The 288,358-nt window shown below is 33.4% G+C and overlaps 23 protein-coding genes, 2 long non-coding RNA genes and 2 pseudogenes across 26 annotated transcripts in view; 12 read left to right on the forward strand and 15 right to left on the reverse strand.

Annotated features, from left to right (window-relative positions):
• Nucleotides 1-946: 946 nt before the first annotated feature.
• On the forward strand, nucleotides 947-1,664 carry LOC145592653 (LOB domain-containing protein 21-like). The gene has a single exon (XM_081649163.1). The coding sequence runs from the start codon at nucleotides 1,071-1,073 to the stop codon at nucleotides 1,608-1,610; it is 540 nt and encodes a 179-aa protein (XP_081505289.1). The 5' UTR covers nucleotides 947-1,070; the 3' UTR covers nucleotides 1,611-1,664.
• A 2,893-nt stretch (nucleotides 1,665-4,557) lies between these two features.
• LOC145592654 (trihelix transcription factor ENAP1-like) lies at nucleotides 4,558-8,321 on the reverse strand. Its single transcript, XM_081649164.1, has 2 exons — nucleotides 7,491-8,321; nucleotides 4,558-4,929 (listed from the first exon to the last, which is right to left on the reverse strand). Exons 1-2 carry the CDS (start codon nucleotides 8,170-8,172, stop codon nucleotides 4,916-4,918), a joined length of 696 nt encoding a protein of 231 aa, XP_081505290.1. The 5' UTR covers nucleotides 8,173-8,321; the 3' UTR covers nucleotides 4,558-4,915.
• Nucleotides 8,322-17,145: 8,824 nt separating this feature from the next.
• LOC145592656 (alcohol acyltransferase 9-like) lies at nucleotides 17,146-18,840 on the forward strand. Its single transcript, XM_081649165.1, has one exon. The coding sequence runs from the start codon at nucleotides 17,275-17,277 to the stop codon at nucleotides 18,613-18,615; it is 1,341 nt and encodes a 446-aa protein (XP_081505291.1). The 5' UTR covers nucleotides 17,146-17,274; the 3' UTR covers nucleotides 18,616-18,840.
• Nucleotides 18,841-19,545: 705 nt separating this feature from the next.
• On the forward strand, nucleotides 19,546-20,430 carry LOC145590686 (uncharacterized). Its single transcript, XM_081647094.1, has 2 exons — nucleotides 19,546-19,977; nucleotides 20,056-20,430. The coding sequence occupies exons 1-2, from the start codon at nucleotides 19,546-19,548 to the stop codon at nucleotides 20,428-20,430; spliced, it is 807 nt and encodes a 268-aa protein (XP_081503220.1).
• Nucleotides 20,431-33,360: 12,930 nt separating this feature from the next.
• On the forward strand, nucleotides 33,361-34,598 carry LOC145592657 (uncharacterized). Its single transcript, XM_081649166.1, has one exon. It carries the CDS (start codon nucleotides 33,376-33,378, stop codon nucleotides 34,558-34,560), a length of 1,185 nt encoding a protein of 394 aa, XP_081505292.1. The 5' UTR covers nucleotides 33,361-33,375; the 3' UTR covers nucleotides 34,561-34,598.
• Nucleotides 34,599-48,186: 13,588 nt separating this feature from the next.
• LOC145592658 (RING-H2 finger protein ATL66 pseudogene) lies at nucleotides 48,187-49,269 on the forward strand (annotated as a pseudogene).
• A 2,079-nt stretch (nucleotides 49,270-51,348) lies between these two features.
• Nucleotides 51,349-51,823, forward strand: LOC145592659 (uncharacterized). Its single transcript, XR_014102454.1, has 2 exons — nucleotides 51,349-51,456; nucleotides 51,580-51,823. It is a non-coding gene; the product is annotated as an uncharacterized LOC145592659 (long non-coding RNA).
• A 1,529-nt stretch (nucleotides 51,824-53,352) lies between these two features.
• On the reverse strand, nucleotides 53,353-54,075 carry LOC145590687 (uncharacterized). The gene has a single exon (XM_081647095.1). It carries the CDS (start codon nucleotides 54,073-54,075, stop codon nucleotides 53,353-53,355), a length of 723 nt encoding a protein of 240 aa, XP_081503221.1.
• A 7,211-nt stretch (nucleotides 54,076-61,286) lies between these two features.
• On the reverse strand, nucleotides 61,287-63,599 carry LOC145593150 (uncharacterized). Its single transcript, XR_014102561.1, has 3 exons — nucleotides 63,420-63,599; nucleotides 62,838-62,920; nucleotides 61,287-61,518 (listed from the first exon to the last, which is right to left on the reverse strand). It is a non-coding gene; the product is annotated as an uncharacterized LOC145593150 (long non-coding RNA).
• Nucleotides 63,600-66,241: 2,642 nt separating this feature from the next.
• Nucleotides 66,242-68,375, reverse strand: LOC145592660 (transcription factor bHLH51-like). Its single transcript, XM_081649168.1, has 2 exons — nucleotides 67,939-68,375; nucleotides 66,242-66,858 (listed from the first exon to the last, which is right to left on the reverse strand). Exons 1-2 carry the CDS (start codon nucleotides 68,203-68,205, stop codon nucleotides 66,355-66,357), a joined length of 771 nt encoding a protein of 256 aa, XP_081505294.1. The 5' UTR covers nucleotides 68,206-68,375; the 3' UTR covers nucleotides 66,242-66,354.
• A 3,941-nt stretch (nucleotides 68,376-72,316) lies between these two features.
• Nucleotides 72,317-75,404, reverse strand: LOC145591148 (uncharacterized). Its single transcript, XM_081647550.1, has 2 exons — nucleotides 75,229-75,404; nucleotides 72,317-73,071 (listed from the first exon to the last, which is right to left on the reverse strand). Exons 1-2 carry the CDS (start codon nucleotides 75,265-75,267, stop codon nucleotides 72,469-72,471), a joined length of 642 nt encoding a protein of 213 aa, XP_081503676.1. The 5' UTR covers nucleotides 75,268-75,404; the 3' UTR covers nucleotides 72,317-72,468.
• Nucleotides 75,405-76,088: 684 nt separating this feature from the next.
• Nucleotides 76,089-80,263, reverse strand: LOC145591147 (GDP-Man:Man(3)GlcNAc(2)-PP-Dol alpha-1,2-mannosyltransferase-like). The gene is made up of 7 exons (XM_081647549.1): nucleotides 79,802-80,263; nucleotides 78,441-78,727; nucleotides 77,969-78,155; nucleotides 77,562-77,630; nucleotides 77,255-77,448; nucleotides 76,617-76,726; nucleotides 76,089-76,522 (listed from the first exon to the last, which is right to left on the reverse strand). Exons 1-7 carry the CDS (start codon nucleotides 80,090-80,092, stop codon nucleotides 76,281-76,283), a joined length of 1,380 nt encoding a protein of 459 aa, XP_081503675.1. The 5' UTR covers nucleotides 80,093-80,263; the 3' UTR covers nucleotides 76,089-76,280.
• Nucleotides 80,264-81,318: 1,055 nt separating this feature from the next.
• LOC145591149 (clathrin heavy chain 1-like) lies at nucleotides 81,319-96,597 on the reverse strand. The gene is made up of 31 exons (XM_081647551.1): nucleotides 96,470-96,597; nucleotides 96,267-96,352; nucleotides 95,778-95,982; nucleotides 93,521-93,609; nucleotides 93,327-93,405; nucleotides 93,082-93,209; nucleotides 91,865-91,963; nucleotides 91,676-91,784; nucleotides 91,261-91,340; nucleotides 90,919-91,146; nucleotides 90,762-90,827; nucleotides 90,428-90,544; nucleotides 89,583-89,780; nucleotides 89,371-89,487; nucleotides 89,176-89,235; nucleotides 88,919-89,005; nucleotides 88,647-88,730; nucleotides 88,425-88,559; nucleotides 88,262-88,324; nucleotides 88,080-88,184; nucleotides 86,739-86,851; nucleotides 86,386-86,638; nucleotides 86,136-86,272; nucleotides 85,774-86,052; nucleotides 84,693-85,695; nucleotides 83,888-84,373; nucleotides 83,608-83,778; nucleotides 83,295-83,480; nucleotides 82,447-82,569; nucleotides 82,103-82,213; nucleotides 81,319-81,869 (listed from the first exon to the last, which is right to left on the reverse strand). Exons 2-31 carry the CDS (start codon nucleotides 96,312-96,314, stop codon nucleotides 81,699-81,701), a joined length of 5,130 nt encoding a protein of 1,709 aa, XP_081503677.1. The 5' UTR covers nucleotides 96,315-96,352; nucleotides 96,470-96,597; the 3' UTR covers nucleotides 81,319-81,698.
• Nucleotides 96,598-98,746: 2,149 nt separating this feature from the next.
• On the reverse strand, nucleotides 98,747-100,659 carry LOC145592661 (putative protein phosphatase 2C 2). Its single transcript, XM_081649169.1, has 3 exons — nucleotides 100,244-100,659; nucleotides 99,510-99,860; nucleotides 98,747-99,334 (listed from the first exon to the last, which is right to left on the reverse strand). Exons 1-3 carry the CDS (start codon nucleotides 100,604-100,606, stop codon nucleotides 98,987-98,989), a joined length of 1,062 nt encoding a protein of 353 aa, XP_081505295.1. The 5' UTR covers nucleotides 100,607-100,659; the 3' UTR covers nucleotides 98,747-98,986.
• A 3,833-nt stretch (nucleotides 100,660-104,492) lies between these two features.
• LOC145590689 (F-box/kelch-repeat protein At3g23880-like) lies at nucleotides 104,493-105,674 on the forward strand. Its single transcript, XM_081647097.1, has one exon. The coding sequence runs from the start codon at nucleotides 104,493-104,495 to the stop codon at nucleotides 105,672-105,674; it is 1,182 nt and encodes a 393-aa protein (XP_081503223.1).
• Nucleotides 105,675-107,545: 1,871 nt separating this feature from the next.
• Nucleotides 107,546-133,538, forward strand: LOC145591151 (anaphase-promoting complex subunit 1-like). The gene is made up of 37 exons (XM_081647552.1): nucleotides 107,546-107,935; nucleotides 108,724-108,787; nucleotides 109,282-109,366; nucleotides 109,649-109,923; nucleotides 110,143-110,248; nucleotides 110,345-110,505; nucleotides 110,779-110,966; nucleotides 111,039-111,108; nucleotides 112,656-112,823; nucleotides 114,064-114,551; nucleotides 115,712-116,168; nucleotides 116,390-116,728; nucleotides 117,767-117,850; nucleotides 118,578-118,670; nucleotides 118,852-118,911; nucleotides 119,605-119,703; nucleotides 119,816-119,956; nucleotides 120,219-120,299; nucleotides 123,126-123,197; nucleotides 123,764-123,835; nucleotides 124,601-124,694; nucleotides 124,762-124,850; nucleotides 124,970-125,023; nucleotides 125,146-125,223; nucleotides 125,986-126,107; nucleotides 126,193-126,353; nucleotides 127,681-127,757; nucleotides 127,829-127,942; nucleotides 128,047-128,148; nucleotides 129,405-129,545; nucleotides 130,270-130,443; nucleotides 130,656-130,719; nucleotides 130,813-130,952; nucleotides 131,076-131,227; nucleotides 131,476-131,554; nucleotides 131,751-131,849; nucleotides 132,588-133,538. Exons 1-37 carry the CDS (start codon nucleotides 107,631-107,633, stop codon nucleotides 132,972-132,974), a joined length of 5,535 nt encoding a protein of 1,844 aa, XP_081503678.1. The 5' UTR covers nucleotides 107,546-107,630; the 3' UTR covers nucleotides 132,975-133,538.
• Nucleotides 133,539-134,021: 483 nt separating this feature from the next.
• LOC145590690 (endoglucanase 14-like) lies at nucleotides 134,022-136,508 on the reverse strand (annotated as a pseudogene).
• An 842-nt stretch (nucleotides 136,509-137,350) lies between these two features.
• On the reverse strand, nucleotides 137,351-140,836 carry LOC145592662 (xylan O-acetyltransferase 1-like). Its single transcript, XM_081649170.1, has 5 exons — nucleotides 140,087-140,836; nucleotides 139,758-139,929; nucleotides 138,483-138,682; nucleotides 138,204-138,362; nucleotides 137,351-137,987 (listed from the first exon to the last, which is right to left on the reverse strand). The coding sequence occupies exons 1-5, from the start codon at nucleotides 140,662-140,664 to the stop codon at nucleotides 137,633-137,635; spliced, it is 1,464 nt and encodes a 487-aa protein (XP_081505296.1). The 5' UTR covers nucleotides 140,665-140,836; the 3' UTR covers nucleotides 137,351-137,632.
• Nucleotides 140,837-143,524: 2,688 nt separating this feature from the next.
• On the reverse strand, nucleotides 143,525-146,595 carry LOC145592663 (gibberellin 2-beta-dioxygenase 2-like). The gene is made up of 2 exons (XM_081649171.1): nucleotides 145,610-146,595; nucleotides 143,525-144,245 (listed from the first exon to the last, which is right to left on the reverse strand). Exons 1-2 carry the CDS (start codon nucleotides 146,492-146,494, stop codon nucleotides 143,847-143,849), a joined length of 1,284 nt encoding a protein of 427 aa, XP_081505297.1. The 5' UTR covers nucleotides 146,495-146,595; the 3' UTR covers nucleotides 143,525-143,846.
• A 2,352-nt stretch (nucleotides 146,596-148,947) lies between these two features.
• LOC145592664 (uncharacterized) lies at nucleotides 148,948-153,192 on the reverse strand. The gene is made up of 7 exons (XM_081649172.1): nucleotides 152,819-153,192; nucleotides 152,556-152,702; nucleotides 152,305-152,403; nucleotides 150,804-150,995; nucleotides 150,554-150,673; nucleotides 149,624-149,695; nucleotides 148,948-149,389 (listed from the first exon to the last, which is right to left on the reverse strand). Exons 1-7 carry the CDS (start codon nucleotides 153,116-153,118, stop codon nucleotides 149,165-149,167), a joined length of 1,155 nt encoding a protein of 384 aa, XP_081505298.1. The 5' UTR covers nucleotides 153,119-153,192; the 3' UTR covers nucleotides 148,948-149,164.
• Nucleotides 153,193-154,490: 1,298 nt separating this feature from the next.
• On the forward strand, nucleotides 154,491-164,878 carry LOC145592665 (uncharacterized). 2 transcript variants are annotated; one of them, XM_081649173.1, is made up of 23 exons: nucleotides 154,491-154,754; nucleotides 155,506-155,633; nucleotides 156,070-156,154; nucleotides 157,140-157,193; nucleotides 157,329-157,420; nucleotides 157,527-157,630; nucleotides 157,979-158,054; nucleotides 158,490-158,919; nucleotides 159,311-159,520; nucleotides 159,645-159,743; nucleotides 159,820-159,880; nucleotides 160,332-160,459; nucleotides 160,577-160,871; nucleotides 160,959-161,182; nucleotides 161,300-161,421; nucleotides 161,952-162,069; nucleotides 162,662-162,717; nucleotides 162,853-162,940; nucleotides 163,196-163,385; nucleotides 163,470-163,538; nucleotides 163,617-163,720; nucleotides 163,799-163,873; nucleotides 164,395-164,878. In XM_081649173.1, exons 1-23 carry the CDS (start codon nucleotides 154,713-154,715, stop codon nucleotides 164,500-164,502), a joined length of 2,958 nt encoding a protein of 985 aa, XP_081505299.1. In that variant the 5' UTR covers nucleotides 154,491-154,712; the 3' UTR covers nucleotides 164,503-164,878. The 2 variants fall into 2 exon arrangements, with proteins under 2 accessions (XP_081505299.1, XP_081505300.1); XM_081649174.1 differs by having other exon boundaries at nucleotides 163,199-163,385.
• A 6,533-nt stretch (nucleotides 164,879-171,411) lies between these two features.
• On the forward strand, nucleotides 171,412-174,362 carry LOC145591152 (omega-3 fatty acid desaturase, chloroplastic-like). The gene is made up of 8 exons (XM_081647553.1): nucleotides 171,412-172,126; nucleotides 172,450-172,539; nucleotides 172,668-172,734; nucleotides 172,821-172,913; nucleotides 173,018-173,203; nucleotides 173,318-173,398; nucleotides 173,521-173,658; nucleotides 173,747-174,362. Exons 1-8 carry the CDS (start codon nucleotides 171,627-171,629, stop codon nucleotides 173,909-173,911), a joined length of 1,320 nt encoding a protein of 439 aa, XP_081503679.1. The 5' UTR covers nucleotides 171,412-171,626; the 3' UTR covers nucleotides 173,912-174,362.
• An 8,499-nt stretch (nucleotides 174,363-182,861) lies between these two features.
• LOC145592667 (omega-3 fatty acid desaturase, chloroplastic-like) lies at nucleotides 182,862-185,557 on the forward strand. The gene is made up of 8 exons (XM_081649175.1): nucleotides 182,862-183,318; nucleotides 183,634-183,723; nucleotides 183,869-183,935; nucleotides 184,184-184,276; nucleotides 184,362-184,547; nucleotides 184,668-184,748; nucleotides 184,880-185,017; nucleotides 185,110-185,557. Exons 1-8 carry the CDS (start codon nucleotides 183,014-183,016, stop codon nucleotides 185,275-185,277), a joined length of 1,128 nt encoding a protein of 375 aa, XP_081505301.1. The 5' UTR covers nucleotides 182,862-183,013; the 3' UTR covers nucleotides 185,278-185,557.
• Nucleotides 185,558-189,925: 4,368 nt separating this feature from the next.
• Nucleotides 189,926-195,470, reverse strand: LOC145592668 (N-(5'-phosphoribosyl)anthranilate isomerase 1, chloroplastic-like). Its single transcript, XM_081649176.1, has 5 exons — nucleotides 195,256-195,470; nucleotides 192,141-192,203; nucleotides 191,281-191,639; nucleotides 191,038-191,201; nucleotides 189,926-190,316 (listed from the first exon to the last, which is right to left on the reverse strand). The coding sequence occupies exons 2-5, from the start codon at nucleotides 192,193-192,195 to the stop codon at nucleotides 190,091-190,093; spliced, it is 804 nt and encodes a 267-aa protein (XP_081505302.1). The 5' UTR covers nucleotides 192,196-192,203; nucleotides 195,256-195,470; the 3' UTR covers nucleotides 189,926-190,090.
• A 2,309-nt stretch (nucleotides 195,471-197,779) lies between these two features.
• LOC145591153 (zinc finger CCCH domain-containing protein 29-like) lies at nucleotides 197,780-200,275 on the reverse strand. Its single transcript, XM_081647554.1, has 2 exons — nucleotides 199,676-200,275; nucleotides 197,780-199,550 (listed from the first exon to the last, which is right to left on the reverse strand). The coding sequence occupies exons 1-2, from the start codon at nucleotides 200,070-200,072 to the stop codon at nucleotides 198,070-198,072; spliced, it is 1,878 nt and encodes a 625-aa protein (XP_081503680.1). The 5' UTR covers nucleotides 200,073-200,275; the 3' UTR covers nucleotides 197,780-198,069.
• A 63,475-nt stretch (nucleotides 200,276-263,750) lies between these two features.
• On the forward strand, nucleotides 263,751-271,067 carry LOC145592669 (jasmonate-induced oxygenase 2-like). The gene is made up of 3 exons (XM_081649177.1): nucleotides 263,751-264,338; nucleotides 266,348-266,678; nucleotides 270,430-271,067. The coding sequence occupies exons 1-3, from the start codon at nucleotides 263,842-263,844 to the stop codon at nucleotides 270,676-270,678; spliced, it is 1,077 nt and encodes a 358-aa protein (XP_081505303.1). The 5' UTR covers nucleotides 263,751-263,841; the 3' UTR covers nucleotides 270,679-271,067.
• An 11,297-nt stretch (nucleotides 271,068-282,364) lies between these two features.
• LOC145592670 (protein SMAX1-LIKE 8-like) overlaps nucleotides 282,365-288,358 on the reverse strand; it is a 7,448-nt gene continuing 1,454 nt past the window's right edge. Inside the window, exons 1-3 of the mRNA XM_081649179.1 lie at nucleotides 288,192-288,358; nucleotides 286,523-286,718; nucleotides 282,365-284,308 (exon numbers count right to left, since the gene is read on the reverse strand). The exon at nucleotides 288,192-288,358 is cut by the window's right edge and continues 1,454 nt beyond it. Of these exons, the coding sequence (XP_081505305.1) occupies nucleotides 282,578-284,308; nucleotides 286,523-286,718; nucleotides 288,192-288,358 (2,094 nt within the window). The 3' untranslated portion in view covers nucleotides 282,365-282,577. The remainder of the gene's footprint in view (nucleotides 284,309-286,522; nucleotides 286,719-288,191) is intronic.

A 288,358-nucleotide genomic window follows, 5' to 3' on the forward strand; every position in this document is an offset into this window, starting at 1 on the left:
GGAATAAAATACTTATCTATCTTCTTGATAAAAAAATTCTTAGCAAAAAGTGTAATTTTATAGTGCAATATTGTACTTGTATGGTTCAACCATTTAAGTAGTTTTGAGATCTTATTCTTTTCACTTGATTTTTATCAAATTTAATTTATTACGTATATTCATTATAGTTTATTTATACTCATGTTGTGTCGTGTTTGCTCTATGGAGATACTGATTTAATTCTGTCAATTTTTTTTTTTTTTTTTTTTTTGTACATTTTGAAATATCTTCATTAAGATCACTTCGTCTTTTGTAATGGTTCAAACTTAATTTTTACATTACTAGGGTATCCTACGCGCGCATCAGGGCTAGCTCTTGCGGAGAAGTTGTATTGGCGTGTATTTACACCTTTGGTTAGGGTGGTAGACCTAGTAATTTTAATACGTACTATTTAATTTATGTGCATATTATGTGGTGAATTTGTAGAATTATAAGAAAGCCATCAAAATCTTTTAAGACAATTATTTTTTAAATCCTCAAAAGTTTGACGGTGTTATTTCAAAATTATTATTATATAATTTTAATTGTTAAGGGTATAATTGGTAGTACACTATTCCTAAGAGATGTTTTCTACTTTTTATAAGGTAGGGATTCACATACTTTTACTATTTTTTTTAACTACTCCGTAATATATTAGAATTTGTTTCTGTAAAACATTTCAAATTATCAACTTTATATAACTATATTGTGTATTAAAAAACATAAAAATCGAAATGAAACAAAATAACCATTATTCTTTCAATAGAAACTCCAAGACAGTATGATTTGTATCAAATAATAGTAGTATTGGGAGGCCCACAAAATGGTTTTTGGCTCTCTAAGTTTAGGAAAAGAGTATATGCATCAAGAGAGCCCCCCCAATGTATCAACCACATATTGACATATAAATAGCCCACTACTATATCAAGGATAAGCCTATTCATAAAACACAACACAACACAACACACACACGAAGTGTATGTGATGTTGTGTACTTTTACTTAATCAATTACTTTATCTCTTTTCTTTTGAATGAAGAACCAAAACCAACCATGAAGAAGGGCTACACCGAGCCCAGGTCAAGCTCATCTTGCGCGGCCTGCAAGCTACTCAAGCGACGGTGCAGCCCTAGCTGCATATTCGCCCCACACTTTCGAGCCGACGAGCCTAAGAAGTTTGCCAAAGTCCATAAAGTGTTTGGAGCCAGTAATGTGAGTAAGATCCTTAATGAAGTCCCTGAGGAGCACCGTGAGGATACTGTCAATTCTTTATCATACGAGGCCGAGGCTCGCCTTCGTGATCCGGTCTATGGGTGTATTGGTGCTATTGCGCTCTTGCAAAGACGGATGATCCAGCTCCAGCATGATCTTGCCCTCGCCCGTGCTCGATTAGCTCAGTACAAGGCTAATAATGTTACTGCTAGTAGTAATACTGATAACGGTTTCTTTGGTTTGGGTGATCATAATGTTAGTATAATTCATATGAATTTATATAGCGAAGGTTTAATAAGTTCAGATCAGTTTAGCCAAAGTGACAGTGGAGCTTATAATTCTACTGACTTTGGTCAAGTTCCTGATCTTCTTCCTTTGTGATCATTCATGTAATTAAATGTAAATCTATATATTTATCAATCTTTCAAAGGTCTATCTTAGATTTAACTTGAATATGTCCTATTTAACTTGTTCCATCACTTCCATGGTTATTTCAGGCCTTATAATATAATTAGCCCTTTCATATTTAACTTGAATATCTTTCACTAAGTTAATTGGCTTCTTTCTTCTTCGGCCGTACAAAAAATGTCCTTTCATATCCAAAAACTACATAAATTAGCCCTTAAGGCGAAACGGAGATATGGGTAACCCTGATTAAGGTTTAAGATCACCTGGAGAATATGACACTAGAGATGGCTAAGCAAAAAATATCCAAAGAGAGAGAAGTGGAGTAATAAAGGGTGAGTAGTGGACAAGGCATTAAATTATGATGTATCCCTGAAAATGCAGCTTAACCATTGCATTTGGTACACCACAAATATTTTACTGGTTGCGCATTTCTAATTTGATGCGACATTTGTGTGTTTGGCACACTCTTTTCCGCAAAAAAAAAGTTAATCAAAATTTCTTCTTTTTCTACTTTCTTGAGAAAATAAAATCCTAGCACAAATCATGAGTTTGATCAAAAGAATACTAGTTGTAGTAGCAATGTTTTACTGTTAAACTTATTGATCTGCTTTTTGCATGTGCGAATGCAAATCCAAAGGAAGATGACTTACTAGAATATCAGCCTCGTTGACAATTGACGTTATCCTGTTACCTTGATCTTGAAAGGCAGAAGCCACAAGAGAGAGCAATGAGGGAAGATTTTTTTTTTTTTTTTGGGGGGGGGGGGGCGTTCATACTCGGGTAGGCATGTAATCACGTTGATAGGTCAATACTACGAACTAATTTGACAGATAAATACAGATGGAAGGAGTATATAATATGGCGATATCATACTTGTTTGTGAAAATCGAATTGATCTACCTAAGAATGTTGTGAATTTATTAGTGGCTAGTAGGGAGACTTTATTGTCAATTGATTTTAGGGTAGAAACTTAGTTGAAGTTAAGCACTTTTGCTTTAATACATAAACGAATTGTACAAAATAAGAAAATTGTTGAATCTGATTTGACATTAAATTGATTGTATATAAGATGTTAATGTCTTGTGGAGCCATAGTCACAACTTTATCAAAGAGTTTATTTTGGTATCCAAGGACTATTCTAAGGGTAGTAGTAGGGTCATAACATAAGGATGATTATCCTATAACTATTAGCATTAGTCTTTTCTCAGTTTTCGTCTAAATCATATTGTTGACCCTTAAATTGATCTGACAAATATGAGTTACATTTTGTGGGGGTGAGAGAACATGGACGATAAATAGCCAGATGTTAAATGTTAATCGAATATTAAGATATCTAGTGTCATTAAAATATGGCTATAAAATTTAATTAAAATGACTTTTAAAGTTACCGAAGACTTAAAATGACTTCCCTTCTTTAGTTTGAGATTGAGAATTTCTGTATATGCAAATGATTTACCAGTGTAACAGTATATTATATTCTATCTATAACATTTACTTCAAATTGTCAATTTTGACATTGCATGACAATAGGAATCCATTATGATCGTAATATGCATCTGAAATTACTCCAACAAGCTCTACTTGACTTCTCCAATTTTTGTTCAAAAGAAGAGAATCTCATGACAAAGAGAATAAAACAACATTAAAATACATTTCTATCTAGTATGAGCGTAACACTTCCTGAACTTTTAATCAATCACAAGTTAAATTTTGTGTAGCGCTAAGAAAGTCGAAGATATATCAAGCATGTTACGAACTTCTTAAGTCGAGCTTAGCTAAGCTCATGCAAGTTTATCAATCAACCAATCACCTCTAACTCCCCACCTCTTCCACCACCCTACCCCATTCAATCTATAATCTTCCCATTATTGTCTTTGGTCGGTGAGTTTTGTGACCCTCCTAGGCCCTAGCAACTTCAAAGCATTTCATTCAACAAGTTGTTGCAATAATTCTGTTACTGCTATGAAAAAGGATTTGCGTACTCCTTCCATGAGCTGGGAAGTTTCCAACCTATAGATTATAACACGCAAAGAGTCGTCATGAGACTGAAATTTGTTTTTGTACAAGATGTGTCATGTCTAACCTTCCCCTGTTAGATTGGATAGCTACATTATCAAATTCACTTTAGACCCAACAGGCTGAGAGAGTCGAGGGCAGACAGCAACTTGCAGCCTTCTCGACAAGACACGAAGAGAAGAGGGGTGAGAGTGACTGAGTGAGGGTGGGGGAATGGCATACAACAACTTGCACCCTTCTCGACAAGACAGGAAGAGAAGAGAAGAAAAGAGGGAGAGGGTGGGGGAACCCCTTCAGCCCTTTTCTAGCTATAGCTTATTGATAGAAGATGCATCCCCCTTTAGTAGGCTCCACCACTTGTTAAAGCAATACATATGCACACAGGACAGTAGTGAGCAGACTGACTCCCAAGAAAGCAAGTTTTAATGACATTCATTTACTCTAGCTTTCTGATTTTTTTCCATGTACGGAGTAACACTTGCAGATTATCAAAGTTTAGTGATCCAACAATAAGCTCAAACAGTTAACAGACTTCAAAGAAGTCATAGAAACCAAGAAAACGGGGAATGCATTCCAAGAAATACAAAGTACAACATAAGGCTGCCCCATCCCCTGGTGTGAATCGAACCTGTGTTTTGTGGGTTAGATGTGGAAGCCAAGAAAAACATCTTTTGTCTCCCTAATTCTCTTGTTAAGTACAAAATAACTCACTGTAGTACAGTCTCTTACATCCTCATGCTGCCCCATAACATGCTGAGTGATAGGTTTTATTCCTTCCCTTCGAACCAAGCCCATAAAATGGTTTCAAACCCACATCCCAAGGTTTACAAGGTAATTAAATTTGTATACAATCATTACATAGCAATACAGGTTTAGAAACGGGCGATCAGTGAGATGCAGAATATTATACCAATTACTACTTCTAAAGTTCTTTCTGATCATCATAAATTCATAACTCAATAGAATCTCTACAGCTCCATTTTTAACAGATTAGTACACAACGAATATAACGAACAATAAATAGCAAAACAAATAATTTATATTACATGCTCTAATTAAAAGATGGTGTCACTCAAAACACTTACAATCAATAATACCTGGGAACAGAGCGCAATCTTCTGAACCAATTTCCACAGAACTTCCACCCTTCCAATGCCATGTACAAAGCATCACACAGAAGTAACAAGGTGATACTCCTAAAAACAACTTGCGCAAGGAATGAGTCCTTCATCTTCAGTCCAGAAAATGAAGTATGATCTCTGCTATAATTTCTTGCCTGTTTCAAAACACACGTTGTATCAGACATGGCTAAGTTAAGTACTCAGAAATTAAGTGACAAAGTACATTACTATCCTCTTGTCAGCTTTCCAGTTATACATTACAAATAGCCCTAAATAGAAAATCAAAAGTTCACGTGAGCTGGTTCTGAATGGCAAGCATCTAGAAAGACAAAATATTCAACACTACTGAATTAATTGCAGAAGTGCTTATAAAACCCATTCAACAGCTGCCGAATGTCACCACAAACATGCAGCAGCCACAAGACATACACAGCCCCAAAACGTCAATGGACAAGAAATCACTAATGACTAACCCTAGCAACTATGCTTGGCCTAAATGAAAACTAAAGCTTCAGACTGCACAAAAAACTGATGGCAAAAAAAAAAAAAAAAAAAAAAAAAAAAAAAAAAAAAAACTCCTTGGAACTAAGCAATTAAGCAAGCATGCTTTCCATGTCACAAAATTGGTGTGGTCTTTGTCACATAAAGATCTAAGCAAGTACAGTAGCCTATCGGTCAAGATTTGCTCATCCCATCAGCATTCAACTATGAATGTAGTATGCCCTCAAAAAAACCTATGAATGTAGTAAAGTAAGAACAGTAACTCTTACAGGCATCAGCCAAAACAAATACAAATATAGTTAAAAGCACATACAAACACTGATGGGCCGTGATGGCTCTTCTGACTGGTTCATTCCTCCGTTGATACAGAAAAAAAAAAAAAGAGTTTGGTTGAAAGAAAAACGAATTTACTTGAAGGCACACAGAAGAATGCAAAGCCATATCCGATTGGATTAGTTTTCACATCACTGTGCCAGAGGTCTTTAAAAAGTCAGCAAATTTAGCATAGAGGCCATAGACTACTGGACTCTCAGTGAAATAGCTAGTCACATCAACAAAACTAGCTAATCGCATCTACAAGACTATAAGAGTCAATCAGCTAGCACAGTATATAGGGATCACATAATCTGATGTACACAGCCTAAAACCTGCTATTATATCAGGAATGTAACCCTTTTAGGTCCCTGATTTGACAATCTGACATGTAATCCCACATTCTACTTCAAAAATAGATAGATGACAATGCAAAAGGCCTTTTATGAGTTAATACACTATAATCCAAACCTAAAGAATAAGAATTTCACTTTCACTAGCTATGCAGATTCAAGTAGCCAAAGAACTAGTCTACAATTGTATGAAAACGCAACAGATTTCCCAACTCAAGTAAAAAAATTAATGTAGGCAAAAAGCATTATATAAGAAACAAATTTAAAGAAAGATATGCGAGGGATAACATTCTATGCCAGAGGCAATAGTATACAAGAGAGCATTGATGTTCTGCATGTTCATTCAGCATTGATCTACTTTACTAATCCTGCAAACACCATCTAACATAAATATGCATCTGAGTCCTGTTTCAAAAACCAAATGGTGCCAACAATAACTTTTTGGGAGTGAATAACAGACTTCATCCGATTGTAATATTAACCTTATAAACCAATAAAGGTGGATTTAACTAAAGAAGATTGGTGAAACTCAAGATTTATCATGCCAAGTTGCCAACTATTCCTTTCCCGTACCCAGTAGGTCTAATAATGTATCAAACTCCCTAATTTGCCTAGTTGCCACCTTTTCAGCTTAAAATCAAACAACCTAACAATGGGATATAATTTATTTGGAAACATTTTTAATGATGAAATGCCAAAATGGCAAGATGCATACCTCAGGGATGTTTTGAAAAATCACAATACTTGTAGGGGAGATTTTTTTAAAAATATTCATTAATTAAATATATGAGGCAATTTGTGATTTTTGGAGTAAAATTAGCACCATTACATTGTTCGCTTGTCATATTTCCCGACCATACCAATTTGAGCATAATTCCCGGGATCGACAAAGTTTTGTTGATCTCAAACATCACGGTAATCTAATTTATCACTACATGTTTGCAATCAGCCTCTAACATACAACCACGAGATTATAAAGAACCAGCACACATATAAAACGTGCCACAAAAAAGTTATGCAATTGTAACATTCTTTTTATCCCCATGATCAGCTACATGTTCCTATAAAGTTTCTGGTTTATTCCTCACCAAATCCACGCTCCCTTCTCATTCCTATCCATGCATTAAATTAACAATCAAATCCGGAGGCCAAATCTCTTTATTCCTTTCTAAACAAAGTTTTGTCACTCCAAACAAATTGATGCACACTTGATCGGTTGATCCTACTATAACTGAGGCTTTGTTCACCTCACACCTCAATTCCACTTATTTCAGGAATGATAAGTTACGATTAAGTTAAATTTGCGCTAATAAGTTCAAACAAGTAAAGTTCGGGACTTAAAAGGGTACACTAAAGTTCAATTCACAATTACAGAGTTCCAACAAGTGAAATTCAAGTAAAGATAACAAATTTAGAAAGCCATACACCATATCAAATTATCAATCAACAAAATCTAAAGCTTTAACCAAAATTCAAGCACATTATAGCATTAATTAAAAAACACAAAATTCAAACCAACAAAAAAAATTAAAATTAACAGAAATTCTCACCTATTGAGGCAGATCTCTTGTTCGAACGCTTTAATCTTTCAAACTGAATTTGAGCATCTACAAACATATTCATCCTCTGAAGCTCCAATTCCTTAGCCAATTCCAATTTCTGCTTCTCCAATTCCATAAATTTCTCCTGCTTCCAATTCTCAATTCTCTCGTAAGCCTCCCCAAACTTCACCACCGCTCTCGCCAACTCCTTCACCGCTGTCTCTCTTTCTCTCTCCTCCACCATTTCCATCGCCTCTCCATCTTCATCCGACTGAGTCGACTCGCTCGAATTCAAACTCGACTTCAAATTAGGGCTATGATTACGGTTAGGGTTAGGGTTACGGTTAGGGCTAGCATTTTCGGCAACAGAAACCTTAACAGCGGAGGAGGTAACATTACCGATCAGAAAATCAAGGCGTTCAAAAAACCGCCAAGTGGACGGCGGAGATTTGACCTTCTCAACCTTATACTTCTTCTTGATCGTATCGATACGATTCTTACACTGAACGTCGGTTTTCCGGCGAGTAATTCCGGCGGAATTGACAGCGTCGGCGACTTCATTCCAATCGTTTTGCCGGAGATTTCCACGGTTGCTGCGAAGGTAGCGTTCTCCCCAAGCTTCGATCAACACCGCCGTGGAATCTTCGCTCCAGCAGTCGTCTCTGCCGCCTGATTGCTTGGGAGCTGCCATGAGAGAGAAAATGCGAGGAATTTTGAGGTGAGAGAAAGTGAAGATGAAGGTGAAGGATGAAGATGACGCTGCATTTTGATTGGTTCTTCCAAAGTTTGACCGCCGGTAACGTCAACCATTGCCCTTCACGGAAATTTGGCCGTTGTTTTTTTTTTTTTTTTTTTTTTTTTTTTTTTTTTTTTTTTTTTTTTTTTGTTGGTTTGGGTATTTGGTGGGAGGTATGAATGTGAGAGGAAAATGTTTGGAGAATGAATTGGGTTGGATCAGCCCAATTTTAACTTGCCTTTCAAATGACTGGGCCTTTAGCAATTTAGAATAGATATTTAAATATTTGTGCATATCAAGGGGTCTGTTTTTTTCAGCTTATTTTCAGTTCACTTCAGCTTCAATAAGTTCAGTTCAGTTTAGTTCTTAATTTTCTTTTCTTATAAAATATTCAGTTCAGTTCAGTTATTCAGAACAGGCCCCAAGTTTGTTAGAAATTTATCTCGCCAAAACAATGAAAATTTTTATACAGTATGTATACTCAGGTGTAAGATGTATTTGTAACTATTAAGAACTAAAAAAACGCTAAGATGTATCATACATCTAAGTGTATGCATAAATCATTCAGAGATGAAAAAAAACCACTTCATTAAAAAGAAAAAATGTACATTTCATTAAAATCTAATTACTAGTCAAATGATGCCTCCTATGCTTGTTGTGTGTTCTAGTTTGGGAACAGTCAATTTAATCGCTTATATAATTCAATTGTTGCAACTCAAATATTGTCCTATAAAATACTTAATTATATCATTTCAATTAAAGATCAATAATGTAAATTTAAGTGTAGATTCACATGTTTAAATATTTTGTTTAAATAAAAGAGGTTTAAAATTGTTTCTTTTTTAATGTAGGAAGGAGCTCGTTTAGAGTGAGCCTCATTACTAAGAGCATCATGTGACTGATGGACTCTTCTAGAAACACTAGAGCAAGTTGTGTAACAATATAAAATTCTTGAGCTTTAAGTGTAAAGAACTAGTGCATGTAATCATAATTTAAGCTTGTCAAGAAAAAAAAATCACAATTTGAGAGTTACAAAACTTAAGGGTCAAAGATACTCTCTTTCTAATTTAACAATAAAATTAACACTTTTATTATTATTATTATATTTACACGTCATGATATTTTATGATTATTTATATTTTTAATTGTATATTAATTAAAATATGTATATTTAATAAGACCCGATTTGATAAGGTATTGTATATTTTTCTGATACAAATTGGAAAATGAAAGCGCTTGGTAATTTGTAGAATAAATACCTCCTCTCTAGTTACTCTAACAGGAAGTGAGTTCACTGTTAATATAATAGAGCATCTTGTGGCATATCCGAGAAAGTGGGTGGTTCGTTGTTTTGCTTCCAAAACTACGGACATAAACTTGTTGTCTCCAATGATTTAGATACTCTCCTATCTATCAATCTATATCTGGTCCTTTTTTCACGAACCAATTGACGGTAACTGTTTCAACTTTATTACCTTCTTGAGTTGATTTGAATCGAATCATATATTCATGCTGTGAAATTAAAGGAGATGCAGCTTAGTTTTCAAATTACTACCCAATTGAAAGATAACGGTAGGATAATACTAATAGCACTCGAATTATCCCGTATTATGTTTCCTTGATTATCTATAAATAATATTCATATTGTCTCAACACTTCATAATCAACTATATATACGATAACATAATTGTATTAATGACTCTATCATTCGTATATTTTCTTTGTCACTCTATTAATAGTAAAGCTCTATTCTTTTGAACTCCTAAGTAGAGCAACTTATTTATATATTAAGCGGAGCAGAGCAAAGCGAAGCAGGCAGGGCAGAACATACCATAGCAATTAAAAAGAACATGGCCTAAGACTACCATATCTTATTATCTAAGAATCTAACGACGGAAAAAGCCATACATACACAATTTGTTTTTCTCGTTACTACATGGATAATTTGCTCTCTTTTCCATCAACTTTTGCTTAGGGGATACCTTTGATTGATGGGGTGTGTTGAGCCAAGGTCTGATCAAACCACCCCAATCCTTGTATAATTTTAATTATGAAACCGATAAAGTACTTAATTAATTTTTAAAATGAAAAAGGTACAACCCATCACAACTAATAATATTCTTAATGATCAACTCACCTAATCAAATCCAATCTAACACAAACAGAAAAATCTTAAAATAAAAACAAAGTAGAACTAGTCAATCTTTTTTCTGCCTCTACTTTTGTGAAAAGGTGTGAAAGATAGTTAAAAAGAATGGTTTATCAAAAGAACCCAAGTGGCTTGGTGAAAAAGGAGATACTAGCTAGATAGATAGAAATTGACATATTATTATATCACTATTGTTATAATTATTAAGGTTTAATAAGATATGTTAGCATTAGCATGCAAGATCCATGCATATCCATCTTAAAAGCAGAAATCATCCTATATACAATTATCTCGTGAACCATGCAATTTTGGTAAAAAAAATGAAAAGATAACATAATGTTGAAAGGACATGCAATGTAATCAAACAAATGAATCAAATGTATCATATCAAGTCAAGAGGACCCGACCTTAGCTTTGTTTAAGATGCATGTGCATAAATTGATTCCCTTTTGCTTGTAACTTTGTGCTTAAATGAGTGTTAGATGTTGGGTTCATATCTTCGACAAATCTATAAACTTTGTTTGAATGTTCTAGATGTCGATTTATTTGGTGTTTATTTTCAACAAAGTTGAAAGAGACCATAGGTTAACAATATTTTTTCGCATTGCATCCAATCTTATTTATACTATTATGACAAAAAAATCTCGTATAAAACCCTTGATTAGGCAATGAGCCGTTAATTGTTTGTTTGATCCTAACATGTGTATCTATTAGTTTTGGTTATTCGAGATTTGATTCAATTATTTGATTGTATCTTCTATTTACAAATTTGTCACGAATAAACAATAATTTTTGGCTCTTATACACAAAGCAATTGAAATTTTCACAAAAAAATACAAAAGTCAGAGTGGAAAATGTATTGCTTCTTTCTATTTACCAAAGTTATTTGTTATAGTGCTTAACCTCGTATTGTAAATAAGAAGATAAATTAACTAAAATTTTATGAGGTTTAATTGACTACTTAAAACATAATATGATGACACAGAGTACATTATCTCATAAGAATGAAGATACCATTGATGATCGATCATATATTGGTGTGTCCCAATATACTCAGTACCCTCAATAGGCATTTGGCACCATATAAGTAGATAAGTATTGCTTTCAAACAATAGTTCACAAACAAAAACATCATTAATTCATAAAAGCTACATCAAAATAAAATTGAAGGCAAACCACATTGTTTTTGTCTTGTCGATATAATAACGTACTCATGGACAGCAAATAAAAGGGAATTAAAGTCGGTGTTCTAAAATTAATTGATACAGCCATGCATGCATAATACCATCCACATAAAAACTGTTAATAAATAAATTTTCCAAAATATATTGACAGAATATTCTGACATAATCTTCATTGAAAAATTCGTCAAATTGTTGCTAGAAATTAGAGGAACATTTGAAAAAGTGCAAGCTACGCCAAAAATCTTTAATTAAATTTAAGGGAGTACATACTAGTGTACTGTACTACTACTGTGTTTGTATTTGTGTTTGTGTTTGTGTGTGTGTTTGTGGTAGAACCAACCGTAGAAGGTACGTAGTACTCTTCTAGTGTGTTGCTTAGTGAAATGCATCACTCATTGGAGTCAAACTTCTATATTCACCTGATGTCACATTGTCATCCACGTCAACTAGTTGGCCTCCCTTTCTTCTTTAGATTTAATGAATTTATTGGGAGGTTACCTTACCTCTAGGGCAAAACCCTAAAGTTTGCCATCAACCCGCCACCCTTTTTCCGTGAAAGGAATGTTACGATGATGATGATTGGAAGTAGAGGATGCAATTTCTCGCACAACATTATAAATTGAGATATTTTGAGTAACTTTATGTTTTATCTTTATGTGTATACGTTTTCACCTACGATCTATGAAACTATGATCACATACTAACATTACACTTATATATGCTAATGTGCTTTCACTTGGAAAGAGAATAATATATATAGTCTTATTTACTAATTAGCATGAAGATATACTCGATCAAGTGGTTATATGCTTGTATTAAATGGGTTGATGGAACTTCCTTTAAGTGAAAAAAAGAAAATTGTTAATTATAGGGGATATAAATAATTAAGAAGCAGGTGATTATGTAACGACACAAATGACATTTTAATGACATGATGAGACTAACCTAATTCATTTTTGAAGAAATTATAACTCGATCATAATATTTCTTCATATCCTTAATTAATACAATATAAAAATACAAAGTGATTTGAGCATTACGAATTAGGCGTTGCATGCTCATATAATTATATAGAGGGGATCATAATTATATTTATTTGCAATATATTGTTAGGAATATATGACCTAGAGTAACCTTTAGGACTTGATTATAAGTTCAATAAAGTTGAACTTTTTCACAAGTATAATCCTAGTAGTTTATGCACAATAGCTTTCATAGGTATGCGCCATTGCTTCAAAAGAGTAGAAAGTTTTTTCTTGCTACTTTTTTTACTGATTCTCTTTCTTTAGATATAGGGCGGCCAAGGAAATCTAAGCAACATGAATACATGATAATTTTGAATTAAACTCTGTCCCAAAATCGGAACATATTCACAACTCTTGCTAGATTTCCTTTTTAGAGGGAATAATGTTTGTGGGATCAATACGAATCTTCATTGCTACATAAAAAGTTAAACATAAAATAAAAGTTATGCATATAATAGTAGTTCTTACAATATATTCGAGTAAAAATAAGATTGGAAACCGACAAAACTATCATGATTGTATAACTATTTATGCTTTGTTCTCTTTATCTTAATTTATTTTTACTAATAATATAATCATCAAAAATCTAAGTCGGTCTCTATTGTATTGATAAATGATAATCCGATATCTTTGTCATTGAATAAACTAACCTTAACTTTTCAAAATTGATTTCTTTGACTAAAACATTTTTTACCGGGCTAAATGATGTTTGGTAATATTAATTTGCACTCTAATCCATTGACATGGAAATAATAATAAAATTTTACCTATGCATTTGTTTATTGTTATTATTTGAGTACTATTATAAAGGTTGTGGTTACAAGTCTTTAAAATACTATTCCGCATATACAAGTTGAAGAGAATACGTTCATTCAACACTAAATAAATACCCCCAGCACTCTCTATATGCTTATATAGTTATCTAGCATAGCTGTTATTACAATCATACATTAGTCGCAAGTCCACATGGCTTGCGATAGCTCTCAAGAAATTAACAACCATCAATCAACCACATGCTGCAACAACAGGCATACCAACAACAAAATCCTTATCTCATCGAAGCAAATATACAAAACTTTCATTATAGAGTAATTATTATATCATGTACTCTAATTATTGGTACAATTTGCAAGAAAATAGTCTGGCATCCCATCATTTTTTTTATGTACTATTACGTACGGTTTGTGATAAATAACATCCATATGAGTAGAAGTAGAAATACACACCATCACCGACAAGATAATCTTTAAAGGACTATGATATATTAGGGCATGTTCTCTTCAGCTTATTTTCACTTTAGTTCAGCTCTAATAAGTTCAGTTCTTAATTTCCTTCTCTCATAAAATATTCAGTTTAATTCAGCTCACCTCCAATCAGTTCAGTTCAGTTCAGCTCAATTCAGTTCAGTTCAGTTAATCATAATAGATTCTTAGTGTAAAGGTTTTTGAAGGATAATATAATATCTAATAAAGGTATGAAATGTGGAATTGGCAAAATTTCTTCTCAATATAGCATTGTTATTTTGTCAAAAGAAATAATTGAGTGAATTTTGCTCCATCAAATAGTCAAAAGAGCATGTACCATCACTTGACTCTTTAATTGGAAATTGAAAGGCGGATAATGTGAAGTCAATTGATCTACATAACATGAGAAGAATATGTATACTTAATTAGTTTGATAGGATTATAATGTGCATTTCATTGAAAATTTAATTTAGACCAGACAATCAAACAATTATCTTCTTTTAATAGCTTAATAGTTAGATTCAAATCTAATCAATTCTCGCAATATTTGCTAAAGGATTAGGGCCTATTCAGTTCAGCTTAATTTCAGTTCAATTTAGTTCAGTTCACTTCAGCTCTAATCAGTTCAGTTCAGTTCAGCTCCAATCAGTTCAGTTCAGCTCCTAATTTCCTTCTCTCATAAAATATTCATTTCAGCTCTATTCAGTTTAGTTCAGTTCAACTCCAATCAGTTCAGTTCAGTTTAGCTCCAATCAGTCCAATTCAGTTCAGTTCAGTTCAGCTCAATTCAGTAAATATGAACAGACCCTTAGTCCATATGAAAAAGGTGGACTGGATTTCAAACCTAAATCACTAGATTTCAAATAGGGCACTTTGTTATCATCTAGTTAATTTAAAAGCTCTTGATGGTTAATTTCTTACTCCCTCCATATAGATTCCTTGTATATTTCTTGCTCACAATGGTACGCACAAAATACTAATGATGTCGATATTCCTAAGTGGTTATATATGGCCTGGATTCAAATTCAAATGGGGAAAAAACATGGCCTTCTTAATTAAATTATTTAAGATAATTACGTGTAATATTATTCGAGATTACACAAACTAATAACAACATCATTATGTCCTTTTAGGCATATAATAAGATTTGATAGTATCAACAAAAATTCTGATACACATACACGAAAAAGTTAGCATAGAAAGTAAGGGGGTGATTAGGAATAATCTCTCGTGCAAATTAATTCATTGCATATACAAATTACAAACTAGACATTGTTAGACAGGCAGCCGCAGCCACATCCACCCCCAGGCCAGCCCAATCATATTATCCATCCTTAGAAAAATTTGGCTAGACCATGCTTAAGCTTATAGCCTCTAACTGTGGGCAAGCTTCATCCAATCCCTTATAATTGTGACAATTTGACCTACATTACTATTTATACATACCTTACTTTGATCATTAAAATGTTTGATTATACACAGTTAAAATCAAATATTTAATACATCAAAAATATAATTTGAGACGAACTCAACAACATTTTGATTAGGCGGTAATGTATAATACGATGTGCTTACTAATACAAGTATATATAACAAAATATTTGCCAAGCTTATACAGAGTATGTGTTAACAAACGTATACATATTAATGCACTTAGGCTTTAGCCTTCTTTTTTTTTTTTTTTCTGAGCTTGTGGACAGAATAGAGCAGAATAACTCAAAACAACGTGACCTTATTAGAAAGAAATGAATTTAAAATACAGAGGATAAAAGTCAAATTATTTCTATTATAAAGAACGGAATATAATACTCCATGTGTTACATATAAGTAGCTAGCTAGCTATCATAAACCGCTAACATAGACAGACATGATTCACATAAAGCAAGAGACAAGCTGTTAATGTCTCTGATTTTTTGGTTTGAAATTCCCTCAATTATTATTAGTTTAATTAATTAAAGTGACAACCTAAGCTAAGAGAATCTCTACTAAATCTTACACAGTTCCAAACAATTCTCTCCTTAAAATAAAGTATTAGAGTTACCAATTATAAACTGACATTGTAGCATATTGGTATGGCAGATATAGTAAACAATTGTAGTTAGCTTTTGAGTTTTTAATTTGATGCAAATTTGTCAATATACTTTTTTGCATGAATAGATTTACTGTACTGTACTTGTAGTAAAAAGTGAGATCAATATTAGATTGAACTTGAAAATGTGATCCGAATATTTACCTTTAGTTACTTTCTTTGTAAACTGACATTGTTGATTTGTTTTCATTTGTAGCACGTAGCCAGTGTAGCCGTGTAGGTCTTGCTGGTAAAGTAAGCAAAAATACAATAGTGCTACCGACTACCAAATAGTTTTTTTTTAAAAAAAATGAATTTAAACTTTGGAAATACAGTAAGTTAAAGTTACCAGTAGTAAATTGAATAGAACAAGTAGTCTGTACTATTAATTTACTTTTAGGTAATGGAAATTGATGCGATAATTATTAATTAACAATGTAACCTGTGTCACTGTGTGTAGTGATAAATTTTACCTTTCTTTTTTTTTATTTTTTTTTTTACCTAGTTAAAGGTTAAAAAAAAAAAAAAAAAAAAAAAAAAAAAAGGTCTTGTTCCTTTATACTTTGTACTTATTTCCATTCCGTTCATTTTAATTCAACTCAAAAGAATAGAGCCTCAAATAATATATCTATGTTTCAAGATAGATATTACAAACTTTTTCCTTTTTACATAAAAAAATTTGTCATGTGTCAAACTTGTAAGCATTTTGTTTTTACTCATAAACAAGACACCTTTGGGTTGGATCAATTGGATGTAGATCTATGTTCAAACATATATCATGGAATCTAATCAATTGTCAGTTAATATCAGGTTGATTTCCAATTTAATAGTTTTGTTTAAGTCCTTCGATCGATTATGAATTGATTATGGTCTCCAACAAGTTTCACGCCATTTCTCATTTCAAATTTTGACAATTCTACATAGTGTAAGCTAAGCTCCCTCATTTTTTTTATAAGTACCTTAATTTAACTTTTGTATTATTCACATAGATTACTCTGACTAATGTTTGTACTTTATACCTAAGATTTGGTCAAAGTTCGGCATTAGTATATTTGTCACTCAAGTAATGTTACTAATGTATATGTCGTTTTCCGAAATTTACCTAAAAAGTCCCATGAAACATATCTTAACAAAACAAAAGATAGAAATAGATAAAGAAATAGAGATCAATCTAGGTAGCTTAAGTCCTAGAAAGAGGAAAATCATGGTGATTCTAATTTGTAACGCCGTACAATACTACTCACCAGTCACCACTATTACTCCATACCATTTTCCACCTAAACAATATCCACACAACCCACACTCCCTCTCTCTTCCCCACCTCTTTCTCTCTCCTCCCTACTCCCTCCTTATATATTTCCACTGTTTTCCCATTTATTTCCAAAAAATGTGCACAAATTTCTCATCTTCAAAAAAAATGGGAAGCAACAATTTTGTTCAAGTTAAAGAAGCCATTGTTATCACCCCATCAGAACCAACCCCTAATTGTATTCTTTCTCTTTCAACCCTTGATTCTCAGCTTTTTCTACGGTTCACGATTGAGTATCTCCTGGTCTACAATCCTTCTAATGGACTCGATCGCAGGCAATTCTGTTCTCGGATTAAGTCCGCTTTGGGCCGGGCCTTGGTTCAGTACTACCCTCTTGCGGGCCGGGTTCAAGAGAGGAAAGACGGGCCTCTTCAGGTGGTGTGTCGGGCCCAAGGAGCTGTGTTTGTTGAGGCTGTTTCTGGGTATAACAGGGTTGATTTTGAGAGGGCACCACGCCACGTGGAGGAGTGGCGGCAGCTCTTGTGGTTAAACGTGGATGATGTTTTAAAGGGGGCCCCACCTCTTGTTGTTCAGCTGACGTGGCTTGCTGACGGGGCGGTTGCAATCGGGTTCGGGTTTAATCACTGTTTGTGTGATGGGGTTGGGAGCGCTGAGTTCATGAACTTGTTCGCTGAGTTGACCCGTGGGGTTTCGGGTTTTGGGCCAAGGCCCGTTTGGGATCGGCACTTGCTTGACCCGTTTACGACGACGAAAGGGTGTGTCCGTTTTAACTCAGTGAGTCATCATCCCGAGTTTAACCGAGTTCAGGACTGTTGTGGGTTCATGGATAGATTCTCTACTGAGAAATTGGTCCCAACTTCAAGTGTCTTTGTCAAATTTCACATCAACCAACTCAAAAGACAAGCTAATCGACTCAAAGAGTCACCAAATTACACGTCGTTCGAGGTTGTTTCGGCCCATATTTGGAGATGTTGGGCCAAATCATTACAAATGCCCTCAACCCAAGTACTTAGGCTTGTTTTCAGTGTCAATTTTCGGAACCGATTAAAACCGGGTCTACCCGTTGGGTTTTACGGAAACGGGTTTGCGCTCGCGTGTGCGCAAACCACGGTTAAGGACCTAACCGAGAAGGGGTTGGGTTATGCAACGGATTTAATAAAAAGGGCTAAGGAAAGAGTGGATGGTACATATGTAAGGGAAGTGATCGAGTTAGTGAGTGGGAATAGGACGAGCCCAGACTCAGTGGGGGTGTTAATATTGTCACAATGGTCAAGACTTGGGCTAGAAAAGGTTGACTTTGGGCTGGGAAAACCAGCCCATGTAGGGCCCATTTGCAGTGATAAGTACTGTTTGTTATTGCCAGTTCATAATCAGAGGGAGGCAGTCAGGGTGATGGTAGCTGTCCCTACAAGTGCCGTTGACATGTACCAACATTTCTTAACAAAACCTCTCTTCTAATTAAGAAGTTTGCGAGAATAATCTTTGTTTAATTAGAGTAGATTGCTAATATCGATTTCATAACTCGAATAACACAGGCTCAAGTTTTGATCAATTATTAGACTTAGTTTGTAATTGACCGTCTTTTGGTGTGGGTTTTGTTTAAGATTTTTGTGGTAGGATGACCTAACTTGTTGAATTTACAATATAATCCTAATGATTAAGTATTTGATTAACCAAGTGTGAGATTATGGTTAAGTAATGGCCAATTGAGCATGTTGCCTTGAAAATTTGTCATTATCCAGGGGAAGACGGAATTAATCTATGATTTATTTGAGATTTAGATATAAATAACAATGCAAAGCTTTCTATTGTGGGCAATTAAAGAAATGCTTACCTTGAAATCCATACAACCTAATTAAATCAGAAAGAAAAAGATGCAACTAGTCAAAATTATGTACTATATAAAAACAATCGGAAAAAGTCATGATACTTTTTGCATGTTTGGTTAATCAATCGGTAGTGCTTAGTGCCGGTGCATTAAAGACATGCAAGTGATATGTACATCAATGCATAAACGGCTCAGTTGCAAAAGTACTTGTCTTATATTGTACAAAAAGTAATGGTTATACATTGATATGGCCGTGTAAGGTCATGTGTTGTGTTAGTCGGTGTGCATGTCATGGTCGAGAGGGCCATATAAGAATTGAGTCAAGAAAAAATGGGCCATAAAGAGTATAAAAGATCAAGAGCACAGTTGTAAAGAGTATAAAAGATCAAGAGCACAGTTGTAGGGGTTTGGATGAGAGGAATCCTTTAGTTAATGTGAAATGGGCTGCAAGTAAGCTAATTGATGATATAAGGGCAAACAATGATATAACTGGGAAAACTTTGAATGACTTGTTGTGGACCAGGTATGGGGTGCAGATGGCCACTAGTACTCTCTATAAAATGAGGAGTATTGCTCTTAGGGAGATCAATGGTGGGCATGATGAGTCTTATGGCCATCTTCCTAGGTACTGTGAAATGGTTAAGCAAACTAATCCTGGTTCAGCAGCTCACTGTGCATGGAGAAAGAATGATCCCCAACTGTCACTCACTTTCTCTAGCATTTTCATATCATTCAAGGGAGCAATAGATGGGCATGGTGCAGGTTGTAGAAGTTTGATTGGGGTTGATGGTGCTCACTTGAAAGGGAACTATGGAGGGGTTTTGCTATCTGCAGTGGCTATAGATGCAAATAATGAGCTACATTCATTTGTATGGGCTATAGTTTCAGTTGAAGATGGGGAGAACTGGAAGTTTTTCATTTGGCATTTGAAGCAAATCTTAAAAGACTTAAATAGAGGGGATGATTGGTGCATTATATCTGACAGGCAAAAGGTTAGTGTCTCATATGTTGGCTTAATTTCAGTAAGTATACTCTACTAGTGTTAATTTCTTCATTATGTGTTCTTGTAGGGAATAGATCTTGCTTTAACTGAGCTATGGCCAAAAGTAGGGAGGAGGTATTGCTGCAAGCACTTAGCTAAAAACTGGAAATCAGCTTTTCCAGGACCCTTGATGCACTCCTTATTTTGGTTGGCATGTAGTGCTACTTCAACATTCACCTTTAAAAAGACTATGGAAAGAATTCAGAAGACAAACCACTTGGCACTAATATGGTTAGCTAATCTAGGAGATCAAGAGAGGTGGTCAAGACACAAGTTTGACCCAAAGATATGCACAGATGAGAATAAAACAAACTTTGTGGAGAGTTTCAATGCCACTTTAGGAGTGGACAGATGCAGACCTGTTCTGACTCTTTTGGAAGGTAAAAATTTATGTCTTTCTTAATCCTTATAATTATTTTTGTAAATATAACTTGGTTCTTATGTTGAATTGTATGCTTGGTTATATGTGGTTTTTGCCGGCATACGAAGAATGTGTATGGTAAGGATGTCAAGTAGAAGACAGAAATGTAAAGATTGGAATGATTCTGATCCATGTCCTACCATTGTAAGGAGAATCCAAATGTTGATCAATGCTTCTAGAACTTGCAAGGCATTCCAGAGTAAAGAGGGAGAATATGAAATAAGAGAGGGTAAGTCAATGCTCCCGGTGTCACTCAATAATAGAAGTTGTATATGTGGGGCTTGGCAAATTTCAGGCATCCCTTGTAGGCATGCATTAAGGGCTATACTAGCTGCAGGACATGATCCTCATAAGTATGTTAGCACATGGTACTCAGTTGCAGCCTACAAACAATGTTATTCACATGCCATCAACTCAATTCCAGACATTGAGCATTGGCCAGAAATTGACCAGCCAACAATTCAAGCTCCTATAATGAGGAGAGGAATAGGAAGACCATCAAGACAGAGAAGAAGAGTTGATGATGAACCAGATAAAGAAAAAAGGTCAACCGTCAAATGCTCACTCTGTAAATCATATGGCCATAACAAGCAAACATGCAAAGGTGGTATGACGGCAAAGGAGAAAGCATCACACGGTACCGAGAAAAAACAAAAGACAACTGCTGCTGCCTCTGCATCCCAGCCAACCACTGCTGCTGCCTCTGCATCCCAGCCAACCACTGCTAATGTTACACGAAGCTTAACTATATCTTCTTCCCAACCAGAGCCAGTTTCTCAGCCATCTCAGTCCAAGCCAAGGAACAGCAACAAAGGGAAGGAGAAAATGTAGCCTGGGGTCTGGTTTTTTCAACATGAGTATCTTTTATTTAGTAGTAAATAAAGGTCAACTTATGTACTAGATTTGATGTTTTTTTTCTTTTTTTTCTGAAACATTTTTTTTATGCATCAATTGGCATTTGTCAGACTGCTGCTATCTACTTTTAATCTTGTGTTGCTTTGATTCCTGAACTTCTATATACATTCACTTTAGTGATAGTCCAGCTAGATCTGCTGTTGTGTACATGTGACTACCTTCCAGCTAAATGGCTTTAATGCAATTAAATGCCAAAGATGGCTGTCCTTATGCAGTAAGATCAGTAAACTTTTCATGCCGAAGTGCTGAGCAATGAGCTCTTATAAATTGCCGAATATTTCATGTTATTTATGCATCTTTCTGTTGCAACAATATGCAGAATGGATGTACGTGCTAACAAAAGGATAAATTTGTTGGCACTTTTATCTTTTTGTGCTAGTGCATCCTGATAAAAATATGGGTAGTCCACAAGCAAGTGAGTCGTTTAAGAAGTTTCAGTGTGCTTATGAGGTAATGAGTATGGTTCTAATGTTTGATTAAACTTATATATACAATCCATTTGCTTTACTCTAAGATATGCCATGGGTGGGAATATTAGCATCAACTTTGATCACTCTAGGAGTGTTATGTAGGCTATGCGGGGCTTGAACCCACACCATGTACACTACTGTACATTGCTCTACCCGTTGAGCTAATAGCCTTGAAAAATAATCTAATTTTTAGTTCTTTTTTTTTTTTTGGCAAATGAACCTCACAAGGCATTACATTGTTAACAACAAAGTACAGGAGCATAATATATACATTAAAGTACAGAAATATTTACAAAACCAAGTAGTGAAGCATCTGGATACAAACAAGATATCATTGTTCTTTGGTGATCTCTGCACCAAAGCTCACAAGAAACATGCCAATTGGAGCTAAAAGCGGTCTGTTATTCATAGATTGTCTAGGAGCATCCTACTCCATCTCAATTTTCTCTGCAGAAAACATATTCAAGGTCCAAAATCTTTGCATACATTTTAACTGAAATTCAACTGATAAACTTCGATAGCAAATTCTTGTTTGAGTCACTTAATTTATCAGAAGACAAGAGGCCAACAAACAATGACAAAGTGTCTGCATCAGCTTCAAATCTTTTCCCAACCATAAGATCACAATAGTATAATGCATTTGACAAGTCATTATTGAGTATATAACCTCTAATGATCGTATTATAGGTTCGATCATCAGGGGGGCAACTATCTTAATCTAATTTTTAGTTCTTGACGTGAGCATAATTCCTTAACTTCCAACATAATTCCCCTAAACAATAAATTAGTTACAGAAATCCAGCATCTTTAATAAAATTCATGTAATTAATCTACTCAAAAATCAAGCAAAGTAACATGATATGAAAGAGAATTTCACCAGTACATTAAGCTACACCAATCCAAGCAAAAAAAATAAAAATCCCAGAAATCATTACAAAAAAGGGCAATTGAATTTCACAAATTGCAGTTTAATAGAATCAAAAAAATTAAACTACACCAATCCAAGCAGAAACCAGAAATTACCCAAAAACACTAGAATTTCAGATATATAACAGAAATAGATCACCTCAGGCGAGTTTACGGCGAACGGCGGCAGCGCGTGCGGCACGGGCTTGAGCGCGTTCAAGTTTGTCGTCGTTTGAGCATAAGAACAGGGGACTAGTCGGCGATTGAAGGCGATCAGAAATTGAAGCTCTTCGTTTTTGTAATGGTGGATTTGGACCTTGAACCAATTGCTCGAAAACCAATTAAACCAATTGCAAATTTAGGAAGTCAGATTTTTTTTTTAAAGAACCCTAATTTATTGAAGAAAAGGGGAGGATTTTAAGAGCCTGCAATGGTTTTAATATAATCAGTTGAAATAAAAAGGTGGATATGATTTAAATGGGGGTAGGTTAGTAATTCACTTGATTAGAGTTAATAATCTAACCCTAACCGAGTGGTTAACCGATTCTAAGTGAGATTTGGCCACTAAATAGAGTTTAATAAAAGTTTGGGTTCACTAAGATTATGTGTTTTTTTTTTGACACCATATAGAATTTGTAAAAGTTGGAGGCCGCCACGTAGAATTTTCCAAAAAATTATAACGTGTCAATCTCATTAAAACATGGCTCAATCACTGCCCAAATTACTTGTTGTGCCATGCTAGATCATATCATTCTAATAGTTTTATGACGATTTGTTACTAGTTACAAATAAGAGGATTGGCAAGAGGATTAACTCATCATGCTCGTACTAAGGTTGTGACAAAATTCGAAAATATGTGTCCATGTATAGCGCACTAACATGTCTTTGACTCTTTGATGTCAAATTGTCAAGTCATATTAACATTAGTTATCCTCGTGCTTGACTGCTTGCTTAAATAGTTAAGCAAATTAGTTTTTTCCTCTTAGTACACTAATCTTACTCTTAGTCAATCAAGTCATCATAATCATAAATACGACAAACGCTTCAAAAAACGTAATCCCTCCGTCTCTTTTTTACATTCTTGCTTTCATTTTTGGGTATTTCAAAATTACATTTCTACTTTCCTTTTTTAACAAGTAAATTTTTACCAAATATCTCTATTTTTCTGTTTTGCAATTAATGCTTTCTCTATTTTCTCACTCTTATTTTCAGAATCCATGTATCCATGTGCATCAATTTAGATGAATATGATTGATCCTTTTTTTCCACCAAAAAATATTATTGGTTCTTTTTCTTTTCAAAGGATTGATGACATATGCAGCATTAAATACTATTCTATCTTTGTTTTACTCAAAGACATCAATTAATGTCTTGTAATTTCCATTGTACTTTGTTTTATTTTTCTTTCTTTTATCCCAAATTCCTTAATTCCTCTGTAATTTTACAAATAAAAATATAAAAAAGGGACGAATGGAGTACAAGTTTGTGAAAACATTAAGTATTGAACACCTAACATTTGACACTTTTTTTTTTTTTCAAAGAAACAGATTAGAATGGCCGTAAATCCAGCATTCCAGGATTCGAGCCCACCAATCACAAGTCCAAGACGATGGTAAAGCCTAATAAATGCTACATTTTGTTTAAGTAGGTTTTTGTTGTAATCAATTAGTGATTTTCATTTTGTTTAAGTAGGTTTTTGTTATTAATCTGACGTGAAAAAAGAAGGAAAAATCACCACCTGACTAAGTTAGTGTCGTTCGAGCAGGATCAATGTTGGGAATTATGGATATTTCGTTGCAAGTACATATGAACACCTTGTCCTTTGAGTAGTTTATCACTCATAAAAAATTTCTTCTTATTTTTCTATTGATTCCTTTGAGTAGTTTATCACCGGGAAATAAAAAAATTTGATTTTTCTTATTATTTTTCATGTTGATTACTAAATATAGCTCCTTACATTCGAAACTTTGAATTGATCAGTGCACGTATCATATATATATATATTTGTATCAATTTTTCCTCAAACACCCTCCAAAACAAAATCAAAATAATTTAAAGTTAAGTCAAATAGTAAAGTACCACTTAAACATAAGGCAAACTATCATATAGAATTAGACCATTTAAATATGGTTAATTAGTTTTTGCACCAAAAAAAAAAAAAAATGGTTAATTAGTTTAGTTAGTTGAAAAAATTATCATATGGAATATTGATCAAATGCCAGAATCCATTGTTTCCATTAGAATATGATTGCACAAGATATTTTAAAATTTTGATCATTGAATCATTTTGCTTCCAGAGTCTTCGTTTGGATTGGTATATTTGGGTGCATAAAGACAACTAGAGAAGAATAAAATCTCTGCTGAATCTTTATAATTAGATTTTATAGATTAAGTGATAAGTTTATGTCCAATCGTGAAATTATGATTGTGGGTCAACCACTATGCTTTTCCATTAAATAAACCCACACAAAAATTGGTACGGAAAAGAATAAAAAAGTATTAGTGCAAAGAAAATCAAGTGAGAATTTGTGATAAATGCTTATAATGTGGTTAGTTCATTAGATGGTTCTTTATGTTGATATTACTTGTATTAATTAATGAGTTTATATAACGTATAATTTTGGAAGAAAATCTCGTGTAAATTTATGATCATGCTTTGTACAACTCCTAGTCTTCTACTCAAAAGGCCAAACATATGCATGTTTTCCTAAAATTCATTTCAAACTTTAAAGCAATATTTAGCGTTAATGAAAATTTATATAAAAAAAAAACACTCTTAGCACTTTATTACCTATTATGCTCACAATTTCATGTTATGCATGTTATTTTTACTCCAATGCAATCATCTTAATATATTCGTTAGCTTTTGCCTTATAAACACATACTAACACACGCTCTCTCTCTCAACCAAAAAACAGGAAACAAATCGATTATACAGGAATCACTAACTTTAGAAGGCCCTGTTAGCCCATATTAGTTAGATGGGCCGAACCAGCTTGTAAAGATGAAATACGAAGTAAGTAATAAGCAGACTGCATGCACTTTATTTGGCCCAATAAACTCAATTACTAAGGAACCCACAATAAACTCCAAAAGCCCATTAACCTTAAACCCAGTCCATCTTCAATTTAATTTAATTTTATATTATTATTTAAATTAAAATGTACTCGTGTTAATAAAAATTATACTGATAATTAAAACAAATAAGGATATCAAATGAAATATCGCATTTACTCATATGTAAAGGTAAAGTAGACCATAGACCCCTTGAAAATATCTCCAAATCAAACAAAGCTTCTAATTTGAACAAGTTTATTGGGATATGATTGTGAAGTTAAGGAAGCACAAAGACATAAAGCTACCTTACCCTTTACATATGAGTATAAATTATAAAATAAGGTAGTTTGACGAAAATATGAAATAACTCCCACATTAATACATTATTATAAGTTTATGGAATCAAAAGATTTTGTTTTTTTTTTTTTTTTGTTGATCCTGAATAATTTCTTCAACAATAGTAAATGCATTGTTCCATTCAATCCCCATAATAATGGTTGGTTATACCATGTGAAATTGTGATTATTTCACCTAATAAAACCTTTGTATCGTCAAAATCCTGTGTTTAGCATGTATATATTCTAAGTTATGTATGATGGTTTGATATGGGCTACTTGCTTCCAACACTATAAAATAACCCAAAACCCATACAAATAGAGACACACGTGACGCCTACTAAGTACAATTATATTTCGTGGCAAGTCGCATAGAACCAAAAAGGAATTCAGAAACTCAGAGTATAATATAGGGGTTTGTTCTGATTAATTGAACTGAACATAATTGAATTTATTGGAATTGAATTGAACTGAACTGAATATTTTATGAGAGAAGGAAATTAAGAACTGAACTGATTGAAAATAAGCTAAAGAGAACAGGCCCTAAGTGGAAGTTTAACTAGTACTCCCTCCGTTTCTTTTTATTTGCATCACTTGGTGATGCGCGGAGTTTTAAAAGTGTAATATTATATTAGAGTGGGTAAATAATTTATTATTGTAAAAGTAAGATGGGGACCATGTAAGAGAAAGTAGTGAGGAAGAGTGATATTTTTATTATATAAGTGGGGACTATAGAAGAAAGAGAACTGATAAAATAATTTAAATGGGGTTTGAAGTAGGAGAAAGAAATGATGAAATATAGTATAAAGTTACTAAATAAGGAAGTGATATATTTTATAAAAACGGAGGGAGTACAATTTTACAAATGTTAGTTGATTAAGCTGAATTGGTAATTTGGCATCAATTTCACCTTGGATTTAATTGATAACGCGGATGATATAGAAGGGATATATATAAATGATATCTTCTCTATTTATAATGTTAATATTATTGACGTATGTCAATACAAATCTTGGATCGCAAATTTGTTGAGTTGACAAGAGTATTTGCATGTAACATGTTGAGTGAATGAAAGAAGTGGTCTAGATCCCATAAAATGATTGACGCAAATTGATCACATGCGGTATACATGATTTATGTTGATGTTATAGGATTAGTTTCATTTGGTGCATGTTGTGTATGTACACAGTACACACAATGGTATTGAATTAACGTTTGTGTGAATTTAAAATGGTCAGCGTGTGTTAACTTTGATCTATAAATCGTCAGCATCGGTAGCTTTCGTGGACTGAACAGAAATAATAATGCACATATCCAATCCAGAGAAATAAAATGTCCTCTTCAATTTGCAAATTAGTTGACAAATAACTTGGAGATCGACCTTGCATAAATGCATACAGCAAATACTATATGTGAATGCCCGCATGACGGCATGAGCATAACTATTATATATACCTGGGTATACGATATCCATGAGCATTTTGTTTTTATTTTGATAATTATTTTTTATTTAATTATTAAATAAAAAGTAAAAACTAAATTGGATTAGTTGAGTACGGTATGCTCGATTACTCGAATATGTATAAATTATTTCAATTGAAAAGAATTGTAAAAATGGAAAAAGGTGGGCTACTGGTGGTTTGAGATATTTAATTTGTCAAATGCGACTGCGCGCTTATGATTTTAGGCTTAGGAAGCAATAAAAGAAAGATGCCTTATCCTTTGAAACAAAGCTTATAATTTGTGTGGTGTAAACAATATGGTATTCAATTATTCATCTTCTTCTCTTTCTCTTGTCTCCTTTCCGAGTTACGAGGCTCTGCCTGGCTACCACATGCCTTTTTTCGACCACCTTAATTTATCCATTTTACACTGCATTATTATTTCAACTATCTCTTGTTATTAGTATTTCATTCTGGGTTTATTTTATTTTGTGTTCTACTTATATTATTCTTGTGATTATAATTCAAGTTGGAACTTGGAAGCTAAGCGGTGTTAGTTAATTAACCCTTTGAGTTTGAGCTTCTAATTAACTAAGCTACCTATTCGTAGTTTTGTCAATCGTCATTTTCTCTAATGGAGATTGGGATATGAGAAGATTCTCTGCATATTGTTAGTTAATCTAGCTACTACAAACTACGGAGTACTATGTAGTTTTTGGTATGTCAAGAGCATTACAAGAAACAATGATATCAACCGAATTTGAATTTGGACAAACACAGCGTCCATCTTAATTACTCGTATTATTTTAGATTATATATATATATATATACTATCATATTATTTTATAAATTCTACTAATATACGGAGTAAATTTAAATGATCTATATGTTTGTGGGTGTATCTAGTCAAATTATGTCAGATAAAAAAACATGTTGCGGTGAAAGTACAAAAATAAATGATAAATGAAAAGACTATATAGTTCGTCCTCGTACCAAATCCGTGAAATTCTGACTTTGCCGCCTGATAATAAAGCATTTTACACACAATAAGGTATGACAAGTGATGAAATATAGATGATATGATATTGCTGGTAATATTATCCGTTCACTGTCTTCTTGACAAATTTATCACGTACGATGTAAACTACAAGTATATATGCCACTTGATAAATTTGCTTTTAATCAGTCCACTTGAAAACTGTTATTAATGTTCAGAGTACTTATGTTTCTAATCCAGTGGAAAGTAGTATTATTAATTTAAGATGAGATTAAGTTAACCTTAAATTAGTACAGTGATGAGATCTTGATTCCTAGGTAGTTTTAATTCCACATAATGCACAAGATTTATTCATTAATAAATTAGTACCATGTTTGTATTGTTGTAGGTGGCACAGTTAACGTACTACCAGAATGTGGTGGCCTGTGAGGCTGTGATGGTAGAGGAGTAGAGGACTATAGGTCATGCTACAAAGAATCATATCGAGCCTAATGGCTATGGATAAGGATATTTTATAAGAATCAATCCTAATATCTCTTAGAACCAGGAGGGGAGTTTTAACCACTTATCAAGTTATTCCTCACTCTCAACCTTACATTGGAATGATAGCATATGATTGTAACTCCGATATCTCAGTGGGCATACTACATACTAAATTTACTCGCTAATTAATCGGTAATTAGATAGCCTTATGTAGCCAAATATGAGTAATATGCATTTATGCAATGTGTGAGGACACATGTAAAACCTAGTTGTATCTTGTATATATACGAGAAATTTGCTTTGACCTAATAGAAGTATATATCTAAATAAAGATGATCCTAAAAAGCTGCAAAATTGTCTATACATAAATAATCGACAAATATTTCAATCAAATACAAACGTTTAAATGTTGAACATAGACAATGAACTATATATAGGAATAACGGAAACTCCATAACATATATAGTACGGAGTATATAAAATTGATTAATAAAGAATCCATGCATGCACGGTGCCTTGAAATTAAAATCTTGTCTACAACTCTACATAATACATATTGTGTTTCTTTATACTCGGTATATGTGGAAAAATGATAAAGAGTTATCCAAATTAACAATAGGATAAAACATTATACAAGAATCAATTATTATTTGTAAGTTTTGTGCCGACTAGCGCAGAATTAGAAATTAGCCTTGAACAATATCCATTATAGCGCAGTTCCATGCAACCCTTTGATCTCTGAAGCACCATTAATTGGAGCCCACCATTGCAATAGTACGTGGTCCCTTGACTCAGATGGCTAGATGTTGCAGCCATTATAACCAATAATGATCATGCTCGCATTACCACTAAACTAAATAAATCATAGCTGCCATTGTAAATCGATGTTGCATTGGTGCGCTATTTTAGGCTCCTATGTATGTCTTCTTCTCTGCACTGCTCTCTGAATTCAACTTTGCTATTGTTTGCAGTACTGCTGCATTTCCAGTGGTATTAATTCAGGCCTTTGTCTAGCTTCTCCATTAAACTATATCCGGCTAATCTTCCTACACACTTTAACGCTCTAAAGAACTAAAGAAGACTTGTATCGAGCTGGAAGATTTTCTATACAACGCTTGCACCTGATGCTACCACTATAACTCTTACTTACCCGAACATTTATGATTTTTTTCATTTTTATTACAGGATACGTAATTGGTTACATCATTTGCACAGGTAACTTTCTAATATGTATGCCATCGAAAGGTAAAGTCCTTTTTAGTAGTAAGTTACTGCAGAGTACTTGCTAGCTAGGCTCACTTAATAATAATAATAATAATAATAATAATAATAATAATAATAATAATAATAATAATAATAATAATAAAAAAGCTAGGTTCACTTTCATGTGTATGCACCAAATTTTCTTTGAATTAAATCCAAGGGTTGGATAGGTTGGGTCTAGAGTTAAGGTTTCAACGTACTTTCCTAATGAAACATAAATTAGATGTTGAATTAACTAGAGTAATTATCCTTCTACTCCTAAACTCCCTTAATTAGCTTTTTTGTAGCATCAAAATCTACAGGTGTATTGTACTCCACATTGATGGTTTTTAATGTCAATAGTAGATTAATCTTATGCTCCCTCCGTCCGTTATTGATAGTCTTTTTTAGCTAAATTTAAGTACCAAGATGTTCACTCCATTTGCTTTTTTCAATAATTATTATATTAATATTTTTATCAAAATTCCCTCTAATTCGCAATAATATGTCTAAATTTAACTTTCCTACGTAAATTTTGTTTTTCCATGTACTTTTATTACTTTCTCTCACTACTTTTTTGCATAGTTAATGTAAATTTATCTTTCCAATATACTTTTATTACTACTCCTTCCATCCCATAATATAGTTCTTGTTTGTATTTTTCACAATATTTAAGAATATAAGAGGAGAAAGTGGATAAAGTATATTAATAAAGTGAAAAGTATAATCACAGACAAAGTTAGAGAGAAAAAGTGGAAAAAGTACAAGGCATGTGCAAAATTCAAAGGTAAATTAGGAAATACAATGAATAAAGTTAAAAAAAGCGAGGGTATAATAGTCTTTACATACTATCCAAAAATAGAAACACGAATAACATTTTGGATCTCCAAAATAAGAAAACATGAGGTATATTATGGGATTGAGGGAGTACTTATTTATGCTTATTAATTCTCGTGAAATTTGCCTATAAGAGACTATCAATATGAGACGGACGGAGTATTTATATATTTAATCATTGAGAAATTAGGGTAAAGAGCAACAACTCATTTTAAGGATCTCTAATTTTACAGTAGTTCAATTTGTAAAGTCTTTCACACTTAATTACTCCCTTTAAAAAGAAATAGGCTTCTAATAAAAAAATGGAGGGAGGCTTCTAATTAAAAAATGGAGGGAGTAGAACTAATATGGTTAATGGTCTATATATTTTGAAATGCTGGCTTCCACAAAACGTGTGCAATTAATTTCTTGAGTTATATTTTGAATTACTATGGCATTACTAGAGAATGGTTATTAAAATTCTCCGTATCTTTGATTCCATTAGAAAAGTTTTGACTTTGGACTTTGATTATTGTCCCCTCTTTTAACAATCTTAATTTAATTGTTAACCTCTTTTTTTTTTTTTTTTTACTCGTATCTTATACTCCGTAGCAATTGGATAATAATGTTGATTTTTTATTTTATTTTATTTAATTTACAGTAGATTACAAACGCTAAAAAAGCAATTACGGAGTATTAAACACCAAATAACTTCAAGATGTAAGCTTAGGTGTACAGTGTACTCCATATATAGTTGTTTGATTACTTATGAAGTCCATTCAAACTAAGCTAGTACAGAGTAATTTTTAGGTAAAATTGGTATAAACCACCTTTTTTGTCCAACTTTTTTGAAAAAACCACCTTTTAAGTTTTTTTTTTTTAACTAAACCACCTTTTAAGTACCTAAATTTTTTATTGCACCACCCCTATTTCAAATCTAACATATTGTATCTCAACCATCCACTTCCAAATCATCAACCATAGCAAATCTTTCCCTTCCATCTCAACCATCCACTTCAATTACCTCAATTTAGGTTTTGAGAATAAACAAATACTACAATTTAATTTTTGTAGCAAAATTAAGTTTGGTTTTTTAGAGCTTTACTCAATTTAGTCATGCATATATATAAAGGGGAGGGTCAAATGTTTTTGGAGGTGAAAAAAATACATGATTTAGGAGCGAAAGTCACAAGTTGTGGGCCCCTTTGACGTTTTAGTTAATTTTTTCGTCATAATTTGAAATAGGGGTGGTGCAATTAAAAATTTAGATACTTAAAAGGTGGTTTAATTTAAAAAAAAAAAACATAAAAGGTGGTTTTTTCAAAAAAGTTGAACATAAAAGGTGGTTTTTACCAAGTTTACCTAATTTTTATTAAGTATATACGCCTGTTATTCTAATACTCTATTACACTAATATTAGCAATGCAAAACTATAGAGTACTATAAATAAATACATACATCAAACTTATTAGCTAGTTTGCATAATCTTACAAAGCCCTTAGCTACCTTAAACTTGACGGTTCGTGTTAAATATCAAGACATGACATTTTTTTTAGGCTTTGTTCAATACACTATCATTTGTAGTGAGAGCTTAGTTTCTTTCAAAATTAGCTAGGATCGGACTTTAATTTCTGTCTTTTCCAATTAGGATTCAAATTAACTACTCAAATTCAGATTAACCAAACCCTATAAACAACAGTTTCAACATTTTCCTTAAATAAAATCTCTGATTTTAACCAAAAACCAATCAAAATAATTACTACTCGTAATATGATACACCAAGTAAATTGTTTGTACCAAAACAAAGTATTTTATAGCAAAAAAAATTCCCAAAAAAAAAAAAAAAGCATTGGAAACAGAAGTCTAAAATGAAAGAAAAGTAGCCCCCAAAGCCAATGAGTAATAAGGTTGATCTGAGGCCTGTTTCCATTACTTCCTTGACACTGCAATAACTTTCTCTCTCCTCTTTCATGCACCCTTTACAATATGTCAATACTCAATACAAACACACAGACTCATACATAATTCAATTCAATTCAATTCAATATATAAATATAAATACAATCTATCTCTCTGTGTTTAATTTAAAATCAAAAAAGCATCAACAGAAGAGAGTACAGTATCTCACCGCCTATTCCCACCATTTACACCCCATCCACGCTTCTGAATTTCACCCTCCTCACCACCTCCCTTGTTCACCACTTTGCAACAAACCCACCTCTCCTCTCCACTCCACCCTCCGAGGCACTCTCAATTACTTTACCATGCAACAACAACATCATCAGATGATCATCAAACAACAACAACAACAACAACCACAACAACCCTCTTCTCTCCACTCTCCTACTAGCAACAACTCCTCTTCCTCCTCCTCCTCCTCCTCCTCCTCCACCACTTTCAACAACATTTCCATCTCTCCATCTACTGCTTCTCCTTCTCCTGCTGCTGCTACCTCCAACAAGCGGGGCCGCGGCAAGGGCGGCCCCGATAACAACAAGTTCCGCTACCGAGGCGTTCGGCAGCGGAGCTGGGGGAAGTGGGTCGCCGAGATCCGCGAGCCTCGTAAACGTACTCGGAAATGGTTGGGTACTTTCGCTACAGCGGAAGATGCTGCTCGTGCTTACGACCGCGCTGCTATTATTCTCTACGGCTCTAGGGCCCAACTCAATCTACAACCTTCTCCTCCTCCTTCTACCGGGGGACCCACCACCAATTCTTCATCTTCTCGTGGATCTTCGTCGTCTTCTTCCGGAACCACCCACTCTCTCCGGCCTATTCTCCCTAAGCCTGCTAATGGGTTCGGGTTTACGTTCTCGACTTTTCCTTATGACGGGTTTGGGGCCGGGTCCGGGTCCGGGTTGACCTCTTCGTCGGCGTCAGTGTTGCAGTACCCGTATTGTCCGAATATCGTTCATGGGCCCGTCCAATGGGCCGCTACTACTTCATCTCTACCCTTCTCTCAACCTCCTCTTGTTGAAAATAATAATACTACTGATAGTATTAATTTGATTAATAATACTAGTAGTAGTACAACAACTACTAATAGTAACGAGGTAGATCATGACCCGACCCATCAACAGATTCGGGTCCAGGAAGATGAAGTGGATCGGGTAACACAGGATCAAATCCTTGTACAAGGACAGCAATATCATCCACAAAGTAATAATAATAATAATAATGGGTATAGTACTCAAGATTATTATCATAAGAGTTTTTGTGACGAGATAAGTTCGTTGGTTGGATCAGTTGATTCAAGTTTATCATTAGGGTCGCAAGTAATCGGGCATTCGGATCCGGGTCTGATTAACTTAATACCCGGGTCACCGTTATGGCCGACGCCGTTAAGTGGTGAGTTAGAGGAGTATCAAATGCATCATACAAGCAGTCTTTGGGATTATGGTACTGATCCTTTCTTGTTCTTCTCTGATAATGAACATCATCAAATTTAATTAATTAATTAATTAAATTTGGTGTTACATTTTGCATGCATCTGATCTCTCTACAAGGTAAGCATGATAAATTAAGGTCTTCATTAATTAATTAATTACTTGGGAATTTGGTGGGATTTTTTCAAGAATTGTGGTCAAAAAGGAAGGGGAAAAAATCAACATGCAAAATGAATTGCACCATGTCCCAAAAACTAAAATTTTAATTTCCAAAAAAAGTTGGTTAATTATATTGAGAATTGCAATTAATGGACAATTAATTGCAATTATCTCATACAGTATTATAGGTATTGATCTTTCAATTATAATTAAGGTTTTTTTTTTTTTTTTTGTTTACAATATTTTGTATTTGCCTAAGGTATAGTATTAGACTAGTAATTAGAAGTAATTTTTTGTTGGTTTTGTTTATACATATATTATTATTATTAGGAGTATTATTATTATTATTACTCCGTATTATTAATATATATTTTTATTATTTTTCTATTCTAGTTCTTGGTATTCATTGATGAAATAAGCAAGAAAAGGATAATTAGGGTTAGGGTTTTGAGTTGGGAATCGTTTGTCTCAAAGAAGGAAGCAGGATTTTGTTGAATAAGAGATTTAATGAATATTTTTTGTTTTTTTTTTTTTGGATTTATATTTATCAATATATTGGTGAATCATCCTTTCACTACACCGAATTTTTGTTTTCTTGCCTTTATTTTGTACTAAATGGGAAATTGGGAATCCAATATTATTCCATTTATTTAATTTTATTTCTCTGCATCTACAATAATAATGTTAATTTGGACTAGTTTTTTCATATGATTGTGGTTGAGCTTAATTAGCTATTGTACATAAATTATTCTGAATGGAATCAAATCGATGATGAAAACTTAGTAGACACATAAAGCTAGTTTTTGATTGAATTCAATATCAACACTGGTCACTGGATAATTTCATTTAAAATGAGTTTATCAAATTGATACTAATTTAAACATGGACCGACATCGTTTATGTATGTACTCGGTATATCCAAGATAGTTAAGTTACTTATACTCAATTTTGATCTTTTCTTACAATTTTCATTCTACACTCGGGTATAACTTAAATTTCTCCTCATTATCCTTCAAATTCTTACACAAGGAAAAGATCGTAGCGCGTATTAGGTTGTCAAGTTATGTAGCTTTCCGTTCATTGTCCTAATGTATGTCTTTCATCCTTCTTACAAGAGGTGAAGATAGTGTACTAGGTTGTCAAATTATATATACCCGGAAATGTGGTTATAAAATCGACCTTATCTATCTCTTTTCGACGAAATTAAATTTTCTTTATTTTCTAGCTATTAGAGGTGTTGTTTAATCTATTTGCTTCATTTGCTTTGAACTTATTAGTGTAAGTTGCTTTAAAATCCTATGAAGATCTTGCTTTTTGGGTTAATCGAGTAACAATTCCACTAGGGTAAGTATAAATACTAGCAACCTTAGTCGTCCTCATATAATTGTGGTACATACAATTTTGGTTAGTCTTCAAATATTTGTCATGTTATCTTAAATGGAAAAAATTTCTCACCCAAATTATGCAACCCATGCCATGAATACTCTTTATGTAGAACCTATTACTACCTTTTACGTCACACAGACCACACTCTTCTTATGCATGTATAAGGTCCTCCACTAAAATTAAACTTTCTCCTTCTATTGATATTTGATACTCGTTGTTAAATAAATTATTGGTCAAAATTTTACTTCGACAAATGTGCCTTGTAATTCTTCTGAACCCGTTGTACTTCACTATTGTTCTTGGGATTTTTCAGTGAAGGATAGCTCAACTGCTCAAGTGGTTAGAGCTTTTCTTTCGATTTCAAGAGATCTTGGGATTGATTCTCACCTCGCCTTTATGGCTCTCTAAAAAAAACCTATTTTTCTCGTTTTACAGTACTTTTTATTTAAAAAATACTTCAATATGTCAATGTGCTATATATTGTTACTTTACTCTTTTTTGTTTGTTTTGTTTTGGTGATAAGGAGAAGGACTCTACCTGGCTGAAATCTCACACAAGTCCTCCCGATCTGAGTTAACGAGCTAGGTACTTTGATATTTGGGGGGGAAGGGGAAGGGGAAGGGTAAGGGTGCTGAGTATATATTACTCGTATTACTTTAAATTAGTACTCTACTCCGTATGACCGTATCTGTTGTTCTGTGGTCAGGTTTCTTCAATTCCTTCCAAGTTCCACCCAAACTCACCTTTTTCTCTTGAACTCACACAGAGTTCTTTCAATTTGACTACAATAAATGTATTAGGAAAAAAAAAATAGAGGCAGTTTTAAATTATTGGAAAATGCTATAAATAATCGTTAGGGCTACATATAAGCATTAAAAAATATTCTTGAAAATTGTTTAAATTTAAAAGATTATGACAAAAGTACACTAATTACACTAATCTACGTGTATTTTTGTGATAAATTTCTAATTTTATTCGTACAATTTTCAAGAGTTTTTTTTAATACTTTTAAGAACTATATATAGCATTACCCTTAATTATTTAATGAGTATATATGACTATATGTCAAAGTGTGTTACAGAGTACTCGTATTACTTTAATTCTTTCTCTTAAACCAATTTCTCTTAAACCAATAATTTCTTTTCCTTCTCACATAGGTTTTTATTCCCCTTCCTAATTGTAAACCTTATCTTGGAAATATGAGTTTGTAGCTAATGCTCCTCAATTCAAGAAACCTAATCTGTCCAATACAAAAAAATCTTTCATTGTTTTTATATACTTACCTTGCTTATCTCCAAAGGCTAGCTTGCATGTTGCCTTGCCCCGTATAATACTTCCTCCATTTTTATAATATTGTTATAATGGGATTATTACACTATTTATCACTTTTGTTTGACTACATAATACGATTTATACGTTGTGCAAAATATAGGCACGTAAAATTTTATTAGAATCGTTTTATAAAATGTTTTCACAATATCAACTTTTTATACTCCCTCCGTCCCTAAATTACATTCCTACTTCTAACATTTATTCCTTACATAGAGAGAAGTAGGGATGTAATTTAGGGACGGAGGGGGGAGTAACATATATATATATATATATATATATATATATATATATATATATATATATATATATATATATATATATATATATATATATATATACATATCATATAAATGTGTTTTAAAATGCGTAATTTCATTCTTGCTGCAATATTATTGAAATAAAGAAAGTAATATTTTTAAGCTAATTTACTCTTTTAGTAAATTTGCTCCATAGTAGTTAGCTACATGTTAACATACTACTCCGTAATTTGCTAATTAATTGTGTTCCATATGCCAGTAAATAGTTTGATGGAATTGACATCTTTTGTATAATTTAAGAGTTGTTTTTCAACATTCAACCACAACCCTTCGAATCCCCAATTTTCACAAAAAAATAAAATAAAAAAAATAAAAATGTTTTCTATAACTTCCACTTCTTATTTTTTCTTTCTAATAAATATACATACTATATATAATCGTAAGTATTTCTCATGCGTTAACACGGATATACTCTAATTTTTAAAATTTGCAAGCAATCAATACATTTGCCAAGACTAATTTCTGCTATAAAAAATCAAATTAGAAAAATGAAGTTTCGGACCTTAGGTTAATACATTCACTACGTTGTCTATTGAATTACCCATAACTTCTTGTTACTGTTTTTTATGGGCCGAGATTTTGCGAACGGTAGGAGTTTGATAATGATTTTATGGTGAATGTTTTATGGCCTGGAAAACTGGTCTGTTCGCAAGCATGTCACTAGAATAGGCATAACCGCATAAATGCATAACAAGATTGTTTTTGGACCAATGCATGAATGAGATTTAATTGGCACCCAATAGACTTTTTGGGACTTTAAAATTAGTTCAACCTCTCTCTCCTCTTTTAAATCCTAGCGTTTATTAATGAATTTCGGAGTACTTTTTTTTTTTTTTTTTTAACGATAGAAAGCCCCAGTTTTTATTTATTAATTTATTTATTTTTAGGTTTATATTAACTCATTTTCTATCTAAAATAAATAAATAAAGGTTTTCTGAAATACGAGATTTTGTTTCTGCTTTTAAAGAGTATAAAATTAACTAAGGAGGTGGAGTGAGTTCCATCCCAAACAAGCTTAAAAGAGGTTTCATACTATAAATAACTTGAAGATGATGAGAGTAACTGTAACTCCTTTACCTTATAAAATAAAACAATCTCTTTTTTTTTTCCTAATATGGAACGATCACTAGTGGGTCTACAATGGTTTTCAAGTCTTTCGACATACATGTATAATCAATCAATCATGATGTTTGTAATAATACAATTGCAATCTTTGTTGTGTTTCTAGTTTCTTACAATTCTTCAAGGAATCTATTATAACCTTCCCTGGGCCAAGGGTGTTGGCCTGTTTATTTGGCCCCATTATTTTTGATGGCATGCTTATATGGCCCATTATTCTATAAATAGGTATCTTACACGTGTTCGCTTGGGAAGAAACTCTATTTATTCATTTTTATTTTTATTTTTATTTTTGAGAAATCATCAATTATAACTTTAGGACAAACTGTAAACCAAGATTACATTACCCGACGGAAAAGAACAAATTTTTACAAACCTTTTCAGTATGGTGCTTGTGAGCAAATTGTAAACTCATAATAACCTTTAATTAAAATAATGCGGAGTACCTCACATTTTTCTACTTTGTATTTACTTTGTATCTCTCAATTTTGAGGATTGAAGCAATTAAAATAATTTAGAATTTAAGATTCGAGTTTAAATGGCCTTTTAGTCAGAACTAAGGTGTATTGAAAGAGACATACCAAAAAAAAAAAAAAAAAAAAGGGAAATATTACTTTTTGACATGCATGGTAATTAATTGTCTAATTCATAGTGATGCGTAAAACCCAAGTATAATTTTTTTTAAAAAATAAACGTATACAAAAAGATTATGATATTTTAACTTGTATAAATATCGTTTAGAGACAAAGAGAGTATAAAGAAAATATAAATAACTAAATAAATTAAGAAAAGAACCAAAAAAAAAAAAATGAAAAGTTTTGTAATAATGCTTATAAGTTTACTTATTTTATATGCATTTATACTTTGCTTTTCCTTAACCAGTAATTAACCCTTTTATAGGTAGCTAAATCTTCACGGCTTCAAATCATCACATGGAATTAACGAACATAATTGAACCCTCGCCTGGTATGGATAAAGATCAAGCTGATTTCATTTGGTCTATGCTAAAGTAATAAAGCACATTTCCTAGTATGTTTCACTTTCTTCAACTTTTTTTTTTTTGCTCTTTCAAAAGTTTGAATGTTTGTATTTTTCATGTTTTAGTAAGCATGATATATTTTATTTCCAAACTAAATATATCTTATGATTACAAAAAGGAACGACTAAAAATTTGATAATTTAAACACTTTAAACTAGGAATGGTGGTTTTGCATTTTTCTACGGAATATAAAAGGTTGATTAAGTTTTGGGTACTTTATGCCAAATTGATACAATGTACTTTAATTTTGTTAGTTAATACAAGTACAAAATAATACTTGTTCTCCATATTAACATTTCATTTTTTGCATTATATACATACATATATTAACTTTGAAAACATGCTTTTTAATTCTACTCGTAATATAAAAACTTTTAAATTTTTAATTACATTGTTTTAATACTTGTCGTATTAGTCTTAGGGCCTGTTTTCATTGACTGAAATGAGCTAAACTGAACTGAACTTATTAGAACTGAATTGAACTAAACTGAGCTAAACTGAACTTCAATGAATATTTTGTGAGAGAAGGAAATTAGGAGAAGAACTGAACTGAACTGAACTGAACTTATTAGAGTTGAACTGAACTGAACTGAAAATAATCTGATGAGAACATGCCCTCAATATATACTCCGTATAATCAATCTCATTTAAGAAATATATTTTATCAAAATATCCATTAAAAAAGTAATATTCTATCATTGTACTGAAAATATGATTTACAAAGCAATGATACACTTAGGGCCTTTTCTCATTTATTGAAATGAGCTGAATTGAACTGAACTTATTAGAGCTGAACTGAACTTATTAATTAGTGATTTTTAACTATGGATTAATGATCTTTGATTATTTATTATCATAAATATGTGTATATACAAATATACATATTAAAATATTTAAGAGAAATATACTATATAATTAAAATATTTATGAAAAATATATTTAAAACATGGAACCCCAAAACTTTTTAAAAACATATACTATATAATTAAAAATAATAAAATATTAAAATGACAAAAGAACACAAAACACTTTTTAAAAAATTCTCAAAATGAAAAAAAAAAATAATAAAAAAAAAAAAGAAAAAACAAAGAGTTGGGCTAGTCTTATTTAAAAACTAACTTGATCCTATTTTTAATCCTAGCTCGTCAAATAATGAAATATGATATAATACATTAAGTGAAATATGGTATAACCGTATTATTATTATTATTATTATTATTATTATTATTATTATTATTATTATTGTCATTGTTGTAATATAAGTTTAAAAGTATGAAATTTGGCTTTATATCATTAGCAATATCATTATACATGAACTAAAGTGAACTGAACTGAAATTAATCTAATGAGAACAGGCCGTTACTAGAGTGGAAGTCAGATGAATACAAGTATTTGAAAATAGCAAAATTAAGTTAAAATGTTGCAAATATTGAATATTTTGTATGTCCTCATTTAAAGTTTAAATACATTGATCAAACCCTCTTATGATTGGTGGTACACTAGCTCAATTATTTATCAAGATATGAAATTCAAAGAAGCACATTTTGAGGTCCAAATCACTTTAAAAAAACATACAATATGGAGAGCAAAATTAAAGTCTATATATAAGCTATAATTAATCTAGTAAAGGTTTAATTGTCTAAGTAGTCCCTAATAACTAACCTCAATTATTGGTAGAATAGCCTGAATTAGAGCGTGAATTAGGTTGGTTAGTTAGATATAATGCTAGTATAGCACAATTGTCTTCCTTAACGCAAGCAAAATCATGTGACAAAAGCAATTTTAGGTCGAAGCCATAAGGTGCCTTTGCATATAAAAATCATTAATTTTTTTTCTACTTTTTTGCTTTTTGTCTTTTTGATCAATAAATAAATATCGAAATCAACTACCCTGAAATCTAAGTACAAGCATTACATATGATTTTAATAATAATGCTCACTGTATTAATGTGATTAATGACGATTTCATGCTCGACTCAATATTTAGTTAAATTATACTATTATTTCTTCAGTTTAAATATGGCTTGAATTGATTTGTCCCATATAAACAATCTGTCATATTGTGTTTAAAACATTTTTTTTAACAATATTTATCTCCGATATCAATATATACTACATAGTACTCGTATATGGTATGTTGAGTTACTTCGTACAATTTTTAGCTTGGACCTACTGTTGGGACCTTTCTCTCTTTTGTTTAATTGTGTTTATTATTTTTTGTTTTTTTGTTTAATTGTGTTTTATTAATTTTTGTTAATTTGAAGAATTCTTTAATTGTGTTTGGAAGTATTATGTGACGAAGTAGTCCGTAGTATCTTCCTAAATTTTGACTTAAATTATCTGAAATTGTGTGCAATGTGTTTTTGAAAAAAAAAACTTATTTTAAAACTTATTTTAGGTGGAGTTATTTATTAGTTGTAAATTTAATTTTCTAAACTTATCTTTCCTAATAATACAATAAAAATAAGTTCAAATATGAAGATAAAATAAACAAGCTAAGGGCCTGTTATCATTGACTGAACTCAGCTGAACTGAACTGAACTGAACTGAACTCAGCTGAACTGAACTGAACTGAACTGAGCTGAGCTGAACTGAACTGAACTGAAATGAATATTTTATAAGAGAAGGAAATTAGGAGCTGAACTGAACTGAACTGAACTGAACTGAACTGAATTTCAACGTAAGAGAACAGGCCCTAAGCCCTTATTATATGTATTTTGTCAAGATTTACAAAACTTTCTCTTGCATGCTTTTGGATTGTGAACCGCTAAGATTATGTGTGCTCCATATTGTTTCTTCATTAATCCTTGTTGCACCACTTACAACATCTTATTATAACATTTCATACTTGGCCTATATCATTTTCAATAAATTAATACATACATGACGACCCTCGCTCCTTAACCTATAAGTTAACCATTTTAATTTTCCCTTCCAAAATAAATGTTGTCATAGAAAGCACCATCAACGAACTATTCTTTTTAAGCCCCACATTCGACGTGTTCTCCAACCCAATAATACATATTTTCCCATTCAGTTTGGTTTATGTCTTTTTAGTCAAAAAAGAAGGCAACAAATAAATGTCTAGTTAATTCCACTACTCTTATGCTGTCTTCAAAACTTTATGTAGTTATCACTTTTTTGTTTTAGTTTTTTTTTGTATTGTCGACCTATTGCCACATTGCTTGTAGTAGTAGTACAAAAGATGAATCAATTGTCACTAAGGATTCTCAAATTAAAGCATTATATAAAGGGTTACGAATATTTGTTAAGGCTCGTCTTGTCAATGTTAAGAGATGTATTTTTCTTCCAAAATCTACAAACTTCTCCCAAAGCTTATAGCTATATACATGTATTTGTGGATCGGTTCAAAAAAGCTAGTCGCGAGAGTCAAGAGTGGCTCTTTTACTAATAAAGTGAAGGGTCCACTGTGGAGGACGGAAGTATATTTACATATTCAACCAGCTGATGAGATTTGAATTTCAGCCCTTATTAAGTTCGAATTTGGTGTATTCGAGTGACCAACAGCTCCTTTTGTAACAAGAGGTCGATATCAATTCCATGACTATATAGTCTTTTCATCAAGAACCCTTTGCACATGAAGAATTGAAGAGTTGATAGTAGCCTAGCTAGTAGGATGCATGTTGGGATTTTATCAAGAATGCTTCCATCATCCATTATGAATTTAAATTTCCTTAACATGCATGCAGCCTTAGAAAAGTTTCATCACATGCATGGATGAACTATATATCTTGTTCAAGATGGGTCCATTTGGGTAACTTTTTTTGTTTTGCATGTGTGATGGTGATTATATAAATATCTATTACCAAAGTTTTAAACTATGCAATTCAATACTTCAAGAACCGTGGGTTTCATTTAAGGGGAATCAACCTTGGAAATTGTTGGTTGATATGCAAATGTTGAGCACATGTTTTTTGTTTTACATTGGAATGATTGGAGGATTGTTTTTAATTACTACTTGTACTGTAAAGGATAATGCCTTTGTTAATTAATCAAAATTATGGCAACAATGATCATGTAGTTAATCGAGTCATGTTTAAAGTCACATCTTGGTATTCACCTTATTTCAAGTTTTAAAGCTCATTTGGATTGTCAATTGGTTTTACCTCGATGAAAATGTACTGGACAATAACAACTGACGTACAATTATTAATTACTTTATAATTACATCACGTTAATTTATTATTAAAGAATGAAAAGAGAAATTATGGATTTGGTAGTATGAGTATTTTTGGTTGTTGGAATAAGGGGTAAGTTAAGGTACATGCATTCATGACTTAGATCAAGGTTATAATGTATACTCTGAGATTGATCAAGATAGTACAATAAGTGAATTTAAAAAACAATGGGAATAGAAAAAATGCATGGTGATTAGAGAAGTTGTGTTTTTAGTTTTTTTGATCAATTGAAACAAGTCAAATACAAAAGTGTAGCTCCTATTTGATTTTGATTTGAAATTGATCCGATTTAGTAGGTTGGTGTAGTTATAGTCCTTATACTTTTTATTTTTACAAAGTTCTAAATTAAATTTCAAGCCTAATTATGTTATTAAACCTAAATTATGTTATCTTAAATACTACTTCAAACCTTATATTGTAGGTTTCATATTCACTTTCAATTAAGAGTGAAGTGCTCATACAAAAGTGAGTAGCCCTTAGATCCATTATCCTCATCAAGTTAATACAAGAATTATTCTATGATAGTATTTTTTTATATTATTATTATTATTATTATTATTATTATTATTATTGTGAAAAAAAGCTAATTATAGTCATGGAAACTTAGAGCCTATTCACATTTACTTAATTTCAGTTCAATTCAGTTCAGCTCCTAATTTCCCTTTCTCATAAAATATTCATTTCAGCTCAGTTCAGCTCCAATCAGTTTAGTTCAGTTCAGCCCAATTCAATAAATGTGAACTGGCCCTTATAAATAGCAAAGTGACAACAAAAGTAAATTAAAGCAAATTACAAAAATAAAAAAGATCATCATTGAAGCGTCCAAGGCACATATATATTGCTTATTGTCCTATCATTATTTGACTCATGGACCATTGCCTATAAATCCTCTTTTGTAGTCTTATTCGACCATTCTATTCTCTTTATTGAAGTTATGAACTTAGAGTATTTTTCTCTCTTTTTTTCCCATTCTTGTTAGTTTCATTCTATTCTCTTCTTGTTAATACAGTACTAAATTTCAGTCTATTTTCACCAAAAAAAAAAAAAAAAAAAAAGGTAATAAGTTCAATATATACCCATTCCTGTAAATAGAATATAATAAAAAGTGGTGTATTAGAAGCTGTTTATCACCAAATCAAATTAGCTTAATGATACTACCGGTATTACAAATTCACGCAATTTTTGTTCGGCCATTTACTTAGGGTATGTTCACTTTAGCTTAATTTCAGTTCAGTTTAATTCAGTTCAGCTCAAATAGTTCAGTTTAGCTCTAATCACTTCAGTTTAGTTCAATTCAGTTCAGCTCCTAATTTTCTTCTCTCATAAAATATTCATTTCAACTCAGCTCCAATCAGTTTAGTTCAGCTCATTTTAATAAATGTGAACAGACCCTTAGTTTGGAATAATTAATATAATCCCTCCATATTTTATTATTTGTTCCACTTTTCTTTTACGGCCATATTTTATTACTTACTCAATTTATTTATTTTTTAAAAAAATATTTTTCATTTGCTGTCTCTTTCCCACTTTTACTCACTTTAGTTTTTTTTATTTTTTATTTTTTAACATAACCCACTTTCATCGCATTTTATTACTCACTCTGACCCAGTTTACTTGCAACATTTTGACTGGACACGCTTGTTGATGCACATGTTTGACCGTTGATATCTTTTATTATATATTTAAATAAGTTATAAAGAGCTTATATTAAGAAACTATACATTAAAATAGACCGAACAACATCTTACATGATTACATTGACTTTCATATAATAGCTAAAAAAGATAGTAAAAGTGAGATGTGTGAATAGTGTAAAAAGTCAAACCGTTGGGAGTAATTTGGGACGGAGGAAGTACTTTTTTACAATTTATCCTATAACCCTGCGCATGGAGAAATGAAGCAAAAGCTTAAGTTGGTGGTTGAAATCCAAGAATATGTTTTATACTATATCTCGTCCCTCTCACATGAGAGTCCTTTGGGCTTGAAATGTGAATGCGGCATGGGCCCTCCGCATATAATGCGCGAAATATTCCGCTTGAAAGTGGAGGGTGAATGAGACTCGAACCCACGACCTTTGTGTCACGCTGCCTCCGATACCATGTTAACGGACCAAATCAATCAAAAGCCTAAGCTGATAGTTGAAGCCCAGTTGCCTAGGTTTATGTGTTACATTCCTCATTAACAAGCATACATACAAGAGAGTTTAGGGTTAACCCAAGGCTATGAAAGTAATTATAAAACTAATTACAATAATAACTGTGCATATTAACATAAACTATCACTACTAATCTCAAATTCTCCTTGTTATTGCAACATATGTTTTTCAAGGTCTTATCATGAACCTTTGGCGGTTTGGCCTTATAATAAATACATATAAAATGATTCGAATTCAACTCCTGATATGGTGTAGTGATTTTATTTAATTTTTTTGAAGAAGATTTTATTTAATTTTACATTAGTATACTACGAGTACTAAACTTTGTAGGATGAGACTAGCAAACTAACGAACTAACAGATTTTACATTTTTAAAAAACAAAATAAGTGATTTATTTTAAGATGAGAGAAAGTGGGGACATTAATCTTATAAAATCCAAAGTGTTTTTAATTATTATTTTTTTTTTTTTGAAGGCAATTAATTTTTATCTTCTTTTAATTTTTTATGTTATAAGAAGTATAAATAAGAGAGATACGGGAATTAATGACTTAGTTAAAGGAAATACTACGTAGAACAATCTTAGTGGATCCAATTAAAAAAGAACGATTCCTCACATACACAAAAAAAAAAAAAAAAAAAAAAAAAAAAAAAAAAAAAGAAAGAGAGAGAGAGAGAGAGAGAGAGATTATTTAGCATTTATATGGAGATATTTCTGTGAGATGTTTCTTCAAAGGCATTTGATGTGATAGAACTAATTATGCAAATTTGAGAAGTTTATTTGAACACAAAGAGAATGGTCATGGTTACTAATTAATTATGTACAATGCAATTCAAATGGGCCTAGTATACGATATTTTAAAAAAAATTGCAAAAGGGTCCCAATTGAGCTTTGTCTTTGGCCACCATTCTAGCCTAAGAAGTGAGACCATTGAAAGAGAGAATGCTGACTTGGGATGCCAAATTGCAAACAAGAGTACAAGCCTACAAGATGCATGTTCTTGGTGAAGGTTTTTTAAGGGCTTTGATTCCAAATTGGACCAAACAAGTTTAAGAAGTGGTGAAATTGACCGATTCAATCCGCGAATATTTTCTTTATTTTTGTTGTATCATATTAGCTTTCAAAGTAATGCGTAGTCAATCCACAATTAGATTTATTTTGTTTCAATTTTATATTCTATTATATAATTTTGTTTTAATTTGAATTTATTTTTTGAACTTATTTTCGTGAAAAGCTTTGAGTTTATTTTCAATATATAATCATAAATATATTTTATTTAAGCTCATCTTTTCTGTCTAGACTCTATAATAAGGTGAATCCATAAAGCGTATTTTCATTTGCATACTTTTTTATCAAAGATGATCTAAATACCTTATCGTCATTAATCGATTAATGAAAAATACAATGCTTCTTTACAATCATCTAAACCTAAGTATCACCTAACTAACAACACACCCCCTTGCTTTCTAGGAGTGTCAATTCGAATAATCGGATCGGTTCTGATATGGTCGGGTCGGATCGGGTAAATTTTTAAAGTTAACTCATACTAATTTGTAATGTCCACGTGAGTCCAAATCTGAATCGAATATTTTTCAGATCAATTTTAAATCGGGTCGGATCGGGTGCACTTTTGACACCTCTATTGCTTCCTCCTTTCCCTTCCTTATTACCAACTCATACCACTTTGTCTTTAAGCCTTAACCCATAAGCCAAAACAACAACAACCAATACCAAAAAACCCCCCATTATAATTTCCTTTTTTCCAAATCAAATCAAATCAATCACTATTCACATAAATCACAATCACCTAAAAAAAACACCCCATTCCCATAATTCCCATTTTATTTTTCTCACCTTTTCAGAAAAAAAAAAAAAAATCATTTTATTGTTTCTTCCCCACCATCGACGTGGCCACAATCCCCATTTTACCCCCACCACATCTCCCCCTTCCCTTTTCTCACTACACTATAAACCCCCCTTCAACTAACACTCTTCTTAGTCAAATTCGTCAATTCAAAAGCCAAACACACAAAAACTCACTCTCTCTTTCTCTCTCCTACTCCCTCTTTCTCTCTCCACCGCACGCGCTGCCGCCATGTCGAGTCGCCGCCTCCTGAACCACCTATCACAACTCACAACCGACGAAAACTCCCGCTTACTCCACTGGCATTACTCCGAATTCGACGACCACAATTTTCAAATCCACGGCCAAACCCTCTTTTACCTCTTCATCCTCTTCTCCATCATCCTCCTCGTCACCCTCTTATTACTCTACGCGCGGTGGTACTTCCGCTTCCGCCACGCCCACCACGCGCACTACCACAACTCTCAAGCGCACGCATCACACACGTCGGCAGACCCGGCCGTATGCCACGGCCTAGATCCGATTGTCATCAAGGCCATGCCCATACTCCTCCACCAACGGTCATCCGTTGGAAGGGAAGATGAAATGGAGTGTTGTATTTGTTTAGGTGTTTTCGAAGATGGTGATAAAGTCAAAGTGTTGCCAAAGTGTGATCACCGATTTCACTCAGATTGTGTAGATCGTTGGCTTTGTACTCAGTCGAGTTGCCCACTTTGTCGACTCTCACTCCGAGTCGACCCGCCTTCTGACCCGTCGGTAATATTAGCTGTATAATTTTTTTTTGATTTGTTTAATACCAGATCGAAATTTACCCACTTCTATTTTTTTTTTTGTGGGTTAGTTGGTTAATTAGAGAGGAAGATTTTGATGCAACAGCCCAAAAATCACATAATCGTGATTCAGCGGATTTGTTGAATTTTTCTCTTTTTAAATTATTATGATTATTAATATATATTTTTTTTTATATATTTTGTAAAATGGAAATAAGTGTGACTCGTACCATCAATTGAGTGTGTGACAGCGTCACTTAGACGACAGAACTGAAGTAAATTATTATGATTATTAATATATATTTGATTGTATATTACGGAGGACCAGAATTTTTTTCCAGTTTTTTTAAGTTGTAAAAATCAACCCTTTGTAATCCTTATTTTGGGATCTCAATATAAATATTGAATGTTTTATTTATTTATTTTTTGCATAATTATAATTGAGAACAAGAAAGTTCTGGATAATTTTCACTAAAAAAAAAAAACAAAGAAGTTGTGGGCAATTTGGAATTATTAGATGGGAAAATGGTGTACAACTAATATTTTGTAGTTTAAATTCCCATCTAAGATAGATAGATAAGCTGAATTGCAGATCAAAGACCGTTTGTTGACAATCCACTTGTATATAAATGGAAAGGGGTCACATTTATGAATTGATTCTTGAAAATTGACTTAATTTTATGACTCAGGAACACTTAATTCCCAACTCAAAAGTTGTTGTATCATACTAACTTCGGACGGCTGGATAAGGTTTATGATATGACATTTCACATTTGGATAATTTGTATGGGTAGTTTGGTACGATACTTGAACCAACTCGTTCAATGCGAAACTGAAAACGAAGTGCAAGGTATCTTATATTGAATTCTAGTTACAATCGGGTGCATTTTTGAAAGTATATACATTCTTAGGTGTTGACGTGAATAGATGTGTTCCCGGGTGTTGATGTGAATGCGGAAGGTTACAATTTTGTAGCCGGCTGGGAGATTAAGACAGAGATATTAGATGTGAATGCAGAAGGTCACGATTTTGTAGGGTGATTACGACAGAGATATTAGTAAAAGATCCTACTGATATTAGCTTATGAAGAAGTATTAACTATTAAGTGATAGAATTGCAAATAGCATTATTGTGGAAAAGTGATACTGATAGATCAATTTTGCATACCAAATAAGGGAAATTTTATGTTCAATGTACTAATTTATGTCAATTAGCGCTTATCCATGTAATCCATCACATTTGTAGATGTGGAGAGGTGTTGGATATGCTGTTTTTTCCAGTGACATTTTAAACTCCAGTAACGTGTATATTGGCAAGTACATGTACTGCAAAACTACTAGATTGTCAAGATAGCACCTGATTTGACCACCTTTTACCTTAGGGTGGCAATGGGCTAAGTTGGTAGGCCATAGAGGTTGAGCCTAGCAGCAGTCTATTGGGCTGGGATGCGCTGACTAGTCTGGAGAATGCAGCTCATGCCTTATGGCACGACTGCACGATATGGCTGCATGGGGTAAAGATTGAGCCATTTACATTGTGTCTCGACTCTTGACATGCCAATTTTTTGCAAACGTACTTCATATTCACTTGATCTACCCCTCATGTAAGTCATGTTGTGTTGAGCCTCAATATGTTTTAGTGGCCATCTGGATTTTCAATTCAAAATGAGCATGGCAAGGAAGAGAAATGGTTGATGTCTCTCAGATAGTGTTTTAGCAACAAATGCGAACTAAATTCTCATTTTGTTACGAGTAAGAATGGGATAGATTGTCTCATAACGTAGGTGAAAGCCAATCATAAGAAGAAAAAAGTCATCTTTCTTTCACTTGTAGTCTTGTGCACATCTATATCCCTTTTTACAACTACAATTTTCACTCCACAATAAACCAATTATTATACTATCCCCTTTTACAATTACAATTTTTACTCCACAATAAAAGTTAACACTATAAACAAATTACTATGCCATTGATTTTCATTCCATAATGTTATGAATGCAGAGTTGGCTCATACATAGCAAGTAAATGTTACTTACTCAGTTGGTCAAACTCTCGAAGAAGTGGTATTTTAGCAGCCAATTCATGAGGTCAAATATCACTCACATGTTTTACACGAAATATCTATAACAAACAATCAGACATGCTTATACTGATGTGAATGTTCTTACATACACACTCGCACTTATTATAATCAAACGTATTACAAATATATATATTTTTTTAATTATTTTTTTAAACATATTTCAAATGAACAAGAGTCATAAATTAAGCATAGAATATATCATTGAGTCTTGACTATTAGGTACACCAATAATTGGAGTCTACCACAAGTCCACAAATGGATACATGACAAACCCATTTCCTTCGTAAATAAAAGAACGATTCAGAATAGTAAACTTGTAATTCAGCCCAAAATTTATGAATAAGGCCCAAACCTAACCATTCTCAAGTAGAAGCCCATAAATCCATAAACATCGATAGGGTTTCGCTATATATTATCCAAAACCCTCATCCCTTTCTTTCCTTACTGTGACTCCCCTTCTACTATCATCGGCTGCTACATTCGTCGATTAGGGTTTTGAGGTTGCCGACTTTCTTCATCCTTTCATCATGAGGGCCAAGGTACTTTGAATTTCTTAATTAATTCATCGATTCACTTAAGTTTCTTCTTTAAATTCATTGATTTGTTCGATTCAATCGAAATAATGTTAATGTTCGAGTTGTTGATTTGATTGATTTTTGCAGTGGAAGAAGAAGCGTATGAGGAGATTGAAGAGGAAGCGCCGAAAGATGAGACAGAGATCTAAGTAGAAGAGGATCTACAGCTTTCATGGTTACTCCTTTAGTTTTTAATTTTGTTTCGTTTTGTTAAATCTTAGTTCGTCGACCGATTAGCTGTTTCTATGGCAATCGTAGTGATTTAGGTACTAAGTTTTTCGTGTCATGTAATTGATACATTTTGATAAACATGAATTTTGGAGTAATGTAACTCAGAGTTTTGTTTACCTATTTTCCTTGATCTCTTTTTTTTTTTTTTATTTTTTATTTTTATCTTTCTGCTTCACTGAATTCAATATTTATTGTTTGCATTTCAATAATATGATTGCTGGATCTATGTTGTCGATTATAAATGCGGAAGTAATTGAAGATTAAGAGCGAATTTTAGTTTTGGATGCTTTTTGTATAAAGAATTAGGCTCAAGGAATTGTGTGTAATTGTATGGGTGATTAATGGTTTACTAGTACTAGTAGTTTTGTTATTAGGAATGGTTTTGGTATAGTAAGAATGATGATGAATTGGAAAGGTTGTCTTGTGCTCGGGTCTTTTAAACATTGCTTTCCCTTGTGTATAATTTGTACCTGTAAATTTGGTAGTGGTATAGTGAGCTCTTTTGATGCTACCGTTATTTGTATTCTATTGTAGACCAGTGATGATTCGACGAGTGCATTATGATCATGTCATTCTTTGTATAGTTAGCTCTTTTGATGCTATGGTTATTTGTGTTCTATTGTAGACTTGTGATGATTCGACGAGTGCAGTATGATCATGACATTCTTTGTATAGCTAGCTCTTTTGATGCTATGGTTATTTGTGTTCTATTGTAGACTTGTGATGATTCGACGAGTGCAGTATGATCATGACATTCTTTGTATAGCTAGCTCTTTTGATGCTATGGTTATTTGTATTCTATTGTAGACCAGTGATGATTTGACGAGTGCATTATGATCATGTCATTCTTTGTTAAAATTTCTATCATCTTTTCTGAAGGGATGTTTTTTTTGGTGATCAAGTTGGAATCACTTGTGTTGAAGTCACATTGTAAGTGACTGGTATTTCAAATTCAAAATGATCATTGTTTTATAATTCCTATAGTCTTCTTTTTCCCCTTGAAGGTTCGTTACTGTATATTACTGTATGAATTTACGATCTCATCACCATTGAACTATCAAGTGCCAACACTTTAAAACTTCATATCTTGTATTTTTTCAGCTGCCTATCCCTTTATTTTCACTTTGTGTTCAAAAACTATCAAAGCTGTGCAGGACGTTAATTGTGTTTTAGTTAGTAGCGTTGTGAATGAAGTTTTAATAGCTTTTCTAACGAGTATCCGTTGGCACTTGACCATAGTTAAATGTATAATTGATGCTACCAAAGTTTTAAAAAATTTTAAATGACTGATAAGGTTGATATTCACAATGCCAAATTTAACCTTTCGCACAAATAGATCATTAATTCATTAGACAAAGTTAGGACTTACACTATTACTCTATTAATTACACAAATTTACATCGAATTTATTCTCTAATTTTCATTTTTTTTGCCCAATATGGAAGATAAACAACCAACTCTTATTTATAACTACTTGACTTATCCCTGAAACAGAAGATTCTTTACGTTCTCTTCTTCCCTAAACAAACTGCAAAACCCTCCCCCAATTAAAAAAAAATAAAAAAATTCTACAATTATTTACTATGATGGGCTGAAGAATCAGATTTAGGCCCATTCTCATCGCCATTTTTATTTAGGCTGAAGAACAAGACGATCAATATAACTCTTAACCTCCGCTGCAATCATATTCTGCATCACATTAATTAAACACGTGTCATCTCTCCCCACCGCACATCTCATCAATTTCTTAATCTCACCCTCATCATCACCATTCCTCACCTGATCCTCCCCTTCTCTCTCTCCTCCACGTGGCACATCCATAACCTTCCCAGGTGGCAAAAGCGTCAAAACCGTCTCAACCCCACCATCCTCTTCCTGCTCCGACACCACACCAGAACTCACCTCCTTCTTAACCACCCCCGATTCAGACTCACTCGACACCGCCACCTCAAGTCGCTGCCGTTTCGACTCGGTCAACTCGGCCCCCACTTGTGGGTCCCGTTTCCTCCTAAGTGTACTATTCCAATGATTCTTAATCGCATTATCCGTACGACCAGGAAGAAGCTTAGCGATGGTGGCCCATCTATTACCGTGGACCTTATGGGCCTGGACAATAATCTCATCCTCTGTTGGGCTGAAAGCCCGGTGTTGAACATCTGGGCTTAGTTGATTACACCACCTTAGCCTACAAGATTTACCGGACCTCCCTGGAATTCCTTCGCTTATCAAAGTCCAATTCCTCGGCCCGTGTTGATCCACTAGCTTTTTCAACGTTGCATCCTCTTGTGGGGTCCATGATCCCTTCACCCGATCCTTTACGACGCCGTTTTGGGCGTCGTTCTTTGTTCCCATTGGTTGAAGATTTTCCCGCAACTCTCAAATTTTATGGAGGTTTTTGTTAATTTAATTTTTTTTATGGAAGAAGAAAAAACGGATGAGAAAGAGGTTTATATTGAGGAGAGAGAAGGAGGATGTTATAACTGCCTTGCTGCTGGTGTGGGAGGTTACAAATTTTTTTGGTGTAACTGATTTTTATATTTTGCATTAACGGCAAATTTTATGGGTTAGTTAAGCTATTTTATCTTTTTAATTTTATTTACGTTATTCAACGACTGTTTTCACCAAACTCCGAAACTATGGCAGATTGGCAGTTAGGAAGTATTTCTCTCTCTTTCTTTCTTCTTTTTAAGAATGTCGCAAACGTTTACGACATTTTAGTCAACTTTGTAAGATCGTGACTTTTATGTGATTTGAGGCTGGATATGGAGTAAAAGACACGTTATTTATGAAACGTCTTGTGAATTTGCATTGGTGTTGTGTGATGACTATTTAAGGGTAGATTATAGCTGTCCTTTTAATTTAAGTCTATAAAGTTCGGTATAACAAAATTGTAGATATGAATCAGTTATGAGGAAAATTGTGGATTTGTAAGTCTACATTTTGTTTCGGATGTGATTAATACTCTTAAACTTACAATGTTTGATTAGTGGTTACGTTGTTATATTCTGTTACAAGTTCCAATCTAACAAAAGTGTTGGACCAAATCAAATGTTTGAAGTCAAATATAAGAATCATACATATCATAAATCTATGAATGCTACGTATATTTTGTGATTTTGTTTGTTAGGTTGATGCAAATTTACTATGGAGATACTCTTTCTTCTAGATGATTTACTACAAATATTTTTATTATTGTAAAATTTTGGCATCAAATTTTTTATTTTGTTGATTTAATTTCTACCTTTTTGTTCATACAATTAGCGACACCTACATATTATGTGTAGTGGAAAATGTCAACCTTTACCATAGACAGATACGAGCCGGTGTTATAGGAGAGCTTGTATAAACCGTCGGACAAAGTTTCATTCTAAAAATGTAAATATTCTCTGATTAGGTTAGCCATGTTGTTTATATTGCATAGTCGAAAATATTTTCTCAAAGAATTTTCTCAACATATTTAAATACAAAGATTTTTATTATGTGGAAAGCTAAACGTCGCCCTCATATAACTAACTAACGCCCGCAAAATAAACTAAAATTACAAATTTACCCTTTCTTAAAAAAAAATTACCCCCTCTTCATACTACCCACCACTACCACCTCTTCATACTAACCACCACTATCACCACCACCACCACCTCCTCCTCCTCCTCCTCTTTTAACCACCAACTCCTTACCTCCGGTTTCATGATCTACAAAGCCGCAATAATGACGAGTAATTAAGGACAAGCGGTCGCTTGCGGAGAAAATGTTTTTTTTTTATTTTCTGAATTCGCGGCAAACGCCTAGATTTTTCGCACGTCCTAGGCTCAAACGCCTAGTTCATGCGAACAACCGTGTGGTTGTATGAAAAATCTGGGCATTTGAGGTGAAACACTTAGTTTTTTAGAATACCCTAGGCTGAAACGCCTAGTTTTTTCAAATAGCCTAGGATGTTTCGAAAAAACTAGGCGTTTCAGCCTAGGGTATTCGAAAATTCTAGGCGTTTCTTGGGTTTTGAATTTTTTAAAAAAATTATCGCGATGTACCGATTCCGTACGGCTTGACGAGCCTTTGGCGAGCGTCTAAGGTTGTGTTTCTGGTATTTCGTCGTTAGATCTAACGAATTTGATTTTGCAAAATTTAAAAATTTTGTTTGATTTTGAAACTCACGGTGGTTGGGGTGGTTGTTCGATGAGCGTCAGTGGTCGTTGACCACTGGAGAGAACGGTAAAAAGTTTTGTGTACAGTAAAAGTGTGAAATTGATGTAAAATTAATTATTTTTATAATCGTTATTATAAGGATAAATACGTAATTTTATTTTATTTTGCGGGCGTTAGTTAGATATTCGAGGGCGATATTTAACAACCCCCTTATTATTATTATATTTAAAACAAAGGTAGGTAAGTATTGTGATGTCAGTATTTCTTATTATTATTATTATTATTACTAGATGAAAGCCCGTGCGATGCACGGTTTTTCATATATAAATCTCAAGAAAAGATATTTTTGTATTTGATTGTTTTACTATATAATAATTTCATACAAAAAAAAAAACACAAAATAATTTAATTAAAGTGTTATTGCCTATTACAAAAGTATAATTTTTTTGTATATGTAATTTATAATGCGACTTCATTTATTGTTGTTTTGTATTTTATTTGTGTTTGTAAGTTATATGTCAATTGAATTTAAAAATATGAATAAATTGTAAATATGATATCTTAAAAAAAAATGTAAATATGATGTCTTAAAAAAAAAATGTAAATATGATAATTTATTAGTTACATATTAGGATAAAATTTTTAATGTGAAAAGACATTTTTTTTGTTTACATATTTTAATCCTAAATCATTATTGGTTGGTTTATAAAATAGAAATATTAAAAAGTAATAAAAATATGTATACAATTTATTTCTATTTCTTCATTCACTCATATCTTTTCCATCTAATAAAATTGGATAAATAAAACATATGTTAATAAAATAAAATTTATATAAAATTAAATTTATAGTCTTATAAAATAAATCAATATATTTATCATGAGTGATTTTTTTTTGTGAAATTGATCTAAAAATTGTAATTGTACAACATCAAAGCTATGAATCGAAATTTTTTATTAGTTCTCAATCGCCGCTAAAAATTAAGTTAATTTGATGACTTGATTAAGCTACCTAAATCACAAAAAATTGTTTTAACCATAAAATTAATTAATAAAGACTAAAAAGGTATATAAAAAAATTAACAAATGTAAACGATTTATACAGATATAATACTTCCTCGTACTTGAATTTTTCAATCATTTTTGCCCAAATTTAATTCTCTGATTAAATTAGATCTGCATGTAAAAACAAAATTCAGTAAATAAAACATAAACATATAATCATTAAGTATTCCAAATAAACACAATGTAAGCAATAATCAAAAATAAAAATAAGAATTAAACTAAGAATTACGCAGCCATAGATGACCTAAAACTGACACAAAACTCTCTTTGATTTGGTTTTGTATTGATATGAAATTTTATTGGTGTTGTAGGATGTGTTAATTTATAGTGGTCGAAATAAAAAAATATTAATTTAATTATTATTAAGGAAGATTTTTTTATTTCTTATCATAAACACTACTGTCAAGATTATCTTAGTTATATAAATTCTATATCTATAGATGATTTTTTTTTTTTTAAAAAAAAGATAATTTTTAATTTTTTAAATAAATTAAATCCTTATAAATCGCTCTTCGTAAAAAGATAATTTTAGTTTTTTTTTAAAATAATTTCATGGGAAAATTCTTTAATCTCATTCGTCAGTTTTACCTAGGTGGCAAGTGAATTTTTTAATTTTAAAACAAAGTATTAATCTAAAATTTCATTGGTCAAAATAATACTTTTTCTTATGTGGCGCGCCGAATGCTCTCCAAAAATGCCTACTTTATTTATATATATTAGATTATTATTATTATTATTATTATTTTTTTTTGAAATAAATAAGGCATGCATTTTATTGAATGTTAATAAAAGCTAGGTAATACAATACAAGCAACACAATTATAATAGTAGATTAATGTATGTTATATTAAGATTACTGAGTGCACAGGAAGCAAATTATTAGGAAATAGATGAATGCAAGATAAGTAGTAAAGATATGGACACATAATATTTAATGTGAAAAAATTATCAAAATCCACGACGACAAGTACAAAAAATAATCCACTATATGAAAAATAAGAGAGTACAAGAATCTTTAAAAGGGTGATTAGTACAAGCAAACTCTCAAAATAGAAACTCACCAAGGAATATTACAATAGTGGTTTCGTAGAAAATGTAAATAGTATAAGCAGGTGTAGTATGTAGGAAGGTTAGTGAATATGGTATGGTTTCTTATGTGTGTATGTTTTTTAAATGTCTATAATTCATATTTATAGTTATTTTAGATGAAGCTTGAAAGAAATGTCCTGAATGAAATTCCTCCACCATTTTTGTATCCATGATGTTCTTGAAAAATTTACAAACCATACTATATTCTAATTTCATCCAATGTCAATTGTGCTCTAGAACATTTAAGTAGGTTATTATTCTAGAGAAATCATGAGTAAGGAATGACCTTACTTGATCATTTAGAAGCTTTTTGACTTGAATATCCACAATACTCCACCAAATTAAAATAATAGGCCTAGAAAATTTGGGCCACACTCACCATGTTATAACCAAGGTTAATGAGAAAAATTAAGGTAGGTAAAGAGTAAGCTAGTCATAGTAAACTTGTGGATTGGAATTGTGGTTGCGTTATAAGGAAACATGTAGGAGGCATTGCTTCATCTTTCACCCGTAAACACTTATCAGCTCCTAATATTTGCTACAACTGTTTTTAGTCTTTTTACGCGCTAAAACTTAGTTACTATTGGGATATATTTTAGAAAACAAGATAATTGTAAATATTGTGAAAATATATCCTAGAGTATATTGTGAGCTATTTTAGGTTATTTGGTCTTGCCCTTCAAGTATACCTAATATATACATATTGTATGTGGCTATTGTGATGAATGAGAATTACAGAGAATTATTCTTTATATTTTATCAAGGTATCAAGAGCTTAGGTTTGATCCAATTTTTTTTTTTCTGACGATTTGATTACACGTAATTTACATAATTTCGTGTCATCGTGAGAGTGTGAGAGTTCACATAAATTAATTTTTTTTTAATTGGATCGGAACAGTGTTTCGGATCATTGTGCATATTATTTGCGGCATTCTTCAGTTTGTGGGATCATATTTGGGTGCCAATTTTTTTATAATTGTGAGAGTTCTCACTTATAATTAGTGGGAGTTGTGATTGAATTTGTGGGAATACAAACTCAATTTGTGGGAATTTGATCAGTTCCACGTTTTTTTGTGAGTTTGTGAGGGTTCATCAACTCTATTTTTACTAAATTTCTTGTGTGAAGAATTGTGTGTTTATCATGAGAAGTTGCGTGATGGCTACGGATTTGTTTTGTACTCACTGCCATCGTCAGGGCCATGATATGGCCACTTGTTTTCAGCGTCCAGGATATCCCGAGTGGGGTGGACGTGAAAAGGGTCGAGGCATGGGTAAGGGGGGCGTTGCTTCTCCCGCTCGAGCTAACAACATAGGCGGACAGCCTGCTTCTCGGCCTCTACAAGGGGCTGCTGTCACCACCGCAGATGGGGCTGCCCTTGTAGGGGTCACGTCGGCTCAAATAAAGCAACTACTTGATTATTTAAACTCTATTCAGTCCAAGCTTCCCAGTAAGCACGATTTGGGTTGGATTATTGACACGGGTGCCTCAAACCATGTGACTTGTGATCTTTCTCTTTTGAGAAATGTGACGAATGTGAGCCATTATCCGGTGGGATTGCCGGATGGGAATTATGCCAATGCTTCCAAAATTGGATCGGTCCTATTGCAAGGGGGATTGACTATTAACAATGTTCTTTATGTCCCTCAATTGAATTGCAACTTAATTTCGACAACTCAATTATGTGATGAATCAAATTGCGTCATGCAATTTACTAATAAACTTTGTGTTATACAGGACCTAGCGACGAGGAAGGTGATTGGAGCGGGTGAACGAGTAGATGGACTATACTATTTTCGGGGTGTTCCTATGGTGAAGGCTTTGAAGATAGATGGGGATCAATCAACAGAGTTGTGGCATCAACGTATGGGGCATCCTTCGGGAAAGGTTCTTCAACAACTTCCTTTTGTGAGTCGTAGTAGCAATAAATTTAAATCATGTGATGTATGTCCTCGAGCAAAACAACATCGGAGTAGTTTCCCTTTGAGTCAAAATAAAGCTAGTCGAATTTTTGAACTTGTTCACATAGATTTATGGGGGCCTTACAAGACACCTTCGAGTTGTGGTGCTCATTATTTCTTAACTATAGTAGATGATTATTCTCGAGGGGTGTGGACTTATTTATTAAGAAATAAAACGGAAGTTGAATATATGTTTCTTAATTTTAATGCTATTGTGAAACGTCAATTTAATCAAGATATCAAAGTGGTTCGTAGTGACAATGGTACGGAGTTTAATTCTTTGAAGAATTATTTTTTTGAAAATGGCATATACTTTGAGACCTCATGTGTCGGAACACCTCAACAAAATGGTCGTGTTGAGCGAAAGCATCAACACATCTTAAATGTTGCTAGAGCTTTGAGATTTCAAGCCAATTTACCTCTCAAATTTTGGGGGGAGTGTGTCCAAACCGCTTGTCATTTGATTAATCGAACCCCATCTCGTTTACTTGATTATAAAACCCCTTGTGACATTTTATTTGACAAACAACCCTCATATGAGTATATTCGGGTGTTTGGGTGTTTATGCTATACTCACAATCAAAGAAGTAAGAGTGACAAGTTTGCAAGTCGTAGTAGAAAATGTGTGTTCATCGAATATCCTTTCGGGAAAAAGGGGTGGAAGGTGTATGACTTGGAGACCCGGGAAATATTTGTTTCGAGGGATGTGATTTTTCATGAGGATGAATTTCCATTTATTACATCTACTGTGACTGAGAAATCCGTGACATGTTTTATGCCTTGTGTTGATGATGGAGTGAGTGATGATGAGTGTTCTTTGGAGAATGATGAGAGGGATGTGAGGGGCGTGGGATTTGATGATATGGGTGAAGGGGCAGCAGGCCACAACGCAGCCAGCCTGCGGGCTGCGGCATGAAGACACACCCCACAACCAGGTTGCGGGAGAGTCTGCCAGGTACGCAGACCAGCCTGCTGACTCCCCTACGTCTGCTGTTCAGCATGGGCAGCAGGTTACGTCACCTTCCAGCCCCCAGACACAGCAGCAAGCTGGGCAGCGAGAGCACAATACAGAGGCAGCAATGGGTGTTCAACAAAACGATGACAAGGCCTTGGGTAAAGGCAAGAGAACAAAAATTCCTTCCGTAAAGTTCCGTGACTTTGTGACACATACGATCCGAAATAGTAGTTGTAACGCCCCGACTTTTAATTGGCGTTACCGGGCCGTACTTAATCCGTCATTCGCAGCAGAAATTAATTAGTCATAACTAAACCATTCTTTACTCATCATACACAGCGGAATCAATCATATAGATAATCTCATAATCACCTGTGGGTTATGGCCCACAAATAAACATACTCCTTAATAAGAAAATTCAATAAATTATACAACTCCAGTCTTCCTTACAGTAATAAAATAAAATAACAGATCTGTCTCAGCTCTCGATGATTCATAATACATAAGCCTTGATTCCATAATCCCTCAACTATGTAAACTCCTTTAATCCTTTTGCCTTTGATGTTAGCTTCGTCATCATTATCCCTGTAATTATCCATAAAATAGAAAACATAGAAAACACAGGAAAAATCCAAAAATGAGTGGAAAACTCAGTAACATTACTCTAGCTCGTAAAACCGTTTTTCTTTCAAAATCATTTGAGCACATATCTTATTCCTTATGCATTCATAGTTGTTCAGAAATAATATAATATCATTATTTTTAAAAGTTGAGTCGGCAAGGATCATTCCCTTTACATAAGATCATAGGTAAGCACAGGTTTGGACATAACATAACTTTCATTCGTGTGGGATTAATTACCCATTTCATTAACATACTTTCCTCCACCTATAACTCACTTATTTTCTATGTTCAGTTCATTTTCCATTGTCGACAAATGTAACCTCGTATCATATTAAATCATTTCTGAACAACTTTATACCTCATATAAATTCATAGCACATTGGCACAATTCATAATCATTCATTCGTAACACTTAATTGAATAAAATAATCATTAGCGTTAAACATTTAACAGGGGCATAACATAACAGATCACGTCCACATATCTTATAGATTAGTAAAATAACTAGAAATACCTGTTATTCATAGCATTCTTATCACCTTGTAGGATGGTAAGACAGCTTTATGAACGATCGTACATATCAGTATATCGTAAAACTCATTAATAGAGTATCCTTGTGAGTTCTCATAAGTCCTTTAACAAAATTCAGATATTCATAATCTTTTTGGTGAACATGCTAGTCGCTGGATAGTATGACATGGCGGAACGTCTTCCGCGATGGGCCGGTGCCCATAACATAGAGCCGGTGCTCGACATAGTTGGGCAGGTGCCCCATGGGTACATGCATTGCATGACCGAAACATAACATATACTGCCAGACGGACTAGGTCTTTCACTTTCATTTATTAAGTTATGTATCTTTTATTAAGTTATTCGTAGTTTATTAACATACTTTCGAGAGTTCTACAAATTGAGAAAACATTGTATACATGTAAAATCATTCATATAAATCATAAGACTGAAATACATCAATGAACATGTTGACCATCTCGCAAGTCATTTATACCAGAATATAAAAGATCATGTCATGTCATTTGCACATACCACGCTTTTAAATCATAACATGCCAAACATACCATACATGCATACGTATGATACAAAAACATGTCATTAAAATTATGCACATGCAATCATAATAACTAGATATAATTGTCACACATACAGGTCTAAACACATGTAGTAGCTAAACATAATAGTTACAGATACGGAACTGAACACAATTGCAAAACATAATGGTTACACACACAGGGCTAGACATAATTGCTAGACATAATGATTACCTCATTCGATCATCTTTAATCATCTCACTTAGCCTCATAATTATCATCCGAGCTCTATAACCTCCATCATTAGTTTCTCATTGCTATGACTCATTCGATCATACCCAGTAATAATAAATATTCATTAGTAACCTCTCAATTCAAAACCTTTGATAGAACAAGTATAAGCTTATTTTTAGAAATAAAACAAGTATTATCTCATTTTGAGTAAAATGAACATTACTTTAAAAATAAATACTACCACTATTCATATTAGTAGAAAATATTACTATAAAAACTTTAATTTAGAGAACTCTCAAATTGCTCTAGTATCAAAACTCATTTTTAGGAAGTTGAATGTACGAAGTACATAATCATCAATTCCTTGTGCAAAATAATATTAGAATATAAACAAACACTACACTTTTAAGAGTAAAATAAGAACAAACATAGAAATTAGATAGCAAGCTACTACTATATTTTTAACATCATTTTCTTATCATCAAAATATCTACATAATCGTTTTCAAAGAAAGTTAAGAGTTTGTATCTCAAATAAAGGATAAACTTATAATCAAAATAAGAGCAAACAAAATAAGCTCACTTTGGTTTCATGTGTACAGAGTAGTCTCAAATAGTGTTCTCGGTTTCACCAAACATGACACGAATGGAAGAAGAAGAAGAGTGCGTGGCTGCGGTGTATGAGCTTGGTCGACGGTAAGAATAAGGTTGGCAACAACGGCCTGGAGCAGGGAAATGGCACGGTGATTGCGGCAATAGTGTTGTCAGGTGTCTCTTCCGCAGTCAAACTTATGGGTGTTAATAACTTGGTACAAGAAACTTATAAGAGAAGGAAGAGTAAAGATCAAGATTACTATATTAATTTGATAAGTATGAAAATTAAGCTGATCACCTGACTTTTGTTGTGATGATAAGTGAAACAATTGAATATCCAATGGGAAAGAAGCAAATTTTGACTTCCAATGCTTAACCGTGAAGAAAGAACAAGGAAGATGTGGATTTTGTCCTTGTTCGATGCATAAGGGCATTTTGGTAATTTCACCTTCTCGGAAAGAAATACAGATTTTATGTAAATCTTTCAATATTTGACAAAACATAAAAATATGACTTATTAACCCGAAATACATTTTAAAATAATTACTTTGCTTCGTATAATTAGGTTCTGAAATAATATAATCATAAAATAAGATTAAGAATAAAATAGTCATACTGGGTAAAATATAAATTAAACTTTAATTAAGCTAATAAAATAAAATTAGAGTATAATAAATCAAGTTTTAAAATCTCGGGTATTACAGTAGTCCATCTGCATCTTCTCAGCGTTCACCTGTGACATCGCCTTCCTCAGGTACTGTTTACCCTATAACACATTTTATTGATTCTCACCGGTTTTTTGTGAAACATAGAACATATATTGCTGCTATCACAGGTGGAAATGAACCCAAAAGTTTCAGGGAGGCCATGAAGCACGAGGGTTGGAGGAAAGCAATGGCGGATGAGATCCAGGCTCTAGAAGAGCAGGGTACTTGGGTGCTAGAGAAACTACCACCGGGTAAAAAGGCACTTGGAAGCAAGTGGGTTTACAAAGAAAAGTATGATGAGCATGAGAATTTGCAGAGATTAAAAGCGAGATTAGTCATCTTTGGCAATCATCAGGTTGAAGGAATAGATTACAATGAGACATTTGCTCCAATAGCAAAAATGGTGACTGTTCGAACCTTTCTTGCAGTAGCGGCAGTGAAAAATTGGGAAGTTCATCAAATGGACGTTCATAATGCATTTCTTCATGGTGATGTGGAAGAAGAGGTATAAATGAAAATTCCCCTGGTTTTGAGAAAGATAATTCTGACAAAGTTTGCAGGATGCAGAAATCGTTATACGGGCTTAAACAAGCTCCTCGATGCTGGTTTGCAAAGCTTGCTACAGCTTTGAAAACTTATGGCTTTAAATAGTCATATTATGATTATTCTTTGTTTACTCTGACAAAGGGTAAAATGCAGCTTAATGTGTTAGTATATGTCGATGATTTAATTGTTGCAGGCAACGATAAAAATGCTATGCTCAGTTTTAAATCATATCTGGGAGATTATTTCAAGATGAAAGATCTTGGAGTGTTGAAATATTTTTTGGGGCTAGAGGTAGCCCGGAACAAACAGGGAATTTTTATTTGCCAGAGGAAGTATACACTGGATATTATTACTGAAGCAAGTTTACTTGATGCTAAGCCTGCAGAGTTCCCTATGGAACAAAATCACAAGTTAGCATTATCTCAGGGAGAGTATTTTCATGATATTGCGAAATATCGTCGCCTCATAGGTCGATTGATTTATTTGTCTGTTACGAGACCCGATTTAGCATATTCCGTACACATTTTATCACAGTTTATGCAAAATCCCAGGATTGATCATTGGGAAGCAGCTCTTCGAGTTGTTAGGTATTTAAAGAAGAGTCCGGGACAGGGAATTTTATTGAGATCTTATAGTGCTTACAGTTGGAAGGTTGTCCTCTCTCCAGACGATCCTTGAGTGGTTGGTTTGTGCTTCGTGGTTTGTCTCCAGTGTCATGGAAAACCAAGAAGTAGCCTACTGTAGCTCTTTCTTCATCGGAAGCAGAATATCGTTGTATTAATGTAACGACTTGTGAATTAAAGTGGTTGAAGCGACTACTTGGTGACTTAGGTGTTCGACATGAGAATGGGATGCACCTTTATTGTGATAGTCAGTCTGCGTTATACATTGCGCAAAATCCAGTGTTTCATGAACGAACAAAACATATTGAGTCAGATTGTCATTTTGTTCGGGATGCGATTACAGATGGGACGATTATACCTTCGTATGTTCCTACGACGGTACAATTGGCTGATATTTTTACAAAGGCTTTGGGAAAAGCTAAGTTCGAGTTTCTACTTCGCAAGTTGGGCATTTGTGACCCGTATGCTCTAACTTGAGGGGGGGTATTGGGATATATTTTAGGAAACAAGATAATTGTAAATATTGTGAAAATATATCCTAGAGTATATTGTGAGCTATTTTAGGTTATTTGGTCTTGCCCTCCAAGTATACCTAATATATACATATTGTATGTGGCTATTGTGATGAATGAGAATTACAGAGAATTATTCTTTATATTTTATCAGTTACACTCCAACATTACATTCATATCATTTTGTTTGTATGTTTTTATGCTTCTTTCCCACACATATTTTGTCATATATCGACATATACATTATATTGTCTATTGCACCAAGTCATGGTACAATGTACCACGTGACTATTTCAATTAATTATGTACCTTAATGTATTTAATTATAAAAAAGTATATCTGTGGTCAATGTAAATCACACCTAGGCAATGACCTATGGTGTATATTAAATATTTCGTCATGATATATAATAAAATCAAATCATGTTTAATATCCTCGAAAAAGCAGGCATTATCATTGGACTTCACAAGACATGATAATCTATCTCATACTTCCACTATATATAATGTAAAACTAATGTTATACCTATTTATCAACTAAGAGGAAAAAAAGAAGCGTTGCCTCTTACTTGTGACACGAAAATTTGAAGTACTAGCACTAGACCATGATATAATTCTAGTCAAAACACCCATTAGAGACTGCTTAATTGCATTAACATTACAAACATCATCATTATTATCTAATTTATAGTAAAGTAATAGAATGCTTTTCATTCTCCCTCCTAAACAACCAATTTCAGCTCCAATTATGGTCAAGTTGAGGTCTTTAAGTGCCCGGATTAGCTCAGGGATCAAGTCGGGCCGGTCTTCGCAGCATAATGTTGCCTTCAAAAACATTATGTTGTTGTTGTTGTTGGGATGATTTTCTTTCTGATTACGAGCAATCGTTGGAAAGCCTCCTTGCATATTATTTGTGTGACATTCAATAGTAATGTCATCAATTTCTGTTGGGATTGTAAAGAGTTTGCTGATTTCTGATGCTTTTCTTTTTAGGTCCTTAACTTGCTCTACTACTCTTTCTAAGAGAGCTGCCTTGTCCATCTGTTTTACAAAGTTAGAAAACCATCACGATGTTTTTTAAATATTGCAAAACTAATTCTAAATGCACGTGATGTATACATACTTTATTTCATAACACACATAGACAACCCTTTTGATAAGAATATTAAAAAAGGGCATTTTAGTAATTCAAGACCGAGTCTATCCAATATCATTCGAATTTTACAAAGTATAACATCTTTTTGTATTATTTTCCCTTATTCTATACGGTAGATATTGTGTTTAAAGCAATTTGATGAAGAAACACAATCATTGCTCACATTGTGAAACACAATTATATATTTTTTTTTGTTTTTTTATATTAGAGTTTAATCATGTGAATTATGTTTGTGAAAGTAGCACCTTTAAATATACATGGAGAATCTTTCAAATGAAACATAATGTAAGCAATGATATTGCTCTAAATTAGCTCCCTAAGACATCTTAATAAGTTTTTGGACCTACTTTGACTTCATTGATATATATCTTAATGCTCGAGGTTATGATGAAACCAAGCATAAATGACTCAACTAATTAGACTAATCAATGTGAATAAGAATTTAAGAATCCACTAATAACTTGATAAACATGACTACTTAGGCTATAGGGAGTACCGCAACACTGTCATCCATAACCAACAAAGTGATCCTTATTTTGTTTGTTTTGTACGGACTAACATGTAAGAGGGCCCGATTCGATGACAAATTAAAAGATAATGATAAATTAGTTGAATGGTTGGAAGTTAGGACTATAATAACGATTCTTTCATTGGGGCCTAAACATTTTCCAAAATATGAAAAGTCACGATCTTGCACCAAGATGAAATTATCAAATTAAGTAATAAAACTATTTTATGAATTTTTTTATCAATTAGGCCAAACCACAACTATTGATGTTTATTAACATATGCTGATGATAATGATGATTCCTTTATATATCATCTCTTATATCTTATATACTTGAATACATAGTTCAATAGTTGTATACATACAAATATACAATGTGTTTAAACATATATAACAAACAGTACATTATTATGTTAATAAAATCTAAATTAAGGAGGCTTAATTAATTATTACATACCTTATCTGACTTGGGTACAAGCCTTCTAAGCCTAGCAAGCTGCCCATTAATCCGATCGCGACGGCGCTTCTCAGCTTGCCTGTGGCTATGAGAGGAATTAGCAGCAGTTTTATCTTCTAATTCTGCATTTCCTTCAAATTCAAAGCCATAATTTGTAGGTAATTCTTGCAACAATTGCATGCTTCTTGTTGCAGTAGTACCATGAAAATGATGACTGATAGTTTCCTCTTCTGGTAATCTAGGATAGCTAAAGCTATTTTGGGCCATTATTATAAAACCTTTTTTGTGAGAATATGTATGTATGTATATATATGACTTATATATAAAAAAAAGGATTTTCTTTTTGCTTGGTCTAAACTCTAAAGTCTACATATATATATAGTCATCTACTCTGTTGAAAACTTTATTCTTAAGTGATTCGAGATTTCCATGTCATATATGGTTTTGAACAAATTACAAATTATCCATAAAGTGACGAGAATAATATTTTGTCGAAATTTATATTTTTCACTCGAAATCCGTGGTGTGTTAGATTTATCAATTTATTATTGACTGAGATGACGAATAATTGATGATTTTGGACCACGTAATAATAGGTAGATAAGTATAGTTGGATTACTTTTAGTTAATTGGTTTACTATTCTAGAATTTTGCCAATTTGTGATCATGGTTCTTTGTTAGTGATTGGGGGCCATATTTGTCTATACCTAAGCTAATTTGCTTTTTGGAGTATTCCTACTAAACTAGTCCAATGAAAATCTTTCTAGGATTGATAGATATAAATATATCTTACCTCATCATTGAATACAAAATAGCAGATTATTGAAATCTTTCTATGTATTTTATGAAAGTAACTAAATTGGACTTTGTCACTCTCCACTATATTGGCCCATGGTTAGCTTGGTAGTAATTAAGCAATTGATTTACATTCAAAGTGTGAAAGATTTGTTTCATAAGTTAAATGAGGGCAACATTTTATGGTTCTAATTAAAGGGATAAGATTTGATCTAATCAAGAGCTTTACATAGTTATAGAATCTTTTCTTGCACATGAAACAAACTTTTCTAATGCTACAATTCATTTTAAATTAGTTGTGAATTGAAATTAGGTCACTAATCCTATCAAATTACATTTTTTCGGATTATTTTAAGGTGAAAAGAAAATAATTTTCTTACAATGCTTGATCAAGGATGACATTATTTGTATATTTTACTACTCATTACAACCCATGCATATGATTTATTAGATTCCAACAAACTAAAACATCAACTTAACTGAAATGAATAAAACCTTACCCACATGAATATGTAATATTTATATTTAGTTCATCACCAATAAACATCATTTCTTGTAGTTCAAACTCACTTTATTCTTGTAAAAAAAGATTGCATCCATTTGAATTGTACACAAGGTATAAATGTGAAATATACATACAAAATCTTACCTCTTGAGCTATAATTATCTGTTTTAACTTATTTTTCAGGCCTAATATGATCCTATATGGATAGTTCATTTATACACCTCTAAACTGTTAACGTACCAATTTATTGATATGCACTACTAAAGATTTGTAAAAATTTCTTCTTGCAATCAATAAAAAATTGATATATCTAATGCGCTATGGAATATGGATGTAGTTTAAGGCATGGTTAGTGAATCATGTAAATTTAAAGTACAGTTAATAAATTTAATTTGTCTTTTCAAATCTATTATATCTCTAAACATTCGATTAGACCGTATCACAATTAAACAAACTATCTAAATTAGGATGTATCATAATCAAAGATGTTGGATTTGAGAGCACCAGCATCACAAATCAACATAGGAGATGTCTTTGGTGATATTACAAATATGTATAGATAGGAAGTGAGGACAAACAAACGGATCGTCACCCCACAAAAAAAGAAAACAAAGCAAAAATGAGCCCACAAAATTTATGCATACTTATCTACTCAGATTTTAGATGTTCATCAAAGATACAGTGTTACTCTGATTGGCAACGCATCCTATGTGATGTTTTGTCTTTTTATGTGTCAACTTGCTAAGCTTATTGCTCATACAATTGTGGGCGGAAATAATGGTTAAAATGAATCTGGTGTCATGCAAAAATTTCATAGAAACAATTGATTGAATTCTTATGTTGGTCGGTCCATCCAATACTCCAATATATAGATTACATAATAATGTATTAGATTTTTAGCGATAGCTTCAAATTCGATAATTTTTTGTATGTTTTGGTACAATAAAAATAATTTTGAATAAGTTCAGACAAAATAAGTCGATTGGAATGGAGTGCAGACCTTCTGATCTTGTCATACACTAGTCTTAGTTGAAAAATTCCATGAGATAAAGAGTATAATGATAGAGTGACCGAGTACCTACTATATTAGTGACAAATTTGACCACCAACTAGATTTCATGAAGCATGTAATTCAACAAGGCTATGGAGACTTATTAAATTCAAGGTTTTGCAAATGATGGACTACGTTACAAATTTTGTATGAACGTATCGAATTATAATTGGCTAGGAATTAGGATATTGAATATAATAATAATAATAATAATAATAATAATAATAATGGAGTGAGATTTTTTTCTCAGTAAATCCTACCCCATTTCAATTATTGCAAAGGAGAAATCAGGTTAAAAGAAGATTAATAAGGTGCTTCTAATCTTTCATGTGAAGACATATTCTAAGTTTGTGAAGGGACCTAAACCGTGTAATATAGAAGTACACATTAAATTATTGACAAGTAAGATCGATCGATATAGATGAATGCAAAAATTACAAGAAATACACAATGTGGTTATCTAATAAGACACATGCAAGGCAGAGTACATGCAAATTACTCACTTTAGTTGTCCTTTTAAGAGTACTCCTTGATCTCAATGATTGGCGTACATGAAAATGATAATTCTTAATCTAATATGTACACTATTTATGTCCAAATTTATACTGTTTAATATAAATGGAACTGAATTAGAAGGACAATATGGTTGTGAGCTAGTCTATCTTGTGAGACTTGTGAATGAATGCATCATGCAAGTAAATGAAGGAGTGCAACACTGCAATATATAATATTTACGGAAACACAAATTGAAAAGACATGTATGTATTGTTGCTATTAATTTCTCTTGATTTTTTTTTTTTTTTTTAATGTCTTTATCCCATAACACAAATGATCTTAAACGGATTAAAATGCTACCAGTTCATCTAACATCAGAAATTAAAAAAGTTGGATTTTAAATTGTGCTTGACGTGCTTGTATATATGTCATCTGCCTTGTATCATGTTCATGAATATTTTTTAAGAAAACTTTTATCTAAAATGGAGTTTAAAGATAAACTTGCAAACTTTTTTGTATTGCAAAACCAAACAACATATTTTTTTTGTTTTGGTTTTGAGCCAAAGTATCAATAAATTTTAGCACAATTAAATGGTCTTAATTGGTCATGAAAAATGATGGGTCATAGAGGCAAATGAAGAGGTGAAATAGACAAGTTATAAAACCCTCTTGCTCTTTAGTGCTCAATCTTTCTTAGACTAGCTAGCTTAGGCCAAATAATTATGTATTTGTTCTGACAATTTCTTTAATCATAATTGAAAGAACACTTGTGGAAAATTTAAAGTCCATATTGTCGGCAGAGAGCAGGTCCTTGATTGCTCATTTTATACAGTTTATATGGTGCTAAATTAGTTGTCCTCAAGGAGTAAAAAGGAGCTAGTGAATAATAGAGGAAATAGGGATATCATTGTATCATAAGATTATTGCAAGAATGTGTTCCTGTACCATTCAACAAACACTTGATTGATTCATCCACTCAATTTTTATTTATTTTTATTTTTTTTATTTTTTTTGTGAATTAATATAAATGGCACCACGTAATTTAATTATTAGATATGGGGTACTGTCTTTTAAGACTTTATATATAATATATATGTATACAGATAAGTTAGTTGATATTCATACTCGATCATCAACTTAATAGAAATTTAATGAGAATAGATTATGTTACTCTCGGACTTAGCAATTGCCAAGTCTTTCCAATTCCGGGTGAGAGGCATGGGTTCGATTCTCATCAAACTCACCTTGGGAGCATCTCCCTTATTCCCTCTCTCAAGGTGAGTGTTCACCTTACCAATTTGAAGTTGAGCAATTCTCTTATAAATACTCTTACACATAATCTTAGTGATCCCATCCCCCTCTCAAGTTGAGCAATTCTCTTATAAATACTCTTTACACATAATTTGTTATTTCTCTATTCCTCCGCCTAGCAAATTTTGGCGTAGTGATAATAATTTTTCTATTTGAAGCAGTTGTCTGCCCATCTGATTGATATGTGCAACTGAACCTAGTTAGTTTAGGGAAAATACTACTAGTACCTAAATACATCTGCATTCATATACATCTGCATATGTTCAGTACCTAAATACAGTAGTAAAGAACCTCATTTGACTATGATTTCTGCATTCTCAGTATACAATAAAAGATTACCAAATTAATACTCCTTGATGTCGATTATAGTGTATCAGAATTCATTGTAATGTATAGCGCCGACTTTCCAAACAATGTATGTGGTTGCAAACATAACCGAGCTGATAAAAACAAAAGAGAAGGCAATCAGAAACAAATCAAGACCTCCAGGGAAGTCGAACGTCAGGCCTGCCTTAGGCATTCCCCGCTTACTGTCATCAAACAGGTTAGTAGGGGCTTGTGGAAGGCCCTTCTTTCCTTTCTCACTCTCTCTCAAAGCATCCAATACACTGCGACCAATTTCTGATTTAGCAGGCTTGGAATCTGAATAACGGCTCAGAACCCTTGCCGCCCTCAGTCTTTCTCTTGCAGTTAGTGGTGCTTTCTTCTGTATTGATTGCACATCAGCAGATGAGGGTATCTTGTTTTCCTGTTTTGAGTCATCGGAAATACTTATTTCTGATTGAGCAGGATTAGGAGAAGAATCTTCAGAATTTGAACTCTCACTGCGATCTGTAATTATACGGTCACTCTCTGCAACTGATAGATGTAGGTGTCTTCTGTTTAAACTTATGGTTTGCCTTGATTTGATAAGGGAAAATGGAGCTGAAACATGGCCAATTTTCGGAACAGGATATCTAATGGAGGATCCGGAGACCTGCACAGTTGATTGAGAAAAGGACATCAGAAATTATCATACTTAAAACTACATCCAAAAGTTTTGCAGGCCATCAGATAAGGTGGTGAACTTTTTAAAGTCTACTCCCACAATTATATAGGCATGATTACCAGAACATGCATTTGACACATTCTTCCGATAATATCCCATAACCTTCATCAGATGCAATACTGAATTGCAACAAGGACATGAAGTGTTGATCTCTCTTCCTGTTATGCTAACGTTAGCAATACTAAATTGCAACTAAGTACTTGAAGTCTTCTGTGTTTCTGAGATTTTACCTTTATGCAATGTGACCAACATAAACACAGAACATGAATTTGCAGAACAATGCATAAAATAAATGCATGGAAGTTTTTGCTTAGAAGCTCAGACCGTGTAGATTTTATTTCACCTCACCAAGTTTATAAATCAAATCAAGGAAGCTTAGGGCCTGTTCACATTTACTGAATTGAGCTGAATTGAACTGAACTGAACTGAACTGATTGGAGCTGAAATGAATATTTTATGAGAAAAGGAAATTAGGAGCTGAGCTGAACTGAAATGAACTGAACTGAAATTAAGCTGAAGTGAACAGGCCCTTAGTCTCATTTAAAATTAAAGTCAAGGCTCAGAAGGTCATAAATCAACTTTGATCAAGAAGCAGGATAATAATATATTTGGAATTTGCCACTAAAGAATTCTTTTAGGACAATCGGTACAAGGAGCTATGGATAAAACTCACTTTGACAGTAGAGTAAACATATATCCTGAGGACAAACGTACTGAAACAGACAGTGAGACCACATAGTCACACAAAGTGTAGGGAGTCTTTGAGCAGTTGAATCTAGTGCATCCAACAGAGGGGGAAATTAAATACAATAGCAATTAAAAGATATATGATTCTTTATAGCTCAGTTTCAGGATTGAAACTGAACTACTCCGTAATATCAGTAGTGTGATTGTTGTCATTGTGACTACGAAAAAGTGCAAATAGACTATCACATAATGTTGATGTCTTAAGTAAAATCTCAAGGGATCATAAAGAGTGTATGTGTCTGTCATCATACTTTGATAGAAGCCTTTAATATGGCAAGCCGAAGGTAGAAGGATGCAATATCATAGAATGAGGACAGTTCACTAAGCAAATCCACACACAAATTTTAAGCAATCTAGGAGAGAATACATCATAAAAGCCATCTAACGTTTGGAACTCTTGAAATGATGACCAGCCAGCCAGCAGTAAGTTCCATAAAAACTACCCAATAATCCAGGCTCAGATGATCATCACTCCATGGCCAGTTGGCCAGTTGAAACGACGCAATATATTGACATGCTTCATAATTGAAGTCTATGAAAAAATAATTCCAGATTTAATCAAGATTCCAATTTTATAATTCTATTAGCTGCACTCAAACCTTCAAGCAGTATATCTTCATCAAAAAAGGGCAAGAGGTGGCAAAACATAAAACCAAGCTGCCCCGGATAATCAATGAAACAAACCAATGACTAGCAAAAGAACAGATGGATCAACCTACAGGCCTAAAAGAAATCACTTATTACAACCATAGGTAATGGCTCCTATTAGGTACATAACATCCAAGAGCATACACTCCCTACTAACATGACAACAATTCATAAATGATTGTTCCCTTCTTCGAATACACAAGTTGAGATCGCTCCTAGGTGCACATAATAAAATTTTCACAATCATGCTGGGAAAGTAAATCAAATTTGCAATAGCTTGATTAGATTATAAATATATCATTAGCCTTTTACAGTGTTTATTAAGGTCTATCAATCCAATTAGGACTCATAACACTATACCTTATCCAACAACAACAAAAATTAAGGGTAAGGAAATGTAAGAATTCTCATCACATAGCCTTCGGCAATTTCTATTATACAATCCGGTGTAAAAGGTAACCAAGATAATTTTTTTGTGCATTTACTAATCTCTCAAAATCCCAACTAACCATACTTTGAAACAAAGTTACATAAGATATCCAGACATAAGCAAAATTTGTACAAAATTTTACTAAACTACCAAAAGAATGAAATTTATACATAAAAAAGAAACCTTTCTTCAAGATTATTAATCAGAGTACAAATTACTCAAAAAAGTTTTAAAAAACAAGAAAAAGAGAGAAAACTTACAGGATTAAAGGAGACGACGGAATTGAGTGAAACCGCCATGATTAGGAGGTGGACGGAGGTTGAAGCTGAACCATATGAGCTCTCGAAGCTAGTGAGTAGTGATGGTGTTTGTGGCACCAAACTTCTCTCAGCTTATTGATAGAATCAAATTCTTTCTTCTTCACCCACTTCCCACTACTCGACTTCTATTGCGCGTGATCGTCACTTTTTTTTTTTTTTTTTTGGTATTATTTCCCTCTCAAATTACTTGCTCCTTATTTTGATTTTTCATATTCAAAGTTCAAAAACTTTGGCAATAATACTCCGTAATTGTTTACTATGGAGTATAGAATAAGAGAACAATTAATTTTAAAGTGAGGATATGTATAATCAAATGTTATTGGGTCATGAGAATAAGGGATAGCTCAAGTGGTTAGAGCTCTCCTTAAATTCAACTTATATTTTGTTAAATTCATCTTGATATAACTTTTTTAAATTTTCAATTTAGAAATAATTAAATACGTAGTATATCAGTGATTATACGCTGGCAACATAAAATTTTCAGAGTACAAATTAAAGATATTTATGAAATGGAGGAAGCATGTGATTTTTATTTTATTTAACTTTTTTTTTGGGAAGAAAATTATCTCACCCTCTCCCAATGTTCTAGTAAAATGAAATTAGTCAAATGACCCATATGCTGAAGTGACCCAAACTCAAGTTTCTGAGTTCAGCTTCTTTCTTTTATCATTTCATTTATTTTTTTTCCCTTTTGAGAACAATGAAGCCACATTCACAATAACGCAGTAATTGTGATCAATACTCTTGGTTCATGGCTGTGCCAATTCATGTAAAGCGTTCAACCATAAAAACTAGACATGTAACCAAATCAAAACCTGCTAACACTTGGTAATGAGATTTAAAAACATATTCTGTAAGACAAATCTGCTGTCCCCTATGTAACTCAAGATTAGACTAATTTTACCAACTATGAAGTGCTTACTCCTCTATCTGAATCTGTGTAAGGTAGAAGAAACAAAAACTCAAATGTGTATTTCATTAATTTTGTTTACTCAGGAAGTTTGGCATAAAATTGGTCGAACTGAGGCTTTGAAATCCTCGTAAAACCTCTGCTCTGAAAACCTGCCTGCTCGCTTCCTTGCAGCGGCAGCCATCTCAAGTCTTTTTGTCTCTGGCATTGACAAAACTTCCAAAATAGCTTCTGCATACTCATCCTCAGATTGTGCAAGAAATCCTGTTTTATGTCCATCTTCTTCCAACACAATGTCCATCTTTGGACCAGCTGAATTGTGGGCTGGGTAGATGAAGTAATTCAACAGCAATTATGCATTAGATGTTTTCTCGCACTCGCAAAATTAAATAAAGCTATTGTTCCTTATATTTCTTACCAATTGGAACTGCACCGGCAGCCATAAATTCCACAACGCTTATGCCAAAATGCTCATCTGTCATGGTATGGATCCCTGCAATGGCAGCTCCCAAAAGCTTGACCAAATCCCTGCACATTCAGTCAGACATAAGCCAACTAGCAATCATTCATCACTTGTGATGTCAGTGTCATGTCACATCATGTATAGCATGAGTTAGCTAAAACGATCCAGCATCAATAAGAGCTCAAATGGAGCATATAACAGGTATAATTTAGGAGCCAAGGGGAGAAAGATAACTGGGTGCTTTTGAGATTTTGGGGGAAAGTTAATCAGAGGATAATTAAATTTTTTGTTCTTCTTATAACTGTCATGAACGTGTAGTTTCTCTCCTCAAGAGATGGACTCGATTATTTTCCAAAATATTAACAATTATTGGCCTAAGTTGAAGTGCCAAAGTATCCATAATGACATACACAACTGAGCATTGACAATCCAACATGACTCCAAGAGTACTTAATGAAATGAAGACTCCGCGTAGGGTGGCTTATGAGTTACGACCCATATCCTGCCTACATTGGTGACATAGCACAAAAGCTTAAGAACCGTGACAAAAATAAGAATGCTGACATTTTGACAAAGTTACTTAAACTGCATACTTGTATAGGATATTTTCATGGAATTCCACATCATTTTCCACCTTCAGCTTAACAGCCATCTCTTTCAGCTTTTGTAGTCTATCTTCATCTGCCTCATTGCGACAACTACCCACGAGCTGGAGCTTAGGCTTAGGCAAGCCTGCATCCAACTTACTAATGGCTTTTGCAAATGCCTGGAGTTGAAGAGGATGTGCCTATGACAAGCACAGAAATAATCTTAATAAGAGCTATAGTGGGCATCAAAGGCCTGAAGATGTCAACCACAACTACAATACCTTGCGTCAGAATTACACATAGAAATGCCCACCTTCTCAGGACGAAATTGAGCCACTGATATTATAGTTGGCACATCTGTGGGTCTTTCCAGAGGCAGAGCCTGGTTTAGTTAAAGATTGATGTAAGAACAAGATGAAATCAAGGATACTAAAAAAAACATGAAAGATAATTGGTAAATCAGCTAGCCAGCAAAAAATATTGAAGTAATATGATGCCAGATTGTCAGCTAGTCAAATCTAAAAGTGAAAGAACCTACAAAAGTATAGACAGGTAATAATAGTATTTTTTTTCATTATCTAATTGATAAGACCAGATTAGACTGTTTGCCTTCTGCTTTTCGCCTACTCAAGCTACTTAAGAAGGGTTAACTTGTAGTTAGATATATCATCAAAGAATAACGGGCTGACTACTGTGACTAGAGAATTTCATTTCAGTTACCTGCAGGCCCGAAGTATCACAAGGTGGATAGACCCTCTTAGTACGCTCAGGAATTCTCCAAAGTTTCACAATATGTGATTGAGTCCAGGATGAATTCACCATGACTGTGTGAGCATATGAGCCAACAAAGCCATACAACCAGCTGAAGATTAAATAGTAAATTATCTTGCACCGTGATAGCCAAACACTGCCACAGAACAAACAATTGAGGATATCAACATAACTGTAAAGGAGTTTCAGAAATGCCATCATATGGAACCTCCTTTTTTACCAGCAAATAACTAGATTTCAAAATCATGCAATCTTTATGAAGTGCTGCAAACAAGCATCCTACAATGGAGATTCTAGTAAAAATGATCAACCGCATAAAGGATCTCAGAAAAACAACTCTTCCATGCACTGTTTCCTTTGGCAAATCTTTATTGAGACTGAAAATACATTGAAAACACAAATCAAATGTAGGAAATCCAACCTTTTGGCAATTAAGTCCTTATTGTTATACAAAGCACTCCTTGCACAAACCCGAGAGATCATATCTGAACTGATGGTTGGATAATGAGTATAGCTGAAAACTTTGCAGCCAAAAATCCTAGCCAGTGGATATGTAAAAGCATAACCACTGGTATCAAAATAATACATAGGTGTGAACTTGCACAGAGCTTCCCAAGAGAGGTAGACTGAACCAAGACTCTGACCAATCATAGTGAAGCGAGGATATGTTGTCTCCTCAATCCACTTCCTTTTGTTTAGATGCACCACCTGATAACCAAGCCACAACTAATTCAGGAATGATGAACACTACCAATGATTTCTATGTTCTACAACTGCTAACTACTACAAGGCCACAAAGAGAGCAAGATATCAAAAAGAATAAGCCAATCAAAAAGAACAAGCCAATAAAAGATAATATAGTCAGGTTGGATCTTTACGATTCAATACCCTCAGTTTGGTACATCATAAGCTCAAAAATGGAAAGACGATTAAAACTAATTGATGGCAGTGAGTTGAATAATCAAAGCGACAACCCGGGAAAATGCAGATGGATTGCAGCTATTACAGCTTGAACTAATCATTTCAGTTCAATGCAGTCATTGCATGGCATAGCAGCGGATAGATGGACTACTAGAGTGCAGTCAACCACATGAAACCTATCAAATTCATAACTTTATAACACCAGTCATATTCCATTGTAATTGGCTGATTGCACTTCAGTCAAGCCAATACAGAAAATAGTGAAGGTATAACCAAGAAAACGAACTTCAACTATAACATTTACTTCCCATGAGAAACATGAATCATCTCCTAAAAAAATTCTCATAATAAACTCTCAAAATCAGAAATCACGCAAAACCTTACAAAAACCACAGAACAACAGAATTGCAAATTGGGCAGATACACAGCTACACTTGCAATGCACTAGCACTACCCAAAACTTCAAAATCCCACTACAATTCAGGCAAATAAAAGTGTAATTGATACACAGATCGCATTTTGTCTACATCATTGCCCTTGTAAAAGTTCCAAAAACATCAACATAACAGTGTAATTTGTCTATATAATTCTGGCAAATCACAGCAAAATAGGCTAAGTTGGTAAAGTATTGCAGATTGTACTTACAACCGTGATTAAATCTCGTCTACTGGTCTACATCAGTTCATCACAACCCTAATTGCTTAAAGAGCACCAAATGCAAATCACCAATATTACCACCAATAATCAACCAAACAACACAAACCCAATTCAAAACAAAAACAATCAATAAATAAAAATGCAACAAAAGCTAAACAAACCCAATTCAAAAAAGGGAATTTCCAGATTATAGATTGAACAAACCTTAGGTGGGTTAGCCAAATGAACCCCAAAACGATCAGTGGCTCGAGCCATAAGACTCTGAGGTGAAGCATCATGATCACCCGTGTAAATTACGCAATCAAGTTCTGATCTTTCATCTTGAATGGCTTTAACTGCGCACCATAACACTCTCTCTCCTCCACCTCCATCGTTGGTGTATGGATGGAAAAACCCAACTGCATTTTTCCTGTTTTTTCTTCCATTTATAACACCAATTGGAAATTTCAGGAAAATTGATAGTAAAGTTGAGATTAATAGGTAGATTATCTTCATTAGTATAATTGTAATTAAATTGATGCCCAATCAATTCATAAGAGAAATTTGGGGAGTTGATTTTTGGGAGGAAAGAGGGGATACAATGTGAAGATGGTGAGAAGAAAAGTGAGATGGATTTACCCGCTTTTTCTTACTTCTTAGATCCGGTCGAGTCTAAGAACTTTTTTTTTTTTTTTTTTTGAAATTAGTCTACGAACTCTTTTGCAAAGAATATTATTCTCATAATAAAATACTATACTCCTTAATTAGGTTTTGTTTTCTCTTCTTCTATTGTACTTATTTCATACGGTCCTTTTCTTATAATTAACCAAAATAATAAAAACTTTGAGTTTGATATTGTTTATGTTGGTTTGTAATAGCTAGTTTAGCTCGTCTAAGTGTTGAGGAAGTTTGAATTTGTTTATGTTGGTTTTTAAGAACTAGTTACAATTTTAGAGTTGTAATTTGTACAAGTATTGTTTTAAATCCTACAAATTTCATCTATTTAGCTCTATAAAATCTAATAGATTATAGATTTTGATGATTCATGTACTCTTTGTTTTCAACAATCTTAGATTTTGTTTTACGAGCGAATTCAAGTTACACCAACGATTCAGTTATAGATTTTATTTATGAACTAGCAAATTAAATAACACTAATTGTAAAATTAGCTTGCCTCGTCACATAAGATTTCAACTTAATTTCCTTCTTACATAGAATTCACTTACATGGTTAGTAGAACTTGTTATTTGAAGTATTTAAATGTGTCACCAATTGTCAATAAACATGGTTAATAGAACTTGTTATTTGAAGTATTTAAATGTGTCACCAATTGTCAATAAGCATGTCTCCACATTTCGCAAAGCTTCTCTCATTTAAAAACGGTAACAAAGCTTCTCCAATTGTCAAGTCTCTCGCTACAACAACCATTAGGGATGTTTTGATCTACAACAATTTCTCACTTAGGCAATAATATATAATGGAAAGTGGAAATAAGTAAAGAGGTGGAACTTTATTAAAGAGAAATCAAAAATCAAAATTAGGTCCAGAAGGAAATTAATCTTCAAATTCGGAATGATCAGCCCTATATATATGCACTCTCTTTGTCTTTCTTTCATGTCAGTTGGGGAAGTTTGACAAACAATAAAGAATCCATTAAATAAATACCTCGTATGACCAAACAAAACTACTAAATCAATTTGGAGAAAAATATAACTCTAGATGGAATCAATTTGGACAAACACTTTGGAGAAAAATATAGCTCTAGATGGAATCAATTAATAAATTGAACTGGGAAATAGTGGAAAATTTTACTGCCGTTCAAAATCAATTTGCAACTCAAAACGGACTTCAGCTGGCTTACAAGCAGCAGCAGCCAAAAAGAATAAGCTTGTGTCAAAGAATGAAGATACAAAAATGTACATCAACCATATATCACCTAAAAAGAATGCAAAAATTCAACATTATTCTCAGATTGACCTTTTATTGTCCAGTTCGAGTATAGCACATAAGAAAGTGTTGAAGCTTCCGTCAGAATAATTAGCACAGCAAAATTTCAAACTGCAGCTCAACAGCATGATGCGAAGGAAGCTCAGGATAGAATGAATTCCCCGAACTATGCAAACTAATAGCTTCCCATAGGTGGCATTCCATAAGCTGGCATAGGAGGCATTCCCATACCGCCCATTCCTCCCATAGGGGGAGGAGGTCCATAACCTCCCATTCCTCCCATAGGTACAGAACCTGGCATTGGAGGAGCAGGCAAAGCCAGAGGCAGCAACTGAGCATACATATTCTGCATCAAAGGTATAGATTAGTTTCTATTCAGGAATGGAAAAGGTGTAAAAGGATGATGTGTATGCGCAAGACAGAGAAGAAATGCAAAGATGATGATATCAGAGCAATTCTTTAAAGATTAGATTAGGACGGGTGAAAAAGGGAGTTCAGCAGCCAGTATATGTGGACACTAGAAAATAACGAACAGAAGTTGGAAAATATGATAGAAACATAAAGACCATAGGTAGCTACCTGTTGAGCAATTACGTCCTTCTCGTCCTGCTCTTTAGCCTTCACTTCCTTCTGGGCTTCAATTTTGTCCTTGATAAGTTCATCAACCTTGCCTGTGTACTCACGGATAAACTGCAAGAGAGACCATATATGAGAAATTTACTTCTAATGCAAAATACGGCAGTACAAAACTGTGCTCTAAAATGTTCTGAACTTATTATGATTTGTGTATTCAATGACCAATAATCAGTCTCACAATCCCAGCAACCAAGTATCCAGTTAGTATACTGGCAAACTTGTACTAGAAAAGATTTTTAAAAAAACCACTTACAATCCTTTCCTACAATGAGAACCACATTTGTTACCTGCAATAAGTATGGGAAGGCAAAATCGATCATATTGTTCATCCAGGCAAGCTCAAGGGCAACATCTGGACGTATCACATCATAACAAACAAAAAGGCATGAAGCAAAGCACTCTTTCTTCCCCTGCAAAAGTAAATTCAATGAAAGTTAGCCCCAAAAAAGATGGTACTTGTCAGTTTACAAAAGATGATAATCCCCATATTGTAGATTAAATAGGCCTCATCTGACATAACAGCAGCAACCTAGTTTGGATTTTTACAGTTAGCAGGCTCCAAATAGGTTCAGATATGTACATAGCATTACATCTAACCAGTTGAGACTAATATCAGCCTATCAGGTTGCTCATGTAGTCATGAGCACATGGGTTTTTAAAACAACATCAATACTCCAAGAGAAACCAGGGTATTTCATAAGTATCTTGAAAAAAGAAGAATTGTTACAAAATAATAAACATCATATTTACTGCAATTTCAACATATTCCGTGTTCCATCATGTACCCCCACCACCCCCCCCCCCCCAAAAAAAAAAAAAATAAATAAATAAATAAATAAAAAAAAAAACGTAAGCACTAACAATGCCCTGTGAAATCCATTACTTCAAAAGAACAAACATAATAACAATTTAGTAAACATAAGCTTTAATCGGCAAAATTTAATATAAGTTCAACAAAATTATTTAAATATCAGTAAAAACAATTTAAATACAGCAAAAATGATTTAAGTTTGTATATACTAAGTGAAGAGAACAAGGCATATAATGCCAAAACGGAGGCACGAAGAGAATATCTCCAGCTAACCCATGCCAAAAATGCGGGCCATCATTAAAAGACAAGGAAAAAAAAATGTACCTCCTGTATGAAATAAACCAACAACTCCTCTGCCAGTTCACGGTCACCAGATTGTGAACATGTTTCCATCGCATCTCTATAATGTTTATCTTTCTTAGACAGTGCAATAGATTGCTTCCATCGACCTGCCTTCTTATAGATATAAGCAGCAACACGTCTCATCTCAAGAAGCTCATGTTTCTCAATCTGTCATCAACATTACTATGTAAGTATGAGAGAAATTGTATGCCCCTCTTTATCAACGTACGTCAATTGAAGAAAACAACAAAGCTGCCACCAAAATAAAAGCAAAAACAGGAGATAATGCAATCACCTTTTGTGCAAGTCCTATCTGATCAAAGTTATCATGTAAATCAATTGACTCTCGCAATCTATCATAGTCTTCCTCCTCAACATATATTTCATTCAGGGCCTCATTTACAGCAGAGACATTATTGCTCTGGACAGCAATCATGTATGGCTTCACAAGATACAGGTGACCCGCCTACAAAACAAGAGATATTAAGTGAAAAGATTGCCCAAACTAATTCAGACAACAATCATTTTGAGGCATCAAAGGAAATATATTTATAAAAAAAGGATAAATAACCAACCTTTCTCATTATATCAACCACACGTGTATGGTCCAAACGAAGTGCCAGCACATTAAGCATATCATTTATTAGATCAGGATGCTCCTGTAGGTAGAAATGCACAGCTTTGTAGTACAGCTCTACACTGGCAACTTTAGCCACGACATCTTTGAACTGCATGTGATCCCAGGCCTCTGGAGAATGATTCATTACAGTCACAGCAGCATTATCAAATTCATCATATTGAATGTACAAATATGTGAGTTCTTTCCAGTGCTGCTGTTCATCGCATGCTCTGATAACCTTAGGAATGTTTAGACGAGTAGCGAACAGCTTGATGTGCTCCATAAGCTTCTCAGAGCGATATCTAGCATAAAGTATCCCCAGTTCAGTAAAGATGCCCATATGTGCACGTTCCAATCCCAGACCACTTTCCATCAAGGAGATTATCTCGTTGAAACAGCCCCTGTTCTGGTAATACTGACTGACCTCTTCCATGTCATCGACCTAAAATTTTGACACACACATAAGACAATATCAAACTATCAGTCTTCCACAAACAGATAATATACATATCGCTAGCCTAAACACAGCATATCAAGGTTAAAGCATAAGGAAGTAGCTTATAGAAACCTGTGACATGCTTAAACCAAAAACAAAAGAATATAACCCTTCTCAGCATATCAGACCAATTTTCAGGCATGTAAACAGTCATTATCAAGCAGGTAATCAATGTAAAATTTAACAAAAACAGCCCCTCACCCCCGCATAAAGAATATAAACAAACAGATAAATCATACTGCCATAATTATTTATTTCCAAGTACCTGTATAATGATGTTGAGACCACAAATCTGAGCTAATCTGAATTCTTCAGCATCAACACAAGCAAAACAAACTTCCTTCCATGTCTTTGCGCTATTAGCTTTCCGTGCCGCATCAACAGCACTTTGGAATTGCTTAAGCCTCACTAGAGTAACAGCTAGCTTCGCCCAGTTAGAGATAAAAGCATATATTATCTTTGCAGCTTCATATAAAGCTTCATCAAATAAGCGATCACCAACATTTTGGAGGTTGGCAACATTTGGCATGAGAATAAATTCCTCAATGTCACTCAACCTATCGATCTTGGCATAAGCATATATGAGTTCGCTATCCACCCTAGGCTCCTTTGTTTGCTGCCTAACCATAAGAAGATACTTCACCAGGTCATGATAGACATCTGCATCTTCAGAAGCACGAATCACATCCAAAAATTGTGTGGAATCCTCTGCACGTATAAATGACTCTATTGCATCACTGACCAACCCTGCTCTCAACTGAGCCTTCGCAACTTGGCTCCAAACAGCATCTTCTTCAACCCGGAATGCAAACTCCACAGCCCGGTCAATGCTTTCAATATTATCCAACAGTACATTAACCGCCTGCACGTTCAGATTGAATTTCTTGAAAATTGCAAATGCTTCTTCATAGAGTTGGGCCTCAACAGCCACTTCTCCAACTGCAGGTCCATCAAAATTATCCAGCCTGTTGACATAATCCATGACTCTAGATGAATCTGCTTTAATGGCTGTCAATATGAGGAGATTTTGCAGATTTGAATTCCCACTGAAAGCAGAGTTCTGTAAAACAATCTTTTCAAGAAGTTCAATTAATTCATGAGGGAGATCAGCTGTCATAAAAGCTTTGACTGCAGCAGAAACTTGTTCTGGACTCTTGCTTTCAGGCAAAGCAGTGGACACAACTTGATCAATGATCTGCCTCCTATACTCATTCTCAGGATTGAGGACTTTCTCCCAAAGATCACCATCCATTCTTTCAACAACATATCTGGAATAGAAGGATAAATCAATAAGCACTTTTCAATAATTACATCACAATGATAAAAATGCTTAGGTATTCACTAACCTTGCTTGTAGCTTGAACAAAGAATTCTTATTTGTGACATTGATAAGCTCATCGTCACATTGTCCTCTCCTATATGCAACTACTGCAAGGGTGGGGTCACGCTTCTCACAATATTTACCCACAACACGTGAATCATAGTATGGGTTAGTAGTGAGAAAGTGCTCTGGATTATTGTTACTCTCAATGATAATTTTTCCCAGTGCATTGTGCACATGCACATCTTGGCTTCCTTCACTAACAAGATGCTCAAGAAATTGAGTGAGCAGGCGAAGTCGATTCCTGAAATATAAAAGAAAAAAATGACAAAGCAGATCATGAAAATAGAGAACAAGAAGTAAAAATATTCATCGAAATGTCAGCACCTCTTCTCACATTCCTCCACTAGTGGCTCAACTGGAAGAAGAGAGCGAACAGAGAGTATCAGACCCTTGATAAAATCTTCAGGGCATTCATCATCAAGCAGCTGCCCAACAACTAGCGGAGCATTTCCCGGATTAACCTAACACATCCAGATGAGTCCTTGTCAGCAATATTATAATACAGTATCAAAATTCAAGGATCTAAACTATACATGCTCCAACAGAAAGAAACACATCTATATGGTGGTCATACCTTCTGAACATAGCCTTCTATATAACGAAGCATGTTGTTTACATATAGGTAGTGTGTGAGATCTGGAACATATCCAAAACGATCACAGACATTAATCAGAGGACGTGCATCAGGAAGTTTAGCTTCCATCAAGAAATTTTTCGTCTTCTCAGCATCATAAAAGTTGGATTCTCTAGTCACTCTTTCTACTTCTTTCAACTGTCCGGTTTTGGCAGCTGATTCGATATATTTAAAGTGAATTTCAGGATCCTCACTACATAGAAAAATAAAATGAGGTGACAATTGGAATAAGATAATAACAATGAAAATTTTATAAACAGAGTTAAACAGGCCCTCATTTTGTAGAATATTACCTGGAGCTCAAATATGATCCAAGAAAAAAGTATAGCCCTTCATATGACTTAAATTGCTCAAACAGCTTAATGCATGAATCTACTCCTAACTGCTCACTATACTCCTTAGCAGCCTGCAAATATCAAACAGCATAAACATCCAATTAAGTGGAAGTATACTTAATTGTTAGCTAATAGTACTGGTGAAAGCAATAACTAGATTTTGACATGACATGCTCAAGTTAAAGGAAAAATGATACGTTCAATTTAAGTCTGTTATCTCTATAAATGTATACAGATAAATTAAATTAGTAGTTTATAATAACATAATACAACACATATCTGGAGCTGTATTTACATTATACTTTCATAAACTATGAATATTGATTATGTAAAAATGCACCTTAATTCATCATATGAAATTGGTATTATTACATATTACATGTTATTTTAAAAGAAAATTTACAAAAATACTAATATTGTATTATTTTGAAATTCTAGCAATAATTATGAATGAAGGTAATCTTTTGTCAAAGTTCAACCTCAAAAAATCAAAAAAAATAAAGGGTTTTTTTTCTTGAAAAAGGTGTAAATTCCCTTACTTATTTTAATATAAGTTGGACACATGGTAAGATTAATTATCCAGTGTAACATCCATAATATGCTAAGACCAAGTTATATACTTAAAATTATACCCCCTCCATCCCAACTTCATCTCAACACTTTCCATTTTGTGGTGTCCTAAGTTATATTCATGTATAAAGGTATTAGTTTCCTTTATTTTAATTTTTAATATACTTTCGATACATGATAATAATAATTATCTAGCGTAACATTCATAATTTTCTCATAGTAAGTTACATTCATTAATCACATCCCCTCCATCCAAATCCGTCTCCACACTTTCCATTTTGTGGTGTCCTAGAATCTTCATCATACTTTTTTCCTATTTCTCTCTCCATCCTATCAAACTTTCAACCTCTCTTTTACAATACAATTTTATCTCTATCTAACCACTTTCAATGGTGTATTCCACACTAGCTACTATAGACCACCCTATAATAATATCTAATTCAAGTTCCATATTCTACGAAAAATACTTGTTTATTAAAGCAAGAGCAGTAAATCAAACCACCCTATAATAATAGACCACTTTTGACATCTGTGGTCCAATCTCATTAGCCTTGAGTCATTGCCTATATCCATAATATGTGCTTGAATATTGAACACGTACAAAAATTTAAGACACAAGGACATACCCTATATTTGGACTTAAGTCAAGAGGTATAACATCTGTATTTGTATAACTTAAAATTACTTCATATTTGCTTAGAAGTCAATAGAGAGCAATTGTGAGAATACCTGAACAATAATCTGAAGGTTGCCCCTAAGATTGACAAGTAAAAGGTCCTTCATGCACTCCAATGCCCACTCACGTGATAGAGTCCCAAAGAACTCAACAAGTGCCTGCACATGTCCAAATTGTTAGCAACAACCCAATCAATTCAAGTAAATAAAATAAAACCAACCGGATAAAATTTAACCTGTGGTTCTATTGCATGAGTGTTCACGATAACACGTTTTATATCTGGTAAATCAGTATAATGCTGCAAAAATTATTGAAATATATATATATGTTAGTAAGGGACCTCAATTCATAACAAGGTTGAAAAGGATCAATAAGAAAAGAATTTGAAGACCAATTACCCGAAGAGCTTGGATGTATAAACCAGCTTTCTCACAAAGCTGAGCAACTCTAGAACGATCATAGTGACTAAACATTCCATTAGCCAAAATGGCATCAGCCACATTAGGGAAGGTAACAAGATTGATTTCCAAAACCTGCATCATCCACAAGTCAAAATGCTCAAGTATTGTTGATGATTATAAAGATACCTCTACCATCCATTAAATCAGTTGATGCCATACCTTAGTTTGCAAAAAACCATGTTCAGGCAAATTTGGCTTTAAAACATCTAGAAGAAATGCGGTTGCTTCCCGTATCAAGTTCCTCTGAGACACACAAAGAGAGAAAAAAGGTTCATACGTTTTGACAAACAAACACAACAACCACAGAATATCACTTTCTTTAAATGAAATAGCAAGAAGGTAATAGGTATACAATTCTTCAAATTTTACAGGTTCCACGCGAAAATTTAACTAAGAACTAGCAACAGTGTAAAGAAGGAAAACATCCACACCTGAAGAAAAAGATCGGTTACTGTGTTATAATCAACAGGACACCCTCCCTCCATTTGGGACATCATCAACGCAAAATTGACAGCACCCTGTAATGAGCATTAGACAAATAAGCACAGATTACAACATTTTCTTCAATGACCTATCACACAGTTAATGGAATAAAGTATACCACAGCTTTTTTCCAGTCTTTTAAAATGGCAAAAAAAAAAAAAAAAAAAAAAAAAAAAAAAAAAAAGCAAGTAGTCAGAAAACATACCTGAGGATCTGTTCGAAGAATGGTTTGAAGGAGGAACAAGTAATCTGGTGTGTAACCGACCTACATCAAAAGAAAAATGTAAAACAACTACAGCACATGTAATAGTGAGAGTAAAGAAACAAATGTGAATAGAGCTAACTTATAGCATAACAACATATAGAAATAGAATATAGTAAAATGAAGATCTATCTTTACCTGCTTAGAATAAATGAGAATTTTATCAAACTCCCTACGCTCGGCAAAGGCAGCAACAACCTTCGGAGTTGCTCTAGCTTTAATATATATTTTCAAGGCAAGGTCTGTGTCAACAGTCTGCAAAATCAAAAGGTGTACGGAACATCAAATAACATTCAACAGTCACAAGCAAATGAATTAAAAAGATAACCATAAAATAACTGTCAATATACCTTCACTAGATCTCCAAGTTCCTCAGTGCACTCCAATTTGTCCTCTGCTAGCCAGTTCTCTAACAGATTTTTCTTGTTCTGATTCACAACAAGGCGGGATAGTTCCAAAGATTCAAATGCATTGAGCTTTCCTCTAGTTAAAAGTGTCCCAAAGTATTGCAACAGAGGCGGTGTCTGCCCTGACTGAACAGGAACACTCTGCAATAACAAACCACCAGAAAATGAAATTCTGCTTTACAGCAAACCAATACACAAAATAGCTTCATGCTCCATGGCCTTCATTTATAACAATAATTTCTATGTTTTTCACATGTTGTGGAATATAGCTCATCTGAAAATAAATTGAGCATAATGATTTAATGAAGCCTCTGTTTTAGACAATATGAGATGTAGCTGTGTCCAGATATCCAAATCCAATGCAACTAAAACTTGCCCCCTAGATCCATAGGTTTCTGATTTCTACTCTTAAGAAGCATGATTGATAAAATCTACCAAGAAAACATTAAGATATAATTGACATGATTTTCAAGAAATAAGAGAACTTGTAACTTAATCATATGCAACAGTGGCCTACTCGTGTTTAACTCTAAGCTCATTATAACTGATGTGTCCCATAAAAAGAGTATGAATATAAATAATAACTAGATCAAAACAAATGAAAGAGGAGAGGAGACGAACGGTGGAAGCTGAAGCAATACAAACTAAATAAGAACTGCAATTGTCCATCCATAAGCTAATTAACAACAATCAATGCTAAAAGGAACAACTACGAACCAGACGAAGCCAAATAGCACATATGATAAAAGGCATCAATTTGACATGAAAAAAATGCACATGGGGAAAACCTGAAATTTTGCAACAGTGTCAGGAGTACGCAGGATCCCTTGTGGGGATTCAGCAGCAAGCTCTGCAGCTTCCTTATACTTAGTTTGGGAGAACAACTCTTGGAAACGCTGGACAACCTGAAATAAGTAGAAGATGGCAGTTTAGCAAATAAACAATCATCAAAATAGCAACAGGAAAAGTGCATGATATAAATATGATTTATTTTTTTTTTTCCTTTAGGGCTTAGGCAGATTATTTATCAGTTATTCTAAGTCAGCCAAACACCAGATTCAAAACAATGATAAAGCATGACCTCAAATCAAAGAACCACTGGGAAAATAAAAATCAACATACCAGATTTTCTGCACCAGGGAGATTACCCCTTTTGGCAAGATTAACAGCAAGCTCCAAATTGTTCAACTGCAACAACCAGATCCATATAGATTATAATACTCAATAACAGCTCATTAATTTTTTCCAAATCTAGAAAAGAATTTTATTATAAACACACCTGCCCGCTGACAAAAGGAACAATAGTAGCCTCATTGACAGTGGCAAGAAGAACCTGGCCCCTTCGGTTGATGGCATAGAAACCTCCAGCTGATGCGGCTTCTGATGTCAAAAAAATTGGATCTGGACTGATTCGATTCCGATAAACAGCACTGGCAGTCTCAAGGTCATACACAAATAGCAGTCCAAGCTTGGTAACAACATAAATTAAACCATACTTTTGGGACATCTGGAGAAGCATTAAATGAATTTAATCAACAAGGAGTGGTGGATAATAGTAACTAAAGACGCAGCATGTACTTTAATGTGCCTGCACAAAATGAGAATATAATCTAGGAACTACCTGCATAGCAACTGGAAAATCATCAGCAAAATCAGGAGGGAAGAATAGATCAGCTTGCTTCTTTGTAAAGCCTGGCTTTCCTGTCAATTTAGCACTATGTCAAAACAGATGAAACACACTACACACCATACTCATACCAAAGGCAAGGAAATACAACTTATTACATGCGCTGATGCACTAATGACTTAGGTCCGAATTATTTCAGGAAATAATGATGCCTTTAACAGAGAACAACTATATAAGATATTATTTCTAGTAACATATTATATTAATGTAATAGTAATGAACTGGATTTGGCATAAAGATACTAGCAAGAACAAAATCGATATGACAACACATACAAGCTCACTAAGAAAGGAATTGGGGGATAATAACAAACAAAAAAAAAAAAAAAAAAAAAAAAAAGAGTACAAACCTGGCTGGGCACCAAGTTCTATAATATGCAACTTTGAAGTAACCTGGCCAGCATTCATGGACTTCGTAGCAAACACAATAAGAGTAGAAGGGTTCTCATTGCCAGGGACCTATGAAAAATAAGGGAGTATTAAAGAATTTTGAATGTAAAATAGATATCCAAGAAAGTCAAGAAGGGGAAATATCACACTTTATGTGAGGCAAATGATGCAGCATGAGCTTCAAGAGCTTGACTGCGCTGCTGATCCAGAGAATAGAGCTGCATACTTCCTTTCACAAGTTGAGGCCTCTATAATAGGAATAAATTATATCAGAAAACTATGATGTCAGAGATAAAACAGAGAAGCATTCAGAAACTAAAGTGTCTCCATAATTAAATAAATTAATGCAGGCAAGAAATTTAAACACACCACTGCCAATCCTTAACTCAGCATAACTATACCAAAAGAAGAGAACAAACAAAACCAGCGCACAACAACTACTTGACATGAAAACCCATAGAGACAGATTAGCAAACCTAATTTAGTTTGCACAGAGCTCAAAGTGTAGGAAAGAACAGCAGACTGTGTAAATCCAAGACCTGAAAAACCAACTTCCAGAAGCCCAGTCCAAACCAAGTATTTAACATAGTTTTAAGTTGATAAACACAAATTTTAGCGTACATTAAATCATCAACACCTAGAAAGATGAGGGGGGAATACTTGTCTATAAGCTCGACAAAGCTTAGAGCTTCATGTTTTCTCTCAATGATTTACAAGTACGGAAAAAGTAGAATCTGATTACTAAAATAGAAGAGTCTGCTATTCACTTCGAAATGGATTTCAACACTTTAAACAGCTCATTCTCACAGGGTACAACAATTTTGTAATTACACTATTTCATGCGCAAAGTAAGAAACTAAGAACAAGGGATGATGATGCGGGGTGTTAGGATAATTATGACCTATTGCAATTTTACAAGGGAGGATGAGTATAAGGCTGAAACCAAATCATGCTGGGTGAGGCCACATGATATGCCAACGGATCAACAAAAGGCACAGCACAGAAAGGCCATACTGTCAGACCATATTTGGCACAGCATGTGGACCATGACTAAAAGGATACACGAATCAAACCATCTATTAAATTGGGTATTTTCAGAAATCGTATACTACATACTACTAAGATATAGGGGCCGACTGCTAATCCACCAAGAAAATCCAGAATCATGTAACCTCTTTAAACACGGCCAAGACACAACACAAAACCAGATTGCATCAGCAAGGCCATGCCCTCACCATGCCTGAGCTGGGCCATCCTTGCTGGCACTGCCCAATACCAGCTTTGGTTGATACTCACAAGCATTCAAAAATCAGCAATGAGCAGATGCAATATTTGTGCAGCAGATATGACCAGATGAGTTTCTCACCTCAGGGGAACCAGGTGCAATACCAATCAAGACCAACCACTTTTCAGATGGGTCACATTTATAGTTGATTATTTGATTGTTTGCTAAGTTAGCAGTCCTTTCAAACATTTTTACAGGTTGAGAATCACCTGCATTTCAAAAGTCACAGTAAGGTTGTTAAAAGGGCAAGATAAACCACAACAGCAGTGCACATGTTTGCTAGGAAAGCAAGGGTAAGGAGATCAAACATGCAAACTACATCCCACCTTCAATTGACCAATGATAAACTGATGTCTGAGTCACGAGTCCAAGCATTTTTGCAGAAATCCACTTCCAAAAGACAACCTACACAAAAGCAAAGATTATGGGTCCAATGAAACAATGAATAGAAAAAAAGGGAAATGCAGTGTAGTCCGATATAACCAAGCATTACTCCTTAATTATGGTTTTAGGAATTTACCTGCTCAGGCATTTGGTGTGATTTCACCTTCGTTTTTGTTTCAATGTTAAATATCTGCAAGTGGTCTTGGGTGGTCCCAGGAAGTAGAGCTACACAAAAAAACCATGAAAAATCATAAATTTCATCATCCATGAAAGGTGATCAAACAGCTATTAGCCCAGCTCATTTGGCTACAGCAAATTTTTAAAGTAAGCCATTTTAAATTTCTTGTTTCACGAGATTAGTCAACTATACTTGTCATATTAAGACTAAAAACATGAGCTGATTGTTGTATTAGCTGCTGTAAATAACAGATAAGACCAAATTAAGACCCGGACATGTTTTAAAGTCTTCGCAACAGTTCCCAAACCTCACCACAGACTCGTTGCTGAAAAAATAACTCAAACAAAAATCATTAGGTCTTTGTTCAAATATCAAAAGCACCACATTATACTCATGAAGAACCTACATCCCCATGCCTTCATATTAAGACATATTTGCAAAAACAAAATAACTACTTCCTCGTCTCATTCATTACTTCCTCAGTCACCTCATAACAGCAATTTCCAGCACTCAAAAACCCCTTTTCATAGATTCACAAAGACTATCCAAGAAACTCATTTTGGTTACAATAAGAGTGCACATTGAAGCACGGAGGTAACAAAATAACCACCCTTGAGATCAATATACACTTCAGCATTGACTGTACATTTGAGTCCTCGCATGGGAATATCACAAACCTGTATCTTTGAGCCAACTCTTTAAATCATCAGAAACTTAGCTCAGTTTTTACACTCAAATATACCTTAATTGAAGAAAAATCCTAAAAATAAACTTGAGGATTTCGTTAATAAGCCCAGTTAAGCACATAGCCACATGTTCCTGACTATAAAGAATCTCTTATTCACAGCCAATCCTTCCTAACACCATTCATCATTCATGTTAAGCCAAAGTCTTTCCGTTTGCAGGTATGACAGTGTGAGAAGTTGGTCTTACTAAGCTTCCAAAAATAATGAAGCAGTCTTATCATCGCAAATTCACAAAATAGCTAAAAACCCTTTTGGTATAGCTAAATGAGAAATTGGGAATCAAATACGGGATGACTAGGTTTAATTTTATAATAATAATAATAATAAATAAATAAATAAATACGACAAAAAACCTATGCTAATAGGGAATGGTTAAAAGCTTGAAGTATCTAGCAAAGGTACATCTCCATGAACCGCATTTGCCAATTATTCAAAAAACAAAACCATATTATTTTGTCACGGTTGAAGTGTCAACCCCATAGAGCATGGGTTTGAAACTGTTTAGTACACAAAGTCAAATAACCAAGAAATAAGCCACTAAAGGGTCTCGCCTATCTCAATTCTCTAAACAAGCTCGCATTTAGAGTTAATGCACCATATGTCAATAACTCAATAGTCAATACTACTACCTCGATCCCTCCAATTATCTTCCACTCAACCATTTTGGCTCATCCCAATTTATTATTATTATTTTTTTTATCAATAGAAGGATAAAACTCCTCCCCAGTCCACAACACATAAACTTGGGCTCCACCTTCTCTTTTCTTTCTCTCAATTAGATCAACCTTTCCTCTGGAATTCCTATTCCAACAAAATCTCTTAATACTATTTCTTTCTCTGTCTAATTCCAAAAAATTCCATTCACTTCTAAGTAGTGTCTAACATGCAAATGGCCGACCCTCTACTGGTTTTCATAAAATATGTGCCAAATCTTAAGTGGACGAAATGAAATGGAAGAAGTACTTTACCCCACCCATGCCTCATGAGTTGGCTAGTAGTTCTTTTCTAGAATATTAATATAATAAAATAGATGAAACATTTATGAGAAATCAAAAATCTCATGATATCATCCTCATAGCAACAAGAAAAACCATTAATACGAATTATGAGGTACACATACACATACATGCATCTTGGAATAATAGTTTATATTCTTTGACGTGACATTCTTGGTTAAGGTTCACATCAAGAATAAGATAGTTCAACGTTCAACTTAGTACATTTAGAAAGTGGGGCAATGACCTACAATTTCAAACCATATCAGAAATAGATAAAGGAAAATTTTATACTTTAAAGGAGTGAGCATCATCATTGGTCTATCTCTTTTAAAATTTCACCCACCATGAAAAAAATCAACAATATAGAGGAACAATCGCTTTGGTGACCACTAAACAAATATACTAGCTAAAAATTCACTATAATGCAAAAGTTACTCATTGCATACATAGATAATTAAACATCTCTCCTACCTTTCAAAGCAAGGATTCGAGTATTCGGATTCATGAGAGCAGAATCTGCGGTGATTGGCCTTCTTAAAGGTTGCATCGGCATACTCATATCAACAATTACAACACTATTTTGCGGTGATGTTTCCCGCACACATATATACTTCTCTGATTCCATGGTCACATTGTTAAATGTGATGAATTGTTGATTAATTCCAATGCTAGGCAACTGCATCGACGAAACAACAAAATTACCACTTCGATCAATCCTCTCATTTCAAATTACAACAAAATCAATCTCACTGATCCATAATTTGCAGTCTAAAACTCGCATTTCATCAAATCGTCAAATCACACATTCACAAAATGACATTCAATCCAGATCCAGCTAATTTTTCAAAATGTATAAGCATTACTCAATCCAAACTTCACAAAATCATCAAATCACCAAATATTACAGCATGAAATCAAAATCAAAGCATGGATCCGTATATAAATTGAGAAAAAACTAACCGTGAGAACTTCCTTCATCACGATCGGCGCATTCGCCGCCGCCGCCATTGTTACGAGATCGAAATGTCGAAAAAATTCAAAAGATTCTGCAAAAAAAAAAAAAAAAAAAAAAGGAAAAATGTTGATTTGAATGTGGAAAATTGAATTGAATTAGAGAGAGAAAGCGTAGAAAGTCAAGTAGAAGAGTTGATCGCAGGCCTTACTTGCCAAAAAGAGGAGAGAGAAAGCTTAACGAAGATCAACAATGGCGATTCAAATTCGAGTTGGCAAATCTGAAGAATTTTACGAAGGGAGAGAAGTGAAGAGGAGAAATGGAAAAAATAAATTGAGAGATCGTGTTAAAATGTGCTTCGTTAGTGCAAGTGCGCTATATTTCGTTAAAAAAATTCTTTTTTTTTTTTTAATTTAAAATATTTTCACTTTCTCATTTTTATTTTATTACATTATTTATTTTCTTTTTTGGGCTGAGATCTATGCACTGGAGGACTGGAGGTGAAGGTACTAATAGCCCAACGGGCCTATTGTATAGACTTAATTCCATTTTTGCATTTTTTTTTCCAATTTTTTCATAATAAAAGCCAAGATTATGCTTGGATAGAGAAAAAAAAAAATGGAAGGACACCATTCTTTAATTAGATATCTAATGCAAGCGAGAATAGGGAGGATCCATTTTCCTTCCTATTTTAACAAGATTGTTACATTGAGAGATTTAGAAGCAAAATGATAATTCACCTTCTCCCTCCCTCCACCTCCACCTCCACCTCCCTTTTCCTTCCCTCTTTTCCCTTCCCATCCCTTTTCCTTCGCTATTGTTATCCAAACATAGTGCAAATCATAGTGCAAATGTTTATACACAAATTCTTATACGAAGTATGTGATATTGGCGTGGCCACACATTGATAAAAAAAATTAATTAAGAAACATGAGTAAAGACAGGGAACAAGTGGGTTACTTAGATGGATAAGGTTACTCGGATCAATGGGAAAAATGAATTACATTTTTCAAAAATGAGGTTACGCTTACTAACAAGTGGAGTAATCTTTAATACGTCGTGGAAAAAAAAAAGGAGTTGTCACTCATATGAACGAATAGAGTTATTATTACTTTAATTAATTTATATTTTGGTGCTAGATAAATTTTTTATGATCATTTAATTCAGTGGAAGAAATTCAATTTTCCAAGTTTATTTAGGTAATTCATATTACAAATTAAATCCGTCTCGATTTATACAATTTTAATATCAGATGTTTTTAATTTTTACATATTGATAATTAAAGATATTAACGATTAAAAACATGTATCGACAAGCGTGAAAAGAAAAATGTTACAATTATAAAAATAAATAAATAAAAACAGAGGAAGTATATGAACATTATTCAATGTGGTGTCTTTGTGGTGTTCTATCTTTTTATGCAAAAAAATTTATAGGTTTTTATTTTAAAATTAAATAAAATCTATGCTATTAACAGTCATTTGTAGCTAGACTAACCAGTAACCACGCCTGTGATGCTCATAGCAAGTGGCTACCTTAAGGTCAAGTAGCTCAAGAAGTGTGACATTTGAAGGATAGCAGTGCAGCCTAGATTGGGCTCCTAGGAGACTGAAATTTATGTACAATTCGCAATATTTTGTGCTCCTAACTTAATTGTCAAAGCTACGTTACATTTTGAAAATAATTATTTGTATATATATAAGGTTCACTCAGATGATAGGGAACTTACTTTTGATATTAATTTGCTATTTTATGACGAACTAGTATTTGGGCTCGGACAATGCCCCAGGTCATCGCACATAGCTAACTATTAATATACATACATTTAATCTATGAATCAATTATCAAATCTTGTAATTGAATTTGGTATTTATATTATCTTTCACTAAACATTAATATATTGTGGTGATCATAAAAGATCACTAAGTATGACATAGCTTTGTGGTAAGACATTGAGTGTGTTAAATAAGAGGTCATGTGTTCAAATCTTGTATGCGTATTTTCTTTTAATAAGTTGATGACATGCATGAAATGAGAATCGAAATGAGGAGAGTGACATGTGTCACATATAATCGAGAATTGAAATGAGGAAAGTGACACGTGTCACGTATACTGATTTAGAAACGCCTTTTAATATATAGTATAGATAGATGAGAGGGCGGCAAACGATTTGGAATAAGCTTTGGAAAGTAATATGTGCAAATTCGGAGCTAGACGTTTCAGACTTTTAGTTCATTTTATAGGATTTTGCAAGTACTTAACGCTTGAAAATTCATGAGCAAGAAATGTCAACTTTCATCCTTGTCATCACAAGATTCACAACTTCCAAACCCTACCTTAGTATTAATTAGCATAATAGCATTCCTCTTTCTTTAAAATAATAATGATAATAATTATTCTATCGTTATTTTACTTTGTAAGTTAAATATATCCCGTGCATTAACATGAATACATTCTAATAGTATAGGAATTATAATAGAAAAGTATATTATTGAATTAATAGAATTAGGGTGTTGAAACAAATATTCCATATTACAATCAACTTGAAAATTTAAGGAAAAAAAATGAAGGGAATCTACTATTATATATTTTCATGGCTAGTTATCTACCCCTGTGACCCTATGCACTAAGCTAGCTTAGTGATAATTAACTGATACAAATCAAATTATATACCTTTTATATACATCTGAAGCCAAAAAAAGGTTATAATCCTGTATAATCAGCTATATTAAAGAGCAAATCTGTCTAGCTGAATCACCATTACAGTTGTATCATCGTTAGATCCCCTACTTGTTGACAAGTCCACAAGCTTTCTACAAGCATTCTTTAACTCTGGCTTATTACTCCCTCCTGTAAAAAAGGGCAGAACCACATCTACTGCTTCCTGATTGCTAACCTTGTTCCATAGGCCGTCTGAGGCCAAGATTAGGAACTCGAATTCTGGTTTAATGGTTAGGATTTTTGTTTCAGGTTCTGCTGTTACCCATTGCTTGAGATGTTGGTCTCCTATTGCTCTTGACACTGCAAGAGAACCTTGTATTCTCCATGTTCCGTTACAAAAATCGACGTATCCACCCTGTGTAAAACAACAATACAACTTATAAGTCCGTGTCATATGAGTTATACATGTACAAATGCGTGTTTTGAATATAAAAAATGATTAGGTTGTGTAAGCCATCATGTAACTTCTTGTTACATTTTTTTTTATTAACAAAAATGTACTTCGTATAATCGAATATAGTTCGTCATACCTTGGATTCGATCCTAGTTTTCTCATCTTCCCTCGAAGGGCTATGATCAGTAGTCAGTGCCTCCGCAAGGCCACCCCTGCTACTAACAGCGCGACAATCACCAACATTAGAGACCATAAGGTTACCCTCTTGGATCAATGCAGTTACACAACAAGCACCACCACTAGATTTTTTGTTAAGAAACTCCTGGTTAGCAGCTAGATAACCATCTCTTATTTTCTCTTCAATCAGTTTATCAGATTCGGCCCCGGTAACTTGTCCTACATGGTCTAATATGTTGTCACCTAGCCTTGCTGCTGCAAACTCGGCTGCTTTTGGACCGCCATGTCCATCAAATACTCCAAAGAATGCCTGCAATTGATCAAAATTATCAATCATAAGCAAAAGAATTTGTTAGCCACCGTAATTTTTATTGTTTAAAACATGTACATAATAATTCCATAAATAAAATGTACGAGTATACTACTAAATACTTATGTATGTCACTCATTTGATTTTAATGTTTTTCTTATTGCAACATTTAGCAACCAAGAATAATTTACTCTAACACTATCAACTAACCATTAGGTAAACTTATGAAATATTATAAACCCACCATGTCCATAATTAATTTTTATCAAGTAAAAACTATGTCTCACATCTCCTAAAATATGCGGAGTTGTTAACATACTATGTATACTATATTGGTATCATCACATCAGCAAAGGTACTAAAATCTTAAATGCAACAATTACCTGCTTAAGGCAACCATGTACATCATTAACACGAGCCGAATAACGGTCCTCCAAATGAGCCCTTGATATCCCTCTCTTACTATAAACTCCATACCCCTCCTCTTCAACTTCAATCTTCTCAACACGATCTCTAGGTGTACTCACAACATTTTCCATCAATGTAACAATCGGAACGTTAATCCTCGCCGGTCTTTTCCTCTTCATCAACGGCAATTCATTATGATGATGATGATTTCTTACTTGCCCTTCCAATTGTTGAAACCTTACCATCAAATTAGGTGATATAGGGTTAGCGTGATGGTTGTAAATATTACTCGTATTACCACTATGAGTAACAGTTGGTACTACAACAGCACAGTTCATTTTTCCTTATTATATCTTTTGTATAGAATTTTGATCTGAATGATCTCCTTAATATTAGCTCTAGTCTAGCTATTTATGTGAATAAAAACTTTGGGTTAAGATTTATGAATAGCTCATACGAAGTTTCTATATATAGTGTTGATTTTTTGATGAAGAAGTCTATTAGGGGAATAGGGATGTTGGGGTTATGATGAGTCAACCGTTCAACGGTCAAAAATTGCTTTATATTTGGTGTGGTGCATAAGTTGAGGAGACTTGGTCTATTTCTTAATCCAACTTTCTCCGACTTTGTCCTTAATTTTAGCGGCTGATAGTGATTAGATCTGGAACTTTTGATTGGTTCGTCAAAAGGTTGCGTCAAGAAACTAAGATAAACCATTTGTTTTTTCTCGGTTTCTTACTTTCTTTCGTTCAAGATTACAATTACTATTTCCGTTAATTATTATGTGTAACTTTGTATTTTTGTATATTAGTGTTACACATTCACACGACAATAATTATCCAAATGAAATATTGTTAAACATGTACGAGTAACAGTTATGAGAATAAATAAGAGAGGTAAAAAAATCAACACCACCTATCACTTTTATTATGTAAGATTCGAACGCAAATATTAAGAATCTAATGGTAACGTCCTTCTTAAGTGAATCATTTTTTATTTTGTTACTCCCTCCGTTTCAAAATGTTAGTCCTACATGGAATCAATCACATAAAATAAGAAAAGAAATATATTTGGAATCTAACATTAAAGTAAAACATAATTCACAATTAGTTTACCTTATTTAACTTTTTAAATTTTTTATTAGGAAAACACAAGTCATAATTGTATAATTTAAGGTAAAGATTTTCATATTTAGAGTCATGTCATCAATTTACAACTTATTAATTCCAAAAAAAATCAAGTTATAAATGAAATATATTCAATATGGATATATCTTTTTAAAACGCCCAAAATAGTATATGAGTCTAACATTATAAAACGGAGGGAGTATAAAAAAAGATTAATGAAATAATCGACTAGTTAATTTTAAGTCCTATAATTACATTTGACGGCGTACATCTAGAAAACAAGAACCTTAAACATCAACTACTGCTTGCTATTTCAAATACACCGTCCGTATAATTGTCTAGTCTTTTTAGTCAACTTAATTCTTACGTATGAGATGTCATAGCCATGCTGCTGTTTTACTATGGAAATCACTGATATGCAGGAAGGTCGACCTTGATGTGCTGAACTGTTATACTCATGCTGCTATTTTGAACTCTATCTTGTTTTATGCTCTAGTTTATGTTCTTATCCTTTGTACTAAGTTTAACTTTGATGATCTGGTGTGGTTTGATCTACCCACCATTTATCACCTTTTGTATCTGATGATTTCGATCATCAGATTTATCATCATCTAATATATTAATATTTCCCCTTTGTGTTAAAAAAAAAATTTCTTACGTATGAGATGTCATCAGTTGTTAAATTAATAATTGTGAGTAGAATTATTGTCTTCCTGTTTGTCACGGAAATTTAATAATGGTTGCCGGTTCTTACTTGCAATGAATGTTTCTTTCAAAATAAGTTAACCCATTCTTATTTTTACGTAGTCACTGCACATATTTGGTTGAAAGAGTGGATTTCTTAAACAAGTTGTTTTAATTATCTTTTTAAGTACTCCCGTAGAAATTTGGAAATGGGAAAATTTTTCTTATTCTTTAATTAAATTAAATAAAAAGTAACTATGAATATAAGAATATTATTTTGAAATGGAAAATTTTTTTCGTAAAAAATCACAAGCTTTGTATAGCGTTAATTAAATGGATCGGGGGCCTCACTCACTTGAGTTTTTTTTTTTTTTTTTTTTTTTTTTTTTTTTTTTTTTTTTTTGTGTGTATATGAAAAAGAGTAACTCCATAATTATATCAAATGGACACAATTTTCTATATTATTTTAACTTAAGAGACACATTTCAATAATTACTCCTACTTTTATACTCTTTCCGTCCCTTTACTAGATACCTATTTTTAACATTTATTACTCACATAATAAAGAAAAGTAGACATCTAATTAAGAGACGGAAGGAATACTCATTTAATATGGGACAATACTTATACATGTGAGTTAGTTAATGAACTCAACATATAGTGTACAAAAGTACTACTCCGTAATAGCATACTACGCGCATAAGCCACTAATGTTAGTCATCACCTGAAGCTACCACGCAAATGACACGAGTCGCGTAATATTGTTCTCTATCAATACGTACAATGCTTGTCATCGCGCACCGTACCAGCTGTCATTCTCTCACGCCAGCCTAACTTGATTCACATTTATTCGACCGCTCACACGTTAATATAAACACAGCAATCACCACTTAATTAAACGTCATCAACAACTCAACCTAATATCTACACACGTTTATTACTACACAACCAATATAGCCACTTTTGTTAGTTATTGAGTGGAGATGTCAACGGAACAAGAGAGGAAGGCGTTGGAGGATAGGCTACTAGGGGGTGGAGATACTGTAATAGCTGGTGGTGACACTAGGGATCGTCAAGATAGCCTTGCTGAAGGCGGCCGTAGTCGGGGAGGCCAAGGCAATACTCGTAAGGAGCATATAGATACCGGTGATAACAAGTCTGCCGAGAGGGATAAGAAGAATGAAGGATTCCCCATTGATGAGATCACGTTCCGCAGATTGCCTTAAAATGTAGATATGTATAATGTATTGCGGAGTACTTCGTATCACTGTGCTATTAAATAATAGATATTGATGGTACTATGAAGTCTAGTAATATTGTGTAATTAGTTAGTTAAGCCTGAGAAGAAAGGTTGTGTTACTTGTGTGAAGTAAACAATCCTTTTTACTTACCAAGACTTCCTTCATTTCCTAAATATTGCATTATGGGGATGTGTGTCATGAAACATGAATTTTAAGAAAAGAGAGATAGATAGAGGAATAAATCTATTTAACTGGCCTAATCATCAATTAAGTGGCCTAATCATCAATAGCCCGTTTTGTCAATTGTAAACACTACGAGTACTAAAAAAACTAGAAAAAAATAAAAATAAAAATTGTCCTCCAATGGCTCCAAATAAATTAACTGCTTACTTGAAGCCACCACTTAGAATTTTTCAAAAAAAAAAAAAAAAAAACAGAATTGAAAAATTAAATAATTAAAATTAAGATATCACAATAAATATACAAAATGTTACTCATAATTGTTACTTGTAAGTATAAAAAAACAACCTTGCGGGCTTAAATATACTCTGTTGTCTTCATAAATGAGAAGTGCTTGTATGGAGTAGGAGAAGGGTGCAGGATGCTAATAAGTTGAGCAGCTGTCAAAATTCGACGATTCAAGTGGAGATATTAACGAGCACGAGTTGAGCAACCACTTGATTAGCTTGTGAGCAACTGCAATAACATACTTTATTAATATAGAATTTACAAATAAAATTATTAGCATGAATAAATTCGACACTTAATAAGAGTTAATTTATAAAAAAAATAAAAAATTTTGAATAATAAAAAAAATAATTAAAAGAAACTATATAAAGTAAAAAAAAACAATAAAAGCCTATAATTTTAGAAGGACTAAATTTTTAACGAGCATTGTGAATTACTCGACTTGAAACTTTAACGAGCACGAGTCGAACAGATTTTATTGAATTGAAACTTTAACAAGTACGAGTTGAGTAAATGAAAAAGTTTTTGAGTCGAGTCGAGCACCCTTTAACTTGTATTCAAATCGCTCGATTAGCACCCTAAGTAGGACTACAGGATTATACATTAAACTCAACTCGCCTTTTTTTTTTTTTATTTCCTTTACAAGAATAAGAAGATTAAAAAGTGTCAGTCTTCCAAACTACTCCGTAGAATTTATTTTTAAGATGGAGAATGAGATACAGAGCTTAAAATTCCAAACCCCAACTACTCTTCCGGACGAGCACGATATTATCTTCGGGGAAATCCTACCAAGACTTCCAGTAAAATCTCTAATTCGCTTCAAATCTGTTTCCAAATTATGGCTTTCTACAATTTCTACCCCACAATTTGCAAAATCCCATCAGAAATTACACACCTCTCGATCTTTATCCCCCCAATTTCTTATTTTTTCAGACAGCAGCGATTGCGATTCTCACCCTCTATTCACCTCGGTTTCATTCGGTCAACACGGCCGTGTCGAAGAAACCCTGAAATTCAATTACGCCTACAATGGTGATGGACATATGTGTGTGGTGGGTTGTTGCAACGGTTTGGTATGTTTTCGTGACAAAAATTATAATTTTTATATTTGCAACCCTGCTACACAACAATGTAGTGATATTACTACTACTTTTCCTTATAATTCCTCTGATGACAATATCATATCTGTTGCCTTCTGTTACGTTTCTTCGATTGATGATTACAAGATTGTTTGCCTGACAAATAAACAAAAAAGATATATTATATTCCAGTTCAATCAATTGGTTAACACTAAAGTTTATATATTTTCTTTGAGGACTTGTAAATGGGAGATATCATTGTCTAGATTAAACATAGATGGCGTTGGAAATGATCGAGACGATATGCCTGCTTTGATGAATGATGTTCTATACTGGTGTTCGAGCTCGGCTGACTATAGTACTAATAGGCATTTTGTTATTGTTGGAGTGAATTTAATCAATTCAGAAATTACTACGATTCCCGTCACGATTGAGAATATGGCTAATTTGTTTTGGCCTCATCAAAGGTTGGATTTATTTGTTATAAAAGGGCGGTTGTTCTTGTGTTATGGTCGTAAATCGCTTTATGATTTTTCGCTTTGTGATTGTCAAGTTTGGAGTTTGAACAAAGATGGCTTGTCGTGGACGAAAATGTATCATCTCAATTGCAATGAAATGCGACTGTTGGGTATTTCTGAGACCGGAAAATGGTTGGCATTAAACGGTAAACTGCTTGCGTTACTCGATCCGAGTAAAAGTTTTCATAGACAGTACCAAGGAGGTACTCATTTTGCCGATTTTGGTGATGATGATGTATTTAACGCATGGGATTACAAGATGAGTTTGGTTTCAACCTTTCCTGAATAAGTATTGACTAAACGAGTCTAATCTTTTGTGTGTACTTTAGCAATCCTATTCCTACTCTGAACTAATCGTAGATTTACCGGTTTTTGGAGTTTCAAATGTAGCATTGTTACTAGTCTTATTGTATTTTAATATCCGTTTGAAAAAAAAAGTTTATGTATAATTAAGAAGTTTAGCTTGCCAACATTGTTCAGATTATTTTGCTTTATTGTGTTTGCATAGTTGCATTAATTGTTGATATAATATTACTTGTATGCACTTTCATTTCAAATAAACTCCATTCCATTCTATTTTTTATGCAAAAAGCTAGTGAGTAGTCTAGGCGTTGCTTCGGATTGCTACTTTTGTAATCGTGTAATTGGGACTTTTTTTAACGATTTTGAAATCTGAAATCGATATTATTGAATGTGTGTGCGTTTTTTTAAATAATTAAATCATATAGTTTGAGGTACATTTCTTTTTCATATGTATAATATGCTTGACAATGAGCTAAGATGTTTAAATAGCCAATTTTGTTATAAGTGGTTGGGTGTTCGAGTCCCGTTAACCTTATAAAGGGAGTAAAGATTATTAAAATTTGGGGCATTGCTCATGCCTAAAAACTAGTATTTATTCCAACTCCAAGGCATAACATGTTAGATGTTTATTGCCATTTGTCACTCGTCCCTCAACATGGCTAGGAGCTACATGAGCAATGAAGACGACATAACAAGTTAGGATTTTTTATTAAGTCCTCACCTTAAAATTAAACAATTGTATCCAATGATTACCTAAAAAGTTAAAATCTTTACAGAGTATTATAAAATGACGTGGTGCTAACATGAGTAAATTCATGTTTTTCTTTTATGTAAATAAACCAAGTATCTCAATGGGGTATTTGTGTCATTTTGAGTATGTAAGTAGGGCAAATATTGTTATTGATCCTATTATAGGCTTCTCCTCCTCCGATCCATCCCGTTCTTCTTCTTCCTCCATCCTCTCACCATCATCAATGACAAAGTGAAACCTTCAATGGATATAATCGAAATACGTGAACATATTAAATGGAAGATGAAGACAAACCTTACCTAAATTTATCCATTTTCTTAGGGTTTTTTCATTTAATTAGGCGGTGAAGCCGTCGAAAAGGTGAAGAGGAGTGAAAAAGATAGAGGTAATAATGACGAGTCTAATCTCCAATTATGACCCACAAAATCATTGTAATTTCAAATGTCACATGTATTGTGTATGAATTTACCTAATTTTTACCCTTTAATATCCAATATGCCAGTGCTAATATTCGAATAACTTTTACTAATCTAGACCCTGTTTGGTTTAGCTTTTTTAGTTAATTATGGCTTGTTTGGTTCAACTTATTTTTACTTATTTCAAAAAAAATAATTTCAAATCAGATCATCGTTTTATGTGCGGATTTTATCGCTATATATCTTTAATTCTGTAATTAAAAAATAATGAAAATTATATTTTAATACACATTATTAAGAATCTAACAAAACACTTGATATATTTTGTCTTCAAAGATTATCATACACATACGGTTAAAGTTTGGTCAAATCACAGAATCAGATCAGATCATACCAAACCAGACCAGATCAGGTTGGATCGGAGTACACCAGATCAAATAAGCAAAAATAAGGTGAATTTAATAAGCCCTTACACTTATACGTAGCATGTCGATTAAAAAAATTCAGGTACTCCGTATATATATATATATATATATATATATATATATAAGTTTTTCCATATAAATTAAACAACAAAATAGTGCAAATATAAACAAATTCAATTCAGACAATATAGGTTGAAATGAATCAAATAATCACCCAATTTTGATCAAGAACACCCCCCCCCCAAAAAAAAAAAAAAAAAAAAGAAATATCATAAACCCACAACATTAGGGTTTTACGCAAAAAAATCAAAACTGAGAAAAAGAGCGGGAGCATATACACCAAAAAATTTATGCTGAAGCAAGAAGACAGAGGCAGAAAGAGAAAGAGAGAGATGGAGAGCAAGCAGGAGAGCTCACCATTAATGGCGGAAGGAGTTCGAGAACTCACTGTGCTCGGAGAATTCAAACCATTTGGCTTAATCGCCGAATCTCTCGATGGCAAGCCAATTGATAATGTATCTGATAAGTATGATTACTTCCTCTTCGATCCAGAAGTTACTAGGGAGAGAGACGAATTCGACGGTATCGATTCCTCCGCTCCGTCTTCGATTTCGGTTGATGGTTGTGATCATGAGATTTTCATCCGCGGAAATAGGTATTTTCAATCAGATTATTGCAATTAATTTTGGTTTTGGTTAGGTTTATTGTTTGTTTGATTGCAATGTATTTAAAATTCAGATGTTTTTGTGTAATTTTGTTACAAATTGTTTGCCAATTAATAAATGGTAGAGAGTATAGGATGACTGGATAAGCCAGAGGAAGAGGAGTAGCTAACATTTGTTGTCTTTAGAATTAGCGTGAACCCGAGGTGTATTTCAATTTGCATAAAAAACAATCTTGACGATAAATGTGGAAATTACTGTAAGATGTTTGTTAATTCCTGTAAAATTTTAATTAAATTAGACTGGAGTGTACAATATTGCTCCATTGATGATTTAAAGAGCTGTCAACAAAAGTGACTTCTCTATACATAATTATAGAATGTAAGGTTTTGGTGAAAATGTTAAGTTTAATTTAGTATCTTCAATTGATGTCGTTCGGGGAGCTCATGGGGTACTTATGAGAGAAAGGGGTTATGATGTTGAGCAGAATTTTGAAACAATTGTTGATTGGAAGCTTGTTATTAGATGGTAATATTCTTTTTTTCGCTCTTGATGTAACTAAAGTGACTTAAAGGTGGAGTGTTAACAGGGGGGAAGGAGCGGGTAAGAATGACACAGTTAGCTATGATTTGGGAAGTAAAAGTGGACAATCTCCTTTGCTGAATAAGAAGTTTTATTGCTTTGTTTGGGTTGTACATTCATCTGATCATATGATTCAACAGATATATTGTTGGAAACATGCCTTTTGCAGTAACTGAATGAATCATCTTATTGGGTACAGGATAATGTGGATTACGGGTTCACGAGTGTACAAGAGATTCACCCTAAGTTCTTCCGTAATCATGGTACTTTTTCTATTCTCTGTTCCTATAAATTTGTTTATGATATTAAACCAAAGCAAACACTCTTTCTTAGTTTAAGTGGGATGCAAAATTTTTTAGCTTCCCAAAGCCATCTGTAATTAAGCACATGATAATATAACTGCAAGAGCTTAGAAGTTTTCTGATGTTCAAATTGGTCTGGTATAAAGTCTTATCTTGTTTGTTGCAAGACGATGTGTTGCTGGCTGAGTATATTTATGGAGGTATTCCTTTGAAATCCTTTGTTTTCTACATGTTGTATACTTGTATATCGTGGAGACATGGACATTGACTTTAGTATTAATAATTGTGATGCATTGATCTTTTTATCTGTTAATGCTGTATCACATCTTAGTTTTCACTAGTCTTGTACTTCACATCTCCTGCTCCTCTCTCTCTTCCCCCCCCCCCTCTCATTTGTGTGTGTGTGTGTGGAGGACTGACATCTGTTTGAATTGATGTCCAAACTGAATGCTCAGGCTTGCTGGTGTCATATGGCTCATTCATCTGAGGCTGTACTGTGTATTTTGCAAGTTGATGTCTTGACAATCTTCAATACAGCTGGTAAGAGTTGCTAAACCAAGCTAGCTGTTCAAAGTTATATCTATATTATACAGGCTTCATCTGGAAAGCAGTCATGTGATTGTTATGGATAGCATTAAGCTGGTTCATATGATAGCCTTACTAATTCAACAAAACAAATTGGTACTGCGTTTCTGGATTCTGAGTAAAGCATTCTGTCTTGGATTGAATGTGATTTCCAAAAAAAGTGAGAAAAATAAGACTGTTGTTTTCTAGCTGAACATGAAAAGGAAAATTGAATTAACTGTACATCTCTATCTGCAGGGGAGCTGACATCAGTCCCACTTCCGGGCATAGTTACTTCAATATGGCCGCTTCCATTTGGGCTGCTTGTGCAGCAAGCGGCAGAAGGGAACCGTCCAACTTATGCGCCTCTCTCATCTTCTGCTCCTTTATTAAGTTCCAGGGATACATTTTCTAAAAGAGAAGTCCGACAAAGTCCTCAACAGGTCTTTGGCTTTTCTAGCTCCGATGACCAAGGGAATTCAGCTTCAGTGTCTTCTCATCTAATATTGAATGATCCACTTGAAGAACCCCAGGTGTGCATTATGGACAACACCCCTTGGCATTTAATATTATATATAGTTTTTTTTTTATAAATATATTTTTTATTTAATTGTGTCTGCCTTTATGTTTTTCCTGCTTCTCCTTTTTCTTTTCTTGTTATCGGCTAGTGATGTGATTCATAAGCTGGAAGATTCTGCCTTATGTATGCATTCGTAATATATTTGTTAATATATTCTCTTAATACTACCCAGCCGGTGTATGTTGATGAAAGAGGTGGATTGAAGATATTGAAGGATTTTGATGAGAGAACAATCTGGACTAGTGACCGTGTTCCTCTTATTGCGTCCTATAATAGAGGTTTCTATTCTTGTGCCTCTTCATTTATTCCCAAATTTATAAACAAACAAAAGCTTTCACCTCGCTGGTTTTCTGACTTTTCTCTATTGTTTGCAGAGAAGACACAACACTCTCTTTGGGTAGCAGAAAGTGTCAGTACTTGTGTTGGAGAGCATGTAATTTCTAGTTCTCAGGAAGCCCACACTGAAGTGTTCCCATGTCAATTCTCATTCCGAAGAATTTGGCAAGCAAAAGGCTACCAGGCAGCTGCTACCAAGGTTGCTTATTTGCTGATTCTCCATTCTAAATGCTCTTTTGAACTGAGTGCAGCTAATCATTATGAAAAACAAAGAAAGAATGAAAAAATGGTCACCACAGAGATTCTTTTCCTTCTTTGTGTAATATATACATCTACCATGCTGCTTATTGCCTTGATAATTTTTTGCTCTTCCAGCAAAAAAGCATAGAATGATATACACCAGTCGAGAATGAAGAAGTTAAGAATTTCTTATCTTATGTTTTCCTACAAACTAAACCTTTGTCATCTTTAGGTCTTTTTAGCCACCGATGATGATGCAGCACCTATTATTTGTTTCCTTCTCCAAGAACAGAAAAGGTTATTATCCATAAGGCTTCACACTGTTCAAATTAATGACGATATACTCTTTGACGTCAAAGCAGACATGAGTTGGAGCATACAAGCAGTTGCAGCCGAACCTGTTGCTGTCACCCGCCCAAGGTAGTTTATATCCTAACACTAATCAGTTCATTTAAAATATTGTATTGTATTTTGATTGCAAGTCTTTTCTAGGGAAAAGGTCGGGCTGCTTCCTTTAATGGACATTCTTGTTCTGGATTCAGACAACATCATTTTTCTTTATGTAAGTTGCTTGTATTTTGGTGTGCCTTCAAGTAGTATTATTCACTTTTATCTGTAGTATATGCTTGTTGGCATCATTATCACTTTTGGGTTCCCTGTAATTCTTGGCTTTCAATGATTCTGGTTTTGTGATCTGTTTCAATTGCATATGGTCATTTTGATTAGTTGTGGAAGTGTGAACTTCAACTGTGGCTGGTTGCGTCCACATGAAGGACATTAGTACTATAAATTTGCTGTGTTATTAAAGAGGTTGAAATGTTGAATTATGAGATGGTTGTCAGTTTAAAGCATAGAGAAGATGTGTCCTCAGACAGACTGATAGCCGAGTTTCTGATGAGCAGTTAAATTGAATAACTATTTAACTGTTTAACATGTATGGATTATTGTAGAAGGCATTCTAGAAATAGATGTTAGACAACTTAGATCCATTGAAATAAAACAGTATAGTGGCTGTACTAGTTTCAAACTTTCAACTTTCAATTCACTGTCAAGGAGCTTGAGATGAATGTGCTAAGGAAACGTACGAGAGCAAGAGAAGAAATGACACATTTATTATAAATATGTACTCCATGGGATTAAGCGTCTGATCTATGAGGTGATAGCAAATGGTCATTGTCTCATTTCATTGACTGCTGTAGTGCAATGTATTCATAGAGTAGAACGAAATAGATGGGGTAGTGTGGGAGCAAATTCACCCGGTATAACCCATTTTGTATCATTTAGAGTCCATCGTCTTTAGATCAGTGAAGATTTCTTGTGTTATGGTTTGATATGCACTCAATGCATTGCATTGTTGCTACTGAGTTGGCATCCCTGTAATGGGAACATTCAAGCTTTTAGTGCTCCATTTTTTAACTAAAGTTCCTCAGTTAATACATTATCCCTATACAGACAAAGAATGACACCAATGAGGGGAATTGTGGGGAGTATACCAATGGAATTTGAAAGAAAAGAGGATGTATTAAATGCCAAGCTTGGTATATCATATCATTTTGACAGGAGAAGATTAAGGGAAGTGAGAATGAGAAGAGTTTAACATTGGAAAATTCTTTTGATGTTCTAGATGGAGGTTTTCTCCATATTACGTCTACAAAGAGAATTTGTAAGACCTTTAGAAAACTATGTGATATACACAAGTAACACAACTACTTAATCTGAGGGTGGAGGACTTTTCTTGTTCTGGACTTCTACAGGGTCAGAACATTCCTCTCTGCTTTAGCTGACAAATTGCTTATCCGAGCCTTTCTGTGCATAACGTTTGCTGTTCTGGTCTGGTTTTGTTTCTTCCAGATGCTTTTTGAACAGCAAATTATTTTGAAATGGATCTGTTCCTGAGTTTCTGTTGTATAAATTCCTCTATATTTTTTTGGAAACAAAATTTTCTTTTTAGGGTCCTTGAGTCCTTGACTGATGGTGGTTAAATAAAGTTAGGACTTGTTGTTGTGGTTACTTTTCTTTTATGAGGGACATTTTCGATCCTGTATGTTTTACATCCTTTCTTATTATTACTTTGCGCTCTATGATGTATTATTGTTTTTGCAATGGCAGTCAGGAAAGCAGTGCCTTTGTAAATATACACTTCCTCTCTTTCTAGGCAATCATCAGCTTAAAGAAACTATTAATCCTCCAAAGAGAAGATTTATTCACAATGTGAAGATTATAGGATTGGCTGATGGAGTTGGGGCAAGAGTAAATGTGATCTTAAGCAATGGACAGGTATGCAGAAGTTTGTTATGTTAAAGTATTTTCATATGCTAATATCTTTCCACAGATGGATATGCATAGAACATTAGAACATTCTACTATTTTGTGAATGCATGGTCATAGGATACTATCTATTTTGGAGTTATGCACATGCTTTTTTCTGCTAAAGCTGAAGTTAATCCACTAGTAACACCGCATATTGGGTAGTGCTAGAAGGGCATTGAAGTCTTATATTGTCATTGGCGGAGTCTATATATATGTGGAAAATGAACGGCAAAAGCTCACGTGTCTTTTCTCCAGATTCCAGAATTCATGTTGTGGCAGATGGTTTTTATTTTTCAAAAGTTTTTATTGTTTATCATGGAAAGTCAGTTAATTAATGGGATTTTTACAGATAATTTGTTGTGCTTCTCTGATTACATTTTTCTTAGGTTACTTCAGTTATAGTTTTTTTTTTTTCATATCAAAATATCCGTTGATGAACTCCTGAAGCTGATATCAACCTTTTTTTTTTTTTTTTTTTTTAATATTTATGTATGGGGCAGCTCTAATTTCTGAGAACGTAATAGGGTCTTTGCAAAGAGCTCGCCTATGCCAGCTATTTTTCTCACCTATTCGAGAAGGCAGTCAATCCTGCATGAAAGCTATATACAGAATTTAGGGGAAGGCCAGAAGGGTCTTTTAATAGAAAGTTAGTTAGAGGATGCATTGGGTAGCAACTCTAGCAATTAAGATGTGTTTATGATGTAATAAATAGAGTGAATGCTTAACAGAGAAATTCATTGTGATAATAATAGAGATTAGAGAGAAAAAAGCAGATCAAGAATTTCACATTTTCACCTATTGAAGAATGAGTGGATTTTACTAGAGCTAAGATCACAACGATCATCTATACAATCTAATTTACTTATTTCGATTGGTAGTTTTTATTTCTTTAATTTGTGTTCTTTGCAGTTTTGCTTGTTTACAAATTACAACCTCATGGAATGATGTAGATTTATATTTTTCTTTGAGATCTTTGAGGCAAGACTTTCTGCAAGAGTAATTTCTTTCTTACTAAGAGACTTAGATTTTCATGAATAAGAATCTAAACTACATGGTGGCAGTGAGAACTATTAACTTACTGGTGTCTGTTATGTCCAGTTCCGCAGTATCAGAATCGCCTGTTTCTTCTGGTCTATTCTTTTTCTCAGTTCACATTAGCTTTCTTAAAGTTTCTAAGTGATATTTTACCGTGTACCAATTTCTTCAGATGCTTAGATGTGCGCTGCGAAGAAGCCCTTCGTGTTCCTTGGCAAATGATTGCATCACAGCAATGGCTGAAGGCCTTAATTCTTCCTTCTACAATCTATTCCTGCAGTTTTTTTGGGGTAATTGTGAGACTGCTGATTTATCAAAGGCTAATTCTGGTGCTGATGAGTGGAAATCATTTGAGAGCATCATAATGCAAATTTACAGGAAGTCTCAGTCAACTTCACAACCGAAATCTGTTCTTGTGTCCGGGTCATCATGGGAGTTTCTTGTCAAAAGTGAATTTCATAAGAATTATTGCAATCGTAATTTCTTCCTTGGAATCTCAACTGAGGGGTTGGATGACAAATTGGAAGATCATGTTTCTTCTTCAAAGAGGGAAGAAGTGCACAGCCCAGATGGACTTTTCTCTTTCAAGTTTCAAATTGAATGCCTGGATTCTTTGCATGCAGTATATGAAAATCTTAAACTTATCAATCTTCGAAAGCGGTAAACTCCAAATTCTTAACTTTGTCAACCCTTTTGTGTTCTGTGAATTGAGGTCTTTTGTGAACTACACCTTCTGTCCGTAATTGTTTGCTCAATTTCCTTTTTTGTAGTCACTATTCATGTCCAGGAAAAAGCAAATAGAGCAAACAATTAGGGACAGAGTGTTATGGAGGTACTTCTGCATACTTGCGGCTTATGTAATGTAAAAATAATGTCTGTTGCTCTATTAATTATATATTATCATAATAAGCTAATTGACAATAAAGCCAAATATGTGCTGATCTGAAGCCGAATGAATAGTTCATCACCCAAATTGATTCGACCCGGATCTGTCGCAAAGTACCAATTGCAATCTCTACTTATCTGAACTTAGTTTCCTGAAAATATTTTTGAAGGTGAAAGAATAAGGCCGTAGTCTATTTTAATAAGAAAAGTGATCTCAAAGAATTACTTCGTATATTTTAGTCTCAAAGCTGGAATTGTGTCTTGAGTATCAGATGGGTTCATCTTGCACTCTAATGTGTATATATACCCACTTTAATTCAGGTAAATATGTTTAAACTAAGTTAAATGTTCACTTTCTGTAATCTATATGCACTTCTTATTTTGTTATGAGGTAGGTAATGTTCATTGCGTATTTCACGCTGTGAGAGTGTAAGGTTGTTTTTAGCTTGCCTATTGATGTTTGACTCCTAAAGGCCAGTTACTGGTCAATACTGTCCAACAAAAGGCCTATAAAGGCTTTATAAAATTTCGCTGTGACCTGTATGAGTAATCGTAACAATATACATTTGATGCTTTACTGCTACCGCTTTCATGACTGCAACTGTGATAAGTCTCTGTTCAGCAAATGAGCAGTGACTTTGTTTAAAGCAGGCATTTCCGTTGATAAGTTTGCTAAGTGTATAAAATCTTGAGAAATTTGCCAAGTGTATAAAATCTCGAGAAGTTCCTGGCGTTTGTGAATTTAGTGGCTATCATGTACCTTAATTGTGGGAAAATTTTTATACTTGATTCTAAATGGCCTGTGAGACCGAGTGCTAAATGTTGGATTGTGGAATTTTCTTTACATATTGGCTTCTAGTTATGTGTGATGGTTACCTTCTTTGTTGTCACTATGAGTGTGGCATTCTTTATTGATCTTTAGCCATTTCTTGCAGAGATTTGGAGCACCTTGCTGTTCTTCTATGTGAAATCGCTAATATTTTGGGAGAGGAGAGTTATATTGATCACTATGTACGTGATTTTCCTTTTCTTTCCAAGATAATAAGGAGAAATCGGACTTCTTCGCCAAGATCCCCCCCATCTTTGTACAGATGGCTTGAAAGTTGTTTGCTTCATGGACTTAACTTTGCTAGTCGTGATGACATTCCACCTCTGGCTCGTAAGGATGGAAGTTCTGCTGTCAGCTGGTCTCGTAAAGTGGTTTCATTTTATAGCTTATTATCTGGTGCAGAAAGCATGGAAGGGAAGCTCTCTTCTGGTGTATCTTGTAAGATTGCTTCAGGTTCATCATCTACTCCCGAGGAGAAGATGGTCCTTGCAATGGTTGCTGAAGGATTTGGTTTGCAACAGCTTGATTTATTGCCTATTGGAGTCTCATTACCATTAAGACATGTATGTCTGATATTGTTAAGAAATAATGCTGAAATCGTAGCATATTCGCATTGTAACATTTTTATCATAGTAAATTAGTGAATGCAATCTTCTTCATTCTATTTTCTAGTTTACATTGAGACCACAGTATTTAATGCGATTGTGCACTTCTAATATCATCTTAAGTTTTCTCATGCTCTCCAATTTACTTACATGGTTTTACTTATATGTCATATCTGTAGGCTGTTGATAAGTGCCGGGAGTCTCCTCCTACTGGGTGGCCAGCAACTGCATACGTTCTTCTTGGTCGAGAAGATTTAGCTTTGTCTTGCGTTGCTCACTTGAAGAAATCTGAACAGCTTGAGACTCAATCTAATAGGCATTTGATTTCAATGTCTGCATCTTATATGCTTCATCTACAGCCTGTGACAATTCCCTCAACCGTATTAGATACAATTGCGATGGATACTTCCAAATTTGACAACATGGATTCTTCTGATGATTGTCCAATAGATGGCATGGAGCATTTGTTTAACTCTAGCACTCAGCTGCGGTATGGTAGGGACCTACGCTTAAATGAGGTCAGTTATCTAAATTTCTGTAATGTGGTTGGACATGGCTTTTGACCGTTGTGTTGGGGTTATGAGAACTGGCTCTAATTCTATTGCACAGAATAGATGGCTTTAGTTATGTGCGTAACCGGGAAGTAATTTGATGTGAATCCTTTCTGACCATGCCATGAGCTCTATCTTTTCTTGCTATATTACTGAGTTTATAGTCTTCATGAAGATAGTTAACCTTAGGATTGCCACAGTATTACTTGAACCTTCAATACTTGACCTATAAGGTTGCTGTCCATTATGGTCTTTGTATTTTTTATTTATTTATTTTTTATTCCCATAATTGACAACTGTTCAATGTAATTTGCCTACAGGCTACTAGTAATTCTCCTCTCTTTTTGAAGCTGTTCATTTTCTTCCTATGATGATAGTCATAGGGACTGGGTTAGTACATAAGCACACGGGAGATTCCTACAATGATTCGGAGATTTCACACTTTTGCATACTCTTTCAGGAGATCTGAAGGTTTAGGGATGTGCAATTTAGTGAATAATTTCAATGGAGGTTAAGGTCTGATTATGTTAATTTTTCGCTTAAAGAAGGTGAAACATGTGAACTAATTTTGCATGTTGGGAACTACCCTCTTTATCCCTATCACCTTGTGGTAATTTTTTAATTTTTATTTTTTTAGAAAAACTGGTATGTTTTTCTATATACTCTCTGGCTTCACTATGATTCTAGTAGTTGACATATAATACGGAAGTGAACAAGGAACATAAGGAATATGTTTCAATGGAGTCGTGCATTAAAAGCATAGAGTTGACAGAGAAAATAGTAACTACATCCATCACATTACAAGTTGAAACAACCAAATAGGAATATATGAGATGCATAGTGAAACAATGGAAGTAGTATGTGCTTATGCAGTCCTTTTACTGTTTTCCCTTCAGATGTGATGATATGTTTAATTATGAATTATCTTCTTATTAGAAGTTAGAATACCATACTTGTATAGCATGACTTGAAGTAGCCTTAAAATTTTTCTCTCATCTCTTCCAGGTCAGACGTCTTCTGAGCTCTGCAAGACCTGTTGCAATTCAAACATCTATTAATCCCACTGCATCAGACCAAGAGCTTCAACAGGTAAGGTTATACTAGCATATAATACTTATTCCCTCTGTCCCAAACTAAAGTCCGTCTTCACTTTTCACTTATTAAGGTTGGCAATGTGAGTATACAAGTATACATTATTCCCTTTCATCAAACAGTTGCCTCTATTAAACACATATGCTGTTCCAAATACTCAATCTTTGAAGGAGTATACTCTTGGGATATCCTTTAATGTAGTCTTTCTGTGCCAACTTCCAGTTCTTTTTTAGGTAGAGTGGTTTTTGAATCAAAAAGTTTCTGGTAATGTATAAGTGGGGCACACCATTTACTGTTTGCTATGAATTATTTTTTTAGAATGCTGAGGCTAAGCTTATAGGGTATTATTTTAAGTTTCCTTTCTTGATGCATTATTTAGGGAGCAAGGTGCTGTATCTAAGGTGACATTGGAACATAGTTTTTTTGTTAGTTCCATTTGATCATGTCAAAAATTTCTAACTGACCGTATTAAGTAATTTTATACAAGGAAACAAGTCATGTAGAATCTTGTTAGTGTCGCATGTATATTTAAGAAAGTGCTTTTGTAACACTATAACAACACTGGTCAAATTTGTTTAATGCATTGTGCATACTCTCTCTCTCTCTCTCTCTCTCTCTCACAAAAACAATGGGGCTTCTACACAATTCACAACCTTTCTTTCTAAAATTATTATATTGTTAAGATATATTCAGAAAGACTAATTTATTCATTATCCTTGTAAAGGCTCAGCTATGGCAGTTTTCCCAAAGGACGACTGCACTTCCACTTGGACGTGGAGCATTTACTTTGGCAACTTCATGCACCCTTTTGACCGAGGTACTTATGTTTATATGCTGAAGATCAATAAACGCTGTAGTTATAGTTTTCAAGTCTTCAATTTTTTTTTTCTATTTTTGAATTAGTATTTATTTTTAATACTTAGTTTTTGTAGTTATTGGTTACTCCCTCCTTTTGTGGTAGATGTTGCTTGTTTATGACTTTCCAAATTCTTTTGCAGGCACTCACAGTACCAAAGCTTGTTTTGGCTGGACGGTTGCCTGCTCAGCAGAATGCCACTGTATGCTGTGATGAAACTAAATTTGATAAAATTTTCCAAACTCTTGTTGGCAAGCTGATTCATTTATTTTTCTTTTGAATAGGATGTAGATAATAATCAAATATACCTCTTTCCAGATGTGTTCTCTGTGGTGATTTCCATGAAAATGTGATTAGCTGCTTTTTAATCCATTGGCAGCCATGTCTTTGCCTCATTTAGCGATATAACTTTTCATGTTTCTTGCAAGGCTTTGCTTATCAATTACATGATTGCTCTTCTAATTGCCATGTTACTGTTTAAAAAGCTTTGGAACTTCAATTGAAGCACATCATCATTTGTTCCAAAATAACAATGACTAATCTGGGCCATATGGCCCAATTTTTCTGTTATAAATAAATATTTTCGCATAATTGTGATACTTCTATTCTTAAGGATCTTTGATATTGATTCATTATATGATTGGCTTATTTAATTTGAAATTATATACATCTTTTAGCATTGGGTGGTCATCATAGGTTCATATTCATTTCTCTGTCACCCTTCTTTTTTTTTTCTTCATGTTTTGCAAATTTTTGCTGGAAGCATGGAATATTGAAATTGTTGTCTTTAAGTGCTGCCCCCTTAATGTGTTGGCTTTTATTTTCCCTAAATTTTGTGCAAATCTTGGCTTTCTTAATTACCCTATTTTTTTTAAAAAAATCCTTTTTTTGTCAGGTCAATTTAGATCCAAACATACGGAATTTGCAAGAGCTTCGAGCTTGGCCTGAGTTTCACAATGCAGTTGCTGCTGGTTTAAGGCTTGCACCATTTCAGGTATGTTTGAGATTTTCCTTCCCTGAGATGTCTTTTCCTCATCACTTATATCTGATGTATGGGTCTTATAAAATGCAGTACAAAAATGGATATAATAAACTTCTTATTGCAGGGCAGAGTGTCTAGGACTTGGATTATATATAACAGGCCCGAGGAGCCAAATGCTATCCATGCAGGTCTTCTTTTTGCACTGGGGTTGCATGGACACTTAACTGTTTTAACAATAAATGACATATTTCAGTACTATAATAAGGTATGTTATGTAGGTAATTTTTTTTTCATTACTAGCAATATTATTTTATTTTTGTACTATAAAAATGTTACTCAATATTATTTTGTCAAAACTAGGCCATGCTCATGTACTAACAGGCAGCATGAGGCAAGTATCCAATAAGTATGACTTGTGGGCCTAAGCTCCTGAGGATTTTGCCTGCTGTAGAATATAAACCAGGTTGATGGTTGAACGGCTTGAACCCTACAGTATTTTTACTAACCACAATTTTGCTTCATGTTAGGGACATGAAAGCACAACTGTGGGGCTAATGCTTGGCCTTGCAGCATCATACAGGGGCACTATGGAGCCAACAATGTCGAAGGTGATACATTTTAACTAATAAATTAATTTAATGGACTCTTTATTCATATGCATTTTATGCTTCTGAATACACTGATTCATAACTCACCTCCCCCTGTAAAGAAAGTTATAGTAAAACAAATTATATACTACCCTGCATGCAATAAAATATTTTATTAAGATGCCTTAAAAGCACAAGGTCTGATGCTCACTAGTCACAAAAAATGAATCCTAGTGCAGAGCCCTTTCCCCTTAGTCTGTTTCTAGAATGAGCCCAGTGGAGTGGTAGAATAACTAGAATTCAGAGAAGTGAACCTCTTTAAGTGACATGGATGACTTGTTGTTCAGGATGTTCAAATCCCCTGATGTAGCTCTTAAAAAGGAAAAATATGTGCATTGCATCTATATACAAGTATCTTTTTAAAAGAAGTTAGAAGGAAAGACACCAGATAGATCCCTAATGCAAAAGCCACCTTCTGTAGCATCCATGAAGGTGTAAAATTTCTGAAATATCCAAGTGTTTCCATCCAGATGTTTCATATACGTTCCTTTGACATCTTCCTAATCAATACATTTTGCAACGAGTTTTTTATTCTTTCAATCAATCAATCAATCAATCAAAGCCTTAATCCCAAAAGTGGGGTCGGCTAACATGAACCAAATTTGATTATTCCGTGTAGTCATCAACATAAATCTTTCTCCTCCATCCCTTACGATCCAAAACTTCATCCTCACGTAAATCCATGCACTTCATATCCTTCCTCACTCCTTCCAACCAAGTCATCTTTGGTCTCCCTCTTCCTCGTTTAATCCCTCCATGGTCCCACTCTTCCACTCTTCGCACCGGTGCACCCTCGGGTCTCCGTCTTACATGTCCAAACCAACGCAGACGATTTTCCCTTAATTTATCTACAATGCCCGCCACACCTACTTTCTTGCGAATAACCTCATTTCTGATTCTATCTCTTAAAGTGTTTCCACACATCCACCTTAACATGCGCATTTCCGTAACCTCCATCTTTTTAATATGCTCTTTCTTAGAAGCCCAACATTCTGTACCATAGAGCAACACTGGTCTTATGGCAGTCCTGTAGAATTTTCCCTTCAACTTTAAGGGAATGCTGCGGTCGCATAGCACTCCCGTGGCCGCTCTCCATTTAAGCCACCCTGACTTAATCCTGTGGGTCACGTCTTGATCAATGTCACCATTCTTCTGGATGATCGACCCTAGGTACTTAAAACATTCACTCATGGTCAAATCCTTTCCATCCAAACTCACCACTTCATTGCTTGTCCCCCTCTGAGTGCCAAAACGACATACCAAATATTCAGTCTTACTCCGACTTAGCTTAAACCCTCTAGATTCCAACCTTTGCCTCCATTGCTCCAACTTGACATTAACCCCATCCTTAGTCTCATCCACCAAAACGATATCATCTGCGAACAGCATACACCATGGAACCTCATCTTGAATTGGTCTAGTTAATTCGTCTAGAACCGTTGCAAAAAGAAAAGGGCTTAATGCAGACCCTTGATGCAATCCGATTGTAATAGGGAAATCTTTTGTCAACCCTCCGCATGTCCTCACATTTGTTGACACATCCCGATACATATCCTTAACTAGGTCTACATACCTTCGTGGGATACCTTTCTTCAACATTGCCCACCAAAGTATCTCTCTTGGCACCTTGTCATATGCCTTCTCTAAATCAATAAAGACCATATGAAGATCTTTCTTCTTTACCCTATAAAACTCCATCATTTGTCTTATCAAATGGATTGCCTCCATAGTAGATCTCCCAGGCATAAAACCAAATTGGTTATCTGAAATGCTTGTGCATGCCCTCAACCTTTGTTCAATCACCCTTTCCCACAACTTCATAGTATGGCTCATAAGCTTAATTCCTCGATAGTTAGAACAATCTTGAGCGTCTCCTTTGTTTTTATAAACCGGGACCAAGGTGCTCTTCCTCCAATCTTGTGGGATCCTTGTAGCCGTCCATATCTTGTTGAAAAGGTTTGTTAACCAATCAATACCAATCTTACCCAAACACCTCCACACCTCTATCGGTACCCCATCAGGGCCAACCGCCTTCTTAGGTTTCATCTTCCTCAGTGCAATCTCCACCTCTACTCTCCTAATCCTTCGCACATACTCCATGTTGATTTCTTCATCACTCATAGAGGTATCTCCTATCACAACTCCATTACTTCCATTAAATAATTCATCGAAGTACCCCTTCCACCTGTCCTTGATGCCCTCCTCTTGCACTAGGACCATTTGGTTCTTATCTTTGACACACTTCACCATGCCAATATCCTTCCTTGCCTCTTGTCTTCTCTTTGCCATCTTATAAATGATCCTTTCTCCCTCCTTGGAATCAAGCTTTTCATAAACCTCCTGATATGCCTTTTCTTTTGCTTGGCGAACAGCTGCCTTTGCCTTACTCTTAGCCTCCTTATACGCTGCAAAGGTTTCATCACTCCTACATTTTCATTTTCCTGAGTTTTTTATTCTTTAATCCATGCTAATTTAATCATGATGCTTGTAATTAGTTAATGATGTTAAATACTCATTTTTGTTGTTCTCATCTGAAACATTAATCATCCCTTCTAGAATTTGCAGAATCGAAAGTACAACTGCATTTGCATATATTGACATACTTTAGATTAGTATGGACTCTACTTCAATAAGTTTATTGTTATGTAACTCTTTAACATTTTAAATCTCTTAAACCATCTTCTTCTCTGGTTTCCCCATCTTGAAATGTGCGGTTGTATCTGCATCTGAATGTATAGACGTTGAACAATCTTATTATGTTATGGTGCTACTTATATTTTTTCGCAGTCCTTCTACGTTCACTTACCTGCCCGTCATCCGTCTTCCTTTCCAGAGCTAGAAGTTCCTACAGTTCTGCAGGTATTTTTCTTGTCATTATATTATGCTTTGCAGGATATATCTCATTCTTCTACAGTTTGTAGCTGGTGGACCTATATTTCTGGAAATTTGATGTGGGATCATGACCCTGTGAAGCATTTGATTTAAATAATAAAAAGTATATAGTAAGATCATAGATGAAATAAATCTGTTTACATTAGTTGGTGCATCCCTGATTGTGTCCTTTAAGTTTGTTACGAGGCTGCTTGATTCCTTGATATTTTTGAAAAAAAAGTAGACGAGTTAATAGTTATTTTGTTTTATTCTTGTGGATGAAAAAAAAAAATTAACCTTGATAGTTATATTTGACATAGTGCAACTAGCTTATAGAGTACAACATTTAGGTTGCTGAAAATAGGAATTCTTTATGGACTGCACTACAGACATGTGTCTGATATCTGTTGCTTGTGAATTATATTCTTTCCACGAATAGTACTATAGCTGCATTTACCAAGCTTAGGTGGTTCCTGAATGATGTAGTTGCAAATATTTTTGGTGGGTCCTTAGTTTTTTGCTTCCTCATTTCTTTTCTTCATATGCTTTCACAGTCAGCTGCATTGATGTCTCTTGGCCTCCTTTTTGAAGGATCTGCTCATCCTCAGACTATGCAATTTCTTCTGGTAATTACATCATTTTTTTTTTCTTTTTCTTCTTTTATATATATATATATATATATATATATATATATATATATATATATATCTTTTACTATTTAGTTGAGGCATGATTACTTAAAGATCTTTATTTTATCCATTAGCATATTAAATAAAGATCTTATTTCTCCCTTTTGAGGTAGCATGCATTTCCAATCTTTACTAACCATGCCGCGGCTGCCAGAGTAGGTTACAATATCTTCCTCAAATTTGTTACTCTTCTTGTTAAAAGAACATTAACTGAGTGTAATTTTGTTCTCGCTTTCCTTTGGATCCAATTCTGTCTGGACTGACCAAAGGCTCCTTTTAACTAAAGTGTTGTGTTTATTGGTTCCACAAATTTTGTTGCAACTGCTATTTTTTAAAGTGCTTATTGTTTGTTTTCTGTACGTGCTCGTGTCTGTTGATGATTAGTCCTTTGCTTCTCTGACTGTAATCAAACAGCTAGGGTAAGCTTGCTTAAATTTGGAGGTCCCTAGATCTGCTTCAGGGAGTCAGGGGAGTCCCGAGTGTTTTTCTTTGGGGTGGGAAGAGTGAGATAATTTGTTTGATTCAAATATGAAGTGTAACTTAAGGTATATGCAGATCATAACGAAAGAATTATGTTTTTACATTTTGAGCCTTTGCTGCGTCCTATAGCCAGTCCTCTTAATTGCAAAGAACCACTAAAAGCATGCATCTCCAACACAAAAGGACCATATTATTGTCCATAACTAATTGGTTCTTTTGCAGGCTGAAATAGGCCGTAGAAGTGGCGGTGATAATGTGCTTGAGAGGGAAGGCTATGCTGTTTCTGCTGGATTTGCACTTGGACTTGTTGCTTTGGGTATGAATAATTAGACCGAGCTCTCTTTTATCACCTATTCCTGCTCATGTGTGCTGTCCAATTCTAGGTCGTGGAGAGGATAAATTCGCTTGCATGGATACGTTGGTTGATCGATTGTTCCATTATGCTGGAGAAAAATTTGATGTATCTCGTCAGGTAATCATCTTATGCCACATTGATTTTCTGTCTTTATTTACTAAACCTGATGCAGCTTGAACCTTTTTATTATGGAATCCTCTTTAATCCTTTGAATTGCTACCAATCTATTTTTTCAGGAAAAGTCTCTTTTGACATCAGTGACAGATGAGAATGGCAGGGGTATGGGACAGGTAATTCAAAAAAAGGCGTTGGATGTGATGGCATAATTGTGGGACTTTTCATTGTTTAACTGTACATGCCTTGACATTTGATGTATACGCTAATTTTTCCTCTGTTTGGATTATCTAAGCAGATGTTGGATGGAGTTCCTGTCAATGTAGATGTCACTGCACCTGGAGCTATAATTGCTTTAGCTTTGTTGTTTTTGAAGGTATGAATTTCGCAAACTCAATCTAGTGAGCCAGATTAAGTACTGTCTTGATAAATTGTCTTATTATGATCATGCATGAAATGCATCTCGCTTTCTACAAGTGGATTGAGAACAACCTACGATATCTTGCAACTCCGTTCATTTGCAGATAATATTTTGATCTGATTTGAGCTGTATTTGTTGTTAGATATAATGTAAACTAGTTACTTGCGAGGACAACATATACTTCTGTTCCATAATATTGCAACATGCAGGGGGTGCATGGATTTTAAGAATTCCATCTGAGAGAGACCAATGAAGTGTCCCATACACCAGAGTCCAGAGGAAGGCTAAGGAGAGTAAGGACAAAAACTATATGCAGTTATGCCCTCAACCAATTTAACTGATAAAAAAAAATATCAAGTATCTCTCAGAACCTTGTCCAGAAAGCTCCTTTGGTTTCTGTCTTTCCAATTGCGCCACCAAAATGCCAATAGATTCATCTTACACTTGACCAAGCCAATTAATATTTTAAAATTTCCTTTCTTTGCTGTTGCTCAAGATATTTCCATTCAGGATGATGCTTTAGTAGCGACCCTGATTGTGTGTGTATATATTGTTTTTATTTCCTGTGGTGGAGATATGTATGGAGGCAATGGAGCTATTACACCGACTTTTTTTTTTTTACATATTTGACATGATATGTCTTAAAATCTAAAATTGCTCATATGATCTGCAAACTTGCTACACCATATAACTTGGCTTGATTTTTGCTTCTTTCAGACTGAATCAGAAGTGATAGTTTCCAGACTTTCCATTCCCCGTACAAATTTTGAGCTGCAGTATCTGAGGCCTGACTTCATTATGCTTCGTGTTATTGCTCGCAATTTGATAATGTGGAGCAGGTTTGATGCCACAAAAGAATCTTTTGAATGGGAGGATTGATCATACATTTAAAACTTAACAAGCTGTCTTTCTGAACACATGCAGGGTTAACCCGACCAAAGAATGGGTTGAGTCTCAGATTCCTCAGATCGTGAAAGAAGGTATAGGGGCTCTTGGTGATGAACGGAATGATATGGATGAGGTGGATGGAGAAGCAATAGTCCAAGCATATGTGAATATTGTAGCAGGATCATGTATATCTCTTGGTAAGTTAGGTCGATGATCCTTTCTTCCTTTTTTAATATGGAACTGAATATCATGCTGTAAATTACTTCGTATTTAATTGTGGCATATTCTTGCACTTAACCTTGTGGTGGTGTAAACTATATTTTGCATCTCCTTTTTCTGATGATGCTGTAATTTTATTTTATTTTATTATTATTATTTTTTTTTAATTAAGATCAACTTTGGGTGTCTATTTTTCTAGCTTTTTTGGTTGCCCTTCTTCATTTTGACATTTATATTTTTTCTGGCTATGCTACCAGAGCTCATTTATTTGTGAAGATACAAAATAAATTAAAAGAACAAATGATGCTAAAAAAGTCAGCTTGGAGCCACTGCATTTTTTTTTTTTTTTTTTATTGTATCAGTTTATCTTATAGGATGCATATGATCTATAACTATATCGTAATATGGTTTCAACTTTTTTTGTCTCACCCCTCCAGTTATCTCAGCTGTGCCCCATCTTTATATTAAATATCTGCAGTATCTCTCAATAGTGGTATACTCCTTTTTTTTTTTTTTTTATTATTATAATTTTTTTTTTATAAATGCAATACTTTGATCCACGTGGAATTTTATGTGGTTTAGTTGAATTTATTAAAAATTTTTGTAGGTGGGGTTTGTTGGAGAATTTTACATAAATAAGAGATAGTGGGTGATAATTTATTTAAAAGTAAGGGATGTGAGAGCAGAAATATCAATAAAGTATGATTGGGGACCGTGAGAGGAGACAGATAATAAAATAGGGTATAATAAAATAGGGTAGAATATATATATATATATGTATATGTATATATATATATATATATATATATATATATATATATATATATATATATATATATATATATAAGGGAAGTGTTGCATAATAACAAATAAAATCAAAAAGAACACAGGGACTACTTTTGTACGTGGAGCAGCAGATTATTCCAAGTGCCTTCTTTGGCACCTCTTGAAATATCAGTGAAATTTTACACTAGATCTTAGGGAACTAGTATTTGCCAAATCCTCCATGAAAATGGCTTGATGTGAACTTGTGTTGCAGCAATGACTCAGTAAAAAGAACGGTAAACTATCTGTACTTCTGCAGTTTCCATATGAATGAAGAAGTGAATTAGGGTTATGAAGACATGTCGAGATGTTAGAATTCTATATTCTGATACTTGCCTGGACACACGAACATATTTCTAACTCTGTCCAATATGTCTTATATTGTCAATTGGTCATATCCTTTTCCGGGTGGATGTTTGTTTGCTTTCTTTTTTCTTTTTTTTTTCTCTCTGTAAAATCAATTCCCTATTTTTATGGCAGGTTTGAAGTACGCTGGATCAAGAAATGCCAGCGCTCATGAGTTGCTCTACAGCTACGCTATTTACTTCCTGAATGAGGTCTTTATCCTATTTCTCATATTTTATTGTGCCTTTCTGCTCATTCTAAGTCACATGTTTAAATTTTGCAGATTAAGTCTGTTTCTGGTACAGCTGGAAGTATGTTTCCCAGAGGGTTGTTAAAGTTTGTTGACCGGAGCACATTGGAAATATGCCTCCACCTTGCTGTCCTTTCCTTGGCTTTGGTAAAAAAAAAAAACCAGGAAAAAAAAAATTATTTTACTTTGTATATTGAGATTGCACTATTGCCTACTTTTACATGCTATGTGATACTGTTTTTGTGAAGCAGGTTATGGCTGGTTCTGGGAACCTGCAGACATTTAGATTGCTCAGGTTTCTGCGCAGTCGAAATTCTTCTGATGGCCAAGCTAATTTTGGGACTCAAATGGCTGTAAGTGTTATTTGTTTGTTGACAGTGGATGTTCTGATATTTGTAGACTCTACGTATCACGTTTGTTGCTCTTGGCCTCTTGCTGTTGTATTTGCTGAGTTTGCATTCTCAGTGCCACTCCTGTTGAAGAATCTGTGTCTGTCACTTTTTTTCTCTCTTTTTATTTTTAGCCTTTGCGGGTTATTTTAGCTGTTCAATGAGAATTTAGAAACATACTTCATAGAAAACAACTAAAACAATGCATCACAACCGGTCGGGGAGCGTTTCTGGATAAGATGTTCTGCTTGTTACTTCATACTTCTTAGTGATACTTCTTAGTGTGTAATGAAAATGAAAGTTAACTTGACATGCTAGAGCTCTGTTCTCTGAGCTTCTTTCTGGGGATTTTCTTCAGGGGTGAAAGGCAGGGTGGGCGTTTGTATTGCAACGGTCTTGTATGCCCAAGGACTAATGATCATTTCATTCTTGCCTGTAAGATCACTAAAATTGACAATTTGTATTACTAGACAATTAGCATTTAAAATAATTTTGGCCTCATATCTGTCTGACACATCTTAAAATATTGTGGCAACTATATGACTTTGTAAAAAATGATCTTTTCCTTTGAGGTATGCCAACTGCATACTGTTTGTTTTGAAAGGGTATATATATGGCTATTAAAAACTTGCCAGTATTTTCAAAATGGGGTATTTATATCTTATGCCTTTCTACATGATCTAAATGCTACATGATCGAAATATGCCGAATTGTTATATTTATGTATTTGGATTCTTAGCCCTTCCCCGATTAATTCTTGTTTGATTTTGTTAAATTCGTTTTCATTATCGTTCATTGTCAATTGTAGATGCCGTATGGCTTATATTAATGAAATTTAGTGTCCTTTGGGATTTCTTTCAAAAAAAAAAAAAAAAAAAAAATTCATGGTACAGCAAGAGACTCCTTAAAACACTTTCAGTAAACTATGTGTTGTCATCACGAGGGGTTTGCGCCTTTGCAGTAGTGCCACTTAAAGCCCTGAGTTTGTTCTGTTCCATGAACTTGGTCGACACTGTAACGGGCACTCCTTTGTATATAGTCCTCTAAATGCTTCTTCCTTTAATATCCTGTTATTGAAAGTATTTGTCTCCAAATAGATTTATTGTTGTATCTTCCTTATAATCATCTGAAAAAAATAATTCAAGGATAGATATTTTTGATGTGGTTGTAGCCTTCGAGATATTTAAACTAATTATACTTATTCCACTGCCTTGATATAGGTGAGCTTGGCAATTGGCTTTTTGTTTCTTGGAGGAGGAATGCGCTCGTTTTCTTCTAGTAAGAGTGCTATTGCAGCTTTATTGATTACTCTCTATCCTCGATTTCCTATTGGAACAAATGACAATCGCTGCCACCTCCAGGTAAATTTGTTGGTTTAGTTAGGATGAAAATTTTGCAAAGGCAATGGTTGATGCTGTCCAGGCTAATACAAAGGAGCAGTATGTTCCTACCACAAACTGTTGCCTTGGAAAAATCTTCACTCTTTACTAGGTTAATCGTTATATCTGCTGAAAAGGAAAAGACCATATTGTCTGCCATCTTTGATTTTAGCCATATTTGGAGTGTTTAAATTCCTAAAACATACATTTAATGACAGTCAATGGGTTCTAAAATAACTCTCTTCTCTCCTTAGCTTAATCCTCATTATGCTCAGCTGTAGCAACTCTTTTTTGTCCTCTTCACTGTATTTCTGCAGGAGATAATTCCCTTCATTGTATTAGCTCCTGTGTCATTAACTGCCACCTCATCTGATTTGTTCGTTAAGAATTTATCTTTAAGCAGTTCAGCCATAAGTTAAAAATAAATCTGGGCTTCAGGATCCTTAGCTTCATGCCTTCATTCATAGGATTTCCATTGATTTCTCCAAATCAGATGTGTGTGACTTAACTAAAACCATATCGTGATTCATTGTCACAATTTGTCTACCTTACAGATCAGCATGCAATGGAACTATTGATTTTATTTTATTTTCCTTTTTTTACCAAAAAATTAAAATACTATATTATTTTGTATTACTTAATTATCTTTGGCATTTGTTCAACAAGATTATTGCTCATCTGAGATATTGCACTTGCTTTCTCCCAGGCATACAGGCATTTCTATGTACTTGCAACTGAAGCTCGCTGGATTCAAACAGTTGATGTTGACACTGGCTTACCAGTCTATGCCCCTCTTGAAATTACTGTTAAAGAAACTGAACATAATGCAGAGACAAGTTTTTGTGAAGTCACGCCTTGTCTTCTTCCAGAACGTGTCATTGTAAGTTTACATACCGATTCAAAGTTAGTATCATTCTTAGCTATTAATAACTTGGTAAATAATAATAATGCTGCTGAACAAGACAAGGAAAACTTCAAAAAAGCAAGTTCATTTTAGAGTCGATATTCTTCTGTAGTTAACTAATTCTAATTCATCATCACAATATTCCTAGAAAGCCCCCAAGTTTGACCTCAGGGTTCTGTTGCTTTCAGCTTAAAAGTGTTCGTGTTTGTGGTCCACGGTACTGGCCCCTAGTCATAGAGCTTACTCCTGAAGGTAGTATGTATGCTTTGTTGCTTAGTTTTTTAAAAAATTGAATTTATTAAAATAATAATAATTTAATTTGTAGCTGGTGTTTTTTTCACTCAGATAAACCTTGGTGGCTTTCTGGTGACAAAAATCACCCATTTAATTCCGGTGTTCTTTATATCAAAAGAAAGGTTGGAGCATGTTCCTATGTGGATGATCCTGTTGGATGTCAGTCATTAATATCACGAGCCATGAACAAGGTATGTTTTTTATGGGGAGAGGGGGGGGGGGGGGGGGGGGGGGGAAACTTCTCCTTGTCGGTCCATCTCAACTCTTTTTTTTGATGTAGTTATGCCGACATTTGCCTCTTTATCCTTGTGCAGGCATTTAGTTTGACAAGCATGAGAGGTTACACTCCCAAAATCAATAGTGAGCCAAGTTCCAGCAATGTTGATCACCTGGTCAGCACATTTTCATCTGATCCAAGCTTAATTGCTTTTGCTCAGCTTTGCTGTGACTCTTCCTGGAACAGCAGGTAAATGTGTACGTGTGAATGATGTAGCAGTGTGTGTACATGGTACCGTTTATTTAATCTGTCAAAATCATCACTATTTTTTTTTTTTTTTTTTTTTTTTTTTTTTTTCTATTGGGTTGATTGGGGTGAATATGCTTAACCTTGCTCTTATGATGGCTGAATGACTGCCTCTCTCAGGTCCCTATGTCTCTGTCTTAGTTGGGTTTATGTGTTATTGGTATTTAACTGCTTGTTTGTCTGGGCAACAGGTCAGATGTTGATTTCCAGGAATTTTGTTTGCAAGTTTTATTTGAGTGTGTTAGCAAGGACAGACCAGCTCTTTTGCAGGTATAGTTTGTCTGCTATTTTTTTTCCATACTATAAATCACAGTTGTAGTACAATAAACTTTGTTTGGATTTGCAGCTTAGATTTCCATTACGTCTACTATGATAGCTGGCAGGGTACCAGGAATAGTTGCGGTTTTTTTTTTTTTTTTTTTTTTTGTATTGTATTTTAATATCAATTAAGCTGAACACTATGCAGGTCTACATGTCTTTGTATACAATGATTAGAGCAATGACTGACCAGGTTTCAGGCAACATCGTCACCTTTTTTGATTCCCTCTTCATATCTAGCTTAAAGGTAATCTCTTCACCAGACACTGCAGTTTATCGCTCAGTGTCTACTATTTATACTTTATGGGATTGTTCATAGCCACGTCCTACCCATTCTACTGATTTACTTTGCTAAGAGATAATCAGTTCTGGATTTCATTGTATATTATCACTTTCTCTACTCTGTCTACTTTCTCATTCCAAGGAGCTACATTTTGAACTTGCCAAATAGCATAGACCACAGCTGCAACCTTGCTTCTTGAACATAAATCATATGCATCTCTTCCTGTACCAGATCAAAATAATAGCTCAGCCTGCTGTAGGAAATTTGATGCCTAGACACTGTTAAAGCAAATTGTCTGTTATAATTAGGTGCTTATGACTGTTTCCTGGGAGCAAAATCCCTATCCTGCACAGCTTCTCCCTGGTTTGGAGTCCTCTCATGTACAGCAACTTGGATAATGAGTACCTGTTACACACTTACACAGCCCATAAGCCCAATAACTGCTCATTCTTGCACATTACCCTGGCATTATTTCCACTTATAAGCCTTTCTTACATATTGTCTACTATTCATCTTTAATCTTCCATATTCTCGTCCACCTTGAGCCGTCAGTGGATGAAGGAACATGTTATTTCTCTTTTAAACCTGGAAGCACACTAACTTGTCAAGAGTACTTATATTAAGGCCTACTAGGCTATGGTATGGAATATGGATCTTTATATTTCATCATGTAATACGTATACGAATTTCTTATCAATGCAGCTTGTAGTAGCTTACAACGAGGCCTTGCTAAGAGGAAGATTATCCTCTTCAAGAGATGGCATTGTTCAATCAAGTTTTCTTGGGTCTCTGAGGAAGCGCGTAGAGGAGCTCTTCAGCTGTTCCCATGAAATGCAAACTGATTTACATAATTATTTGACTTCTGGAAAATGGCCAGATGACAATCTCCGGGGTAAAAAATGTTCAATGCTATTATCTTGGTACCTTCAGTGGTTTTGTGTACCGTCCCCATCTGTAATCCAAACAACTATGGAGAGATTGAAGCCTAAGCTCAAGACATCCTCTGCAGCTCCTCTGTTGAGGTTAGTATTTCCTCGGATTCATGTCCGGGTGATTTCTGAGATAGATAAATTATTAATTTCTGGTTAGGTCATGCTTTCAAGGTATTCCCATGTCGTACTAAGTTATTCACTGTAAGTGGTGAGCCTAAGATAGGCTCTTCCAAAGTTCCAAAGCATTATTGGGGGCTGAGCTGGCCTCTGTACAGGCAATACATATGCTTGTAAAATATGTATAGTTTGTTAGGTTTAAGGTAAATTTTCTGTTTGAAACAATGACGAATTTGTTGTTGATTCAAACTGCATGCCTTCTATTTCCGGGTGACCGGGATCAAGAGCCTGACAATGTACATAACCCTGATGTATCTTCGAGTGTAGTTTAGGTTGTGCATTGTATTCAAGGGCCAATGCTGCCGATGTATTCTAGGAAGTAGGAGTTGATGATTTTAGGACTTCTGTCTTCAGAAGTGGAGACTAATGTAATTCAACTCTTCAAAAAGAAGCTAGGAAGTTAGAAAAAAAATAATGTTATTTTACATTTTTGGTTGAAATATTTGTCTACTATTAGAGTACTAGTCTACTTTTCTCTACTGTATTAATTAATTGTGAATTTTAGCATTTGTTTTGACTGCTCGTATATTAAATTACGTTAATCTATTAAATATATATATAAAAAAAAGTCAATTCAATCAAATGAATGAGCACTGTTATTTTCTGAGCAATACTGTAATCCTTTTGTTATCTTTCGTTCTTGCAGTATTATAGGATTTTTCAGAAAACTAGAAGGTATGTGGCTTACCTATTCCCTAATAATCAATACTAACAGTTTTAGTTATCATTATCAGTAAAGACTAAAATATTAAACTTCCTCCTTTATTTATTATAAGATTTGGAATTTCATGTTTGTCATTGTAAAACATTGATTTATTCAATATCTTTATCATCTATTAATACGAAATAATAAACTAAGAACAGAGAAAGACTAAAATATCTTAATGTTTGTTTATGAATTATGATAGATAGCTAAGCTCTTATTTCCATCTAATATGGCTCAAGCTTTTGTTTAAAATGTGGACAATTTATTATTACATTATAAATATCTTTAAAAGTGTTGCATGCGATGAGCATAGGTTTAAAAAAGCTCCTATTCGTATACAATTTCAGCTGATCCTAGCAAGCACCCCAACAAGGCCAGCAGAGTTAGCAGTGGCCGCTTCAGCCTGCTGAAAATCACTTCTATCATCACCATAGTTATCATTTTTATCCGGACCACCTACAATCGCCCCGACTAAAACATTTGGGTTAGGCTGATCCTTATGAAACCAATCGAACCCGTCTTTACACCCAACTGGTGTTGGATCCTTCTTGATAGACACAATTGAGGCACCTCTATGATGCACCTTTTGTGGGAAGTTTGACCCATAACCCACCATGTAGCTTGTGCTCTTTGGGTTGGCTCCTAATATGTAGTCAACCTAGTAACCACGAAACAAAGGGTTAAAGACTTAAAGGTAAGTTGGTTATAGTCTTAGAGGGCGATACCCAAGATCTGGAATCAAAACTCGTCTAAATTATGAGGTGAATCATACCTGCGATCGAGCAAAAGCAATGAGTTCAGGAGGATTAACCAAGGAAGATGAGCATGTTAGTGATTTTCCCGTGGCAGAGAGATAATCAGCATAAACTGTGATGGCCAAAGAAGCAGAAATTGTATATTGGAGATTATCCCATTCATTAAACCATAATAATCCACCACTTGTCTTGTAAATGTTGCTGCTTCCTTTCTGTATACAATTACACAAGAATCGCTCTGCTTCATCTTTGTTGCCCCCAAATTCCCACTGCTTGGAAACTTCCCTTCCAAAATTTGCTGCATACGAAGTATAACACAATTGATATCAAGTCACATTATATTTCTAAGTCAATCGAGTCATGTACCTAGGACGTGTGGAACCATATACATAGTATAACATACAACGATTGTACTGCATATAATCTTAATATAACTATATCGCGTAAATTTAAGTACCTTGGCGACAAGAATTTGAGCACCGACGAATTTGTCATCCCACGAGAACATGGATCTAGTACCACCATTACCCTGAAAGCTCTCAAGGAAGTCCTGGTAGATTTTATCTCCAGTGGCTCTTTGTAGCCATGCAGCTGCCCATAATAATTCATCCTGCATAACATTTTGTTTCAGTTAATTTCACTCCTATTATTTTTGTTTTGTAAATATATACAAAGTATTTCTTTAATACCTGAAAACCAGTGCTTGAGTAGAATTGTCCTACTGATGGAATACTATCCGAATATTTTCCTTGGTGACTTTTTGCAAAATCAAATAACTGTTCACATCCAAACCATTATTTATCATAAAATAAAATAAAAAATTCTTGTAATATTCTAACCCCTCCAAAAATAATAATAATAATAATAATAATAATAATAATAATAATAATAATAACGACACGAACGTGATCCATTAAGAGTTACAAATGAGAAAATTTAGATGATGTACATAATTTATGGCACTTTAATTGAAACGAAAGGAGTATAGTACCAGTATATCCCTTGTGTTATAACAAACTTACGCTACATATAAAATTGATCAAGCCATATAATCAGATTAATCTAGGTACATATGTGCTATATAGTACTTGGTATCATAGTACCTGTTTTGCATGAGTAACAAGCAAAGATGAATATTTAGGATCAGCATGTTGGAAGGCAATGGAAGCAGCGGCGAGAGCAGCCGAGGTTTCACCAGCCAAGTCAGAGCCAGGGCTAGACTTTTCGATCTTGTAGACCGTCCTTGGTGTGGTCATATCCTCAGGCCTCTGCCAACATTGGTGATCAGAGTCACCGTCCCCAACACCGGCGTAGAGGAGGTTGGGCTGAGGGTGTGCCTTGATGAAATAGTCAGTGCCCCATTTGACAGCAGCCAATGCATTTTGGAGCTCATTTTGGGCCTCAAGTTGGGTGCCAAACTCAACTACACTCCATGCTAGTAGTGTTACTGTAAATGCCATTGGGAGTCCAAATTTTACATTGTCTCCTGCATCATAGTATCCTCCTACTAGATCAACCTGTTAATTCAATTATAAATATTTCAACCCAAATTTAACAATAAAAGACGTAAACAAAACAAAAAAATAAAGTTTACAGTACTTTTTAAGGGTATGTACCACACATACAATAATCAATTATTTCATAAAGAGATAAACATATTAACATGACTATACGTACGCTACATTTGCAATTTAAATAAACCTTAGAACCGCTACTGAATAAAACAATTTATATTTTTTGAAGCAACAAAATTTAGTCAAATGTATGTATATGCATGCAATGAAGATTGAGAAGGGAATAAAGATGGCATAGATGTTTCAATACTACTACATACACCAGCATCCTGGCCATCCTTCAAACCCGAGTCACCGCGCCATGTAACACGTTGTTGAGCAGGCAATTGGCCTGATCTTTGAGCTTCATAGTATAGCAAAGAATTAGTTAGAGCTTGTTTATAATCTAAAGATAAAACACCATTAACTAGAATAGACATTAGCACAACTAGAGGTAATAAGCTGAATTTATTCCTAGTTGATGCCATTTTTTTAACAATTATTAATTATTACTAAGGAGAAAATTGGTGTTAGAAATACAAATGAATTACAAAATTTAATGCATTCTCAAAACTCTTATAGATATTTATTGTGATGATCAATTGTACCTCCACTGATTTTGTGCGATATTTTTTTCCTCTTCAAAAAGATTTCATGCATGCATATATATGTAAAGTTTTTATTTTTGTTATATCTTACTATTTTTGGCTCTTATTATTTGATATTCTTAATGAAGATCATATAACTTCATAATTTAATTTTCTACTTCTTCAAAGATATATTTAATAAATTATTAATATATTTCCCTGGTTAATTGATCGATACGGCGATACCATATATATATGGATCATAAAGGGTGATCCAAAAGATTACAATTATTACAAGCCATTTATGGTAGGGAGTATAGTCTTGGCTTTGATTATATGCAATGATTGTACACTAATTTATTTTAGTCAAACTTTTCCATTCTTAAGGAATAGTAGACTCACTCATCACCATTCATAACGAGGTCAAAATAAAATAACTTTGACCGTATTTTATGATTCATTCAAGCATAAATAAAACAAATTAGCATGCAAGACCTTGTTCAATTTGTCTTAATGTAAATTTTTAATATTTAAACATTTTTATAACAGTTTAAACCTATAATGGTTAAATATGCACAATATTGTGCAAAGTCAAAGAAATTGGAGTTTTAGGAACAAAGAGAGTACTCCGTGTATATATATACAGTACTACATACTTTACATACAATGCAAAAAGTTAGGAGCATACTGAATCCAGTCATGGAAATTTCATTGATTTTGGAGCAAACACTCCTCTATACATTTCTCTTAACCACTTTTTCTTATTGCTTCTTCATTGAATCATATGTTACATTCTCAAATTTCTTTCTTTGCATGCAGGCGATTTTCGCCCTAATCTTAATAACAAATAAAAAAAAAAAATTTAAACATTTTTTTCCCTTTCTACACCATTGGAGTGCAGCAATGTTGCAATCCTAGACATCAATTTCCAATAATCGACGACTCACAAAAATTGGACTTTAAAAAAAAAAAAAAAAAAAAAAAAAAAAAAAAAAACTATACTATATAAAGGGTCATGTCACGTGTAAAATAAGAGGTCACGTGTGGCTAGAAATAATTCTAGTGTAAAGAAACTCATTCCATGTATCAGGAAGACCAGGGAGGCACCAGTGAATGCAATCAGCAAACGTTTCCGGGTCTGCTTGTTGTTCTGGTGTTAACAATTTCCCTTGCTTAATGGTATGTACCGATGTGTGTGCTTCTTTCCGATACTCCGACAAAGACGTTATGTTGAGAAAGCTCACCGGAACCCTCTTCATCGACTGTGTTATGTTGTGTGCAATCCTAAATAGTCTCTTGTCCGTGCCTACGTTTATTGGCATCGACGTGTTCAAGATTGGTGTCGTCTCTAGGGCACATTTTATACCATCAGGGTTGTCCCAATCCAAACTCCTACAAGAAAAAATGATACATACTCGTTAAAAATCTGTAATTAAGTCATCTTATCAATTAGTCCAAGTTACCACTATACACATAAGAATATGATCCTATGTACGTATGAATTGTGCACACGAATATAAATCAAACACAAAACACATACTTCACTATACAAATACTAATTAATTAGTTTGTGTATAACAGATTAAACAGAATAAGATAGAAATTTACTTGATATGAAGAGGAGACATGCTCATGAAGAAAACCGTTGTACGATTAGGATCAATGTTTTTATCGACCCACTTAGACCATGTCTTCAACACCTTTGCATAAGCCACCGGCCTCTCAACCTCATCGTACTCGGTTGCCCCTTCATCGAACGATCCTCGCCTGCTCGATTAATCACCAAACCACCATCATTACTAATAATTCAAACCTTAACTTAATACAGTACTAATCAATCAATCTTAACATTTAAATTTTATCAACCAATACTAAATAATTACTTACAAAACTTTCATGTTAAAAGTGTTCATCCACCAAATGTATGTGTTGAAGATTAGATAATCTGCATCCTTCCAATTTACACCGTGTTTTTTGATTGATTTAGGCATGATGATTCTGTCTAAAATGCTGTGCATTTTTGGATCATCAGAATTTGATTCTACTAAGAATGGTGCCCAATAGAATTCTACCGTAGCATTGTAGTCCTGCATTACACCCACTAACAAATATTACAAATAAAATAAAATAAAAATTCTAATCTTAAATTTCAAGCAAAGTTGTACATTAACTGGAATATACACATCCTCAACCAAAATGATTTAAGACTATGGTTTACATACATTATTTCATCATATATTCATATCATATGGCCCACAAAAGTGCACTTTTATTCATAGTGGGTGACCAAATTCTTACAATGGCCATGTTTGGTAATTGGCTTTTTAATGGCTTTTTGGTTGGCTTTTGGCTTTTGGCTTTCTTAGGTGGTCAAACAGCCAAAAAATGTGTTTGGTAATTGGCTTTTTAGTCAGCGAAAAAGCTGGCTTTTAAGCCAAAATGAAAAAGCTGCTTTGAGTAGCTTTTTTGTTGGCTTTTGGCTTGTTGGCCCACAAATTATCTAATAAACAGCTAACAACCAACAATTAATTTACCAAACACTTTTATAAACAGCCAGCTTAAACAGCCAATTTCAAAAGCCATTATAAACAGCCAAACATTCCAGCTGGTCAAACAAGCCAAGTGAACCAGCCAACAGCCAACCGCCAACAGCCATTTGCCAAACAAGGCCAATATGTTAAAGAAAAAATATGTAAAAAAAAAAAAGTGTTGGTTTTGGTTTGAAAAGAAATGTTGATTACAATTGATTGGAATATAAACTTTTAAAAGTAATTTAACCAATTCTTTTTTAATACTTTGTTTAAAAGTTGTTCCAATTATGATCTTTGGATCCCTAATTTTGCTAATTTACATCATTACATTTAACAGTAATACTTAACACTAATCAAATTAATCAAACAGAATTCTCAATAATTTTATTCTATTGCCTTAATAATGATACATACTGTTATCTTTCATTATTAATAGCCAACTAACCATAAAAACAAAAATTCGTGAACATAATTTGATTAGTTGTTTTATTATAATATTTTGAGACCACCTACTAGAGATTATTCTACATGATAATGACTCATTTATACTGCCTTAGTCACGCATCACTAGTCATTCAAATAACACTATCGACGTGACAATAAATCGAACAAGGGGAATTAAGAGACAAACCTCGACCCTGAAGATGTTAAACGAACCAGTCTTGACCAAACTCTTCCTACTAGAAGGAACAGCAGATTGAACAAAACACACCATTGATTCCCATTGATTTCTATTTAATGAGTCACCCACAAACATCAATCTTTTATTTCTTAGCTTCTCTAGCAATAATTTTGGCTTGAATCTGTCACAATCCACCAACCATAAAAATTCAATTAATGATCATAAATTTAATTATTTAAATACAAACATGCCATATTCATATCATTATAATATAAACATACCAAAAACAATACAAAAATCATATAATTATTTGAGTAATTAAGAAAATTAATTCTTACTTTGGCAAATTGCAATCTTTAGGTTGCCATCTCCAATTTTGGTAAGTCGAATCTTTTCTTCCATTTCTCATACAAGTAACTTGTTCAGTGAGAAATTCGCATTCATGTTCCTTATATAACGGATGTGTAACATTATCAAAAACCCATTGTCCTGTAAATAAATCACATTCTTTAGGAGGTAATTCAATCTCTTCATCATCTTCTTCTTCTTCAACTACAATTTCACTTTCTCTCTCTTCCTTACTACTTTCTTTCTCTAAAATTGTCTTTTTTACATCATCATTATCCTCAGAATTCACTTCCCCTGTTTCTTGCTCTGTTCTGGCCCCAAGTTTAGCTGAAATTTCTGGGTTTTCCATGATTCGAACTGGGTTTATGTCAATTGGTTTGTTTTCTTGCATTTCTTGAACTTTTTGCTTAGAAAATGGGAATTCTGCAATCGATTTGACATCCTCATTGTACATGAAAAACCCGAAAAGAAGTATCGAAAACACGACGACGAAAACAGAGAGGTTGTTATTCTTCTTCTGCTTCATTGGATTGTCAGAGGAGAGAAGGAGTGATGATTTTCGACGCATGGGATTGAAAAGAGAAGAAATGGTGGGTTGAAAAAAACAGAGGAAAACAGAGGAAATATAAAGAAACAGGGGAAAAACAGAGCATCATTTATGATTTTATGATGAAGATTTTGTAAAAATTTGTTTAAGGGTTTTGTTTGGTGAGAAGGGTTTGTCTTAAAGGAACCAACTATTGGGAGAGTAGTCTTTCTCAATGCTTATTTCTACTCCATTGCTTAACTACTTTGCACTAACTCAAAAATATATATTTAATTATAAATAGTTTAATAAATTAAATTATAAAAATAAAAAGGGGGACAATTGTGTTTGTTTGAAGCTTCATCTTTGACAGCATTATGGTCATTTTCTATGAAATTCTTTTCACCAAATTATGAGAATTAAATAAGTTTGGTTTGTTATGAAAATAATTTAAAAGGGTGATAGAAATTTAAAATTAAAATTTTTATAAATATTGAAATTTGTGGTTAAAAGATTATGAGGTAATGAAGAGTAAAGATTGTGGGCCTTAATAAATTAGGAGCCTAGCTTGGTATGACAAGTGAAGCATGGCACAAGACAATACTGTGGGCCTTGAATTGTAATTTTGTTTTCTTGGATGGCCTTATGGTTTAGGAAACATTACTGTTCTAAATTTTATTCAAGGCAATAAAATATGTGAGTATGAGCATTTTTTATGATCAATAATAAAGTTTTAAATTTCTAAAAAATTTGTGAGCCACCAAGTTGATAAAGAAAATCACCCTTCCTCCTTCATGTGTAAAAATAAAAATACAAAAAAAAAAAAAAAAAAAAGTACCCTTATTTCCAAGATAAAATAATGTTAGGAATTTTTTTTTTCCCCTTTATTTGAAAATGACTCAAGTTATGTTTATAGATCATTTTTTTAAGGGATATGTTGATAGATCATTAATTAAGTTAAAGTAATTCATTAAATGTCTGTTTAATTATATATGTCAAAGTTAGAGCCAACATAGAAGTGGATGAAATGCTCATATTAAAATCATCCTTCTTACTGATTTTATTGTATGCATGGGCATTAAGAACTAAAACCCTGAATGCATCTCATCTTTCGTGTCTGTAATGAGATCAATGAGTTGTCAAAATTTTCGGCAAGTGTCATCTAATTATATAGTAAGAGTACATGTGTGTTAATTTCTACTAGTAGGAAACAAGGAAAGTAAGAATTACAAAGCACAAAGTACTTGAAATATATTGCAATGATAATGTTATTTTACCAATGAAAAGAAATATCAAGAGGTAGAAATAATTACAAAGCATAAGTTGTGGATACCTGTACATTATGTCTGATCTTTTATCGTCATGATATTTAAGAGATATATATATTCTAGTGGATTAATAACTCTTAAGACTTAAGGGAAGTTCTTGATGGTATGGAAAATCGTCATCCCAAAAACCATCATTAGTATAGATCAACCTTCTTAAAGGTATAATATAGAACTCCTACCAAGTACTACTTGGTTACTTGTACATTGTACTTGTCTTCTACCACTACAACATTATGCTTAGAGTGTACACAAGTAGCTAGCAACTTATACCATAAGTAGTAAAGAGTACATTCTAAAGAGACTAATTAGATCAAACAACGTTATTAATTGCTAGTTGAGGCATCATTAGTCAAAAACACTACTTGAAGCTTTGAGAAATGATTAGGTTGAGGAACTAATTAACCAAACTTAAGTTTAATACTAATTAATAATGAGTAGCTTTCTATTTGAGAAAAGTAGAAACTAAGTTAAAACCCCACACCTTTATCAAAACTATGCGTAGTCTAGTAGTACACCAACAAATGTCTTCTTCTTATACTTCGACCATTTGCCTACTTTATTGTTTACTCCCTCATATACTTGGTTCACTCTCAATTTTTTAAGGATGAGTATTGCATCTCTTTTATTCCAAGGCAAGCAAATTATTTGTACATTGAAATTCCATTATATATAAAGAGAATATAGTTAGTTGTATGTTAAATCAATCACTAGATTAGTGGTTGCTAGATTTAGGTAAATGAAGAAATTAAGTCATTAACTATTATTGGATTCCTAGGATTAATTACATGGTTGAATTACTTAATGGGAGTTTTGATAGGGAAAATAGTTCATTAAAATTGACATATATGAAACATCATTTTCCAAATTAAGGGTAACATACATTATAAGCCTTATATAATTTGCCTTAAATTATTCACTTATTTTAAAATATATAAAATCAATTGGGGTTGATAAGTTCAAGAAAAATAATACATTTAGATAAAGGTTAATAAAGGCTACAAAACTTCAACTACAATCAAAATAAGTTCTTACAAGTTTTAGCTCAATAAGATTATGTGCTAAAAAAAAAAGTTCAAATAAATTGAGAAAGTGAAAAAAAAATGAATAAAACATACCATCCATTCTTTTCACCTATAAATGAATTTATTAACCATGATTAGGAATTATCAATAAATGCAAGTATTTTAGTTGGAGACTAAACTATACTAACCATTTCATAATTGTAACTTATTTTTTCTTATATCGCTAGAATTACTCAGTTTCATAGATTCAGACATGTTTTTCCTTTAGAAAAGTTTGGCGACAATGCTTTTGACAACAACAAGTGTTTATAAGTAGGTATTATTCTCATCAAAAAAATAAATAAAGGTATTTGTTAGTAATGTACACGCAGTAGTTTGTAACTATATTACTCTATAAATAAAGAAACAATGTTATAAACTTTTACTTTGTAGCATTTTAGAAGCTTTATAGCTATCAATTTGATCAAATGTTGAAAAGCAAAAAAGGAATTTTTTATTTTTTTTTAAAATAAATAAAAAATAAATAAATAAATAAAAAAAAAAAAAAGAAAACTTTGTATGAATAAGAAGTTCATATACAAGCCAAACACAAACATATATAAGCACAAATTACACAATAGCTAATATCAATACAATATCTGCTAGTTGGTTTATATTACCAAAAAAAAAAAACAGCTTCTAAATGCTTAAACTTCAAACTCATCTCATATTGGAACAAGTAGTACCATATAGAATCATCAAACAACCAATTTTCCCAAATAAAAACAGTTCAATACCTTCCTCTAGTACCGTACCTATTTCCATCAAAAGAACAAAACAATCCGAATAGTCTAATTAAAAAAAATGCAAAGCAAATCCGACAATGTAGGTTGAATCAATCAATAACACGATATCTATCAAGAGGATCTTTAAAGTGAAGTCGTTCATGGTAAACTCTCCAAGCATAATCCTCGAAAGAAAACGAGTTAAAAACCCTTCCATCCTCTTTACCATCATCGATATTACCATCATTGGTACTAATAATACTAGGCTCAATGCTTTGAAGATCATTATCATTGTTGTCACCTTTGTTATTATCTTGATCTTGTGGTTCCAATGTTTCCTTTTCGCGGTTGTTGTGGTCCATGGACTTGTTAAGGGTGTTCAAAAAGGGTGAGACAGTGCTCTCAAGAGGAAGGGTGAGTAGCACTGTCATTGATAAGCTTGAGTTTGCATCATCCAAAACCGGAGCCGGCCTTCCTCTCACTTTCTTTAGCTTTCCATTGCTCCAAACCTGTCAATTCTATAAATATTAGGTTGCTTCATTCAACACTTGCATATTACTATATCTAGATATTTTTTTGTGGTAGCCTGACTTATTATTTGACTAATTACATGGAAATTTCATCAATGCATTCAAATAGATAGGAGGGAGCTTAAGTGTATATCCAGTTATTATTCAAAAAAAAAAGAACTTCAAGTCTTCCATTTGTTTATAATTGCAACACACTTTATCACGGTATTTAAGAAAAGTGGACCACATATGATATAATATACTTTAAATGGGGTTAAGAGGTTGTTAAGAGTATAATCTAGTGAGTTAGGAGCTTTAAACAAAGGTAATAGTACAGTTTTCACCATAAAAACCTCTCTTTTATAGTGTCTTGCTTGCAATTATTGTGATATTTCTATTTTAGAGAAGTGTTACACCTGTAAAAAAAACCGAGGAGGTATGTATCTAGTTATTTTTTATCACTTACATGCATAACAATATACCATAAGGACTTGCTCTCATACCTCAGGTATCCTATTATTCATACTCCGCCGCCATATTACATTCACACAAGGCCAATTTAGAGCTCATGCTGATAGTTTTATGGCTAATCAATAGAGTAGTTTAGAATAGAAACATTACCAAAAATTACACTAGTCGTTCTAAACTTCAAAACTCGTTCTTATGTCAATATCCATAGTAATGAAACCCAATTGATCTCCAAGTACTTGCTAGTACTACAAGTGTGTTTTTCTTTATAAATTGTCACTACTGCTAGTCTGAAAGTCATGAACATATATACACAATGTACTGCTAGTTTCTGACCAGACATTGACTCGAGTAAAAAATGATTTATATGACATTAAGACCCTATGCACATATGTAGCCAGTTAAAATAAACAAATTGGTGTATCAAAATTACGAATCAAACCTTAAGAATATCAATTAACACATGATTTTGTCATATATTGATGTACTTCATTAATACAGTATATATCATGGTTTTAGTAAATACTCATAGTTGGCTCTTAAGGCAACAGATATCATAACCGTAAATTAAATCATATAACAAACCCATCCAATAACGTTACTACCTTGTTCTTATTAACAAATACGAGTGTGAATTAATGTAATTAACAACAACTACAATAATAAAGCCTGAAATAATCTGTATCCCACTATTTCAACCATTAATAATACTGTAAAATGCTAGTCATAAGTCTCATAACCATATTATTACACTTGTAATTATAACCAATTCATAAAATCATGGATTCATAGTTGGCAAAAGTGGAATTAGAACAATAGTTCAATAAAAATGAAAATGACATACATTAATTAATTAACAATTATAATAATTAAATAAGATATTGTGACGTATGTACCTGAGCAATGTCACCAAGTGTAACCAATACAGAGCCAACCATCGGCTCCACAATGACCGAACCAGAATCCGACAACAAATCCAACTTCCTCGCTCTAATCTGGTACTGCAACCCCACCACATACGGGTACACCTCCCTCCCTTTCTCACCGTCCGATCTTGTTGATGATACCCACATCAACGTACTATATTGCTTGGGCTTGGGCTTTTGGCCCACCTCCTCACCACCTCTAAAAGGGTTCTGAAGCCCAACTGCACTCGCTACCTTCTCCACCACCTCCAACCCTACCTTCTCCAACTCACGGGTCAACTCTCTCAAACTTCCTAAACTCAATTTATTATTAGTACTAGAGCATTCTCCATCCAAGCAAAACGACCCCGTTTTATGATCATCGTCGTCATCGTCGTCGTTATCGTTGTTGAAGCCGAGAGGCCAGTCAGTAGGGACGGAGCCAAGTTTAACATCGAGAGGTAGCTCGAAGAGTGAGCGGGAGTCCGACTCAGCGGACTCCGCGAGTTGAGGGGTGATGGAGTGGTGGGTGAGTTGGAAGTAGCCGAGTTCAAACGAAATATGACTACTAAGTGATGTGGAAGAGAGAGAAAGTGTAGGGAGAGGTGGTTGTTGTTGTTGAAGTGATGATGATGACTTGGCAGTGCCACGTGGAGAGAGACGAGTAGGGAGAGAGAGGTTAGGAGGGAGGCGGTGGAGAAGGCGAGAGAGGGTGTCAGCTGCGGCGGAGTCTGATGATGTGGAGGAGAGAGAAGGTGGTTGGGTTGAGGGTGTTGGTGGTGGAGCTGAAGTGGGTGTGGGGCCGCCGCCGCCGCCGTAAAGTTGGTTGAGGAGATGATGACGTGGGTTTTGTTGAGTAGAAGATGAGCTTGCCATTTTTGATTGATGAATTATGATAATAACGTACAATATTATGGAGTATGAAACCTATGAATAATAATGTAGGAGGATGTTTTTAATTGGTATAGAGGTAGAAAATAATGGTGGTTATGGTATCAAAGTATTCAAGTCAAATTAGGGTGTTTATACTAGTTGCACTTGTTACTTACGTGGAATACATTGCATAAAATAAAATAATATAAAATACCTATCTCATCATAAAATAATTAAAGGATTATAGATAATGCAATGAATGATGTCATTTGAGGTGATAATTATAATTATCTATGCATGCACACCCTACATACAATGATAGTCAATGTATTTGGCTACTACCATATATATCAACACGCACGAACTTTTTTAAATGATAAGCAGAACTTAAACCTCTTAACACTTACGAAGTATAATTTTGTGATTCAGTATTTAAGATTAAAAACGTAGGAATTCATTACTCCCAAACATTCTAACTTGACAAGACTTGAATCTCAAACCTTAAAACCTTACCAAGTGAGTTTAAACTTTAATTATTTTTAACACACTTTTTGAAACAAATGTGATAGCTAGAAAAGACCTACCTAATTAATACTACTCGTAATAATCTTTATTTGTATTTATAAATTAAAGAAATTTTGATTAGTACCATTTTTTATTGTTAAAATAACCTTAGGTCGTTGAGTTGTTGACTTGTTGTACTTAATTGCGTGATTTGCATGAGATATTAGACAAGAAATGATAAGTATTATGCTCATACTAATGGAGCGGATGTATTATTATAGGCTTAGCGTATAGAATTAGTTAATTGTGAAATTTCTGCTTAAAGATAGGTAGGTGTCAGTGTCACTTGGAAATCAAATACTTGTATAAATGATGACATAAAATTACATAATAAAAATATAATTAATCCTTTCAGAAATAAACCCATACACAAAAACATACATTCTTCACACAAGAGGAGGTGATCAAGTGATTACAAATAAAAGGTTATTCAATAAAAAGTGTTTAGGAGTTCAATAAAGCCTAAAGGGAATAGCATGCAACTACTTTAACTGAGATTTTGCGAACAACGAAATCACTTTTGTGGGTTAATTCTTTATTTAATAAATAACAAATAAATAAATAAATAAGAAGTACTGTACTTCTTATATGTATAACAGAATAAGCATTATTAATTGATTAGTATATTAATATGGGAAACAGAACACAGTGTTTCAGGAAATGGAGGAAAAGAAGGGTCGTGTGTGATGTGTATCACTGTACCAGCACATTTGACACCCACAAATTTGCACTTATAGTAGGGTTATGCCAACAACTATGTCAAACTATTTGCCATAAGTACTTGTTTAAGACACAATTAGAGTAAGATTATGCGACTTTTTAATAAAAGTTTTGCTGAATACAATCGTTAGAGATGTTAACAAGCAATTAAATACTACGGAGTAACAAGTATATGATTTTCAAAAAGGTTACTCTACAATCGACTACATACGGAATTTTTAAAAATGTGGATTCAAAATTTCATAATATTTGGAAGTTATTCAACTAATAATAGTTACAAAAAAAAAATTAAGTTTGGTAGGAACAAGGAAGAGTAATATTGAAAAATAAAAACGGTGAAAAGCAAGAGTTAGGCACCTTAGGTTACGGGGGAATTTTCTGTGGCTTGGCTGATGCGAACATCGACAAGCATGTGCTGCCAACACCAACATCCCCACCTGCCACTGCATCTGCTGCAACCTTGGTACATACAGAGTAATTCATTTGTTTCTCTGCCTTTTTTTTTATTTTCAGTGATTCATTCATTGTCCTCTGCTATCTCCTATGTTTCATGAAATGATCTTAAAACTGTTTTGTTTAACCTCTATGTTCACCCGGAGGAATGTCATACAAACGCCCGGGGGCAGGGAGCTGGGAGCGGCAAAAACTCCAATAATGAGGCTATGATAGCTTGAGCCTTGAGTGCTCTATTGGTCACAAAATCGGGTATGTGATCAGTTTTAGTCAAGTTGGGCCTAATCAAATTTGAGACATGCTAGATCACTGCATATATGCAGAATTGCAGATCGAATTCTAAATTGGGTCTATTAGATCACTTCAAGTTTGGTCAGGTCATTCTTGGATCGGGTTGATCTTTGACAGTCTTTACTACTTACTGTGCAATATGTAGGTCCAATCCACATAGCAAGATTGGTGTGGATAAAAAACCTCGGAAGTAAAAGATACAGCCCAATATAGTTCACAACAGCTACGAAAAAAAAAAAAAGAGCCCAAAATCAACCTACATGCAGCCACTCTTCCACTCGAAATACATGAAGCGTGTACAACAGTCAGAGACACATTAAGCTTCACCCTTGGATGATACGGAGTAGTATCCTAATTTGAAGATTAAAAAAAATAAATTAAAAAAAAAAAAAAAAAAAACACAATGCACTAAACAACTTCGAAGACAATTTTGAAAAATAGTTTTTTTCGCTACTAACAGTATAACAGTTTTACCCTTTGTCACATAATTCGGAACAGTATCAAGATTCAAAACTGCAAGTATATAATTAAACCCAAACTCATGATGGGGACTTAAAAATTGGTCTCATGAGCTAAAATAGTAAAAATTTGTTAACTCTCAAATCATTATCTGCCTTATCTAGTAGCAAACAAACGTCTGCAAGCTCACAACTTCAAAGCTGCTTTTGCCATGGCAAGAGCACCCTCATAGGTTGTATGTCCACCAATAAAACCGCTCATATGCACAAAAACACCTCCAGGGATGCCACATCCCTTGGATAAATCATCATCCCTCAAACCTCTCCATAATTCTGGAAGAGCCTTCCTGCTCTCAAATCTATCAGGGGCTACTGCCACTGCCTGGATTCTCCAGTGTTTGCTTCGGTCATCCTACCAAAAAGTAATGATATTACCAAAAAAAAAAATAAGTTTGAATTTGTTTTAAAATCACCCTGACTTACACTTGAAAAGCAATTTTCATCAACAAAATTTGATGTTCCAAAGAGGTGGTTTCATATAGACCAATGTCAATATTATTATCAAGCAATGTTCAGCGGTCAAGTCAAAGGACAGACTAGAACAATTTTTAATAACTTTCTTAAGAAGATAATAACTCTGCCATACCTGGTAAAGAACATATTTGATGGGAGGATCAATCTTCATTTCCTGCTCAAGCTCAAATAGATGGAGTTTCCACTGCAAGAAAAACACATCACATCAGACGGAAATTCCAAGTTTTATGTAACTAAACTTTCCTGCTCAAGATAAGACTGCTTCATAAAAGCGTTTTTAGTTTATCATGAACTCATGCAACTCCCAATCAAGACCAACAAATATCAATCAAGACCAACAGATATCCATTTGACAGTGATAGTTTCACATAAAATTGAGCAACTCCCACCGTTAAATTCAACAGGAACTTGAATTGAACGAGAGATTAAACAAATCCAACTCTGTTTTAGTATTATTGATTCCAACATCCAAGTAAACAAATATATCAGGTGCCCTTAAAAGTCAAAACTCTCAAGGAAAAAACATGATACATGGTAGTGATTATCTTTAATCACAATGGTCAGGGTTAAATTTGATGAGCACTTAAAGTGGGAAGTGGAGCCTACTCACTATTTCCTTTCCAAGGATTCTAACTCCCATACATATTGTGCAACACAGGGTGATGGACTTACTTCTATATGAGTTAATTAAAGAATAAATATGCATAAGGTCAGATCTTAATGATCAAGTTGAATCTAAATGAATAATCTCAAAAACTTTCCAAATGTACAATGATATGATGATAAATTTCAAACACATCCTCCATAGTCTACACTCTACACACACACACACACACACACACACACACATAAAAATAAAAAAGAAAAGAAAAGGGAAACTGCACAAACAAAATGTTGTAAAGAAATCATGTTGAAGTAGTTATGAGTATTATTTGTTGATCCAGACCAACGACATAATTGTGAATCAATGCAACATAACGACGATATTCAGATTATTTGCAAGTAATAGATAATGGAAATAAAGATTTGTAGAACTACTTACCGGACAAAATCTATCCAAGACCATTATCTCTCCGCTAGGGTCAACATCTTTTCTTGCTGATAGACACTCCACAACAATGGATCGAGCTGGCAACCATGATTTTGCAAGAAATCGGAGGTTCTGAGAGCCAAGAGATGTTCAATGTCAAAGCAGACTAGAAACATGTGACAGCTCAAATTCCGATATTTCAAAAAGGACAAGCAGCAATCACTAAGCATTAAAAGGGTAAATTACAATTCAAGAATCTCACATCCAAAAACTCGCCACCAGCTAGATTCATTGCTCTCTCAAAGGCTTTGTTTTCGTTCTCGGATGATTGATCAGGATCTGTCCAATCCAAATTCAGTTTTCCAACTCTCGAAGACAAATGAGTGTTGTTGACATATCTTGGCGGCTGGTCAGTGTCGTACTGATTAATTCCATTATCAATTGCATCAATAGCCTGCATCAACAATCAGTATTTATAAAATGGGTCAATATAATCTCAGCTTGTCAAAGGCATCAATTTTCCTATGTTTGGATGTTAATATAGAGAGGGAGATTAAAAAAAGGAAAATGATAAACATAGCCCTAAGAAGCTAAATAAGGAAATATTGAAGATAAATTAACATTAATTACACCGATCTGCGCGTGATTTTGTCATGAATTCCCAACTTAATTCCATTTTAAGAAGTATATCTAATGCTTATACATAGCCCTAAGGGCTACATATCATTATCCTTAAAAAAAAGTTCATCTTCTTTACCTCTTGAATGAGATTAATTTTTCCAAATGATAGAAGGATTGAAACTAAAAAATTATCCCCCCTCCCCAACCCCCACCCCTCCTCCCAAAAAAGAAAAACCCACCTCTTCCCTCCCTTCCCTTCAGCCCATCATACATTAATCAACATGCAATCTCAAAGTCTTCAAGCAAGTTAACCCCCCCCCCCCCCCAATCCTCCTCTTTCACAACCCCCCTCCAAAAAAAGAAAGAACAAAAAAACCTTTTGCTTCTGTCCAACGTATTCCAATTCAAATACACTCTTGAGCTAATAAAATTATAGGATCAAAAGCAAGTTACCACAACTAAAAATCTCAGAGTCAGCCCTGAATCTTACAAATGCTCATGAAAGAGAAAGAGGTTTGATAAACAAGGATCATCCTCCTAGAATTCCTTCACTGTGTGAATAACTTAATTCAGAGCTTCCCCCTCCAAAACATCCAAGCCCTGTGGCAACATAATTCCCTCGTCTAGATTTGAACCAAAATAGAATGCATTGTACTAACAACAGTATAGCTTAGCAGAGTTGGCACTTGTTACACACACACACACAATAAAAGTACTATGCAAATACAATACTTGAAGACAATGAACTCTAATGAAGAATCCTAAAGAACATTATCACAAATACTTAGTACACTAATTGGAGTATTACACAGCAATAGTTATAATTTGTTGCAAGAGTAATCACCTATCAATGCGCATAATCAATATAGATGTATAAAGTATTCACACTTATTTCCAACATCTCAACCAAATAGATGACCAATAACCAACATGAAAACTTCATTCATCTAATGTAGAAAAAAAAAAATTTACAAAAAATAATAAATTAGTTCCACTACAAGCAACTCGAACTTTACCGATCAAAATTCTTCCACAAAAAGGAATTTCATAATCAAAACATCACTAGTTAACAACAATTCCACAATATTTGATCAATAGAGCCTGTAAAAACTATAAATTCAATAAAAGGCAAAGGTACAAACCTCCATAAAGTTCCTATAGACAGCAATAAACAGCCGAAATACATCTTGGTGTCCTTCATCAAGCCTCAATTCCTTTGCAATTATCTCCATCCCAAAATGCTACATTTTAATAATTACAAACATCAAATCAAAACTATATTTCTTCAAAAACCCAATTCAGACAAAATAAAAATGAAATTAAGAAATCCCAATTCTTTAAATCACTTTTACACAAAATTCAGATTAGAACAATTAAAATAAATTTAAATTACCTTGTAGACAAGACCAGCGCTACTAAGCTTAGTATTAAACCCATGACCAAATACCTCTGCAAAACCCTTTTGATGATGATCATATCTATCATTACTTGGATCATACACTCCTCCTACATCCAAAACTGCATCCAATGTCTCCAAAACCTGCAAAAAAATTAATTAATTAAATGAAAAAAAAAAAAAAAAAAAAAAACTTGTAAAAATCAAAATAAAACAAAATTCCAAAAAGGGGTTTTAAAGAAAAATCAATACAAACCCACCTGAGGATCACGGGTTCGAACAATTTCAGCATCGGAGAATTTTTCAGAAAGACGAATCATGAAGCAACCAAGAGCTTCGTCGCAATGGAAGCTGCCATTGTGGGTGCCAACGCGCTTGAGCTGGGCGTTAATGGGGGAACCAGTTGAGAAGGTGGAAACCCTAGAAGGTGAGAATGCCATGAGAGAGAAAGTGGAGGAAGAAGAAGAAGAAGAAGAGAGGAGAGAGAAAGAGGTGAGTAAAGGGAAGAGCTTGCGACTGCTTGTATTAAACCCTCCTCTGCTTACTGAGAGCATTAACATGTCCTTTCCTCTGCCCCTTTTGCTCCTTTGTTGGTTTTTTGTTTAGTTTGGTTGTGTAGGAGCCTAAGGATGCCCTTTTGGTTTCCATTGCGGAGTAAGTAAAGACTTTGCACTTCACGACACGACACGATTTTTTAATTAAGATTTTGTTGAACGAGGTCAAACACAAATGCAGCTTGTTTGTTCGAATATCTACCTCTCTAAATTGAGGAAGACTAATCATTTTTAAAAAATCTATTACAAGGAATTGTGATAATTTTTTTTTTAAGAAATAAGCTATAATTTATTGGAATTATTATTATACCTTCACTTGGTAGAATCTTTATTGGTATATTCTATAATCATACTTGTATCAATCTTAAATGTATAGAATGTCTAAGAAATTAGGGATTGCAATCTTTGTATTTTCTAAGTTGTTGGTAAGGCACACGAGAAAGCTTTGTTAGTGACTTCTAACAGTCAACCATATTGCTTTGAGGCTTGCCACACTACCCAAAAATAGTCTTGTGAATGTGGTGATTGATAACCTTGACTCAACATTGTGAAAAAGAGGTGAAAGATGTGAAACCTTCAAAATCATCTCACATTATGAAATAATAATGTCATTGTTCTAAACACAAAAGGAAGGTACTGATGTTTGGGAAAAATTGGAGGGAAGGGACTAAAGTTGCTTTCTTTTGTGTTTACTCTTTGCAAAATAATACAAAGTATGAAGGAACATTTTTTATTACTATAGTAACTAGAAGGAGAGTTCACTTATAGATAAAGAAAATACCTAAAATAAGTCTCATAAGATTTAATCCCTAAACCTCAGAGATAGCGATGGAGGGCAATGTCACTACTCTACCACCTCAACCTCGAATAATGTAAATCGTAAAGCACCAATCTCATAATTAACTATTCTAAAATATCCTATACATTATTGAACCTTTGTAATGTATTTAATTTTTGTTTTTTCATGTGTTTTCCACAATAATACGAAATATGTTTTTGATAGATCTAGGGGAGGGAAACTCGCGAGCAGCTCAGTCAAAACTCGACTCAAGTTTGCTCGTGCTCGCTCGAAACTCAATAAAGTATACAAGAAACTAATTATTTTCCTATTCTACTATCTTCAAAAATAAAAATTTATTTTGACACTTAATAAATTTAAAATAATAAATTTGAGTAGAAAAAATCTATGTAAAGAGAATAAAATATAATCAACAAATATTTGAAATTCAAGAGATCTAAACCTTGAAACGAACAACTCGTGATCAACTCGGCTCGACTCGAAAATTAACGAGCACCGAGTCGAGCAAACCTACGCTCGATTAGCAGTTTAGCACCCCTACATGGACCCAATCAATTTGATCACAATTTAACGGATTTACCTGCTTCCTTCTCTTCTTCCTCAAAACACTTCAAAGTTCGATCTTTATATTAACCCCCTCATTTCATCTCCCTTCTTCCTGTAATTTAATTTTTTCTTATCAACGCTTATTTGCAAATTGCAATTGATAATTTACATAATCATCAACCCAGAAAAATCAAATTCATTGTTTAACATACAATTACAAAAAATAGCTCAGAAATTCTTGATCGTGAGTTCGCAATGTTGGGTAAAATCTTCAATAAGCATTCATCTGATTCTCAGGTACTCCCCTCTTAATTTATCTTTCTACTTCTGTAATTTTTGTTCTATTCTATTTCCTTTGATCATTGCTTAGGGTTTGATCTTGTTCACCTATTATCCCCAAATTAGTTAATTCTGGAATTTTATTCGAATATTTTCAAAAAGAAGTTCAATTTTTAGCTTTAATTACAAGATAATTAGATGGGATTTTTTCTGCTGATTATGTTTTAAGATTTGTGTTGAAATTTGTATGTGTTAGTTGATATACTGTATCGAAGGATTTTTTTTTTTTTTTTTTTTTTTTTTTTTTTTTTTTTTTTTTTTTTTTTTTTATAATATGGAGTGAGAAATGGCCAGTTTTTCTTATTGACATTCGACAAAATATAGGAATGGGGAAAAATCTTATTAATGCTGTAATATCAGATATTGTAGGGTATAAGGGGTTGGCCTTTCTACAGTAATTAGCGAGGTTTGTTTCGTTTTTGCATCGAATATCGTGTTTTTAATCTTTATATACAGCCAGATAGGCAGCAATCATATAACAGTCAATAGATTTTGTATAATGAGTTATCGAAAATCTTGTTTTAAACTTGCTGTATCTAGGTTTGTATTAGCAAGAAGTTTGTTTGGTAAGTGGTCATAAGTCTCATAACTCATGAATTGAGGGAAGGAAAGCTTGTATTCATTATCATGGGGACGAATACCATTCGACTCTCTGAAATATCTGCATTCTTGTCTAATATTACTGATTCTTTTCATCTATCGGCGACAGAATGAATCAGCAAAAAGTAAGGCTCTGATTGACTTAAACCCACAAATTATTGCTCATTATGGAATCCCTCCTACAGCATCCCGTCTTGCTTATGATCCCATTCAGCAGCTTTTGGCAATTGGGACTCTGTGAGTTATATTTCTCATCTTTCTAGTTTCTACTGATTAATGTTACAAAGGTTTACCCTTAATCAACATATTAAAGGTTGAATCTGGTTTATTACTTTAAGTACATCCGTATATGTATAAAGATGTGTGTTTCAACTTTACCGGAATAAAGAATTACTAGCTTAGTGTCTAGTTAATACTTTAATATCTATCTGTATTTGAAATGTTTTCACAGCTAAATTTGCTATGTGATTTAAGCTTGAGAAAGAATCACATACGACTTTATTAGTAGCTTGATGTAGCTTCTTATCTTAATTAATTTATGTGTATAATTTTTCCCTCTTTAGTATTGACCGGGTTATCTTTTTTATTTTATCCAGGATCAAGACATTGATATACACTTTATGACTAATTACTAATGCAGTAATGCTAATAAATATATGTATGTTTCCAACAGAGATGGAAGAATTAAAGTTTTCGGCAGCGATGATATAGAAGGCCTCTTGACATCTCCTAAGGAAACACCTTATAAAAACTTAGAGGTAGCCTAACATGAGTGCTTGTTATTTCTCCCTTTTTCCTATGTTTTCTGGCAATTAATGTCTCATATTCATTATTCCATTATTGCATGATACATGCTTAATTCCCTGTTTTTAGGTTCTCTTATGTTCTTAGCTCACACATTATTTTTCTTTTATCAATATGCTCAGACTTCTGGTATGATATGTTTACAAGTGGTTTACATTGTGACAGTCTAATTAGTGGTCTAGTATCATCAAAATCAAGTAGAAATAATCAAATAAGTGAAGTATACAAGAATAGAAAAGGAAGAAAAAATGTTCTTATCATGCTTATGTTTTCTATTATGATTTGCATTAGTTACCAAATTTTTTGTTTTTTTTTAACTTCATCACTAAGAACTGTGCCATGCAGTAGTCTTTGTGACAAAGGCCTATTTTTTAGTTATCCAAAGCCAAATTTGCTGGTTTATAAATTTTCCTTGGTAAAAGTATTAGTTGATTGTCTATGGCACACAATTCACCCTTTGCTGGCCTTTTAGAACCAAAACCCTCTATTCTGCTGGGGTAAGGGAAGTAAAGCTGTGTACGGGTTACCCTTCCAGATCTTCTTTACTTGCAGGGGTAATTAGTTCACCTTTCTTTATTAGAACCCTCTATTTATCTTTTAAGATCTCTCTAATTTAAACCCTCTATTTCTGCAGGGGTAAGGCTGTGACTTGTTAGTGTCCGTATGAGAGGCATAGCGTTGTGTACTTGTGTCTACTATAACTATGTCTGTTTGACAGATGTTGACCTAATATAAAACATATCTCTAGTAGAATACGTTGAATGCTGCTATGTTTTTACTTTCTTGTCATATAAACTGCATTTCTGTTACTGAAGCAGGATAAATGTTTTACGCAGCACCTTTACTTGATAATCTGAAATTCATTCTGTTCGAATATTGATTCTCGTAACCTCCATCATTCTTGTTACTTATTCATTATATAATTATTTTTGTGAACAGTTCCTTCAAAATCAAGGCTTTCTAATTGGTGTTTCAAATGAAAATGATATCCAGGTATTGGTTTTGCATCACCGGAAATCCATCTATTTATGTTTCACTTAATTTTCTGGTGGTCTATCTCAATTTTAATACTCCCTCTGTATAATCATATAGATATATGCATGATTCAGATATTATTAATTATGGCAGGTGTGGGATCTTGAGCACAGATGTATAGCCTCCGTGTTGCAATGGGAATCAAATATAACTTCGTTTTCTGTTATCGAAGAAACAAATTATATGTATTGACTCACAAACCTAATAGTCCCTGTATACTTTACGGGTAAAAGTGTGGACATCATAGAAGTCTTCTGATCTGAGCATGGTTGCTAAAATAATGTAATACAGGTATCTAGGGGATGATTGTGGATTGATCTCAGTACTACAGTATAATAATGAAGAACGAAAGATTCTACGGCAGCAATACAGCATCCCAGTTCACTCAGTTTCTGGTACTGATATCACTCTATAATCTGTTTGGACTTCTTGTTTGCATTACAAATTCTTTTCTTTTTCCTCCGCTGTGATAATCCCTTTCAATTTTTGTCATACATGTTCTTGTTGACTCTTTCTTCCGCATTTGGTATCAATTTAGTTGTGCATCAAGTCTCCTAAGCATGCAAAGCTAGGATAGACTTAGAAATCATGCTCTAGTTCTCTGAGGGGCTGTTTAAGCAATGCAAATAGTAAGATGTAACAGAAAATGGTCCAGAATATTTAATGTGGAGATCTTATGTGTTATGATATTGATGTTAGTCCATTGACTTTTTAACAATTTACCACTACTGTTAATTATGCAGAGGCTTCTGGGATTCCGCTGCGTAATGATCAATCTGTTGTTGGAATTCTTCCTCAGCCCTGTTCTGGGGGAAATAGGTAAGATGAGAACGTGGACTTCTGTTGACTTCTGTTCTCTGAACGCACAATTTTGCAATCCAGAAGCAGTAGGTACTTTTAAATGAGTTATTTCCTTCATCACCTAAAGACATAGTTGATTGTGATACCTTCTTTTTCCCCTTCTTTCTTGAATTTTCCACCTTTTGGGAGGAGAGGGGGAGGGGGGGTAAATCAAATCTATTACTAGTAGACTGGTTGAGCTTTAATAAGGATGGAAAGACAGAAAATAACAATATGATTAGCTTAGAATAGATTCGTTTCAAAAAATTCAAAGTAGAAAGCCCAATCAGTTATGGAATTGATGGAATATTCACTCTGTCTGTACATCATAATTACTCTAGCATTGATGTGCCTTGCTTAGTTGTTTGCTCTATTAGATGATACCATTTGTTACATTATGAGTTTTTCTTGCAGATTGCTGTTTGCATATGATAATGGAGTTATCGTTTTGTGGGATATCTCTGAAGATCTACTAGTTTTTGCTAGAGGATGGAATAGCCACCAGGTAAATGATGATCATGTTGTTAATTTAGCAGATATTGGTGACGAACAAGTGGATAAAGAGATCATCTCTCTTTGTTGGGCATCGTCAGACAAATCAATACTGGCTGTTGGCTACGTAGATGGAGACATTTTGCTGTGGGATTTGTCTAATGTTGCAACAAGAAAAGACCACAAAGCTGGAAAGCCAGTAAACAATGTGGTCAAGCTTCAATTGTCATCAGCCGAGAGAAGATTTCCTGTGATTACTTTACATTGGTCAGCGAGAGGTGTATCAAATGATGATGGTGGCCAACTCTTTGTATATGGTGGTGATGAAATTGGATCTGCTGAAGTTCTGACGGTATATCTCTAACTAAATCCGGCTAGCATTAGTTGTGATGGCATTTGTCATTTATCTTAACATATTGCCCTTGGATTTTAAAAGTAGACTTGAAAATTCTAGTTTTGTCCATTTCCCTACAATCTAGTCCATATGTTTATTCGCTGCAAAGCTGTCCTGAGTCCGGATGCATATACTCTTGATAGGATGTTGCCTTTGGTTAATTAATTTTTTATAGTTGCATGTCTTCTCTTCCCTTTTGAGTATCTTAGTACATCTTTGCTCATGCTTAGGGTAAGTACCTAGAAGATTTGATTTCTTGGGTTGTAGTGGACTTGGATCTCATCTGTTCTTGCAGTGTTTTTTCTTCCCATGAATCCCTATTGATGAATAATGCTATCTATTTCGTTAGATGGCTTCAGATCCAGCGCTGCAAGAAACATATCTACCAAGTGATAAGAATTCAAAGTGGCCATTATATGGAGGAGTTCCTTGCCATCTGTCACTTCACGGAGAGAGAAAAGTTGAAAGACTCTACATAGCTGGATACCAGGATGGATCTGTTAGAATATGGGATGCAACTTATCCTATACTGTCTCCTATTTTTATTTTTGATCTGGAGGTTTGTCTATTGTCTGAAAGCATTGACATGATATTACTGATAGATGTTTCTCACTAAATTGTTAATGACATCTATTGTGATAAAGTGTTGGATTCATGCTAACCATATCAGGTGGTGGTTGTAGGTCAGGGGTATTACTAACGCTGGTGCAAAAGGATCAGTTTCTGCTTTGGACTTCTCTTTTGAAACTCTAAATATAGCGACCGGCGATGACTGTGGCACGGTGAAAATTTAAATCTTCTGTTTGTATATATTTCTACAGTTCTATAAGTAACTATATTTAATTGCTTGCAAAACAGGTTTATCTTCTCCATCTTATTAGAGATTGCAATGAAACCAGACACATTACCAAAACTGAAGGTGAGGCCTGAAGCGATTACTTACACCATTATTTTGTTACCTGACTTGCTATGTCTTTGTTTTTATTATTTATCTGTTTGCTTCAGATGTATACAACCCATTCTTTTCCATCATCTTTCGATAGATAAAATTTCAATTGAGAAGAAATTTGGTAGTGAGTAGATGGAGGAATACGAGTCAAATTCATTTTTGGAGATAATAATAATAAAGTCTTATTCCCTAAAAAGAATTTTACTCATAGTGATAAAGCAAAAAAGTTAATAATTGCCTAAAGAAATTTAATCTAGATTCTGGAATCTCTGTTGTGACAGCTCATTATTTCCCTTGAGCCATCTTGCACATTTATGCCAATTAAATTCTTCCAATTTTGGGATTCTTATTTTTGCAAATGTTTGTCAAAGCTAATCTATATATATTACTGACTCTGCTGTGTATTGTTTGAACTTCAAAGTCCATGATTTCGAACAGGATAATGCATCTCATGTCTCAGCTGTCTTTACTTTTTGTACTTCTCCTGTATGCACCTTCAGATTCACAAACCTTGGATCCAGGCTTGCAGTTGGATACAAGAGTGGGAAGGTGACTGCATTTTCATAATAAACCGCATTGAAGAATTCATTTCATACATATTTGATATAGTTGGTACTAGACATGTTGCATTTTTTAAGATTTTGCTGTTTGTGTGCTTCCTTTCAGGTTGCAATGCTGAATATAAGCTCACCGTCAGTATTGTTTCTCATAGACACTCTTTCCAGCCCAAATTCCCATGTTGTCTCATTTTCACCGGCAATATCTTTAGGAAATCATGACTTGACAACCAGCTTGGACCATTCCAAAGCTCATGGGATACGTGACCCTGCTAAAGAGCTTATATGTGCCTTGACAAATGATTTTCATATTGCTGTTCTAGATAGCTCTAATGGAAATGTGGTTGGATCTGCCTCCAAAAACCTCAATACAGAGTCAACTGCAATTTCCATGTACATTTTAGGCAAGTTTTACTCCAGATTTTGGCACTTAAGTTTTTCTTTTTATATGATGGCTGATGTAAATACTTATTGCAATATTGTTTTTGTAGAGGGTACCAAGTGCATCACTGGAGTCTCTGGTGGGGAACATCTGCGTTTCGTACCTCAAGAGGACCAGGAAAAAACTGATCCTGCACAAGTTAGTGGTCATAGTGTTGGGGATCTTGATAAAGTTGACCAATCAACAGACATTGTGCAGACCTCAACGGACTTGCAGATATTAGTTTGTTGCACGGATGCATTACTGTTGTACTCTTTAAAGTCTGTGATTCAGGTTCTTCCCTTAGACATTATTTATTTATCTTTCAAATCCTCAGTCATCCCTTCCCTTTCTCATGACTGCAAACTTTTTTTTTTTTTTTTTTTTTTTTTTTTTTTTTTTTTTTAACAGGGGCATGTTGACTCAATCCATGAGGTTCATCTTCAGAAAACCAACTGCTGGACAACCACTTTCAAGAAAGACAATGAGTACAGGCTGCTTGTATTTTATCAGACTGGCACTATTGAAATAAGGTGGCTTTTGCTTTAAACCCAGTTTTTCTCACTAATTTTCTAGAGCAAGAGATTATGGTGTTCTTCTATGGGCATAATTGCTACCTCTATGCCAGAAAATAGATTTTATAAAATTCTTTGTCAAGAAACCTGGGCATTGACAATGCTTACTTATATGGGTTCCTGTGGTAAATGTTGATGTCATCCTGGATACCTTTTCTTAGGGTTTGAGGAGACTTTTAGAGAAAGATAAATTTTGCTTGATCCTCCAACCTTCATAATTTTGCCAATTGAAAGTACATTATTTAGGTTATTGAGTGACTTTTACTATAAAATAAATGGGAAGGACTCATAATTTTTAGATGTCTGGGTGTACACCCAAACCTTATGGAGCACCTGACACTACTAAACAAGCACATGTTTTACCCAAGTTCACTCTTTATGCATTTTAGTTTCTGATTGTAGAATCTGAATTATTTATAACTCTATACTGATAAGAAGATGAAGGTGATACATTCTAGTGGTTAAAAACTTAAAATTCTTAATGACAGGTCTTTGCCAAATCTTGAAATTTTGGAAGAACTGCCTTTACTGTCCATTCTGCGATGGAATTTCAAGACCAACATGGATAAAACTATAAGTTGCACAGAAAGGGGCCAGATTACTATGGTTTGTTTCTTTCTTTCTTTTACTGATTATTCAAATCTATCTATTTTGCTTTTAATTTTTTATATTGTATGACTTAAAATTATAACATGTAGAAAATCAGAGATAAGATTCAGCCCACAGCTTGATGCATCCTCTTTGTAGAAGATTTTTTTTTTTGTTGTTGTTTAAGGATTCTCTTTGTAGATTTTGGCAAAGGGAGAAAGATTTACAAGGATAAATTCTAAGAATGTGACTAATCAGACTATCACTCACTTTTTATGGCTGCGAATATCCTGAATTTTGAAAGTCTGCCATGACAGTTTTGTTCGGGTGGTAATGGAATGGAACCTTGAAATTATTGGTACTTGGTAGTGATGGTTTAGGTTCCTCCATATGTTCACCAAGTTATTACCTAGCTACCTCAACCAGGTGTTTACACCATTCAATTCATAACAAACCTTTACCTGAAATAACAGCAAATCTATTTTTGGCAAGTTGGGGACTAAATTAAATTTGTGCCTCCAGTCTGCATTTATCTTGAACATCATCTGTTTGTCTCTTCGATTTGTAGATGTGACTATTAACTGTTATCCTTTTTTCTCATCTTGTACAGGTAAACGGATGTGAATTCGTCATTCTTTCTCTTTTGGCTTGCGACGATGATTTCAGGTCTTTACAGTGCACCTTGCCCTCTCATCCATATACTACCCCCTCTCCACAATCTTGAGAATTGGTGTGCAATTGAAATTAGGCAAACTTCTTACAATTTTTTTCTCATTTCCTGTTCATTACTTCTAATGATAGGATCCCACAATCTTTACCATGTCTGTATGACGAGGCCTTGACAGCAGCTTTAGATCTGAACTTCTCTCCAAACCAGAAGAAAAATAAGGTAGTTTGAGTTATTTTTTATGGAACATGCTTCTCTCAGTTGCTCTTAACTTTGAATCATCGAACAAAAAGAAACTATTAAACTAATTTTTGGCCTCGCTAACCAATGCTACGCATGATTTCATGTATTGTACTTTGTAAATGATCTCTCATTGATTTTAATAAATTGTATAGTCTCCATTGTGTATTGAAAATGGTAGTTTCTGTTTGCATTTATGGTTCATGACTTCTTGCATGTGTTACCATCAACTTGCAGCAGGAAACATCTTCCGGAATTTTTGGTGGATTAATGAAGGGCTTAAGAGCGAGTAAAGAAGCTCAGAATAAAGATCCTGTGGAGGGCTCAAAATCTCTCATCTCAGTAATAGATAATGTATTTTCAAGTTCTAAAACAGATACTTCTGCAGCAGCAAAAGATGCTAGAAAAGTTGTAGAGCTTAACATTGGTCAGTTTTGCGTTCTCTGTGTCATTGCTCCTTCGATTCTCCCGTTCCTCTCTTTCTGAGTTTGTTCTCTTTCTCTTGACCCAGATGATATAGAAATTGATGAACCTCTACATGTCTCACCTATAGCTCACAAAAGCGAAAGTGAAAATAAAGGTGTGCCAAAAATCATAGTTTTTAGCAGGTACTGTGTAGGTTTTTCAGATGCTTACCTTGTGGCTTAAAAACTTGCAGATAAGAGCACGGAAAAGCAGAAGCTGTTTGAAGGTGGAACCTCTGAAACAAAACCAAGACAGAGAACAATCGAAGAAATCAAGGCCAAGTACAGAAAGCCTGAGGTAAAAAACTAAAAACTGAAGTGGATTTCTTATAGTGGGTTTTGACAACAAATTTCTTGACTTAGCTTTTCTTTACAGGATGCATCCTCGGCTACAGCTTCTGCTGCCTCAGAAGCTAAAAACAAACTTCTAGAAAGGCAAGAAAAGCTCGAGGTATGGTATTCTAATACTGCGTATAATTTTGTTAGAAATTTTGGTATGGAAGTGCCAAACTGAAAATACATGAGCAACACATAGGATTTAAGTTGATGTTTCTTTACAAATTTCATTACATTCTTTGGGCTCTAAATCAAGAAAACTACTGAATGTAATCCTAATGGCTATGTATAAGACGGTGAAGGCAGAAATACCAAAATTTTAGTAACACCAAGCAACGTGTGATTTTGTCATAAATTATTAATTTAATAGAAATATTGGTTTAGAAATTATAGCATACCCATTTTCAAAGCTACAAGTCTTCCAACTAACTTTGTAAAATTGACCCTAAGCCACTCTTTAGGTACATTATCAAATTCGTTTTTTTCATGCAGTGGATCTCGAGTAGCTTTAGATGCATTCAAGTTCTTTTTTTTCTTTCTTGCTGAAAGTCCCTCCAAATTCATTATGCCTTGGTATCTGTTGTTACTTCTTTGAAATCCAACTTGCCTTAATATGTTCCCCGTGCAATATTTCAGAGGATCGGCCTGAACAGCGAAGAGCTAAGAAATAATGCAGAAAACTTTTCCTCCATGGCCAAAGAGTTGGCAAGGAAGATGGAAAGTCGTAAGTGGTGGCAATTATAAGCAAGAATAACCAATGACTATTTTCTGACCTACAATACTGCCACCTTCAATAACTTCATCTTATTAAACGACTACAACCACACGGTTAATTCATGAGGTTTGACTCTCAATTACGTTCATCCGAGTTGCCAGTGATCATGTGATTATTCATCTTGATAACTAACCATGTATTGAAGCTGTATGGTGCATCAAAATCCGAGTACATTGCTCAACTAAGACTACCATAGTTGTATATACATTTCACAAGCAAAGTGGTTTCGCTCTGAAAATAGGGTTGACCGGCAGTCACTGTAATACTACAACCTCTCTGGATTTCTACCTTATGTATCTAAATAATGTATCCAAATTGTATGTTGTATCCAATTTTTACTTGAGATATATAGTATTGAAACGGATCTAACCAGACTGTTGGAACTCCCACCTCTAGTTAATAGGATCATCCCTCTTCGAAGAGCCCTTAATGAGGAGTTGAACGTATGACCTCAAAGCCACAAGCTTAAGCTTGGTAAATTGGTAATTGTACAACAGATGTTGTAACCAGACAACAGACAAGCGTACATCATGCAATACCTTATTGCTGGTTACGAAGAAATCTAGTTAATGGATGTAGTGTTACCATTTACAAGTACAATTTGCCTACTTAATTGGCGGACTTTGCATGTTTTATTAAAGGCTGCTTCTTGTTTCGGTAATTGAGGTATTCATTGCAAATCTGTAGGCTATGCAGTTTATGAAATGCGCAGTGATGCACAATGTTCCAGCTTGCTGCTATTTTCATTATAACTTAAACCAAGCCGTAAATATACGGGTTTTTTTTAAAAAAAAAAAAAGAAAACAAACCTTAGTAATCTAAGTTATGAGAGGTTCAATGACCTTTCTTTCATTCCCATATGCACCTTTTGATGAGGAAAAAAAAAAAATGAGACGATGGACAACTCATATAACATATATGCAGGTGACAAATTTCAGACATAACTAATGTACTTCGTATCTAAAATGATGCTGACCAGCACGTGCACTACATGTCTACATGCATGCATAAGAATGCGTCCCCACTAAACATGCATGTGTGTTATGCTTATGCTAATAGAATGAAGCAAGATGAACAACTCTTACAATTATTTTTAATGAAGTAGTAATTATCTTAAGCCTAAATTGTTTCTTTGTTATGGCTTGAAAGAGTTTGCAATTAACTACAATTATTCAAGCATCTGAATTCTTGTTCTTGGAAACTACCACACTTCACTTGTGGATACCGAGTCTATCTCTTATTAATGTTACAAGAAGAAAAAACTAAGTAACGTAACAAAATTCATCACATGTGGATACCGAGTCTATCTCTTATTAATGTTACAAGAAGAAAAAGCTAAGTAACGTAACAAAATTCATCACATAATTTATTTCGTGTCAACTAAATATCATACCAAAACCTAGAATTTTGTTATGCCATTAAAATATATACGAGTAACTTCCGTGTCATACTATATCTCTGAATCTTATACTAACTTTTTCAAATTCAATACAAAACTATTGACTGCATGCATTTGTATGACTTTCCGTTGACTTTATCAATTAATATTCGCATATGGATGCTACAATGACTAGGTTGAGTTTCGCGTTTTTAATATTTTACAACATTTATTTGGATTTTTGTAACACCAAACTAAATTTTATCAAAATTTAAATATTTTGACTTGAATATGGACGGTGAATACATGTGAAATGAGACAATGAGTAGAAAGTTCTAGTTTAACTATTTTTTGTTGTTAATTAAATTAGAAAATTTTACAACAGATTATTATAATAAATAATATGGTACCATGTAATTATTGGTTGTGTTGTGTGTGAATTATACAAGAAAACTTAATTATTCATAGTCGTTGTTATATACTTTTATGCATGGAGTATCAAATGTCAATACTCATCAATAGTACATGTTATCATGTCAATATCCCTCCGAAAAACCTCTCATAAACATATCTAGACTACGTGCTTGTTTTTATTTTAATGTTATATATGAAGTATAACATATGACAAATTGAAACTTGAAGTTTTGTTCATCATAAAAAATAAATATAATTGATATTATTAGATAAAATAAAAAGGATCTTGCTAATGAATGTCCCCGGGACGTTGGATAAGAATTTAAAATATTACCTAAAGTGGTATGAATTTAGGAAAACATGACAAAATCACGTGTCAATCGGTGTGATTAATGTTTATTTTAATTTAATTTTTCTATTTTCAGCTAGCTTATCCAATGACTCTGAGACGTTCGTTAGCTTTTGCCAAATAAAAATATGTTGAATAATTTAAAAAGTTACAGTGTTTTAATATGTTTTCAAAAAATTTCTCTCTTTTTATATATTTTTTATATGACATGCTATTGCTATTTTTTTATTTTTTTTGAACGATGCTATTGCTATTGCTATTTATGAAAAGGTTACATATTAGGAAGACTATTCAATTGCTACAATAAAATTGTAGCTATTGTATATAGTTTTAATCTTGGCCCTATATTTTTTAATGTTTAATCTTGTCCATTCATCCAATTGACTTTAATTTTTAATAAGAAATGGAAAAAAATAATAAAAAAGCAGTTTTCTTGATTATGATTTAAAAAAAAAAAAAAAAAAAAAAAAAACAGTTACTAAAACAAAAATTCTGAACTTTGCCATTGATGTATATTCGATCTTGCAATTTCTAAGTTCAAATTATTGTCCCATCTCCATTAAATTATAGTTTATTAACAATAAACCTATCTACCGCATTATATATTGCAAGGTCCATAATTCTTTCATCAAATTTATCAAAAAATAAATCATCCTCCATCAAAGAAAACCAGAAAAAGGGAGGAAAAAACGAAGAAAATGATAAAAAGTTATAAAATTTGTCTCTAATTTTCCAGAAACCAATCAATTCACATTGAAGATAAAAAAAAATGAAAACATCTAGTAAGATAAATTATAAATTCCATATCCTTCGACCAAATCCTCTATTATTTAGTTTTTTTTTTTTTTTTTTTTTTTTTTTTTTTTTGATAAAGTGTATTTTAAAGTCAACAAATGGATGAATATGATGAATTTTATTAATTGGAGGGTTGTAATTCACTCAGTTATAATGGCCACAATTTTATTATAGGCAATTGAAAATTGTCCTACATATTAAGTTGTTAACCTTATGTCTTGGTTCTCCTAAATAATAACAGTATTAAATTTTTTTTTTGTAAAAAAAAGGAGCATTATACTAATGGCATTTGCCTTTTTAAGGGGATAAAGCCCTAATCCCCACATCAAAGGCAAGTAATGGGAAATAGAAGGTGATATCTAATCAGAATCGTGGCTACTTAATAAACTTTATAATAATTCCGCTAGAATAATGAGTCAGAAAATGCCTTAAATTCACGCACTTAAAATTTGTCTCATACGCGCGCGCGTATAAGATGGTCATGGTCAACAATCAACATGCATTGCAGTCTTGTTTAGGTCTTTTACTTTACAACTTCAAGTTACTGTGCACTAGGAGATTTTTCATTTCATTTCTATACTGCAATATTTAGGAATGAGTGTTTATTAAGCTCCAAGGAATTATTGGTTATGAAGTAGGAATTTTTTTTCAAATACAAGACTATTGAGGAAAAAAAAAAAAAAAAACCTATTTCCTTATTCATATTTAACCATACTAAAGGGTAGAGGAAATATATTCAATATGAATTGAAAGAATAATTTTTTAAAAAAATAGAGAGACAATATGTATTTACCATATTATACCTAAATTAATAAAGTGTAATAACTATAAAAAAAGCTTGTACAATTAATCGACTATTAATTCCAAACAGACGAAGATGAATGGATGATATTTAATATCCGTGGTCACTAAGGTCAACAAGAAAACCATGATTTTTTTAGCTATTGTGTTTTGTATTGTGGTAGGAAATAGAAAGAAAACAATCGCCGAAATATGTAAAATGTGTGAATGAACAAGTTTTGACCACGTCCACAACTTTCCACCATCACCGTACCATGTTGTGGTCCGTGTGGATCCGCTTTCACATCCCCCTTTTTTTAATTTTTAATTTTTTACAACAACAAAAGATACTCCTTAATTGGCATATCATATCCATTTTATTCAACTATGGGTTTATTATAATCATTAAATTGGAGAAATATTTTCTTGCTTTCACCTTTACATTATTGGTTCATTTGGCACGTTTGTCTTTACACCATTTTTATTATTACTCCGTAATATCTTTAATTATTAATTAGACGTAAAAAGTTAATTTTTACTTTGCATAAAGTATAACTTGAATAAGGCAAATCTAACAAAATTGTTACATGCCTATGTAATGTTTTTTTAAGTACTATGTACAAATACTAATGATAATGGAATTTCCTCACCTCACCTATAGGATTTTTCATGGATGATTTACAAAAGCATGGTTACTTGAAAGCTTATATACACTTTTACGTCGAAATAAAACTTAATTACGGAACTACTGTCTACGTAGGCTCGGATAAGTTTATTTTTGTTTTTTATTTTTCATAGTAAAACCGCTACCTCAAGTAGCGGTTTAAGTAGCGATTTATGTACTAAAACCACTAAAACCGCTACTTAAACCCTTTATAAATTGCTACTCCATATATTTACTTGTAGTACTAAAGACAAACCGCTACCTTAAGTGGCGGTTTTAGACATATCTTTACTAAAGTAGCGGTTTGTCTCTAAATTAGAAATTACTCTAATTGTATTTTCGAAGCTACATGTACTGTATTTTCGTAAATAAATTTTTAAAAAGCTATATTTTTATAAATCATCCATTTTTCATCTGAGCTTTTTAAAAAAAAAAAAAAAAAATATGGTCTCAACCTCACGCACGTTGACGAACCAACAAAAACCAGGCAAAAGAGCGAGTCAGCCATATTAAGCTGTCTTTCAAACCAATGAAATTTCTCTGAATTCTGAAATTTCCACATCCTGTGTCAGTCAATTACCCTAGCCCACAAAAAGGTTCTTCCAAAAAATAATTATATTAATCATATTCCGAACTTTGTATTTACTGGTATAATAATACTACGTATAATCCCAGTCCACATAATATTATTCCCTCCGTGACTCTATCTATCCCTATTTTTAAAATTTTGTCCCATTGAACAATGTAAGATTTTCTGAAATTCATCTTATTATTTATGGTAATATTTTTTTTTTTATCATTTTTTTTTAATTTTTATGCGTATACGAGTACGTAGTACCCCTACATAGGGGCTTTTCACATTTACTGAATTGAGCTGAACTAAACTGAACTGATTGGAGCTGAACTGAACTGAATTGAGCTGAAAATGAATATTTTATGAGAGAGGAAAATTAGGAGTTGAACTGAACTGATTGGAGCTGAACTGAACGGAAATTAAGTACAAGTGAACAGGCTCGTGACATAATGTCATTGTGTATTTGTGTTGTGGTCTTGTGGGTCTCTATTTGTTAATGGCTTAATGCGCTCATGTTACTCTTTTGTTAAAATGCCATCAATCTCTTTCTATGAAGACATTTTATGTGGATGTCAACTTTTTTTAATTAATAAATTTATCTATGGCGATGCAGAGTATTTAATATTATAAATCGATGAATTATGTTTACATTATTAGTCAAAAGTTTGTAGAGTTTAATTTGATCGTCGAAATAGAAATGAGGATTATATTATATGATGAGTTTTTTTTTATCTTTTAAATTTAAATAGAAATAGTAATGAATTTTGAACTTTAGTTGAGGGAATATGAAAATTTGCTATTATAAATGTTGGGTAACAATTTGTTTAGTAAAATATATTGTGGATTCCTTTGTTAACCTCACCAATCAATTAAATTTCACATAAAACTGTGTATTTATTTATTTAAGCACACAATTTGAGTAGCACTATTCACCTGCTATCAACATAGGTGTGACTCACTAGCTTGAAGTAAATTCAAGTATGACGATATGAGTAAATTGGAATTTTTTTTAAGGTATAAAACGTGTTTTTTGACATAGGTAAAGATTTTTAGGCTATTTTTAGTCTTAAGACTTGATAATCCAAATCAACACAACTCAACCTGATTTAACAAGCTTATTTAGGTGTGAAGTTTTAGGCACCTCTTAGACCGAAACAATCCCCATCGATCATATTCTATGAAGAGTGGCCTTAGCTTCTTATATCACTTCTAACTACAATTGACTTTGATAGTTACAAACTTACAAATACACTTATCAATTTTTGTCAATTTTCTATTAATTCATCATACGTATTTACAATTTTTGTGGGTTATAACAAGTTAAACAATTTTATGCCATTGTTTCGCAAATATGCGCTTAAGCAAATTTCCCTTATTATAGTGTTTTGTCATTCCGAACCATGTCATCTTGTGCCTCATGCTTAATATGTTATTTTTTATATTTTTTTTCCCCTTCTCTTCACTCTAATATTTGTTTATCATCCACAAACCCTAAGGTATCGTATCGTGCTTTTCCGTCTTAACTGTTATAATAAAGTTTCATTAATAGCAAACCTAATCTATAAGCAGGCAATGAGGTTGAAAAGTGCAACTACACACATTATTTTCAAATTCCAGCCACCTTATTTTAATTTTGATGGACTGATTTCCGGCCACTTTAAACTAGTAAAAACTTTATTACGAGTACTTGCAGGAACTCAACTGGAAATATCCCAAAAACCTAAAAAAACAGAGAGCCCAATTTATTTATTTTTTTCTTCCCCTTTTATTGAAATCAGTGTATTCATACATACACGTAGATTATAACCTATGCTATAAATAACACCATTATTCTCCATTAAAAGAGCAAAAATACAAGAAGCAAAGAGGGGCAACAAGTAGAACAAGGTCCTTAAATTTTGCTGTACTTTACCATATTTTTGTTATCTAAATTCTCAACTTGTAGATTTTGTGGTACACCAAAAACCCAATATTGTGGCAGAAATTAAACCTTATATTATCTCTTCAAACCCTTAAATAAAAATTAAAATCTCATTCAATTTTCTCTCTCCTCAAAAACCCTTAAAAAATCCCTCCCATTTTTGTTGGGAGGGTATTCTGAAAGTACCCTAAAAAAAAGCTTCACTCTTTTCCATAAAAATGGCGAGTTGGGTACTCTCAGAATGTGGTTTAAGGCCTCTTCCTAAAACCTACCCTAAACCCAGAACAGGGTTTTCATCAAGTTTCAATAACAATCCCTTAAAAATCAAAACTTCCCCTGTTTTTTCAGATCTGAAATCAATTTCTTGTTGCTCGAATTCTAGAGAGAGAAAGTGGGAGGTTAATGTTAGTGCCCCATTAAGGGTATCTAACCCACCTCCAATTGAAGAAGATAATGATGAAAATAATAATAAAGTTATTGATGAATTTAATCCTGGTGCACCACCTCCATTCAAATTGGCTGATATTAAGAATGCAATTCCTAAACATTGTTGGGTTAAAAACCCTTGGAAATCAATGAGTTATGTTTTTAGGGATATTGCTGTTGTTTTTGGATTAGCTGCTACTGCTGCTTATTTCAACAATTGGATTGTTTGGCCTCTTTATTGGATTGCTCAGGGTACCATGTTCTGGGCTCTCTTTGTTCTTGGTCATGACTGGTATGTTTTTCTAGTACTTAATATGTTTCATACTTTTTATTTGTTCCGGGTTTGTCTTTGGACACGAAAAATAGGTCTTGTATACAACGTGCGTATTGTGTATGACTCTATGTAATGGGACTGACTTAGTCGTCTCGAATCACATAAAAGTTACCCATTTGCAATATTGAGATTTATGTGAGTTGGAGTGACAGATGCCAATTGATTCTTTGCTTGTGATGGGGGTTGTTGTGAATTGTGATGTTCTAATATTAGTTTCAATATATGTTTTATATTGATAATGTGTGTTACTGTATTCATTTTTTTGTTGCATGTAACTGCAGTGGTCATGGAAGCTTTTCTAATAATCCAAAGCTTAATAGTGTTGTGGGCCACTTGCTTCACTCTTCAATCCTAGTTCCTTATCATGGATGGTATGTTTATTTGCTGATTAAATGTAATTTTAGTTTATGTTTTAGACTATTTTATGATTGATAATATGAATTATATGATGATAATTAGTGTGAAACTGAAATTTAGAATTTTTTTTATGATTATATAGGAGAATTAGTCATAGGACTCATCATCAAAACCATGGGCATGTTGAGAATGATGAATCATGGCATCCAGTAAGCTTGTTAAACTCTACTTTCATGTTATTGCCATTTTTCTGGGGAAGTTTGTAGTTAACTCATTATATTGTGCTAAATTTCAGATGTCTGAAAAACTATACAATGGTATGGACTATCTGTCAAAGAAGTTAAGGTTCACTTTTCCATTTCCCTTGCTTGCATACCCAATATACCTGGTAAGCCTTGAATCCAGTGTGGTTTTAGCTATGTGACCATTTCACATTGATATTTACTGTGTTCGTTAATCGTTATACCAATATCGTGATTGATCTTATTGCAGTGGGTACGGAGTCCTGGAAAATCAGGTTCACATTATCATCCGGGTAGTGATTTGTTCGCTCCAAATGAGAAGAATGATGTGTTAACCTCTACAGCTTGTTGGTCAGCAATGGTTGCATTGCTTGTGGGTTTATCTTTTGTCGTGGGTCCTATGCAGGTGCTCAAGCTCTATGGTGTTCCCTATGCGGTGGGTTTTGAAGTTTTATCTCAAATTTCTGATGTTATTACCATAGTAATCAATGCATAATGAAATTTGTTGAATTAGTCATCTTGTTTTTGATACATTTGCTGTTCAATACAGATTTTTGTTATGTGGTTGGACTTGGTGACTTACTTGCATCACCATGGGCATGAGGATAAACTTCCTTGGTACCGTGGACAGGTATGTTATCAGCTTAAATTAGCCTTGTAAGATTTTTGTTACAGACTTGGAAGTTCGTTGAACATCAGTATTTAGGATGTTTAGATTCAAAGTCTGATTGATCTGCCTGTTTCCTTGAGTAGGAATGGAGTTACCTTAGAGGAGGGCTTACAACAATTGACCGTGATTATGGATGGATCAACAACATCCACCATGACATCGGAACTCATGTCATTCATCATCTTTTCCCACAGATTCCACACTATCATCTAATTGAAGCAGTGAGTATCCATTGCAAACAGCCTAATTAGTTCGTCTTTGTTTACATTTGTTATTTTTCTGATGTTTGGTCTGAATCTGTTTTTGCAGACAGAGGCAGCAAAGCCAGTTCTTGGAAAGTACTATCGCGAACCAAAGAAATCTGGACCTCTTCCATTTTACTTACTCAGTGTTCTCATGAAAAGCTTTAAGAAAGATCATTATGTTAGTGACACTGGAGATATTGTCTACTATGAAACAGACCCAACTCTGTAGTCTGACATATTCAAGTGACTGCAAAGGCAAAGAACCCGGTGAATGTATTGGAGGTGCAAGCAGGAGGGATCCAATTAAATTTGTCATAAATCGCGACTTGTGTAGTAGCAGCCCCGAACTGTATCCTAGTTTGTCCTCCCTAAGAACGCTGAGGAGGGCATAGGACAGATGCCTCGGAATTGATTACCATCATTGTACTGATCACGGTGCAAAATTTGGATAGAGGGGGAGGGGGTGGGAGATAGGGATTAGGCAAATTATATTCATAATATATGAGTATAATTGTGTTTACTGTTTTACTTCCGTTTTAATCAGTCTGTATCATACATTATTTGCAACTTTTTGTATAGAATTAAGGGACTCCAAATTTATAAGTAGTAGTAATATGCAAGTTTTGCATATTACTTTGCTACCCCAATAAACTTGAAAGGCGCTCATATTGTTCCGTTAACATACCCTCCTGGAGTATTAGATCACTCCTATGATACTTAGTATTTATTTAAAGCATATCACAGTTATACTCCGTACAATCTTTGTGTTATGTTTCTATTCACTTTTAATCAATCAAATATAATAATCTAATTTTTTTTTTCACTCGCTTCTTATATCTTGTCTATATTCGCCTCTAATCAATCTAGATTCCATCATTTTACCTTCTTTATATTCACATTTCTAAAAATATATGAAAAAGGTGAACACGAACCTTTTTTATTTTTTTTACGAGAATAAAACTTTTAATTTAGGGATGGAGGGAGTATATCATTTTAAAGACTAAACACTAAAAGGGTTGTTGAAGTCATATTAAAGTAATAATATTCATCATTAGTTAAGCATGTAGAAATGTCGATTCTAATGAACATGCACATGGATAATGCAGTATCTAACCAACCAATGATGCTTGTTCCTACATCACTATGTGATGCAATTTGGACTGTTTTCTAGTGCAAAACATTTGGCTGTTGTTTTTTCAAAGGGCCATAAGAACATAACTAGAAAATTAAGGGCATGTTCTCAGCTTAATTTCAGTTCAGTTCAGTTTCTAATTTTCTTCTCTCATAAATAATTCATTTCAGCTCTGTTCAATTCAGTTCAGTTCAGCTCACTTCAGTAAATCAGAACATGCCCTAAGTTTTGAGTTTCGCGATCAATGTGTAGATGTTTGCATAAGAAATTAGATAATTTCCTTTTTATTGAAGCAAATATATATATATAAAATTTAAGTGATAGTGTCCCTATAAGGCTATAATAAGCAAAAATGTCTTTTACACTTCTCTTTGAAAATAATCAAAGGTTTCATCTCAGTCCTCTTTCTCACTACTCTTTTTACTAAACAATGGGGATTAAGTCGTACTCCCTCCGTCTCATAATATAGTTCCTGTTTTTCTATTTTGGATATATTGAACCTGTTTCTATTTTTGAATAGTATGTAAAGATCATGATACCCTCACTTTTTTAAACTTCAATCATTGTATTTCCTAATTTACCCTTGAATTTTGCACATGTCTTGTACTTTTTTTCACTTTCTCTCTCTAACTTTTGACTATGATTGTACTTCACTTTTATTAATGTACTTTACTCACTTTCTCATACTATTTCTTAAATATCGTGAAAATACAAAAAATAACTACTCCCTCCGTTTTTTTTATTTGCATCACTTGTGTTTGTACGGAGTTTTAGGAGAGTGAATTTGGTATAATATAATAATGTGAGTGGATGAATAATTTATCATGGTAAAAGTAATGTGGGGACCATGAAAGTGAAAGTATGTGAGAGAGAGTAGTGGGGACTATGAGAGAGAGAAATGATAAATTATTTGAGTGGGGTTAAGTAAGAGAGAGAATTAATAAAAAATGGCACTCCCTCCGTTTTTTTTAAATGCATCACTTGAGAATTTGCACTATTCATATATTACAATTGCCTTAATTTTTTCACTACTATATAATTTATAAACATGGTCATGTAATATATTATTGGATTTATTGCAATGTCTACTATCATAATATAATTTTACTATAATTTTTACTAATATCTAATTAAAGATATTAATGGTCAAAGTTGTGTCTCGACAAGTGGAATTTCAAGTGAGGAATTTCAAGTGATGCATTTAAAAAAAACAGAGGGAATATAAAGTTACTATACATAGAAGTGATGCAAATAAAAAAAAATCCTTAAAAGAAAAGTGATGCAAATAAAAAAAAATAGGGAATTTATTATAAGACGGAGGGAATATCTCATTTAGAAGCTTAGACTATTCAAAACAACAACTCTATAATTCAATAAACACCACAAAACTCTATTTACCAAACAAGGCGGAATACTCACATTACAGCATTACACGTAGTACAAGTTTCACATTTTAATTCATCGTAGGTTACAAGTTACTATGTACAGTAAAAGTTATACTTCGTACATAATGTTTGCCAAGGTTCCTAGTACACTGGTAATGAACTAGTGATAGTGATAGCTGATACAGATACTCACAGGTAGGTGAATTGTGGTCAGTACTGCTAAATTAGTCGAAGAGGCCCTTCAAACTGGACCACACCTTAACTAGCCCGGTCCAAAATGGGCCCTTTTTCTTTAATTTTCTTTTTTTTGTTTTTTTGAAAATACAAAGTACTCTGTGTTGTCTTTAATTTAGATCTCATTTTTCTCCAAGATTTTGTTCTTATCATCAATCAATAACTTAATACGAAAATAGACACCCGGAATGACACATGTCACCTCCTGATGTCGTTTTTTCCCTCCAAAAATTATTTTCTAAAATTAAATATATTCTAACTTAATTTTTCTTTTGATATCCTTTTTATTAACAACTTATTTAAGACAATAACATTATTGATATTCAATTTATATATTATATATAATAGAAATCAAAGATTCTTATTACTAATATTAAGACAATAACATTATTGAGTTGAAGGGCACAGCTTAGAAACTTGAAAAAGCATGGGTACACCTTAGAAAGTCGAATACCTTAGGGGTATAGCTTAGAAAAACCCTAATTTTTTTCTATATACATTACAATCAAATGGTTTTAACTCATAGTATGGAATTTAAAAGCAAAATATTTTTACATTATATTGCATCAAATTGATCACTTTTAACATTGAAATCTATAACTATAACTACGGAGTATATTTTATTACATATTGATATTAAAGGTGAAACCAGGAATGACATGTGTCATATCCTTTTTAAAAATTTCTTGCCAAAATATATACTTCCTCTGTTCTTTTATTATTGCACTATATAGGTTGGCACACTTTTTTTTGGTAGTGGGAAAAAGGAAGAGAGAGAGGGGTAAAATTACAAAGTTATCCATGTAATGTAAGCATAAACTAAAGAATCAAGTGGCAAAAGTAAGGGTATATTGGGTATTTATAGTGTGAACATAGATATTTTATTTCCTAAAATAGAAATGATGCAATATTTGTAAAACTTCCTTAAAATACAAGTGGTGCAATAAATAAAAAACGGAGGAAATATATTTATTTTGCCAAAACTTAGAGAATATATATTTAATACAATACAATAATATTTCCATTAGTATTTGGTAATTATATATATTTCATATATACACATTCCACAAAAATATTATTCTTTTATTTTATACTATACAATTATATTTTTCTACATATAACTTTATGACATAATCTGTAATTATTTTTATTAGTTGTGCATGTGATACTCCACTATTTTCTTTAGTATGATATAATTTTATTTTTATTTCGTAATTAGATAATTTTGTATAATTGAATATAGTGTTAAACTAATAATAAAGTGAAAATTACCGTGCATGGCACGAGACCTAATCTAGTTTTTTTTTTTTTTTTTTTTTTTGGTGAAGTTGTTTTTTTTTTTTTAATTTTTACGAAAAGATCTTGTTCTTAAATATAAAGTCTTCACCTATACTTCCTATTATTTTTTTTATCCACTTATTAACCAATTAAACCCATTATCTTGATTATTGTTACATGTATTCGCTTTTTATCAACCAAGTTTCATAGAGTATTTATTTTAAAGTCATCTTCTTAATAGATTGTGTAAAAGACAAATAAGACTTTTAACCGTGATAGACTTTATAGTGTGTATTATTTTGTTTTTTTGTAGGGTTTTATACTGTACAATTATTTTTTTTTTTTTTTTTGTTTTTTTGTGAAAACCACCTATCTTTCATTGATGAAAGATCTTTTTTTTTTTTTTTTTTTTTTTTTTTTTTCTTTCATTGATGAAAATATTTTTTCAAAAATTTTCTTAGAAAAAGACACTTGACGTCATTTATCACCTTCTATGTAAATTACAAATGAGGTCTTTATATATCGATCCCCTTATTTATTGTTATGCATTTCTTTACTTCACAAAATTGGAGTACCGTATTAAGTTGACAAGTTCCCTCGCAAGCATGACTTTTCCAATTAGGGCAAGTATCCTAACTGTTAGATATTTTACATAAAAAGATAATGTTAAATGCATTATTTTAGTCAAATAATTCTCAAATTAGTTTTTTTTTTTTTTTTCGGGTTTTATTTATTTATTTATTTATTTATTTATTTTTTGAGACAAGAAAGCTAAGTTGCTAATAGGGTCTATTCTCGTTGACTGAACTGAACCGAACTGAACTGAACTTATTAGAGCTGAATTAAGCTGAAATGAACTGAAATGAATAATTTATGAGTGAAGGAAATTAGGAGCTAAACTGAACTGGATTGAACTTATTAGAGCTGAAGTGAACTGAAAATAATCTGATGAGAACAGGACCTTAGACGTGATTACATTATTAAAAGCTAATCAAAAGTCTACTGCAACAACGTTAATAATTACTCCCAACTCAAACTCTCTAGAGTAATCATTCATGTCGAGGAGTGCCATAACGTTAGCTGCTAGAAAAAATTTTCTCGCACAATGATACCCAAAATTAATACTTCAACCAAAAGGTTAAGGTTATGCTTTAATACCATGAATATGTCTTCTAATCTATCACATCTCCTCATACGAGAATTCTTTGGGCTTGAAGTATGGATACAACAACTATAAAGAAGAAATATAACAGAGAATCAGTAAAAATAATTTCAGTTCAACAAAAATAATTTCATTTTAGCAAAAATAATTTCACTTCAGTAAAAATAATTTCAGTTCAGCAAAAATAAGGTGCAGTGAATAGGTGATAAGTGTTTTATTTGTCCACTTATCATGGTATTTTTAGCACAATTTTGTTGTCATTTTCCCCTCTTTACCCCCCCTTTCCGACTCCTTTTTGTGTATGATTACAACTTTTGGCTTCCCCATTCCTTTTTATGTGTGTGTTCGTGTTTGTAGATGCAAGGAGAAATTGGTCATATAGCATGAACATGAAGAACTATATTGGAAGCAAAGCACAAGAGGAGAGGGCGTGCAACCCCTTAGGAGAGGGCGCTCCTACCCCAAGCGCCACAATCTGCCTCTCTTTATTCCCAGCAAGGAGAGGGCGTGCACCATAGTAGGAGCGGGCGCTCCTCCCTGATCTTCCACAAACTGCCTCAAATCGCTGCAGGAGGAGAGGGCGCGCAAGAGACAGGAGAGGGCGCTCCAGCCTGAGGAGCGGGCGCTCCTCTATGTAGGAGCTGGCGCTCCTACATGCAGACCCGACTTTTTGGGCGGATTTTACAATGTTATTTCGGGGTGTATAAATACGACCCTTGGCTTCAGTTTTCTGCATCTTCTTCCTTGGAGAAGATCACCTTCTTCCCTTTAGTCTTCTTAGGCCCTTAACTCTCTAAACTCTTATTAATTAGCTTAGTTTCTCTCAAACTCTATCATTGAAGTAGATTAATTGAAGTTTGTATTCTTCCTTTCAACATTTTCTCAACCTTGAAGCTTCATTAGTAATCTCTTTCCTCTATCCCTTACTCTTTATTTTCTGTTTTTAATTCCTTGAATTGTAGATTTCTCTCTTAATCTTGGTTAATTGTTGTTGCATGTTCAATCTACTTTGTTCTTACTACTCTCTTCAATTTGTTAGATTAATTTTGAATTTAGATATTGTTGTTAGAATGTTCTTCACCATGTTTAGTGAGTAGTTTCTTAACTAGGGGTTGGGTGGAGACCCAACCAAGCCATGGGTTAATTGATGTTTGTGTTTGCATGTTCATTTTGGGTTGATGATTGATTGTTAAAGAATTGGTTAATTGCATGTGTAATTGGATGGCCACTTATTGCTCATGTATTCACTTCTATGCTTGCATTGAAAGATGAGGTCTAGATGTGAGCCATTTCTTGTATGATTATGCTAAATTCCTCTTGATTACGGTACCTCGTTTGGATGATGTAGTAGTCTTAGTTGCGGTAATTAGGAGAGAAATCCCAATTATTTGTGCCTTAGTACTATCTCGAACCGATCGAAAGACAAACCCGAGTTAGTAGTCTACTTCCCATCGTTAAAACTTGGTTGGCCTATCTTGTTAGTCGAGTTTAGTTTAGGAATGCTTAGTGTTGTAGTTTCGAGAGAAGTGAACCTTTTCTTGTATGATTAAACCGAATTTCTATCTTGATTACGGTTCCTTGTTTGGATGATGTAGTAGTCTTAGTTGCGATAATTAGGTGAGAAATCCCAATTATTTGTGCCTTAGTACTATCTCGAATCGATCGAAAGACGAACCCGAGTTAGTAGTCTACTTCCTATTGTTAAGACTTGGTTGGCCTATCTTGCTAGTTGAGTTTGGTTTAAGAATGCTTAGTGTGGTGGCTTCGAAAGAAGACAATGTTGAGTGCCCTTTCTATCACCCAATTTGTGTACATGCTTGCCTATTGTTTTGATTCATTGGTTTGGTTGGTGTCGATTCCCATTTCCCCCTAGTGTTTGTCTCCATATAGTAGTTATTTAATCAAACCTCCCATTTGTGACCGAACTAGATTACAACCGTTTCATATTCTCGGTGTACTCATACCCATTCCCTGTGGATACGATCCTTTACTTGCCCTAGACTTGTCTTAGGTTAGTTTAGGTAGAAATAGTGTTTGGCTTGAGGGTGATTGTCCAACGACCGATTATCCCACTACCAATAGGGCCTAAGGGCCTGTTATCTTCATCTTATTTTCACTTCAGTTTTCAGTTCAGCAAAAATAAGGTGCAGTGAATAGGGCCTAAGGGCCTGTTCTCTTCAGCTTATTTTCAGTTCAATTCAGTTCAGTTCCTAATTTTCTTCTCTCATAAAATATTCAATTCAGTTTAGATCAGCTCAGTTCAGTAAATCAAATCAGGGTCTAAGTACACAAATTTTTTTTGTTTTTTTGACACAAAAGCAAGCAAATCTATACATAGTTATTTAAATATTTACTTTATAGTAAAGTAATGCAGAATTCATAAAGTTTGCAGCCAAAAGTTTTGATTTATTCTATATAAACTAAAAACACATCAAAGTGTATTAATCCATATATAGTAATGAGATTGCTTTGAAAATGAAAAAACGATATTCCAATTCCGGGACCTATATAAAGATGCACCATCTATTTCATTTTGGAAAGTAAGTGTCTCTATTTCACAAATTAGGGTTCATAGACAGTAACCGTTTGAGGCCTTTGCTAAATTTAGAAAAGAGTGCATTAAACTTTCACACGTTATTTAGTGATGTTTGCAGTTGATTTTAAAGGTAGACGCAACTTAGAGCAACTTTAATGGCAAGCTAATTTGACAATTAATTTGCCATGCCACATAAGCTTTTAAGCTAATTATCATTTTAGCTAATTTTTGCTCCAATGACTAGCTATTTGCTTAGTTGTAGTTGTTGGATAGAAAATACATGGAAAGAGCTTAATTGGTACAATGAGCATTTTATTTTTGCAAGTTAAATTCCCAAGCAAATTAGCTTGGCAAAGCTAATTTACTTAGCCAAGCTAATTGAGTTTTCTAACTCCAATGATCAAGCTAATAGCTAGAAAATTATTGAAATTGCAAGCAAATTCCTAGCTACAACCATTGGAGTTGTTCTTATGTTCACTATATTTCCATGATCAAACAATTCAACGAATTTTAGGCTTATAGCTTTTAAATGCAATTTTGTTATTGCATATTCAATGCACATTAATCGCAAAAGTTAAACTACTAAGACCAAATCAATCCGTTCCATGCACTTATAGACTCATAGCCATGTGGCTCTTAAAAAGTTGAATTAATCACAACATTTTTTGTTTGTTTTTGTTTGACTTGTATAGAATTTGGAAATTGCAAATGGTAGCGTTGTAAACGGAATTCGACCTCAAGGATTATGATAAAACTCATATTTTGAATTTAGTTGATATACTTTAATTAGAGATGAGTATGAGACAAGGTAACATAGATTTTTCCATCATCGACGCAATATGAGAAGCAACCGGGGGGTCATAGGTTGTGTGTGGATCGGACAATATTTTCAAAATTTGACACTAGCACAACACAATGATTAATTTATTAAAAAAAAAAAAAAAAATTTAACCCAAATCTAACACAGCACAACTTTTTCTTGGCTTGTTCTAAACATATCTCGATGAATTGACACACGGGCTTGCATGTCCAAACTCATGGCCACCTATATACCTAACTTTAAACCTTATTTCTCTGAGTGATACTAGGAGAAAACCTGCCATATGTTGCTTGAGCCGCCAAGAGGCCAGTATTATGGACACTTATACTATGTCTCATCTAATAAATTTTCTCAATGCTATAATAAATCGTTATAGTTGTACACTTGTAAGTTGTTACATTCATTAAATTAAGCTCTCAAATTTCTCCATCTAATTCCAAAAAAAATAAAAATTATAATAAATAAATATTTAAATAAATTTGAGAGGTAACAAGAAAATGACATTAGGAATCCCCTATCGTGGGAGAATTAGTAATGGAAAAATACAATGATAAATTAGGTAGAAATTGATAAATATAAACAACTATAACTCCATAAATGCCACAACTGTCAGAACGTCAGTATAAATTGTCATGAAACCTTGATTCTTAATTCACAAAAATTTCATTTTTTGGTTTTATATAAGAGAATCTAAGAAAGGAAATCTCTCTTTTATATATTTACAAAAATATATATATATATATATACTTGTACCTAGTTTTAATTAGTAGCCGAATATTAGCATATGCTAGTTCATACAGAAAAAATGCTGAAAAACAATGAAAAAAATGTTAACTTTAATGGGGTTTTTGAAGAATTTAATCCAGGTGCACCACCTCCATTCAAAATAGCTGATATTAGAAATGAAATTCCTAAGCATTGTTGGGTTAAAGATCCTTGGAAATCTATGAGTTATGTTGTTAGAGATGTTGTTGTTGTTTTTGCATTGGCTGCTGTTGCTGCTTACTTCAATAATTGGTTTCTTTGGCCTCTTTATTGGATTGCTCAGGGTACTATGTTTTGGGCTCTCTTTGTTCTTGGTCATGATTGGTGAGTTTTTACTTTTATTGTACGAGTTCGGGGTATGTGCCCTCTTCGACCCCAGAAAAAGGGTCCATTGTTGTTTGTCTGTTGCGTTTTTTTTTTTTTTTTATACCAAAGTAGCAAAAAAAGTACGTATATTTTGGAAAAATGTTGTATTAAATGTCAATTGGTTGTAAATGATTACAATGTAGGTTGTTGTGATATCCTAATTTTGCTTTGCTTTGGTTCTATTTTTGTTGTAGAATATGTTCAATGTTGATATAATGTGAGTAATTTTTTTTTTTTTGTTGTTGTTGTTGTTGTTCTTGTTGTATTTGACAGTGGACATGGAAGTTTTTCTGACAATCCAAAGCTTAACAACATTGTGGGCCACTTTCTTCACTCTTCAATCCTTGTCCCATATCATGGATGGTATGTTAATTTTGTTAATTTAGATGTAAAGTTGTAAACTTAGATTTAAATTATGCTTAATTTTGTTGGTTTATGATATAAGGAGTATTATTATATGATGATTTCTGAAACTGAAAGATTGAACCTTTCTTTGCTAATAATATAGGAGAATTAGTCATAGAACTCATCATCAAAACCATGGGCATGTTGAGAATGATGAATCATGGCACCCAGTAAGCTTGTCAACTCTACATTCTTGTTCTTTTTTAATTTTTGGGTTTAGAACTTTTATGAGGCGAACTTACAAGAACTTAGCAAAAAGTAGATTGCGTATTTAGTAATTTATTCTAAAGGTTACCTTTTACTTGTTTTGAAGGAGTATGATTAACTTTTAATGTCTCACAATATAGTAAGTTCGCCTCATCCAAGACTTGTTTTCTAGCAGGATTTGTCATTAACCTAATTTTTGTGTGCATTTCAGTTGACTGAATCGATATACAATAGTTTGGATTTTATGACAAGGAAGTTCAGATTCACTTTTCCATTTCCCTTGCTAGCATACCCTGTATACCTGGTGAGCTTACAGTCCAACTTGATGTATACAATTGCACGTTGATTTTCGTTGTGTTTTACCTATTAGCTAATTAATCTTACTGCAGTGGACGCGAACTCCTGGTAAATCAGGCTCACATTACCACCCGGACAGTGATCTGTTCACTCCAAAAGAGAAAAATGATGTTGTAACTTCGACACTTTGTTGGTCAGCAATGGTTGCATTGCTTGTGGAAACGTCTTTTGTCATGGGTCCTATTCAGGTGCTCAAGCTCTATGGGGTTCCCTATATGGTGGGTTCTGATATTTAATCTTCGAAATTCATTTTTTCTTTTCCAAAAAAATGAAGAAATGATTAGCTTATTGAATTAGTCATCATGATTTTCACACATTTATTTTGCTACTCATTTTAGATTTTTGTCATGTGGTTGGACTTGGTGACTTATTTGCATCATCATGGCCATGAGGATAAACTTCCTTGGTACCGCGGTGAGGTATGTTACCGGTTTTATATGCTCTTGGACATTAAGAATTCATGATTTTAGTTGAAATTTTGTTGCAAGAATAACTTTTGGATGTTTAATTCAGAAATCTGATATAGTTGTCTGCCTGTTTTCCTTACTAGGAGTGGAGTTACCTTAGAGGAGGGCTTACAACACTTGACCGTGATTATGGATTGTTAAACAGCATCCACCATGACATCGGAACTCATGTTATTCATCATCTTTTCCCACAAATTCCACACTATCATCTAATTGAAGCAGTGAGTACATTTATGTAACCAAGGAAAGTGTATTTAGTACAAACTTATTTCTTCCCTGTTTTCTGACATTTAGTTTGAATCTGTTCCTGCAGACAAAAGCAGCAAAGCCAGTACTTGGGAAGTACTACCGCGAACCTAAGAAATCTGGACCTCTACCACTATACATATTCGGTATTATCTTAAACAGTCTTAAGAAAGATCATTATGTTAGTGACACCGGAGATGTTGTCTACTATCAAACAAACTCAAAAAATCTTTAGCAACAAACAACTGCAGGCCAAAGATCAATTCCTCGAGATCATCCTTCCTGTGATGTCCGAGATATCAGCATGTTTAATGTTTCACTCTAGCTTATTTGGTAATTAGACTGTACGAGAATGTATCTCACATAATTAGCATGTACTCGTGTATCAAATAGACTAGTAATTGTTCCTCATTAGCAAATTTGTCTGTTGGTAGTTGCCTAATTTAATCGGCAAACAGACCTTTTCAATCAAGTTTATATAATTCAATTCTGATGCACTTGTATTTGGATTGTAGTATCTTATTAACCAGTGACGGATCTTGGTTGAAAATATTAGAGGGGTCGGGATTTAAATATTTTACCACTTGTTCAAAACTAATCACTATGCCCAATGTTTTATAAGTAAATATAGGTTATTTAAGTTCATTAACTAATTAATTGCAATAATTTACCAGGGCAGGAGGGAGGGGGTCTGGCCTCAAATGGCCCCGGTGGAAAGTCCCTCTGTTATCAACCAACTATTTGTGTTCCTGCATAACTTTGTGCAGCATTTTGAGTTCTGCCTTTAAGAACAAACTTTATGGTATACATCATAGAATTAGGTGAACTTCCATACATAAAGCATCTTAAATTATTGTATGAGATTCAATCTGTCATACGTTAAAAAAACATTAACTACAGAGATCAGAATTACTGATATTTACTGACACAATGTTGTTGGTTGTACACTTGTACTGAATAAAATGTTGAAGGGCTAATTAGTGGACTGATGGTTTAAAGTGGTCCTAGCTAATGGCCCCATTAACCTGAACCACGCCGTTGCTGGGTGGTGGTCCTAACTCTTAAATGGGCTCTTCTTTAGCTGTCTTGTATGTCGTTTACTCTACTTTTTTAACGTTCTATTCGTGTGTTCCAAATTTGTAGTCACATTCAACTATTTGTGATCAAAGATGTGCACTCTCCACCACTTTTTGTGTATCAAATCAGTGCATTATACACTAGTAAAATTTGTAACTATGGACTATAAACGTTTTTTTCAAAAAGAAAGATTTAAAAATGGAGCCCAACCATATACATATGTTTGTGAAGTAGCAAGTAGAAAATTCCCTTTACCTTACCTCCTATACTCCTAAGCGTTAACCTAAATAGCTGGGGCGGTTGACCTATGAGAAGTGTTCTTTATGAAAAATCTCTACAAATTTTTTTGTAGATTACTCCCTACTTTCATACGAATTTTACCACAAAAAGGTAATTCCCCACTCTCACTTGTACTTACATAATTAATACTTTGTATTTCTGGGTGGAGGCCCATGGAGTAGATCTTCTTCCCTCTTTTTTTTTTTATTTATTTTTTTTAAAAAGGTAAGAAAAAAGGAAAGAATTAGGACCCCTCCTCACGAGGGGCGATCCTAAAGCATTTGAGGTGAGAATGGGGTATAAAGCTGAAGAGGTACAAAATGAAATATCCAATTTGTCCGTGACAAGATGCGCAACATTTGCTATCCAATTTGCTGCTCTATTTGCTTCTCTGTAGAGAAGTTCCCAATGAGGAAATCTGCAAAGTAGGATCTTGATATCTTCTATAATGTAATCAATTTGCCATGAAGTCGACCAAATACGAGGGGCGATCCTCCCTCTTTTTACATGCACATAATCACTTGTTGCAAAATAAAAAGCCAATCTAACTACTTTTATTTATAATTATGAATTCAAAATAAAAATTACTATTTATGAGTACTTGAGTAGGTGAAAGATATTTATTTGGGTTAAGGACTTAAGGTTAGACAAAGTTTTGTTTGGCCATTTTTATTTTTATTTTCACTTTGGATACTTGAGATCTATAATACACGCAGTATAATTTATTTTTCACCAAATAAAACAAAACTATACTCCGCATTATAATTTCATTTTGGTATTTTCCATGAAATTAATTCTAAACTTAATTTGACCTACTATACAATCCCAAATATAACAAACTTACTAGACCAAATTGTCCTAATTCTGCTATACTCCCAAATATGACAAATATTTCATTATTAACGTAGCAAATGGCCCTTTTTTCTTTTCTTTTTTTTTTTTTTTCTTTTACCAACATTTATATGTATAAAAAAGTAAAATTACTTCGACATGCTAGCTCTTATATATGAAGCAATCTTTAAGGAATGGATGTAGCAGTGATCAAATGTAATGTTTACGAGAAAATCCTATCTAAAGTTAATTTTCGGCTAAAAAGAAAAAACACTATAAAGCATAAATAGAGTGGGTGCTTTTATATTTTCAACCATCTATATTATTGAAAAGTAGGAAGGTTTTGGACCTCTTGTGGAGTTGTAATTGCAAAAAGACTTTTTGAAATCTAGCTAAAGCTAGTGTATTGCCAAATAAAGAGAAGATGGCATAGATTCACACTTTTGCCTGTCATAATTTGATTAATATTTGGGGGCAGACACAATATGTATTATGTACTATGTCTGTTATTTTGCACATGTTTATTTTATTCTATGAAATAAAGTAGCTAGGGTTCTAGATGAATGATTATGTGACTTATAATTGATTATTAAACCTCCATATTCCTAAAAAGAAAAGGTAGTGGGCTAATTAGTTGATTGAGTTTTCAATCAATGCACATTAATCACACTGAGGGCAAGGCAACACTTGGTGCAAGCTAATCAATGTCATTTTGATGCGACTCTTAAAATTTTGAAATAGGTGCAAGTCCTACAAGTGCACAATTGGTTTATTTTAGATCATCAAAATCTGTCGGTCTGTCCTAAAAGAAGTTCATTGTTCCTATAATCCAATATACGAGTACTACACTCCACACAACTAATTTAATAACTTCATTGTACAATTAGAGTATTACTCCGCACTAATTACTTGTAAAGATTTCGTAGTTATGTGTATAATGAGTATTGTACTTCACGCAATTGGTTTATTAACTTTATCGTATAGACTACCTAATATTGATTTAGAGAAAAAATTATTTTATATTGATGTGAACACATTTTTGACTTGGAGGAAACATTAAATACTTCATATTTATGCATGTATCTGAGTACTATACTTCACGAAACTGATTTATTGATTTATAGAAAAATCATTTTGCATTAACGTGAGAAATTTTTTTGTGCAATGGTATTATAGATGATATGGTATTGATGGATGAGACTAATTGAGGTTAATGCTAATTTAGACAATAGGGGCGACAATTAGATTGCAATTTTAACTCTTAAGAGTTAGTCAAGAGAGTGTGTAGCAGAGCATTAAATGGTAAGAATCTTTTCCTCAAAAAAAAAAAAAAAGGGTAAGAATCTTCACAAAAGAGAGTGTTTTAAGTACATTGGGTCAATTCCTCAAAGATATGAAGATATTCACCAAAATATAACCCACAAAATTAAGTCCAAAATAGAGGGTGTTTGAGCATGTGAATATGTTAGAGCATCCGAGAGGATAATAGAGAGTTGGGATCATGGAGATCTTACAAGTTACAATACGTTGAACGGTTGAAGGAGTTCGGAAATAACATGGATATCTAGATCTAAGAATCACATGAAGAATTTGGGTTTATAGGTGCTTGTAGCACTAGATAGAAAAGGAATAAAGAGATAGAAGTCACAAGTTCATGATCAACAATCAAAAGAATAAAATCTTAGTTCATGTATCCGATATTGATATTATTGTTGGTATTCAGACCGAGTCAAGCAATAGGTTTCTCCGATTCAACTTGAATTGGTGCGACACCTACATAAGGGGATTGAGCTTTTTCGAGCTTAAAATTTAAATTCTTAAATCAAATTAAAAAAATAAGCGAAAATATTTAATAACCCAAACAGTGCTGGTTGGATGATTTTGTGTGAAAATTTTGAGTAGTACCCGTAAGTAAATAGGCTCAATCTAAGGAGAAAGCATGCACATGATAGTCTTTTGTTGCCTCCTAAAAGGGCTGTTACAGTTGAAAGTTAGGCAGGTTTTCCTTTCATCTGCTAATTTTTTGCTTTTCGTTTGGCTTTGCTAACACAAACTTTCCAACAATTTAAGTTGGAACAATTAATTTATTTTGAAACTTAAAAACTAATTCATTCAGATTACATAATAAATCATTGTAAAGAATGTAAACTAGCCTCACATAATGTTTTGCATTAAGAGAATAAGTGAAGTCGTGAAGGTTCACCACTATCTTATTTTCACTACAACCTTCCAAGTTCCAAGTCATATTACGGCTGCTGTGTGTTCAGTAGCGTGGTCATAAACGACAGGAAACTTAGCTGTGCCGTTTTAGAATCTGTCACTCTCACTCTATCCTTCGTCTTCACTCTCTCCTTCCATATCAGCACCTCATCGGCAGTATCCCCTGGAGATTACAAGCAAAGTTCGAAAAACATTTCCCTAGCAATCATAATAGTTAAGGGGCATATGAGCTGCAGGTTAGAAATATTCATCTTAAAGAGAGGAGTATATAATAAAACAGGAAGGTTCAAAACATTGTTCCAACAGACTAGACAGACAGCTCCTTAGTCTTAATTATACGAACACCACTCTTACAAGACACCTATTAACCCCAACCTTTTCCCTTTACAAATTTTGAACCTAGGATCACCTTCAAATGAGTGCTCTACCAATTTAGACACTGAGTAAACTAATTCTCATATGGCCTCTACATGAAATTTAGTACAAGTTTCAATACATTAACAACTTGATGTATTTCTTTACATTTCTTCAATGACATAGAAAGGTCAAGATGTATCCAATAATCCCTGTTAAATGTGAAGGAGGTTGTCAACAAAAGAAAAAGGAAACTATTTTGGATAAAAATAGACCTAACACTAAAATCAGTACTGCACAGATTTTACTGCATTAATGAAAGCAAATATCCGTGACTCGTCCTTCTTGATGCCATCTGCAGCACAAATACCGCTACTAACATCAATTCCATTCGGGCGAAGGGTAAGAAGAGCATCTTGAGCATTTTCGGGTTTGATTCCTCCAGCCAATAGCCAACCGTGTTTGCTTTTTATTGATGGTAATTTAAACTGCGTCCAATCGAATCCTTTCCCGCTGGAAAAAAAAAAAAAAAATTGCAATAGTAAAACAAGCCACAACTGTTAGGATTGGGGTTTGAGAGAATATAGGCAAATAAGGACACCTTTCCAGGCCAACAACAAAAAGAAAAAATTTGGATAACTGCACTAATTGGAGGTTTTGGAGCAGGATTAAGAGCTGGTTATAATATACGAAGTATGAGGTTGCGTATAATTTCATCACTGGCAAGGAACAAGTTGACTTGCCAAGTAATAAAATGCAATTATCAGTAAATAGTGTGTCCATATGTCATAAAACTAGTGGAGTTGATGATGAAAGTACATGAAAGAAGAAGCATCTGTAGGAAATAAGGGATCCAAGTAAAAGATCAAACCGTTTAGAAAGTCAAGCTACCTCCCATAATTCTATTGGAAAAAAGGTCTTGTAAATTGCCCTAGTGACCTCACCAGTAAGGCAATTTTGGAATCCAAAGGGCGTCACTAATAGTCGATTCCATTGATGCTAGATCAACAAAGATAAATCCAAAAGTTTCCATCCTCAACCTTACCTAGCCTTATAAAGTGAACTAGAGGATGATTAAAACTTGCCCTCTTAGATCAATGACAGCGGTTGTTAGATCAAGGAGTGGAGGACAACAAGCCAACAATTATATACATTCACTCATAAATGTGTCAATATAATGCTGGCTAATGCCATTCTATAAGCTGAAGAATACGTTAGGTAAACAAGGACATACCTTCCTCCAGTTGCACTATCTACAAGAATCCAATCTACTAAAGAACATTCTTCTTGAGAAATATCATTCAGGAGCACCCCATCTTTATCAGCATGAAGAACATAAATAACTCGATTCTCCTTTACCAACTGTGGGAAAGTACTCCGTGAACCATTCCCGTGAAGCTGCATAACTTTAAAGTTGCACAAATTAGAAGGTTGAAAAGCTATGGGCAAAGAAATTCATGTTTATAAATGTATATACCTGGACATATTCTATGTTTGATGCAGCAGCAGCTTTTAAAATAGTGTCAGCATCATCATCAACAAATACCCCCACTGGCTCAGCTCCATACTTCCTAGCAACCTCTGAAATCTCCTTGGCAGTTGCAAGTGAAACAGAACGTTTAGATTTTGGCCATATGATCATCCCAATAAAATCAGCACCAGCTTCAGCTGCAATTGCAGCATCTCTAGCAGACGTGATTCCACACATCTTGACAAGAGGTTGGTCTTTTCCATACATCGTACATGTAGGAGGGACTTTCAACGTCTCAGATGATGCTAGAACTCTTGTATTCCTCAACTGAAACCTTGATATATATTGTTGTCTCTTAAGCATGCCTGCAAGTAATGAAATAGAAAGGATATGAAGTAATCATCCAACTTTCAGGTGATGCATCATTTAAAGATCTGCCATCTGATAAAGAAATGAGCTATAATTTCCGCATTATGCTCTTTATAGTTCAAAAGACCAGAGTACATCACAAAAGTATTAAAATTACCAGTTTAACAAAACACAAGGTTGCATGACAGACAAGTGACAAGTCAAGTAATTTAATTAATCCTCCCAATCCATGTTTTCATACACATACAGTTATAACAAAGTCTCCTATTTGGTAGGATGTTGCTACAAGACTGAATAGAACATTGAAATGTAATAGAAAGATTGAGACATGACTGTATGACTTGTAAAACTAAGGTTACATGACATATTCCAAATAAAATAATATAATTGAGATAACAACCACTAGTAACTGATAAACAACATAGCTAGATTAGCTACAGTCATGCTAAGCAAAGCTGGCACTTTATATTAGTATATGAAAAATATATTACTATTACCAGCAAATAGCCTGTCAGAGGTATTAGCAATTCCAAGATGACTATGAACTTCCATGATGAAACCTGAAATGGAATACAACATCAAAAAGATTCAATACCAGAAAGAACATACAATTGAAATGTAAGGCACAACCAGGCCAGATTAATAATTTACTAGTCAGCAAAGACTACTTAAAAACATTTGTGCCAGTAGAGGTATTCAGACTCTGACAGTCTGACTATAACAAAGTTGATTAGCTTAAATTGGCATCTTCTTTGAATGGCCTAAATTGACAGTAAAAGTCAAGCATAGGTCATGAAAATTTGATTATCCTGTCCTGAAGACATGTCCAAATTGGTATAAAAAAAAAAAAAACTGAACAAACAATTAATAGAAGTATTGACTATATATCCAGCCCACATAATATATGCAACTAATAAATTGCAATCACCTCTTACCACACTGATATTTAGTTTCAATTATCGCTCATCCCATCTCAAAATATACGGAGCAGGCTACATATGGTTTTAATCATCAAAGATCAAACCTTGCTAAATTTGATAATTGCTATTGATCATACCTAAAAGTACAACGTATAAAGTGTTTTGTCTTCAGAATAATTTATTAAGATGAATCTAACAACATTGTTCAATGTGATGTTGGAGTAACTGATAATCAAAGTCAACAAGGCTTAACACCTATACAGACTTCAATTATATAAACTCCCTCCATTCCTAAGAGATTGCCTCAAACCTCAATTTCACTTTTTTAATTAAGACATAAGTGCAAAATTGTGCCCAATTAATTGTCATATTGATGAGGAGAGATAAAGAGTGCAGGTAAGATTGCAACTTGCAAGTGGAAAAATATACCAAAAAAAAGTTATGGAACAATCTTTTAGGGAGATTCATTTTCAGTATATGGGCAATTTTATAGGGATGAAAGGGCTAAATAAATCACATAATCTTTAATATCTACGTGAAATGGAGGATCAGAGTAACCACTTAGAATTTTACATAAAAAGATAAAAGATAAAAAAATAAAAAATAAATAAAAATTCATTCATTAGCTTTCTCATTCTTATTTCCAATCCTCTAGATTCAATACATTATTTACATCATTGGCCTCTTTGGTAAGTGATATAAATAGTAGTAATGGATTTGCATATACATTCGCACTAACGCTAGTTTACCACTTTACCCCAAATTATCCTCATTTTCCATAACCATTCGGGGAGATATTGGGTAATAATGAAATCTATACTATATACTAAAATAATCACCGGAGGGGACACTTGGCATAATTTTGAGAAAAAATTTCCCTTCAAAATGCTATTTTTTTTTTTAAAAAAAAAAGCTCTATTAAAAAAAATTAAAATTCTTTTAATAAATTTTATTTATATGTATTTGTAACACGTAAGAATTTAAAGGATAGACATTAATAAATTTAAATTTCAAAAAAAAAAAAAAAAAAATGTGTTACATAAGTCATTTAATTTCAATTATCATACTTTATAAATCCGTGCATTGTACAGGGTCAAAACTAGTTTATGAAAAAAGACACATGTTAGGAGAAGAAATTACACTACTAAAAACATTCGAAAGTCACTTTAATTGAGAAGTTACACTTAAATACAAATCCCCATAATCTCTATTCATATCTGGCTTCCAAATGAGTTGTATGTGTTTTCTATAATCCTCTAAAGTGAATCATCAGATATCCAAATGCTATAAAAACCATCTGAGTCTCAAAAATACGAGATGGCAGAACAAAATCTCAACCTAATAACGGGACATATTTTATCACATTGTAGATTCTTGCAGAGTTGCAGTACCCTTACGCTTTGGTTAGATAGCAAAGAAGGAAGGAAAGGAAGGGGACGGAAATTGGGGGAAGGGAAGGGAAAAGAAAGGGAGGGGGAGGTGAGCTCCATTTTCCTTCCAAATCTCTCCAAATTGGAGAGATTATGCTTATTAAAGAGAGAGTAAAAATGGATCCCTCCCTTTTCTTCCCCTTTCTTCCCCCAATCCTTTATCCAAACAAGAGAATGTGTCCCCCTCCATTTCTCTTCTCTTCTTTTCCTTTCATTTCTTCCTATCCAAACAAAGTGTTAATCAAAAAAAAAAAAAAAAAAAAAAACAATCGAAACTAGTATAAATACTTAACATTTTGAAGCTAAAACCTAAAAATGCAAAATCAAATGTATAGAGCTGATTATCGAGCAGGGCGAGTCACTAGCGGGTCAGGAGAAATATTAAGTGGGCCAAGGTTGGACCAGGGCCAATGCAGGTCAGGTCAGGCTAGAGCCGGGTGCAAAATAAAGCAGGTCATTAATGGGCCTTTACTATTTCACTTCAAAACCAATGAAAAGTAAAGTGGATTATTAACGGGCAAGCCCTCTACTGATAATTTCCCACGAAAGGAAGAGTAATACACTGTTAGTTTTTGCCATTTGCCCTACCTTTTGCACTTAGACATCACTTCCCAAAAAAACATAAGCAATAAGAAATCACTAGTCAAGACGTTGAATTAAGTTTGTACAAGTAATAGAGTGAATGAAAGTTTGCCATCCAGCAGCAAACATGGTTTGGCCTTGCAAATATACATAAAATGAAATCAAGATATCAATGACAAGAAACCAGGAAATCAGTGATCCACTGATCCTTAATCAATCATAATTGCAAGTTGTTATAATAATTAAAAAAAGGGTTTAATCATAATCCCAATTATACATAAATGGTTTCCAATTCAACATTAGGCTCAAATTTGGCAAATGTACAATTAAAAAATTAGCAGTGTGTGCGATGAATGTCAATACATACCCAACAAAAAATTACAGCTTAATCATCACAATTCATTAAGAGTCAAACTAATGCAGAATGCTCAAGATATCCAACAATAAAACCCCAAAATATCACCTCAACTCGTGAAATTCAACAATACAATTCCAAAATACCCTAAAAATCAAAATTTGAGGAAACCCAAACATAAACCCTAAAAATGCAAATTTTTGCAACAGTGACTATTAAGCGAATGTAGTACTCTGTAACACTATTAAGGTGTGAGAAGAATTAGAAATGCTGAAATCTAATAAATTGTCAATTATGAATTAGAAAAGGAGAGAGAAAACCATACTTATCAATCTGTTAAGAGGAGATCGGAGAGTTCACCGGAGCGAGAATATGTGGCGCAGTATGTCGTCTTCTTCAATTCTCAGAATCGCAAGTAGAAATGCCAGAAATACATCTGTTTTGTGTAGATAGGAATAGAGGATTGGGGAAGATCACCGGTTTGCGGGGGAAACTAGCGGTTTGACCCCTCGGATACGTAGTCAAGTATGCTAAATCCGTTACATAGTACTCGAAATAAAGTAAATAAAGGTATATTATTTGTGAGATATAAAATATTTCTTTATTACGAATAATCAAGTAATATATCCGAATGGAGTATTAGAGTCGTATCCTCTCTTCCTACAATCAAGTACTTTGTAGTCAACAATCCTATTTAGATTATCAATTGGCTGTTGCAAGCCTTATTGAGGTGTTTCAAGGTTAAGCTTATGTCTAGGGTCATAAGACTCTTTACTTAAAATAACCGGATCTAAACTAGACAAGAAACTCAATCGGACTAAAAGTAACTCGATCCGAACTTGACTTTGGCTTTATTTCAGGAAAAAAAAATTCAAATAAGGGTTAATAAGTTCAGATAAGATAAGTTAGGAAAAATAAATTCAGATAAGTAGTGATGAGGGTTAACCAGGGCTATCCAAGTTCAGTTTATAACTAAAATAAATTCTAATAAAGACTAATAATTTCATATAAGTAAAAATCAAGTGAATAGAACGCATCCTAAGTCTTAACCCAAAACACGACCCCACCCCAAAATGAACCAGCCAAAGGCTGTTATGCTCAGCTTAATTTCACTTCAATTCCTAATTTCCATTTTTCATAAACAATTCATTTCAACTCTTTTCAATTTGGGTCAGTTCAGTTGTTTTCAGTAAATCGAAGCAAGCCCCAAATCTTGACCCAATGTCTCAACCAAAAACCTTATTCAACTTAATTATTTATAGATTCAAAGATATTCCAAAATCCAAATTGTCCCAACCTAAAATGACCTGATTCATACCCAACTTGATTATTAGGTCTAGTCTAAAGCACTTTAGCTTAGCCTGAATTTCCATAGATTTTATTATTGGAATACTAGTCTTTGTTTATGGTTAGAAAATTGCACTTGTGATTATGTCGCTTGATGTCTTAATTGTGGTTCTTACGAAAATAATAAACTTCATACTTCAATTTCCTTCTACGACTAGTGACTATTCTCAAAAGTTTGCTACTCCTAATAACTAGCCCTAAACATTTCCGGAAGGCTAGAGATCACACATAAACATAATCCATTTCATAATCTTACAAAATTAAAAGACACTACATTATTTCTAGGAACTAATCATTTGAAAATTTACTTAACTAATAGTCTAATAGTACCATATTAATATATCCCATGAAACTCCAAACTAAAACAAAATCCAAAATTGTGTTCCCATGTGGGCGGCTATAAAGTAGAACCAGCTCATTCCATTATCTTAATATAATTGAATTTTGGTAGGACTATAACAGAAAAGAATTACTTTTTGGGTCCCACGCGCCATTTGTTGCAAGTGACAGCCTTTTGCATTTACTTTCCTTTCATTCTCCAGCATAGACCCCACTATTATTAGAAAATTTTGACTCTGGGTCCCACTTAGATTATATTGCTAGTACAATAATGTTTGATTATTTTGCATCATTTGGTCATGCAAATGAAATTTGTACATGAATCAATTCAACAAACAAACACATCTTATTTTTTATTTATTTAATAACAGAATTATAAAGAAAAAAAAAAAGGGTAAGAATTCAACAATATACGGCCCATCATTTGGTTTTCCTTACCTTGTTTTATGTGGACAACAAATATGTGACCTTTTCCCCTTCAAGAAGACTTTTAATAATTAGAGACCCTCATTTTATGTATTAAAAGTCAATTATGTCATTATTAATTTGGTTCTGGTCTACGAATTTGTGGAATGTGTTGGATTTTAGCTTAATGGAACTAGTTTTGACAACAAAACAAGATTAGGAAATGATGAGGATCATCAATGTGTCCATGGGGATGTTAACAAAATATAAATTTCTACTCCGTATACTCTACTAACATAATTAACTACTATCGTCAACTTATTATTTGCGTTTTGTCAAACTAACATTTAACGAAGTTAGTAATATGCCATTTTATACTAAACCATGCTTTCGTGAAAATTATCTATTGATTATCATGTGTGTCCCATTGACCAAAGAATATTAATGGATTTAAGAATGATAGAGAACTTTTAGGATATGAAAGATACTAGTTTGCATTAAACTATCAAGATTCTAAATTAGAACCCACCTAAAACCATAAAGGGATGTAGTTCATAAGCTTTCATCATCTTTGCTTATCAACCAATTCTTAGAAATTGCTTGGTGACATAATCAATAACTCCAAAAATGCCTACATTTGACTTTCAAAAGAATAAAAAAAAAGTAGCGAACTTGATAAACAATAGCACTTCTTGCTTATTGTATATATAACTGTTGATCAATGTGTTTATATAAGGTATAATAATAACAAGAGATAATTATGCTGATAAAACACATTACTAACAAAAGATAAACAATGAAATTCCTTGAGAGAGGAAAGAATTGTCCTACAAACATATCAAATATCCTTATTCTAAAAGAAAAACAATGAAATGAATAGATTTTGCTTAATATTACTATACAATTAGAGAAAATCCCTTAAAATTCTCTGAACCTGATCTTCCCTCAATCGAATTTTGCTCCCCTAACCCTTAACATATACTCTATATAACAACAAATTCAAATAATAGAATTCAATAGTTTAGTTAGCATAGGCCTAAAACCTCCTTCAATTAACCAACTGCTCTTCTATGTACATTTGCTCCCATGGTAAACACATATCCTGACCCTGAGCACCATTTCCTGCACCACTACGGCCATAACTCGGCGACCTTGCTCCCAAATACCCGGCACCAGCCTCGTCTTTCACTAGAGAATTCACCCAAGAAACATCCGGCTCATTGAAGCCGGGTGGGGAAGTTCTAGTGGCATTGGCATTGTTATTGGCACCACGAAACCCAAATGAATTCGACTTCCTTAGCTTGTTCAACTCTTCTCCATGGATCCCCCAGTCCAACGTTCCATTCGGCGAGCCCCAATTGGACATAGGGGTCGACATTGGACTTGACATATTACCACCCATTGGTGATCCTGGTGCTGTCCTGTCTATGAAGCTCTGGCTTCGCTTAACAAAGGCTGCAGCTCGCGAGTTCAGCATTGCTGCAGCCATTGACTTAGGGGAGTCAAGAGCCCTCGGAGGTGATAACTTCCTTGGTGAGTTCAGAGGCGAATCTAACACACTTGGGGGTGACATTTTCCTTGCTACATTAATCGAAGCGAAAGCTGATTCGAGATTAGTAGACTGCATTATGTCATTAGCCCTGCCCATATTATTGTTGTTCCACCTAGGAGACGGCCTAGGTGAAAGAACTTGCTGATGCTGATGTTGTTGCTGCTGGTATTGATGTTGTTGGTTCATGAGCTGCGACTCGATTTTGATGAGCTCTCTTTCCAACTCCACATCTCTAGCACTAAAGCTAGACCTTAGTCTACTACCAGGTAATTGTAGATTAGGAGGGGTGACACCAAAACCCGACTTCCCCTGATACATCCCTCCTGCACCCGCTGATGCTCCGTTACCAGGGGAAAGCGGAGCAAATGAAGGGGACATCGGAGGAGTGGATGTACAACTAAACCCACCATTAGGAGACGACGACACACTCACATCAGGTATCGCGGAACCAGTAGAAGCATACACAGGGCGCAACTCCTCCCTCTTATGAGCAAAGAAGCAAACCTTCCTAGCACACCCAATCTCATCCTTACACAAACGAGTTCTATACTGTGCCGGATGCAACCATGACTCGAACACACCATGAGCAAACTCACAATCCTCTCCCTTCTTGCAGCTCCCCTTCTTGAACTCGGGGCACGGCACGCAAGTGTACTGGTACTTCTTCGGGTCTCTCCTCCTTGCATTCTCACCGGGATGGGCAAAAGGACACTCCGTCCAATCATGAGTATACGCCCTCGAACACGGCTTTATCTTGAAACAATACATTCTAAAATCATCACTTCCGTAAACTCCATTGTTAATATCTGGCAATTCAGAAACCGCAAACTCCTTCTTAGAATCGGATTCTGAATCGGAACTGAACCCGGAATCAGAATCGGAATACCCAGTTTTCAGCAGAACATCAAGCTGCTGCTTATAAGTCTGCTTCGAGGGTATTTTCGGAAACATGTGGATTAAATCAGATGCCCTATTACCTGAACAAAACAACAATAACAACAAAAAAAAATAATCAATCACTAATTCAAAAGAAGACAAATAATAAAAATATTCCATAACAATAATAATAATACAAGCAATTGATAAAGTTAAGAAATAATACCGTTAGCATCAACGATGTTGGTGTTAGCGGAAGCCGAGATAAGGCGGTGAACAACATAAGGAGAATTATGAGAACCACCAGCCACAGCACAGTGAAGGGCGGTGACTCGATCAGACCCGGAAACACGGTTAACATCAACCGATTCACCACCAAATTGAAGTACAAAATCCAGAATATTTTTACTACCGAACTGAGCGGCTATCATAAGTGGTGTCCGCTCTTCATAAGCCATTTTGCTGGATCCAATCCGGCGAGTGTACCAAACACCCACCTCATCAATCGGCAAACCACCCGACTCAACGGCGAGTTTAAAGCTGGTAACATCGTCGGAAGCCGCGTATTCGAGTAATGTTGATGTGTTGTTACATACTTGTTCCTGGGCGATATCCATACCCATGAGTACGAATTGTTAAGAGATACGAGATATAATCAATATCGGAAAATATATATGTTATGTTTGAGTGGATGAAGAAATTGAGTGATTAATGAATGAATGATTTATGTTTTGGAGGAGAGAGAGGTAAGGGCGGCTCTTATAAAGGAAAGAAGCACCGGCCAAAGGAAGAAGGGAGGAAAGTGTGACTTTTCTACTTTCGCCCTTCTTTCTTTTCTAAGTACTTTTGGATTGGTTATCAATTATTTTCTTTATAGGTTTGAAGAGTAATAAAGGGGGGGTCAAAAAGTCAAAGGGTCAAAGGGGTACTACGCGTGTGTGCGTGACTCTGCCTTGGTCTACGAAATGAAATTGGCATGAAATCAAATGTTCATTCTTATATCTTATAACTATATCTTCACGCACAACTATGTGATTGCTTACCTTTATTTTTTATCATTAATTTATAATCTTTCTATATTAATCCTTTTTGCAAGGACTTAGAAGCTAAGAGTCGGAAGTCTTGGAACATTGTCTCTATAACTCTCTACGCCGAGGACGGCCCTGCTCTACGGAATTACGTCATATGGACTATTTCTTCTTTTCGGAATAAATTATCGTGTGCTATTATTATTATTTAAAAGGTTTTTTAAAAAAATCGCATATGTTATGAAAATATGGTTTAGCGGATGTATTTTCTTATGATATGTTAAATTATGTGGTCAGAAAACGATGAAGATATTAGGAGAGCAGCTAATAGATTATTACAAACTTAATAAAGTGAACGAACTTCTTAGAAATGAAGGGGTATGATTGCAATTAATTGACGTGATACAGTCTTGTTACAAGTAGATTGCAGCAAAATGCAAATTTTCTACTCCCGTTAAAGCTTAAATGCATATAGATCATTGATGATCATACTTGTTAGCCACTTGGCTAGTTGCCTTTGTATAAATAATAGTAAAATCTAATGATTATTGTTGATCTTTCAAGTTTTTTTTTTTTTTTTTCCTAATACACTTAATTTACTCGATGTTCACATGGACTTAATAGAGGGCACTAGTTTCACAACTCCAGTGGATCGCAACTAGGATAAGGCCAGTCACACATTACAGTCTGATTTTCGCGCCTTTGTGTCGCTCTGTATTATGTCTACTATATCCAGTACTCGACAAGGAAATAATCCAAATATACTTCCTTCGTTAATTAGTTAACACCCACAAATTACAAATATACTTCCTTCTTTTTATTAATATTGCAATAATGGATTTTTTGCACTATTCATCACTCTTATTTGACCATATAATATGATTTATACATTAAACAAAATATAGTCAAGTGCAATCTTGTTGGATTCGTCTCATAAAATACTTTTACAATATCAACTCTTTATAATTCTTACTCTTACACAATTATAAATATTTAGCATATTAAATGTGCCTTGGGATGCGTAATTTCATCCTTGTTGCAATATTAATAGTACGGGGGAAGTATCTTTATGCAAAGGAAATCGCTATTTCTAAATTATGAGAAAATACAAGTTTATTTTCATGATAAACAAAAAAAGTAGTGTTAATCTAGTGGTATATATATGTGTGTAAGTAAGTCAACAACTTTTATTACATGCGGGTCTAATAAATGTTGATTTATTTACGAAAATGTTATGATGAATGAAATATTTTGTTGATTTATTTACAAAAATATCACTAGATAAACGATTTTTGTTTAACATGAAGATAAATTAAGGCTCCTCCTAAATTATTACTCTATACGAAGTATCATATAAAGAAGCTATGATGCTTATATATATGCGCGAAAAAGAATTTTAGCAAACTAACGTAATTCTTATATAAATCGATTGTGTTTTAGTAAAAGGTAAAGTATTGGGTGAGACGTAGGGTTGTACACAGTTTGGTCTGGACCGTAACCAAACCAGACCAAACCGCATTTTAGCTGTTTGGTTTGGTTTACAGTTTGTAAAAATACGGTTTGGTTTCGATTATTTTATAAATACGGTTTACGGTTTGGTTTGGTTTTTCAAAAATTATAAACCAAACCAAACCGTAAACAAGTAAACCGTATTTTAATATTTATATAATTTTTAAATAAATTAAAATAATTATTATACTACGTACTCCCTCCGTTTTTAAATAATTGCTTCACTTTTCTTTTCTGATCGTTTTTAAGTACTTACTCCATTTCCTTTTTTGGAAAGCTTTACAATATTTAATTCATTTCTCACACTTGGTGGACCAAACATAATACCCTCTCTCCTCCTATTCTTCTATTACTTTTGCTTTTTACAATTTTTTATTTTCTCAACTACCCCACTACTTCCATATTTTATTACTTTCTCCAATTTCTCCTAAAACTCCACATATAGAGAAATGGAGCAAGTATTTAAAAACGAAGAGAGTATGTTATTAAAAAAAAATAAAAAAACATGAAAATCTAACGAAAATTGTACGGCCAGTACTCAATACTCAGTAGACTAGGGGTGCTTATGATGCGAGTCGAGTTCGAGTTTGGGGTAGCTCGACTCGACTCGTTGACAAATCGAGTCGATCTTTGACCGAGTCGAGTTTTGACCGATCTTTGACCGAGTCGATCTCGAGTAGCTTGCAATTTGATTTGTCTTAGTAAAACTCTCGATTTGATGTAACATCTTTTCATTCTCTTTAACATATTTTCATTCTCTTTAACATCTTTTCATTCTCTTTAATTTTGTCATTTAAGAGTACATAAATAATTTTATTATTAATGTATAATCTAAAATAAATTTTTTATCAAAATATCTTTATTTTTTATATATAATATTATATGAAAGAATTCGAGCTTCTTACGAGCTTTCGAGTTGAGTAATGATCAACTCAGCTCGACTCATTAACATTTCGAGTCAATCTCGAGTTCGAGTCGAGCTCCCTCGAGTCGAGTTTTGACCGAGTCGAATTCGAGTTACTCGCGAGTTGTCTCGTCTCATAAGCACCCCTACAGTAGACTATGTACTCATTCTCAATAATAGGTCATATTTTGCTCTTATCCTTCCACCTCTCATCCCAAAAAAGTGAAAAAACCCCCTTTGCCTCTTCTTCTTCGTTAGTATGTGGTGTTGCTCATAACCTCCTTTGGAGTACAATTTAATCCCTTTGACTAATTATTTAAACTTTTTTTTTTGAAAGAATTATTTAAACTTTATTATAAATTTATTAAGTATTATTTGACAATTTTTAGAAAAAAAATGTCGTCTCATCATAAACCGCAAACCAAATCGCATCAAACCGTATTATTACGGTTTGGTTTGATTTGGTTTCAATACTAATATGGTTTGGTTTGGTTTGAAAAATTGACCAAACCGTATTTTGTGGTTTGGTTTGGTTTCGACTCAAACCGCACCAAACCATACCATGTTCACCCCTAGTGAGACGGACTCACCGTGAGTCTGCCGCCAACACTCACAACACTATTCATTCACCAACTCTTGCTAAAATCCAAATCCAACCATCATCACCTCGTTACCCACTTCCACCGCCTTCCTCCACCACCACTTCCACCGTCTTCTTTGTTCTGGGTTTCTTCGGCGGCATTTTTCGACGGAGAAGACATGGAGTTGGGTTTTGGGGGTTTGATTTGCATCGGTGAGTACGGCGGAGAGAGAAAATGGCGGTGGTTTTGGCAGTAACACTACAGTTGGAGTGTAAGAGATACTTTGTTTGATTTAATGTGGAAAATTCCAATTTGGAGGGGTTTCCATGGATGTAATGAGGAGAGAAAAATATTGTAGCCATGGAAGAAGAAGAGGGTCAGTGGTGAAGGAGAAAATAATGTCAGGTATTAGATGTTTATTGTTTGGTATTTGATTCTTATTGTTTGGTATTAAATGTTTATTGTTAGGTATTAAAGGTTTATTGTCAGGTATTAGATTAGTATTGTCAGGTATTACAGTATTAGATTAATATTAAATTATTAATATTGGTTTAATATTTGTTAGGAATTAGAAAATTTTAGTCAGGAATAGAATTATTTTAGTCGGGAATAAGATAATTTTTATTAGGAATAAGACTATTTTAGTCAGGAATAAGATTTTTTTTTATCAGAAATAAAGACAATATTATCAATTTTATAAAATGTTGGTGTACGGGCTTTGATCAGGTTTCTCAGACCCGCGCCTTTTTGTTATTGAGTCTGATCTCACGTGAATCTTTTCTACGCAAAACCTTCTCTAAGTAAAAATGGTACTCTAATTATTGTCCCTCAAAGCTAGGCCAGACTTAAACAATCTTGTCACTAAACAAGTGAAAAACAATTTGAGCTATCTATGAGCTGTCGAAGTTTTATTATTGAATAGGATTATTAACACCTTGCAATTTTGCCTTGGTACTATCTTGTCTATCATATTATGGTCTGCTTTTTAATTGGGAAGTACTGTATATACAACTAATACAAGGCTAGTTGACCAATGATCTTTATTATGTTTGCTTATTCCTAGAATTTGGTTTAAACTCTGTATTTAGCTGACTATCCACAATTCCACATATAGCTTAATGCAGTGAAATATTGATAAGTCGTAGCTAGTTGTATGTATTGCATAGATCGATTACGACTTTTACGAGCCATCTGGACGTAAAAGGTAAGGCTACAACTTTATAACTTTAAGGCCGCCCTTACACATAAATATCCTTAGGGCCTGTTCCGACTAATTGAAAACAACTGAATTGAAGTTATTGGAACTAAACTGATTGAAGCTGAAACGAACTGAACTAAAATGAATTGTTTATGATAGAGGGAAATTAGGTTCTAAACTGATTGAACCTAAACTGAAGTGAACTGAATTGAAATTAAGCTGAAGAGAACGAGGCCAGATGTTCGTTATATTTAAAAAGATGGGAAAATTATAGTACATATTACATGTTGAAAACGTATTCAAATAGACAATTATTGATTTGGAGTGTAACAACACATCATCCTTGCACTGTACTGTGTGCATCATATGAAGAATTAATTAAGTATGCAGCTGGTTGGAAGGAATAATGCAAAAGCTAGCTTTGGTGCTTGTGTCTCCTAACCACCCAAGTAAAGGGTGGAAATTAAATTATAGACGTACTATTAGTATTGCATTAACATAAAGCAGTCCAATAAATATTATGCATACGACACAAGTCCAATGTTTTTCTAGTCTAAAGTTTGATGCCCTTTGAGCACGGCAAGCTGCATAATATTCAACTAGTCCAATCTACATACATACATACTCCAATCCTCAGTAACTACGGTGAAGAAAAACAAACCAATTTTGAATTTTCGAAAAAAAGTTAGTTATTCATTTTTGACTAATAAATCATATCATAGTAGATTAGTAGTAATACTTCGTATAAGTTTAGCTGTGCATTTTTCGTCTCAAACTTTTTTTTTTTTGACTTAGAGTCTGTTCTCTTCAAATTATTTTTAGTTTAGTTCAGTTCATTTCAGTTTCAATAAGTTCAGTTCAGTTCAGTTCTGTTCTTAATTTCCTTCTCTTATGAAATATTCAGTTCAATTCAGTTCAGCTCCAATAAGTCCAGTTCAGTCAATCAAAACAGGCCCTAGTCGTATTTTTAATTACTAAACTAGAAAACAACAAATTATTTAAATGGATGGTAATGGGTTGTGTAAAAGCTCATTTCAATGATTAATTTAAGAATCTTACGTTTTGAATGCATTACTTTAATTGTTACATGATAAAACATATCCGTAATTTATTTAAAATCAACATTGAAGATTGTAGATGATGAAATATATGGCCTGATATGTACTGCTGATCCAAGGAAGTTGGTAGAATACTTCCTAGGATACAGACAGCTGTATTATTTTGTAAATTTGTCTTCTTGTACAGCTTAGGTGATAGGGTTAAGTGTTGATGCATATATATAGGTGACGATATAGGGCTGCCTCTTTTTGTACAAAGAAATTGAAAAAATCAGTGAATGATTAAAAGAAGAACATTCTTCAAATCTCTCTGTATTTTGCAGCATTTCCAGAATTAATTGAAACTTGAGTAATTTTACTCTACATGGTATCAGAGCAACCAGGTTGCTGCAAGAAAGAGAGAGTGTGAGAGGTTGTTGGATATTATTTACAGTCGAAAGTTAGTGTTTTTATAGGCTAAAGATAGTATCTTTATCACAGAAGAAGTCTAAAGATAGTATCTTTATTCCCGAAAAGTCTTAAATATGGCTAGAGATTTGAGTTCTAGTAGCAACAACACTAACATTGTTGATACTCAGAGTCCACTCTATATACATCCTAATGAGGGACCTCTGTTGGTAACTGAGAAACTTCAAGGACCCTCTAACTACAGGGCATGGAGAAGATCTATAGAAATAGCTCTGGCATCCAAGAGAAAGCTGGGAATGGTCACTGGTGTGCTCATCAGAGACAAAGCTGATACTAAGAAGCAGGAACAATGGGATACATGTAACAATGTAACCATTTCTTGGATTTTGTCAACACTTTCGGAATCTATCAAGAAATCTGTGATGTTCTTGAGCACTGCAAGAGGAATATGGGTGCAGTTGGAGAAGAGGTTCATGTTGACAAATGGAGCAACTAAATACAGACTCAATAAGGAGCTGTATGAGTGCAAGCAAAATGGTGAGAGTATTAGTGAATACTACACTAAACTAACTGCTATTTGGGAGGAACTCGATAATCTGAATCAGTATCCCCCTATAGCAAACATGACACCAGAGATAAATGCCTTTGTAGCAGCAATACATAAGCAGGTTGAGGAGCAACATCTGTTTCAGTTTTTGAATGGTCTTGATGAAGACTATGCTGCTCAGAGAAGTCAGTTGCTAATGCAAACAACACTTCCTAGTGCAGAAGAAGCATGTGGAGCCTTGCAGCAAGAAGAAGCTCAGAGAGAAGTGTTGAATGTATCCAAGGTGAACATGGAAGCATCAACGATGTTTACAAGGAAGGGTAGAGAAGAAGATGAAAGAGGAAGCAACTGGCAAGAAAAGTGTAGTGCTTGTGGTGGGAGAAATAATCCAGTTGAAAAGTGCTGGTATGTAAAGGGTTTTCCCAAGGGACACTACAAGTATAAGACTCAACAGAATGTTCAGAAAAAGGATGGTGGTGGATTGAAATGGAACAAAGGAAAACAAGCTGGAGGGAAGATAAGTGCAAATGCTGCTGTTCAAGGTGAGAAGAGTGAGTCAGCACTTTCTGTCACAAGGAAACAACTCGAAGAGTGGATAAAGCTCTTCCCATCTGGATCTCAAAGTGGACCTAACAATGCTAAGGGAGGTGATGAAACAGATGATGAAATTGAGACTTCATTTGCAGGTATGGTTTTCTGTTATAATGCATCTATTAGTGAATGTGAGTGGATTATTGACTCTGGTGCATCTGATCACATGATATATGATAGAAAACTATTGAAAAATATAGAAGAAATGGTGAATAGACCTAAAATAAACTTGCCTAATGGAAAAACAGCAAGTATCACATGTGTGGGTGATGTAGAGTTGGAAAATGGTATTGTGCTTGAGAATGTATTGCGTGTACCGGAATTTAGGCATAATTTGATGTCAGTGAACAAATTGATTAAAGGCACTAAGTGGAAGGTGGTATTTTATCCTGATTTTTCTATAATTCAGGACTCGCATTCTCAGATGGTTAAAGGGATTGGAAGAACTCATAATGGACTGTATATGCTGGTGAACATGAAGGTGAAGGATTTGCAGGATGCTGTAGGAAGGATGCTGAAGTCTATAAGGAGAGCAGGAGTAGAAGAGAAAGAAGAATCAAAAGAGACTCAAGAAGTAGTAGCTAGCTTGGTGTCTAAGAAGATGAATAATGTAGCCTTGTGGCATAATCGACTAGGACATGCTCCTGTGAGCAAGTTAAAACAGATTGAATGTATTTCTGGTAGTTTTGAACATTGTGATGAAGTATGTTTGACTTGTCCTATGGCAAAGTTTACTAAATTACCTTATGATGTGAGTGACTCTATTGCTTGTGATTTATTTGAATTGCTCCACATTGACATATGGGGTCCTTACAGGATGTGTTCAAGAGGTGGACACAAGTATTTCTTGACTGTAATTGATGACTACTCTAGAGCTACTTGGGTCTATTTGTTGAAAGCTAAATCTGAATCATTTGAAATGATCAAAAACTTTGCAAACTTTGTTGAAAACCAATTTGAGAAACGTATAAAGACTCTAAGATCAGATAATGCTTTAGAGTTTGATGATGATAAATGTAGAATGTACTTTGCAGAGAGGGGTCTTGTACATCAAACTTCTTGTGTAGATACTCCCCAACAGAATGGACGGGTAGAGAGAAAACACCGGAATATCTTGGAAATGTCAAGAGCATTGAGAATGCAGGCAGGGCTTCCCTTGAAATATTGGAGTGAATGTGTACTTACAGCTGTATACATTATAAATCGATTGCCAACTGGAGTAATGAAAGGGAAGACACCATATGAGAGGTTGTTCGGTAAACCTCCGAATTACGGGATATTTAAGTCGTTTGGTTGCTTAGCATTTGCTAGTAATCCAAGCAGAACTCAGGATAAATTTTCTGAGAGAGGTGTACCTTGCATCTTCATAGGGTATCCTCAACATCAAAAAGGTTACAGGCTCTTGAATCTCATGACGAGGAAGGTCTTTGTAACAAGACATGTGAAGTTTATAGAAGATGTATTCCCATGTAATGTGAACTGTAAGAAGAAATTCATGGAACCTGTGCCTGTGACCTTTCCAGATTTGAGTAGTGAAAAAATGCGGTGGCAAAATGTTGCCGACTTAGAAAATGAAGAGCTGGAGACAGAACACACTCAAGAAACTCAGGAAAACGAAGAAGTTCTAGTTCAGCAAGAGGCGATACAACAAGATCCATATCAAGTAATTGAGATAGAAGATCAGAGTGAGGTCAGGAGATCAACAAGATCTAGGAAACAACCTTGGTGGTTTGTTGATTATGTAGCAAATGCCACCAAGGAGAAGCCGAAAGAAGTCTTAAAAGTTGCAATGGCTGATGCTCAACCTCAGTTTACAGCCTATCTAGCACAAACTGAGACAATACAGAACCCTAAGAATTTCAAGGTGGATGTTCAACATGAGAAATGGGTTAAAGCAATGAATGTGGAATTGCAAGCTCTAGAAGAAAATGATACCTGGTATGAAACAAATCTGCCACCGGGAAGGAAGGCAATTGGATCAAAGTGGATATACACCACTAAAACTGATCAGAATGGGAAAATTGAAAGAGAAAAGGCAAGGCTTGTCATACTTGGGAACAGGCAAAGAGAAGGGATTGATTATGAGCAAACTTTTGCTCCTGTAGCTAAGATGACTACTGTTAGATCATTGCTAGCAGTAGCATCCATGGAAAACTGGTATGTCTCGCAAATGGATGTGAAAAACGCATTCTTGCATGGTGATTTGTTGGAGGAAGTATATATGAAGTTTCCTGTAGGATATAATGGACCAGGGAAACCGATTACGAGAGGACAGGGGGAGCACGAATATGCTGAGAAACATCCAAGCAAAGTGCTAAGACTCAATAAGTCCTTATATGGACTAAAACAGGCCCCGAGGCAATGGTATACAAAATTGTCTTGTGCCCTGTTGGATTTTGGATTTAGCCAATCTAGGGCCGATTACTCTCTGTTTGTGAAGAGAAGTGAGAAGAGCTTTGTGGTTATACTGGTGTATGTGGATGATTTGTTGGTTGCAGGAAATGATCTCAAAATGATCAATGAAGCAAAAGCATTTTTATCTTCGAAGTTTCATATGAAGGATCTCGGGGAACTTAGATATTTTTTGGGTATTGAAGTGGATAGAAGCAGTCATGGTATATTCATCTCTCAGAGGAAATATACTTTGGAATTGTTAAAAGAGTTTAAATTGGATGGCGTCAAGCCATTAAAGCTACCTGTTGATTCACATTTGAAGCTAACTCACGACATGGGGACAACAATTTTTGATCCAACAGAATATCAGCACCTTATAGGTAAACTGATATACCTCACTATTACAAGACCGGACATTGCATTCTCTGTACATGTACTTAGTCAGTTTATGCAAAGTCCTACATCAGCTCATATGCAAGCTGCAAGAAGAGTTCTCAGATATTTAGCCGGAGCACCAGGCCAGGGCATCTTGCTTGCCTCAAAATCAGCAGCTGTCCTAACTGCATACATTGATAGTGATTGGGCAGGGTGTCCGAATTCCAGAAAATCAACGACTGGATTTTGTGTTTTCTTGGGTAACTCGTTAATTTCCTGGAAGACTAAAAAACAAAATGTGGTAGCAAGATCAACTGCGGAGGCTGAATATAGAGCTCTTGCCCTAACCACATGTGAAGTTACATGGTTAACTCAATTGTTCAAAGATTTGGGGCTGAGATCACTACTTCCAGTCACAGTTAAATGTGATAATCAAGCAGCTCTCTCTATTGCTCTTAATCATGTTCATCATGAAAGGACGAAGCATGTGGAGGTTGATTGTCATTTCATTCGGGACACCGTTGCCAAAGGCACCATCACACCAGTCTATGTCTCTACTCAACATCAACTGGCTGATGTGCTTACTAAAGGCCTCCCCGTTGCCAAGCACCATCATATTCTGTCCAAGTTGGGAGTTCTTCCTCACCCACCCCCAGCTTGAGGGGGAGTGATGAAATATATGGCCTGATATGTACTGCTGATCCAAGGAAGTTGGTAGAATACTTCCTAGGATACAGACAGCTGTATTATTTTGTAAATTTGTCTTCTTGTACAGCTTAGGTGATAGGGTTAAGTGTTGATGCATATATATAGGTGACGATATAGGGCTGCCTCCTTTTGTACAAAGAAATTGAAAAAATCAGTGAATGATTAAAAGAAGAACATTCTTCAAATCTCTCTGTATTTTGCAGCATTCCCAGAATTAATTGAAACTTGAGTAATTTTACTCTACAGTAGAAATCACATTAAAAATTTTGACAAAGTAATTCAAGGTTTGAGGGAGTTTGAATAATTTTTAATAACAAATAATAGTTCGTAGTTATTCACTTATGTATAACAAAAATTAACAGATAACATAAAATAGTTTCAAGGAAATTCATGTAATAGTCAAATAGTACAAAGTATTATTGGCATCATGGCATGCATAGGTAAATACAGCTACGTACTAACATTGAACATATTTGCATAATTTTTGCTTTTTGGAAGATAGAAATCATTGTTTTTTTTTTTAATTTTGTTTTTAAAAAAGTAAAATATAGGTAAAAATTAGGAACGTCTACAATTCTACACACAAGACTATAACTTAATTTATCAAAAATTAAAAAGTAAGACAATCTGTTGACCATAAAAGGTCGATATCTTGATGCATCGGAGTAGAATATCTCAGAGAAGCAATAGAAAACATTGATAGCTTATTTCCATCAAACACGTGGGCTAATGTATACTTGCTGACTAAAATTTACAAAAGCCAAAATAGTGACTTAGCACTGTGTTAAAGACTTTGAGGTCATCAACCAGAAGAACTTTACTTTACATAATCAGTATTTGAAACAGAAAATAAAATAAAATTCGTAGCTAGCTAAGCTTAATTAGTAAATCACCCATTTGCGCGTTTTTTGTTTCCTTTATATTTTAACTTTTTAAAAACGATGAATTAGCGCGTTTCTAAATACATATGGATATAGAAAATTAGAAATAGTGGTCTGGTAGTCTTACGTTAATTGTTGATGCAGGACTTTCTTGCTATTGGAAATTTAGTGTTAAATTATGTTGTCTTTATGTGGGATGAAGGTCCGTAGAATTCACAATAGTGAACGACATTTGACCATTCATAGTTATAGTCTTATGGACCTTTTAGTTATAGATCGACGTTATATACGGATCTGAGTAGTAGTACTCCTGATCTCGTACATACGGATCTGAGTAGTAGTACTCCTGATCTCGTGCTAGTTGGTAACGCTTGACTAAACATCCAGTTTTGAGAGAAGATTGTCCTAAATTTAAATACTATTTTCTTTATTTAAAATAAATGTTGTTGATTTGACAACTTGTGTAAAAAAAAAAAAGGCTATTACCTTGATTAGCCTTATTAATGTTGTTGTTAAGTCAACATTAGGTTAGTTCATCTATATGCACTACGTACCATCTTATAAGTTTTGGCACGCTCTCTATTTAAACGCAGTTTCTATTCTATTTTTGTTTTGTTTTTGTTGTATTTCTAAAACTTATTTATGTACCTATTGTGCAACTTATAATTTGAGCTTATTATATCTTATTTGAACTTGATATTGTAAGTGGCTAAGCGAAACATAAATAACAAAATCTTGTCTAAACATATAATTACCAAAACGCACTTTCTTCAACATATAGTACGTGGCATTTCAGCTCATGGTTTACACCTTTACCGTTCTGCTTCTACGAGACTTCTTTCTTATACAGATGTTGATTGGGGTCGCTGCCCGGACATGCGACGCTCCACTTCAGGGTATTGTGTTTATTTGGGTGATAATCTTGTCTCATGGTCTGCAAAACAACAGGCTACGTTGTCCAAATCTAGTGCCGAAGCAGAATACAGAGGGGTCGCTAATGTTGTTTCTGAGATATGTTGGCTCCGGAATCTACTTCTCGAGTTACATTGCCCTATTCGACGGGCTTCCTTGGTTTATTGTGATAATATCTCTGCCGTGTACTTATCTTGTAATCCGGTACAACACCAACACACCAAACACATTAAGATGGACCTTCATTTCGTACGCGATAAGGTTGCTCTTGGTGAGATATATATTGTGTAATTAGGTTTCTCATAATAAGGTTTGTATTTACATATATATATTGATTAATGAGAAGTCTCCATACTAAGGAGAATTACACTATTCTACACGAACAATGATTGATCGTAACTCCGATCCCCTTCTAGTGATATACTTATCTCATGTAAAAAAAATTAACTTAGGTAGCTTGCATCGTAATGGTGGAATCTCAAAGGTAAATAACAAAATACAACTTAGTAAAATGTCTATCAACATAAAGTCATAAACATATAAGGACAGTGGGGAATGACATGTGAGATTATGAGGCCTTTCAAATAGTCGCATAATACACAAATAGAAGATACCTCAAAAACGAGCAAACAACTCGATCTCGTTATACTAAAAAAATGCATGCATGGGAGCCCATGATATTGACAAATGACAATAATAGTGGTACACTAGTACATGCCCAAATAGATGGGTATAAAAAGTTATTGGATACAACTCTTTTTTAAGTTCCAATATGATATTAGGTCACCGAACTAGCCACTTGAAAGTTGGAACATCCTTTAATTAGGAAAAGATTGCTCGATTAATTACATTAGTTACATACAGTACGTACATAGGTACTTGTTGATTGATAAATTTCTCAATGTCGCATAATTTTATTTTTCACCAATGCAAAACCCAATAATGGTAACAGCTAAACTAGTCGATTCCTAATTCGTGATCGTTGCATGCAAACCAGACCCATTGTCAAAGAAAAAAGAAGATGAGAGGTGAAAAATATTGAGGTCTTTCCGATGAATATTGAGGTGATATGGGCGCTTGATACTCGTACCTTCCCACGAAACCGGCATATCGGAGTATCAACTGCACACGAAAATGTTGATTTTCAAACAATATGAACATGTCAGCTAACATTATTATGTATTTTTGTACGTACATATAGTTGATTAAACCTACCAAGTACCAACGAGGCCTTGGCGTATTATCGAAAACTAAGGGCCTATATACAATCAGTTACAAGTTTTGATATTTGTTTTACAAAAATTAGTTAGCCTTGAATGTGATTCTAGAATAGTGTGGTACTCTCATTAAAATGAAGGAAAAAAATTAAAGTAAATTTTGGTAAAGGCTCAATTACATTCCATTTCTTTTCCTCCAAACATCTAAATGCACACGAAAATTGAAAAGGTCCCTTGATTTTGGGTTCGGAGACTACATTTAACAAGTTTGTTGCATTGTAACCCAACTAACCGGCCCATTATTAAATGCTGGGTATGAATTTTTAAAGCACCTTATTTTTTCAATTGGCCCATTTGTGGAGTTAAGAAAGCCCGATATGTTGTTTTTAGTTGTGTGATTGGCTAGACTTGAATAATGGAGTAATGGATCAAATTCTTCTGCACTTGACTTATAACAGTCTTTATCAAATGGATAACAAGCTTCATAAAAAAAACCACCCTATTTTTGTCAAGAACTCAGTTTTTGCGCAAATTTTAAGATGCACCATGATGCACCTAGAAATAGGTGCACCACGCCTATACTTTTGAACATTTAGTAAAAAAATATGAATAATTTCAAATTTTGAACATGTAATAAAAACATCTAAACATCACAAATTTTGAACATTTAGTTAAAAAATCTGAACAATCGCAATGCATCATGCCTATACTTTTGAACATTTAGTAAAATAAATCTGAACAATCGCGAATTTTGAACATTTAGTAAAAAAATCTGAACATTGCAAATTTTGAACATTTAGTAAAAAAAATCTGAACAATCGCAATGCACCACGCAAATACTTTTGAACATTTAGTAAAAAAAATATGATCAATAACAAATTTTGAACACTTAGTAAAAAAATCTGAACAATCGCAAATTTTGAATTATTACGAGTCAGACAAATTTCGAAAGAAGTTTGTTTGACTCGTAATAATTCAATAGTTTTGTAATATAAACTGAACATTTATTCTATACAAAATGAACATTTCTTTATAAAATATGAACATAAAAATTGCATGTTTATGTTCAGTTTTTGTGACGTGTTCATATTTTTTTTACTAAATGTTCATTTTTTTTGTAAAATGTTCAATTTTTTTTACTAAATGTTCAAAAGTACGGACGTGGTACACCTATTTCTAGGTGCACTATGGTGCACATAATACTAATTGCATTTTTTGTCACTTATGATCTTGTGTTTTGGGTTGGTCACCAATATCACCCCCAGGAGGCCACAAAACATAAGTTAGCCTCGGATGTAGAGTTGATGTGAAGGTTCGAGAAAATCCTCGTCAATGCCGTACTAAGGTTATGTTTAATTTACCTTATTTAAGTACAATAACTTATTTATGATCAAATTAAAAAAATTCACCTCAAATCTACCTAAAAGGTTATTCTTATTGTTTATGTGCAATTTTTATTTTATTTTTTATTTTTTATTTCTTTATCTATAACTATCTTTTATTCCATGATGAAAAATTATGAAAATAACATATTTAGAAAATACGCATTAATACAAATTAAATAATACTTCATTTAATTTGATTTTTTTTCTTTAAGATCAAATATAAGGTTAAAATTTAGTCAAATTAGACAATTAGATCAAATAAGGTAAACTAAACATAAAGCAAAAATATAGAAGTCGTTTTTGTTCCCAAACACAAACTTAAAGGGATAAGCTGCACAATTTGACTAGTAATATATTTAAATCACAATATATAACAACAATAAGATCAGAATTTTGAAAGAATCCATTTGACAAATTTACTTACTACGACTCTAACACACTTATAATGATATATACCACAATGGCCAATTAGTGGTTCGTGGAGGCGGATGTACCATGTGCATGGTGCATCTGTTCCAAAAAAAAGTGGAAAGAACATTATATAGAAATGTAAAGAATATTTAGCTAAAATGAAAAGAATATTTAGTTAAGGTGAAAAGAACATGTTATAGAATTGTAAAGATTAAAGAAATGAACATAACACTATCTTATAACGAACATCATCTTCAACCTTTGTCACATTATTCTCAAATTCAACATCTATATCCAGATTCATCAAATTTTAAAAAGGAAAATAAGCAATGAATTTTATGATTACAAAATATATATTCTAATTCAAATCTAAAGTAACACAATTAAAGAAAAATAAATACAAAATTTCATTCAAAATTACCTTAGATCTTTGATTAACAAATCCACATATTCACCTTCATTAAAAATCACTCCATTAACAAAACAATGATTAAAAGCACCACGAAACTCGATCTAAATGCGCAGCCATCGTCTTCTATCAGAAGAATTTTTTTTTTCTGTATAAATTTTCTATTTCTCTCTCTAAGATTTTTATTCTTATCTCTAAAAAATTCAAACAAGTGAAATTAAATATGAGGAAATATAAAAATTTCTAAATTGAGATTGGGAAATAATTACCAAAATTCTTCAATTATGGAACAAATAATTCATTTAAAGATTGAAAAGCTAGATGTTGTTTAAAAAAAATACTATTCTGTTCTTTTTTTTTTTGTTGAATAAAAATAATATTTATTACATAATCATGCTCCTTATTAATATTACGGATATTCTTCAAATATATACAAAGAACATAAAGTTGGATGTTTTTAACAAAATAGTTTATTGTTCTTTACTAAACAATTATATGTTCATTACAAAACAACCATATGTGATGTTCTTTATAAAATAACTATATGTTCTTTATAAAACAATTATATGTTCTTTACTGTATGTTCAATCCGCCTTTCTTAAAGAAAATAGAATGCACGGAGCATGGTGCATCCGCCTCCATAATAAAAATTTCACACAACGGCCACTAGTTTTATAAAAGCCAAGGACAGTTGTTCTAGTTAGAAAGAAGAGTATATCTAATCTAGCTAGAAGTTTGAGGAGTTTTCCCTATAGTATTATACTATTACAAGTATATTTTTTAAGGAAATTGAAATATAGGTTTTTCTTCTTAACAATAACATTTCTATGGAGACTTAGATTAAATTAGTAGATTGAATAATTCTTTGAGGCATGTTTGATTATGTACAAACTCAATTACGACTACATTTTAAAAGTTTATTAAAATATGTGAAATATTTTAGTACATATATTTTATACACTACTCATTCGTCGGCACTTTCTTAATCACAAGACAACTTACCTATAAATAATTTTCCATGATCCCTACAATAAAAATTAAGCTAATAATGCACTTGTTCCACCACACACCCATAAAAGAGAGAATGACTGAAATTGATCAACTTGAGAAAAATGTGCGGAACGTTTATGGTTGTAACTCCTCGTCAACATAATTCGTGGCATGCAATGAAATAATTATATATCATTGTCATAACTTCACCTTTTTTCCCCTCTTCTTTTTGGCATGGTCGATACCACCTTGAGAAAAATATCTGTCATATGAACGAACAAGTAATAGTATCACAGTAATACATATCATTGATGGTATAACCTCTCATATTTTCAATAAGTAAAACAAATGAGAGTCGCAACGTAAGATTTAAATCACAAAACAAAATAGATTCATGCCAAAAAAAATAGCATAGTACTAGTAGTTGCTGTCATTATTATGCATTATAATATAATGACTTTGTGAGTGGTTGCAATCGCGTACAATCTTTTACTAGGACCACCACTTTATGCCAACTCTATGCCTATTCACACTAGATAATTACAGAGTTTTTATTTGATAAGATATGTGGTGTCCATCCTATCACTCGAGAGATGTAGGGTGAGGATCGAACCCTGATCACACACACTAAGGGAGATGGAGGAAACAATCATTCCCCACTACTTGATCCTCTGATAATTATAGAATTGAAACCATTTATTAATGCAATTCCAATAAAAAAAAATTTAATAAAAAAATTGTCATATATGAAGTTATAGGCACAACATGTTAAACTTCGGGCCTGTTCACATTTACTTAATTTCAGTTCAATTCAGTTCAGTTCAGTTCCAATCAGTTCAGTTCAGTTCAGTTCAGTTCCAATCAGTTCAGTTCAGTTCAGTTCAGCTCTTAATTTCCCTCTCACATAAAATATTCATTTCAGCTCAATTCAGTTCAGTTCAGTTCAGTTCAGTTCCAATCAGTTCAGTTCAGTTCAGTTCCGTTCCAATCAGTTCAGTTCCGTTCCAATCAGTTCAGTTCAGTTCAGTTCAGTTCAGCTCAGTTCAGTAAATATGAACAGGCCCTTCAATTCGTTGAAGAGAGTTTGATCAACTATACTATTAGCATTGTTTTATTAGTTAATCAATTGGTAAGAACATTGACTTTTATACGTGACGGGTTGATCATGCATATCGTGTGGTCAATCATCATGGGATTACTCAGTTAGTGTTTTCTCTCAGTTTTAGATGAACTTCTAAGATTTAGGCTGTTTAGCTCAAAAATAGGTGCAAGTTGATATCACCAACTCCAATTTTGCTTATCTATTACATTTCATGCTGTCAGAGTATTTGTCCAAACATTTTGATTAGAGCACAGATGGAAGATAAATGAGATACATCTATGCAAAGGAGGCAACATCATCTAACTGATTCGAGATAAAAAAAAAAAAATGGAAATTTTCTGAGAGAAACGAACAAATACACCTACAATAATTTTGATAATTTTTGAATCAATTGTTTTAGGGGAATTTACGTGCTGTCGTACTAAGCACCATTCCTTAAAAACAAAAAATGTACAAGGCACCATCGTGAATAGTTTTTTGCTTGGCTTTTGGCTTTTTAGTTTAGTTAAACGGTTAAAAAATATGTTTAGTTGTTGGCTTTTTTTGTTGGCTTTTTAAGCTACAGTAGCTTTTAGCTAAAAGCCAATAAAATCGTATTAATCTTTTCTATTGAGTTTTGACCCACCTTTTTACTAATAGACAACTAACAACTATAACTAATTTTGCCAAATAAATAAACAGTTTATTTAACACAAGCAATTGAACTTAAAAAGTCAATCCATACAACTAATACCTCTAGTTAGTTAGACAAGTCAAGCAAACCACTTAATTTAACAATTAAAAGCCAATCGCCGATTGCCAAATACCCACATTTACATTATTAATTTATTATTACTGTTGGGTATGACTCAAATTTTATAAGCCCATTATTTTGGTGGAGTATTGTGCATATTCTAGAGGCTTCCGGAATCTTTAGAATAATATCCTACTTGAATGTTCTAGAGCATTATTGACATTGGAAGCTATTAGCTAGAATATAATACATGGTTTGTGAATTTTCTAAAATATTCCGGCCATTTCTTCCAAACTCCATCTACACCTATAAATATAGGCCATGGGCATTCAACCATGAAAAAAAAAACACAACACAAGAAGCCATACCATACACAAGCCTTCCTACATACTACACCTCCTTGTACTATTTACTTTTTTTACAAATCCACTATTCCTACTTTGTAATAATCCTTAGAGAGTAATATAGAGAGAGTCCTATTCAAATAGTGGAATGAAAATGCTCGACATTACATAAAATCGAGTGTTCATTTATATTAATTATCTTGCCAATTATCAATTCAATTTATACGTCTCAATTAAACATATCTTCACTTCCGCTGTGCACACACCAACCCTAACAATTACATTTTACATTACACATACATAATACCAAAAAAAAAAAAAATATATATATATATATATACAATAACAAATTTTACTATAGACGAAGTATGCAAATGATCATTTCTCCACGTGCATATATTTAAATTTTTGCCGACTTGTAGCTTATGTAGTCATAGACTTCAATTAATAATAGTCATGTTCAATTATTCATACTAAAAAGAGTTTATTGGAATTTTCTGTAATATAATAGTAATTTTTTGGTACGGAGCATTATTTGCTTGTTAATGGTAATAATTTAGTACGGAGCATTATTTACTTTTAACGGAGTAATAGTAACATAAAACTCCTTTTCTAGAAAATTACGCGAGATACTCTATTATACAGAACATGTCGCTTAGGCAAATAATAAGGGTTTAGAATTAACCGTGCAAGTGTGCTACATTGCATTGTCTAAGTGGCCACTAGCCACAAGTAAGTCTTAATTATGTGAAGCTGATCTAGGACTATCATTGTAACACCCCCAAATCTCCCTCTACGGAAATACTAGTATAATACGTATAATTATACCATAGAGATAGAGTTAGGCGTATTACCACCGCGTGATTACGCAAGGCTACTCAACTTACTAACAAAACAATACTTTGCAGCGGAAACTTCAAAACTCTCCCTTATTAATAATAACTATGAATAGAAACCAATGTTATGAGTACTCAAAAATAAATACAAAGACCACGATTCCTAACTTAGTGAAACCAAATCCCGGGACTCCAATGCATCAATTTATTCACTCCGCCTGAAATAACACTGCTTACCATTACGGTAAATAGGGCGAACCAAAACAAATAAGAAATACGGGTTAGCAAAATATGCTAAGTACGGTAAGTGCAAGATAATTAAACTCAATTTATTTGCAAACATGCTTTTGAAATCAGTTCCAATAATTAATCCGGTAATTCCAAACTCATGATTCAAAACCAATTCTCAATATTCAAATCCCAATAATCAATAAAACCAATTCCAATTATTTTAAAACCAATTAAACCAATTTAACCAATTCCTCTCCCAAGTGTGCACACCCCCCAAGCTAGTCTCCTTATGTTACAAGTCTATTCTTGAGGAAAGACCCGGTCATACAAAGTCCAAGGCCTTATCAATATACCAAATCCGCATAGTGGGATTACTAACATGCTTATAAAGCATAAATAATAAATTTAATTCAATGATTAAATAAATCCTCTTTAAATCCAATAATTCCAACCTTTAATAATAATAATTCAAACTCCCTTTTTTTTTTATAAATCCAACAAGCTTTCAAAACCAATCCTTTTTAAACATGAATAATAAATTAATTAATCAAAACATATTATAAAAATCAATACTCCAATTTAATTATTAAAACCAATCTTTTAAACATACTTTTATTTCATAAACCATAATTCAAGTCAATTTAATTCAATCACCATAAAATCATTCAAACATGTTTATTCAAATCAATCTTTTTTTTTTCAAGGTATCTAACCACCTAACGTACCTTGATCCTTACTTAGCCAAAAACACCTCAAAAGAACTCTTAAGAATCTTGATCGAACACACCCTACAAATAAATATAACCTTAATCAATGTAAGGTTAACTAATAATCACAACAATTAAAATTAAAAACCCCCAACTATATGTACATGAACCTTTTAAATTAATTTTCATAAACATCATTAAAAATCTAATTTTATATAATTAAAACTACTCATAATAATTTTTATAAATCCCCCATAATAATAATAATAATAATAATTGAATAAGAGAAGAGAAGAAGAAAAGATAAGAAACCAAGGAAAAGAGAAGAATTGGATTTTCGTTGGAAAGAATAGGCAGAACTTGCAGAGGCTATAACTCCTTTGATATAACTCCGAATTGGGTGATTCTTGAGCCTAACCTCAAGGATTTTTTGAGAGGAACAATCTTCTGTGAAACAGCAATACCCCAAAAACTGACCAGAAGTGCCCGAAAATTGGCTTTAAAGATAAACGGGATGATTTGTGTAAAAAGAGAAGAAGAAAAGAAGAGAATTAGTGTGAAGAATGTGAGAGGTATGGAGGGGTATTTATAGGCTAGTATGATTATGAATTATGGTAGGAAAATGTAGGAAGAATTATGGTAAGTAGGGTTTAAGGGATTACTTGGAGAAGTGAGTAAAGATTTAAGGAAAGTTTTGATATTAAAGAGATTGTGTATAATTGAATATGGAAGGTATGATTGTCATGAAAAATATTAAGTAAATTGGAATTACTTGAGGAATAATTAAGAAGAATGGATGGCAAGAAAATATAATGATTGGATACTAAAAAGATGGAGAATTAGATTTAAGGAAAATAGGAGATTTTAAGGGGATAATTAAAACACAAAGTCTTATATGTGGCTGGCCACACCGTGTGGCCAACTACTATAGGATTTACTTCGCTAGTGTAATGGAGGTTACTTGGTTAGAGTTAAAGGGATTACTTCTTCATTTTACTCGGTTGGTATTACAGGGGTTACTTAATCAATGTTATAGAGGTTACTTTAAGTGGCCACACGGTGTGACCGGCTGCACACAAGACGAGCTGTAATTAAAAATATAATTTTACCAATTAAATTCCCCCAAAATATTTCATGAGGGCCGAAAATATGGAGCTTACCATAGCTCTAATTTTCGGATTCCTTTAGATATATTTAGGAAAATTTTGCTCGGTTTTTAAGGAATAAAATAATTGTATAAATAATATAGAATAATAATTAAATAATTAATTAATTAAATACCAATTATTTATCAATAAATAACCAAGAAAAATCAGATTTTCCATACATGAAAAATCCAAAAATCCTAGCTAGTTATTAGGTAATTTCGGCCATAATAATTAATTAATTAAAAAAATTATTTTGCTTTAATTAAAATATCTGAAATATGTAAATAATCCGGTTTTTAAAATAGGATATATGGATAATAAATCTTATCCAAAATAATAATTTGTTTTTAAAATACTTTTGGCGCCAAAATTCCAATATCATTTTGGCTCCAAGATTTAAATAGTCAGTTGAATTACTAAAATACCCTTTTTAGAAAATAATAATTATTTATTTAATTAGGAAAATACGTATAAAAATACGGGGTATTACAATCATTAGCGAGCTGAACTTATCAAGAGTGTCGATTAAGTGCATGTTTCATTATACTATCTTTTATTTTGTTTTAATCTTGTTGCTTTTCTCAGCTACTCTACTATGACTTATCAAGATATTTACCTTTTTATGGACAACAAATTTTCTTATTTTGACTCCATGACATAAGACATAGTCTTGTGATGAGAGGACATTCTTTATTTTCACACCATGTATTTTACCTTTTAAAAAAATAATATATATATCACTCAAGATACATTATTTAAGGCAGTTACAGATCCATTATCAATAGGTTGGTTGAACCATTGAGAGCATGAGACCTGATTTGATCTATGAAAACATTCCCTTTTCTTCATAAAATTTACTTATAACCTAGTAATTGTAGTCATATAAAAGCATTCCTAATACTTGCAAATGTAGTTATCACAAAATTATCTCATGATGCAAAAATTGTAACATAATAATGGATAAAGTTTCTTATACACTAATACTCTGATCTATAATATACTGAAAGTGATGAATAGCTCATGCAGTGGTTAGTGCTTTTCTTTTAATTTCAGAAGATTTTGGGATCAATTTTTATCACCCGTCCTGTGACTCTCTAAACACCAAAAAAAAAAGAAAAAAAAAAAGAAACTCCATAATATAATTCGTATGTATGAACTATGAAGTACAATGTTATAATTACTTTATTTTAAAACGAAAGGAGTATTTAATAGAAAGACAAATTTTATTTTTTTTAAAAGGTAAGAAAAATTAATCATTAGAAAACCCTTTTCATAAGGGGAATTTCTAATGCAAATAGAAAGACAATTATATTATGAGGAATTTGCTCAATCTCATGAATTGGTTTTATAATGCAGATCAAATGCTCATTAAGAGTTGTCAATTTGGAAAAAAAAAAAAAATATGCTAGCTAGATTAGGGGTGGTGGATTGGTGGGAGGGGACGCTAGTGACTTAGAAAAGATTTTGTAAAAAAAAAAAAAAAAAAAAAAAAAAGATGTAGAGTATCTGTCGAGTCAATTTCTTGAGCGCACATTCAAGTATAATGTGTTTTACTAAAGTCGGGTTATGCTTCTATAATTTATTTATTTATTTATTTATTTATTTTTTTTTTTTTTTTAAAAAAAAAAAAAAAAAAAAAATCAACTTTTCTGCTATTGTTGGTGGTGGTGGTTGTTGTTGTTTAGGGAGAGAATTATATTTAAGAGAGTGAACAAGGAGTGAGAGTATGAGGGGGTAATTTTTTTGATAAATTAAGGGTAAATTTGTAATTTTATTTTATTTTGCGAATGTTAGTTAGATATTTGAGGCGATATTTTAACTAGGTTTACTTATTTCTTTACTATCTTATCTCTTTTATCCTAGGAATCTAGCCAACTAGGATATGTAAACATTTTCACACATTTTATAAATGTGTATTTATTCGCCTCATTGTATGTGTGCCCATAATATAAGAAACATATAAAGCTTCATTCTTCATTTTATTTTAATAAAAAAAATATTAGTAGGTTAAAATTAAAAGTTGTTAAAAAAAATAACTATTAATAAAAAAAGTTATAAAATTAAAAAGTGTTATTAAAAAAAATAAAACATTTAATGAAATTAGAGTATACTATATACCTTTTTTAAGTAATTAAAAAAAATCGTTTATAAGTACTTGTATATTTTGTAATCCGTATTATCTTAGAAAGTTAAGATAGTGGTGTAAAAAAAAAATAAAGTTTAGAATAGGATGGTGGTTTTTTTCTCTCTTTTTTTTTTTTTTAATTATTACAGTATTTATTTATCTAGGATGTAATTTTTTTTAAAAAAAAAAAAAATTAAAAATCCTATATATAAAGTGAAAGGGCCTTTTGGGAGATAAATTTCACTATCCCCAAATTACCCCTCTTAAGTTGCAAAATTGCCTTTTTTCACAATTACAGTTAAAATTAAAGAATTATTTTAAAAAAATCTTATCATAACTACCCTATAATAACCACTCCCTTTCTTCTACATAAATTACATATTCAACTGAAACTACTCTTGAATCGATTATTTTTTCATCTAATTTCTTATATTGTACACGCGTAGCGTGTATCTCTTTAACTTGTAAAAAATAAATTGAGAGGGATAATTTGAAAAAGTAAAATTTATCATCCAAAAGTCCAAAAACCCTTCACTTTATGTATAAGATAACAACTCACCTTTAATACATTCTCTCCTATATTGTTCTACTAAGTAAATAAATAGAACATAAAATAATAGAGGATGTACTCATGTGCATATATATAATAATTTTTTTTTAAAAAAAAGTACATATAATTACGTATGATATTATTGGCATGGATTTGTTTTATTTAATGAGTAATTTTTCATATTTTTTATAATACATAATTAAAGAATCTAATTATTAAATTAAGTCTTGAAGATCATGCAAAGTGAAATACAAGTAAATCCATTATACTCAAGGACCACTAAAGATCGTGCAAAGTATTTTCTGACAAATAGAATGCGCTTATATGGATATAAATATATATATTTTTTATGACAGGAAGGATTGACCAGACCTCAATTTTCATATTTTTTTGGTCCAGTTTGTATTAGTGGATTAGACACTTAGAAGTAGAGAGAAGGGTAAATGAATTTTTATCCCCAAGCACCCTTATTTGATAGGATTCAAATCCTATACCATTAGAATTTTAGGTAAGAAACTTATCAAGTGAGTCAACATTTTTGTAAAAAAAAAAAAAAAAAAAAAAAAAAAAAAAAAACCAATTATATATTTGCGTTTTGCTTAAAATCAAGGATCACTAAATCGATCTTCGAATCCGGATTAGTTCAAAGGGTGAATCGGGTAGAATACAAAAAAAAAAAATGTAGCACGTGTAAAAAAAAAATAAAGAAATATCGTACCAACCTTTAGACCTGACAATTCTAACCCAGACCCGATGACCCGACCCACAACCCGAAATTGACCCAAAACCTGAATCAACCCGACCCAACCCATATCCGACCCGAAGTGAAATTGATCCGACCTTAACCCGAAACCCGAAACGACCCGACCCAAAACGACCCGACCCAAAATTGACCCAAGACCCGAAGTGACTCGACCTTTAACTTGAATTAATTAACCCAAATAGACTCGAAACCCAAAGTGACCCGAACCAAAATTATCTTATACCTTAAATGACCAGATTCTATTTAAGCTAAAGATTTGACCTGAGCAAACCGAAATAGAAAAAAACCGCAATCAAACTAACTTAATTATTTTTTATTAATTTGTAATGTGTAACAGTATAAGTAATTTACATATTTTGAGCATTACTTTTCTCGATTTTTTCGGCCTTTTATCTTTTTAATTAAGTTATTAAAAAATTGTAAAAAGATTGAAATTTAACGACTATTCTACGGAGTTTGTCCATAAGATTAAAAAAATTAACTAAAGCTCGAAATAAAAGTCACAATTCTCACAAGTGTAGAAAAAAAAATAATACTAATAATGCATACATAACATAATGTTCAATACCAAATGAAATTACAAAATAATCTAAAGTTAAACAATTATTGTATTCCAAAAAAAAAGTAGCATTAAAAAATATAGTGAGTACCTGACCCGACCCAAACTCGACCCGAAATGTTGATCCGAAACCCGACTCGACCCGATTATCAGTTAACCCAAAACCAACCAAAAACCCGAAATGATCTAACCCGATCCGAATTTGACCCGACCTAAAATGACCCGACCCGAATGACCTATTTGTCAGGTCTACCGACCATGAGCCCAAAAGATTCAATTAGAGAGTGGGGGTTGTGAAAATGGCTATTGTAACGAAAATGGGGGGCACAAAAGTGAAGATTGTACTGGATTACGTACAGATAAATTTTTCACATTTTTATAATACGGAGTATGCTAATATGGAGTCATACTGATGGTTTATGACACTATCACACATACTAGTATTAGAAGTTCTCCTCATGAGAAGAGAAGGGTGTTCTTTTTCCTAATGTAATAATATTAGGGAGTATCAATTTTTCTTAGGCTCTTAGCTTTGCATTAAAAAAAAAAAAAAAAAAAAAAAAACTGCGTATAATTATTACTCGTACAATTTACGACGGATATTTAATTTAGTAATTAATTTATTGGAGAAATATTTTGTTGGCTATTGTAAACAAAGAAATTGTTGGAGACTTGGAGATGATAGTGATACCCAATAATATTAGTAACTCCGTAAATCCGTATTAAATTCTGTTGACTTACAATTGTGTCAATTACTAGGTTAAATACCGTGCAATGCACAGATATTGAATAATTATAAGCATCTTGCTAACGAACACCCTCAGGGCGTTGGATAACATTTAAAATAATATCTAAAGTGGTATTAATTTGGGAAAGCATGACAAAATCATGTGTCGATTGGTGTAATTAATGTTCATTTTAATTTAATCTTTCTACTTTTAGGTAGCCTATCCAACGCCCCCGGACGTTCATTAGCTATGCCTAATTATAATAAAAAAAAATATACGGAGTAATAATTATATAAAAAATAGTGAATCGATTGACCAAGTATTAAAACACATGCAATATACAAGTATTAAAACTCTGCAAACACGTGATGAAAAATATTTAAATATGTAATAGTTATAAAGTGCAATTTGATATTTTAGAATGTTTAATTTAGATTTTATATAATTATATAAAATAAAAACCTTATTTTTATACAACAATGATTTTTTTTATTTATTTATTTTTTATATCATTATTTTAATCTAGATGTAAACCTTTATTTTATACAACAATGATTTTTTTTTTAAAAAAAGTAATGTTAGCGGGCATTTTTTTTTAATAATATACTAGGTTAATCCTGTGCGATGCACGGTTTAAATAATTAAAAACTTACTTGTATGTGTGTAATATAAATATTTTAAGCAAAACATAATAAATCATGATCGATCCCTTTAGTTAGATTAATTAAGATAAAAAATATTCTAATTAACTTCATAGTTATAATAAATTTTTTAAAATAACATTCGTTTTTGATTCATTATAAAAAATTTGAAGAATTGATATAAAGGGAAAAAAAATCCAAACTCTACTATCACTAATAAATTGTGTAATTAGTTATTTTAGTCATATAATCTTTTAGAAAAATGTATAATTAATCAATAATTTTCAAATATTGGCTTTTTTTGAAAAGGAAAAAAAGAGAGAGAGAGAGAGAGAGAGAGAGAGAGAGAGAGAGAGAGAGAGAGAGAGAGAGAGAGAGAGAGAGAGAGAGAGAGAGCATGATGTCACAAATAGTTTAGGAGGGAAAATTTTTTATAAGAAGGTGACATGTATATAATGGTGATGTCAGCGGTAATTACTTTAGTATTAGTTATAGATAGATTATCAAGTGTCCTATAAGATTCGATTTTAATAGTATATATATATATATATATATATATATATATATATATATATATATATATATATATATATATAATTGATGATTTGTAGCACTTTATGAAAAAATAGTCATGCACTCATGCATCCATAATCCTAATGTCGCACTCCACGTCCACACATACAACACATGTAGCTCTTTATGAAAAAATAGAGTCATGCACTCATGCATCCATAATCCTAATGTCGCACTACACGTCCACAGATACTACACATTTCGTAAATGTGTTTGAATTTATCCTTTTTTTTTTAACACCTTTGTTTTCATTTCCTTTTCATCCCTTCAAAAATTAAGCTATCCGAATGTTAAGGAATATAGGAAGTTAGAACTAAGCACCGTCTTCTCTCTACTTTTTCTCTCTAGGGTTCTTTAAAAAATAAAGACTTTATAGGCCAGAAATAGTCAAATTTCTTCGAAAATTTGGTTATTTAGACCCTTTTTCTTTAGGGGTCTTTTGGTTCGAACAATGGAAACGGATTAGAAAGGAAACAAAATAGAGAGGGAAAAGGAATCATTTAGCTATTACCTTCTCATTTGTTTGGTTTAACCATGGAAATGGTATTTGTTAAGAGGAAGGTAAAGACATTAGTTACTCCAAGTTTTTGAGAGGTAACAATGAGGGCTGAGGTAATGGTAATTGTTACCATGCCTTCAAACCTAACACACGGTAACAGTATTGGTTTAATCGAATCCGTTTTCAATCCAAAAAATACACTTACCAAACACCCCATTAGTTTCTTTATGTTTTAGTTATTGAATTCAATAAATCTACACTATTTGAAGGTAGTAAGTACCGCTGTAGTGGGTTTGATCGTTTGAGTGTAGATTGTGCCCATATAGTGGGCATTGTTCGCTCTAGCTTTGTTTTTATTTTTGTTTTTTGAGTTTAGTATGGTATAAATGTTTCATGGTTAAAAATTTGTATGGGGTCGAACAAGAGGTTAATCATTCGATTATAATGAGATGAATCAGATGAAAATTTTCTTCACGACTACAACAGTTTGATAGACTCCTCCGTCGAAAATGACTATAAATCATTATAGCGATATAAAAGAGGGTATGAAGAAGGTACAATTTGCAACAATAATCGTAGTATTGCTGAAAGGAAGCTTTTATTTAATTCAATTAGGTCAAGTCCCGTGCATTGCATGGTTGTTAAATGTTTATAATGAAAATAATTTTACAAAGAAAGATACTCCATAAAAAATATAATAAATCGACTCACCAAGTATTAAAAAGTATAAATATAAAAAAATAGTATTAAAATAGTAAAAAAAAATAATAATAAAAAGGGTTTTAATAGGTAATTTTATATTCAGGAAGTTTACTTTAGTGTTTCAAAAAAAAGGAACTTTACTTTAGATTTTATATAAAGTTAGTGTCATAACTTAGATAAAAACCTTCTTTTCTATAACAATGAAGTTTTTTTAAGCAAGTAAATTTGGAGGAAATTTTTTTAATGATACGTTGCCAAGTGTAAATGCCTTTGTAGATGTCGTATGACTTTTAATTTATGAATCAATCTTTATTTTTAAAAAAAAAACTAAGCGCATTTTTTATAAAACAAATAATTAAATCAATTCATTAATAAAAATAAGGAAAAATTGCCATCATTAATCCCAACTTTGTCTCGTCCGCGAATATTAATCCCAACTTTCGTTTATCCACTATCACTCCCAACTTTGTACCCCATTAATTTCTATTGCACCCAACCGGTCATCTAACGTGGTGTAGCAGGTTACCTAGACATGTATCCATACGTAATAGGTCCAAACAAAATAAAAAATAAAAAAAAAACTACCAAACCCAGCCCCCACCTCTATCCCGGAAAATACCCCACCCAACCCCGCCGGAAAACCGCCCCCACCCCCGAAAACCCCTCCCCCTCTGCCGGAAAACAGCGCCCAACCCTCCCCCGACCTCGAAACCCACCATTTTCCCTTCCCCCACCCCCGGAAACCTCTCTTCCGCTGCCGGAAAACGGCGCCCAACCTTCCCCCGCCCTTGAAACCCACTACTTTCCCTTCCCCCACCCCCGAAAACCCCTCCTCCACTGCCAAAAAACGGCGCCCACCCCTCCTTTGCCCTCGAAACCCACCCCTTTCCCTTCCCCGATAATCAACCACGAAACCCGGCTGTGCTGGGTGGTTTCGAGGGTCGGGGATGGGTGGTGGAGGACGGTCGGTGGTTTTTGGTGGAAGTCGGAGGTTGGCCGACCGTTTGCCGGTGAAATTGAGGGTTGGGGTTAGGGTTCCGGCGAGATTGAGGGTGGTGGTGGTAGTGGAAGTGGCTGTGGTTTTTTTTTGAGATTTTTTGAATTTTTTTTTTTTTAAATTTTAACCTATCATGATGTGACATGTGTGCAACTAATCACAAGTCAGCAAAATTTACCTCTTTAATCGTTTCCAAGTCATTTGGGTGCAATAGAAATTAATCCCATACAAAATTGGGAATGATGGTGAATAAACGATAGTAGGGATTATTATTGGCGGACGAGACAAAGTTGAAATTAATGGTGGCAATTTTTCCTAAAAATAAAAGAAACAGTATGACATTTACAATTTTATTAATTTTTTGAATAGTTACAAAAAAATTAATTTTTTTTTAAATTTAACAAATACATTCACTATTTTGAGAAAATTTCAATTTATGTTATTAAGTAGCTTAATTAAATTATAAAAGACGACAAATATATAATTGTTTTGTAAAGAACATCCAATCAATGTTTTTTTTTAATATCTAATAAACATATGTAATATTAATAAAAAAAATGATAATATTGCGTTATGAACATTATTTATACATATACAAACCATAATTTAAAGACAAAATTCAAAGAACATTTCACAACGAACAATGAATATTATATAACAAATAAAAGTACATTACACTGACAATCAGAAAACAAAACATGGACATATGTTCTTTTCACACTCTTTGGTGCAAATATGTTCTTTTTAATCTAGGTATATGTTCATTACATTTTAATAGTCGTATGTTCTTTTCACTACAGCTGTATGTTCTTTACATTTGTATAATATGTTCTTTCCGCAAATTGTCTGTACAATGCACGGCACAAACACCTATAGGAACCACACAGTGGATGCGACATGGGCCCACTATACCCAACGCAAAATATATATTTCACTTGAAAGTGGGGGGTTGACGAGATTTGAATCTGTAACTTTTGTGTCCTAATCAGCTTAATATTTTAGTTGAGTTGATCCTTTATATATATATATATATATATATATATAATATTCATGCATATGGGGTCTTTTAAAATTCATCTCAATAAGTACTATCATAATATGTAACTTTTATAATTTTTACATAAGAAAAATTAAAGTTATCGATCGTTAAAGTTTTACATTGGCAAACGTGATAAAAGAAACAAGCACTACAAAATTAAGTCAATTATAAAAGTGTTTCTACTTCTTAAATTTCCCTTGTTTGGCCTAGTTTCTGTTTCTTAGATTGAGAAACAGTTTTAGAAGCTAAGCCAAACAGCTCCTAAAATTTGTTGTTATTCACCAAAAATCTGTTGCCAACTCTTGTTAGCAACTGGTTGGAAACGAAAATTTGTTGTTGCTAAAAGGTTAGTTGCCATGGGATTTTAGCTACCAGTTGCAAGACAATTTTATTGCAATATTGCATGCATTTAAATATAGGTTCCATGATGGTTGTTGTTCTTGGTGCATGTGTTGCCAACTTTGGCAACAGATTACCATTGGTTGTTGCTAAAAGTAGCAACAAATTATTAATGTTGGTTCCTAAAAATAACAACAAATTATTAATTTTTGTTTCTAAAAATAGCAACAAATTATTAATGTTGGTTCCTAAAAATAGCAACAAATTATTAATATTGGTTCATGATCTCTATTAGCTATTCGGTTCAACCCGATCCCTTTACCAATTCGAAACCTCACTCGGGTCAACTCGGCTTGGATTTTCATGTAAGACTCCTTGAATCTCCAGTCTCAAGAATCGCAGTTGGTAGGAGTCGAACCTGTGACCTTAAAGTCGCATGGTGAAACTCTTACCAATTATACCAAGTACTATTTGTTTATTTCTATGCGCATAATCGATAATAAGTGAACGAAAGATTAGAGATATAATTGAAAAATCTGTCTCTAAATTAAGGAGAAATAAAAAATCCGTCTCTAAATTAGAGACAGAATTGAAATCTACCTCTATTTGATGTTATAATAGCAACAAGGACCAACAAATAATAAGAGTATCTCTAATGGCAACAAAAATAAAAATGGCCTACATATAAATTGAAAACAATCTGTAACATAACTTGTTTCCAATGGCAATAAACTAGAATTTGATGTCATTATAGCAATAAATAATAAGAATAATATCTCCGATGGCAACAAATAAAAATTTCGTTGTAACTGACATTGGTAATGGCAACAAATAAAAAATACATTATCATCTAACAACAATAGTTTAGACGACTTGTTTCTAATGGCAACAATTCAAAAATTTATTGCGTTTGTTTGTTTCTAAATCAATACTAATAAAATATCAGCTGCCATAGTTTGTTGCTATATGGCAATTAGACAAAAATATGATGTCATCTGGTAACAACAAGTAAGACAATTTGTTATTAGGCAATGAAAAAAATTACTTTCGTTGCTATTTAGCAACGTTTTAAAGTCAAGTAAAAAAAAAAACAGAGGATGTATATATACTTCATCCGTTTTTCTTTTATTGCACCATTAAGACTTTTAAACCATTCACATAATGTTCTTTTACCATCATTTGTGATTTATTTATAAGAAAAAATATAGTCATGTGGGATTTAGTTAGATTCCTTTTGAAATCCACATTTCAAATATCAAATTTTTATAATTTTTACAAAAGTGTAACTAAAGATGTTAATAAGTAAAGTAATGCATTGACAAATGTAAAATCACTCACGGTACAATAAATAAAAAAACGGAAGTATATTTTGTATGGATTATGTAATATGGAAATTTGCTTAGTTTGTTTGCATGTAGTCTCTCTTCTTTTCATGGACCCTTGATCCAATCATCCAATGTCCAATTCAATCGTCCAACAATGGTATTGTTCTTGATACCATCATTCCCAAAGGAGATGAATCAGGGTGAATTAGATGTCATAGTTCTTTCTTTAATTTTTGGAACAATCTTCTTCGTTCTTACATTCTCGAAACCTAGCTCTCTACACCATAGTAGCTATTACTATTAGCTAAGCTAAGTTTAAGGATGTCTTCTCGATTTTATATGATGACAATATGCATGTATGGATTATTTTGAAAGCCAAATTCAACTACCTACTAATCAATAGAAGTTTTCGTCAATATATAATTTCTCATAATATCATCTTTAAACGCTTGTTGGTTAACTCTCTCTTCTACGAACTTGTTCTTTTCATCATCCTTTTTTTTTTTTTTTTTTAAATCTATTATTGTAGGAAATTTATTAAAGAGTTGAGGAATTTGTCATCTTAATTAATGACCATTTTTTAGGGTTGTAATAAGAAGGTTGTTACAGATAAATAGGAAAGAAAATATCGAAAGGGTGAGTGTTGTTCTAATTTAAACAATAAGAAGAGAGTAGTAAAAATATTCAAATCAACGATGATAATAGTCAAAACTCAAAAGTACGAAGGTACAATCAAGATTCAAGAAGTTCTCAAACTAATAAATATCCTTAACACACAAGATCAAGTGACCAGCAACAAATTACAAACCTCATCAATCCCGCATGTTTATTTAAAAACTTTAAATTTATATGCTCCACTTTAGTGAATAACAATGAGATGCAATAAAATTCTGTACAATAAATTATGATAATTTATAATTACTAATCTATTCTATTCATATCAAATCCAACTACCAAACTCCATGAATTAGTGTATCAATAAAGCAATGATTCTATTCATACTACATTTATAAAAATAATATTTTCTTTAGTATTTAGAATTCATTTATTCATTTATTTGCCATTTGTTTCCGTCTGGATCTGATTTCCCAAGAACTCGGACCTGAGATCCTGATACTCCTATCGGCAAGCTGAGAACCTATACAATGAGAAGAAGTTAGCTAACCCCGGGGTAGTCCGGGGATAACCACTCCGATGACAAAGTCAGAAAGTATTTAAGAGAAGAAGATAAGTATGAGAGAGAAAGTAGAGAGAGAGAGAAAAGAGTAATTCATATCCTCGTTAATGAGGTCTTACTTACTATTTATAATGATCCAACTTGACAGGTGGCTCTCATCCATGCAAAGCCTCCTGCGCCAAGTGTCAAGCTTCTGCTGCCACGTGCCGAATTCCGACAAGCCGATATGTCTGCTTTCTGGTACATATCGGTGCCTTTTCACAATTACTCAGGGTTTGGTCACGTGCCTCTACAAGATATCGGTCCTGCCTACATATCATCCCATACACCATTTCATATTCCACTACAATTAAAATTTCTAAGGTCAGTAAGGTAAACAGCAAAAGTCCAATGCAATATTAACATATGTAGTGGAATTTTGATTATAGCATAAGGTGACTGCACACTTTCAGCTGAACATCACGTGCTTAAATACTCTTTATTATCATTATACATTTATACTTTTTGTTATTTTTGTTGGATATTTATATTGTAAATATTTTAGTATTAATGAAGAATTATGAAGAATAGTGTTGTATGACAAATTGTATGTTTGGATAATTGTAACTCTTCATTGGTAATTGTAAATATGGATAATTGCATTATTTCATTATTTACTATTCATTAATTATGATGGATAATTGTATCTTTTCATTACTTGCGTCTTTTCATCCATGTTTCTTTGTCTATAAATAGTTATTGGTTGTTCTCATTTATGGATATAGAATATAAGTTTTATTTACTCTCTCAAGAAATACATGCATATAGTTGCGGTTACTCTAAACTAGTTTGTTTGCTGGTTTCTTATATTTACAATACCATTTTATAAGAAACGAAACCCGTTCTATCCTGAGAGACAATTGCTTAATAACCTTGGGTATCGTAGAGGGAGCAAAATTGTCTTAAGGACACAACGCAATTTGTTGGGCTCGGGTTATAAAAATAAATATTTTTGAATCAAGTATAAAGGTATGTAAAATATTCAGTTAATCTATTTTATGCACTAGATATTATTAGTTGATTTTTGATACTAGTTTCGTGTAGTATCATTAACAATCTTAAGACAATTTTTTTTTGTTCTTTTGCATTTTGTATAAAGTAGTGCCATGAGAGTTTAGAAAGATATTGTCTCTTATTGATCTGTTACTACTTTATATTCGGAGCGAGATTCCTTGGTTTACGTGATGACTAGATAGTTATTACGGAGTAGTTTTTATGCTAAACTTTGTTCCGGTTATTATTCATGCAACTTGTTTGGGATTTGCATGTATCAAAATATTAAGAGTTAAAGTTTTTATGTTTATTTATTTATTATTATTTTTTTATTTTATTTTATTGTTGTTTGTTGTACGTCAATTGTAATCATATGTCTGTCATTTGTAATCATTATCTTGGTTAGGTGAAGTTTGTATTTTTTAATTAATTAAACTCTTATCTAGTGTGGTGCATGTGATTATTTATTTAATCATATTTTCTATTTTTGTGATAGAAATGGCTACAAACACCAATTTGGTAACTCCTATGCCTACCGTCAATCATGGGGAGAAGCCTGAAAAGTTCAATGGGACTGATTTTAAGAGATGGCAACAAAAAATGTTGTTTTATTTGACTACATTGAACTTGGCAAGGTTCCTCACAGAGGAAGCCCCTAAGTTGAAGGATGGAGAGGCCGACAAAGATAAGGTCGCCGCCATAGATGCTTGGAAGCATTCCGACTTTTTGTGTCGGAATTATATACTTAATGGTCTTGACAACTCACTTTATAATGTGTATAGTTCGATTAAAACGGCAAAAGAATTGTGGGAAAGTCTAGACCATAAGTACAAGATAGAAGATGCCGGTTCAAAGAAATTCATTGTTGGAAAATTTTTGGAGTTCAAGATGGTGGATAGTAAGACTGTAAAGAGTCAAGTCCAAGAACTCCAATTAATTATCCATGAAATACATGCTGAAAATATGACTTTGAGTGAGTCTTTCCAAGTGGATGCTTGTATAGAAAAATTGCCACCGTCTTGGAAAGATTTTAAGAATTATCTAAAACATAAGAGAAAGGACATGTCACTCGAAGATCTTATTATTCGGTTAAGAATCGAAGAGGATAATCGAAAAGCCGGTGGCAACTCTATCATGTCTTCCAAGGCCAATATGGTTGAAGGTTCTTCAAAAACCAAGAAAAGAAAGCGTACTAATGATGACTCCAACCAAAGCCACAAAAAGAAGTTTAAGGGTAAATGTTATGGGTGTGGTAAACTTGGTCACAAGGCCAAAGATTGCAGGAATCCCAATAAGAAAAAGAAGCATGCCCAAGCTAGTTTTGTGGAGGTTGATAAGATCTCTGAAGAACTTGATGATGTACATCTTTCGGCAGTGATATCGGAGTGCAACATTGTAGGGAATCCAAAAGAATGGTGGATTGATACAGGTGCAACCCGTCATGTTTGTGCAAACAAGTCAATGTTCTCATCTTATACCCCTGCATCGGAATGAGAAAAATTGTACATGGGAAATTCTTCAACTTCTATAGTTGAAGGAGTTGGAAAAATAGCACTAAAGATGACTTCTGGCAAGACGGTGACGCTAAATAATGTGCTCCATGTGCCTGACCTTCGCAAGAATTTAGTGTCTGGATCATTACTTAGTAGGAATGGTTTAAAATTGGTCTTTGTATCTGATAAGTTTGTACTTTCTAAGAATGATATGTATGTAGGCAAAGGCTATCTTAGTGATGGCTTATTTAAATTAAATGTAATGACTATTGTAACTAAGGATGACAATGTTAATAAGACTGCTACTTCTGTTTATTTGCTTGAGTCTTCTTATTTATGGCACTCAAGATTAGGCCATGTTAATTATAATTCCTTACGGAAATTAATTAACATGGAAATATTACCATATTTTGATTGTTCAAAAAGGAAATGTCAAGTGTGTGTTGAATCTAAATTTACTAGACAACCGTTTCATTCAATTGATGGAAGGAATACCGAACCTTTAGATTTAATACATACTGATTTATGTGACATGAAATCACTGCCATCTAGGGGAGGTAAAAATTATTTTGTAACCTTCATAGATGATTGCAGTAGATATTGTTATGTCTATCTTTTGAGTAGTAAAGATGAGGCTATCGGTGCCTTCAAAAACTACAAAAATGAAGTTGAAAATCAATTGGGTAAGAAGATTAAAATAATCAGAAGTGATAGGGGTGGTGAGTATGAATTTCCTTTTGAGGAAATTTGTTCAGAATTTGGTATTATACACCAAACCACTGCTCCTTATGCACCGCAGTCTAATGGAGTTGCGGAAAGAAAAAATAGGACATTAAAAGAAATGATGAGTGCTATGTCCAATAGTTCTGGTTTACCAAAAAATTTGTGGGGTGAGGCTATTCTAACTGCTAATTATATACTTAATAGAGTGCCTCATAAAAAGACACAAAAAACACCCTATGAATTATGGAAAGGAAAGAAGCCATCCTTGAAATATTTTCGAGTGTGGGGGTGTTTAGCTAAAGTTTCAGTTCCTAAGCCTAAAAAGGTGAAATTAGGACCGAAAACTATAGATTGTGTTTTTATTGGATATGCACTGAATAGTAGTGCATATCGGTTTTTGGTATACAAATCAGAAATAGAAGATATACATGTCAATACAATTATTGAGTCAAGGGACGCTGTGTTCTTTGAAGATATTTTTCCGTATAAATCTGAAAAGGGTGACAATAGTCATGAAGATGGGTCAAGTAGGAAAAATAAAAGACCTCGAGATATAAAGAGTCTCGAAATAGAGGAGCCTAGACGTAGTAAACGACAAAGGACTTCTACGTCATTTGGTCCAGATTTTCTAACTTTCATGTTAGAAGATGAGCCTAAAACTTTTAAAGAGGCTATGTCGTCTCCAGAATCCTTTCATTGGAAAGAAGCTGTCAATAGTGAAATTGAATCCATAATGCATAATAATACTTGGGAATTAACAAATTTGCCATCTGGTGTTAAGCCCTTGAGTTGTAAATGGATTTTTACGAAAAAGAGAAAAGTTGATGGATCTATTGACAAATACAAGGCAAGACTGGTTGTAAGGGGTAATAACCAACGAGAGGGACTTGATTATTTCGATACATATTCTCCGGTTACCCGAATAACATCCATTAGAATGTTAATTGCTTTTGCAGCATTAAATGGCCTTGAAATACATCAAATGGATGTTAAAACAACATTTTTAAATGGCGATCTAGAAGAAGAGATTTATATACAACAACCGGAAGGGTTTGTTGTTGCCGGACAAGAAAATAAAGTTTGTCGACTTGTTAAATCTCTTTATGGTTTAAAACAAGCACCAAAACAATGGCATAAAAAGTTTGATGATGTAATGTTGTCAAATGGGTTTAAAATCAATGAGTGTGATAAATGTGTTTATATTAAAACCACTCATAATGGATTTGTTATTGTGTGCTTGTATGTTGATGACATGCTTATAATAGGTAGTGATATTAATCATATTAATGTCACTAAGTGCATGTTGACTAATAGATTTGAAACGAAATATATGGGTGTTGCAGATGTAATTTTAGGGATCAAAATTCATAGGACATCTGATGGTTTAGCTCTTTCTCAATCTCATTACATTGAAAAAGTTTTGAGCAAGTTTAAGGATTTTGGCATAAATCCCATGAGAACACCCATAGATATTAATTTACATCTTGCCAAGAACAACGGCCAAAGTGTATCTCAGAAAGAATTTGCTCGTATTTTAGGCAGTTTAATGTACATCATGAATTGTACTAGGCCTGATATAGCTTTTGCTGTTAGCAAATTAAGTCGTTTTACGAGTAATCCAAATGGAGATCACTAGAAAGCGCTAAAACATGTATTGGGTTTTCTAAAGCAAACTCAAAATTTTGGCTTGCATTACACTAAATATCCTGCTGTACTTGAAGGTTATAGTGATGCAAATTGGATAACTGGCTCCAAGGATACGAAATCTACCAGTGGATATTTATTTACACTAGGTGGAGGGGCAGTATCTTGGAAGTCATCTAAGCAAACTTGTATTGCTCGATCTACCATGGAGTCTGAATTTATTGCTTTAGATAAAGCTGGTGAAGAAGCTGAGTGGCTTCGAAATTTTCTAGAAGATATTCCTAATTGGCCAAAACCTATGCCTGCTATTTGCATACATTGTGATAGTCAAGCAGCTATTGGAAGGGCAAGGAATGTCATGTATAATGGAAAGTCTAGACATATACGTCGTAGACATGATACCATTAGACAACTACTCTCTAGTGGAATTATCACGTTGGACTTTGTAAGGTCAAAGGATAATATTGCGGATCCGTTAACAAAAGGCTTAACTAGAGAGCTAGTGGATAAGTCATCAAAGGGAATGGGGTTAAGACCTATCAATTAGTTATTATAGCGGCTACCCAACCTAGTTGAATGGAGATCCCAAGATCTAGGTTCAAAGGGACAACCAAGTTATGATAACTGTAAAAGCACAATAGAGTACAAAACTCTAATCCATTCCTATATGTGACAATGGTGCTTATACATGAAAGGTTAAGTTTAAGCTTAATATTAAGCTTAGATTTTTAATGATTTCTATTGGAAGGTATAGAAGTCACCTATGTGAGTGTGAGGACGGGTCGCCTCTATGAGAATTTAGAGGTCGAATTCTCTAACACACTTGCAGAACCAGGAGTGTCCATGGCCAAAACGGTCACGAACATGAGAACAAACTGTTTTAGAGAAATATTTGTGTGATTTCTATTGTCTAAGCTTACATTTCAAAGTTGGCTGTTCAAAGTTGAAAAATACTACTGATCGACTGAGTAAGCTCGATGGACTTCACTAGGGGTGGTTCAAAGTCTTTGACTACTATTCCCAATGCACATATTTTTCGTTGAGTAACCGCAAATTGCATAACATACCATGATGTTTCATTATGAGTCTTTCTCATTAATGTGGGGGATGATTGTTAGATTTCAATGTTTGTGAATGAGAAATTCTTCATTAATGTGGGGGATTGTTGGATATTTATATTGTAAATATTTTAGTATTAATGAAGAATTATGAAGAATAGTGTTGTATTACAAATTGTATGTTTGGATAATTGTAACTCTTCATTGGTAATTGTAAATATGGATAATTGCATTATTTCATTATTTACTATTCATTAATTATGATGGATAATTGTATCTTTTCATTACTTGCGTCTTTTCATCCATGTTTCTTTGTCTATAAATAGTTGTTGGTTGTTCTCATTTATGGATATAGAATATAAGTTTTATTTACTCTCTCAAGAAATACATGCATATAGTTGCGGTTACTCTAAACTAGTTTGTTTGCTGGTTTCTTATATTTACAATACCATTTTATAAGAAACGAAACCCGTTCTATCCTGGGAGACAATTGCTTAATAACCTTGGGTATCGTAGAGGGAGCAAAATTGTCTTAAGGACACAACGCAATTTGTTGGGCTCGGGTTATAAAAATAAATATTTTGAATCAAGTATAAAGGTATGTAAAATATTCAGTTAATCTATTTTATGCACTAGATATTATTAGTTGATTTTTGATACTAGTTTCGTGTAGTATCATTAACAATTTTTGGACCACAATGCACATTATTAATATTGGTGCTACCTAATACTTCTATTGTGAAAAAATGATCACGAGGATGACAATCGACAAACCAATTTACCAAAAAAAAAAAATAAATAAATAAAAAAACCCCGACTTTGCAATAATGCCTAGTGTTTTTTCAAACAATTGAAAATATATCTACCCTACGAAAAATAAATACAAAGTATATTTCTATTCACCTTGCTAAAGTATAGTCTCCACATAAATGAATATTATTGAAAATCTGTTAAGGATGTGACATTCTTGTTAGATTAACTCTTAAGCTCACTTTATTTCAGTTCAATTCATTATTATTATTTTTTATTATAATTATTATAAAAAAAATTATTTAATATATCAATTCATTTCAATTTAACTAAAAAAAACAAGTCTAATTTTACCAAAATGCTAAACTAATGATATATTGAAGCACATATATAATTAGTTTTATTCTTTATTACGCCTTATTTAATCTATTCATCTAACATTTGTCAAATGCATCTACTATCAAATTAATATGAATGTCATAAACTACAATCTACGTGATATTGGCAAATCAAGAGTGCTAAATCTTTGCAACAAAATTAATTTAACCATAGCCGCATGAAACAAAAAAAATGAGACAACGACGTTTAGATGATTTGAATGACGAAGCTTTCGAAGCCAAGTTCTACATTAGTAGATTTGAGTTACCTCCTTGTGGTCAAGTCAAGACATCATTTATTTTCCATGCTTGAAATCTTTTTCTTTAGTGCAATATATACTTTGTTAATGTGTCAATATCGAAATTTCGAAAGTATGATGATGAAAAATTAAAGTGAAGCAATCAACATGTTCCTATATATTAAAAACATGAGAAATTTGAAGTCCGGTAATTTGACCTGTTTGATCGAAATCTCGATCTCTTTCACATACTCATTATCTAGACTTTTAAAACAGTAGACAATCTAATTACTCATATATACTTTACGTCTTTATAGATGATTCGTTTATTTTCAATTGAACAATTTCATGCAGACACACTAGCTTGTTAGTTCTAATGCACTATGACTTTACATAAGGTTTTTTCACTGTACTTTCTCGACACTCAACTTTTTTTTAAAGGGCGCTAAAAGGAGCATTATTATTAATAAACAGGAAATTGTATACAATATCAAGTTCTGCCAAGGTAGTGATATACTGTAAGTCCCCTATTGAGCCATGCGCGGCATGGTGTGCCTGGACAAGGGCACATTGCGGCTTGGCTATGATGCTAGGCCTTGTACATAGTACTATACGACCCTATGGTGTGGTTAATAAGTAAATAAAGGCATATGGTTGCCTCTATATATTAGCTTGGTAAGCTAAGGTTTAGTGGATGGACGTTGGACCCAAGGGTTGGGGCCAATAGTCCATTATTGTGTTACTGTCATTGGCGTGTTCACTGGTATTACAAGCATAAATCAATATAAAGCTCTTTAGGGGGAGCAGTGCTACTCATGGCTTTGTGCGGCCATGGGTGCATCATTGGCTAAGGCCATGATGTATGGTCCTAGCGTGGCGTGGGCTACCTAGGCCTTAAGCACAAGGTTGGCTTGTTTACATAAGTGGGCTTAATGACTTGGGTTATGAGCAAAGGCTCGTGGCGAGCCTTTGCTGGTGTGTTCCTAGCTTTGGGTGCGAAGCGACATGTCGGTTGGGATATGATGCATAGCATCGGAGTGTCGCGACGCTTGGGGAAGTGGCGCTGCTCCGAAGATATGCGATGCATGGGCTATGGCACGAGACACTAAAGCGACGTGATGCTTGGCCGTGATGTGCTGCAGTGAAGGGACGTGTTGCTTGGTCGTTGGCATGGTGCTAGCAAAGCAGCACATTGGTGCGATGCAACGCGAAGCGTTGTGTTGCTTGGTGCGGATCAGCACCAATGTGCGAAGTGGCATCTGGTGCGAAGAGGTATATGAGCGAAGGGGTGCTTTGGGTAGAGGTGTCGGTTGGTGCGTGACGACAGTTAGTGAACCATTACATGGCCAATGGAGTCGACACTATGCTGAAGCGATGCAGCTCTTCACACTAGAGTACAGTTTGTGAATAAAGGCAAAGCGAAGGGACACGAAGGATAATGGTGGTGATCCATATTGTTTGTGGGTTAGGGTTGCTTACTTGTATTAGATTACGGTTAATTGCATGAGTGCCACTTGGCATGCATGTGTGTGCGGTGTCAATTTGCATTGGAGGGGGTTGTCCTCCTTTGCCTATAAATAGATGACCTTGGGGTCTATCCAAGGCATCTAGAAAACTATCGTGTGAATATGTTATTAATGATATTAATAAAAGTATGCTTTGTGTTATATTCTAAGTGTTCTATCATGTTCACTATATTGTGCATTCTTATATAAAGTTAGTGTGTGAAGTTTGGCTGGTTAGTGAATCTAACGCCATCATAGTTAGCGAAAAATTAACTGTGACAATTTGGTATCAGAGCAGGTTTTTACGATAGACTTGCTGCATTTTTATGTCTCCTCCTAAGAAGGTTGTTCGTCCCATTGCCTCTTACTTACGGGAAATTAAGAGATTAAAGAAAGAGAATTGTCATCATTACAAGGCACTTGATCTCAAATAAGAGATAGTGTTTAGAAAGGTTTGGATTATTTATACCCTGATCATTGTGGTTACTCAATTCATCATCATATATACAATCCGGTCCCATCGAGTGTGCTTCCACCCCCACAAAGTCTTGGCCCTCAATCTTAGTCCCATCAAGTTAGCATTCTTTTGAAAACTTCTGTCACTCAAAATTCGTAGGAAAATGGTGAAGTTCTCTGAAGAAAACAAGGCCTATTTGTCCAAGATTGAGCAATACTTAGGCTTGGGAAATGATGATCTTTCCCCTAGTACGGTGCGTGAATCAGTTCAGTTACTTTCTGAACAACTGAACGAAATGAATGGAATGATACAAAATCTTGTGGGAAAACAAAGGGAGATGTTCAGCCCTAATGGAACTCCTTTGTACAAGGAGAAAGAAATAGAAATGGATGCAGAGTTGAGTATCTAAGGGAAGAACTCTCTCTTCTCCGAAAAACAGTTGAAGAAAAATCATCATCCTACTCTTCTGGGGATCGTGCTAAGGTCCCTGAACCGAAATCATTCGATGGATCTAGGGAATCTAAGACCTTAGAAAATTTCACTTGGGACTTGGAGCATTATTTCAAGGTGACGAATAGGGGAGATGGTGGAAAAGTTGACTTGGCCGCACTGTATCTCTCTGGTGATGCGAAATTATGGTGGAGATCCCACCAAGAAGCAGATCGGGTGTCGCTAAAGAATCCCATATCTTCGTGGGATGTTATGACAGAAGAAATCCGGAAGCAATTCCTGCCCAACAACACTCCGTGGGTTGCAAGGGATAAGTTGAAAGATTTGAAGCATACGAACACCATCCGTGAGTATGTTAAACAATTTATGTCTTTAATGTTGGATATCAGTTACATGTCCGAGGAGGACAAGTTGTTTCAGTTCATGTCTGGTTTGAAGCCTTGGGCCCAAACTGAGTTAATAAGGCAGAAGGTTCAAGATTTAAATACTGCGGTTGCTGCGGAGGCACTAGTCGATTGGAAACCGTCCAATGTTGCTGATAACAAGGGCGGAAAGGAAAAGGGTAATGATCGTGGAAAGAAAAGGAAGTTCATGAAGAAGAAGAGCTTCCAAAACAATGATAAATCAGGTTAGAAATCCGACAACAAGAAAGAAGAAAACTCGTCAACCAAGAAAACGCGGTTCGCTGACGGGTGTTTCATTTGCAAAGGGCCTCACATAGCCCGTAACTGCCCAAAACGCCAACAACTTTCTGCGTTATTGGGAGAGTCAAGTGATGAAGAGGATTCCTTGGAAAAGGAACAACAAGGAGAAGACGACGTTGCACCGAGGATGAATACAATGAAGTTATTGGGTGCAATAAAGGGTGAACAGAAAGAACCGGTTGATGGTCTCATGTATTGTAGAGTCACTATGAACAATACAGAGATGTGGGCAATGATAGATACTGGTGCCATCCATAATTTTCTGAAAGGTGGGCTAGTTCAAAAGTTGGGGTTGAAAGTTCAACCATCTTCACATATGATCAAGACGGTAAACTCTGCCGTTGCAGATTCAGTTGGTATTGTGAGGGATGTCCATGTCAAGATGGGGACATGGAAAGGGAAGGTTGAGTTTCTTGCTGTAGCAATGGACGACTATAAGTTAGTCCTTGGGAACAAATTCTTCAAGCAGCCAAAGTGTATGGTGGCACCCCACTTGGGCGGAATTATGATAACCGATGAAGCATATCCTTGCTTTGTCCCTGGTAGGTTATCTACTGCAAGTGCTACTTCGACTGATACTTTATTATCAACCATGCAGGTTAAGAAGGATGTTAAACGTGGTGAACCCACATTTCTGGACGCTTTGGTTGAAATGAAGAAGGACGTGATCGTCGAAGTACCCGATGAAATTGTTGTTTTGTTGAAGGAATTCGAAGGCTTGATGCCTGGTGACTTGCCAAAAAGGCTTCCACCAAGGCGCGAGGTGGACCATGCCATCGAATTGGAACCCGGTACGAGGCCACCTGCTAAGGCACCGTATCGGATGGGGCCATCTGAGTTGGCTGAATTGTGCAAATAACTTGATGGGTTGTTGGATGTTGGTTTTATCAAGCCATCTAAGGCTCCATATGGCGCTCCAGTGCTGTTTATAAAGAAGGCCGATGGATCGATGAGGATGTGTGTCGATTATCGCGCATTGAACAAAGTTACGGTAAAGAATAAGTATCCTATCCCTAGGACAGAGGATTTATTTAATAGATTGTCTAAGGCTACTTATTTTACTAAGCTTGATTTACGTTCTGGTTACTGGCAATTTAGAATTAAGGAGGGTGATGAGCCCAAAACTACTTGTGTAACTAGATATGGTTCATATGAATTTCTTGTAATGCCATTTGGGCTAACCAATGCCCCGGTTACTTTCTGTAATTTGATGAATAATGTCTTTACGAGTATCTTGATAGTTGTTGTGTTGTTTATTTAGACGACATTGTTGTGTATTCGAACAGTTTAGATGAACATGTTAATCATCTTACGTTGGTTTTCGAACAATTACGGAAGTATGAGTTATATGTGAAAAAGGAAAAATGTGAGTTCGCTAGAACGGAGATTATGTTCCTTGGTCACAAGATTAGCAAGGGTAGAGTTCGGATGGATGAGAACAAAGTGAAGGCAATTGTCAATTGGGAACAACCCAAATCTGTCCTGGAGTTGCGATCATTTTTGGGTCTAGCCAATTATTATCGGAAATTTATTAAGGGCTATTCTCAAAAGGTGTCCCCACTCACTGATCTTTTGAAGAAGGGTCAAGTATGGGCGTGGTCAGACAAGTGTGAGGATGATTTCAAGACTTTGAAGATGGCTATTTCATCCGAACCAGTGCTAAAACTTCCGGAGTTTGATAAGCCGTTCGAAGTACACACAGATGCTTCAGGCGGGGCCATTGGTGGGGTCCTGGTCCAAGACGGACATCCTGTTGCTTTCGAGGGTTGAAAGCTCAAAGAAGCGGAGGAGAGATACTCGGCACATGAAAAGGAAATGCTGGCAGTTGTTCATTGCCTTCGTACGTGGCGCCATTATCTGTTGGGTACAAAATTTATAGTTTTGACAGATAATGTGGTGAATACATTCTTTCAATCACAAAAGACGTTGTCACCAAAGCAGGCTCGATGGATGGAATTTCTTGAAGAGTACGACTTTGCTTGGCAGCACAAACCGGGACGGCATAACAGTATGCCGGATGCACTTAGTAGGAAAAAGCAGGAAGTATTTGCGGCCCTAACTAGTGTGCAATCGGACTTCACATATCGCGTCTAGGATGAGTGTAAGGACAATGTGGAATATATTAATTTATGTGAGAAAGTGAAGGAAGGTTCTGTGCGAAGGTATTGGTTAGAAAACGAGTTGTTGCTAGCACAAGGAGGGCGTTTGTACGTCCCATCTGGGAAATTGCGTCAAGAGTTGTTAAGATCGATCCATGATGCTGTATGGGCTAGACACCCAGGAAGGGAAAGGACGCAAGCGTTGTTGGAACGCAGTTACTTTTGGCCTAGAATGCAGGTGGAAGTGGAGGCATATGTGAAGCCATGTCACGTGTGCCAATTAGACAAGACTGAGCGTCGCAAGGAAGCAGGTTTATTGCAACCATTGTCCATTCCGGAGAAGCCATGGGTTTCAGTTTCGATGGATTTTATTTCAGGGTTTCCCAACGTGAACGGGCAGAAAACTATCATGGTGGTGGTAGATCGATTTTCGAAGTATGATGTGTTTATCCCGGCTCCTAATGCGTGCACTGCTGAGGAGGCAATGAAGCTATTTCTTGGGTATTTTGTTAAATATTTTGGTTTACCGCAAGATATTATTAGTGATAGGGATACACGGTTTACTGGTCGATTTTGGATTGCTTTGTTTTATTTGTTGGGTTCAGAATTAAAATTCTCGACTGCCAATCATCCACAAACGGATGGGAAAACGGAATGAATCAATGGTTTGCTAGAAGAATATCTAAGGCATTATGTCACAGCCTCTCAAAAGAATTGGCTGGAGTTGTTAGATCCTACTCAGTTTTTCTATAACCTCCATAAGAGTTCGGCGACGGGAATGAGTCCCTTTGAGCTTGCCATGGGTTGGTAGCCACTTACGGCGCATGAGGTCATAAAGCAAAGTAAAGATGTGGGTTGCCCCGCAGCACATCGCTTTGCTACAAATCATCAAGAATTGATGGAAGAGGCGAGAGACAGCCTAGAAAAGGTCTCTCATCGCATGAAGAGGTACGCTGATAAGGGAAGGCGTCCATTAGAGTTTAACGTGGGGGATAAAGTGTTGTTGAAACTTACCCCGCAGATTTGGAAAAAGATTAGCACCAAAACGGCGCAAAGGGCTTTGATTATAAGGTACGATGGTCCATTTGAGGTGTTGAAGAAGGTGAGTACTGTTGCATATCGGTTACAGTTACCAGAGAGATTAAAGGTACACCCAACCTTCCATGTGAGCTATTTTTAGCCTTACTACGAGGATGCGGAAGGTCTTCATCCCACCTCAAAGAGGAACCCACCAACGATTCGGAAACAATTCACAAAGGGAGTGGAAAAGATTCTAGATCGAAGGGTGTTGGGTCAAAGTAAGAAAAATCGCCGAGTTGAGTACTTGGTACAGTGGAAGAATTGCCCCGAAGCGGAGGCTTCGTGGGAACGTGATACTACGTTATGGAAATTCGAGGCTCAGATTGAGGAATACCTAACGAGGGCGTCAGGCTCTTCAAGTGGGGGAGGTTTGTAAGTCCCCTATTGAGCCATGCGCGGCATGGTGTGCCTGGACAAGGGCACATTACGGCTTGGCTATGGTGCTAGGCCTTGTACATAGTATTATACGACCCTATGGTGTGGTTAATAAGTAAATAAAGGCATATGGTTGCCTCTATATATTAGCTTGGTAAGCTAAGGTTTAGTGGATGGACGTTGGACCCAAGGGTTGGGGCCAATAGTCCATTATTGTGTTACTGTCATTGGCGTGTGTAGGGAATATTTCAAGCCATTACCCCAAACTTGAACCCCACTGTGATCATACACTTAAGCATGGTGGCGTCCAAAGGGAAGGAAGCTAGAGCAAAAGAGTTGCCAACAAGTTTTAGGAACTTGTAAATCGTTCACAAGGTGAAGATTACACCCCTTAACGATCCATGAGATCGTCAACTCCAAATGGTCTTGAACCAAATAGGGTTCGGGGATGAAGGTACAAATCTAATCTAAAAGAGATTGAACCTGCCCTAATAATAGGCCTCTACTTTATTCTTCTCGTATTCATGTGCGCTTTTTGACTAACATGCAAACATTAGATTAACCCTAAACTTGTTTATCTATGTTGGTTGAACCTTAATGCACAAATAACACTGTTATTGGCGATCACTTGAATTATAATCATATTAACTCTAAACAAGATTATTAATTATCTTATTAAGCGTGATTACAAGTACAAATTCCCTTTAAACATGCATAAAAGGCGTGATCAAGCAATAACAATAACCATATATATCAAGCAACATAATAATCATCATAATAATTATAAAAATAATAATTATAACAATAATAATCATGTTAAAGCATAATATTAGCAAGATCCTAGGCATGATACTAACAAGATTAATAACAAACCCTAGCATGTCACTAAACAATAAAAATCAAAGCTTTAGCCCTAACATGATACTAACATGATATTAGAAAAGAGTAAAAGACACCCTAAACATGATACTAGAAAGCAATAATAACATCCTGACATGATACTAGGAATTAATAAATAATAAACATGCTTTCTACAAGAATAGAGCAATAAGACTACATACTTTGATGCCTCGTATCTCTTTCTAATAACAAAATACACGCGTTAGTAACTTCAAGGAAAATATGAAATCAAACAATTAAATTAAATAATTGAAATAGAGATTTGGCACTACTAGAAAAAGGGTCATTTCCGACGGAATGCTTCCGACGGACATGAAATTCCGTCGGAAACATCAGAATTTCCGACGGATTTTTATTCCGTCGTAAATTTACAACGGAAAATAAATCCGTCGGAAAAAATATGCTTTCCGACGGAAAATTCCGTCGGAAAGTTAAATTTCCGACGGAATTAAAATCCGTCGGAAATTTCCGACGGAATTTTCCGTTGGAATAAAATTATATATATATATAAAACATTTCAGCCCTTTTTAAAACCCTAAAGACCTAAACTCCTCCTACATTTCATTTCCATTTTCTCTCTCTTCCGCCCCTGTCTTTCTCTCTCTTCCTCCGCCCCTTCTCTCTCTTCCTCCGCCCCTTCTCTTCTCCAGTTTCTCTTTCTCTTCTGCTCCTCTCTCATCCTCCATCTCTTTCTCCACCATCTTCTCCTTCTCTCATCTATTTCCTCATTTCTATTCTCTTAATTGGTGATTTCCATGGCCGAAACTAATGGTTTTATGGTCAAATTCGACTATGAAAAGTGTAGATCTACACTTTTCATGGTCGAATTTGGCCTATTTAAACCAAATTCAAGAATTCAAAGCAAATTTCAACTAATAAGGTATGTTATTCGAGTTTTGAATTTTTTTTTTTTGGTTTTTTTAATACTTTCGGTTGTTGGCTTTTCGGTGTGGTTGTGGTGGCTTGGTGCCATGGTGGTTTGGTCAGATCTAGGTTGGTTAGGAGGGTGGGTCGTATTTTAGGGTGAGGTGGGTTGGGATTTTTTTCGGGTTTCTGGGTGTTGGGTTGGGATTTTGACTTTTTTTCTTTCTTTTTTTTTTTTTTTTATTTTTGGGTTGTGATACTTTGTTTTGGTGGTGGTGGTGGTTTTAGGTGCGTGGTGGGGTGGTTTTCTTAGGTGGGGTGGTAGATCTGGCTCGTTTGTGTGGGTTAGGGTTAGGTGGATAGGGGTTTTGGTGGTGTGGGTGGTGGAACAGGACGAGTTAGGAGGGCTAAGGATATGGGTTAGGGGGTTTGTGGTGTAGGCTGGTGTAGTGGCGATTGTGGGTTAGGGGGTTTGTGGTGTAGGCTGGTGTAGCGGCGGTGGTTCGATGTGGGTGGTAGCGGCGGTGGTTCGATGTTTGGGTAAGGGTGTATTTGGTGGTTGGTGGTGGTTGATACGCCGTGCCGTGGTGGCGCGGCGTTTTTTTTTAATTTCTTAAAAAGCGTTTCCGACGGAATTTCCGTCGGAAATTTCTGACCGAATTATAAATTTTCCGACGGATTTTCCTGGTGCTGAAAAATCTTTTTCGACGGCAAATTCCGTCGGAAATTCTGTCGGAAAAGTGTTTCCGACGGAATTTTCGTCGGAAAAAGACAAATTTCCTACAAAGGCTTTTCCGACAACCGGTTACGACGGAATTCCGTCGGAAAGGTGTTTTCCGACGGATTTTGGGGTGGTTTCGACGGAATTTTTCCGTCGGAAATGACCCTTTTTCTAGTAGTGTGGGACCAAACCCTCAGAAATTATAACCTTTCACGTCTAGGGCGAAGGCAACTTCGAACTCCGCTAGGTGTTTGTAGATCTCGTGTATGCGGAATTGTATTTGTGAAAAGCTAGAGAGATGAGAGCATAGAGAGAATAGATGATTGTAGATAATTGATGATTGTGGATAATTGATGATTGTGGATTTGTGGATGATTGTTGTAGATGAATGAAAACGGAGGTTCAGGACCCTATTTATAAGAAAACAGTCCGAAATAGGTAGAATTTGATAAGGAATAAAACTCCACGCTGTCGCCGCAAACCAACCTTGTCGCTTGGCGACAAGCTCTGTCGCGTGGCGACAGCTTGGATTCCTACGCGCTTTCAAACACGGAGTCCACTTATCAATCAAAATCGACTTGTAAAGTCCGTATGAAAACTGAAATCATATTTTCATAAAATAATATTTTATTCCAAGTAAAACTTATCAAAATATAATTATTAATTCTAATTTTATTAGGACTTAAGAGAACCTTCTAGAGAATTCTAGAAGACTATAATTAATTCTAATAACTTTAGGAATAATAATTAACATTGGGCCTTCCCCTAGATCATTGGGCCGCATGTAAAGATCAACCGGGCCCAGTTTAGTATTTTGGCCATAACTTCCTCATTATTCATCGGAATTGGGCTTATAATATATCGTTGGAAAGCTCTTTGTAAGCCCCATCCAACTACACTATTATTGGATCCTTGTCGTGGACCAAACTAAACTTGATTGACTATTTTCATAAAATAGAGTTGTTTTTCGAAAACAGAAAGAAAGAATTTTTAATAAAACTAACCGCAACACTGGACCTTTCACACTTTTACCTCGTTCGATTATCATTCGACGCAAAAGGTATTCATCACTGGGTTTGGTTTTGGGGAGATACATTTGGGTGTCTACATCATGTTCACTGGTATTACAAGCATAAATCAATATAAAGCTCTTTAGGGGGAGCAGTGCTACTCATGGCTTTGTGCGGCCATGGGTGCATCATTGGCTAAGGCCATGATGTATGGTCCTAGCGTGGCGTGAGCTACCTAGGCCTTAAGCACAAGGTTGGCTTGTTTACATAAGTGGGCTTAATGACTTGGGTTATGAGCAAAGGCTCGTGGCGAGCCTTTGCTGGTGTGTGCCTAGCTTTGGGTGCGAAGCGACGTGTTGGTTGGGATATGATGCATAGCATCGGAGTGTCGCGACGCTTGGGGAAGTGGCGCTGCTCCGAAGATATGCGATGCATGGGCTATGGCACGAGACACTAAAGCGACGTGATGCTTGGCCGTGATGTGCTGCAGTGAAGGGATGTGTTGCTTGGTCGTTGGCATGGTGCCAGCAAAGCAGCACATTGGTGCGATGCAACGCGAAGCGTTGTGTTGCTTGGTGCGGATCAGCACCAATGTGCGAAGTGGCATCTGGTGCGAAGAGGTATATGAGCGAAGGGGTGCTTTGGGTAGAGGTGTCGGTTGGTGCGTGACGGCGGTTAGTGAACCATTACATGGCCAATGGAGTCGACACTATGCTGAAGCGATGCAGCTCTTCACACTAGAGTACAGTTTGTGAATAAAGGCAAAGCGAAGGGACACGAAGGATAATGGTGGTGATCCATATTGTGTGTGGGTTAGGGTTTCTTACTTGTATTAGATTACGGTTAATTGCATGAGTGCCACTTGGCATGCATGCGTGAGTAGTGTCAATTCGCATTGGAGGGGGTTGTCCTCCTTTGCCTATAAATAGATGACCTTGGGGTCTATCCAAGGCATCCAGAAAATTATCGTGTGAATATGTTATTAATGATATTAATAAAAGTATGTTTTGTGTTATATTCTAAGTGTTATATCGTGTTCACTATATTGTGCATTCTTATATAAAGTTAGTGTGTGAAGTTTGGCTGGTTAGTGAATCTAACGCCATCATAGTTAGCGAAAAATTAACTGTGACATATACCTTGATGAAAATCACTAAAAAAACACTTGCTCTACCCCATTAGCCAGATCTCGATACTCAAAATTGTTTATGCATAAGTTCAATAATTAATATATTTATTTATCAATAAACAAACCTTATAAAAACATAAATATTTTTGAAAATATACATTAAAATAAATTTACAAGATGACACATAGCTAAATATTTTGTATTATTATATTTAAAATCCAAATATATAAGATAGTTAAAGTAAATTACGCAACCAATGCAAAAGTCAAAATTTTGCAACTTAATTAACCAAAAAAACCAAAGTAATGAATATATATTGCAAAATTCATGGTGCATATATTACATACGTTCATTTTCCTCTTCAATATTTCATCACGTCGTGTGTGCTTTGAATCCTTTGATATTCTATGCAAGGGCGAAGGGAGGTGGGGGGGGGGGGGGGGGGGGCTGGTGGAGGCTCGACCTCCTCGACCCAGATTTGCTGCCCATATAGTATATTTGATAGCCCCCCCCCCCCCCTTAAAATTAGTATATGTAGTATTCAAGACACTTATATAATAATAAATATACCTTGTCATGTTGGTTAGGTAATGTTTTAGTTTTCCAAGGGGGTTGGTTTCAAATCCCATCTCCCACATATTTTTTTAATTAAAACTTCCTATTCAATGTGTGTTTCTAGCTAACCAAATCAGGTACTCCCTCCGCCGCCTTTTGATAGTCCTTTATGGACAAATTTTAGTCCCAAAAATGTTTACCTCATTTGCTTTTTTCAACAACAATTAATATTAATTTTTTACCAAAATTCCCTCCAATTTGCAACAATATTTGTGCAAATTTAACTTTCATATGTAAATTTTGTTTTCCCATGCAATTTTATTACTTTCTCTCTCTACTTTTTTGCATACCCAATGTCAATTTACCTTTTCAATGTACTTTAATTATTCTTATTTGTGTTTATTAATTCCCGTGAAAAATGCCCATAAGGGAATATCAAAAGGCGACGGAGGGAGTATTTTTTAAAATTCTTCTTTTTGATTAGTTTTTTAAAATTATGTAATATCATTCAATTAATAAATTTCTCTGTGCTATTTACATGATAGTGATTAATTGTTTACTTTTTTTTAAAAAAAGTGATTAATTGTTTACTTGCTTAATATGTTTATTTACTTAATAATTTAGGAAAATTTTTAATTAATTGAATGGACCTTTAGGACCAAATTTTAGGGTTACATTCTACTTAATTTGAAAATTGTAGTTTTTGTATTGATATAGGTTAAATCATGAAATCAAAAACACTAGAATTTTTTTTGTTTTTTACTTTTTTATTTTTACAAAAAAGTTAATAATCAACCAGAAAAGGGTTCCACTTCAAAGGCAATTTTTTTTTACAAAAAGTTAATAATCAACAAGAGGAGGGTCTTTTATGCAATGAATATCGTCAAAACTCAACTAAGGAGTAAAATGGAGGATGATTTTCTTAGAGATGTTTTGGTTGTATACATAGAAAAAGAGATTGTCGTAAATTTTAGTGTTTAATAATCTTTGATTGATGATTTTGCTACTATAAAAAATCGTCAATACGATTTAACTAATGTTTTTTGGTGACATTAAAACATTAGTACGTACATTTTAATTTTTTCTGTCAATCTGTTGTCTAATAAAGTCCAATCTCCGGGACTTGAAAATCCTGACTTCGCCCCTAATTCTATGTATGTAGGTCATGTAATTTAGCAAGGGCCAAAAAAATAGCTAATTATCAAACGTACATATATTATTAAAATAACAACTCGTACAATTGATTAATGATAATAATCTCCTAAGCCAACATTTTGGTGACTCGTAAATTTATTGATCGAGGAAGGTTAGGTTTAGTTTTCGTTTTTTTTTCTGAAAATTTTCGTTTTTTTTTTTTTTTTTTTTTTTTTTTACGGGAAAATTTAATTTTCGTTGGAATTGAATAATTGATACATAACACGGTGCGCAGAAGAATATCTTGCCAAAAATAGATCAACTACTATTATTTAATTTTCCAAGTGAACTACTATTAGATGATTAGATCATAAATTCTGTGATAAGAATATGTCACAGCCATGTGAACTTCACGTGCATAAACTTCTCATACACAAAATACTGGATTTTATTTGTCGGCAAAAAGTTGTCAACTTGTATTATAATTTATAATTGTTCATTAATCAATTGTTCATCCACATCCTTTGGATTTGGAACACTAGCCGAAATTTTTATATATCACACCTTGATTATTCATAGTTCTTTGTTTTCTTATGCTTTCTAATTTAATTACGGGACTATGAATCATTATTGAATTGCCTCAAATCAATAATTTCAATTCACGGCATTTATGTCTATCATAAAAATGCTCTTTTCGTCTCATAATACAAAGTTTATTTGAGTTTTTTCACTAAAATTAAAAAAGTTGTAAATTACTTAAAACTAATGATATATGTATGTAGGGTTAGAAAGAGATAGAGAGAAATTAAAAATAGTTGGGAGTACTTAAAGAGATAGCGAAAAAAAATGTAGAAAATTGATATCAAAAGTGTGTATATATATATATATATATATATATATATATATATATATATATATATATATATATATATAGGGGAGGGATCCGGTGAGAATAGGTTCTTATGTGAGAACATTTCTAATATATGAGAACAAATCTAAGCCTTAGGATCAAACGATCTCAACGGCTCTAATAAAACCAAACTTTTCATCAATATACTTGTTAATCAGAAAAACAGAGTGAAGAAACTACGAGCTTCAATTTCAATGAGATTCAAGGATTTCGAACACAATTCCGTTCGATTTTTGTCAGATTTCAGCAATAGCAAGAATCAACAAGCTTCATAGATTATTCGGGTAAATAATCAACAAAAGTTCTGTTAGATTTTTCCTTAATTTTTGTCAGTAATTTTCGAATTTCATGGTTTGAATGTTGGATTTTTGTTATAATTTTAGTAATGAGTGATCTTAATTTAGTATTTTCGTTAAAATTTACAGATTTGATGTTCTAATTTTCGATTTTAGTGTTCTGGAAAATTTTAGTGTTCTTATGTGATTTTTCGATTTTTTGCTTCAATTTTTTGCTGCGATTTTGTTTGATTATGTTTGCTGCGATTTTGTTCGATTTACTATATGATTTTGTTTGATTATGTTTGCTGCAATTTTAATTCTTATGATTTTGTTTGCTGCGATTTTGTTCGATTTTCGATTATGTTTGCTTTATGTTTGATTATGTTCCATTTTCATCAAGCATTTGTTTGCTTTATGTTTGATTATGTGGAGTGCTTTTTTCTTTGATGTGGAATTTATTAAACTTAATTGCTTGGATTGAATTTATTTTTGCAGGTTCATTATATTAGGTTGACAATTATGGATGAACAAGCAAATAATGAAGCAATTTTTTTTATAAACTTGGATGTTTTTATGTACAACATGTTCCAAAATTCGTAGAACATGGTTGAAAATTTTAGAACATGTGTGTATAAAATTGGAACATATGTGTATAAAATTAGAACATGTTGGTAGGAAAACAACGGAAAGTAATAAATGAGAATGTTGATGAGTGAAATTTGATAAATAATTTGGATCATTTGATTTTAGAACAAATGAGTAAAATTTTGGAACATGTTTTGATTTTTCTAATGGGATGTCTAAAATCATGTGTTCTAAATATTTGATCATGTGTTCTAAAGTTTTAGTCTAATGTTCCAAATTATGCTGTAAATAATTAATTAAACTTTAGTCTTAAATCTATGCTCTAAATAATGTCTTCTGTTCTGATTTAATCATGTGTTCTAAATATTAAATCATATGTTCTAAAATTTTATTCATTTGTTCTAAATTTTTTTTAACTTGTTAAAATTACTTTTGTGCAGAAATAATTAACAACAACGAACAACTTGATAATGTTTCTAATGCCAATGCAAGTGTGCCAACTACTCCTACAGTAGTACCTATATTAACTCCCGGAGGAACAAAAAAATGGTTTCCTATGTGCCGCAATGAGTTAAAACCTGCAATAGGAATGAAATTTAATAGTGTTGATGAGGGTGTTGAATTTTATAAATCATATGCACTTGCTGCTGGTTTTAACACTAGGAAGTCTACCAGTAAAAGGCATACAGAGAAAAAATTGGCATTTCAATATGTCTTATGCAACAAACAGGGTTTCAAGGAGAAGAAAAAGCCTATTGTTGAGAGTATTCTAAATGATAAAGAAGGACAAAGCAAGGAAGGCAAGATTTCAATAACAAGAAAAAGATTAGTCACTCGTGTTGGGTGCAAAGCTTTAATGTTGTAAAATTTATTTTTAATATTATAAAGTTTTAGTCTAATGGTCCAAATTATGTTTTATAAACTCATTACCTTTATGCTCTAAATAATTAAGTAAACTTCAGCCTTAAATCTATTCTCTAAATAATGTCTTCTGTTCTGAGTTAATCACGTGTTCTAAATATTAAATCATATGTTCTAAATATTTAATCACGTGTTCTAAATTTTTACTCATATGTTCTAAATATTTAATCACGTGTTCTAAATAGGTATTGCTATATTTCGTGTGTAATGAAATTTGATCTTCTTGTTCTAAACAAGTGCAACATGGCATTTACTCCATTTACAAGGGTTGATCATCACAAGAGTTGCATCACTTTTGCGGCTGGTTTCATAGCAAAGGAAGATATTGAATCATTTGAGTGGTTGTTCAAAACATGATTGTGTTAGTTTGGCAGAGGGCGATGATGAAGATGTCAAAGACCTTGTGATTAATCTTCAATGATTGAGGCTGAATTTGGAAGCTAAGAGGAATGCAAGAAGTAATGTTGAAAATAATGCTACTAGCATATGTTGTGGGGAATTGAGTCACCATGATATTCAAAATTATCCAAAGAAAGTTAGATAATACTTAATGATTTTAGAACATTTTTTTGAATCTGTGTATTGAATAACACTTTTTTTTGTAGTATAAAAATGATTATAGTTTGAATTTAATACATATACTTCGTATGTATTGAAGTTTAGAACATATGACTAAAAATTTAGAACATATGACTAAAAATTTAGAACATATGAGTTATAATAAGTAATCATGTGTGTTGTATGTTTCCGATGCGATTTCAAAATTTTAATTTAGACCATATGATTAAAATTTATCACTTAAATTCTTAGTTCTTGAATACATAAGTACTATTTTTTAATTCATGATATGTGTTTTGTATGTTTTCGATGGGATTTCAAAATTTAAAATTTAGACCATAATGATTTAAATTGGTGGGAGGGTGTGCTGCATGACTTTAAATTTCATTCAGATGTATTTGGGTGGGAGGATATGAGTAAAAAAAATGGAATATATGAGTTTTAATATAAAAAATATGAGTTATAATTTAAAACATATATAAAGATATAATTTAGAACATAAGGCTAAAATTTTAGAACATATGAGTAATAATTTAGAACAAATTTATAAAAATTTAGAACTTATGGGCTTATGGGTAAAAAATTAGAACATATGACTAATATTTTACAATAACGTGCTATATTTTTGTTCTAAGGGGATTTCTAAATAGCAATTTAGAACATAAAAATTTATATAACATTATATATTTTCACATTAATATTTATAGCATATGGATAAAAATTTGGAACATATGAGTATTAATATATAATAAATTGTATTTTTATATTCTTGCATGCATAACAATGAAGTAGATCACAAAAAAGACAAGACAAGCTTATATATTCGAACACAACCTTTTAGAAAAATAGTTTTAGTATAATTATACTATATAAAATTCTACATGCTATTTCTAAAATTTTATTACAAATTATTTTCTTTCGCCATTTCCGTGATCTTGAAGTAATCTCATGATGTAGTTCATTTTCCTTGTGTGATAATATTTTAGCACAAAAATCCACCCTCAATTTCTTCATTTGATCGATCTGCAATATAATAAGATAAAATCATTAGACTTTGGTATCCGCTATCCCATTTTTTAATTTACATCATTATAAAAAAAAAAATAGATTTACACAACTTACATGATTCAACTAAATCTGCTACTTACATTATACAATTTGGAACTTATGAGTTTAAATTTAGAACATATGTATAAAAATTTAGAACATATGAACATGCGTAATACTATAAAACAAATTACATCATTCAATTTTGATCCACTATCCCACTTGGTATATCTTTCTCACCATGATATGTTTCCATGTGTTTAAGCAAAAACACGCTGCAATTATCATTGTTACCATTGGTTCTTTAACTCATTTTTTTAATGTCCTAGTTTTGAAACTAGAAACCTCTTGATCGCATTTTGATCTCTTGGTTGACAAGAACACGGCAAAAGCCCTCAACTAAAAATTAAACATTAAAAAAGTATTAGAAAATGACATACGGAGTACAATTCCAAAAAAACTGGTAAATATTAAGAATGTATAAGTAAACATGTTAAGAGCATAAGTACTATTTGGAACATGAATTTTTTTTAAAGCAACTGATTTAGAACATATGAGTATAATTTTAGTACATGTGATATAAGAATTAGAACATTGAAATAAATGTTTAGAATATCTGATTCTAAGCACAAGTAAATGAGACAGATAGATATTACCAAATTTTTTGGTTTGTTGTTGTATTTGTGCCAAAAAGAATTTTTATATTCCAAATATCGGTTGTCAATCATGCCGAGAGTCTTGCTCAGGAAATTCACACAAAGCACATCGAGAATATTCACCGAAAAGAGATTTATCAAACAATAAAATGTTTCCATTTGAGTATAATTAATTATAAAGATAGAATCAAATTTATCAAAACCTAATTTACATAAAACAAACACAAATCCACTAATTTCAGAACACGAAACCAAATATTTAGAACATCAAAAATATAAAAATGTGAAATTAATTAAATAATTTCCTGAACATCCATTAATGCCTGGAAATTATCTATAACTCATAAATCGAATGAAGAATTGAACACATCAAACTAAAAAGATAATGTTAAAAAATTAAATAATTGAAAAGTAGACCCAAATTTGAAATTATACATATTGATTTAAACCCTAGATTGTGAAATTGATTTATGATGATTACCTTAATTAGAAGTGGCTTCAATGGAGGAGAGATAACTTAGAGCGAAGCTCCTTCAATGGAGGAAAGAAAGCTTAAAAGCTCCTTCAATGGAGGAGAGAGAGAGACAACCAAAGAGGTATATGAAATAGGAGTATGTAGAGGGAGAGAGAGAAAAAGCTGCAGAAATTTTTAGAGAGAGAAAGAACAACATGAAAGAGGAAGGAGGAGGGTTCAGCAAACGAAATTACGAAATTGCCATTACTAATGGCATGTTTTTTGCGGTTGGATTAGATCTAATCAACGACCCAGATTTATTCTCACATAAGAGAGTGTTCTCACATAAGGGAGGTGTTCTCACAAGAGCCCTCCCCTATATATATATATATATATATTTATATATATATATATATATATATATATATATATATATATATATATATATATATATTTTAAATAGACAATTCAACCTTTAAATAGAAATGTATATTGTAATTTGGTTTACCCAAAGAAGAAAACAAGTATTGTAGTATGAGATAGAAGGAGTAATAATAATAATAATAATAATAATAATAATAATAACAATAATAAGGAATAAAAAAATGTATTTTAATTTACCCAGAAAAAAAATGTTATACAAAAGTTACCATTCAATATGTGTCAATTCTAGTCATTGAGTTGGGGTTTGGTTGGGCCTAATTGGGTTAGATCTAGTTTGAGTTTAAGTTACGGTAAATCAAACTATTATGTAAGACAAAATTAAATTGACATATATTTGAATTAGATCGGATCAAATTTATTTGAGCTAGACGTTAATTTAAGTACTTAAGCGTGGAGGTGTTTGGTTGGATATTGTATTGAATAAGTGTGGCTTAGAATAAGATGTAACATGAAATGTGTTTGTTTGTGTGTAATAACTAATAAGTATGAAATATGAATAATGCATCATTGCATCAACGTCATGTTGCACTCTTCTCTGCCTGTTGCCGTTTTCTTAGTTAAATATCTGAACTTCCGTGATCGGCATGAATTTCGGCTACTACTATTTAACTGTTTTTATACCTTTTTATTTAATATTTCGGCTGCCGGTTTTCATATATTTAATACACTTAAATACGTAGTATTGATGGTTTTGTAAGAGTTACCCTAGCCAGCAAATTTAAGTAATTATGTCACGATCGTATTAGATACTCTCTTTGTTTCCTTACTTAAGTTAGTTTCCTTTAGAATTGTCAATTCGAATTAGAATAAATTAGTACATTTTTAAAAGTAGTATCTAATTATCTTTAATTGATGCTTAAATATATGTGTATTTAAAATTATGCAAAATAAAAACATGAACAAATAAAGGAATAGGAGTTTTGAATTTTGATTGTTGCATGTGAGGGATAACTCAAGTTGTTAAAGCTCCCCTCCTGATTCCAGAATATCTTAAGATTGATTCTCATCCCGTCTTTTGTAACTCATAAAAAAAATGTTTGAGGATGAATTCAACTAAGCTGTTAGTTGTTAAAGACTTTTAAAAATCCGATTCAACAAAAAATTTAAATCGATAGTTAAAACTTAAAATCCATGATTAATTTATATATACTATATCACGTCCATTGCCCATTATATGAAAATTCGTAGGATTTGAAATGTGAATGCAACATTAAGAAATTTTTAATTTTAAAATTAAATTCAAATATATTACTGTAAAAGTTAATTAAAGAACGAACATGTTTGAATAATCATGGAACGAGAAAAGCAAATATTCATAGAATGGGAAGACCGGCATACTCATACACATGTTTATTTTGTATGTTTTTTAGTATATAAAATTGATTAATGGAAGATATCAAATGGTTCACGACTTCATTTGGCTGAAAGTGAAATGATCTCCACTTGAGCTTCTTTGAATCTTCACCAAATAAAGAAATAAATAATTCCATTTCAGCATACATAAGTGTAGTTTCGAACCAATCATGTATTGCCATTTTGGAATTAATCCTAAGTTTTTTATTCGACGGGCATTAATCCTAGCTTAACAATTACATCATCTTGAAATTTCTTTACACGAATATTCTTGAATTTCACTCAGTTTATCTTTCTTATTTTGGCGTTTGTGGATGTAGAGGCCGTGAGTTGTTTACAGGTTATCATTAAAATAATTTGTTTATCCATGTTTCTCTTACAAGTATAAAGAATAATTAAAGAGGATGGGAAGCTAATAAGTTGTGCATGGGCCGAGCCGACAAGAAAATGGCCCGAGCCCAGTACAAGCTTGATATTAGAGGAAGACATTCATTAGGTTGGCACAAGGGCTGATTAGGCACGGCACGAAAATAATTCTGACATGACTTGACATGAGGCCAACATGTCACTAGAGACACACTAAGCTAGTGCGTGGGTCATGGATTGTACATGAACGTCATTTTCAAAGGTTGGCACGAACACAACGAGTCAGCCCGCATATCGACTTACTTTTCTTAAAAAAAAAAAAAACTATTTCACCAAATATATAAAAATAACCGAGGAGCCCCGCTTGCATGTCATGTGAGTCAAATAGTTATACACTCCGATTTAGAATGATTGGTACGAGCCCATCACGATACGACTTTTCTTGATTCGTTTGGGTACGACCTGCTTGAGCACAAGGCACATCAGCACAATATTTGGACCTACACCAACCAGCCAGTGCCCTCCTTTACACGATATAACATGAGAGATACAATGGTGGCTCATAGACTGTGCATGAAAATCAATTTGAAAATTTGGCATTAGCCAAACAGTATAGTTTGTGTCTTCTGTGTCTAAGACCTATTTCTTACTAGGGTATGAGCCTAAACGGCCAAACCCATCCGTGTCCAACTAGGGTATGATTTATACGTAGATTTAAAAGGACAAGCGCAAACACATATATAGTTGCAATATAATGTTTGGAAAATTGCACGATTCATGTTTCCCATTTGACCACCTTATTTTAATTAAATGTTGGGCAAAATAAGTCATGTAGAATCTTATTACAATTAAATTCGTTTCGATTATATTTTCACAATATCAAACTTTTATATATTTTTCACTTGCTTATAATTAGAGATATAAGAATGAAATTATGTATTGACAAACGTGAAACTCTAAACATTGCAACTAAAAAAAATGGTGAAAGTATAATTCATGCATAAAGAGAGTGAGTATTGTATATATGGACGGGGGGTTCACAAAGGAGTGAAGAAAGTTAGTAAATAATATCAGTGGAGAAGGAGATAGACAATACAAAGTAAAATACAGAAAATAATTCTATATATGGAAGGGATAAGCTAAGTATATTTATTAAGTGATGCTGTTATTCAAATATACATTATATATATATATATATATATACACACATTTGACAAAACGTAACTTTGACCATTAATATCTTTAATTGTGTATTAATAAAAATTATAACAAAATTATATTATGAAAAAAAACATTGTGATGAATCTAATAATATATTATATAATAACATTAATTTATTTTATAATAGCAAAAAAATATAGTCAACCGTGAGCTATGACATATAAATAGTGTAAGTATTCAACAAAAACCGAAGGAGCAACACGAAGAGAAACAAAAGCTTAGCCAAGTAGCCAATGCATGATCGAGTGTGGTAGCTTAAGTAGGCTCTCTTTATCTCCAATGTCGGCCTGTCATGGTCAAGTAAAGACACTCCCACAAGGCCACAAGCACATCCATCCTAACCCAAACCCAAATGTCCCTTTCTTAGTTAGTAGGCAGTACTACCTTTTATCACACTACTCTCACTAACTCGCACGTTTTATATTATTTTTTACCCTATTTATCCACGTTCCTCTTTCCTTTCTATCACCTCATCATTTCTTTCCTCTCTTTCTTTAACTCCCTCTTCCCCCTTTGACTCTCTCCCCCCCCCCCCCCCCCCCCTCCTACAACACCACTATAAATTCCAAACTAATTCCTTCTCTTTTTTCCATCATCATCTTAAACAAATTTACCAAGCAACAGATTTAGTACTTTTACAAAGAAAATATATACATATATATATATATTTAAGATCATGAGTTGTGTTCAGGATTGGCCTGAGCCAATAATCCGAGTCCAATCCCTATCAGATAGCGGATTGGACCGGATACCGGACCGCTACGTCAAACCAGAGATGGAGCGGCCGGTAGTGGAACCCATGGTTATGGACGGGTTGGACATCCCCTTAATAGACCTTTCAGGCCTCTTCTCTAGTGACCCAGATAAAATCCGGGTCACCAGAGAAAAAGTAGGCGAGGCCTGTAGGGTCTGGGGATTCTTCCAAGCCGTTAACCACGGGGTCCCCCCTGATCTTATGGATCAGGCGCGGCAAACTTGGCGCGAGTTCTTTTACCAACCCATGGAAGAGAAACAAAAGTATGCCAACGACCCTAAAACTTATGAAGGGTATGGAAGTAGACTTGGGGTTGAGAAAGGCGCTGTTCTTGATTGGAGTGATTATTACTTCCTTCATTATCTTCCTTCTAACTTGAAGGATCACTGCAAATGGCCTGCTCAACCTCCTCATCACAGGTACCATTAATATTTCACTTTTTTTTTTTTTAATATCAAAATCAACTCATTAGTTTAATTAGCAAGGACATGACAAATAATTGTTTTTAAGACTTTTATCATTGATAGTACCATATATAAGTTTTAATAGAAAGATAATATAATAATTTTAAAAAATGTGAAAAATCTCCATATTGGAAGATAATGGGGTTCATTCTTGTCCTTGATATTATACCATTTTTTTTTTTTTTAATTATGAGGCACATAGTTATTGACTTATTGTCCAATAAAGAATCATAGAATTTATCTTTAAAAGTTGCTACCAGATTTTTGGGATCAGATCAAGTAGGGACGAAGTTTATAAAGAGTAGTATTTATAAAAGAACAAACACGTTTTTAAAATATTGTTCTAACTAGAATTTATTCAAAAAGGTATTACCTAAAACTTGAGATAAAAGTAGGGACGAAGTTTATACAAGGTGACTCTATACAGTGGTATCTAGTGGAGACGGGACACACGTACATATGAAAAAGCAAGGTAGGATTTACCTGTGAAAAGTGTTAAGGACTACGTAATATTCGAGTTCATAGTAGTGCCGAAGCTTAATAAAAGATGGTTCTTACAAAATTGATTTCAAAGCATTGACAAAGTCAAATCATACATTTAAGAGGAGCCGAAGGTTTCTCAAGAGATAGAGCGAAGAAAGAGGATCTCAATTGTCTTAAAAAAAAATTAAATAAAATCTCATGATTAAATTGTTTTTAACGAAGTCTTGCTTACATTTTCAAACTTGTTTACATTTCTATAATACTCCTCTCATTAAGTTGCTAATTTCTATATTAGTAAACAATCTTAGCTTAGCTTGCTAATTTAGTAAATAACTTCTAAAATGATTTACGTAATAAAAAAAGGCAGCAAATTTAAAGGTATCCCCTTAATTATTTTTATTTATTAAGTCACATGGGTAAGATTGAATTTCCCTTTTCCACAATTTTTTAGTTGGCAGGTGTTCATTGTTGTTTAATTCAATTAACTTGTTCCCCTTTTCGTGACACTATCGCTAACTCGAGTTTGATTATATAATGTATCAAATAGAGTTTTTCAAAGCAAAAGAATAATTAAAATAATTCCCAAAAAAAGAAAAAGAGGGAAAAGTTTGTTCGGTCAAACATTGTCCAATTGCTATAACACTATAATATTGTTTTTAGTTTGAGATAAATATCATTTCATGATAATTTGCATTCAACATGATTTTAATATATTAGTCATGCAATTGTCTTACAGTCAAAGATCAAATTCAAATTTAATGACATTGCAAAGTATTCTTGATGAAATATATATAACAAATAATTTATTTTAGTAAATTATATAATAAATTACCGTTTATAATATTTATAAGATAACTTTGTGTCTACAGTGTACAGTTACGTGCCTGCAATGCTTATAATAATGTCTATATTCATATTGATCACGACGTGTTAATATAATGAAAGAATTTGTGGATAATATAACACAATAATTTTAAGGATCAAAAAGATGTTAACGTGCTAACTTTTTTCTTCTTGATTTAACATGAATTTTGGTCCATAATATTCCACCATATATAAAGATCATCTTTCATTATAATGGATACTCGTGGTGCTAAAATAATACTTCTATGTACTTGGTTTACCATCAACTATGAACCACGCTATCCAATTTCTTTATCCTTAATTAAGGGCCACCCTTTGTGCTTTCTGAATTGTCATCCAACGTTAGACAATCATATGCTATGAATCCTATGATCTTTAGTAAGTAAGCATCAAAAGTTCTAAGATTTTGTTAATCATTAAATTAGTGTTTTGTTACCTTTTTATGAATTTTGCATGTACGAGCCTAGATCCCTTAATTATCTTTGAAATCAAGTTTATTAATTTTTACCCTTAATTACATGCTAATATAATCCTTTATTTGTACGTGTGTAACTTATTAATGCTATTCGATCATATGACCATATGACTAATATTTTAATATAATCCGTAAAATGCAGGGATGTGGTCGAAGAATACTTAGGTGAAGTGGTGAAATTAGGTCAAAGATTAATGAAAGTTTTTTCGACTAATCTTGGATTAGAGGAGAATTATCTTCAAAATGCATTTGGAGGGGAGGAAAATGGAGCTTGCTTAAGGGTGAATTTTTACCCAAAATGCCCACAACCTGACTTGACCCTTGGACTGTCCTCTCATTCGGATCCGGGTGGGTTAACCATTTTGCTGCCAGATCACGATGTACCGGGTCTTCAAGTCCGTAGAGATGACAAATGGATAACCGTTAAACCCGCTCAACATGCTTTCATCATCAACGTTGGTGACCAAATTCAGGTACGTAATTCTCTATAATAGTAATGTGCTACAATATCTAAGGCATGACTTTGGAAGACATTTTTTTATTTTTTTTTATTTTTGTCAACTTTTATAAAATAATACTATAATAAATTAAGCATGTTATATAGTACACATATAAGATTAGTCAATCATTTGAGTTCAAACATTTTTTTTATGGTTGAAAAGACGGTAATCTTTGATTTAATTACTATATAATCATTTCACTAACATGATTGATAAATTTTTTAACGCAAATTTATTCATGACTGAAAGCGTGGATTATGGTAGTAGTTATATTGCAACACTTTTTTAACTAATCTGTTTTGACTTGACAAAATATGATATATGCATAAATAATATTATTAGAATGCCCCCTTAAATTTACTTGTTAGCTTAGTCAAATCACATTTGTAAAACGTGTTACTTGGTGTTTACTTTTTCATATATTTGTGTACTCTTAAATGTTACTCCATAGTAAATTGTTATACTTATTCATACTCTATGACATAATATGCATTTAAATTAAAATGTTCATTCATTTCATATTAATTCTCGTTTATATTATATTTATTCTAAGCAAACAACAAGTAGGGTGTGTCTACATGCGAGGAATGTTTTAGGAAGTGGGGTGGAGGGGAGAATATTACAAAAAGTAAGATAGAGATAAACACACTAAAGAGAAGACCATAATGAACAAAAAACGGGTTAAAAAGGGACAATTGTCTTTTAAGATTATCATAAAATCTTGATTTTTTTTAAATTTTTTTTTGAGCTAGGGATTCTAAGGTATTGTCATAAAATCTCACAAGACCAACCTTGTTGAACCAATTTAAATTGCTTGTTATAATTAATAATTTACACATATCAAAACTTACTTTAGCTTCTTTTTTTGACTGAATGACATCTCACGATTTTATTTTATTTTACTTATCAATATGGATTTTAATAGTAAAAAAAATAATTTGTATAGATCAAAACTGATTTTTTATTATACAAAATAGCAAAAAAAGAAAAAAAATAAAATAGCCTTAATTAAGTTAGTAGACTAAGAAAACTATTTTTTAATTAGTTGCTTAACAACCTAATCGGCTAATAAATTTGCTATCAAATCCACTGAGGAGGGCTTGCCGCTTGCCAATCACCACTAAGAAATGCAATGTGGAGGTTTTCTAGTGGACTATATGATGCCCTCAATCTTTAATTTTTTATATATATTAACTTTTACAAAATATCAATAGAGTTCATCCTATTGGTCGATAACACCTCTAGATATAATCATATAAAGATAACTTGATTAATTGTTAACGCACTTTTTCGGTTTAGTAATGTGGAATCTAACTAGACAAAACAAACATTGTCTTATAAAATTGGAATGTGGAATCTAAGTAGTAGACATGAATGCTATATACTTTATTTTATTCTAATTTAATTTCATAGTTGAATACAGAATGTTTTTCCTATATATCATTGGTTGGGACAATATGTTAATTTTTTTTTTTTTTTTTTTTTTTTTTTTTTTTTTTTTTTTTTTTTGAGAAGGTAAGAAGAAATAAACTTTAGAAAGCCCTCCTCACGAGGGGAATTCCTAATGTAATTACCAGGAACAATATGTCAATATATGTGTTAGTGTTTCATTATTCCGTCATGAATACATCTTTTGCTATAATTAGAATCAATATTACTAAAATAATAGGGAAAAACAGAGCATCATGCAAAAAATAACTATAGGTGGTATGATGAATGAGGGGATGAAAAAGATACCATCATGTGAAATGACTGTATTATCCTACGATATAATTTCACAATTTTGTCCTGTCAAAAAAAAAAAAAAAAAAAAAAAAAAAAAAAAACTTCACAATTTTGTAACACTATATAATTATCATTTTCATTTTGATAATTTTATAAGATATAAATTATAGACATTTATAGTACAATAATTTATCTCCTTATGAATTGCGACAAATTTTATATGTCGCGTGTCAATACTTAGATCAATCATTTAAAAATATATATTCTATATATGTTGGTATTGTTATATTTAGAATCAACCACCTGTCCTGCACTATAAACCCTTATCTATATGAATTAATGGATAAGAAATGTACAAATTAACGATATTTTCGATTGCAATCACATCTTATAAATTGAACATGAAGTACTTTATAGATTAACGAACCTCATTTTTGTCGTTTTTAAAGCAAGAAAGGTTATTAGTCAAGTGATTTATTTTTATAAATATTTTGTAATATACATCACCTACTCAATGAAAAAGACTTAATTTGTCATCTTTAAAATGTACTAAGCATTTTGTTTAGGGTCCATCATGGTTCGGGTTGGCCCTATCTTTGTTGTCTTTATTTAGGTTGGTAAAACTATTAAATATCAAAAATGAAAATATGAACGTAATAAATTGTTTTTAGTAAAAAATCTTTAAAAAGACCAACACATCAATTTATTCTTTTTTGGTGCAAATAAATCAGGTTGCTTATTCCATATAATTACGTGATGGATTAGATCATCATACATCTAATATGAAATGATTGATAATAATTTTCCCAGTGGTTGTATAAAATTATTAATTCCTTATTCTTAATAACATGGTCACCAAAATTCTGTCAATAATGGAGCTGGGGAAGTAGTTAAGTAGTTTTATATAGTTTGAGGTGCTAAGCTAGACAAGCTAGTTGACTAGAAACTAATTAATTTATTAGATTTTTTTTGTAAAACAATTATATGATAAACCATTTCTAGATATTAGAATTTTTTTTCACCTAACGAAAATACATTTTTTGGTCCAATCAAGTCTAATAAGTTATTTATGTCAAAACAACGCACCATTAGTATAATAGGAAGTACTCTGATATTAGGATTTGCTCAATAAAGTCACCATTTGGTGTAATGTACAATCACTTTTGCTGGCCAATTCCTCTGCTGAACCCCAATCTCCATCCCATGTGCAAGATTTCATAACTCGTATATGGACCAAATATATTTTGAAAGATTTATGATATGATATCATATAAATATATATGGAGTATGTTAACTCATTCGAATTTCGGAGTATTTGACATCAAAATTAATAAAACGTGCATAAAAAAATTTTAAAAAAAAAGAGCAACTTGAACCATATTTATTTGATAAATAGCAACTTGAAGTTGAACAACTTGTTCCATTGTTTGTTAACCATGCAATTGAAAGTAGAAATTTTTTATTCACCCCTTTCTATTTTTAGTTGCATACTTGCACTAGTTGGCATTCTTATCTTTCTTTATTTAAATAATGTCATTTTACGTGGAATTTGTACCCCCTCACATGGTTGATGGCACACCATTTTCACCCTTCAAATTAGTGTTCATACTATTTGAAAAACTATGGGTAGAATTTTCCATTTAAATTTTTTTTAGTAGTTTTAATGCCATAATTTTTCAAATACGAAAATTATGGATCTTCTCTAAATAACAAAAAGGGCTCTATCTATATGCATCAATGTAAATGCTATTGAGGCATTAAAAAGACGTAAATACTACAAAGTAACAATTAGGTAAAGGTGGTTCCTCTGTAATTTGTAAACCTCTAATTTTATTTCCATTGATTCAAATATTAAAGTCTTACTTTTATTAGATTTAATTGAATATTGTATAATTTTCATATGCATACTAGGTACATTATGAGTTAATTCATTGTTCGTTGAATGGTATTTTTAAATTTATGGTCATTAATTAACAATTTGCTTGATTAATTAATGTAGGTGCTAAGCAATGCTATATACAAAAGCGTAGAGCATAGGGTAATTGTAAACCCTAATATAGAGAGAATTTCGTTGGCATTCTTCTACAATCCAAGGGGTGAATTGTTAATTGAACCAGCAAAGGAACTTGTTAGTTCTGAGAATCCAGCATTGTATCCATCTATGACGTTTAATGAATATCGTCTCTACATAAGGTTAAAGGGTCCTCGTGGAAAATCTCAAGTGGAATCATTGAAATCTCCTAGATAAAATTAATAAAAATAAAAAAAAAATCATCAAATATATACTTCTTATAAGTTATTATCTAAGCATGAGTTAGTTTATTGTATATGTATGTATTTGCCTTTTGTGGCTATCAAATGTAATTTCATGGAAATAAATCAAGTTAGTCGTCAACTCTACTTTTCTCTTTTCTTGTTTCTTCTGTTAGAAATTATAGATACCAACGAGGCTAAATATAGTGGTTCCGTGAAAATATAGACTTATTTCAATCTTTCATGGTATTATAATTATCGAATAAGTGTACTCAATTTTATATCGGTATGTAACGAAGACCTTGATGGAGTAGACTACTTACGAGTCAATCAACTTAGCTCGTATACGTGCACAAGCTACACCCTTAATGAAAGTTTGATCTACAAAGCTAAATTAACTTAACCTGTGAAAAGTATCGTTTTAGTAGGATCCTTCATTTTATTACCAAAAAAAAAAAAAAAGGAGGAGAACAAGGACTTAATATGACAACTTAAAAGAAAATAAAGTCAATTTGAATGTATGTACCGTAGTAATGGTACAACCACACAATATATAAAGAAATGTTGTCACTCCCTTTACCTTGTAAATAAATACTAGCCTTCTGGCCCAAGCAATGCACGAGTTATTTATAGAAAATTATATTGAGAGACAAGTGAGGAAATATCAATAAGTCATTATTGGGTAGGGGTATAATATGTAATTGGAAACATGATTAAAGAAAATTTTGGAACTTTAATTGAAAAAGTGGCGAATAGAAGGTGTTTGGGGGTGGGGGCGAAAATTAAAGAGAAAAGAGAAAAAGGATTGAATTGAAGAGGGGAGATGATGGTGATGAAGGATTGAAGTGTGCATGGAAGATGAAGCATAGGTTTAATGAAAGAATTAAAGAGAGGTAGTGTAATAAAAAATAATAATGTAAGAAGACATGTGGTACTTTAGTTAGAGAAGAAGATAGTGAAGTGTAATAAGATGGGTACATGTGTCTTTTTTAGTTAGAGTTTCCAATTTCTAAATACTAAAGATATATATATTATTACAGAGTACTATTAATTTTATTAGTAGACCATCTCAACCAAAAGATTAATCTCGATCTTCTGCTTGAGGTCTAAGATTATGTTTTATACTTTATCACGTCCCCTCATACAAGAGCTTATTGGGCTTAAAGTGTGGATGCAACACAGACTCTCCTCATACACAGTGTTTGAAATTCCACTTAAAGGCGAGGATGGATAATTCGAACTCGTGACCTCTATCTATGTCACGTTGGCTCTGATATCATGTTAGTGACGTGGACCATCTCAACCAAAAGTTTAAGCTTCTGGTTGAAACCCAGGATTGTTTTATACACTATCAACTTTTAGTTGAGGTCTAGAATTATGTTTGATACTTTATTAATATTGATAAAATAAATTGTCCTAACCTTTTTTAAATGTATTTTTTCTTCTCGAAAAAATTACAACTTCTAAGGATTGATAGATCAACCATCGTTCCACTTAATCTTAATGATCAAATTAATTGCACATTCGGTGGGATGTCACTTAATTGCACTAATTAATCACAAGCTTTAACTTGATTATTACTAATTGACATATTGGTGTTACATACTTGTATATAGCACTCTTGTTATGATTTGAACCTGGTCAAATACTGAATTAAACCTGTAATTCACTAATTTGCAATTCTTATTCACATGGCCTGTCTCATTCATTGGCTTTAACTTTTAGTACTCTGCATCAAGAAATGATCTTTAGTGGTTGTTAGTCTAGCTTGTTACATATCAATTTCAATACCACTTTACATTTAAATGACAAATATCGCGATTGCAACAGGATTGGAAATGGCTTGCAAAGGATTGGAGAAATGCATCTATCTTATGGTCCAAATTATTGGGTTGGTGTCGGATCGCACGCACATTTTATTCCACAGTAGTATGATATTGTCATATTGGAATTAGCTTATATGATTTTGTTTTTTTTAGCATCTTTTTAAAAAGTCTCATATTAATGATGTGTGCTTTCACTAGGGTTTTTTCAGTTCACCTTATTTTCACTTATTTTAGGTTTAATAAGTTTACATAAGTTGATTAAGTTCGGTTAAGTTTAGATAAGTTCGGTTTAGGAAAAAAGTGCGGATAAGGGTTGTTTAAGTTCAAATTACAACGAAAATAAGTTAAGATAACTTCAGATAACTTAAGTTAAGTTTTTTTTTTTTTTTGACAAAACTTAAGTTAAGTTTAAATAAATTCAGATAAGTGAAAATCAGGTAAATAAAACACACCCTTAGGGCCTGTTCTCTTACGTTGAAATTCAGTTCAGTTCAGTTCAGTTCAGCTGAGTTCAGTTCAGTTCAGTTCAGCTCAATTCAGTTCAGCTCAGTTCAGTTCAGTTCAGTTCAGCTCCTAATTTCCTTCTCTTATAAAATATTCATTTCAGTTCAATTCAGTTCAGTTCAGCTGAGTTCAGTCAATGAGAACAGGCCCTTATAAAGGAATTTACCCCTTCCTTATGTATTCCATACAGGACTTGGGATGAATAACACCAACACAGAGGAATAATCAAGTAGGAGTAGTTTTTTTGGGTATCTTGATTGGCGGTCATCAAAAGCAATGATCAGCCTTATTGAGGCGATTGTGTTTATCTAGTTTTACTTTTTTTTTTTTTTTTTTTTTCTGAGGACAGTCTAGTTTTACTTGAATTATATGTATATGGTACAATATACTACCTTCGAATTTTTTTAATTATAACTTTAGAATATTTTATATCTCACAAATAACACCCCAAAGTTGCAACTAATAAAAATCGAAGGTAGTAATTAAGGTTACTTTTTCTGATTATGTGCTTGTAAAGTTGTAACTTAATTCTGTAATTTGTATTTTGTTGTACCTAACAAACTTGTTGTAACTTAATTCTGTAATTTGTTTTTTGTCGTACTTAACAAACTACAACCAAATGTACAATGAATATAATTTCATAAATACACCAAATCTTAGTGATGCGCATCTTGCAAAAAGTTTTCTAGGACGATCTAAATGAAATGGAAATGAGAAATACTCGTAATGAAGTGTTAGTTGAAGACAAGTAGCTAAAAACAAATGTTCTCCAAGTTTTTGTTTCTCAGCCGAAAATGTGTGTACTACAACAGTTGTGGTGCAAATGCGGCGCATGCAAATCGGGAAATTATGTAATGCAAGTCGGCAGAAAATAAAAGTCAACATTTTAATTTAAATGAAAATGAGTATTGTACTCCGTATATGTAGTATTACAAATACTATATTACGGTAAAATAATGTAATCTATACACCAAGTATGCTTGGTTTAATGGTAATGTTTGCATTTTACAGTCATGAGGTTGTGATATTAAACCCTATTAAAGGCAATTTGGGGCGGGGATTTCCTTACTCATCTGCTCCATTTCTAAAGTATCTAGTCCGCTAACTCAAATCGAGAGGACTTGTGAGAGGTTCCGGTCCGATAAGACCCTTCTCCTTACCAACCAAAAAAATGTAATTTGTACTCCATGTTTAGTTCTTCAGTAGTCAGTACTCCGTAGTAGTTATTTACTTTCCTTCTGTTAAGATCATCCCATTTCATTCATATACGAGTAAATGCTTAATTATCCCCTTTCTTCAACGCTTAAGGCCCAATGAAATGTTGAAACTTGAAAGCCTCTTTTTATATGCTTTGATACATGGTACAACAAGCCAAGGATCTAGAAATAAGAGTGGTAGTGTGGTACTGTATGCATTCCCTCTGATCCTGAATACTCACAAAAATTAATTTTTTTTTTTTAAAAAAAAAAAACCTATTCACAGTTCACCCATTAACTTTGATCCATGTTTATTTATTGCTTGGTAAGGAGAAAGGTCCTAGTAAATCGAAACCTCTAACAAGTTCTTCTGATTTGGGTTAATGGGCTAGACACTTTGAAAGGGGGATGGAGGGTAAGGGAATCCCCAATTCCCCACCCTAAATGCCTCTAGTATCCCACAACCTCATGGTTGATCCATATTTATTACAAATTTATAATTCTAACATATATATATACACTAGTATAAAATTTAAATTTCATAGTGTAGTACTAAGAAGTATGTTGTTAGATTAATCCCATGTCTCAATGTATTTTTCATTGTTATTTTCTATAAATTTTACTAAGCATTACATTATTGTATACTTCGTTTATATTTAATTATTTATGGTTAAACCTATGTATTGACAACTGAGTTTTTTTTTTTTTTTTTTTTGAGGAATATTGACAAGTGAGTTAGTTAAACTCTTTAAACTCCAAACATATACACTACCGTACCATTAATTAGTATCATTAATATTTGCAACAAAAAAAATTAGTATCATTAATAATTTACCAATGTACAACAATTATGCGTTAAATAATGTAATTAATTTACAAATATGTACTGCAATATTTTATTTTATTTTTTTTCATTTTAATAATAAGGGATATATTAAAATTTAAGGGATGACTCAAGTGGTTAGAGCTCATCTCCCGGTTCCAAGTGATCATGTGATCGATTCTCATCACACGCCCTTGTGACTCTCTAAACACCAAAAAATAAGGATATATTATTAATTGGCTAAGGGTCTCTACTAATATTTATTAAAATACAAAGTATAAGTTCAAATAAGAATTAATAAGCTTTAATTAATTTTAAATACATAATACTTTATATGATTACTCCCTATAAAATTTCTCACTTTCAGCAATGTCTAATACTGTGAGTATATTAACATTAATTTCAACATTTTATTTTTATTTTTCATTTTTTCTTTTAAGAACGCATACATTTCACTTTATCGGTGCTAATTAATACTACCTCCGTTTTTTTTAGTTAACACCTTTCTATTATCACGCTTGCCAACGCATGTTTTTAACGCTTAATATCTCTAATTATCAACATTGTAAAATTATTAAAAGTGGATATTAATACAATATATATCGAGAAAATTCAAACAATATTTCACATGACTATATTTTATCATATATATTAATCACAAAAGCAAATCAAAATGTAGTTTGTGAATAGTATAAAAGTCAAACAGTATCAACTAAAAAAACAGAGGTAGTATTATGCAATATCTTTTATAGTCAATATCACTACAACCCATAACTTAATAAAAATGAAAGTTGAAACATACTCGTACTTAGCATTACAATATAGAATAATTTCATTTGATTGGGTGGTTGTATGACTTAAGGTCTGTTCTGATTGAACTGAACTGAATATTATATGAGAGAAGAGAATTAAGAACAGAACTGAACTGATATTAAGCTGAAGAGAACAGACCCTTAGATATAGTACCAACAAATTTATTACTAGTAATTGAGATTCACACAAGTTAACAGGTTAAATAATTTCAGTTACGTTCGTCTTTATTAAGCACAAAAAATGTGTTTCAATAGCACAACACAAAAGCATGTTGCCAAATATATCTATATAATGAGTATCAATTATCCAAATCATGGAATTGTCATAAGCAAGTACGTCAAAAACAAGAAGAATTGGAGTGTTCAAGCCTTATATTAGTGCTCCTGTTGGACTGTCCTTCCATTTCAATTCAATTCAATCATGAACCTCACATTTTCGACCAAGAGACGATAAAGCTGCGGACTTTTTCAAATCAAGAAAGATAGCAAGTATTGTTATGTCTACATCAACTCGTGTTCGCAAATAACTTATATACAAAGTATTAGCTTTTAATTTGTTCGTAAGCTATCTAAATTTGCTTACAATATACGAAGTATGTTTTTTTGCTAAAAGTACCATTAATCAGTTTTTGAAAGCTATTATTATTTGCTAGAGTTGATATACAATTTGAGTGATGAATAGCTCATATTCACCTCTTTTTTTTTTTTTTTTTTTTGTCGATTTTGGCTTGCATGGCGTACAATGCTCATGAATTTGTGTATTATTATGAAGTACATTACATGACAATTAAAACGAATTGAGCGCAATTTTTATACTCCATAGTACTCTAGAAGTATATATATAATACTAACTCCGAATTGAGTCCGTGTTATTCATCATCGTGTAGTATTGAATTTATATATTCATAGTTTTTTTTTTTTTTTTTTTTTTTTTTTTTTTTTTTTTTTTTTTTAGAGAAGATATTCATAGCTAATTACACTAGAGCATGTAAATTTGCAGAGGTTGCCTAAACCATGATGTAGCCACTTAATTCAGTTAATGCAACTAATGATGAGAATGATGATGCTCCATGATATTTTTCCACTTGAAATAAGGAACATTTGAGAATTTTCTCAATGCACAAATAAGTCAAATCTAGATTTATGGGTCCATAACTCTTAACATGTCATTTGACAAAGTTTTTCTTGGAGACTTGAATTCTTTCACGAGGGAATAGATTTAATTATCCAGTTGTTGTTTTAGATTTTTGCTCTCCAAATACATGCAAATATGCAACAGACAAATTAAAGTAGAAACTATAAATCAAAAGTGGAAAAGAGTATGTCATGATAAGAACAACTTCACTTGTCTTTTGAGTTCAAGCTAATCACTTTCTCACATCTGTACATTTCAGAAACTTAAACAGTGTACACGTATATTGTTATATTTAGTGCTTTGTGGTTGTATCTAAAAAGACTAGCATAGAATTTAGAATTGATTAGCCCTTTGATTTTATCTCTATGTTACTAGAGTTGGCATATACGAGTATATTTAAACATTTGTGTGGATTGAACTTCAACATAAATATTAATTTAGACATTATTTGAGAAAATAAATATGTAGTATATACTTCCTCTGTTTTTATTTAGTTGACACCTTTCTCTTCTCACGCTTGTCAACATACTATTTTGATAATTAATAACTCTAATTCTCAACATTGTAAAATTATAAAAAGTGGATATTAATAAAATATACATTGAGACGATTTAAACAAGATCCCACTTGACTATGTTTTGTCGTAGCTATAAATCACAGATGCTAGTTAAAGTGTAGTTTGTGAATAGTGTAAAAGTCAAACGGTGTCAACTAAAAAAAACAGAGGTAATATTATATTATATTTAAACATAAGGCTAGGAATGCATATTTAATTTATATCAACCCTTTTTATTACATTCTGTCCCTGACATAAATTCGATCTCAATTTATATACGGGAACTCGTTGACTATTCCTTTTATTTATATGTTCTGGATAATGTTTTCTTTACCTTTAGCGCAATCTAGAATTCTCTTTTCTATAGCCATATTGAGCTTAATAATAACAATATTTTAATAAGATTTTTTTTCTTTGAAGTTCATATGTTACAATATACTCTCTCCGTTCCATAATTACAGGCAAATAACTCTAAAAAGTACAGGAGGATGGAAAAAGTAGAGGAATATTGTATGAAAAAGAAAAAAAAGTAAAGAATGTTGTATGGGGATAATAAAAAGTAGATAATATTGTATGGAAAAGTTAAAAAGTAAGTAATGATTTTTTGTGTATGTGTGTATTTGTATGAAAAAGAGAAAAAGTAAGTAATGATTTTTTAGGTATGTGTGTAATTTGTATGGAAAAGCTAAAAAGTACTCCGTAAGTAATGATTATATGTTATTTTTAGTAATAGAAGGAACATTTTGGAACACTCAAAATAATATATTTACCTGTAATTATGGGACAGAGGGAGTAATTGATTGAAGAGATAATATACATCAATTTTATGTACATTGTCCCTTTCTTGGCCATCTTTAGAGGTTGTGGGCAATGGGCAATCATTCTGTTAACGTCATTGCCAATTGGAGTAGTCATATCATTTTATACAACAATAAAGAAAAAAAGAAAAAAAAAAGTTGGTCACAGTTGAGACTTATTTTCCAAACAAGCACAAGGAGTAAACAATAAAATCACATGCAAATAGTAGTACTAGTATATTAATTCCTACTCCCTCCGTGTTTTTTTAAGTTTTACACTTATCAAATCCGGTCGTATTTTTTTTAAGTATTAAATTTTTTTTTTTGGCAAAAAGCTACGTTAACATATTATATCTCTCTCCTCTCATGGTCCCCACCCAAACTCACTACTATTTTTTTATTATATCTCTCCTCTCATATTCATTACTTTTCAATAAACTATTAACCCCATTATCTTTCTTTTACAATTTTTTAATACTCCAACTACCCTACTTAACTCTTATTTTATTTAACTCAATTAAATTGTTTAAAACTATACGCTGGTCAAAATATAACACTTAAAAAAACACAGAGGGAGTAAATAGAGTTTTATGTACTCTAGTAGTCTAGTTGCATATGTACTCTAGTAGTCTAGTTGCGTTGCTAATTAGTTGGTTTAAGTCAGGCAAAAAGAGTTGAGTTTAGGGATATAGTGGTCCCTCAAATGTCAGCCACTCGAAAGTCCTATCAACAACAACAACAAAGTTCCAAAACACACATGCTTAAAATACTTTAAAATATTACTTCTCATTTGACGGAATAAAAAAAATAAGAAAATAAAAAAAAAAAAAAAATTCTAGGGTTAATCACTTCTCAATTCAAATTTTGTAGGTATATTTCCACAAGGGTTTGATCGGACTAGCTAGGTTTAATGCTTAGATTTAATATTCCATAATTAAGGGTATGTTCTGCTGAACTGAACTGAACTCAAGTGAGGTGTACTGAATTATTTATGAGAGAAGGAAATTAAGAATTGAACTAAACAGAAATTAAGCTGAAAAGGACAGATCCTAAGAGTATTATTAGCACAATGAACCTATTTCAATGAAGCTCAAACTGTACTTCTTTGAGATACTTGATTCTCTATTCTAGTAACAAGATATTCATTTCATTTCTACAATTTCTGGTGTGAAAATATAAAACTTGTCTACTCACAAAGGAAGAGTAAAAGTCGATAAATGAAAATATTGAAATCACTATCTAAAACAAACTGATTCACATATAATGTCAATCAAAGAAAAGGATTAAAAACATTGAGTATATATATATATATATATATATATATATATATATATATATATATATATATATATATATATATATATATATATATATATATATATATATATATATATATATATATATATTCAATTTTTCATACCTAACTCATCTCAACTTATGATTAATCAAAATCAAATATATAGAACGTGACGATTTAAGACCTCCAATTTGACCTATATCTATCACGATTCACCTTAGCTTGTGGTACGAGATCGAATCTCATTCACATGGCCAACAAGTACCTTCATGCTTAACCGCCACCCACACACACACAACGTTGCTTTCACAAACAAGGCATTCCATCCAAAATGTGCAATAATACAGATTGATAACAGGAGTGACTCACCAAGTTAGGTGGATAAATGGATCGGACAAGCCCAACTATTTTCCATTGTAAAAGGCATTGATAACAATTTTGTTAGTGGATAAGGAAAGCTTTGCTCCCCTCAATTCACAAACTTTTCCAAATTCCATTAAAAACAAATTAAAGCATGAGCTAAAAAAATACACTAAATTGGTCGCCATTATTTCTAGCCAGAAATAATAGGTGCTATAGAAGACATTAGACACGAGTCTAAAAGAAAGCAAAGTTCATTATAACTTCTACTCCGTACGGCGTGCACATTTGCCCATATGATGTGATTTTTGCACGTTTACTATTCACTTCCTCTGTTTTAATTCTAAACACAGTTTTTTGACACATACTTTAAGCCAAATAATAGACTAGATAAACAAATAGATTAAGCAACAAAATTTTACCACTGGTAAGAAGAAAGTAATAAGTTGTTACAATTTAATTTTCACAGCTTAATTCATTCGTTTATCGAGTCTAATTATATCTTCAAATAACGTGCTAAAAAGGTATGTTCAAGTTTAAAAAATAGAGGAATTATGCCTTTGTATGATTACAAGTTACTGTACATTGTCAAATGAAATTAAAATTAAGAAAAGAAAAAATAATATAAGGATACGTTCATTCATAGAGTGGATTGTGATTTAAAATAATTTTGTGATTATAAAAAAAACATTATACTTTGTATTAATTAACTAAGCTCAATACTTCTTTAAATGTGTTTTAATATATCAATTTGTATAATTGTATCACCGTAATTGGCAAATAATTAAAGATATTAACATATTACAGATATAACATGCTTTGGGGACCAAACGAAAAAAAAAAAAAAAAACATGGCGAGTGTATATACTACCTCTGTTACATATTACTCCTTCCGTTTTTAAATACTTGCTCTATTTCTCCATGTGCGGAGTTTTAAAAGAAATTGGAGAAAGTAATAAAATATGAAGAATTAAAAAATTGTAAAAAGCAAAAGTAGTTGAGAGAATTAGAGGAGAGATAATATGAAATTAATAAAATATGATTTATATTGGGTCCACTAAGTGAGAGAAATGAATTACATATTGTAAAAAATTTCTAAATAAGAAAATAGAGCAAGTATTTAAAAACGGCTGAAAAAGAAAAATAGAGCAAGTATTTATAAACGGGGAGAGTATATGCAACTTTTAGGTATTATTTGTGAGATATAAAAAATTCAAAAGTTGCACATAATATGTAATGGAGGCAGTATATAATTAAGACCATTTGATTATATTTTATTATTGAATATCCAAAATTATAAAAGTAGAGTCCTATAAGACATAGAATAGGATAAATGAGCATAGCATGACCCTAACTCAAACTCACTATTAATTTAATTAGACTATAAAGGCAGATATTAAGTTTAAAATTAAATTAATAATAATAATAATAATAAATTATATATAAAAAAAATAAAAAATAAAAAATAAAAAAAAAAGAAAAAACCACTCCAACCTCACAATTAAGGCAAAGTCGTAGCAAAGACCTCTACAATTATGTTAGACTAAAAAAATAAACCAATCCAAAAGCAAGACAATCAGCACAAACTACTGGATCTCTATGGAATCCATCTGTTGCATTTTGTTACATTTAAAAATTACACAGTTGAGTAAAGTTTATAGAGCCAAAATTGGTAAAATAAAGTAAACTAGCAATTTATACTACCTCCGTTAAATATTAGTTACAACTTTGAGGTAATAATTATGAGATATAAAATATTTCAAAGTTGCAGCTAATATTTAATGGAGTTAGTAATATAAAGTTAACTTATAGGGAAAAAAAAAAGGGAGGGGGGGAATATCCATAGTACTACTTTAGATTATTAGATATTAAGACAGATAAGGAAAACGAAGACGATTAGTACGAGGAGACATGAACACAACGTTTACTCGTCTTTTATTTCTTCATCTCTTCTCTATTGTCGTTTTTGCATGATTAGGAAAATCATGTCCACATTTTAATTCAAGTATCTATCAACATTTGCTCAGCGTAATCTTGACAGACTACCATGTAAAAGGTATACCAAGATGTATAATATAACTGACAAACTAGATATGTTAATCGAGGCATATCCATAAAATAAAATAAAATAAAAAACTGAGTACTATGTATTTCAAAACTACTATAGATAGGGTTCAGACTAGTAAGATGCATGAGGAAACCCAAGAAAGCAGCATATATACAGATTCACAACTTAAGTTTCAATTAAACATTGGGCCTAATATCAGCAAGTAAAAGATCAATGTGTTTTATCTATGCCTATTATAGAAATCTACGTATAATACAACAGTCCATTGAAACAAAAAAAAGATATACAGCTTAGTGCATAACTAAACTTGTTATTACATACTGTACTATATTATACTTCGTACTTCATATATTACATATATAATGCATTAGTATAGCATGTGAAAACACAAAGCTATACGAACATATAGTTATATACTAAGGTTTTATACAAGATATATACTAAGAACTACAAGTCTACAATCTATACATTATACTACGTACTATTTTAGCATAACGGTACCAGTATTCCTAAAGTTGTTTCAAGTCAAAATTATTTTCGAGGGAAGGCAAGCTTCTTGTACCTGCTGTTCTACATACTGCACCTCACAGGCAGCAATCATAACAATAGAATGAGCAGTCAGTTGATATATACTTTGAGCTTCAACAAACCCTTTGCTAAGAACCCGGCCAATCCAATCCTCGACCTCTTTATCACCGTCACATAAGCAGGCAGCTGCGATTATCTGATCCATGACTTTAGGCTCAATCTCCAGCAAGCACTTCGACTTGATTACTTCATTGAAGCTTGCATGAATCATTTTACATATTTTTGTAGCCAATGTATCATAATCAAAAGGGTTAAATTCTAATTTAACCAAAATCTTACTTAACTGGCCTGATAAATCCTCCAACCAAGAATCAGATCTTTCAGACAAACACCCTGCAGCATCATTTTCTTCAATGTTGGTGTCATTAACTTCACTAGTTTCAGCCGGAAGGTTCAAGTCAAGGGACATAAAAGATCTCCTGTGAGGTCGTTTGACTTCCATACTAATAAATTGGTCAGTTTTTACATCTGTTCCATTGAGCTTCCTCTTGTTTAAGAAGGTTTCACAGGCCAAGTTATCTCCTGTTTCATGTGAAACACCTTTAACTACAATTTGAAGTGGCCAGCCTTTTGCCCTTCCAATTCTCTCCTCCGGAAAGTTTGACGGCTTCCCCCTCAAAGGGAGTGTGGAGCTTTTTTCTTTAGAAATCGAAGTTAACACGAAGATTCTATTGTTAGTAGCAACTTCCCTCCCGTATGAGTCTGAAAATTTACCATCTTTCATGGCCTGCAACAAGCTGCATTGAAGTACTGGGTCCGCAGAATGGACATTTTCAAAGAGAGCAACACAGGATGGTGTCTTCCGCAACTCCTCAGCAATGTAATCAACTATAGTCTTGCCTCGAGACCTTACCTCAGACCCTTGGCAGAATATCATATCTCTAGAGCATATATCTACATGGATGAAGCTCTTCTTGCTTCCATATAAAATCTCAGCAAGGGCCACAGCAGTTTTTCTCTTAGCAAAAATGTCAGGTCCACTAAAGTTTAGCCAAATATCTCCTCTGACACCAGATTTTTGGTGGCTTCCACTAAATGTCCAGGAATGACCGACTATCTGACTGATCATTCTGAGAGCTTCACATTGCCGACCAACTCTTTCAAATAGAGTTTTAAAAAGTGCCTTAGAATTATTCTCAGGCTGCTCATCTGCTTTCTTCTGTTGCTTTGAAGCTTGAGGAAACAATCCCAACCCCAAATCTGTGGCTACCGAAACAACAGATGAGGGAGATGTTTGACCATCATCCAAACCTGATATGCAGAAACTGTAGGGAGAAGATCCACCATCAAGAGGATGCCCAGTTCTTGGAGGACTTTCCGATAGTTTAGTAGGGAAAATACCACTCTTTAGTGACCTTAAAAGAACTGACTTGCTAGATGGAGACAACGAATGTTTCTGTACATCCATGGAGACACATGAATTGATCCGTCCATAATCACATTCCTTGCAAGACCCGCTGGTAGTGCAACTGCTCTCATTGTTAACTTTTATGACCTTTTTGTCAGGACTTTGGAAGCCTACATCAGTTGGAAGTTGAGAAGATTCTTGACAAACTTCTGGCTTGGATGATGGTTGATTATGGTTATGACATTCACATAAATTGCAATGCTTTTTCTGCAAAACTGCTACTGGAGCACTTAACAGCACTTTCCCACCTTTAGCCTGCACTGAAGAGATGAAATATGGTTACCTCAAAACAAAAAATACATGAGCATGTATTCAAACATGACTTAAATGAGCAACAAAAACCTTCGGTTTTTCTTATAATAAATGTACAGGAAGTACATCACAAATGCACAATATTAATCATATTCATACTACATGAGTACCATATTCATACTGTAATATATACTCTGTAGCATTTCCTTCTAGTAAACCTAAAGCAAGAAGCCTGAAGTAGAAATAGGACACTTATAAATTTGTTAGTTTGTCTGTTCCTTGTATGGACTATGGAGTACTATATCTTGCATTCTTGTTCTACATTTTTATTTTATACTAAGTTATAATTATGCTGAATTGTAAAATTTCAGTTTATTGAGAGAAAAATTTACTCAATTTTGCTAATTGTATCCAAACTAGATTGCAAAAAATAACATAAAAGATGCAACTCTAAATCTTTAATTCAATTTGAAGTGGTAAAGTATCCAAGATGGTCTTTTAATGAACAACCACCCTATTTCATACTTGCGAACTACTCACTCCGTCCCTAGACGTTGTGCTCATTTCTCACATTTCACGGTAATTAAGAAGAATGAAGGGAGTACATAATATTCTTGAAAGTAGGGGAATATTATATGCGAAAGACAAAATGTAAGTAATGATATTTTGGATAAATGTGTATTACATGGGAAATGTTAAAAACCATTAATAGCACAGAAATTTATGGATGTGTAACAGAATTTTACAAGGGAAAGGTAAAAAAGTTGTGCGGAATATGATAGAATTATGTTTTTTTCAAAGAACAGACACATCATTTGGGACACCATTTACAGACACATCATTTAGGGATGGAGGGAGTAATAAAGATATTATGATGTACGAGTATTTTGAAATCAGAATTCTGTAGGTAGCTTGAAGTTCTATACTTAGCTTAGTTAGCTAGCTTAGATCACTTCATTATTGTATTCAGAAAAGTCGCAATAATAAAAAGTTATATTTCCTGGTTCTTCTGAGTACACAGAAGTTCTACACTAATATACTAAACCTGTGCTGCTGTTAGAATGCTGGATTTTTTTGTCCTGCAGAGTGTGCAGGAACATTCAGTTCTAGTTAAATAAAGGTAAGAACAAAATTAACCAAGATTTTCTATGTAGGTAGCAACCTAATTTACTTCGCTCAAGTAGTACAGGGGCATAGTGATTCACCTTTAAGTAACAGGTTTTTACTGATTTTACAAAATTAAATCCTTCTATTTTGAGGTTACAAAGCAGCAATGCCTCTTGAAATGGTAATCTAGTCTCTTTACCATAACTTTTGTTTAACTTTTCACTAAAAACTTAAATTTTCCACTGTACCTAAAGATCGGATACATTTACATATGCCTAAAAACACATCCAATGGATGCTTGTCCCCCTTAAGATTATTCCAATTCCCATCTTTTTTTGCACGGAAGGAGTTAGGAAGGATATTAAGTATATGGATTTGCATGAGAATGAGGCATTTGATCGTTAGAGATGGAGGAAGAAGATTGTTAAGATACATTTACGTATGTCTAAAAACACATCCAATGGATGCTTGTCCCCCTTAAGATTATTCCAATTCCCATCTTTCTTTCTTTTTTTTTTTTTTTTTTTTTTTTTTTTTTTTTGCACGGAAGGAGTTAGGAAGGATATTAAGTATATGGATTTGCATGAGAATGAGGCATTTGATCGTTAGGGATGGAGGAAGAAGATTTTTGTGGATGACTATATGGAATAATCACTTTTGGTTCATGTAGCCGACCCCACTTATGGAATTAAGGATCTGATTGATTGATTGCACATTTGCACGGAAAAATGTTTACCATTGATTCCATCTGTCCCGCTAGAATTGCCCCATTTGACCCAAAAATTATTCATATGAGGCAATTCTAGTGGGATGGAGTTATAGTATTCTTTATTATGGATAAACTTATCACTGCACCTAAGAGCATATTTAGGATGCCTGGAATACTAATAGGTCAATATACTTGGTATTGTATGATGGGCACAAATAAAGGTGAGAATCAGATACAATGGTACACCCAATTACAGGTTGTTATTCTTGTTAAAAAGTTGGAGGCTTCATCATGAATATCACTCTTTTCCTATATTCCTTGTTTTTGACCCATACAAGAGAAAATCTTGGTTTGAATCTCTTACGAAAATTTAAAACAAAGATTAGAAATATAATGCATACCTTTAGGTTATCAAGTACATTATTTGATCCACATTTATCAGCCATTGAAGTCATGCATCCTCTATTTGAAATTTCTTCCACGATTTTTTCACTGCTCATGCTACAGGGAGTGACACATTGATATGAGCTGCCGAATGGACCTTTGACTTCAGGAGATGAAAAAAACCCACCAAGGGGAACAAATGATCCCATCAAGCTGTTAAACATGATATGGACATGCGACTATGAGAAACTGAAGTTAAGATGTCAGAGTAGAAAGCAAATTCAAAAGTAGCTGACATTACATAAAGTTCAAACACGGATGTCTATGGGACTGAACAATGCTAATGAACACACAGGCTATTTGAGTAGAAAATGAACTGAATCCAAAGCAGAACCTTGAAAAGCTAATCAACAACAAAGGATACAGTCAAAATCTTGTCAAAAGACTCTAGTTAAGAATGAATAAATTCAAAACAAAAAATCAACGAGAAGCAAAGGAGGTAACCCGTGTCTGGCAGACTAAATCACAATTCACCAGATTCTTTTACAATAATGTATGGTTTGTCTTTGCCAAAAAAAAAAAATGTATGGTTTGTCTCCTTGTCTGTCAAATAGATCCTGAGACCAACAATCTGCCATTCAACATTAATTTGCAAACATGCTCATAGCTACCGTGTTACTCCAACGTTACTTTAGCATAGAGGCATAGTGCTGCTACACTTCACTTGCTCTCTAGCAATTAAATTTCTCATGAATGAAATTTACCATCACAACACCCCATCACAATGAAGGTAAGTGTAGTATAAACATGCAGAAATGCATGCTACTGGTCCTGAAGTCTCTGAATTGTCTAAGGGTTAGATTTTCCTTTTAGGGTCCAGAACTAGACTGAGGAAACATCTCTACATATATCAATTTTAGTTCCTCAAAACCACAAGCACCATGAAGCCACGGAGAATGTTTTGTTTCATATGCTACATTTTAATTCCAAATTATATGCCCATCGCTGTAACTTTAACCATCAAGAGAGATTGACTGCCCACGTGCAAAAGCTAGAAGAACTAACATGAAAGGTTGCGAAGTAAATCCATGAGCTTCGGTAGATTTGGAGCCGTATGTGTATAAACATCCTAGAGAAGCCATGCAAATCACATAATTTATTTATTTTTTCAAGAAAATGTTAGAAGCTATGCATGGATCAAACTCTTCACTGAACTATCATGACAATTTTTGTGTGCAAACTGACTTAGGCAACAACCAATATTGATAATAAAACAGAACCTCAAGAAACTATGCATTGTTTTGTTCACATAGTCCAAATCCAATGCCAGGTAAGAGGATAAACACCACATACAAACGGAGTATATACAAGGTCATAGTCCTCATAGGAATCCTATAAGCTATAGATGTAAAAAACATAGCACAACAAGTTCCTACTCAAGAACATTGGAAGAAAAAATGGTCAAACTTAATTTTATGCAAGAAGTAATCTATGATCACAAGTTTAAATTCTCACTGCTTTAGAAGTTATGTTATCAAATACACTGTAAGCCTAGCATGCATCATTCTATTCTAAATACTGAAACAAAAGCTGAAGGTTTTATAAATCCTGAAACTAGCAGCAGTCATACTAAGTACCAAAATTTATAATCCGTGAAAATACGAAGATCATAGAGTAGTAAGTCACCTCGACTTAAAGCATGATTCTCCCACCGGAGGCCTGACCGATGTGATCGGTAGAGGCTGCAAATCCCAGTCCTTGTCTATAGATGGAAATCTACGTAAGAACTCCATACACATCTGATCATTTGCAGCAGAACCAATCAGCCATATTTTGGTATCATGAACCTCTAA

Source organism: Chenopodium album, chromosome 18 (assembly GCF_948465745.1).
Source record: "Chenopodium album chromosome 18, dcCheAlbu1.1, whole genome shotgun sequence".
NCBI lineage: Eukaryota > Viridiplantae > Streptophyta > Magnoliopsida > Caryophyllales > Amaranthaceae > Chenopodium > Chenopodium album.

Excerpts from the sequence above, each read along its gene's own strand:
- LOC145592653 (XM_081649163.1), top strand. The coding sequence starts at position 1,071 with ATGAAGAAGGGCTACACCGAGCCCAGGTCAAGCTCATCTTGCGCGGCC.
- LOC145592654 (XM_081649164.1), bottom strand. The coding sequence starts at position 8,172 with ATGGCAGCTCCCAAGCAATCAGGCGGCAGAGACGACTGCTGGAGCGAA.
- LOC145592656 (XM_081649165.1), top strand. The coding sequence starts at position 17,275 with ATGTGCACAAATTTCTCATCTTCAAAAAAAATGGGAAGCAACAATTTT.
- LOC145590686 (XM_081647094.1), top strand. The coding sequence starts at position 19,546 with ATGAGGAGTATTGCTCTTAGGGAGATCAATGGTGGGCATGATGAGTCT. Across the intron at positions 19,978-20,055 it reads TTATATCTGACAGGCAAAAG|GGAATAGATCTTGCTTTAAC; the intron begins GTTAGTGTCTCA and ends GTGTTCTTGTAG.
- LOC145592657 (XM_081649166.1), top strand. The coding sequence starts at position 33,376 with ATGCAACAACAACATCATCAGATGATCATCAAACAACAACAACAACAA.
- LOC145590687 (XM_081647095.1), bottom strand. The coding sequence starts at position 54,075 with ATGGGAACAAAGAACGACGCCCAAAACGGCGTCGTAAAGGATCGGGTG.
- LOC145592660 (XM_081649168.1), bottom strand. The coding sequence starts at position 68,205 with ATGGCCCAAAATAGCTTTAGCTATCCTAGATTACCAGAAGAGGAAACT. Across the intron at positions 66,859-67,938 it reads TTGTACCCAAGTCAGATAAG|ATGGACAAGGCAGCTCTCTT; the intron begins GTATGTAATAAT and ends TTTGTAAAACAG.
- LOC145591148 (XM_081647550.1), bottom strand. The coding sequence starts at position 75,267 with ATGGCGGTTTCACTCAATTCCGTCGTCTCCTTTAATCCT. Across the intron at positions 73,072-75,228 it reads CCGTCGTCTCCTTTAATCCT|GTCTCCGGATCCTCCATTAG; the intron begins GTAAGTTTTCTC and ends TCAACTGTGCAG.
- LOC145591147 (XM_081647549.1), bottom strand. The coding sequence starts at position 80,092 with ATGAAGATAATCTACCTATTAATCTCAACTTTACTATCAATTTTCCTG. Across the intron at positions 78,728-79,801 it reads ATTTGGCTAACCCACCTAAG|GTGGTGCATCTAAACAAAAG; the intron begins GTTTGTTCAATC and ends CTTGGTTATCAG. Across the intron at positions 76,523-76,616 it reads TGCCGGTGCAGTTCCAATTG|CCCACAATTCAGCTGGTCCA; the intron begins GTAAGAAATATA and ends TCATCTACCCAG.
- LOC145591149 (XM_081647551.1), bottom strand. The coding sequence starts at position 96,314 with ATGGCGGCGGCGGCGAATGCGCCGATCGTGATGAAGGAAGTTCTCACG. Across the intron at positions 84,374-84,692 it reads GTCTCAACATCATTATACAG|GTCGATGACATGGAAGAGGT; the intron begins GTACTTGGAAAT and ends TCAAAATTTTAG. Across the intron at positions 82,570-83,294 it reads TGGTTTATTTCATACAGGAG|GGGAAGAAAGAGTGCTTTGC; the intron begins GTACATTTTTTT and ends TTACTTTTGCAG.
- LOC145592661 (XM_081649169.1), bottom strand. The coding sequence starts at position 100,606 with ATGAACTGTGCTGTTGTAGTACCAACTGTTACTCATAGTGGTAATACG. Across the intron at positions 99,861-100,243 it reads TACATGGTTGCCTTAAGCAG|GCATTCTTTGGAGTATTTGA; the intron begins GTAATTGTTGCA and ends GATCAATTGCAG. Across the intron at positions 99,335-99,509 it reads AAACTAGGATCGAATCCAAG|GGTGGATACGTCGATTTTTG; the intron begins GTATGACGAACT and ends TGTTTTACACAG.
- LOC145590689 (XM_081647097.1), top strand. The coding sequence starts at position 104,493 with ATGGAGAATGAGATACAGAGCTTAAAATTCCAAACCCCAACTACTCTT.
- LOC145591151 (XM_081647552.1), top strand. The coding sequence starts at position 107,631 with ATGCTGAAGCAAGAAGACAGAGGCAGAAAGAGAAAGAGAGAGATGGAG. Across the intron at positions 126,108-126,192 it reads AATTTGATAATGTGGAGCAG|GGTTAACCCGACCAAAGAAT; the intron begins GTTTGATGCCAC and ends GAACACATGCAG. Across the intron at positions 127,943-128,046 it reads CTGTCCTTTCCTTGGCTTTG|GTTATGGCTGGTTCTGGGAA; the intron begins GTAAAAAAAAAA and ends TTTGTGAAGCAG.
- LOC145592662 (XM_081649170.1), bottom strand. The coding sequence starts at position 140,664 with ATGCGTCGAAAATCATCACTCCTTCTCTCCTCTGACAATCCAATGAAG. Across the intron at positions 138,683-139,757 it reads TTAACATCTTCAGGGTCGAG|GACTACAATGCTACGGTAGA; the intron begins GTTTGTCTCTTA and ends GGTGTAATGCAG. Across the intron at positions 138,363-138,482 it reads ACTTTTAACATGAAAGTTTT|GCGAGGATCGTTCGATGAAG; the intron begins GTAAGTAATTAT and ends TTAATCGAGCAG.
- LOC145592663 (XM_081649171.1), bottom strand. The coding sequence starts at position 146,494 with ATGGCAAGCTCATCTTCTACTCAACAAAACCCACGTCATCATCTCCTC. Across the intron at positions 144,246-145,609 it reads CACTTGGTGACATTGCTCAG|GTTTGGAGCAATGGAAAGCT; the intron begins GTACATACGTCA and ends TAGAATTGACAG.
- LOC145592664 (XM_081649172.1), bottom strand. The coding sequence starts at position 153,118 with ATGTTAATGCTCTCAGTAAGCAGAGGAGGGTTTAATACAAGCAGTCGC. Across the intron at positions 152,404-152,555 it reads GCGCTGGTCTTGTCTACAAG|CATTTTGGGATGGAGATAAT; the intron begins GTAATTTAAATT and ends ATTAAAATGTAG. Across the intron at positions 149,696-150,553 it reads TCTTGGATAGATTTTGTCCG|TGGAAACTCCATCTATTTGA; the intron begins GTAAGTAGTTCT and ends TTTTTCTTGCAG.
- LOC145592665 (XM_081649173.1), top strand. The coding sequence starts at position 154,713 with ATGTTGGGTAAAATCTTCAATAAGCATTCATCTGATTCTCAG. Across the intron at positions 158,920-159,310 it reads GATCTGCTGAAGTTCTGACG|ATGGCTTCAGATCCAGCGCT; the intron begins GTATATCTCTAA and ends CTATTTCGTTAG. Across the intron at positions 163,721-163,798 it reads CCAAGTACAGAAAGCCTGAG|GATGCATCCTCGGCTACAGC; the intron begins GTAAAAAACTAA and ends TTTTCTTTACAG.
- LOC145591152 (XM_081647553.1), top strand. The coding sequence starts at position 171,627 with ATGGCGAGTTGGGTACTCTCAGAATGTGGTTTAAGGCCTCTTCCTAAA. Across the intron at positions 172,914-173,017 it reads TTGCATACCCAATATACCTG|TGGGTACGGAGTCCTGGAAA; the intron begins GTAAGCCTTGAA and ends ATCTTATTGCAG. Across the intron at positions 173,204-173,317 it reads TCTATGGTGTTCCCTATGCG|ATTTTTGTTATGTGGTTGGA; the intron begins GTGGGTTTTGAA and ends TGTTCAATACAG.
- LOC145592667 (XM_081649175.1), top strand. The coding sequence starts at position 183,014 with ATGCTAGTTCATACAGAAAAAATGCTGAAAAACAATGAAAAAAATGTT. Across the intron at positions 183,724-183,868 it reads CTTGTCCCATATCATGGATG|GAGAATTAGTCATAGAACTC; the intron begins GTATGTTAATTT and ends CTAATAATATAG. Across the intron at positions 183,936-184,183 it reads ATGATGAATCATGGCACCCA|TTGACTGAATCGATATACAA; the intron begins GTAAGCTTGTCA and ends TGTGCATTTCAG.
- LOC145592668 (XM_081649176.1), bottom strand. The coding sequence starts at position 192,195 with ATGGAAGTTCATAGTCATCTTGGAATTGCTAATACCTCTGACAGGCTA. Across the intron at positions 191,640-192,140 it reads CTCTGACAGGCTATTTGCTG|GCATGCTTAAGAGACAACAA; the intron begins GTAATAGTAATA and ends CATTACTTGCAG. Across the intron at positions 190,317-191,037 it reads GATAGTGCAACTGGAGGAAG|CGGGAAAGGATTCGATTGGA; the intron begins GTATGTCCTTGT and ends TTTTTTTTCCAG.
- LOC145591153 (XM_081647554.1), bottom strand. The coding sequence starts at position 200,072 with ATGGGTATGGATATCGCCCAGGAACAAGTATGTAACAACACATCAACA. Across the intron at positions 199,551-199,675 it reads CAACATCGTTGATGCTAACG|GTAATAGGGCATCTGATTTA; the intron begins GTATTATTTCTT and ends TGTTTTGTTCAG.
- LOC145592669 (XM_081649177.1), top strand. The coding sequence starts at position 263,842 with ATGAGTTGTGTTCAGGATTGGCCTGAGCCAATAATCCGAGTCCAATCC. Across the intron at positions 264,339-266,347 it reads GCTCAACCTCCTCATCACAG|GGATGTGGTCGAAGAATACT; the intron begins GTACCATTAATA and ends CGTAAAATGCAG. Across the intron at positions 266,679-270,429 it reads ACGTTGGTGACCAAATTCAG|GTGCTAAGCAATGCTATATA; the intron begins GTACGTAATTCT and ends TAATTAATGTAG.